The 247467-nt window shown below is 39.2% G+C and overlaps 1 protein-coding gene across 5 annotated transcripts; it reads right to left on the bottom strand.

Annotated features, from left to right (window-relative positions):
• Positions 1–29005: 29005 nt before the first annotated feature.
• LOC120519015 (Fc receptor-like protein 5) lies at positions 29006–208481 on the bottom strand. Of its 5 annotated transcripts, XM_039742091.1 has the most exons (23): positions 208423–208481; positions 200758–200793; positions 198308–198337; positions 164187–164468; positions 147785–148060; positions 143995–144276; positions 141795–142070; positions 137110–137379; positions 111460–111750; positions 109671–109961; positions 102076–102339; positions 80581–80844; positions 72895–73158; positions 49214–49486; positions 46026–46118; positions 45712–45742; positions 44436–44509; positions 40477–40524; positions 34514–34591; positions 34203–34265; positions 30788–30871; positions 29733–29794; positions 29006–29391 (listed from the first exon to the last, which is right to left on the bottom strand). In XM_039742091.1, exons 1-23 carry the CDS (start codon positions 208451–208453, stop codon positions 29386–29388), a joined length of 3669 nt encoding a protein of 1222 aa, XP_039598025.1. In that variant the 5' UTR covers positions 208454–208481; the 3' UTR covers positions 29006–29385. The 5 variants fall into 5 exon arrangements, with proteins under 5 accessions (XP_039598025.1, XP_039598026.1, XP_039598027.1 ...); XM_039742092.1 differs by lacking the exon at positions 164187–164468; XM_039742093.1 differs by lacking the exons at positions 102076–102339; positions 109671–109961.
• Positions 208482–247467: the final 38986 nt, after the last annotated feature.

Genomic DNA, 247467 nt, shown 5'->3' with positions numbered 1-247467 from the left:
CTAAATTGGCCCTAGTGTGTGCTTGGTGTGTGGGTGTGTTTGTGTGTGTCCTGCGGTGGGTTGGCACCCTGCCCAGGATTGGTTCCTGCCTTGTGCCCTGTGTTGGCTGGGATTGACTCCAGCAGACCCCCGTGACCCTGTGTTCGGATTCAGTGGGTTGGAAAATGGATGGATGGGTGAAGATTCTGGAACACATAATATAAACATATACCGTACAAGTAACATTCCACACAAGAGCTTAAAGAGACATCAAAAAGGTGTGATGATTCTCTGCAGTTCTCTTTCAAGGACATAAAGATATCTTCAGCTTCCAGCAGCTTGTTTTAGTCCAAACTCTTCCTGCAGAATTGCTCACAATGCATCAAGTGAGCATAAGAAAATAACTGAGTTTTTAGGGATCCCAAGTTGTAACCTTTCTTTGCTTGTCTGTCAAACAAAAGCTGATTCCTCATTCCAGTTGGCAGGGCAGTGAGATTATCTGTAAACTAAGAGGAAGTGTTAAAGGCACCCTTCATAAAATGTGATTTTTTTTGTGTTCATGTTGATCATTTTACCTTAAATATATGTTTAACAATTGTTAAAGAAATACCAGTGGGACTCTAACTACCAGTTTACAGCTGCTGCCTTGTTTGCTTGCTTACTTCTGGGTTATAAATTGATAAACATACAATCTCTCATAAAGTAAACAACTTAGAAAATGTATGCATGATGTAACCTTCAGGTGTGCTCAATGATTGTTCAGACACTGTAGCACTTCATGGATTGAGTTCAGCAAGTCAACTCTAAACCTTTCTCAATCCTTTTCAGGGTTTGTGGGGGCCAGAGGCCATCTCACCATGACTGGACAAAAGGCTGAGAAAAGTCTGGCACTGGGACCGCTCTCTCTCATATAAACACACACATGCCATATTCATACACATTTGCAAGTGCCAATTATCATAACCTGAATAAATAAATAAAACCCTTTTGTAGTTTTCATGAAATGGGACTTGCAAAGCTGATCAGTTATGACAAATGTTAGGGAACAACAGGAGTTTAAGGCAAACCTTATTACAGCAACTGTAGTATTATGATGATAACTCATAGGGTAGTCCTAAACTGGGTCACTTGTGTAGCCTAAGCATACATCCCGTCCTCATTTGTTTAATGCCTGATTTATCTCATCATCATTAGAGACTGATCTGGAAACAAGAAAGAAAATATTCGCACAAACGAACACATAGACGTCCCCACAGTGCTTGAATTGTAATGAAATAAATGGCAGCACTGTCTGTTCTTGTCTGCTTCTTAGTCGCCTTCACAGTGTTGTTCACATTCAACACAAGTTCTTTGTTAAGCTTTTTAGATGGGTAGCCTGTTAAGATGGGGACATTTTGATATTCTTAAGTTATTTATTGGGATGCATAGCCCAAAATCAGGACTTTTGTTGTCACCAACATGTCTAGTCTTGTATGTTCTAAGAAAATGGTTATTGCTCTGAGTACCGTGGCTTACATGCCTCATAGTACTACATTAATTTCTAGATAATGTTTTGTTTTCTGTGCTTGCATTTTCTACTTTTACGGTTAGGAAAATCATTTAATGTCCCTCTTACAACTTAAAGCATCCAGAGGAGTGAGATGCTAGTGTACTTCCTCTGTTCTGTTTGCGTTCAAGCCACTGGGTAGACTTCATGGGACATAAACAACTCGCTCATGTACAGGTTTGCCCATAGGTGGAGTGGTGGCTCTGAGGCTAGGGATCTGCACTGGTAATTGGAAGGTTGCTGGTTCAAATTCCGGAAATGCCAAAGGAGACTCTGCTCTGTTGGGCCCTTGAGCAAGGCCCTTAACCTGCAATTGCTGAATGCTGTGAGAAGCATGCTATATAAATGCAAAGAACTGTTGTTATTATTATCTAGACTTGCCGATGGAGGATTGACATCCCTCACAAGCAGCCAGTGACAGGGACTTCCACTGCACACACAGTCTGCAGCTATTGGAGGTGAAAAACAAGACATTTAAAAAATATAAAAGTTTATGTAACCTCTGTCAAGGTAACACTGAGACAGTAAACTAATTTGTGTTTAAAGTAACATGGAAAGCTTCTCTGTTTTAAGGTAGAAAAGCTTTTAAATATTTCAATGCTGTTCAACAGGAGATTTTGAAATTTTAAAACTGTGTACAACGCAATCTGTTCCAGATATTTTGATAAATATTGAACTGCCTCAAAAAACCTCCTCAATGATTAAGTGTGCCACATTTCAACACAATTGGTCCACAGCGGTTCCAAGTTGTTTCAGGCATCACAATAGGTGCGTCATGCAAAAACTGTCACAACTTAATTGACATTGAATTCTCAAAGTGGCCCTCACATTCCATCCTACTAACCAGAAGGAAAAACAAAACAAAACAAAATAAAATGAAAGAATGATGTTTTCTCATTAGTTCTTTGGATTACACAGGAGTGTTTTTTCCTAACAGCAATAATAAAAAAATAATCGCTCAACTAACTTAATATTTTCTTTTTAAAAACAAGAAAGATTGAGGGCTCCAGGTTAAATAAAATTAATACAGATGAAAAACAAATATTTTGACTTTTAAAAGTGGTGTTACCGAGTTATCTTTTATAGATTTCCACATTGTTTCTTTTATTTTTCATTTTATGGATATGAACATCATGTTATTTATCCTTTTCAGTTTCAAGAATCAGGACAGGTGAGTTTCTGTGACTCGTATTCATACAAGACTCCATGCAATGGCAGAGATGAGCAGTAGATGGATGGAAGCCAAAGTAGACTGTTAGCATATAATGAGACCTCCTCTACATTGTGTTACAGTAAGGGATGGTACTTATCTTGTACAATGATGAATAAATAAAGAATATCATTGCTGTCATTTTTAATAAATAAAGAATACCATTAATAGCCAATTAAATAAGTAAATACACATTTAATATCATACCTTTCTTATATGGTAACATTCGGTCATCCAGCCCCAACTACATCAGACTCTGCACTATTCCATGTCCTGATGGGAGATGCACTTGCTTCAGTGCGTATGACTGAAATTGTTTCACTGTTTTGCTGTCAGGAGTGACTGTCAGACAAGTAAAAGAAGAAATATAACAAGTATATAAGTTGAAGTAACCACTCTAAAGATAAAGTTAACACAGTAACATGTCATAGTTGAAGTTGCACAAACTGTCTCTCTGTTTAAGATAGACAAATTCAGAAATCTGCCAACACTTTTCACTGAAATTTCAGTAATGTGTGCAGCACATGGTGTTCAAGATATCTTAATGAACATTGAACAGTCTCAACATATTTCCTCGGAGAATTAGTGCGCCAAATTTCAACAAAATCGCTCCTCTGGCAAATAAGTTGTTTTGTGTAGATAGACAGGCAGACATGGCTACAGCAGTGGGTGCTTTTCATATTATATGCAAACACACCAAAGGAAAGAGTGACATTTTTCTCAATATTGGTCAAAGTTCTGACTGTCAGCATGGACAGCTTTGGTGCAAAATAGCGTATATGTGACAGAAAAGCTGCAGCTCACAGTAGTATGTTACCACACTGATAGCAGAAGCTCCAAGAAGCAAAAGAGGAAATAGAAAGAGACCACAATAAACATGAAATGTAAACAAATAGTTTTAACACTTACTCAAATAACACCTCTTCCCAAATTAGCCCCTTAAACGTAAGTTCTCACCTACCTCAATACTGCTGCATTTTTCCAGTGAATCTGATATCTCAAACATTGACATACCAGACTCATCAAATCTTCTTTTTTGTGAGCCTGTCATTGATGATTCTTTATGTAGATGTGTCTGTTTTGCAGCTGAACAGGATAATTTTATAGGTTCAGACCTAAAATCTACATGATGTTTGATATGTTACGCAACCCCTGAAAACAGAATAAACTCCTAAGTTATGGCAATTCCCTTCCATAAAAGAAGAAAAAAACATGAAGGCATGGGTAGAGCACATTGGTGAGGTGTGTTGTTGGGGGGCAGTTAACTTTTTATAAGACAAAATGTATACAACTAAACATGTGACATGGGTTTATAGCATCGTAATTAATAAATCAATTCTCCTTTTTAGACTTTTTCTATTGCTTTCCTTGCATTCCATCATTAATTATACCTTTACTAGGCTCACCCACCTTTTAAGGTGATCGACTTTTAAGTTGACCACTTCTTAAGGCAATTCAATATGTAGATCAATTTGATATTTTATACAAACTCATTAATTTGGTTATATTGCATTTGAGCAGTATTACTTTAATACTCGTAGTTTCTGTTATTTTTGTGATGAAATGTAAACTTTTTTTCTATATTGAGGTCGCCCTTTTGAACCCCCCTCATATTTACTACGCGGTGAGGCATTTGTACTCCATCAACATTAATTATTTCCAGAGACATAATTTTGTCTATTTTTCCAGCGCATCGCGCACAAAAGCAATGGAACGATGGGAGCACCAGAACTCTGCTCACATCATGTCACTTCGTACCGCAAGCTGCAAGTAGTAAGTCTGTGATAAGCAGAATACCGCTACGCTTTCCACTCATGGGACGGAAGGACAATCCCGACCGCTTTTATATAGTAAGAAAGAAGAAGACGATATCGCACAGTCTGTAGTAGAAAATCATCTTTTACCTGGAAAAACGAAACTACAAATCCCATCGTGCATTGCAAAATGGACGGGGCGTGTGTGAAACTCGCGCCTGCGTAGCACTCACGGGACGGAAGGACATCCTGACTGCTTTTATATAGTAAGATTGTCAGTCAGAGTTGCTTGTTACTCAAGCAGACTAATATATAGAATTTTGACGTCTCAATAACTTTTTAAATAAAATTATACTAAGACCCTAAATGGAGAGTCAAATAAGCAAGGATTTACAGTTATAAATATTTTTTTTAAAGTCATTGAGTGTCTGTGTTTAATGGTGGGTTACATTAATAGAATTTATAAATGTGTTACCTTGACAAAACCAATTAAGCACCATTTTAATATACAATATATGGTCAAATTTTAGATTTCCAGTTCTGGAGCTGTGGAGTGTTCTCTGCTTCTCTGTTGCTGTCTTTAGCTTCAAGGGATTGTATATCTGCTTATATATGATGTGGAAGATCAATAAGGACAACCTGTTCGATCAGTACAAATTGTGTAACATTAAATGGAACATTTCTTTTGCATCCATATCTAAAGAAACAAATGTCTCCTCTGGCTGCATCCAGAGCAACCAACAAAATATGAAATATTAGTCCATCCTAGGGTACACTCAGAATACATGCCCACATTGGTTCAAACAGGGCATGGCAATATGAGTGAATTTCTGATACAGAGCATTAGCAGACAAGACGTTTGTAAAAGACCCCATATTAACTAAAAAAAAAGAAAAGGGACTACTAGTATTATTATGTGAGTCCCCCAAGTTCTAGAGGTTTCTGTAAAATTCCAGCATAGATCTTTTGACTTCTTCACAAATTTTTGGATAAAGAGCATGTCTGAGGCCCTTCAGTTACTCTTTGGTGCTAGTGGCATGGAAGTGCAAGACCACTCAAAGGAGTTGGAGGGAGCTCCAAGGTTTCTGCATGAAATCTGAGACCCTGGATTTAGTTCATGACTGAAGACCATAAAGCAACCAAGTGTGTAGTAAGAAGATGAACATTTATCAAGTCATTGAAAGAAAGTAGAAGCTAAGGTGTGGAGAAGAAGGATTGGTGCAAGGTGAACTGGGAACACCTGTGTGATATTGTGGATAAGTGGATCCACAACCCCACATGAATATTTGAGGGGCATACAATGTTTGTTATTTTACCTGTTGTGTTCTTTATGTTCTTCCTAATATGCCTAACCATCCCTATAATAAAATCCTTGTTTTTTTAATACTTGTGGCTGCCTTGTGTCTTCTTTGGAGTGGTGGATTGCTGAAGAGCGCCAACTATTGTCAATAAGAGCTGCCATCCCAACATCCTTATCTTTGTGACATGAGAGGGAGTTCACACACACATAGTAACAACGTGCAGACTACACACATGTAAAACTGGACAAAGGGACCTGCCCTTCTTGTTCATATGGAGTCTTTGAAAATTATATATTTTTGAAAGGCCTTATATTATATAAAACAATTTGCTGTTAGTGTAAATTCAAGTTATCTTTAGGCATTGTGATCTCCTGAGTGTCAAGTGTTAGTAAGAATGTAACTGCATAAGCTCAGTAAGCCTATAAACCTACACTGACTAAGGTTACACACAGTAAATCAAAAGACTTCTAGCCTCACACTCACTGGATGACCATTCCTGTAGAAAAAAGTCAAAATTCTCCTCTTGAATAGTATTCACTAAGGAAGGTAGCTATACACTTTAAAATAAATGTGATAATTACTATACTGTATCTTCTATTGGTGTTTGCTTCATACACACCATAATTGGTTTAGCAACATACTGTATATGCAAATGCTCTGCTTTTTATCATTCCATTGTAGTATTAGTCTCTTGTGGTTGAAAGATTAAGAGAACAAAGAGTAAGACAATTTAAACTAAATTGAAGCAAGTTGTTGAAAATATGTAGGTATCAATCAGAAAAAAATAACTTAATTGTTTATGATGAATAAACAGATCTCCTTAATATATAAAAGCTGTCACACACTGCCTGGGAGACAACCTAAGGACTTGTTGACTTTCAGTTCCACCCTGAGTCATGGGTTGGCATTTCCACCTACTGTCTCTTGTCTCCTTCCTTCTGCAGATCCGGAGAATCATGGGCAGACGACACATGATGTCACTTCCAGGTTTGGGGAGCGATATCCCACTTCTTCTACCTCATCAACATCATAACTGGCACCTCCACCATCTCTTCTCAGTCTGGTCTGAGGCTGCCATCTATAAATATGTATTGTTTGCAACTTACCTGGTTTTTGTGAATAACCATATATGGGGATCACTATTCAGTAGCCCGGACCCTTCATCTTTTATTTCTGTTTTTATTACAAGGCTTTTAAGAAGACGGCTACATTTAATTTATTTGTAAGATAAACGGCACAAAAGATACGCTCCACAGTCAAAACATAAATAAAAACAAAGGAATTTAGTTTAAAACTCTCAATGTGATCATATGGGTAAAATGAAGGCATTAAAATGTAAAAAGAGTTTTGGAAGAATTTTCCAGCACTGTGTCATCCAATCTTAACGTGCTCATGTTGAAACTTTAGTAAATATCACAGGTTTAATAATAATAGCTAATGCTCATTTTAGGTCAAAGTGACTCACTGAAGAACACAAGAATATCAAAATTCTTACTATTAGTCAAGACAAAACTGTCAGTATACTTTTCACCAACTGTATTTCAAATACCATCAAGGGAAAAGGTCCTCATATTTCCACTTTTAACCACAACAAGAGGGAACTGGTTCCAAGTTGCTATGCATCAGTGGGTAAAAGCTTTTTGTCACGTAATTCCTGTGAATGCCAGGCAAGATTACAGTAAGTTTCAAATTAACAAAGCACTGATACTCTGTTTAAAGCCTCTGAACTCAGAGTGTGCCTGCTCAGCTTCACCCATTGGCATCCCTTTAGGAGATTCATTCATAAATTTTATTCATCCACCCAATTTCTGAACCCAGTTAATCCAGTCCTGGGGAGCACAAGTCTATTCTTAATAGATTCAAGTTAGGAGCCATCGCAGATTGGGATGCCAGTCCATTGTAGGGCACTCTTTTATGTACACAAGACCAATCATAGTTGGGCCCATGTCAGAATAAAAGATTAATAAATTTGCACTTCCACAAGATGCTAGAACATAGGTAACTGGAGAAAACTCATGCAGTTGAAGGGTTTGTCTAAAGTGAGAGAGCAAATCCTGGAAGAAGGACGATTCAGCAGCCCTTTTCTCAGTTAATCAGTTCATTTCAAGATGGTCAGTGTCCATTCTGAAACATCTGATAAGGTGCAAAAGCGCTGCTCACAATTCAGGCAGGTGGAATCAGAATATTAATTGTAGTAGTATTGTAGTGAATCTTCTTTTTGCATATTTTGCCTAAATTAGTTATTGTGATCAGAATGTCGTTTTGTGTTTAGATATTTATAAAATAAAAAGAATAAAAACATTTGGGTATATGCTTAATTTATATACAAAAGCACTAAGAAATTATCTTTTTATACTCATATAGCAAACTTTAAAGTGTAGACCATCACATAGCCTTTTATAAAACAATCAAGACTATACGTTACAGTAACAATATAAACTATAATTGAACACATGATAAATAATACAGAAGCATAACATATCACAACATTGTGAAACCCATCTAATTCAGTTCAGGGTCTTAGAGCCTATATCCACAGCTATAGGTGCAACATAGGAACCAGCTCTGGAAGAGGCATCAGTACATCACTGGGGCAACTTACACAAACACACACAGACAGGCAGCCTCACATGGGCCAATTTGTAATCTCTAATTAATACAACACAAACTGCCTTAAAGAAAATAAACTCATAGCTCATTACAGAAAACTGACAGGGTGAGATAACAGAACAGTATATTAGAACATTAGAACATTGTGTCAGGAGCAGGCCGTACAGCCCATAAATATCTTTCATTGTACTCAACTAGTCCTAGATTGTCCAGAATAACATCAGATTAAGATTTGCTTGTCCCTAAAGTCTTATTGTTCATGTATCTATTGTTCTTTGGATGAAGAAAACCTTTCTAACATTTGTCAAAATGTAGCTTTAACAAGTTTCTAATAATGTCCTGATGTTCTTGCTGCAGAATTTATTCTAAAGTAACAACTGGGGACCCACTGTACATATTCCTTTCATAACTTTAAACACTTGTATCACTTTAAAAACTTCAGTTTCTTTCAATCTCCCTTCATAACTCAGATTTCTCAGTCCTCTAATCATCCTAGTTGCTCTCTTCTGGACTTTCTCTAACACTACTTTGTCTTTTTTGTAATGTGGAGACCAAAACTGAACATAATACTCAAGGTGAGGCCTCATTAGTGCATTATATAACTTTGGCATAAACTCTTAAGACTTGTACTCTACACATCATGTTATATAAACTCATATTCTTTTAGCTTTCTTAATTGCCTCTGTACACTGTTTGGATTTATATTGTGACTACTAAAGCCTGCTCATAAGGTGTACTTTCAAGTTGCAGACCTCCCATTGTTTATTCAAATCTAACATTTTTACTTTTCACATATAATAACTTACTATGTGTCACACACGTGTGTTTAGGAGGCAGTCAATAAGCCCAGAGGTGAGTGAAATATCGCGAGAGAAGTTGTTGATTTGCGGTACTAACGCCTCTTTCTCTTTTTTGTCAGACCCAAAGAAGAAAAATAATATACTTACCATACTTCCGGGTTCCCAAGATGGCTGCCAAATGTCACTTCCAGTTCCCTCTGATAACGACACTTCCGGCTCCATCCACCGACGGTGCTTCTGGGCTCCTGAAGATAACGTCACTTCCTCCATCGCATCACTTCCAGTCCCTTTCTGATGACATCGTATCCATCTGCCAGTTTTGACATCATCTTCTGCCAACTCATTTCTGTCCGCCATTTTTCAATGTATAAAAATGCCATCTTTGTAATACACGTTATCAACTGCTGTGTAAATAGTATTTGATCTTTTCATCTCATCATTTTTCTATTATCAATTGGACATTATACGGTGTGACAGCAGGAGCCACTGTTGCCCTGTGAAACCCGCAGACAACACGTCCAGACACCAGGTAAAATAAAGAAATGAATTTAATATTTCTTCAATTGTGCACAAAGCACCTTCACCTCCACAATACTCAATTAATAAATCAATAATACAATAATATATATAATAATCAACTTTCCTCTCCACCCAGAAGCTCTGTCACACTCCCTCCCAACTCCGGCTCATTCTGCTGGGTTTCCCACAGTCCTTTTTATAGTCCTTGACCCGGAAGTGCTTGTGTTCCTCAGTCCATGTGATTTCATAGCACTTCTGGGTCAGATGAAAACTTCTTCTTTTCTTCAGCCCGGAAGTACTTTAGTTCTTCCATCCCTGAGACGTATAAGTACTTCCGGGCTGTAATAGAAACAATATTCATGTCTCCCTGCAGTGTCCCCTGGTGGCCCCCACAGTATCCAGCAGGGCTGTGAAGCCGAACTCCATGGTCCATGATGCCCTGCTGGAATTTAGGGCACCTCCATGTTGCAGTGAGGACGCCATCTAGCGGCGTGGGGGTATTGGCCGGGATAAACCGCTGGACATATATCACAACAGGGACTGTCCCCAACTCTTTTTCTGTGTTGGAAGTATTTGCTTTATTACATTAGCAATCTGCCACAAATCTTTTCAGGCCTGTATGTTATTCAAGCCTCTCTCTCTCTCTATCAGTTTTGCAGAATTTACATTATCTGGCCTTTCACCTAGTTTGGTATCATCTGCAAACATAACAAGCTTACTGATTATATTCTTGTTCTGATCCTTTATGTACAATAAAAAAACTTGCAGCACCAGCACTGATCCCTGAGGGACATCATCTGTAACATCACCTAATTCTGAAAATGTTCTCCTCACCATAACCTTTTGCTTCATAGCAATGAAGATCAAGAACTAGAAATAAGATTGGTGCAATTGGTTTCTGACAATTTAACTGTGGGAATGCAATTAAAAGATAAATTAGAAAAAGCACAAGGTAAAGGTTAAAAGACAAAGGGAAAGGCATTTTAGTTCAGATGACTTACTTAAAAAGAGCAATAACACTTTTGAGAGGTGATAAAGATGAGATAAAGTAGGCGAGACTCTTTAAAGGGAAAATGCTGGTTTGAGCTACCACTGAGGCTGGTCATACTAATTGTTCTTTTGTTTCCTGGTGTCTTTTTTATTTTTTTAAAAATACTGAGAATATTTTTAACAGCAGACAATAGGAAAGTTATCAGCAGTCAAGATCTAGAAGGCCATATTAAACCACAAAAATATAATCTACTGTTTTACTGCTACTGAACTTCACAAAAGTATGTGTGCTGCTTAAAACAAACCTTAAAACAACAGCAGGAAACCAATTAGTTTGTAGAAGAAGCAATGGTGCCTGTTAGTAGGAAGAGCTTCTGGCTTCACAAAGCAGGGTGCTTTGAGCTTTCTTAGTTCTTTGAAATCTTGCTTGTGCTCTGAATTCTTCTTCTGAACCCCAACATTATAAAGGCAGTTCTCTACTCCTGAGAGTTTAACTTCCAAAATCAAAGCCAAAAATATTTTTCATAGTAGAAGGCAGTAATGCAGTGTTACATTGTAGACAATTTTGTTACTCATTATGGTTGCTTTCTGCTAATATAGAGATGAAATGATAAATACTTTATAGTGACAAGTAGGAACAGAGCATGGTTGTAAATTAAGATTAAATGACATTGGCTCTGAGTATTAATATAATATTAATGTGATAAGGTGGTGGGGTTGGGTTGGGAGACCAGAAGTTTAGGTTTGGCTCTGGCCTTGGGCATGATTTAGCCAATTCCATATGTGGTCCCACAAACAATGCAAGAAAGAAATAAATGAAAAGGTACACCAAAACTGTTGAGATCACACAACCAGCTGCAGAACCTGACAAACCATGAACTTAATCACAGGCCCATCATTGTATATTTGGCTGATCCTTTTATCCAAGATGGCATCCAGGATCAGGATATGTTATGACTGTTTAGAGATATTCTATAAAGTTGGAGCACAAGCAGGTTTAGTGACTGGTTTAGGGTCACATAGTAGGCACAGGTGGAAATTGCTCCAATAAATGTCTGTGTTTAAAAAGTAAAATATTGTGCATACAATCACTCAAATAGCTCAAAATATCCTGACATGTCCTCAGTCCTGCTGTATTTTACAGTGAATTTAATATCTCAAAGATGAACATTAACAGCCACACCAGCTCTTCTTACCTCTATAGGGCCGTCTTAACACATAGGCATGTTGGGTAGTTGCCCGGGTAGGGGGGGTTCACGAACATTGGGGCCCCTTGCTAATCTATATATGTTGTGACTTGCTGAGTGGTTGTGTAGGTAGGGACCCCAGTGTACTGCTTTGCCCGGGGGCCTATAATGCTGTTAAGACGGCCCTGCTTATTTCAGCATTAAATGAATGTTTATTCCTTCTTTGCCAATCAGAGCTGTTTGTTACTGAAGCAGACTAATGTTTCTGAATTTTAATATTTAATTAAGTTGTTTAAATAAAGGTATACCTTTACTCTAAATGGAGGATCAGATAGGCAAAGTTTACAGTTGTAAAGGATCTTTTTTACAGTTTGTGTTCAGTTTAATGGTGACCTTAGACTACCAGCATTTATAAATTTGTTCTCTTGTCAAAACCAAGTTAAGTACCATTAAAAGACAATGTTTGATTCAATTTCAGCTGTGAAGTTCTATTTGCTTCTCCATTGCTGTCTTTAGCTTTAGACTTTATATTTATGTAAAGATATCATTGTAACGTCAAAGTCAGTAATGACAGCCTTTTAAATCAGTATAAATTATATTTAATATTATGGATCAATGTCTAAGAGAACAAAGGTTTCTTCTGGCTGCATTCTGAACAACCAGAAACCAACAAACTATGAAATAGCAGCCTGTCAGAGGGTACATTTAGAAAAGATGTCTGCATTCATTCAAGCAGTGCCAGTTTCAAGGTAGTGTGAATAGAATTTCACATGTGACATGGAGCAAAGTCATTACAGACCCTTGATGAACTTAAAGAAAGTGATGAGGTGATCAACCAGTACTGTTATTGGAGTCTCCAAGTCATAGATGGCACTATGAAATGTCTATGCAGATTATGTGACTTCCACAAGTTAGTTCGGAAGAACAGCCTGTCTGGGGTCCACCAGTTTATCTCAATAGTGGTGGAGGCATGGAACTGCAAAACAACACAGAGTTGCTAGTGGGAGCTCTAAGGCTTCAGCATAAGATCAGGAACCCTGGACTTAGTTCAGAGCTGGAAGTTAAAAGTCCCATCTGGCCAGATGATCACTGAGGTTTGAGTAGGGAGACATGTTTTAGAAAGATCTCAGTCATTGGAAATAAATAGACACCAGGGTGTGGAGAAGGAAAAATTTGTGGAAGGTGAATGGGTAACTTCAGTGTAATATAGTTGAATAGTGATCCATCAACACCACATTATACTTTATGGGGCACCTTATGTCTCCCTGTTGTATTCAACACTCTCTATGAAAAGATCTTTCATTTTTATGTACGTTTGGCTGTCTGCGGATGGTTGCGGCTGGCTCAAGAACACCAGCTATTGTCAAAATTAGCAATTGTCCTAATATCATTAATCTTAAAATGTGCCCACTATACACAGGCTAAAATGAATAAAAGGTCCTTTAGATGTGCAGAAGCAATGCTAACCACTGTGCCTCCCGACATCTGCAATTCAAAGATTTTGGAAAGTCTTTTATAATATTAAAAATTTGCTGTTACTGTAAATTAAAGGTAGGCTTGCATGGCAACGTGTTGCATGTTAATAAGCACATTCAAGTAAGAGTTTCACTCTGTATATGTGACAGCTATGATGTTATAAATCTATAAACATATGAATGCCAAGATTACAGTCTAAATCATAAGGTTTCAATCTCCAGTTCCCACACTCACTGAGTGATCTTCCTTGTGTCTCACTTGTAAAACTCAAGTCAAGCATTGTCCTGTTGAGACTCTGTTCACTAAACGAAGTTGGTATATACTGTAAAGTGAATTCCATCATTACTATAATTTCTTGACACACCATAACAATTTCAGTAGTATTAATGCAATTATTCTGTTTTCATCATTTCATTTTATCAATAGCCTCATACACACACACATAGTTAAAACATTAAGAGAACAACAAGTGAGAAAAGGAGAAACATTTTGCACTAAATTAAAGCAGCTTTTTTGACAATAAGTAGATAGCAATCAGAATACAAGAACTTAATCATTTATGACAGGCAATTAGATCCCCTTAAAATAAAAGATTATACAAGGAAATTTGTAACATTTGATTTATTTGCAAGGCAAATGCTGCAATAGAGACACCTCAAAGTTAAAGCACATTTAGTTTAAAACACTTCATGGGTGTTTTTGTTTTTCATTTGGGTAACATGAAGGCATTAAAAATACAAAGACAGCACTGGAAGAATTTTCCATGATTGTGGTGCCAAGTCAGACTTGTTATTGTAGAAACTTTATTGTGGAGAAATATAATAACTTATATTTGCCAGGCTACTCTCCTGCAAGTGGAAAAGTCTTCTCAGGTAAAGGTGCATTGGAATCATCAAATTGAAAGATTCTCTCAGCAGACTGGGTGGCCAGCACAGACTCCACCAGAGAAAATCCAGGAGCAGGTAGACAGCCAGTTGGCCGAGGTTGCCAAGACTGTGACTTTGTTTTTGACTTTCTTTTATATGATTTTAATCTCCATGGTTGTGAACTGGCCGTAGTTTTTTCAATTAATTAATGGACAGATATTGTTGGTTTCAATTTATGTTTAATCAGTTTCTACCTTGTCCTCTGTGTGTTTTAACAAATCTTCATTTATGCATATGTATACTAGTGCTGTATTTAGAAATTAACTTAATCTACTTTTACTTTAAGCAAGAATTGTACACAGCACTTTGTGTTTGCACTCAGTAAAGATCATTATACAATAAACAAAATTGTATTATATCGTATTGTACTTCATTTTCCTGACTTTCTTCTCTAAGCATCTAAGGTAAAACTGACTTGCTGAAGAACAGAAGAACATCAGAACACTTTTAAACAAGCACAGATTGGCAGGACCATCTTAACAACATCTTAGGTCCCCAAGCATAGTAGTGTGCTGGGGCCCCTGTTTTGACAGAAAAGCGTACATACATACATACATAAGCAACAGAAACTTTGTGGGCTCCTATGCTTCTGGGGACCCGAGCCAATGCCATTTTGCTCATACGTTAAGATGGCCCTGAGATCAGAGATTGTCTATTTACTGTTCACCTACTGTATAGTGCTCAATATACTAGCAATGACAATTTATAAGGTCCTTAGACTTTTATGTTAAACCACATAAATAGGGAACTAAATGACATATGCAATTACAGTAAATTTCAAACTCTCAGGGCCGTGCCACTCAGTGCAGCTGTTGAAACCTTTGGACCTCAGAATTTTCCTGCTCAGCTTCACTCATTTGTATCCTTCAAACTGATGCCTTAGCATATTTCTTCATAAAATCCATCTATCCAGCAAATTTCTGTACCCAGTTAATCCAGTTTCAGAGTGGACTAAAAACATTTGGGTATGTGCTTAATTGAATTACAAAAGCAGTAAATATTTCTTAGTTATTGTAGCACCCTTTACAGGGTAAACCATCACAGATCACAGAACAGGTGTTCTGAGAAATCAATTCATGCATTTATCTCTAGTAGGATTGACTACTGAAATGCGGTGTTCACTGGATGTTCAAACTGTTCTTTATACAGCCTCCAGTTAATCCAAAATGCTGCTGCAAGAATTATTACAAGAACAAATACAAACACATATCTCCAGTTCTTAAATCCTTACACTGGCTCCAGTTAAGTTTAGGGCAGATTTCAAAATCCTCCTTTGAACATATAAAGCATTAAATGGCCAAGGTCCGGCTTACTTGTCTGAACTTATCATGACTTATAAACCAGAGCGCACATTAAGATCTCAAGATGCCGGTCTGCTTAGGATTCCAAGGATTAATAAAATAACAGTGGGAGGTTGCGCTTTTAGTTACAGGGCCCCTAAACTGTGGAGTGGTCTGCCTGCTACTATAAGAGATGTCCCTTCAGTCTCAGCTTTTAAATCCTGGCTGAAGACTCACTACTTCAGTTTAGCACACCCTGACTAGAGCTGCTGACTAACTGTACATACTGCATCTCTGTTGTTTAGTCATTAGCACTAAAACATACAGTAAGTAACATCCATCCATCCATCCATTTTCTAACCCGCTGAATCCGAATACAGGGTCACGGGGGTCTGCTGGAGCCAAACCCAGCCAACACAGGGCACAAGGCAGGAACCAATCCTGGGCAGGGTGCCAACCCACCGCAGCAGTAAGTAACATGATAGTTATAATTTGATACTAACCCTCACCTATTCTGTTTCTCTTCTCGGTATTCAAATGTGGCGCCACGGCCCACCTGCCAAGTTGTTTTGCCTGCCTAAGGTAAAGTCATCCCTGATGGAGGATCACAGGAATCATGGGAAAGAGGGGTCCTTTCATCGGATTGGCTGGCCCAGCACTGTTTCAGCCAAGGAAGGGCCAAATGGGGGAAGCATCTTGATGAATGAGGTCTCCAGGACTCTAAACAAATCCAAATCATATTATATGATATCATCTACTGTTAAATTCTGCTACGTACTTCTAAAATTTTTATTTGTATACTGTATTGAGGATTTGTTCTGTTCTGTGTATTGTATTGTATTGTATTGTATTGACCCCCTTCTTTTTGACACCCACTGCACGCCCAACCTACCTGGAAAGGGGTCTCTCTTTGAACTGCCTTTCCCGAGGTTTCTTCCATTTTTTCCCTACTGGGTTTTTTTGGGAGTTTTTCCTTGTCTTCTTAGAGAGCCAAGGTTGGGAGGCTGTCAAGAGGCAAGTCCTGTTAAAACCCATTGCGGCACTCCCTGTGTCATTTTGGGCTATACAAAAATAAATTGTATTGTATTGTATCACTTTCTAAAGCAGATAAGAGTGTAAGTCTAAGGCAACATTATAAAACAACATCACTGAACATGTGATAACTACAGTAATACAGAAACATAACACCACAGAATTGTCAAACCTGCTTAATACAGTTCAGGGTCATAGGAGACACAAGTAAGGGCTATCTCTGGTCAGGGAGTCAGTCCATCACTTATACACACATCCGCACACAGCCTCACATGGGCCACTTTGGAATTGTCGATTAATGTCTAAATAAAGAAGAAGATGAACCCATAGTTTATTAAAGTAAACTGATCGGATGAGATAACAGAACAGTAGGAATGAAGACCAACACAATTGATTACAGGGAATTCAATTATGAGTATATAGTTAAACGGCAATTGAATGGGACATTAGCAAAAGTATGATTTCAAGCTTTAAGAACCAGACAGGAAAAAGACATTTCAGCTCAGAGGTTAAGTTCAAAGTGAACAGCAGTAACACATTTGAGAGGTATGAAGGTGTGATAAAGAATGGTGGTCTCTTTAATGGCAGATGGTTTTTAAAGTTGCGACTGAGGCTGTTCATATTGATTGTTTATAACTACCAGTTACTTTCTTTGGAGATTAATCTTCTCACATCACTGTATTTTTTTCATTTTCCACATTTTTTAATGCCAGCTTGGTGTATCTTAGAGTGAATGTGTGGTCACCAACAATGGATTGAGGTATTCTGTGGTAAATGACATTGATGCTGGGGCTGTGGTCAATATCTGATTGTGGCAGACCTGCAATGCAGCCTTTTGATGGTTTCTGTAAACCAAACTGTCTAAACGCAGCTGAGCAGCTCAAAAATATAGAAAAAGATAAGAAGCTTATACCAGAGAATAACAAAAATAATTATAAACTAATAAAGTAACAAAATTTGTCACTTTAAGAAACAAATAAGTATCTTTAAACAAGTGAGCATATTTTCTCCACATGGTGTTTTTTACTTGGTGTGCCAGTATTACGCTTTGTATTTTAGGTCGCACGTCACTGTATGTTATTTTCTTACTATTCTGTATTTGCAGTAAGTGTAGAGCATTCAGGACTTGAAAGTGATGGTGTGCTTTATTAGAATGAATTGAACTGAAATGAATATTCTGTAAGTGTTTGAAAGATGGCCTGGCTGTTTTAGAGATACAAGTTTCAAAATTTACAGCGCTCTGGAGCTTGACTGCTTTATTATTTGCTGATAACAAGTTTAAACATCAAAATGAAAAAAAAAGTTATCAGCAGTCAAGATCTTGCAGGATAGATTAAACCACCACAATGTAATCTGCCATCTTGATACTGATGAACTTTAATACACTCGTACTGCTAAAGCCAAACTCTGAAATTACAGCAGGAAACCAATCAGTACCGAGAAGAAGCAATGGTGTCTCTTTATGTTAGTAACAAGAGCAACTGGCCTCACAAAGCAGAGTGGTGACTCTGAGGCTAGAGATCTGGACTGGCAATCAGAAGGTTGCTAGTTCGAATCCCATAAATGCCAAAAGGGACTCTGCTCTGTTGGGCCCTTGAGCAAGGCCCTTAACCTACAATTGCTGAGCACTTTGAGTAGTGAGAAAAGTGCTATATAAATGCAAAGAATTATTATTATTATTATTAAATGAATAGACTGCTGATCATTTATGCATCGCTTTAATCTAAAGGCATAATTGTTATATTTTTTTTCTATATATAATGTAGGTGCCTTGTTATAAAGTGAGGTGTTTGATCATTAAAAACTTAGAATAGGCATACAACTGAAGGAAACTTCAACAGGATCGGGCATCTTAGGTGTTTCTAGCCACATCCACATCTAGCAGACTGGAAAAGAGAAGCCAAATCACTTCACAAATAGTAAAACAATACCTTTGTATTTACTTGACTGGTTGATCCATGAATAACGGACTGTAAAAAACTATAAAACAGAATAAACCCTGGTGTTAGAGGGGCAGCACCAATCGGGATGTCTGTCTCACTTTCAGGTTGCATGTCCCAGCATGCAAGAGAGCACACAGTATTATGGGATGATATCTGAGAGGAAGAGATGGACATGTACTAGTTATTTCTACATAGAGTAATAGTAATTTCTAATCACTAAGTGTCCATATTATATACCATATGAACAAGAAAGTGTGCATTTAAGGACCAGAAGTAAGTTCATTTGTATTTATTCTGCATTACCCATTTGTTGTGTACTGTTTAACATTTAAATATTAAGAATGTTTGCCTCAGTGTTCTTTACATTCAGTAACATTTATTTCCGAAATAATTTCATGTTACTACATTAATATCAAACTTTACTTTTTAGTTTGTTGATACTGGTTATTAATAAACTTTATTGCGCTAAATTTCATACTGCCAACAAGTTAGTAACTGGACTCATCTGAAAATAACACTGACATCAAGTGGATGTTACTAATGGGTCTTTTTTATTGTTGACCCCACACACACACACCCACACACACACGCACACACACAAAACACATATACTTCTTTATATGCCACCTAATAAATTAACCATCATTTTCTTTTGAGCTGCTGTGTGGAATACTCTCAAATCTTTACGTGTGTTCTGTCCGACACTCTGAGGTGAACAGTCTACAACTCCTCACTGCAGCTCCTCATAGATATTCTGTCCTCCTTTGCTACACTTGGCAAGCAGAAAGCCTGCCAATGGATGAAGGAACACATTGCGCTGAAAGTCCTGGAACACTTTAAATGACCCTAAAGAGAACAGTTTTACCGTCTTTTATCCACTGAGCAGAGAAAGGACATCTTGAAAAAGCATTTCCACTCTTATCACTCTTGAAAAGAAATAAATTGCCAGTGTTTTTGCTAGTTATTTTTTTTTTTTCATTTCTTTGTTTTTAATCCCTTTTTTTGTTAATTATCTACTATATAATAAAATACTAAGGTCTGTGTGTCCTGTCCCTCACAACAATCTGATTGGTCGGTTTGGCTTTGGTAACGCAATTGAAAGAGGAAGTGAGAGTTTGAGAAAACACGAAGGGGAGAAATGGAATAGGAAACGCGCTGAAAGAGTTGCCATCAAAGAGGGGAAATATAAAACCAGACAGATGGCAAGAAAGGCGCCTCGAAAATAATGTCAGAGTCTGAGAATCAGGCTTTAGGGGAACACTCTAGAGAGGTGGAGAGCAAGACGGGATGTTCAGATACACACAGATATGGAGGAAAGGCGATGAAGGTGCGTGTAAGGCAAAAGATAGCAAATATTTTTAAATGATTCTATAACACGGATAGTTATTTAATAAAAAAAAAATAAGAAAAAGAATAGCTTAAGTTAAATAGATATATTGTTGAGTACATTTTGGGATTTTTTTTCATGTTTTCTCTTTCATGTTAGGCAGATTTCTAAAGCAATTTGCATTCTTTCGATTGTTTGCTAATTGCCAAGCATGTCACCATTGCTATAAATTTCAACAGTATTCTTGTTTTGCAGATTCACACACTTTTTATCAAAATATCTCTTTATACTTTGTCACATTTTGAATGTCATAGCAACAGAAATAATGTTCTCACCCCATAGTCCCATTCAACCAGAGATGACAGAAAGAGAAATAAGGTCTGAACAGCACACACAAAGAAAGCAAAACAGTACAACATACATTATATACATATATTTTGTGTATTGTGTATATATATATATATATATATATATATATATATATATATATATATATATATATATATTGTGACACTAGAGGGCGCTGTCGCTCCTCAAACCCAATAGACAAATGCCCAAGACACCAGGTAAAAGCACCAAAAGAATTTTTTATTCCTTCTCTTCTAATAGTTATGCCTCGAAGCACCTTCGCCACCATACAAAAACACTAATAACCACACAATAAATCTCCTCCTCTACCTCCCAGCAAGCTCTGTCACACTCCCTCCCAACTCCAGCTCCTCTGCTGGTTCTCCAACAGTCCTTTATGTAGTCCTTGACCCAGAAGTGCTTCTCCTCTTCTGTTCACGTGACTTGTCAGCACTTCCAGGTCAGATGGAGGATCGCATTTTTCTTCAGCCCAGAACCCAAAATCCCCTTGTCTTTTGACAGCTCCTCCTGGTGGCATCCATGGCACCCAGCAGGGCTGTGTATCTGAACTCCATGTCCCAAAGTGCCCTGTGGGAATCCGGGGTACCACTGCACTCCAGGGAAGCTGCCATCTAGGGTCTTGGGGGAAGCAGTGTCAGCAAGTCCTTCTATTCCAGGGGCATCCCAGCCAGGGTAAGCAGCCAGCCGTCCATCACAATATATATACATATATACCTAAAACTTTTGGTGTACAGTATTTGTTAACTTTCTACTACTCTGATTAATCATTCAGATGCATTTTATGTTAACTAATACAAGCTGTAAGTTGCATTAAATAATGGGAACTGTTAAACAAATAATAATGATTAAGTAACACTTCTGTTGTTTCGTACATTCAGTTGATGTGGCAAGCCAAATTATCATTTAGAGATGTCTTCAAATGTTGCCATAGAACTGAGCAATTCAATTCAACAATCAAAGCTCACAGTGTTTGTTAAATAAGGAAGTGTTCCACTGTGCCGTATAAAACGCTTTGGACTTGCGCTCAGTATGGGAAGGCACTATATAAACTGTCACTCTTGGCAACCCTAAGCCAGTTTCTTCATCTATCATTGCAAAACTGTAAAAATGTCAAAAAGATTTAATTGCAGCTGCAAAATTCTTTGTGATTGTTGTCAGGGATGCCAGGGGCAACGACCCGGCCGGGACGCCATGAGGGACTGGATGTGGGTCTACGCCCACCCTGGATCACGTGGGGGCCGCCTTCCTGGTCGCTCTGGGGGCCACAGGTTGAGGGCATGGAAGCCCTACCCTGTAGGGGCCCGTGGTCACCGCCAGGAGGCGCCCCAATGCCTTGGGGACCTGTTACCCCAGCACTTCTGCCACACCAGGAAGTGCTGGGGGGAAGATTTAGGACGGCACCCGGAGAGCTGCTGGGAGGACAGCCGGCATTTCCGCCATGCTGGGGCGTGGCCAGAGGAGGAATGCCGGGAACACTTGGGGCTCATCTGGGGACTGAATAAAAGGGGCTGTCTCCATTCATTCAGGGCTGGAGTCGGGAGGAGGCGTGGAGGCGGCCCGAAGTAGGCATTTGTGGCCAGGACTGAGTGTGTTGGGGTGTTGTGCACTTTATTCTGGGTCTGAGTGACCAAAATAATTGTATATAGTGTATATAATAAACATGTGGTGGTTTGATTACAACATGTCCGCCTGTCTGTGTCCGGGTTAGCTCCACATTGTATATACAGTATTTTGGAAATATGACAAAGATAAAAGATTTTTTTTGTTTTTAATTAATCTTATGTCAAGAAAATAACATTGAATACAATCAAGCTGAACTTATACAACAAATGACTTCAATGTTGTACTAGAAAAAAAAGACAAAAACTAAAGTTTTTTTTAAAGCGATTAATGCTGAAAAATCTTATTTTGCATCATCAAAATTAGATGACATTTTGATACACGTTAGGTTGTCTCCCTCTTGTGGTTGTGCTGGGGAATTGCAAAGAAACGCATTCTTAGTTGAGCGTCCATTAACAGCGAAATGGGATCAGGTGCTATCAGACTTCTCGCGTTTCTCTTGCCCACTTTAGTGCATTGATTCGTGCTAAGTTTTCAGTCAGAGTTTTGGGAGAAACGTTGGGTCGCTCTAGATTTGCTACCTGCACTGGTAATTAAAAAAAAAAGACTTTTCTATCCAACCAGATTATATATTATTTTTAATTCATACAATTGACTACGATGCGTTATATACCAATTCGGAAAATTCGAGTAGCTTTGTTTTCTCTAAATTGCCCACCTTGTCGTTTGCAAAGCATCTTATGATGTCCATTATGACGAATTTATTTTTTCCATACTACAAAGGATTTCTCGGTCGGCTTTAAAATTGACATGCAGTTTCAGCAGGCTATCGCCCTCTTACGGGCGTTTTGTAGAATACAAGTTTTTTTAGTTAAATGCCGACCACAGCCTCACAGTATGTACTACGAATCGGCGTGGTAAAAAAGCCAACCCAAAACCTCATTATACCCATAGGAGACATTAGATGATACACTTAATCCAAATACAATTTGATGATTTGTGACTGTCTCCGAAGAACAGAAAAAAACTAAATCATATACAATATATATTTTGGGGGAAAATGTTAAATATTGAAAATTATCTTTAAAATAGTAAAATACATGAAACAGGCATTCAGATACGAATGTTTATATATTTCATTGCTTCTACGTTTACTGAGTTTTACGACTGAGAAAGATGATGCAAAACGAAAATTTGCTGTTCAGCTCATCCTGAACGGTAATCATATAACTTTCGCGATTCAACAGTAGGAAGGAGAAACAAGGACTGGACTGGAATCTTTCTCTCTTTCTCATGGAGGACCGAGGCAATGCCTCTTACACTCCTTCATCTCTGTGTTTTTAATCTTTGAGATTCTTGTTAACTTGTCTCATAACAATCACTTTTGGCGGAGAAACAAGTAGTGGTTAAAGGACAGTTTCTATTATTCCCGCGCTTTAAACACATAGCCCCTTTCCTTAATCGCCTTGTCCCCTTTCAATTGGCGCCTTTTAATGTCACTCAAGATTATTGGCACCACCCCTTCTCAGGCGCTGCACGGAGCTTAGGCGTGTGGTTTCCTCCTAGGTCCGCTGTCACTGTATAGTAGTACTGCAGGCTCAGCAGGCTTTTTTTTTCTTTTTCTTTTTTGTGTTTACTCTTAGAGATACTGCTAGGTGATGTGTTGTAACCGGGAAGAAAAGTAAATAACATTTTACTAACAAAGAAGTTAATATATAGATTAATAAATGTGGGTTTTTTACGCCAAGTTGTGCTTTTTTGTTTTTGGAAAGCATTGTGCGGGGAGTATTTTTGATTTGGCATTGAGGGGTTTGTTTTATAATTTCAAGTGGGACAAGCGCTGATAGCGCCGAAACTCCCGGTCATCAACGCCATCATTCATTGGGTTGATCCACATCGCCAATTAGCGTGTTTCCCGTTGTCATTGGGCTGTGAATGTTTGCAGGAATTGGCCACCTTGTTGAATACCTTTAGGCATCCAAGAAGTTCGTTTAAAATGCGTATTAAAAATGTGGAATGAAAAGAGATCACGACACGTTATTTCTTTTAAATGGACAGGATTATATAGGTAGTACTGAATTAATTCAGTACACGAGTTGATAGTAATGTACCACAGTGTCAAAACTGCTAATAAAAAAGTCCGTTTTTAATTTACAAACCTTCCACAAATATTAAAATTGAATAAAATGATATAACTAGCACACAGTAAGATATGTGAAAATACCTCGCTGCCCGGTAGGCAAAATTTGAAGCCTTTAAAGTAATATTTCGTACTGTTTTAAAACCTAGTGTATAAATAAACAGTGGTCGTGTGTGTAACTTTTAAAGTCAATACTTGACGTATCAATTTTTTGGATTTAGTAATGTTAATGTTAAAAGTTGACGCTGTTGCATGAAAATGACCCCTAGTTTTCACTGTACTTGCAATGCGCCTTGAGATGGTGCTTATTATAAAAATGTACATTAAAATTAAGACTCCCCACAGCCGTGAATGCTTTAAATATTCTGTATTAGCGACATTTACTAGATTAAACGATTTTGAGAATATTACGTTATTATTGGGGCTTTTCTATAGGCTGGAACAACTCCGTGATGTCAGTTTACTGTCCGCCGTCGTGTAGTACGAGAGAGTCGATTTACCTCCGCTGCCCAGACACGCAAGCACAGTGCCCGGGATAACGTTCCGTATTCAAAGGCATTATATAAAGTGACAGCATTGCCTGTTTAAGCTAAAGTACTGACTCGCCTAGAACTAATCATTTCTTTTAGTACACCACTTACATTAAAATGTTTTACCGTATGCGTTAAAAAAAGAAAGCCTTTAAATGCCATTTACTGGTGTAGCAAGCTCAGGATCCGGACCTGTGAGAGACACTCTCTTAATAGTGTGCGAACGGGCGGGAATAACTGAGGAAGCCGGCTACAGAGCGGATTCGTTATCATGAAAGGGAACACAGATAACGGTTCAAGAACTAGAGCGGAGTGAGGCGGTGTTTAACCAGTTTAAGATAATCGAGAGAGAGAGAGAGCACCTATATATCACCCCTTAATAATTACGGCAGCCAAATCTGTACTGACTGGGCGCCCTGTAGGGCGGCACGGTGGCGCAGCGGTAGACCTGTTGCCTCGCAGTTAGGAGATTGTATGTTCTCCCCGTGTATGCATGGGTTTCCTCCCACAGTCCAAAGACATGATGCAGGTTAGTTGCATTGGCGATTCTACATTGTGCGTGTCCTGCGGTGGGCTAGGATTGGCTCCAGCAGACCCCCGTGACCCTGTAGTTAGGATATAGCGAGTTGGATAATGGATGGATGGGTGATCTCTCTTGTGGCCATGTGGTGGAAGTGCAAATCGCAGTTTAAATGTTCATCTTGTGAACTAATTTACCCTTTAGTTTTCTTAGTATTAAAATAAGAAGCAATTTCACTTGTCAGCATTCCAATTTGGAAACTGGACTGCTCACTGTGTGGCAGTGTGCATTATAAAATAAAACTGCTCATTTACTCCCAAAGTCTTTCTCGTGTGGTCTTGAATAAGCGTTGTTGCTGCCTGTGCTCTGGATGTCCAAAAAAAAAAAAAAACGTTTGTTATAATCAGTGCCGGATTTATAAGGCCATTCTGTCACAAGGAGTTTTTTTCTGTCCCTCTAGTGGTTAAGTTGTGATACTGCGCAGTAGCAGTTTGCTAGTAAATTCTCACCACTGCCGTAATATATTTACTGTAGAACATCAGTAATCCTCAACCAAGGCATTTTAGCGTATGAATATGGGAAATAATTATTTGACCTGTAAAGTACCTTCAGATGTAAATCTTTAAACTTATACATTCTGAAAGAAGCAGTGTACTCAAAAGCCCTTGTTCTACCTCAGTGACATTAGATGCTATATATGAGCACATCGTTTTGGTTTGAGCTTTTGCCTTCACCTGGTTAGGATTTGATACTGCCCAATAGTTAGTGCCAAGTAAAAGTTTCACTGTACTCATTACATATGATGATAATGACTTAATAAACCTATGAATCTCTTATCAATAGCACCCTCTAGAGACCACAACTGACATATGCAGTGTTGGACTTACCTACCTACTCAGTAAAACTGTTGTGTAAAGGAACAGATGTTTGTTTCTATGCTTCTGATTTAGTGATGAACACATATAACTACCTTGTTTCCAAGCATCTGTCTTCCTTACCAGAAAAATCTCCGATCTAAGCAAAAAATGTTCAGATTACACTAAAATAAAATAAAGTAAAAATACCTTAAATAGACATTCTCCATCATGAAAACACACCAACACCCCCCTCACACCAAGCCCATTTAGCCATTAATTTACTTTTTATGTCTTTTAGTCATGAACCAACCTCATCACCTGCCAGTGCTCCAGTTATAGATATGCTGAAATGACTGTTTCTGTAAAGATCTTTGAGGTGATGCCCGTATGAAAGACACAATATAAAGTCACACGAGTGCTGTTTCAGTGTGTAGCACTGAAAATGTGTTTGACCCTGATTAAATAATTTCACGTGCCCCCTTTCCAAATGCACAAATTAAAATTATATGCAATGCATTACATGTTGGCTGTGTGCTTATAAAGCACTTTGGGATGGGATTCTGTGAAGACAAATGCTATATAATATACAGTGAAAGTTGTTTGTCTATACAGTCTATAACGATGACCCAGCTGATTAAATCTGAAGTGCTTTTAGCCTTTAGCAAGAAACATCTTCCAAAGAAGTCCACATCTTTTTTTAGTTCAACATTAAAAATAAACACATAACTAACATCAGAGTTACCTTCTAGCCTAATTAATTTTCAGATTATTTGATTTCTTTTGTCTCCCAGATATGACATTGCTCAGCCCATTGTTAATTCTGGCTTATATCTGAGGACTTTGTTCTTGTTATTTCCAAGTTTGCCTCTGAGTCCCTACTACCTCAAATGCTTTAAGTCACCTTGGATCTTCACATCTCTGGAAAGATCTTTACAGTTCCTGTTGTGTTTAAAAGGCCCAGAACATACTTAAAGATTCAGTCCATTCCGGTCACTCTCTGTTTGAACTGCTGCCCTCAGGGAGATATTTTAGGTCCATAAAAACACGAATAAACAGATTAAAAACAGATTTTATTCAAAAGGTTGTAATTATGCTAAATGCTGCTCACATTTCAAAACCTTAAATTATGCAATACATAAATACCAGCAGAATATGAAGAATGTCTTTTATATGTGGCATGTTGTGTATATTCTTCTTAATAATACAATATTAAATCCAAAAACTCTACTTTCATGCACTTAATTAAATGAAAACATACAATTTGTTAATAATAAAACTTCTAAAAATATAAATTGCAATTTTTAATTGTAAACCTGTATCCAAAAAGCAACAGTTCATTTTATAATAATACATTTTATTCATGGGCCCTTTTCAAATTATCCAAGGACACTGGAAAACTCAATATAAAAAAGTAAATTGAAAGTAAAAATCCTCATACAAAAATCAAAAATTCACATTTTTACATTTTTTTCAATTTTACATCAAAAGGTACTGGAGCCAGTACCATCGACAAAGGGCACAGGACAGGACCCAACCCTGAATGGTTTGCCAGACCACTGTAGGGCACACTCATGCAAAAGAAAAGGTCATGTTAGAGTTACTGGTTATCGTAATCTACACATCTTTGTGATGTGGGTGGGAAATTTGACAACCTACACCAACACTGAGCAAGGAAATGAAATGGTATAAACCAAGCTTATGGTAAAGGGTCACATGGAACTGGAGTTTGTGCAAATATTATTGGGTACAAGGCAGGAGCCAGTCTTGGACAGAATGCTCCCACTTATCTTTGGCCATTATAGAGAGTCCAGAGATCCTATCCTGGGCTTGACTGAGGTAAGCTTTACCACTCTAGAGCAAGATGCGGTGCTGTCACTAACAGTATCCTTCTAGAAAGAATCCCAGTGAGAACACTCAGCTGCCACCATGACATCCTATATAAGCCCGTTGCCTTCCAGTCAGGAGACTATAAAAAGTAGTCCCCAAATGAAGGACAAAGGTGGTGGGTATTTGTGATCCGGATTTAAGACTTAAAGAAGCTCCTGAGCAAGAGAAGGAGCAGAGAAGATTTGTATCGGCTGGGTTATTTATCAATGTGTTTTGTGTTGTGTCCTTGTGCACTTTTTTTGGTTTGTTTTCTGTTGTCAATATTAAATGGGGATTCCTGGATTGGTACCCCAATGATTCTAACATTTTTGAACTGGTTCCCTACCACTGGTCACAACAGTTTACTTAATATGCAAAATTCTTAAAAGAAATCAGGCTAGCAATCTTAAAGCAGTAGTAATAAACACTGCACTGGTCTAAACGGGCAAGTGGCTGTGTATCTGTGTGTCTATTCGGGGCTTTGTCTCCATTATTTGACAAATATTATGGAATTTGTAAAAGTAATGGTAATGTCTAAAATGCACCGTCTGTTGGAATGAAAAATGCAATGCATTTTATTACTTCAAATGCTTGTGAGGCACCGCCTATTGACATGAAAAATGCAATGCATTTTATTACTATATGCATCACAAAATACAATAGATTGCCCACAGCAAATGTTAACACTGCATATACTGAGTTTTACATTGGTTACTTAAATTTCAACCCATCGTAGATGGGTAGCACATAACAAATTCATAGAAATCAAAGAAAATATCATTACTTATATTCAGATCCTAAAAAGGAAAATGGATATTGTGATGGACGGTCAGGGCCCATGCCTGGCCAAGACGCCCCTTCACCACATATACCAGGGGGACAATGGTGGGAGACCCAGTATCTCCCCCTGGACAGTAGATGGCAGCCTCCCTGGGTTGCAGCAGTACCTTGGACTCTCCCAGGGCTTCATGGGGGTTGGAGTTCTGTGCAGCCCTGTTGGGTTCTGCAGGTGCCACCAGGGGGTGCTGCAGCAGGAGCTGCTGGCCCCTTTTGGGCATTGGTCGGGTGTTGGCAATCAAGCACCTGGAGCACTTCCAGGTGCCCAATAAAGGAAGCCAGCGACCGTCACTCAGCGGCCAGAGTCGGGTGGAAGGAGGACAAAGCTTGCTGAGGAGGAGTGGTGGTGGAAAAGAGAAGAAGAGTGCTTGGTGTTACTTGTGGACTGTGTTGTGGCTGGAGGGATTACAGGGATGACATGCCCTTTAAGCTGAAGAAAAATAAACAGTTTATTTGTTTTACATGTGCCTCCGTGTCAGTCTGTGTTGGGTCGGGCGCAAAATAGCACCTTTTTTTTACAATATCAATTGGAAAAGAAATTAAGCATAGCACACAATCCCCTCAGATTTGAAATCATTAATGATATTACTGTTGACATAACACAACAGGGAACCTGAAGGGGTGAAGTTCAGTTTTGATGGTCACACAGGTGTCTCTCCATAGAGAAAAGAAAGGCCCACTTGCATCGGAAGCTAACAGCAGCTAACAACACCTCCAGGGAGCTCCATGCAAAATTCAGCAAATAACCCAGTAAGCAGAGGCATGATAGCTGAAGACCATGAGGTGGCTGAGGTTTCACAGATGCAACACCAGAAACTATGATGTGTTACTTCTGTCAAAAATAAAAGGGGAAGATAAAAACAGTTAGTAGTTGTGACCAGGAGAAGGAAGTGAGAGGTAGGGATGCTGTACTGGAGTGAAAGCTGTTGTTTAATGATGAAGTCAGAGCCGAGTTGAATTCTCAAGCTCTGTATTATTCACAACAATTAAACACAAGGAGTCTTTGCTTACACAGATACATAGAAAAGAAGTGGAAGCTAAGAGTCATGCGACTTATCAACCGTTTATTTATGAGTGGCTCAGTCACAGGCTACTGGGAAAGGGTGGTTTGTCTTAGAGTTCTAAGAAATGGCAGGGAGTCTTTATAATTAAACAAATATTAAAGTCAATTACCTTGCCTTTTTTGGGGAGAACAGAAGCATAAAGAGCACCTGGATCATCTGCAGGGGGAGCATCTGCAAAAAATGCATGTATTCATTAGGAAATGTTGATTAAGGGCAAATGCAAAGCTGTGGAAAATGCTTGCTAAACTAAAATGTCTTACTAAGACAGGACACACTAAAATAGTGTCTGGGGGTGGATGCTTTCCTGTTTGTCACCCACTTCTGCCCCATTCTTCCTTGTCAGCCTCTCCACCCATTTTCTGTCTTACATTTAATATTCTTGAATTTGACAATAGAGTACAGAAACTCTAGGGAGTTTGCTGGCTTTTCTTCTGCTAAGATAAAAAAAATCCTAATACTGTGCTCATTCACTAAACTTAAACAAGTTCTTAAAAATGCTATTGATGACCACTGTCCATCCATTGTCCACCGCTTATCTGTGTATGTTGGGTTGCGGGGGCAGCAGCCTAAGCAGGGAAACCAAGACCTCCTTCTCCCCGGCCACCTCCTCAAGCTCATCTGGGGGGATCCCGAGGCGTTCCCAGGCCAGCCGGGAGATATAATCCCTCCAGCGTGTCCTGGGTCTGCCAAGTGGCCTTCTCCCAGTGGGACATGCCGGAACACTCCACTAGGGAGGCGTCCAGGGGGCATCTTGACCAGAAGCCCGAACCACCTCAACTGACTCCTCTCAATGCAAAGGAGCAGCGACTCTACTCCTAGTCTCTCTCGGATAACTGAACTCCTCACCCATTCTCTAAGGGAAAGTCCAGCCAACTTGCGGAGAAAACTCATTTTGGCCGCTTATATCTGCGATCTTGCTCTTTTAGTCACTACCCAAAGCTCGTGGCCATAGGTGAGGGTAGGAACGTAGATTGACTGGTACATCAACAGCCTCGCCTTCTGGCTCAGCTCTCTCTTCACCATGACGGACCGTTGCAGAGCCCGCATTACTGTCAACCTCCCGCTCCATTGATGACCACATGAAACATAAAACAGCACTTTAATGGCTGTTGGTATTGAGAAGTTAAGCCAGCCTGACAAGCTGTCATGATAAAGAAAACACACCTTTCTTTTTTTTCTTCTTCTCCACTGATTTTTCTATTACAATATTTGAATAGACAGGATCACCTGATTCTGCAGCCGAGTCACCTACAAATAGGAAAAATTGATACCACTTTAGTTTAAGTATTACTCCATCCATCCATCATCCAACCTGCTATATCCTAACTACAGGGTCACGGGGGTTTGCTGGAGCCAATCCCAGCCAACACTATGCACAAGGCAGGTCACCAGCCCACCACAGGGCACGCACACACATGCACACACACGCACACACACACTAGGGACAATTTAGAATCGCCAATGCATCTAACCTGCATGTCTTTGGACTGTGGGAGGAAACCAGAGCACCTGGAAGAAACCCACGCAGACACAGGGAGAACATGCAAACTCCACGCAGGGAGGACCCAGGAAGTGAACCCAGGTCCCCTAACTGGGAGGCAGCAGCGCTACCCTCTGCACCACCATGCTGCCTGCATCTATTACTCTTTTACTATTATGTGACAAGACCTTAACAAACACGTCTTTGAGTCTTCACAACACATACAAAGCATCAGTAAAGTGTTTATTCATCTCTGTAATGTGACCTGTGTCACACACATGCGCTTCAGGATTAATTTACGGGTAAGATTATGACAATATCACCCCAGGCCACCCGAGGGTACCAAGCAATAACCATATCTCTTCTTCTTTCCCCTCTACAGAAAGGAAGATCAATATGCTGCCATCTATGATGTCACTTCTGGGATCAACCCATCTTTATCCGCCTATTCCTCCCAGAAAACATCTTAAACAGAAACACCGCCATCTTGGGGCAGACTTGACCTATTCAATGAGACCAGTCTGATAACAGCATTAACACCCGTTTCTTTTGCACTTTTTGTGCTATTTATAATATGCAGGGTTTGCCTTCGGATGCCCCAGACCTTTATGAGTGTCTCTGTGCTTTCTTACACCTGCTAACAAAACTTCACTTTGGAGTGGTCTAAGGTGGCTTACTTGAGACACATTTCTTTTGATTTTACATATTTACTATAAGACCTGTGAATGCTTCATATTAACAAGTAACTTTACCATCATGTCAAAATGCCACATTGCACAGAGATGAATAACAATCTGATGATGTTTTATGAGTGTTATGAAGACCAAAATAAGCCTTTGTTTAGGTCTAGAGTAAAAGAGTAATACAGTACATACATGTTTGCAAGACCTAAACTAAAGTGTTACTGAAAAATTAAAAGCAGCTAATAGCCACTTGACAGAGCACCTCGGCCACAGGGACACATAAATGCAGAGAACCTCATTTCCTTTTTTTAGATTAAAGAGGCTGCCTAATAAAACTGTCACAATATTTACTGTGGCCACATAAAGGTGTATGCTAAATGAAAATATTCTAAGACTGCGTTCCTCAACTTTTAAGTATTTCTAACCCGAGTTTTCATAACAGTTTTAATTGCGCCCCCCTAATGTTTTTTTGAAAGAAGCCCACTAATACCAGTTTGTTCTTTTTTAATTAATGATATATCATAGATGCATATTTTATTATACCTACTTAACTTTTATCAACATTTATCTAACTCTATATTTATTTTTCTAGTATCAAAATGTAGTTTAAGTTCATTTGTTTTGGTTTCAATAGATGTATTTTTCATATTTTTGATTCTTGTTTTCTTTTTTTCACATCTTCGGGCCCACCCCACAGTTTGAGAACCACTGTTTTAAGATATGCAAAAGATTTGTGATAGTGGAATTTTATTATATTTTTTTGCCCAAAAAGAAAATACATTGGTAATCAGAAATGCTCAGATGATGTTTTCATTTTCTTTATGTATTTTAATTTATCTTTAAAAAAAGTGCATTTGAATTATACAGCAACATTTAAGATGTAAACACCACCACAGGTGGGAAACTCAAAAAAAGCTAAACCAAATAGGAAAGAATCAAAACACGTATACAATTGTTTCAGAAAGCTTTACTGTCCACACAGTCACTACTGTTTGATGCTGTCAGAGTGGGCCACTGTTGCAGCACAATGACTATGAAGCAGAAAGTACTGTATATGGATGCTAACTGGTCAATGCAATTTCTTCCTTCGCTTAGATGGAGAGTACTTTCCTTATTTTGAAATCTGCCCAATTTATAAATATGTTCCAGACTGGTAACCCTAAAAAATTGTTAAACATCTATGAAATGATGAAGTTAATTTCTTCAACCGCTTATGGTTGGTTTAGTTGCAAGATCAGTATAGATATTTGCGGATGCCAGAACATTTTACAAACCTTTCCCAGAAATGTTCTCCCTTTCAAACACATATTCCAATCTAATATTTTTTTAGAGAATTAATACTAAGTCTTGGAAACTGCTGGGTTCAACTTTCTTGAGATTTTTGCCAAAGTTTCCTTCAACCATGCCCTTATTGAGCAAGTTAACTGTAAATTCCTTGAGTAACTTGTATGTAACGAATTCATTATATATTTGGATAATGTTATTTAATGTTGGAAGAAAAACATTCACAGATAATGTGTGTGTGCGCACAATATTCAAAACCTGAAGGTAAAAACTAAAACGTGTAGTGGTTTTACTCATTGCATGGAAGTGTGTGCTATATTGACTGAGTTGATCAGAACCAAAACTTTGCTAACTTTTTTATTAACAGCATTGGACCACCACCCAAAAAGCATCCAGTCAGTGGTGATCCTGTGAGTGTGATCATACGTGACAGAGGCTGACATGACATACACAGATTACCAGACCAGAAACAACCAGTCGCCTTACAGTTGAGTATAACAACAGTGCTGACATATTAGAGGCATATAAGAACACACAGTTCATAGATGGTGAAATATATCAGTCAACAACCAAGTTGTGGTACAGAAATACAATATACTGCACAAATGTAAAAATATCTTATTGTTGTATAGATGCAAACTGATGACCCCCTTCTTTTTGACACCCACTGCACACTCAACCTACCTGGAAAAAGGTCTCTTTTTGAACTGCCTTTTCCAAGGTTTCTTCCATTTTTTCCCTAAAAGGGTTTTTTGGGAGTTTTTCCTTGTCTTCTTAGAGAGTCAAGGCTGGGGGGCTGTCAAGAGGCAGGGCCTGTTAAAGCCCATTGCAGCACTTCTTGTGTGATTTTGGGCTATACAAAAAGAAATTGTATTGTGTGACAATGGCTGGACCATGGTATGTCCAAAATGCCATGAGTTTGCATTCTGATTAATAGCAAAATAACCTTGCTGGAGGTTGCAGGTGGTGTGAGTTGCCTTTCTGCAGCACATAATTTGGTCCTTTGATATGGCTATAGAAACACAATATAAAGGACTAACAATACCTAATAATTTAGATTTCTGGTGTATTTATGCATGTAAATCAGATCCCCAGTCTTCTTAGTTGGCACCCCCAATCCATTCTGTCTTACCTGTGACATTCTTCAGTTTAATATCAGAGTACAGGACTTCCTGGGTCCCTGTTGGCTCCTTCCCTATCAGGGTAAACACATTAGGATTACTACATATGTTTGCAAAACTTGAAACAAAATGTTATTTAAAGCTTAAAAGTAATTAGGGACTGCACAATCACTAAGAATTGCACTTCATAACAAATGCAAAAATTAGTGTCTATGTGTGTTATGAAGTTAAATCAGTCTGGTAAGCTGTTTACTTTGAGGATGGGAAAATGCTATATACTGTAAATAAAATGTATTATTGTTATTACTTGATGTAGACCCACCTGGCTTCCTCTTCTTTAATTTTCCTATTATAAGGTCTGAATACACTACACCACTGTCAGCTTTGGTAGCAGAATCACCTAGAAAAAAGAAAAATTACATTTTTTATTTGGATGTGTCTTTAATCCTTTATAAATTGTAAAAACAAAAGAGATTACTAGTGATGAGCAAAACAATTTGTACAATGAGAAACTCAGTTTCGCTTCACAAAAAAGTCTGCAAAATAAATTGTGTTTAATTATCAACTAGCTGAAATACCCAGCATCGCCGGGGTGAAAAATATAGTGTTTTTTTTTTTTTTGATTATTTGAGAAAAATATAATTAAATAAAACACAACTTTAAAAATAAATTAACAAACAATAAAGACTCACTAATGTGTTTGTCTTGCAGTCTTGTATGTATGTTATCATCCAGTTGACGCTTGGAACCAGCCAACTTTATTTAATTTCAAAAGCAGCAGGGGCGCGGTGGTGCTCAAACATAAAGAATGCTGGCAGTCACCTGCAGTTCGCCCTCTGGTGGTCATTCAGAGTGTCAACTGGATGATAACATGCATATATGACCGCAAGATCACCCTCCACCATACCCAGAAAGGGGTGGGTTAGGGTTGATTTCACCCTGCAGCATTTTAAGTCGATCAATGAGAAACATGTGCACCAAGTGTCATGAAAATCGTTCCAGCCATTCACAGGTGATGCTGGAACATACATACATATACACACACACACATACATTGACTTAGTTAAACAGGACAAACTTTAAAAATCAAAAGATGTTGACACTGCATCTGATCGTGTTCAGCTCTGACAGGAAAGCGTTCTCCACGTGGGGAGAAAAGCACATGGCCGTGATATCTCTGGCAATCAGATGGAGTATCGCCACGACTGCTGAAGGCCTGTGCGTTGGAACTGTGGAGTCCTCTACAGCGCATCTTCAACCTGAGCCTGGAACAGGGGAGAGTCCTGATACTTTGGAAAACATCTTGTATCACCCCAGTCCCAAAGGTATCACGTCCTAGTGAGCTGAATGACTTCCAGCCTGTTGCTCTGATGTCACATGTGATGAAGACCATGGAGCAGCTGCTGCTTCACCACCTGAGGCCACAGGTCTGCCATGCCCTCGACCCTCTGCAGTTCGCATACCAGGAGAAGGTAGGAGCAGAGGATGCCATCATCTATATGCTACACCGATCCCTCTCCCACCTGGACAGAGGCAGTGGTGCTGTAAGAATTATGTTTTTGGACTTCTCTAGCGCCTTCAACACCATCCAACCTCTGCTCCTTAGAGACAAGCTGACTGAGATGGGAGTAGATTCACACCTGGTGGCATGGATCGTGGACTATCTTACAGACAGACCTCAGTATGTGCGTCTTGTGAACTGCAGGTCTGACATTGTGGTCAGCAACACAGGAGCGCCGCAGGGGACTGTACATTTTTTTCCGGTCCCGTTCAGCCTATATACATCAGACTTCCAATACGATTCAGAGTCCTGCCACGTGCAAAAGTTCGCTGATGACACTGCTATTGTGGGCTGCATCAGGAGTGGGCAGGAAGAGGAGTACAGGAAGCTAATCAAAGACTTTGTTAAATGGTGTGACACAAATCAGAGGAGATCGTTCTACCCCCACACTATGTGACTCTTCAGTTCCACCCAGGGGAGTAAATGGTAACATTATTCAAAGTTATAGTCTGCTTTTACATGCATTTTTATTACTGTTTAATTTAATATTGTTTTTTTGTATCAGTATACTGCTGCTGGATTATGTGAATTTCCCCTTGGGATTAATAAAGTATCTATCTATCTATCTATCTATCTATCTATCTATCTATCTATCTATCTATCTATCTATCTATCTATCTATCTATCTATCAACAGCTACCCTGTAAAACACGCGGAGCTCTGATCTCTCTCTCAAAAACATCAAATATTACTCCTTAACAATCTGTAGATGATAATGTCTGCTGAACAAACATGTATAGCTAGCTAAGCGGAGACAAGGTGTAGTGCAGCTCATGGTGAGACGTAGACTAACTCGAACAGAGGTTGGCGAGGCCTCTCCCACCCTGATGGAGCCCTTACCCAGACTCTACCTCTCACTTCCGGGCCGGACAGAGACACACACTTCTACGCGTAGACGTTTATATATAAGATATATATATATATGGCTGTTGGAGTCACAAAGACAGAATAAGTCCCAAAAATAGTTGGGATGCCAACCCGGCAACTCTATTTAATTTCAAAAGCAACAGGGGCGCCATCTTCAGTTCGCTCTCTGGTGGTCATTCAGAGTGTCAACTGGATGATAACATACATACAAGACCGCAAGATCACCCCCCACCCTACCCAGAAGGGGGTGGATTAGGGCTGATTTCACCCTACAGTATTTTTAGTTGACCAATGATGAACATGTGTACCAAGTTTCATGAAAATCGATCTAACTGTTTGGTAGTGATGCTGGAATATACATACATACACACATTGACTTTTATATATAGAGATTAAATTAATGTTATTCACACAAGAAGAAAGGCGTTTAGCTCTTTTCTAGATGTGTTTTCATGCATTAATCCCACATGTGTCTGCTTGTCATTTAATATTTAAATAAAAATCTCTATTGAAAAAAAATATCACCATAAATTTGCATATCCTTATCTAGGATAAAGCAGTTGCTAGGCAATGGTGCCAGAGTGAGGTTTTGGAATCAACAAATTTCCACATACTTAGTTGTGATGCACCCCTACACATTGTGAGAGATGGAATACTGAGACTGGCATCCTGGCCGAAGCAGAACTGGGATTCTTACCCAGCAGGGATGCCAATAGAATGAAAGGACAGGTCAGATAAATTATTCAGGATATTGTCTCCTCCTACACCCTAGGTGGCAGCCCACCCAGACTCTACAGAGACCCACAGGGCATATTGGGAATTGTAGGTCTTTTGGCCAGCCCTGTTGGGTCCCATGGTGCTGCCAGAGGGTGATAAGGGAATTTACAAGCCCTACTTTGTCAGGCTCCAAACATACCCAGGAGTACTCCTGAGCACAGTATTGGGACACCAGAAGTGCTTTCCAGCAGTCTACTTCATATGGGAGATTTAGAGTCAGGAGGAAGAACACGAAGTTTGCCTGGAAGAGCGGAGGATAAGCAAAAGCCTCGAAGAATTGTATTGTATGTGCAGTGTACCTTTAAAGCCTTTATTGTGAAGGTGTTTAAAGGATTAACACCTTTGTATTAATCAGGACTTGTGTCTGTGCCTTTGTGTTGGGAGTGTAGGAGGCTGCTACATACCTGGTGGTCACAGCAGTTATGTTAACAAGAGGCATAAATCGATTTGGTGTTGCCAGTGTGGTGCTGATTATGTGCTTTACACAGCCACAGAAAAGTACACAGGAAAACACGGAAGAGTAACTGAGACTTTAGAGAACAGAATTCATTGTTTTCTAACCCAAAAAAGAACATTTTAAACCCCAAAAGGCTCTGCAGCAAGTATTGCATTTTGTAATTGCAAAATCATGTGAAAAATGAATTTTAGTGTTATTTTAGCTAAACTGTACGTGAATGGAAACTGCTCACTGCCCACCACTAGCCATTATGAACAGAGTGTCAGTTTTAGCTTTGTGCTCAGTTTTGGATGACAGCACTGTCTAAAAGTTTCAGAAAAATTTTTTGGCTTTTGGTTTTGGTTTACAGTTGCTTGGGCAATATGATGATGTTATCATGGTGATATTTCCAGTCTTGATCCACAATATTATTTTTTCTTTTGAGGTGATGATCAGCAAATGCTTACTAGTGTATGTTCAAAATAAAAATAATTTCCAGAACTAGGCAATGAGAACATGCTAATTAGAAACTAGGAATCAATAGCCAACTATTTAAAAACAGCTGATTTGGTTGCAAAGAAGAAAACTAGTGCATTTATTTGGCAGTGTTTTGGTTCTAAGGTAGACAAAAAAGTCAAGCTGGCAAAGTTAAACAAAAAGTTTTTCCCCAAGCGGCTCACACTGGAGCACTTGGCTGATGGATTAGTGCGCTATGCTCAATGAAAGAAATTGTAGAAAAATACATAGCATTACAATGGGTAATGCAGCAAATGTAACTACAGCTATAAGAAAGCTGAGCTGACTTTGGCGTAATTGGTTTGACACAATCATAACACCTCTGTGACAAGCTCTGTGAATGCTGCGAATGTTGAATATCATAAAGACTGCACCCTTGCTGTGTGTTGCAATAGCACAAGCGTTTATTTCACATATATGGCAAAAAAGGAAAAATCTTCAGACCACTCAAGAACTTGTCCAGCCAGACAATTAATTTATTACAATAAACTAACAATAATATATTGTAATGATAAAGCAAGAGCATCAAGGGACAGGTGGGAACTGAAAGGTCAATGGGTAATAAAATAAAGCAAAGTTTAATAAAAGATGTGCCATCTGAGACGGGACCTGACACTAATGTGTAAATATTGTAAGTGCTGCTCAAAACACTACTGTTTGGCAGATATTGGTGAAGAAGCCATTTTCAATATATTTTTAAGAAAAAATACAATTTACTGCAATTGTAAGAGCTCCAGCCAAAGCTGCAATTTTGGTGCGGTCAGCCTGCATGCATGAATCAAGATATTTGAGATTCCAGCTTGGCTCATTCAATAACTGTTACTCCTGTCCAGTCTCCACAAGTGTTGTTTCACATGATTTTGTATTTGCAAAAGACTGTAGCCTCTGAGGCTGCTAAAAAGACAAGACATGGAAGTTTTGAAAATATAAACATGTCAAAAAGCATGTACAGCTAGCGTCATGGTATATTGCCATATGTACTGACTGTAACACTATACCCAGTCTTTCTGAAATCAGTAAACCACAAGTGAGTCTGTCCACTTCAGACGTGTGTTGTGCTCTTCAGTTACCTGTGCAGGGACTTGTAACAGGCACCCACAAGAGAAAAGACAAAGTGCAGTGATGCAGTTGATAGTTCACATATCCCCGTCATGGACCCAAAAAAATTTGACATAGATTATTACAAACAGAAGGGCTGTCACTTCATTTAACTCCAGGCAGATATACTGTAAAGATGTGCCATTTTGGATGTGCCGAAGGCTGACGCATGTGGCCTTACAAGAAAAATATGTATTATGCTCTAAAATGACAAGTTGGAAAGAAAGTGGAAAGCAAACACAATTTATTCACATAAATATTGTGAAAAAGCTATGGTAACATTGTGTCTACCTTTTACTGCCCTACTGTATTTTGTGTTTTTTTCTAAATTTAGAAGCACCAATAATTATAGGCTAGTTAGATTTGCTAAAACATAATCTGCTGGATTCTGTACACACAAATAATAATTAAAATTTTAGCAAGTCTATTACAATAAAAACCTTCCATTTTACTCAACAAATGACTTTGGTTAATTTGTTTGACTCACCAGGCTCATTTGTTTTGAAGGCAAAGTGTTGCAAGAGAGGAGAGGCTGAGTTCTTCTTTGCCAACCATTTACACATCTTTGTTTTTCTATATTAAAAAAGGTTTTCACATGCAATATATGTACAGTTTATATTAACAATGAGGACATTCCATAGCCAAATTAAAAATTACAGGAATTGCAGAAAAGCAATTTTGATTTAATCAATGAAAATGGTGATTCAGCCTTGCAAACCATTATCCCCAATCTATCAATGATTTTTCAGAAGACAAAGATTGACCTGTACAGTAAGTACTGTTAATTGTTTTCTACCTTTTCTATTTTTGAATTTATATGTACAGTTATTAGGATTAGACTACAAACAGACTACAGCAATGATGGAAAAGGCTCAGCATGCTGAAGTTTCCATAGCTGAATTAATAAGCAAAATATAAATCTTGATGGTATTTTAATTTTAGCTTTCAATTCAGCAGGGCTAATGTGCAACAGGCACTTCTGTGTCAGGCAAAAGATCTGTAAGGAGGAGAAAATCATGTGGACACTCACCTTTTTTCTTGCCCTTGGGTGGATTCACCAGCTCAGAGTACAGCACTTCTGTAGAACATACAGAAAGATGAGGTTACAGTTTATTTTATTTAAATGTCTATTTTCATATTCTACATCTAATAAGAGAAGGGTTGTGGTATAAATTAGAATTCTAAGTTATTTAAAATAAATTATCAATATTTAAATTAGTCAATGCATCCAGTGCTGGTATCCCCAGCTGCTACCAGAAAAGTGAAATGTTATTTACTTCTTAGAATAAAGATTGTGGTGCTCAATTTCAAGTCAGGTAAGTCTGGTAGATTTTTTTGTCATATCATCTATACATATTATATAGTGGTACAAAATTTTATTTCCCAGTGCAAAAATTAGATTATACTAGGGTGGTAATTTTGTATGCAGGAATATAATACAAGGAGCAACATCTATATGTATATTTCAACATCATATTGACAAATAACAAAAATTTGGCAATTACATGTAATGAATAATGTACAATGGGGACGGCATGGTGGTGCAGCGGTAGCGCTGCTGCCTCGCAGATAGGAGACTCGGGTTCGCTTCCCAGGTTCTCCCTGTGTGGAGTTTGCATGGTCTCCCCGTGTCTGTGTGGGTTTCCTCCAGGTACTCCGGTTTCCTCCCAAAGTCCACAGACATGCAGGTTAAATTGTGCTTGGTGTGTGGGTGTGCACCCTGCGGTGGGCTGGCGCCCAGAGTTTGTTTCCTGTCTTGCGCCCTGTGTTGGCTGGGACTGGCTCCAGCAGACCCCTGCGACCCTGCAGTTAGGATATAGCAGGTTGGATAATGGATGGATGGATATACAATAGTCAAGGATTGTAACATTAAAGTATTATAGTCCAGGAGCATTGTCATCATGATAATGATGATTATCATTATGAACCAAAGTTACTATAAAGCATTGTAAGGGCCAGCCCGGAGGTCCAAAAGACAGAAGGATGGTGGAAGGCAGCTTCTTTAGGGCACTGCCCCCCCACCGCCCCAGAACACTAGATGGCAGCTCACTGGATAGCAGTGGTCCCCCGGATTCCCACAGGGCACCATGGAACGTGGATTTCTATATCTCTGTTTTTAGATACTGTGGGTGCCACTAGAAGGTCCTGTGACATGGAGGAGCAGTATGGCATGAGGTTTCCACCTAACCTGGAAGTACTTGCAGATCACGTGGACGGAACAGCAGAAGCACTTCTGGTTGGTTATTATAAGAGGCCAGAGTTGGGTGGAAGGTGGATGTAGATTTCTGGGAGGAGCAGAGGAGAAAGAGACAGAGAGAGAAGAATAACTGTGTACTGTGCCAATTATTTACTTGTGGCTCTGGTGGTGGGAAACCCTTTGTGAAGAGTTTTCCACAAAGTAAATAAGGTCATGATGTTTTTGTTGGCTCCTCTCTAGATTATAGTGAGGATCAGAGATGGAAGACTTGCCCTCTTCAGCTGGTGCGGGAAACAGAGTTACTTCTGTGCCTTTTTGGTCAAAAAAGAGTTGTTAATAGAGCGTGTTAGGTCTTCTGCCAGGTGCACACCAAGGAACTGAGTGCTCCCACTCTCTCTATCACAGAGCTCTCAATGTGAAGTGGGCACTTCCTTCAAGTTATCATTAATAGAAATGTAAACAGCAACAATAGTAACAGTGTTGAATTCAACCATATCTCTGTAACACTGTAGACACAACAGTATCGCATCTTATTCACCATCTTGGGTGGACGCTAATCTTTTTCTTGTACCATCAAAACGTCTTGAGAAAAGGACCATGTATTTAACATTGTAAAAAATTACTGTACAAAAATTGCACCAAAATGGAAGATAATTAGGGATATATCAAAAAAGAGCATGACAGAGAGATACAGAAATGCAGCCCATATCTTCAGTCTATTTAGGGAAACGGTGGGGCAAAAGACCTTTTATTTGGTATCTGAACAATAATATGAAAGAGATAGAAGGTTTGAAGGACATGAGTACAGTGGGCAAAGCCAGTTTGCAGTCAGTCCAAAAATGCCACCTGAAGTGCTGTCTTACAAATAATGGGGGCATAGGAACACTAAAGTACACTTCAGACTAGCACAGCTGGAATTTTGTAGAACATTATGAATCTTGGAATTAATTATTTATTTTCTTCTGGAAGTAATTTGTGATGGGCTTCAAATGCTGCATCTGCTCAGATTCCAGTTGATGTAGAGTGTAGAACAGAGTGAGACAAAAACTCCATTTTGATGAAGATATGAGAGGTCAGAAAAGAAAGATAGAACCAGGCAGATGGGAGGTTAGAGAGAGTGAATTGTGGTGGGATTATAAAGTGAAGAAATGGGGCAACCACTTCCTTAACAGACAGAGAGTTCATGGTAGAGGGACATTTTTTTGTTCCTCAATTGAGAATCTGAGCCAATCAAAAGTTTTTTCACAAGGAAGTGGACACTGAAGTGATTGTAATCAATTGCATTGCATCAATAATTCCTACAACTTCAGATAGTATGGCCACTATTAACCATCAGTATGGTTGTCCATAACTGTTGACCAAGTGAGAAGACAACTGATGAGGTTACACCCAGTAAGAGCTGTGAAATTACATGTAGTCATTCCTTGAGTTTTTAAGACCTGTGATGACCAAGTTTGTGGTATCCTCTTTTACTTGTTCAGTCTGTCACTAAGGCTCCGAAAGTGCCATTGCTGTGGAAAACATCCTGCATTGTTCCATTTCCAAAGACAGCAGGCATCTCTTCACCTAATAACTTCAGACCAGTGGCTCTTACGTCTAAAATCATGAAGACCTTTGAGAGACTGGTCCTGGACTATAAGTCTTCTTATGAAAGGGACATACTACAGTTTGCTTATCAGACAAAGATTGGAGGGGAAGTTGCAATTATTTACCTGTTCCACCAGGATTACGTCTATTTGGACAAAATGGGCAGCAATGACAGTATGATATGTTTTAAATTCTCTAGTGCCTTCAATACCATCCAAACCGTGCCCAGTTGCTATTCAGGGACTGGATGCAGAGGTGATGTATTTCTATAATACTTGGGCATCCACATAAATGACAGGCTGAACTGGTCTTGTAACATAAAGGAACTATAATAGAAAAGGCTTAGCAGTCTCTTTTTTTCCTTAGGAGACTATGCTCCTTTCATGTTGGTAGTGATATCCTTCACATGTTCACCTCTGTGAAGGCCATTGCAATTTTCTACAGTGTGGTGTGGTGGGCTGGTAACATCACTTTAAGAGAAGTCCATCTAATAAACTAAATAAAACATTGAACTCAGTTAAGGAACACATTCTGGACACTTTGCATGTAGTAGAGGAAAAGAAAATTTAAACAAAACTGGGTGCCATTATGAATAATGCTGCACATTCTCTGTCTGACACACTAACATTGAGGACATTAAGCCAAAAAATCATTCAGCCAGAGTGTATTAAGAAATGCTAGTAGGGCTCCTTTACACCAACAGCAATATGTTTTTTAATCCTTTACTGTGACTGTGGCTGCTCTTTTTGTCTTTAGCCAAGTGAATTTTCTTTCTATTTAGTCATTCTTGTGTGTTTTTCTTTGTTATAATATTTATGTACTATTTTTATTTATTGAGCTTCTGTAAAAAGCCAAATTTTACCCTTGGGATAAATAAACTTCTCTTCTAATCTAATCTAAAACAATCTAATCTAATCTAATCATACTCTTTATACAGTTGTGTTTGCAAGCATATACACATAAAACTCTATAGAAGATGGGTAGCAGCCAGAAGGCCTAGCATAGATCTGTGATTGATGTGTTACAAAGGAACATTGTTAGTTAACTGGAGTTTTTGCTTTCTGCTCCTCCAGTGATAATGGATCATAGCTTTTGTTATGTTGAATGTATGCTAGCAGGACTTGTTTACATTATTTTGTTTTATTCACTTTTGTATTATTTACCTGCTTGATGATTTATATATAAAGATAAACTGATTCTCTCACCTCCTGTATTCAATGTATCCATCTGAACAGCACCCCCAATAGGGGTATTGGTATCTGCTACTTTCTTGTGTGTTCTGCAAGAAACACAAAATAAAAAACAGAATGTTGATTTAAGGCGCAACATCTTCATAATACATTAAGGATGGTGTGTTATGAATTTTTTTTTTGTATTATTTGGTCCAATGACCAATCTATCAAGAAAGAATCAAAATGAGACCCCCATTTAGGAAAGATGCAAACACAAAGAATTTTGTGTTTAGAGAGAAGTTGAAAATACTTTCCTTATTTAAAATAAAGAGCACAATTGGACATTGAACATTCTTAATCCCATTTCTTTCAAATCATAGTCATGGGTGGTCAGATGCTGATACCGGCATCACTGATGCAGTTAACACTAAATATGATTTGAGAGTCAGGCAGGTCAACTCATATTCTCAAATTAAATTGGAAACAAACAACATAAACTCATTTACTAAGCAATCATATGGATATTTTTATTCATAAACCATCTCACATTCATATATTCATATAAATGTTATCTTGTATTTCAGTGAAATTCCATATCTAACCATGAATTTGCTTAAACCTATTTTGACTGGTGAGAAAGTGGCCTGTATGCACTGCTACAGGGCTGCACACCTAAAGGCTGCACCACAATGCTGTTCAGAATATGCTTTAATTAACCATTTTAATGATTAGATCTAGCCTGGTATGAAAAATAAAAGTTAATTTGACATGTCACTGAGGCTTGTGTGGAACTCTATCAGCAGTCTACAAAGATTTTTTTTTTATTTTACCCTACTTTCCAAAGAGGTAAGATAAAAAAGGAGCATCAAATATAGACTAACTGTAGCAAAATGAAAATCTATAAAACAATAGATGGGAAAATCGACTGACTAAATATGTGAAAATGAATTGCAGAACATACTAAAGGAAAACAGCAGCGCTACCAAGGCGTTCTTACTCATTACCCAATGAGTTTCAACACATACATGTAAAAAAAAGAACACTGAGAGGTGTATACTACTAATCATTTATAGTGAGCGTATTTATGAGGATTTTCTTATAACAAAGTAGACATAAAGTCCTGAATCAAAATGTTTACATTGCTAATGTTTCACCTCTGTAAAAGTTATATTTAAAGATAAGCTTTAGTAGTCTCAGTAATTTATAGCTATAAAGAAAAGAAAAAATCTTTCCATATTTGGTTGGGTAGAATTAATGCACTGGCCTCTTTTAATATAAATTTCTACTTGCAGACATTAGGAAGACTCACCTGGCACTCTTACTCCCGCTGCATGGCAAACCTACAGTAAAAAAAAGTAAACCTTTAAAAATATTTCTATTTTCATTAGTACCAATAATGATCATCATCACATGTTCATTTCGTGCAAGAAACTCCCTTTCAACCGATTTACTAAAATTCTCTTTTCCCTCTGTTTTCCCAGGTGTTCTTACCCTCCAAACACTTTTTCACTGACACATTTTGCACCATTTTTTCAGTCTTTCTTGCACTTGCTGTGAAAAGGAAATACTAAAATACAAACAGTGACCGTCAGTTAAATATGAGAATAAATACTGTCCACTCACCCCGAGTCCTGTGGTATACAATGAGGAATGGCAGAAGTATCAGTAAAAACAGACCAAGTCCACCAGCGACTAATATAACTGGGAGACGGATCTCTGGAGAGAAAGAAAAGACACCTGATTACCATGACAAGAATCATATGTTTTATATATAGTATATTATCTGGCTGATAGATTTATTCATGGCAGTTTCTCAGGTTACTAAGGCATTTCCTCAAATTCTCAATTATGTGCAGTTTAGGTTAAACGATAATTGCAAAATGTCCCTGTATTAGCGTAAATGTATGCATAAGTAGTTGTGCAATGGACAGGTGCCCTGTGCTTAAATTTTGTTAAATGCTATCTGCTTTCACACCAAGTCACTCAATGTAATGATGAACTTCACCTAAGTGACTTACTTGCTTTACATTAATCAAAGAGGACAAAATCCTTTTTACTCTGCAAGGTCCTCCTCATTCAAAAGATAGATTTAAAATGAAGGCAAAAAAGCTTTCTAAGAAAGTTAACAATGTGAGAAGGAAACATACAAAACTATCGTAAATACCATGAACTTCCTTTTAAAGCTCAGTGCATTATTGCACAGAAGTGGAAAAAGTAAACTACAATACAAGGTCACTTCTTATGGAATCTACAAGACCAACTGGGAAGTCACTGGCTGATTATCAATCTGGAAAATATTCCACAAAATGGGCAATAATAGAAGAAGGGTCAGGAGGAAAGACCACCTGAAAAACTGCATAATGTCACTTCTAGGACACTGCAGATATGTGGTAGAAAGTCCCATGTCTGATGGGACCCAAGTGAACCTTTTTTGTCTGAATATCACACAATAAGAAGATGTTTCCAAAAATTCGAGAAATCTGAAAAACCTGCCATTGCTTTTCTCTGTAACTTTTTCAGTAGTGAGGCACAAGAATGCTGTCCAAAATAATGTGACTAGAAAGTTCAAATTTGCTATTTTTAAGCTTTAAGAATGTAATATGCTTATTTTGGGAGGCACGGTGGTGCAGTAGTAGCGCTGCTGCCTCGTAGTGAGGAGACCTTGGTACGCTTCCTGGGTCCTCCCTGTTTGGAGTTTGCATGTTCTCCCCGTGTCTGCGTGGCTTTCCTCCGGGTGCTCCGGTTTCCTCCGATAGTCCAAAGACATGCAGGTTAGGTGCACTAGCAATCCTAAATTGTCCCTAGTGTGTGCTTGGTGTGTGGATGTGTGTGTGTGTGCCCTTCAGTGAGCTGGCGCCCTGCCCGGGGTTTGTTCCTGCCTTGCGCCTTGTACTGGCTGGGATTGGCTCCATCAGACCCCCATGACCTTGTGTTAGGATATAGCGGGTTGGACAATGACTGACTAACTGACTATGCTTATTTCTTTCAATGTCAGAAACATTCTTGCATTATGTGGTAAACATACTGTGTGTACCTCAATATACATATAGAAATTAAAGAGAGTCCATCATGCAGCTAACACACAAACACACATACACCCCAACCACACACTAGCGGCAATTTAGTATCGCCAACCCATCTAGCCTCATGTTTTTGGTGTGCAGAAGGAAACTGGAGCACAGAGAGGAAACCCACACAGGCATGGGGAGAGTATGTAAACTCTATGCAGGGAGGTCATGGGACATGAACCTAGGACTCCTTACAGCGAGGCAACAGTGCCACCCCTTATATGCTAACTGTTATTTAAATAACTGGATAATTGAAAATATTAATTGAGTTATGTTTACTGAATGTTCTATGTATTTGTGTTGTTTTTGGAAAATGAATCATTGTATTATGTAAAAATATATTTATTTTGTTACAAGGCCTTCAACCTGAAATTTGTTTCAGGGGTGCTGTACAATGGCTGACCTTACACTGTGACCTCCAAAGGTCACGAGAAAAGGCAATTTCCCATTGGGGATTAACAAATAAAAAAAACTTTCATACCTTAATGGACACAGTTTTGCAGTATCATTAAATGTGCAGTGTACATTCAAATAAAACTGCACAAGTACACACAGCCCTTTTTATGGCAGTAATAATAATGTGGAATACTCACAATTGTATAACATTCAATAATTAGATACTTAATCTGATCACATCACAATTTTGTGGAGGGAAAGCATTAATTTAAATAGAGTTGATCTAGCATGCTGATGAAGACAACCTAATTATTCCCTGTTATTTATTCTGCTGTAATTGGCAATATTTATTGGATGAATTACTTTTATTGTCAGAAGCAAATCATCAAAGGTTGAAAGTTGAGGAGTGCTTACAAACTAATTGCATAGTATTTTAAAATATAACAATATAAAAAGGTTTTGGGCTAGAAAATAGATTTTATCAGTAGCACGTAAAGTATACATTTTATTTGTGCTTGTATAAAAATGTCAACATATTTTATTAAATTAATACATTTTAGATATTGTATTAATATAATTAAAGATTTATATAATTTTGAAATGTATTTTACATATATTGTTATATTTTTTTAATTCAATTTGGCATTTTGTATGCCAAATATTAGTAACTGAGAGATACTTTATCTTCCATATTAAAGATCAAAGTGTAAAATATGGATAGATAAAACACTAAAAACCCAATAACAACCTCGTACAGCTTCCTAAGAAATGTAGTCCTTTTAGTATAAATTGGAGTTTTCTTTGTGCATCACTTCTTGGGAATCATCTAAAATCATCATTTAACACAAATGTACTTAATTTTCACTATAGGATAAAACATGATTTTACAACCACAACTTATAAATGGATCAAAATTATATTTGTGTTTAAGTATTAACAGCCAATGTTTAATTCAGTAAAAAAATGCTTTACTTCAGTATTTAATGTATAAAGAAACCTTGGCTAAAGAAGAGTACTAAAAGAATACACAAGATATGGAGTCCTAGAAGATATGTCTGATAAAGTGGAAAAAAAGCTACCAATTCTTGTTTGAAAGAATTACACAAAAATAAAATTACATATACTATTAAACAGTAGTTAAATGATTACATTTAGCACAAATCAGCATACATTATTACAGGCTAAAAACCATAATAAAAGCAACATCAGTTTAGATTATTAGATGAAGTGGAGAAAGACACTAGAAATGCTAATTTAATTTTTGTTTATGATTTAACAATACGAAAATCAAACTGAATGCAGTTGTTTTATATCTCCACATACTTATCTGGAATTATTTCTGCCTACCTTGTACTTTAATCTCTATCTCATTGCTGTAGGTTTTTCCTCCTCCTGCTGATTCTACACCACACTTGTAGCTTCCAGTGTGGCTTTCATTAAACTGATTAATAGTTAATACTTTAGAGTCACTGCTGCTCTTAATAGTCTCATTATTTCTTAAAAAGATGAAGGTGAGTGTAGAGTGAAAGATTTTGTTCCCACTGTGTGTGCAAATCAGGTTGAGGGAGTTTCCTATCTTCACATAACTGCTAGGAGATGCAGACAAAGTCACCCATATACCTGAAAAGAGAACATAAAGAGGTTTATAATGTGTGTGGCAGGAGAAGACCAAAGGGCAGATCAACTTATGCTGGTCATTAGTCATTCAAGTCTGGTTTTTAAGTGTTTAAATGAAGTGGTGATCAAATGAGGGGACAAAGGTCAAATTAAAAACTCAGAGACCCTTTGCTTTCTTGTGCTCATTCTGAAACTTTCAGCAGTGAACTTACAGTACCAATGAAATACTGTATACTGTAAATAGTGGTTAGATCCTGAAGACTGAGATCCTTTGCCTGGTCACAGTGCTATTAATTTTGACTAGCGGCCCTAAACTGCCTTGTTATATGTATTTCAGGATGTTCTGTGACTAACTTGCATGCCATCCCTGGTTTAATTCATGCCTTGTGTTTAATGCTGCCAAGATAGACGTTGGCCTACAGATCTCTAAAACTGAATTGAAAGGGTTCAGTGAGTGAAATATGTACAAAAACAGTTCAAAAAGTTATTTTTTACACTGTGTAGACCAAGAGTTCCCAAAGTGGTCAATATCGACCCCCTGGGGTCGATTTGAATATTCTAGGAGTCGATAGTTTCAATAAAAAAATTTGGGGGTCGATGACAGCAAAAATAGACCCCCTTACTACTGCAATTTGTTTGCTACTTCAAAATATCTATGATTCCAATTACCTAATTAAGAAGTAAAATAATTAAAAAAAAACACTTTTTTGATAAAAACACACTACATACCAAGCTTGCGAACGAAAAGGTAAAATGTGTCATTAAAAGAGTCACATGTAAGAATGCATAAAAATACATGTAGCACAAACATGTCTGTGCATTGTCTTATTGAACGCAGCAAAGCAAGTGTGGACATGAAAAACTGTTGCATGTCTGCACTTGCTCGCGGTGGGACAAAACAACGGATATTCAATATTAGCAGAATCTATCAGTCTTGTAGGGTCATGCTTTCATAAAACACTATAAATTGGTTTGTTTGATGTGACGTACTTATTTGTGATTTGAACTTTGAATATAATTATTTATTGAGGAGCAGTACTACGAAAAAGAAAATCAGAGGACACAGTTTATTTATTCGAGTTTGAACAAAAATCTTCTGTTTCAAGTAAGTACATACTTTATTGTTTGATTTTTTTTTATCACAGGGGCTGTCAAAATTGTTTGCTAATAAAAGTTTTTATTTCTTCAAATAATAATATGACTGAACCAAAAAAGAAATGCAGACAGTACAGCTTGGACTATTTGTACTTATTTTGAATTTACATATTTATTTCATAAATGTCAAAAATGTAAAAAAACCCTGCTCGTATTTTTTTGCTTTAATTTTCATTAGTGCAGGTTTCAATGTTAAATGTTGCAGAAGATAATGCCATATTCCGTATTCCTTTTATCTTTTTCAGTCATTAATTACAAGTGATTAAAATGAAAAGTTTGATATGTAGTGAAATATTTAATATCGAGTACTGTACAAATTTATTCATTTGAGTAAGTAAAGTAAATGACTAGGGGGTCGACTGTTTTAAAAGTTTTGGTAAAAGGGTCTGCGGCCGAAAAAAGTTTGGGAACTCTTGGTGTAGACCATGATGCAACATGCTATATTTTGAAAAACAGGCAGTCTATACTTATCATTTTATTCTCTAAAACAAATGTCTTTGTGGTACACTGTCTATAGTTATACTGTTGAGCCTCATTTAGAAACAAGATAAAGAATCAATTTTTGTCAAAATACATATATGTTTTGGAGTTCATATAGTTTTATTAGTATGCAAGTGTATTTACCCCAATTCTTAGGTTTTAACTGGTAAACAAATACAGGAAAATAAATCAAACCCATTTTTTCATGTATTTGGGTATGTATTCTTGGGATTAATAAAGTATCTATCTATCTATCTATTCACCTTCTGTGAATTAATCTGCTCACAGATTAATGTTTCAGTGTGAGAACACATCAAAATGTCTACAGCTGCAATTACATGAACTGGGAATTCAATATAAATCAGTACAGATTTGTAATGCAGAATCTGAAGTCCTTGAATTTGAAGAAGAATGAGCTAAAATATGCAGTGGCTGAAGGTTACAAGTTAGAATTAAAAATGCAGAAACTGAGCAGTGAAAAGGGTGTCTTGAAATGTGAGACTGATTTATGAATTAAGGCGAAAATAAGTATTCAGTAAAGAATACTTTGAAAAAGCACATAGTTGTGCGCAGCAATGGGAAAACAAATGTGCTGCAGTAGTTCTTCATACGGGACAAACTTCAAAGACGAAAACAACAGAAAACACACACTGGCACTAAAAACCAACCCAATAAATGATGCATTTTTTCCTTTTGATCATAATATATGGAATAGAAACAAAAGAAGAAAACTTATATGCAGATCAAAAACAACATATTTTATGGGTGTATAAATTAATCCCACCGTTTTTACCACATTTAAAGTTCCTTTAACACTGGTAATGTTTCCAAGTGGTACTCAATTTGCATGGTGCTCTGCTCTGTTATGTAGAGTCCTTACAGCTTGCAAAACCCCTTGTCATTAACTTTCTTACTGTTGTGGAAGATGACCAGGGACCTTGCCCCACCGGGATGCTTGGAGCAGGGAAGGACCGGGAGAGGGGCAATATTTCACCTGGGTGCAAGAGGGCAGCCCCCCTGATTTCCATCAAGGACCACGGATACGTAGCTGGGAAGCGCAACCCTGTGGGGGTCCGTGGCCAACCCCAGGGAGCACCTGGATGGTTCCCGAGCCCTTGAGGACAGCACTTCCACCACACCAGGAAGTGCTGCCGCTCCAGGAACGGTGTACGCCTGGAGTGCTTCCGGGTGAAAGGGCAACACTTCCACCACACCAGGAAGTGCTGCCGGAAGACCATCTCATAGCACCTGGAGCACATCCGGGGCATTATAAAAGGGGCCACCTCAGTCCATTCAAGAAGCTGGAGTCGGGAGGAGGAAGACGGAGCTTGCAAGAGAGGAGTGGAGGCAACCGAAGAGAGGAAAGGGACTGAATAGTCGTCTGTGAGTTGGTGGAACCTGTATTGTACATAGTGTAAATAAAAACGTGTGATTTGGACATTGGTGTCGTGTCTGTCTGTGGCCAGGCTATCTTTTACACTGTACACAGACATTCATATATTATAAACTAAGCTACAGCATAAATATGGTTGTAAGTACATTGAAAAAATTATTTACTTTTCATTTTCTTTTTTCCTGGACATTTTTAAAGAATCTAAGATTCAGTCTCTTGCTTGCACATATATCTTACCTTTCAGACTTTTTTTTCTTATGTTATTAAGTTTCTTCTTTTCATTTTGGTCAGCACTCATTTTTATCAAACTGACCTGTTTAGGATTTTATTTCCTTTATACAGTGTTGCTGTCCTCCTCATTTACTTCAACAAGGGCTGAACAGATGTTTTAGAGCTATGAACAATGATGGTGTCTTTTGGGTTGACCTGAATTTGAGGCATCTTGTTATTTTCTTAGACATGGGTTCAAATATGCATTATATTTTTCAAGATTTCCTGCAGTCTTTTTCATCTGCTGCCCCACCACATCTTGCACATGCTACCTCTGTGCTATTTTTATGTTTCTTGTTTTTGTCCTCCTGGCCATTGGACCGTACTTTATTCTTTGTTATTTAATATTGCCTAATCTTATTTTTAGTTTTATATTTTCATTTTTTATAAACTTTTCTTTCTTCATCTTGTAAAGCATCATTTGTATTAAAATGTACTATTTAATTAAATGTTGTTGTTTTATGGACATTCCCAACACCAAGACCGCCCCAATGTTTTTTTTTTTGCTGACACTTTTACTCTGTTCTCCAAATTCATTATAAAACAGTTGACTTCAACAGACCTCCCAAACCTCAGACACAACGATACCGGCATCAGTCCCAGGTTCAAATAAGACTTTTATTGTATAAAAATACCTTTCACAGGTTTTCTTTCAAAATCAAACTCAAAGTTGCAGTTTAAATACCTTTATTTTTCTTCTAGTCCTCCTGTACTTCTCTCCAGCAAGTATTGCTCACCTCCATTGTCCACCTCCTCCAAGCTCTGACGCCCCCGGGCATGATGGAGCAGTCCTTTTCAACCCAAACCCAGGAGTACATCTGGTGCAACAAGATTATCACCTGGAAGCGATTCCCGGTTAGGCGGAACCTATCCATGACAGGGGAGTCTTCCCACAGTGCCTTCCTCTAGTAGAACTCGAAGACCCGAACAGGGCTACCCAACAAAACTACAACTTCCACGCAGCTCTGTGAGTGTCCAAATGGGAACTATGCCAGAGAGATACTGCCAAACAGCATTCTGAGGGAACAAATGTCACCAGGAGGCAGTCTCCATTTGTCCTTCTGTTATAATGGCCACCTAACCAGCAAAAGTACCACTAACTAACCCATACAGAATGCCTGTCCACCATTATCCTATGTTTATAAACACCTCCTGGCCAAGTAAGAAACCATCCATTCCAGCCGGAACAACAATTTGTTTCAAATTTCCAGATTTTATTACAGCTGGATATATTTTCTAAGAAATCCAGAAAATGCATCCCACCTAATTGATAATTTTATATGCTCCAGTATCTTCTAACTAGCCCAATTTAGTAGTAAACTCAACCATCTGTCAACCCTGCCCAGCCCCACTATAATGAAAAAGTTATTGACTACATCAATAAGCCTATGTAGATATTTGTGAGGCACTCTGTTTAAGTCACCTTAAAATATTGTAACAACACACACAGAAAATATATATTGTACCATATTATACACTCACCTAAAGGATTATTAGGAACACCATACTAATATGGTGTTTGACCCCCTTCAGAACTGCCTTAATTCTATGTGGCATTGATTCAACAAGGTGCTGAAAGCATTCTTTAGAAATGTTGGCCCATATTCATAGGATAGCATCTTGCAGTTGATGGAGATTTGTGGGATGCACATCCAGGGCACGAATCTCCCATTCCACCACATCCCAAAGATGCTCTATTGGGTTGAGATCTGGTGACTGTGGGGGCCATTTTAGTACAGTGAACTCATTGTCATGTTCAAGAAACCAATTTGAAATGATTCGAGCTTTGTGACATGGTGCATTATCCTGCTGGAAGTAGCCATCAGAGGATGGGTACATGGTGGTCATGAAGGGATGGACATGGTCAGAAACAAAGCTCAGGTAGCCCGTGGAATTTAAACGATGCCCAATTGGCACTAAGGGGCCTAAAGTGTGCCAAGAAAAGATCCCCCACACCATTACACCACCACCACCAGCCTGCACAGTGGTAACAAGGCATGATGGATCCATGTTCTCATTCTGTTTACGCCAAATTCTGACTCTACCATTTGAATGTCTCAACAGAAATCGAGACTCATCAGACCAGGCAACATTTTTCCAGTCTTCAACTGTCCAATTTTGGTGAGCTCATGCAAATTGTAGCCTCTTTTTCCTATTTGTAGTGGAGATGAGTGGTACCCGGTGGGGTCTTCTGCTGTTGTAGCCCATCCGCCTCAAGGTTGTGCGTGTTGTGGCTTCACAAATGCTTTGCTGCATACCTCGGTTGTAACGAGTGGTTATTTCAGTCAAAGTTGCTCTTCTATCAGCTTGAATCAGTTGGCCCATTCTCCTCTGACTTCTAGCATCAACAAGGCATTTTCGCCCACAGGACTGCCGCATACTGGATGTTTTTCCCTTTTCACACCATTCTTTGTAAACCCTAGACATGGTTGTGCATGAAAATCCCAGTAACTGAGCAGATTGTGAAATACTCAGACCGGCCCGTCTGGCACCAACAACCATGCCCCGCTCAAAATTGCTTAAATCACCTTTCTTTCCCATTCTGACATTCAGTTTGCAGTTCAGGAGATTGTCTTGACCAGGACCACACCCCTAAATGTATTGAAGCAACTGCCATGTGATTGGTTGATTAGATAATTGCATTAATGAGAAATTGAACAGGTGTTCCTAATAATCCTTTAGGTAAGTGTAGTATTGTAATTGTACTTGTAGCTACATTTGTCCAAAATTTGCAAGGTTCTGCAACTTTAGCTTACTTCATAGAACAATTCAGACAACACTGCGATGCATGTTCAAATAATTCCACAGTGCAAGTATCTTTGTTTTAAAAGTTTTAGTAAAATTCAAAGCAAAATAGTTCACACAAAAATTAAGAAAAGTTGATATTATAAAAAAGTATAAGCCATTATTTACAGAAAGTTCTTTTTAAGGCTTATTTATCTTGTTTCATTTCTGTCTCTATTTGGTCACACAGTCATAATTTCAAATGTTCATATGTTCATTAAAGGTTTAAGAAAAGATCAGGAGATGGTCAGAAAACTGTTTGCCAATATTCTATTTGTAAACTAATCTAATAGTGCAGGCGTCTAACAGTGAGACAATTTCCTAACTGGCTTAATTAACACTCCCTGTTTGTACAGGAATAGCTATGAGCATTCTATTACATACTAATTTACAGGGCATAAAAGATTATACCATAATCTGAGTACCTATGTGAAACATTTTCTTTTGAAATTAGCACTTATGTGAATTTCACATTACATTTCTAAGATTGACACTTGGGTTTTTAATTTTAATTTTATTAAAAAAAAAAAACAATACACTGTTGTACAGCCTTTAAACTCCTATTTAAACTTGCAACATCCACATCTAAAACAAAAAATGCAACAACTCAATTTGGCCTTGTAGCTATTGTTAATCATTTTTTCTCCTACTCTGCTTTGTTCCTATACACCTGTTGTTATTTCACTTTCTGTTTTCCCCAGCATATTGTTCACAACTTAAATTCTCTTTCTATCACTACACTTTCATAGTCTTTATTTTTATATTGCTCCTTAGACATCACTGAATAATGAGGTCTTTCTAGAAAAGATTACTATAGAATTCACCATTCCTTCTGTCTTGAACTGTTTCAAGTTCACAGTCTTTCTATTGTGGAACCAATCTTTGTCAATGAGAAGAACTCTGTTAAATTCTACCTGACATTAGCTCGGAGAGCCCACACTAAGCAGAGACAATCCCATAACTCCTTTTCAGCCATGCAGCTATGTTGTTAGTATGTCTACTTTTACTGTACATAAATTTCAAGGTGTACAGGTTAGTATGAAAGACTCACTGAAATCCAGTACTTTTAGATGCAATTCCAGCAACATTTCTTAAAATGTACATATTTCTAAAATAAATACAAACTGAAAACTGAATATGGCAATTAAAATGTGCAATTTACACTAATAGTAGCCTGGTCAATACTAAGGTCCCTTTACTATTCTCAACAAATACAGTGGGTCATCGCTTACTTTTCATCCTCTGCAACAACTAGATACTGTAATGTCATCACAAGGAGGCAGACATGTTTTAAGTTTTGTCACCAAATGATAGACTTAACCAAGCCAAACTTTGATACTAAGAATTTCATCCTATTTTGGCGTACCAAAATTCTAACCAAAAATAAAAATTAAGTTCTGAAGTATATGGTCTAATAACAGAATATCCAAAGGCAATCACAAACCCATTAACAGAGCTTTGTTTAGAATTATACACAATCTCAGATGAAGTTACACATCGCACACCTCTGGCCATCCAGCCATTTGGGTATAGCAACATTATAGCAACATTGACATGATGGTGACGTCCATAGTGTATTGCAGTGAAGTATTATAAACATGAAACAAACAAAAAACAGTATATAGTGCTTGTAAAACTTTTTCACTCCCTTTAGATGTTTTTACATTTTATTGTTAGGTTGAATCACAGTAAGTTTAATTTGGGGGTCAAGTGTAGATCAAGTAACTAAGCGACCAATTCAAAAGCAAAAGTAAAATAAACATAATGCTGTCTAAAATGTGTATGGTTAGTGTCCAGCTAGTAGACAGATGGAAATTGACCCAATCAGTAGTATTGTTGCTTTAGAAATTACTAAAGATGCGATAAAGAATGAACTGATTCAGAAAATAAGGGTAGCAAAAAGAACTTAACTATGCTCTTTAGTACCCAAGGGGAACTGAAGAGGGAAACCCCACTAAATCTTTACAGGTATTCTTCAGCAGAATTTTAGGCAAGCCATTTAGGAAAACCCAGCAATCAACAGAGAAAATCTCCTACTTGGCAAATGCTTTCTACCATCTTTCATTGTTAAGTTTCTGAAATTTAAAAGTAAAGGAAATTTGCTTGTATTATATATTAGCAATGGCTCAAGAAAATGTGACACCAATTAGAAAATGAAATGGGGTCTTGGGAAAATTCAAAGCATAATTTTAAACAAATAGGAGTAACAATATAAGAAAACTGCGGTGGGCTGGCACCCTGCCCAGGGTTTGTTTCCTGCCTTGCGCCCTGTGTTGGCTGGAATTGGCTCCAGCAGACCCCTGTGACCCTGTAGTTAGGATATAGCAGGTTGGATAATGGATGGGTGGAATATAAGAAAAGAAATAAATGAAATCCTTAATATTTTAATTCCTTGGATTAATAATCATTATTTGGGTAGGAAGAAAAACTAATATATTAAAAAAATTACAAGATTTACATATCCTAACAATTTTAGCATTGAAGCTGTAGAAGATTTTCTTATATGTCAGGAAAAGCTATTTTTTATTGAGTTATTATTACTGTAGCTCACCATAAATACACTGTTGGGGAAAAAGTTTATTTCTATTGTGCCTTGTTGTGTGGACTGGGGCACTAAATTGTTGGATGCTAGCTCTATTTGGTGATAGCAAGATGAAATGATATAAGGCAGAAGTGGTGAGAAGAGCTTTTCTAATTTTTCATTTGTACTTATGTAGTTAATTTAAGGTATCAGTGGTTGCAGGGTTTGGCATGTGAAAATCTTCAGCAGTCAGACACAAACAAGATTCACCTGGGGAACTCGAAACACATCTGAAATGATTGACAAATAGCTATGTTATAAAGAACAAGTAAAATAGAAAAAAGGAAATTATTATAGTCAAATGTCTCAAATACAAATGATTAGCATGTTAGATGTATTTTTCTCTTGTTTTGGGATTTTTGTATGTATACTTTTATTTGTAAAGTCAGTTTCATAGTATGATCGATAATTTAAAAGCTGATATTCACTACTGTTGCATTTTATTTACTGAGGTCATGTTAAGTTTGGTAATGTGATTACAATCATCGCATCTCTGACTTCACAAAACATTACAATATAAATTGGGGATAGTCTATCACTTTATCTTTTGGTGGATAGTATGTCAGTGCAATCTTTAGTTGGGATTACTTTCTTATTCAAATAATATGATTTATATTTTGCTTAAAACCTGTTTCTGGGTTTGCTTTTGTTTTGTCCCCTGGCTTTGGTCACTCAGTTCTGATTTTCTTCCTGGGTTTGACACTTTGCTACTCATTTTGACCATATCTTTCGGATTTCTCTTCATCTCTTGGGCATTATGCTTACAGTAATTCTAGGGCATAATATGTTCATTAATGTCAGATATAATCTTTTTACAAGAGATCTGTTTAAATTTTAAATACCAATCAAAGTTAAAGTGAGGAGATTTGAACTAATATAACTCAAAGTAATTCTGTCTTAAAACCAAAACTAATTTTAGTTTACAATTATGCACTTAATTGCGGTATAAGAAATGTACAGGTACGAAAATGTTTATTCCCTTGTTAATCCCCAATGTTTGCCATCACAAAATTATTAGAAACTGAATTAATATTTCCCAAAGTATCATAAACAGTCAGAATTCTGGAGGTTTCCCCACTCATATTCTAAGCACTATTCTTATCTTTCATCCTAGTGCACTACTTCACCTTTCAGACAAACTCCTACATTGACTCCTACAAAGTGTAGGGTAGAGACCAGGGGCCTCATGCATAACGCTGTGCGTAGAATTCGCACTATAACATGACGTAAGCACAAAAGTGGAAATGTACTTACGCACAAAAAAATCCAGATGCATAAATCTGTGCGAACGCTATCTTCCACGTTCTTCCGCTCCATAAATCCCGGTCAGTGTGAAAAGTAACGCACGTGCACGTGCCTGCTGTCCCGCCCCAACTCCTCCCAGAATTACGCCTCATTGAAAATGAAAATCAATATAAATAGCCCTTATGCTTAGCCTTCTGTGAAAAGGCAATGGCAAAAGAAAGAGAGAAAACAGAAGAATTTCAGCGAATACCAAGTGGAGGCAAGGAAAAACGTACTATTTGTTGGTTTAAACAGTTGTATAAACAACATAAGGTAGTTAATCGAGTGACATAGCGTGTCGGAGAAACTCGAAAGCTCACGTTCACGAAGTCGCACAGTGCCTAAAATAAAAAAGAAATTGTCAGATATTAAAGTCGCCGTAAAAAGGCGAGTCGTAGCCCACCGTCTGAGTGTCATATGAAAGCTTATTAGGGTACAGAGAAAAAAAAGGCACACAGTGGGGAAAAAGCATGAAATGTCAACTTTCTATGTGCTCTATGTGTGTGAATCACTACGTGCTTCCGGGCTTTCTCTTCCTCCGACAGGACACAGAATCCATTACATTCGTGATATTACAGCTCTCTGAATAATTAAAATACTGAGATGTATACGTGATATAATTTTCATGATGATAGGAGTTAAAGCATGTTATTAAACATGGGAACACAGTGGCGCAGTGATTGTTCATGTCTCACACAAGATGCTTGCTGCGCCATGTGCGATCATCGATGAAATACTTTATTGTAGCAGTACTGTCTCTTTCAAACGTACTAACCTCCAATTCCTGTCGTTACTTTTCTTTCTCCAAATACCCAATCACCACACAATCAGCTCTGTAATAGACGTTAAGCCATCTGTAAGCTTAGAACGCAGATTCTTCAAAACTTTTAAAGAACATCGAAATATCTTCATAGTATGTTTTTAATTATTCTATCCATCTATCCTTCCAGTATTGCATCAGCACCAGCAAGAATACAGTGCAAGGCAGGAACAATCCGTGAACGGAGCGCCAGGGGCTCACTAGCACTGCGGTACCGTGTAGTTAAAGTTAAAGTTTTATCTGTATAATATAATAAACATATTTTGCTGCATTTCATCTTAAAAATTATATTGTCATCATATGTAAATATGCGCTTTATAAAGTGGCTCAGGCTGTGCAACATTGTAACTGTATTGCAAGTTTACAGTGAGGTAATTGTACTTATAAGTACAAACAGTTCTAAAAGGAGCACTTGATGGACTGATTGAGTGCGTTTAGAGTTTCTGGGATGAAACTGTTTCTGAACTGAGAGGTCCGTACAGGAAAGGCTCTGCAGCATTTGTCATATGAGAGCAGTTCAATAGACAGCTTGGCTGAGGCATCATGTGCTTGATGCTGTGTACCGATAATTCTATTTCAGATCAGCTGCTGTACAGCTGTGATTCACACTCAGATACAGTGGGATAAATACTCCGAGTGGTGCAGTGAGAGTAATATGGAAAAAGATGATCCGATGTGGCAACCCCTAACGGAAGCAGCTGAAAGAAGAAGAAGAAGGTGCAGTGAGAGTAACAACGCTAAAGCAGTTATGGTATTTAGAATAGTTTCACCATTCCGTGGACCATTATATTGTTACAGGTTAATTACAATCAGATGTATTAAATTAATAAACAACATGCGGTTAATTTCTGTGTATTTATAAAGCCGCATCAAGGATGTGGATCTAAAAAAGAAAGGATAACCACACAGGAACAGTAGCACTGCTTTGACACTGGGTGCCGGCAGTCTGCAAAACTGAGCAGAGAACTTGCGTATGACAGGGTATGAGCTACCGCGGAAATGTGCTTGGCTTTACACCAAGTTTAGGTTTTATACATCGTGATTTGAACGTGGAAACGTTCTTACGCAACATTTTATACATGAGGCCCCAGATAACTGTGAAAATGCTTATCATTTTTTATTTAAGCAGTTAATAAAATGAAATATAATAACATTTGAATACACAATAAGTGCTGTTTATAAGAGGAATAAAATATGTCTTCCTTCCTAGCTATCAACTAATAATATACAATCTTAATCTCACAATTCAGTATACATAATAAAAAGTTGTAAAATCTTTGATCACTGTCATTGACATTATGCTCTCCTGTTTTAAAAGTGGAATTAATTTAACTCAACAACCCTTTTTAAAATTTTTGTCAACTTTTTTTCCCAATTCACTCTAAAAGGAAACTCTGGCTACAACCTTTTGGGCAGTTCAATGATGTGCTTAGCAATTACCATTATAAATAACTCTTAATAAGAAACACTTTTTTTTGCTGTTATCCTAAAACTGTTACATACTGTATACTAGACATTTTCTCTTTATGATTATATTGCCCTGTTTCTTATCTTAATATTTCTAGTGACATTCAGCAAAACATTTTAACCCTAATACTTAGAAATGTTTATTAAGCTTGCCTATTTGTTGTACTATGATATATACTACGAATTAAACATTCTGTAGTTGCATAATAAAAGCCAAGTAGGGAAGGGATGTTTTAATAGGGGGGCTTTTCTTTTTATACACTATTGCAGTTTATGCAATTTCTTAAGCCACCCTCTAGGCAATTATTTAATCCTTTCACTCAAGCTGTAGTTATTCTTGCACCTGCGTAATTATTGATCTTTTTATTTGTTGTTCCACTTTTTATTACTCTTTCTCTAATTTGTACACAATATCAATTCACTTCTAACTGATTCCAGTTCTTATGCCAACTTTTTTGCTGGTGGATCAAGGTGGCTTTTCTTCTTCAACAAAATAATACAAATCGTGCATGTAAAGGTGTGCAGTTTCCAAAGCAGAGTACAGTGCCATTTATTGGAGTGATGTGGAAATGCAGAAAGGTTTTTGCTGTGTATTCTGTGCTGTAGAAACAAAAAAATATTTGATGAGTTAAAGAAGTGAAGTTGAAGATTGACCAAGAAAAATGTTACTACTCACTTTAATATAACTGAGCAGATTAAAGAAGTACCTCACACAGGATCAATAAAGGAAACATAAAAGTGCTCTAAAGTCAAATAAGGCATCAAGAAGTCTCAGTACTCTTTAAAATGAACAAAGGATGACAACAACAAGACAGTCAAGTGAGTAGAACTGAAACTGGGTGCCATAAACTCAACATTGAGCATGTTGTTCTGGAGAGGCTTTTTGATGGAAAGATTGCAAACCTTTTAGCATTTCATGGAGAACTGAACAAACACAATGTAGAACAGACATCTGCAATCATGCACTAATTGTGGTTTTATTTACATTCCCTTTAAATTTAAGACCTTAATTGGGTTTAGATTAGTGACCAGTCAAAAAACTACAATATTGCTTCTTATTAGAAATTCTGGAGTTAACTTACTTTTCTGTTTTGTATCATAGTCTTATTACATGACTCGACTTAATTTCAGCTTCAACTCATAGATGGATGACCAGACATTGTGCTTTAAAACTTTCTGGTATGGAGCAAAAATTATTTCTGGTTAATCATTTATTTGTGTTGTTTCAAATTGAAATTCCTAAAGGCTATGGCCAGCCCTGCATTATAGCAATGGTCAAACTGCATGGAGAAGCTGGTGATGTCATCAGTGGGTGACACCCAAAGTCACGGTTAATGAATTGTTCCTCTCTGTTTCTCCTCCTCACTCAAAGAGGCTGGCAGTTTCACTGTGGCCTATGAATCAGTACGCTGAAACGTATCTATTAAAGCAGTAGGGAAACTTCCTTGTCCTCAACCGAACAAGCAAGCTTTTGACTTCTACACTGCAGCTGAGAGGGTACCATATTACAAACCAGAAGAATTAAATACATTTCTGTAAAGGATGTTAAACAATACAGAAAAAATAAGGTCAAGCATGTGCGGAACCTGACAGAACCCCCTACATGTAACATGTGTTTTCTGAACACATCCCACAGACAAAGACAATGAAAATTTCTGAACAGAGCAGCAGCAGAATGTAAATCCCTAGCAAGTTCTTGAGAATGTTCTTCAGGACCATATCTCTGCTGAATAACCAAATACTGAAAATGAGATCCAGTCTGGAAAGAATTTAATATTTAATAGAGTACTAGTAAATAATGATTTTAATCTGGAAATGTGTGAGTGTTTGGACTTAAAAAAAAAAACTTAAAACCTAATTTGTATGCCAATGCAAACGTCTTTGTTATTTGTGTTGTTTTGGTTGCCTTTCTCATGCGGCTGCTGCAACATTAATAATAATAATAATAATAATAATAATAATAATAATAATAATAATAATAATAATACTTTTTTTATATAGCGCCTTTCCCATGCTCAAGGCACTTCACAGAGTTTAAGAAAGAACAGCAGGGTATGCAGTATATAGCATTGTACAAACCAAATAAATAAATAAAGAAGATTAAGACAGTAAATTCAGAGAAAAACCTAACAGACAACATAATTGGTGGTCTAGCACACACATACAGGTTACATGAGCATCTTGACAGAGAGGTAAACTTAGAGAAGGGTAATAATGTCAGGTAGAGCTAAAAGCCTTCCTGAACAGATGAGTTTTGAGTTGTTTTTTAAAAGAATTCATGAAGTCAGCTAGTTAATTTCGGTAGTTCATTTCAGAGTCTCGGCACTATACAGCTGAAGGCCCTGTTACCCATGGAGTATAGATTAGTGTGGGGCACAACAGGATTACCAGAATCAGAAGACCTTAGTGGGCGGACAGGCACATAGTGATGGAGAAGGTCTATGATGTAATTTGGTGCATGGTCTTTTAAGGCTTTGTAGGTTATTATTAGGATTTTATATTCAATTCTCTAAGACACAGGGAGCCAGTGAAGGTAAAGCAGGATGGGTGTTATGTGCTCACTGCTGCTGGTTCGAGTAAGGACTCTTACAGCCGAGTTTTGAATAAGCTGGAGCTGTGATATAAGATTAGAAGGGGCTCCTGCCAGCTACGACTTACAATAATCGATGCGGGATGTGATAAAAGCATGGTCAGCATTAGAAAAGGAGAGGAAGGAGCGAACACGTGATATGTTACGGAGGTGAAAGTAAGAAAATTTCTTAATGTAATTTATGTGGGCGGAATAAGAAAGGGAGGAATCAAAAATGACAGCAAGATTCTTTGCAGAAGAGGCAGGTCTGATGAGATCACCACCAAAATGGACTCGGAAGGAGCTCATTTTATTAAGTTGCACTTTAGTCCCAATTTGCAGGAGTTCAGTTTTGTTGCAATTTAAATTTAAAGAGTTCTGCTCCATCCAGGTTTAAATTTCACTGAGGCAAGTTGTGAAGTAGTTCTGGTAGATAACAATTAATAGATTTTGAACAACTGTATTTTCCAAGAGGGCAGCGTGGTGGCACAGTGGTAGCACTGCTGCTTCGCTGTAAAGAGACCAAGGTTCACAGCCTTGACCCTTTCTGTGTGGAGTTTGCACATCTCCCCATCTCTGCGTGGGTTTCCTTTGGGTGCTCCAGTATCCAAACACAGTCAGGTTAGGTATTTTGGCGATCCTAAATTGGTCCTAGTGTGTGGTTGGTGTGAGTGTGTGTGTGCCCTGCGATGGACTGCTGCCCTATCCAGGGTTTGTTCCTGCCTTGCAACCTATGTTAGCTGGGATAGGCTCCAACAGACCCCCACAACCTCGTTCAGGACTAAAGAAAAAATGTTAGCTACAGAAAAAAATCAGGAAACACATTATTTGGTCTTAGTGATGTCCATGTTTAAAAAGGGAAACAGGTCATGACCTTATGAAAGAACCTCTAGAAGAGCTAGAAGAATTGAACTCAATAAAATAGTTTGCCATTCCCCGTTATTTCAAATTACAAAAAAATCTGTTTGTTTTATTTATATCCCCATGTCAATAAGAAATAAAAGAAACAGAATGACTAAAAAATTAAGCTTTTTCTGTCTGCCAAACATTTAGCCACTTAAAGGTATTTAAATATGCTTTAAACATTTTTTAAGTTATAAAAGAATATTTAGCACCCTCTAACTCAAGGTAGACAAAGTTAGTGACAGGTCAAATTGTCAAATAACAGCTCATGCAGTGTGCCATATATAAAATCTAATACGGTAATCTAACTGTTCTAACACATGTGTAAATGACAAGATTTAAAATGGTTGCTCCACAAAATAGTTTCATTATAAATTTTTTTTTTTAATTAAAAGCTATTAAGAGCAGTCCTCAAACATCACAGTGTCATTGTTTAAATCATAAACATAAAACTGCTTGCTTCGGCCATACTGTTAATATCAACTTAAAATCTGGTTGTCACAATAACTAATTATTCACAAAGTGTTTTTTATCTGTTTGTAGTTCTTTATTCTTGTGTTTAGTAATTTTTAGTTATGTAAAGACCTGCTCACAACTGTATGAGCTACCAAATAATGTTGCCCTGCACACAGGACGTTTATAAAGCCTTGTATACAAATCCTGAGTAATGTACAGTCTGTAGAAAACTGGAAAATAAACTTTATTAAATGTATTCTGAGGTCACAATTGCAGTGGAGGGTAGTTACTTTCAGCAGCAAGGCTGGCATATTGTCCACATTGGTAAAAGGAGATGAATAAACTGCAAAATCTATCTTGCTGCTCCAAATTTACAAGGATGATGGCAACCTGAGTTGCATATCAGTAAAAATGTCCTTAACATTGGAAAAATGAGCAGGTTTTACTTGTTACAATTAACTCAGTTGATTGCAAACTTAGAAGAATGGAGAAAAAGATAAATGAGAAGCATTGTACCAAAACTGAAATGAGATCAACTGGATAGCTATTAACTGGCTTCTCCTCCTAACATGATGATAAAGCATCTAAAAACTGCCAGAAGGAACATCCCAGCTGCTGCTGGTAGGCTATTTTACACATTGTCTTATCAAACAGACAAGTTGAAGCACAGGAATAATCAAATTTTGATCAACAAAGGCAAGCAAGCAGCTAAAACATACATGCTTTAGTGCTACACATTATTCCTCTTTGTGTGGTAAAACTGTTTTTTTGGATGACTCTGCATGGCAGCTTATTACATTCACAACACACAGTTGTAGCATCATCTTGTTAAGAACACAATGGCCAGAATATTATAGATTTCCTTGAGAAGCTTGGAGGCCACTTGTATTCATGTGGCTCAGCCACTTGGATGTGGCCCACATGCCATAATTTGCCCACCCTTATATAACCAGTGTATCCATTCCTGATAATATCCTTTTTGTTCCACGGAGATCATATTCTGAATAAATAAATAACATGAGTGAATCTTACCAGTATCTAAAACAGCAATGTACAACATTGAATCACAGTGGATTTTATTTTAATTTTTCACAGAGATTAACATAAAAAGAGACCAATGCACCCAGACCTATGGTTGGAATTGGAGCCTTATTTATCTGTTATCCTGTTTATCTATTACTCTAGTATTTATCTGTGAATGGCAGTCAATTTTTTGTGTTTTATAATTACAATTAATTTAGACCACTTTGCAGAGATCTGTTTTGACTTTGACATTAAAAATCTTCTTCTGTTACATTTATATAGCAGTTTTCTAATCTACTCAGAGCACTTTACATAGATAGTGTGGAGCCACTTCCACCTGAAAGATGTAATGACAGCTATTTTGTGCCAGTATATTCACCACACAAGCCGTTGGTTAGTGTCAGAAAATGAAATAGACACTGATTTAATGTAGTATAATAATAAAATGTGAAAACTTCTGCAGGAGCAATACTTTTTATAGGTCTGTAAATAATTATTTTAAATGATCAAAGGCTGTCTAAATCTCAATTATTCAATAAAAAGATTTACCGGACTTATTAGTAAGTGTAATAATTGACAACACAATAAGGTGAAATTCTTGATTAATCAATTAATAATACTCGATTAAGTAATTAATTAATAGTGCTTTGCAAAGCATATACAATTCTCTGCTTAATTCACAGACAGTGGCCTGTTTAAAACTGATTCCATCCTGGCAAGGTCCATACACAAATCATTGCTTCAAAATATTACCAATCGTGTATATCTATATTAATAAAAGGCAAAGCCCTCACTGACTGACTGACTGACTGACTCATCACTGATGTGTAATTTGTATTTATTTTAATTATCATGTGTACCTACAGTTATTTTGCTTTTTTATCTAATGTAGATTTTTAAAATATACTTTATTCTATTATTATTATTTTTTTCTATAAATGTATTAATTGTGTTGTTTTACTGGTATAATCTGTTTTTCATTAAATAAATATACAGGATCTGTGTTTATTTAATTCTTCCTATTGATATTATTAATGTAGATGTTGCACTAAGCTAAAATAATAGTAAAACAATTTATCATGCCAGGACTTGGGAGAAGGTTAGTTGGAGGGCCCCATGGAAATGCTTGTATTATGACAAAATGGATGAATTCTAAAAAGAATTAAGTAAAGCATTTAACCAGAAAGACAAATATGATATTCATTTTGCTTTTTAATGAAGTACCACATGAAAGGGTAGTGCTTAAACTACAAGAAAGTGGAATTCAATGCATTTTGTGCAAATGGGTTTGAAATTAACTTAAAGACACAGATTAGCTGATCATGGTGTAAACAACATTTTTTAAAAATTAGATACATTTAAAGTATTCAAAATAATGAATTCAGTAAGTTTAATGGTTGCCTATTCTTTATTTAAAATGAATTCTTCAACAAGAATACGTGGGGCACATATGTAATCTGTTTAAGGACAAATTTCATCAAAACAATTCTAATGTTCTTTTTCTTACTAGAACACAATTCAAATTAATGTAGTGGAAACTCATGAACTCAGTACACTCATGAACCTACAGTATTTCACACCTAAAGAAAGGCATGGCAATTTAACTGGAATAGAAATCATGGAAAAGCTAAAAAAATAGTCTGCAAATGTCTGACAAAATTTGAAATCAAGAAATTTGCTGGATATATTGTCACGCACGCGCGAATAGGAGACCGCAGACGGACCTTAAACCGCTTCGAAAGACGTTCGCCGGCAGGGAGTGGCGGGGTACTAACCTTTCTCCTTTGTCTTCCAGGAAAAGAGACGCTCCGCCATCATAGCCTTCCCGCAGTACGTCCACTTCCGCCCTTCCTCCGCCATCTTTCCTGGCGTCAGCAATCCCATCCTCCCTCACGGTTCCTTCCCAGCATTCCTCCACTTCCGGCTCCTCCCCTATAAAATGGCCGCCGATGCCTCAGAACGGCGTTGCGCATATGAACTGTTTTTGTTTATATTTTGACCAGTTTTTGAGTTATTGTGGATTGTCTACAATATACGGGGCCGGAAAACCCCAAACCTTTATGCTGTTTGTTGCTACATCTTTTTCAGTGGCGTAGTCGGCAGGATTTCAGCCTGAGAGAGATGACTGAAGGGCAAGACCTCAATACAGTGCTGCAGGGAATGAATGCCCAGATCCTGGCCCTGCAGCAGGCGCAAGCCGCTACCACCCGCGAGTTGGAGGAAACAAAGGCCAGGTTGGCAGAAGCCCGAAGGGTAAGACCCGATCCGCCTCGTCCAACCCCTCCGCCTCTGGTACCCATGACATCACATGGAAGGGGCAGGTATCCAATTTGACGGTCGCGGTGTTGCCCGAACCCCCCATCCAGTAATTTTGGGACAAGACTGGTCGCACAGGTAAAGCGGTAAGACGAACACCGCTCCCGGGGCCTCACTGGGTCTGGTTATGAGGGAGCGAGGCACCCTTCCCGCGGTCTCCACACCATGCTCTGGGGCAAGCCATAATGACGCAGGCACATCGGGGGATGTTTCTCAGGCGACGGACCCTGACCCGGAAATATCCACCGGAGAAGGGACGAGCCAGGGAACACTTCCACCAACCTGCTCACAAGACCCCCTGAGCAATTTAGACCATCAATTTCGGTCCACGCCTGCCTCATTTAAAAGGGAGCAGTGGAATGACGATTCCCTGCGGTTTGCCCGGAATGCGATTGTTCTTCCAGGCAGCTCACAAGCTGACGGTTCCATGCCACGCGAGCCCTTCTTTGTGCTGGAGAAGGATCTGTTGTTTCGGGTGGCAACCCACGAGAGTGAGGTGTGGAAACTGTTGCTAGTGCCGCGTACCTTCCGGCGGGAGGTATGCGAACTAGCTCACGCTCACCTCCTAGGCGCCCACCTCGGGGCCGAGAAAACATTGGAGAGAATCAAGCTCCGCTTTTACTGGCTCGGGATCAACGAGGAGGTCCGGCGCTTCTGTCAATCCTGTCTGGAATGTCAGATTCGCCAGATTCCTAGGAGGGGCCACGCTCCTCTCGTCCCAATACCCCTGATAGAAATCCCGTTTGACAGAATAGGGTGGACTTAGTAGGACCCCTGGAACCCTCCAACCGCGGCCATAAGTACATATTGGTCATGGTAGATTACGCAACCCGATACCCAGAGGCGGTTCCCCTGCGCTCCGCTAACACCAAAAATATCGCACGGGAGTTAGTCAACTTATTTTCTAGAGTGGGTATCCCCAAAGAAGTCCTCACGGACTAGGGTACTCCCTTCACCTCAGATACGTTCAGGGAGGTTGCCAGATTACTGCGAATAAAGCACCTGAAGACGTCTGTCTACCACCACCAGACAGACGGGTTGGTGGAGCGTTTTAACCAGACGCTTAAACAGATGCTCCGCAAGGTAGTCAACGCCGATGGCAGGAATTGGGACCAGCTCCTACCGCTTGTGCTTTTTGCCTACCGGGAGGTGCCCCAGGCCTCTGCGGGCTTCTCCCCTTTTGAATTATTGTACAGGCAACAACCCCCGGGGCTTTTAGACATACTAAAAGAGGGCTGGGAGGCTGAGGCCCTTCCCTCCTCCAATATATTGGAGTATGTGGCACAACTGCGCGACAGGCTCGCTAAAATCCAGCCACTCCTAAAAGACCAGGTGACTCGTGCGCAGGCAGCGCAGGCCTGGTGTTACAACCGCAACTCCATCCTCCGGGAGTTCCGCCCGGGGGATCGAGTCATGGTGCTCGTTCCTACCTGTCATTCCAAGTTGCTAGCTCACTGGCAAGGGCCATACAAGGTTAAGGAAAGAAAGGGGCTCGTCGACTATTTAGTGAAACAACCTAATCGTCGACCGAGCGAGAGGATCTACCATGTCAATTTATTAAAACCTTGGAAGGACAGGGAGGAGTCTCCCGACACTCGTAGATCCCTCTCCCTATTCTCCAGTACGTCTGCCCTTAACCTCGGTGACGAGCTGACACCCTTACAGCGGCGAGAGATAACCCAGGCTATCCAAGCCATCCCCGAAGTAGTGAGCGAGTCACCGGGCCGGACCTCGCTGATTGCGCACAACATAGTAACGGACCCCGGAGTAATCGTCCGGGAGAGGCCCTATAGACTCCCGGAGGCAACAAAGTGAACTGGAGGTGCAACGGATGTTGGATATGGACATTATTGAGGAAAGCCATAGCCCTTGGTCCAGTCCTATCGTCCTCGTTTCCAAGCCGGACGGCTCCTGGAGGTTCTGTAATGACTTTAGACGTCTGAACCAGGCCTCCAAGTTTGACGCCTACCCGATACCCCGCATTGACGACCTACTCGAGCGGCTGGGTGCGACTCGATACTTGACTACTCTTGATATGACGGAAGGGTATTGGCAAATTCCCTTAACGGCATCTGCAAAAGAAAAAACGGCCTTTAGCACCCCTAGTGGACATTGGCAATACAAGGTCCTCTCATTTGGGCTGCACGGGGCCCCAGCGACCTTTCAACGTCTGGTGGATAGAGTGCTGAAGCCCCACCAGTCCTATAGTGCCGCCTACCTGGATGACGTCGTCATCTACTCCGGCACCTGGAAAGAGCATCTATTGCAGGTCTCGGCTGTCCTCGCGACACTGGCTAAAGCCGGCCTCCGCGTTAACCCTCGTAAGTGTTTTTTTGGCTTAAAGGAGGCCAAGTATTTAGGCTACCTTGTGGGACGAGGACAGGTGAGACCCCAATGTTCTAAAGTTAAAGACATCCTGGAATGACCCCGTCCGAATACCAAGAGACAGGTGCAGGCTTTCTTGGGGCTGGCGGGGTACTACCGCCGGTTTGTACCCCGTTTCTCCGAAAGGGCAGCACCCTTGACGAATTTAACAAAGAAGAGCGCTCCCCTGCATGTGGTATGGAACGACAAGGCGGAACACGCATTCAGTGACCTGAAAAAGGCCCTAACATCGACACCTGTATTAAGGACCCCTGATTTTGGGCTGCCTTTTATCCTCCAGACCGACGCTTCGGACACAGGCCTGGGTGCCGTGTTGAGCCAAAACGTCGACGGTGTCGAGCACCCCGTGATGTACCTGAGCCGGAAACTGCTGGACCGAGAGACCCGGTACGTGGCAGTGGAGAGGGAAGCCCTGGCTATTAAGTGGGCGGTGACTTATCTCCGGTACTACCTGTTGGGTCGCGAATTCACTCTGGTGACTGATCACGCTGCGCTTCAGTGGATGTCCCTCCACAGAGAGTCGAATCCGCAGGTCACCAGGTGGTTTCTGGATTTACAGCCCTATAAGTTCACAGTCACTTATCGCCACGGCGGCCTTCAGGCCAATGCCGATGCCCTCTCTCGCATCCACGACCTCTCGGTTAGGTCCGCCCGACCTGACGGTCTTGGGCTAAGGGGGGGTCGTGTCACGCACACGCGAATAGGAGACCGCGGACGGACCTTAAACCACTTCGAAAGACGTTCGCCGGCAGGGAGTGGCGGGGTACTAACCTTTCTCCTTTGTCTTCCAGGAAAAGAGACGCTTCGCCATCATAGCCTTCCCGCAGTACGTCCACTTCCGCCCTTCCTCCGCCATCTTTCCTGACGTCAGCAATCCCATCCTCCCTCACAGTTCCTTCCCAGCATTCCTCCACTTCCGGCTCCTCCCCTATAAAATGGCCGCCGATGCCTCAGAACGGCGTCGCGCATATGAACTGTTTTTGTTTATATTTTGACCAGTTTTTGAGTTATTGTGGATTGTCTACAAATATACGGGGCCGGAAAACCCCAAACCTTTATGCTGTTTGTTGCTACATCTTTTACAATATATAAAAGGTGTTAATCAGTCAGATAAGATACACAGTTCAACATGGTGTTTTTCAGTACAGCAAGGACAAAAGACACATATAATAATAAAAAACTGAGGTAACAATTCTAAAGTTTATGAAAGAAAAGGTTAGTTATCAGGAGCCAATTGTACATAAATAATGAAGAAGCCTTTTACACAGAATCAATGAAAATCTTCACAATGGAAGCTGTTGCTCTGGCTAGGGTGTCGTCATTACACAGAGGAGAGAAGAACCACAGAACATTCAGGATTAGCCAGAGTACCTGTGGCAGTTTGTGTAAAGGCATTCATTTTGTGAGAGTCAGACCTTAAAGTGTTGGGTACAGTTCTGTAGTCTACAGTATATGTATGTATGATATTAATTTTTAAAAATAAAATAAACAGGAATTAAAACATCTGCTTTGGTAAATCTCATACCTGATACTTGTAACTGAACATCATTACTGTATTTTGAGTAAATCCCTCCTTTTCCAGCTCGACACTTATAAACACCACTGTGTGAGACATTCACAGGGCTGATGGTAAAGGTGCTTTCCACATCTGATTTATAAGGCTTTCCACATCCGTTCCGGCATAACTCATATTTCCACCCAGCAGGATCTCCATCAACCTGACAGTAAAGAATGACCTGGTCCCCTTCAAAGATCAGTTTTAAATTTAAAGTAAGTTTGGCTGTCCTCTCTGAAAATGAAAAGATGATGAGATGTAAGCACAGGAATCAATTAAAGAAGAACATAGACTGGAAAAAATATTTCTCTGCCCCCTCCTCCATCTAATCTTATTAGAACTATAAAGGTTAGGCATTGCTTAAGTATACAGTATGTAACCATCCCAAAGTAAATCCACTCACTCTATGAGATTAATGATAAGAACTTTATTCTTGACTGATAAGAGCCAATGTGGATAAATGTTTGAATATAAATGTTTCTTTTCCTAGTGCATTTCACTCAGCTTGATGAAGCAGAATAGGAATGAATGACAGACAGATGAAGTTGTATTTAGCTATGCATAATTATGCTATTATAGCAGAAAAAAGAAATCTGGCTAAACAACAAAGATGGTGATGAGTATAACATAGCGGGATGCACATTTTTTAGGAAGGATAGATAGAACAGAACAGAGTGGTTGCTGTTTATGTCAAACAGAATATAAATACATCTCTTCTTCAGTTGGATGATGAGCCACATCTTAGGGAGGACCTCTCTATTTATTTGGAAAGCGTTAAGGAAAGCAACCTTATTTTAGGAGTGTGCTGTAGACCCCCGAATGCAGACAGTAATTTCAATGCACATCTTTTAAATCATGCTAAAAAGTCAGGTTTACAGATAGATATTGTAGTCAAGGCAGACTTTAACTACCTGACCACCATCTACTCAAAGCACCGTGATGTTCCAACAGTGATGGATTAAAAACCAGAAGTCTGCATGACCATCATCATCAAGAGCGTTCATGAGAACCCTAAATACAAAGAGGACTATTTCATTTATGTTAGATAGAATGCCCAGAGGGGACTGGGTGGTCTCGTAGCCTGGAACCTCTGCAAATTTTATTTTTTTCTCCAGCCGTCTGGAGTTTTTTTTTCTGTCCTCCCTGGCCATCGGACCTTACTCTTTTTCTATGTTAACTAATGTTGTCTTATTTTAATTTCTTATTTTGTCTTTTATTTTTCTTCATTATGTAAAGCACTTTGAGCTACTTTATTGTATGAAAATGTGCTATATAAATGTTGTTGTTGTTGTTGAATATTAACTGAGCTAACTTTGCAAATAGCAGAGAAGAACAGTTTTTAGACGTAATTAGCAAACTGTTTTTTAAAACAGTATTTTAAAACACCAATACTGGGGAAGCCTGTCTAGATTTACTATTTTGTAATAATCAGGGTAGAATTCAGGGTGTAGTGGTGATTGAGCCACTAGGGTCAAGTGATCATAATACACAGCTCAAAAATAATAAGGGGACACTTAATCATCACTGTCTAATAGCAAGTCAGATTAGCTTCTGTGATATCAGTCTGTCTAGTTATGAAGCATAAGGGATTGTGAATTAACTTCACCTGCTTTAGTGCAAATGACAGTGACAACAGGGGCACCGGAGAGGTAACAGCAAGACAACCCCCAAAAAGTGAATGCTTTTGCATGTGGTGGCCTCAGACAATTGCTCTCTCCTTATCCTTCCTGATGGATTCTTCTCTAGTTTTGCGTTTTGCTAGTGTCCTTGTCACTACTGGTAACATGAGGTGGTACCTGTAGCTGATTCAGGTTGCACAGGTAGTCCAGTTCCTCTAGGATGGCACTTTCATATTTGCTGTCACAAGAAGGTTTACTGTGTCTCCCAGCACACTCTCAAAAGCATGAAGGAGACATGAAATGCGCTGTTACCTGAGAGAGCTGGACAGGCCGTAGAAGGGTGTCAACCCAGCAGCATAACCAGTATCTCCTCATTTCTGCGAGGAGTAAAAGAAGGAGCACTGCCAGAACCTTACTAAATGACCTCCAGCTGGCTACTGGTGTGGCATGAGGGCCCAATGTCCTCTAGTGGGAGCTATGCTCACAGCTCATTACTGTACAGCTCAATTGACATTTGCCAGAGAATACCATAATTGGCAGCTCCACCATTGGTGCCCTGTTCTCTTCACAGATGAATGCAGGTTCATACTGAGCACATGTGACAGACGTGAAAGAGTCTGGAGATGCTGTGGTGAACATTATGCAGTCTGCATCATCAACCAGCACGACCAGTATGGCATTGGGCCAGTGATGTTCTGGGGAGGCATATCCTTAGAGGGTCACACAGACCTCCATGTGCTAGACTATGTTACCCTAACTGTTGTTTGGTACCAGGATGAAATCCTTAGAGCCATTGTCAGACCTTACGCTTGTGCATTGGGCCCTGGGTTCCTCCTGGTGCAGGAAAATGTCCAGCCACATGGGGCCAGTGTGTGTAGGCAGTTCCTGGATGCCGAAGGCATTGATGCCATTGACTGGCCCGCAAGTTCACCAGACCTGAATCCAATTTAGAACCTTTGGGACATTATGTATCAGTGCATCTGACTCTGCAAATAAGCACCACAGACTGTCCAGTAGCTCACTAATGCCCTGATCCAGGTCTGGGAGAAGAAACCCTAGGACACCATCTGCCATCTCATCAGGCTTCATGCCCAGACATTGGGAGTGCATACAGGCATGTGGAAACCATACTCACTACTGAGTCACAATGTGACTTGCCATGATGAAATTTGAGCAAGTTGGATCTTAAATTCTTAAGAAAGTTAGGGAGTATATATATATAAATCCTTGATGCATATTTTTAGGAAGTCAATGTGCACTGGGGAAATTCAGAAGGATATGAAAATGGCAAATATTATCTCTTTATACAAAAGGCAGATTCAAGGAACTATACGCCAGTAAGCTTAAAGCGTGTCACAGATAAATTAATTGAAGGAATTATTAAGGAAAAAACTGAGCAACACATTACAAGAGCAGGAGTTTTATTTAACCATAAATGAGAGTTCAGAAAAGGGAGCTCATGTTTTACTAACATTTTATGGAAGCAACAAAAAGTATACAATCAAAGTGTTTTATATGATGATGTTTTAGAGCTATGAACAATAATGGTGTCTTTTGGGTTGACCTGAAGTTGAGGCATCTTGTTATTTTCCTAGACATGGGTTCAAATATGCATTATATTTTTCAAGTTTTCCTGCAGTCTTTTTCATCTGCTGCCCCACCACATCTTGCACATGCTACTTCTGTGCTGTTTTTATGGTTCTTGTTTCTGTCCTCCTGGCCATTGGACCTTATTTTATTCTTTGTTATTTAATATTGCCTAATCTTATTTTTAGTTTTATATTTTCATTTTTTATAAACTTTTCTTTCTTCATCTTGTAAAGCATCATTTGTATTAAAATGTACTATTTAATTAAATGTTGTTGTTTTATGGACATTCCCAACACCAAGAACGCCCCAATGTTATTTCTTTGCTGACACTTTCACTCTGTTCTCCAAATTTATTATAAAACAGTTGACTTCAACAGACCTTCCAAACCTCAGACATAACGATACCGGCATCAGTCCCAGGTTCAAATAAGACTTTTATTGTATAAAAGTACCTTTCATGGGTTTTCTTTCAAAATCAAACTCAAAGTTGCAGTTTAAATCTCTTTATTTTTCTTCTAGTCCTCCTGTACTTCTCTCCAGCAAGTATTGTCCACCCCCTCCAAGCTCTGACGCCCCCGGGCATGATGGAGCAGTCTTTTTCAACCCAAACCCAGGAGTACATCTGGTGCAACAAGATTACCACCTGGAAGCGATTTCTGGTTAGGCGGAACCTATCCATGACAGGGGAGTCTTCCCACAGTGCCTTCCTCTAGTAGAACTCGAAGACCCGAACAGGGCTACCCAACAAAACTACAACTTCCACGCAGCTCTGTGGGTGTCCAAATGGGAAATCTGCCAGAGAGGTACTGCCAAACAGCATTCTGAGGGAACAAATGTCACCAGGAGGCAGTCTCCATTTGCCCTTCTGTTATAATGGCCACCTAACCAGCAAAAGTACCACTAACTAACCCATACAGAATGCCTGTCCACCATTATCCTATGTTTATAAACACCTCCTGGCCAAGTAAGAAACCATCCATTCCAGCCGGAACAACAATTTGTTTTAAAATTCCAGATTTTATTACAGCTGGATATATTTTCTAAGAAATCCAGAAAATGCATCCCACCTAATTGATAATTTTATATGCTCCAGTATCTTCTAACTAGCCCAATTTAGTAGTAAACTCAACCATCTGTCAACCCTGCCCAGCCCCACTATAATGAAAAAGTTATTGACTACATCAATAAGCCTATGTAGATATTTGTGGGGCACTCTGCTTAAGTCACCTTAAAATATTGTAACAACACAGATAGAAAATATATATTGTACCATATTATAGTATTGTAATTGTACTTGTAGCTGCATTTGTCCAAAATTTGCAAGGTTCTGCAACTTTAGCTTACTTCATAGAACAATTCAGACAACACTGCGATGCATGTTCAAATAATTCCACAGTGCAAGTATCTTTGTTTTAAAAGTTTTAGTAAAATTCAAAGCAAAATAGTTCACACAAAAATTAAGAAAATAGCTAAGAGCATTCTATTACATACTAACTTACGGAGCATAAAAGATTATACCATAATCTGAGTACCTACTGTATGTGAAACATTTTCTATTGAAATTAGCACTTATGTGAATTTCACATTACATTTCGAAGATTGACACTTATAGCACAAGTATCATAGTAACAGTAAACATAGCCACAACCATGACAAACTTGTATAAAACTATAACAGTTGGAAATTTCAAAATAGTGTTGTGGCAAAGTCAGCAAATACAACAACAAAATTTAAATGCATTAAAATAAAAAGCAAACAGTAAAATGCACAAACCTGCAGAAAAGGTACAAAAAACAAAAAAACAATATTGTTTAAAAAAAAACTAATGACAAGTACCATCACCATTGTACTCACCAGTACACTCAACTGTCAAAAACTGGAGTATGTGAGTGTGTCCAGTAACTCCTCTAAAATGACAGCCCCAGTATCTCTGACACTTACATACCCACCCTACAAAGTAAAGCTGCACTATAAAGTCAACATGTGACAGAAATACACAGATTTCCGCTGATTCCTTAGCATCAGGGATACCTTTAAGTTTTCTATAGGAAGGGACAAATTAGAACTATACCCTGACTCTGAGCTGACAGAGAAAAACACACTGCTCAGGTATTGATATTAGAATGAAATTGTGCTTTTGAAATGTCCTGGAGGACATAAATTCTGCCTTTGCTGTAGCCAAATCTGAAGACAGAGATTTTGAAAGTTACAGTAATACTTTATGAGACACTTTTTGTTTTTGTTTTCCATTCCATTATTTGCCCTTATTTATTTCTTTTGTAAATATTATGATGTGCAATTTGTATTTATTTTATTATCATGTGTTCCTACATTTATTTTGCTATTATATCTAATGTAAATTTTTAAAATATACTTTATTCTATTTTTTTTCTATTAATGTATTCATTGTGTTTCTTTACTTGTATAAGATTTATGTTTATTTAATTCTTCCTATTGATATTATTAATGTAGATGTTGCACTAAGCTAAAATAATGGTAAATCATTTGATCATGCCAGGACTTGAGAGGTTAGTTGAAGGGCCCCATGAAAATGTTTGTATTATGAAAAAATGGATGAATTCTAAAAAGAAGTAAGCAAAGCATTTAACCAGAAAGACAAATATGATATTCATTTTGCTTTTTAATAAAGTACCACATGAAAGGGTAATACTTAAACTAAAAGGAAGTGGAATTCAATGCACTTTGTGCAAATGGGTTTGAAATTAACTTAAAGACCAAGATTAGCTGATCATGGTGTAAACAACGTTTTTTAAAAATTAGATACATTTAAAGTGTTCAAAATAATGAATTGAAGAAGTTTAATGGTTGTCTATTTTTTCTTTAAAATGAATTCTTCAACAAGAATACAGGGGCACATATGTAATCTGTTTAAGCACAAATTTAATCAAAACAATTCTAATGTTTTTTTTTTTATAGAACATTTCTATTCAATTTCTATTCATTCTTAATTCAAATTAATGTAATGGAAAAAATCAGCACATTCCCCAACCTACAGTATTTCACTCCTAAAGAAAGGCATGGAAATTTAACTGGACTAGAAATCATGGAAAAGCTAAACAAAATAGTCTGCAAATGTCTAACAAAATTTGAAATCAAGAAATTTGCTGGATATACATAAAAGGTGTTGATCAGTCAGATAAGATACACAGTTCAACATGGTCTTTTTCAGTGCAGTAAGGACAAAAGACATACAGTATAATAATAAAAACTGAGGTAACAATACTAAAGTTTATGAAAGAAAAGGTTAGTTATCAGGAGCTAATTGCACATAAATAATGAATAAGCCTTTGACACAGAATCAATGAAAATCTTCACAATGGGAGATGCTGCTCTGTCTAGGGTGTCACCATTCAACAGAGGAGAGAAGAACCACAGCCAGAGCGCCTGTGGCAGTTTGTGTAAAGGCAAACATTTTGTGAGAGTCAGACCTTACAGTGTTGGGTACAGTTCTGTAGTCTATATGTACAGTTAGGTCCATAAATATTTGGACAGTGACAACTTTTTTCTAATTTTGGTTCTGTACATTACCACAATGAATTTTAAATGAAACAACTCAGATGCAGTTGAAGTGCAGACTTGCAGCTTTAATTCAGTGGGTTGAACAAAAAGATTGCATAAAAAGCTCAGCCACTGAGTTTTAATGGCTTACTCATTCTGATCACAGCTATCGTCCTCCTCTCTGTCACATTCTTGGTTATATTTTGTATCCTCCCCATCAGAAATACAAATATGAAAAAGTTTGGGAACCCCTTTCATCCTGCATAATAATTTACTCTACTTTCAACAAAAAAGATAACAGTGGTATGTCTTTCATTTCCTAGGAACATCTGACTACTGGGGTGTTTTCCAAACAAAGATTTTTAGTGAAGCAGTATTTAGTTGTATGAAATTAAATCAAATGTGAAAAACTGGCTGTGCAAAAATGTGGGTACCCTTGTAATTTTGCTGATTTGAATGCATGTCACTGCTCAATGCTGATTACTTGCAACGCCAAATTGGTGGGTTTAGCTTGTTAAGCCTTGAACTTCATAGACAGGTGTGTCCAATCATGAGTGGTAAAAGGTATTTAAGGTGGTCAATTGCTGGTTGTGCTTCCCTTTGATTCTGAAGAGTGACAGCATGGGATCCTCAAAGCAACTTTCAAAAGATTTGAAAACAAAGACTGTTCAGTCTCCTGGTTTAGGGGAAGGCTACAAAAAGCTATCTCAGAGGTTTAAACTGTCAGTTTCAACTGTAAGGAATGGAATCAGGAAATGGAAGGCCACAGGCACAGTTGCTGTTAAACCCAGCAGGTCTGGCAGGCCAAGAGAAATACAGGATTTTAATGCTTTAGTTGCCTCACATTTTTATGCAATCTTTTTGTATGATATTAATTTTTAAAAATAAAAAACAAGAATAAAAACATCTGTTATGGTAAATCTCTTACCTGATACTTGTAACTGAACATCATTACTGTATTTTGAGTAAAGCCCTTCTTTTCCAGCTCGACACTTATAAACACCACTGTGTAAAACATTCACAGGGCTGATGATAAAGTTGCTTTTCATGTCTGATTTATAAGGCTGTTCACTTCCGTTCCACCAAAACTCATATTTCCACCCAGCAGGATCTCCATCAACCTGACAGTAAAGAATGACCTGGTCCCCTTCAAAGATCTGCTTTGAATTTAAAGCAAGTTTGGCTGTCCTCTCTGAAAATGAAAAGATGATGAGATGTAAGCACAGGAATCAATGAAAGAAGAACATAGATGGAAAAAATATTTCTCTGCCTCCTTGTCCTCCTACATCTAACCTTATTGGGACTACAAAATTTAGGCATGGCTTAAGCATATGTAATCATCCCACAGTAAATCCCCTCACCCCATGAGATAAGAACTTTATTCTTGACTGATAAGAGCCAAAGTGGATAAATGTTTGAATCTAAATGTTTCTTCTCCTGATGGATTTCACTCTTCTTGATGAAGCAGAATAGGAATGACTGACAGACTGTTCAAACACTGTGAACATTGTATAAACTGGGGCATTGCAGGAAGTTTAGGACAGGCCAAGTTTAGAATTCTATACGAAGTCTGTCTAGATTTAGTATTTTGTAATAATCAGGATAGAATTCAGGGTGTAGTGATGATTGAGCCACTAGGGTCAAGTGACCGTAATACTCAGCTCAAAAATAATAACGGGACACTTAATCATCACTGTCTAATAGCAAGTCAGTTTAGCTTCAGGGATATCATTCTGTCTAGTTATGAAGCATAAGGGATTGTGAATTAACTTCACCTGCTTTGGTGCAAATGACAGTGATATCAGGTGCACTGGACAGGAAACAGCAAGACAACCCCCATAAAGTGAATGGTTTTACATGTGGTGGCCTCAGACAATTGCTCTCTCCTTGCCCGATGTCCTCTAGTGGGACCTGTGCTCACAGCTCTTCACTGTGCAGCTCAATGGACATTTGCCAGAGAATACAATAATTGGCAGCTTCACCATTGGTGCCCCGTTCTGGAGATGCCGTGGTGAATATTATGCAGCCTGCAACATCATCCAGCATGACCAGTTTGGCGTTGGGTCAGTGATGGTCTGGGGAGGCATATCCATGTGCTAGGCTATGGTACCCTGACTGCTGTTAGGTACACGGATGAAATCCTCAGAACCACTGTCAGACATTTCACTGGTGCATTGGGCCTTGGGTTCCTCCTGGAGCAGGAAAATGTCCAGCCTCGTGTGGCCAAAGTGTGTAGGCAGTTCCTGGTTAACGAAGTCATTGATGCCATTGACTGGCCTGTATGTTCACCAGACCTGAATCCAATTGAGAACCTCTGGGACGTTATGTATCAGTGCATCTGACGCCGCAAATAAGCACCACAGACTGTCCAGTAGCTCACTAATGCCCTGATCCAGGTCTGGGATTAGATCCCCTAGGACACCATCTGCTATCTCATCCGGTTGCATGCCCAGTCATTGGGAGTGCATACAGCCTTGTGTGGACCATACACACTACTGAGTCACAATGTCACTAGCCGTAATGAAATTCACGCAAGTTGGATCTTAAATTCTTAAACAGGTTAGTGAGTACATATATAAATGCTTGATGCATATTTTTGGGAGATCACTGTGCACAGCGGAAATCCAGAAGGACTGGAAAATGGCAAATATTATCCCATTATATAAAAGTGATGATCAGGCAGATTCAAGCAACTATAGTCCAGTAAGCTTAAAGTATGTCACAGGTAAATTAATGGACGGAATTATTAGGGAAAAACTGAGCAACACATGGCAAGAGCAGAAGTTTTACTGAACCGTCAGTGAGAGTTCAGAAAAGGGTGGTCATGTTTTACTGACATGCTGGAATTCTATGGAAGCAACAAAAGTATATGATCAAAGTGGTGCATATCATCTTATTTATACCTGACTTTCCGAAAGCATTTGAAAAAAGTCCCACATGAGAAGTTGGGCACCAATCAAAAAGAAGTCGGAGTTCAGAGTGTACTGTGTAGTTGGGTGCAAAACTGGCTAAAACACAACAAGCAGAGGGTTATAGTGGGAGAAAGCTTATTAGAACTGGGTGATGTTAGGAGTGATGTCCCTTGGGAGTCAGTGTTGAGGCTGCTGCGATTCTTAATATTTATAAATGATTTGGATAGGAATATAAATAATATAATGGTTAATATTGCAGATGATATTAAGCTTGGTGGATTGTCAGATAATCTAGAATTTGCAGAATTATTACAGGGGGACTTGGACAGCATACAGGCTTGGAAAAATTGGCTGTTGAAATTTAATATAAGTAAATGTAAAGTATTACACAAAGCAAAAATATTAGATTTTTAAACACAATGGGAAGTCTTAAAACTGAAAGTATACATTATGAAAGGGATCTACAAGTTGTAGTGTACTCGTCACTATCACCATCCAGACAGTATCCAGAAGCTATTAAGAAGGCTAACAGAATATCAGGTTATATAGCACAATGTGTGGAGTAGAGGTCAAATGAGGTTATGTTCAAGCATTATAATGCACTGGTGAGTCCCATGGCCTCATCTAGAGTACTGTGTGCAGCTTTGCTCTCCAAGCTACAAAAAAGACATAAAAATGCTAGAAAAAGTCCAGAGAAGAGCAACTAGGCTGATTCCAGTTCTGCGGGTGATGAGTTATGAGGAACTCTAATTTTCACTTTAAGCAAAAGGAGATTAACAGGTGACATAATTGAAATGTTTAAAATTATGAGGGAAATGAGTACATTGGATCAAGACAATTATTTTAAAATGAGTTCAACAAGAACACGAGAACACAGTTGGAATCTTGTTAAGGGTACATTTCACACAAACATTAGGAAATGTTTTGTCACAGAGAAGCATAGACACAGGAATAAATAATGTAGTAGACAGTAAGACTTTAGGGATCCTCAATGCTATACTTGATATTATTTTGGAAGAATTAAGTGAATAGAACTGGCAGACTGACAGGCTTTGTTGGGCTAAATAGCCCGTTAATGTCCAGATTATTCTAATGCTCTAATGAGCATGAGGCATAAAGAACAAATGGTATTAATCTAAACCCAATATGGCAAGGTCAGGTATTCTGGAAAAGAAAATTTGAAAGTTTAGTCAAAGGCTTTTTGAGGTTCTTGGGCTCATTTCATTCCATGACTGCCTGAACAGGAGTCACTCAAACAATGCATAATAGCAGGCAGTCCAGAAAAGAGAATGGCCTAATAGACAGTTAAATGACAAAAAGTCAGCTTTGAGCTCCCAACTGACCTTCCAAACAGGTGGATTTATTCAGCTGTGAAGTTCAGCCACTGAGCTGATCTTCTGTGACCATCATGACTGCTATATAGCTGTTCTGAGACTAAAAACTCTGTTGTGACTATGTGTTCAATAAAGAAATACATTTTAGAAATGAAACTGGGGATGAAAGACAACATCAATAGTAGTGGCAATTTATTATGTAATATTTCTGCTTGGTTTCTTGGTTTAATCTTCAAATTGTTTCTAACTTTCAAAGAGGCACTAAAGCAGAGATGCTGGAGCTGATTATTAACTGAACAACAAATAAAGTTATGCTAAATGGGATCCAGAGCAACAGAACTTCATAAGATGGGAGATGACTGAAATAAAAAGCAAACTAAACTGCTCAGGGACAAAGTTTCTAACTCACTGACCAAATGTGCTTAAAAGAAATCAAATAGGTGAATGAGATGGCCAGACTCTCACCATGAATGTCAATGTAAGACTGCTGATCTGAGAAACAAGGAGACACCAACTCTAGAGGCATTACACCTCTGTACACCTCTGTGAGATACTGGACTGCACAAGTCTGTGTCATGTTTCAGCCAGTCTTCCCTGGCCGGGGTTCAAAGTGGTGTTTCTTGTTTGTTTTGCGTTATTTTATGTAATGTATTTATATTAATGTTTATTTTGTTTATTATGTACATTTTTCTTGGTGTTCATTTTTCTTTGGTTATGTCCCTTATGTTTTGTGGGTGGCTTTCTAAGGGGTGGGACTATCTGCCAATCACCGCCAGAAACGGCCCTCCACCCTTTTTAAGGGAGGGCTTCCCATGGTTCTTGGTGGTTCATTGTTGTTCCTTTTGCTCATTTTATGGATTTCCCGGACTTTTTACCCTGTGCCCTGTTTTTCACTACGTCTCTTGGATTCTGGTTTGGAACAGTGTTAATTCATTTTTTGCTCTTGTTTTCAACCACAATTCTGGATCCTGTATTGGGACTTTGTTCACTGTGTATTGCCTTGCCTGTTCAGGCATCTCCTTTGTGCTGTTTGGAGTTCTGGGGCTTGCAGTGCCTTTTGCTATAATAAACGTTTTATTTGTCAGTGTTTCCGCCCTCTAGTGGGCAACTTTGGAAAATGTTTTGTCACCTGTGCTTTGGGACTGCCACAGTTCACAACACCTTGGCATATCTGATCCCCTTTATACCCTTGATATTTCCAACCTGTAAAGCCTTCCTCAATGCTACATTCTAGGGTCGTTAGTCTCCTATTTACATTGCTTCCTGCTTGTCCCTTAGATCCTTTAGGTTTTTTAGCCAAAAAAAAAAAAAACAAGCCAAGAAGAAAATGGAGGCCTTACCAATAGTTAGTACTACTGCCTGGCACTTCCAGTGGCATGGGTTGAAATCTTGTGCAAGGTCTCTGTGAGGATTTTGCACCTTCTCCCTACACATTCCTCCAGGTACTCCGGTTTTCTGGAGCATATAGTAGGAAGCTCTAAACTTGCTAAGTAAGCGTGTTTGTTTGCCAAAGTATCCTTTAGTAAACTGTTACATAAAGCAACTATTTTAGTTTTGTTTTTTGTTGAAGTGGGTATTCCCAGATAACATGTGATCACAATTTGTTACCATGTTTTTCAAAGTTTGATGGCACAGGGGTCCACTGATTAGCATTACAATATAAAAACCTGATTGCCTGACTGTGAAGCATTATTTGCCACTGCTCCATTGATGTTCAGATAATGCTTCATTTTTGGAGTCTCCTTTGTAATCTAATACTCCCTGATCCACCTGATCAAAATCTGTTGTCACAAACAGTATCTAAAACAGCATAATCAACATTATCACATTATCTGTGTTGTATTTAATGGAAACTAAATAACACAAGGCCATCGACTCCCATATAATAATAATTCTTTGCATTTATATAGAGCTTTTCTCACTACTCAAAGCACTCAGCAATTGCAGGTTAAGAGCCTTGCTCAAGGGCCCAACAGAGCAGAGTCCTTTTTGTCATTTACCGGATTCGAACCGGCAACCTTCCGAGTGCCAGTGCAGATCCCTAGCCTCAGAACCACCACTAATCTCACCTAATCTCTCTAAGTGACATTTTTATCAATGAGTCTTTCTACATTGATGACAAGTGATTGTAAAACACATACAAGATCAGCATTGGGCAGATATACTTTGAGGACTTTCATCACTTTTAATATATCTGAATTTTCAAGAAGCGCCAGCAGCTGGAAGGATGTGGACAGATAACTGACAAGAATAACCGGAACTTAAAGGGCAGTGAAAGGGAAGTAAAGGAAAGAACTTCATTGTGGAGGTAAGGAGGGCTGCTAATACTGTGGTATTTTTGGTTTTGTCTTTATATTTCTGTTTACTCCACTGTTTGCATTATTATCTGTGGTGGGTGTCACATGACCCAAAATCAAATTTGTTTATTATCAGGCTGAACAAACTACCAATCACAAAGTCCATGTCCAAAAGTCAATCATAAGTGTGTTCTTGTGTTTCCTTTTTATTTACTAACTTTTTATTTCTTTGTTTACTTTAGTTTGTAATTTTTTTAACAATTGTTTTAACATTATTTGATTTGAACTGTTTCTGCGTGTTTTTACATTTTTAATTTGTACTCTAAATGGCTAATGAGGTTTACTTCACAAACACTTCAATATTTTAGAGGTTAGAATTGATTATGAGAGAGAAAAGAATGAGAGACATCCAGATAAGGTCAGAGGGGACAGGGACTAACATGAGAGGAACTCAGCCAATACGACCTTCTGTGAGATGGCCATGATGATCTCCCAGAAGAAGAAATGGTTTGATAAAGAGTACAATCTAATAGCTGAATAGTAGATGAAGCTTTTGTTTCTGGCTTAGTAGTAAAGAAGAGGAAAACTAGATAGCATGAACATGTCAGTTAATGGCTGCACAAGAAGAGTGGTTGTATTCCTCTTTTGAAAACTGTTTGCACCACATAGTGTATTTATGTAACTATCTTTTTTATTAGGTCTCTTTGAGATCTCTTGGGAGCCTAGGGATACAAGGAATTGTCAGAAAGAGATTAGAGTGATGAAGAAGCCTACTGGGCTTAGCTACAGAACAAGACCACTACACAGCATGAAAAATGAATAGTAAAGCTGAATAAAAAGAGACGTTCTCCCTTTTTAAAAAAAATGTGGCCCAAGTGGATCAGGATAGAGATAATGGATATGAGTAACAGGCATAAGCTGTGAAAACAGAATGAAGGTCCCCTCTGGTTTCCTCATATTTTTTTGAAAATGCCTCTACATTGAATCTTCAATAAAGCCCCTGGCTCTAAGACACTCACTTATTTTGACTTCATATATATTGAAAACCAACCCATGCAGAATAGATCAAATCAGACTAACAGGTTTATTTGAAAAACCCTGTTAGAAAAGAATTGACAATGAAAATGTTCATTAAATCACAATCACTGGACAAAATAACCTTTCATTCCTGTTTCACTGAATGCTGTTTGTTTATCCTCTCAAATGATCTTTATTTTTCTATTAATTTGATCTAAGTTCCTATAAGAGGTGTAGTTTATTGAATTAAAAAAACTAACACACAAAAATATAATTTTTGATATTTTATGGCACTGATTAGTTAAACATTCAGTGACTTGTTGCGTCTACTTTAGCTCGAACCACTCTAACCACACATTTCCTGCACGTGTCGATCAGTCTGCTCTTTATCTTGTACTGTATATATTTTGCATATTTCCGGGTTTCATTTATGGAAATGGATTGCTTCAGGTCATTTAATTGTGTGTACATTTGAATCAGGACTTTGAAATTCGAAAACATTTCTTTTTGCTTCCCATAACTCAACTATAGATCACATTGAGTTTAGGAGTATTCTTATCTTATAAGCCACTCAGTTATTTATTCTTTACTTCATGGATGGACGCACTGAATTTTCTGTTTTTATCCATATATTAATAATCCTTAAGGGATCACAATCTGTGTGGGTCATGAGACTGCAGAGCAATCAAACATTCTTATACTCCACACATCATGCTTTACAGTTACATTTACATTTATTTGTTTAGCAGACGCTTTTATCCAAAAGTGACAACAAAGGAGGTCAACATAATCTAGAACATAATATGGCTCTTCTTCTATTAAGAATTGCTTTCTTTTCACAACAAACATTTACAGTATGTCTGTTCTGTGCACAAAATATTTCTCAACCCATCTTCTAAATCATTCAGGTTCAGTCTGGATGAAATGTTTCAAAATCTGTAGTGATATAATATACCTTTCTGAAAAGCTACTTAAGTTAAAGGAAAATTTGCCCATGAGAAAACTACTCAAGCAGCAGTTTTATGGTATCTGATATCAGTTGTATTCAAGTAAAATGTTGTGTATGTCCGTTTCCATGCTCACATCGCGATGTATAAAAACTAAACTTGGCATTAAACCACGCACATTTTCATGCCCGCTAAATCCTTGGCATACGCAAGTTCTCCACTCGGTTGTGCAAACTGGCGGCACCCATCGTCAAACCAGTGCTTTTGTTCCAGTGTGGTTTCCCTTACTTTTCAAATACACTGAAATTAACCACATATCATTTATTAGTTTAAGGCATCTGATTGTAATTAACCTGTAACAATATAATGGTCCACGGAATGGCCAAACTCTTACAAATACCATAGCTGCTTTAGCATTGTTCCTCTCAATGCACCACTTGGAGTATTTATTCCACTGTATCTGAGTGTGGAATCACAGCTCTACAGCAGCTGATCAGAAAGAGAATTATCAGTATACAGCATCAAGCTCACGCTGCCTCTGCCATGCGCGCAGTCTATCAAACTGGTCCCATACGGTAAACATTTCAGAGCCCTTCCTGTAGAGACATCGCGGTTCAGAAACAGTTTCATCCGAAGAACTATAAACATACTCAATTAGTTCATCAAGTGCTCCTTGTAGAACTGTTTGTACTTATAATTACCTCACTGTAAACTTGCAATACAGTTATAATATTTTACAACCTGAGCCACTTTATAAAAAGCAAATTTACATATGATGACAATATCATTTTTAGATGAAATGCAGCAAAATGTTTATTACATTATACAGATAAAATTTTAACATCATTTAAATAATCTATATTGTTAATAATTAAACATGTGTGGACACTGTGTTGCAGTGCTAGCGATAAGCTAGCAACCATTCAGGGATTGTTCCTGCCTCATGCTGTATGCTTGCTGGGGCTAATGCAACACTGGAAGGATCGACGGAAAGTATAATTAAACATGTACTATGAAGATATTTCAATGTTCCTTAAAGGTTTTGAAGAATCGGCATTCTAAGCTCACAGATGGTTTGACATCTATTACAGAGCTGATTGCATGACGACTGGGTACTTGGAGAAAGAAAAGGAAGGACAGGAATTGGGAGTTAGTACATTTGAAAGAGACAGTACTGCTGCAATAAATTATTTCATCGAAGGTCGCGCACTGCGCAGCGAGCATCTTGCAGCAGGCAGCAACTCTGGACAGGGCACCAGCTCATCACTGTCACTCCGGCACCATCATCATGAAAATGATATCAAATATACAGCTCAGGATTTAAATTATTCAGAGAGCTGTAATATCACAAATGTATTGGATTCTGTGTCCTAGTTATTCACACACATAGAGCACATAGAACAGCACATACAAAACAAAGCATTTAATGTGCTGCTTTAGTTATGATGGGATTTGAGAAACTAGTATATTAAACGATTTTAAGATGAAGTTTATGATGTTTTACTTTAATGACAAAATAAACTACGTGATTAAAGTGGAAATTTCAAGATTAAAGTTGACATTTCAAGCTTTTTTCCCACTGTGTCCCTATTTTTTTTTCTTTTCTCTGTACCCTAATAAGCTTTCATATGACACTCAGATGGTAGGCTATGCCCCGCCTTTTCATGGCGACTTTGATATCTGACAAGTTCTTTTATAATTCGAGCACTGTGCGACTTTGTGAACTTGAACTTTCAAGTTTTTCCACACTCTATGTCACTTGATCAAGTTCCTTTTGTTGTTTGTACCACTGTTTAAACCAACATATAGTACGTTTTTCCTTGCCACCACTTTGTATTCGCTGAAATTCTTCTATTTTCCCCCGTGCTTTTGTCATTGTCTTTTCACAGAACGTTGAGCATAAGAGCTAGTTATATTGATTTGCATATTCAAAGAGGCGTAATTCTGGAAGGAGACGGGGCCGGACAGCAGGCACGTGCATGTGCGTTACTTTTCACGCTCTCCGGGATTTAAGTAGCGGAAGAACGTGAAAGTTGGCGTATGGACAGATTTATGCGTCTGCATTTTTTTCTGCATACGCACATTTCCGCTTTTTTCTGTGCTCCATGTTTTAGTGTGTATTCTACACACGGAATTATGCATGACGCCACTGGTATTTCTCATTTTCCATAGGGCCTCATCCATTCACTCATTCTTGCATTGATTTCCACTTATTATACAGTATAGTCATTGAATTATTCTTTTCTGTACTTTGCCCTTTTATAGTTATTTCCTGTTTATTTTTAATTTTGAAGATACTTGATATAGACATGGGCTATCCTTCTGGAGAGTTACTGTAAAAGCACAAAGATTTTTTTGCAGTGGTTGAAGTCTGATTCACCTGAGTCTAAATTTTTCAGCTTCTGTCTCAGTCCAATATGTTTTGCTAGCATCTCTTTCTGAGTGGTCTTGCTTCTCTAACACTGTGAATTTCCTGACAGCTGCAGCCTCTAAGGATTATAAAGTTTTACTATTTAAACTGGTGTTCTGTAAACACAATGTGAAATATCTAAGCCATATTCTGAATGGTCACTCATGTGTTTTTGTCAAAATCAAGTTTGTACTATTTTTGCTGTTCCTAAACTCTGTCACAATGCTGCAGATTAAATCATTCTGTTGATTTTGGCAGCACCTGCAGACTTCAGATTTTCTTTGCTTGTATTTTCTGTGTACATGCAGCATCATGTCTCTGTAACAGCAACCCAGCCATTGGTGTTTCATCATGATTTAACCATTCATGTTTCACATTCACTATTCATTTTGCAGTAGTAGTCTTCTTTTTATACCGAGCTGTTCTGTTCTTAAAAATGACACTGTTATAAACGTTGAATTTCATGCATGTGCTGCTGAGTTGCTCGAATCTCTTTTATTTGTTCAAATTTCCCCTACAGATTGCATATCCAACTTTCTGTTTTCATGAATGTTTTAGTTTTTTGCCCTAGGTGGTCCTTTACTTTCAGTTTGTGAGATATGTGAAAAATGTGAATACGAATAATGTGATTGGCTGTAGGCTAGACCCTCAACACAATCTGTGGAGTGGTTTGCTCCTACTTCTGCTTGTTATTAGGCTGAGAAGTGTCCTGTAAACATCTATAAAAAGTCTCACTATAGTTCTTGGTGTGGTGAATTATTCTGGAGCTCGCTGGAAAATGTGGGTATTTGACATTTGCTTATTCACCTTTAAACTATCATATGTTATTAATAATTTATTATTGTCTGTACTCTTTTCTTTTAGCAGTTATTAAATAATAGGCCACACCATGTTTTCTGATTAGATTTTAGAAGACATATTTGGGAAACAAAGTTTCCTATATTAATCCCTGGGTTCAACACTGTCTCATGTCTCATGTCCCTTGGAACATCTGGATACAAAGAGCTTATGCTATATTGTTATTTGTAGATTACAGCTCTGCATTCGATGCAGATTGATCACCAAGCTCCCTCACCTGGGTCTTAGAGTGTCCCTGTGGATCTTGGATTTTCTGACTGGCAGACCCCAGCATGTACAGATTGGTAGAAAAACCTCCTGCATGTTAATTCTGAACACTTGTACCCTCTTGGGCACCCATGACTCTATGAACAGATATATCTTCAATACCATCATGCATAAAGTTTGCTGATGATTCCACCATTATAGGCTTGATCACAAACAATGATGAGACGAGAGGAGATTAGTCTGTCAGAGTAGTATCAGGATAATAACCTCTCCCTGAATGTCAGCAAGACTAAGAAGATGATCAATGATTTCAGGAAGCAGCAGGTAAATTAAACCCACATTTACATAGCGAGTGAGGCTGTGGAAAGATTTAACAGTTTAAATTCCTGGGGTTTACCATCACCAGTGATTTTAGAAGGCAGAATACACCACAGAAGTCATCAAAAAGGCTAATCAGTGACTGTGCTTTCTTAGATGTTTTAGCTCCACTGTCTCCAGCAGTCCTGACCAACTATTATTTTGTACTGTCCATCCTGACAGGCTGCATAGGCTTCTGGTATAGAAGCAGTTCAGCTAAGGACCGCAAAGCAGTGCAGAGGGTGTTGAAAACAGCACAGATTATCACTGGGACACAGATACCTTTTTTTCAGGAAATATTTGCTAAGAGCTATCATTGTGAGGTAAAACAAATCATAAAGGACCTCAGTCAATCTCCACAGATATTTTACTCCCTCCTCCCATCAGGCAAGCACTGTAAAACTATTAATCTCTGAAATATGAGATTTTAGCACAGCTCCTACCCAGAGGTAATAAGGCTGCTCAACTGTCATGTGATGAACTGTATTAAAATTCTTAGATTTTAGTGTATGTAATATTGTGTTTAGTGTTATTTACTGTGATTATTATTAATATTACATTTAGTTTTTTCTTGCTGTTTTATGTTGAGATGTTGTGTCTGCAAGGTATACTATATTGTGTAGTACATTGTACTTGTGACAAGAAATTGACTTTGACCTTCAACTTGAAAGTACCATATACAAAGTTCCCTGTTCCTATACCAGAAAAATAACCACATTTGAACAGACATGTGGATTGCTGAGAGTAATAAACTGCTTTTTGCAATGGGATTTGGATATATATATATATATATATACATACTGAGACAACATTTGGATTTAGGGCTTAGAGAGGGAGCAGAGGGGATTAACTTTAACTTGTTCCTATTTAGAATGTGGCCAAAATGGTTTCCAAACCTTTCTGATTACTCCCCAGATATAATGAGGGCACACAGGATAAACTCTGGATGTGCCAACTCATTTGGGCCTTGTCCCATCAACACTGAATATTTACGATTCAGCTTATCCTGAAAGAAGTTCATTGTGTTCAAAACATTTCATATGAATGTTAATGTCTTTGTTTTTTTCCTGAATTTAGCTCTGTTACAGTGTAGATTTCACTACTGCATACTCATCTCGCTAATCTCAAATTAAACACCAGGCAAGATCTGATTTGGAATCCAGACTTTAGAAATTAGAAGGAACACACCGCAATACTGGAAATATTCAATAAATAACTAATCACGACAAAAAAGAATTGAGTAAATATTTACTAAAAAAAGGGTTTACTGAACTGCTAGACCAGTTGAAGGAAATGTATCTGATTAAGATTAAGATTAAGATTAAAATCTGATTAGGTCAGAGGGGGAACCTGATGAATTTTGAGGAAAGGATAGAGGGGTTTTTGAAAGATATGCTAACCAGGTTGTGGGAACAGATAATATGCCTTTGTTTATTAATATTGTTTTTTGCTTGATGGATTGCAAAGTAGAGTACAAGAGGCAGTTAAATAGCATTGCATTGACTCAGGTGAGTTTAGTGAGACTCAGATGGAATTTTTAAATCAGATTAAAACAATGAAAGAAAAATAGACTAATACAGTTCAGATTTCTCAAACCCAGTTTTACATGGGCCAAAGTCATAGAGGCTAAGGCTCTTTTAGACAGCAAAGCTAAAATTGAGGCCATGGTAATATTTACATAGCAGGAAATGTCTGTTTTATTAGAGAGTAGTTACTGGAGAGGTATAGGCCATATATTAGTCAGAATGCTTCAGATTAACCTCAAGTGAACACAGGTGCAACGAAATCCTATATTAAGGCAGCTTATTTTGAAAATGTTCCACCTTGACGCCAGTTATTCCAGACCTACATGTGCAATGCACTATGCTGTTTAAAACAGTGACTAATTGAACTAATTCAAAACTGCAGTGCAAAATACCAATAGGTTTAGCAGTACAGACTTTTTGAACTTCTGTAATAAGTAAATTGAAAATAAAGACCCCAGACTTCAGCGTCACATTCCAGCCTAATACTGGCCTCCCAAATGCTGTCTCACTTTGCAAACACCACTTTAGAAATTTTAATCTTGTAACGGAACAGAAGTCTTAACTTTAATTTCTTTGTCAATTTTTTCTTTGTTGTTTCTTAGACCCAGTGCCAACAAAGCTAGTAAAAAGCTCAAAGGTTGTTCTGGCAGAACCCATTCTTAGCATTACCAATAGCTCATTAGATAGATAGATAGATAGATAGATAGATAGATAGATAGATAGATAGATAGATAGATAGATAGATAGATAGATAGATAGATAGATGATCGCCAATCAGCTTCAGTCTCTTCTTCAGTCAAGGCAGGTGGGGTGTCAAAAAATGACCTGTTAAGGCCCATTAAGACATTCCTTGTGTAATTTTGGGCTATACAAAAAATACATTTTTGTTGTTTTTGAAAGCTTCAGAGAACTCTTTCAAACGGAGTGACCTTTCAATTCACTCTTGAGTTGTGGCAACACACTGCTCTCCCGAAACTCTTTCCGGCTAAATGACTCCATTTTCTTGCACAGGTTCCTTTTATATAGCCTGATCAGGTGCAGGTGTCATACACTGCTACCTCCGAGGTGTGAATGAGGCACTTGACTGATCTGCTTGCGTTGGCATGTGAAAGTGCAATCAGCCAAGCACCCCAGACATCCCAGAAGTGAAGCTTGTTTGTGCTCTTCTGCACCCAATCAGAGGCTGTTCTTCCTTGGATGAGATTATATATTTAAAATCTGCATTGAGCCACAGACCTCTCATCACAAAGCAATAAAGCCGATAATATGTTTGCTAGGGGTCACCAAAATGTCACAAGACGTAACCTAAATCTTGTTTGGAATGAACTAAGCAATTTGGGATTGATTTATGACATAGCCAAGAGAAGGAGAGACAATTTTCAAGTTATATGGAGTGCACCTTGTGTTAATTGGGTTTTCAGTACTTTAATGTTAAAGTTCTTGATCAGCATTAATGCTAGTAAAGACCTCCTTTTGTTAAATTAAAATATTGTGGCTTATTTTTCTTCCACGGTTATTGGTAACAGAAGTGAAACCAGACTGCTCTGATGATTTTTTCCAGCAGCATGGGAAAAATCATTAACTGTATGGCTAGTAAACTGGAAAATCAAAGGAAAGAAGCAGAAAAGATGACAGAAAATTTATGGGAAAAGGAGCATACACAGACGAGGTGACTCCACGATACAAATTCTGTGGTCTGTTCCACAGGCAAAATACCTATGCACTCAAATCCCTAATTCTCCTGTAACCACAACATTAAATTGCAATTCAAAATGCAACCAGGAGGATGATGAATCGGCACCTTGTCTATCACCTCTTCCTTATAATCAAAATTAACAGATTGCTGCTGCTGTCCCTTTCCCAGCAGACACTTCCATTGCCCAGCTGAACAGTATCAGACAGTCAAGTTACTTCCAATCCAGAAACATCAAGATTTAGGACAGGAAGGAGAAACAGCTCTTAGGCATTCAGAATGATTAAACATTCAGGCACATTCACAGGAGGCTAAGGGTTTTCCGCCAAGGGGATTTCCTACTGGGAGGGTAGATAATGCCAATGGGGGTGTAGTGGTTGAAGTACACATGCCCTTGAGTCTTTTCTGGGAGATGATAAAGGAACTGGGACATCCAAAGTACAATGTAAGTGCATTTTTAGTGGGTTTGGAAATTGTTCTGCTGTCACATAGGCCAACATGGGGAGATATGGCAGAATTATTGATGATCATTCTAAAATGAGGTTTGTGGAATAAATTGCATACCCCTGTGGCCCTGTAATTAGGATATAGCGGGTTGGATAATGGATGGAATAAATTAAAAGCTAAATTAATTGAATGGCCAGATGATGATACAGAGTTAAGGGATTTGTTTTCAAATAAGGTGTTTAATGAATTGTCAGACAAGTTGAAGGAAATGTATCCAATTAATATTGACTGGAGCAAAATAAAAGGATCATGCAAATGTTTCAGCTATCAGACTTATGTTCGATTGGACAATAGGGAAGATATAACAGTGATACATGCTATGGACCTCGGATGTAACTATAAACCACACATGTAGATAGCTAAGAAAAATTTGCTCTAGTTACATCTGCTGAAAAATAAATCTAATAAAAATTATATCTTTTGTACAAAGGTTTAAACATCAGGGGCCTCATGCATAACGCTGTGCGTAGAATTCGTACTATAACATGACGTAAGCACAAAAACCGAAATGTGCTTACGCACAGAAAAATCCAGATGCAGGAATCTGTGTGTACTCCAACTTACACGTTGTTCCACTACATAAATCCTGGTCAGCATGAAAAGTAACACACGTGCCTGCTGTCCCGCCCCAATTCCTCCCAGAATTACGCCTCTTTGAATATGCAAATCAATATAAATAACCCTTTTAAGCTCAGTCTTCTGCGAAAAGACAATGGGAAAAGCACGGGGGAAAATATAAGAATTTCAGCGAATACCAAGTGGAGGCAAGGAAAAACACACTATTTGTTGATTTAAACTGTGGTACACTATCTGAGTATCATATGAAAGCTTATTAGAGTATAGACAAAAAAAAGTGGGGAAAAAGCACGAAATGTCAACTTCAATCTCAAAATTTCCATTTTAATCACATAGTTTATTTTGTCATTAAAGTAGAACATCATAAACTTCATCTTAAAATCGTTTAAATTACCAGTTTCTCAAATCACATCATAATTAAAGTATCACGTTAAATGCTTTGTTTTGTATTTGATCTTCTATGTGCTCTATGTGTGTGAATCACTAGGTTCTTCTTAAACCGGCTCTCTTTCTCCGACAGGACACAGAATCCATTACATTCGTTATATTACAGCTCTCTGAATAACTAAAATATTGAGATGTATACGTGATATCATTTTCATGCTGATAGGAGTTAAAGCACGTTATTAAACATGGGTTTCATGGTGGCGCAGTGATTGTGCGCGACCTTTGATAAAATACTTTATTGTAACAGTACTCAGGGGCAGCTCTAGGCTCGTGGAGGCCCTGGGCAGAAAAAAAATCGGTGGCCCCTTCGCCCGCCAATGTCAATATGGTATCTTATGCACGGCGGATGGCGACGTCCATGCATATGTCGCCTCGTACTCATGACACAAGCATTTAACTTTTGTCAAAATTTGCCGCTGCATTTTTAGCTGTGTCATTATTTTCTCTTTCTGTTTTATATTCAATATATAATGGTGTGGTCGCCCCTGCAGTACTGTCTCTTTTAAACGTACTAACATCCAATCCCTGTCCTTCGTTTTCTTTTTACAAGTAACTGATCGCCACACAATCAGCTCTGTAATAGACGTTAAGCCATCTGTAAGCTTAGAGCGCCAATTCTTCAAAACTTTTAAAGAACATTGAAATATCTTCGTAGTACATGTTTAATTATTCTATCCTTCATGCCAGGCGTAGTGAAGCATACAGTACGAGGCAGGAACAACCTTTAATTATTAACAATATAGATTATTTAAATTAAGTTAAAATTTTATCTTATATTTTTCTGCATTTCATCTTAAATGATATCGTCATCATATGTAAATACGCACTTTATAAAGTAGCTCAGGTTGTGCAATATTATAACTGTAGTGCAAGTTTACAGTGAGGTAATCTATACTAATAAAAGGCAAAGCCCTCACTTACTCACTCACTCATCACTAATTCTCCAACTTCCCATGTAGGTGGAAGGCTGAAATTTGGCAGGCTTATTCCTTACAGCTTACTTACAAAAGTTGGGCAGGTTTCATTTCGAAATTCTACGCGTAATGGTCATAACTGGAACCTACTTTCGTATACTGTATACGGCCATAGCGGGAAGCTCGGTTGCCGTGTGAAGCAGAGTTACGTCTTGCGTTTCGCATCATCACGCCTCCTGTGTAATTGAGTGCCTGCCCATATAAGGCCATCCGTCAACGGCAATCCAATAGAAACACTCTGCCGCGAAGGACTGTGCTCATGGAAAGGAAGATGAGATGGTCAGGGTGGCGTTTGGCACAAACTCAGAGAAACTGCGAGAGAAACTTTTAAGTGCTGGGGTCTTACCTAACATTAAATAAAGCCGTGGAAAGAGCTCCAAAGAGCGCAGAACAAAAAAGCGTTACACAATTGAGAAGGCAGCAAAACAATATGAAGCGTGTGACACATACAAGCATATTCATAAGTGCAGCTACTGCGGAAACAAAGCACACGGTGGAAGAAGTCAATGTCCAGCTAAAGAAACACAGTGTAAAAAAAAAAACCCATGCATGCAGTGTGTGATGTATCAAATAAAGAGGAAGACGAGCTGTTTGTTGACGCAGTAAGAAAGGAATCGATAAATGAAACCTGTTATCTTTACAACGGTTGACAAACACGGAATGTAACTTGAACACAACACATCCTCCAAATACGAACCTGATTGAAAGAAATAATGATGATTACTCTTTGCATTATTTGACAATAAAACTATTTATATATATATATATATATATATATATATATATATATATATATATATATATATATATATATATATATATATATTATATATACACACACACATACATATATATCAGCACTTCCCGATTCATTTTACCCTCGCACCCCCTGTGACGAACGATTCCGATTTCACACCCCATTGGTTTGAGAAGAAGTATGAAGAAATATGAGGTTAACACAGAAAAACAGATCACCAATTGAAGCTTTATGAATAATGGATACTTTATTCGCCATCAATGATTGTTTTGGTAAAGCCATACTCAGTGTAATCCTAGGCGAGAGCACAATAGCACGCGGGCTCGGTGTAGTGCGCGTGAAGTCGATCTAAAATGCGCGGTCAGATTCGAAAAAATATATCTTTTCAAGTTCTATTTAGATATAAGGAGGTTCTATTTAGTCGACAGAAATATCTTTGGTAGGAATTTAAGTTGAATTTAGTCTCTAAATTTCTATGGTGAAGAAAACTTTATGCAATGATGACTAAATTTAACTTACATTCTTACCAAAGATATTTCTGTCGACTAAATAAAAATTACTTATATTTAAAATTTAAATAGAACTTGAACAGATACTATAGTTCATAGTACCCACGCAGCACTAAGTGCACGTAAGAATGGAAGTCATCTGTTTTAACAAGCAGCGTATTGCACTGATACGAAATAGCCTGCCCATTTAGATAAATTAAGATTTTGTACAAATAAGGTTTTTCATTTTTTTTCCTCGATGGATTCTGGCACCCGCAGCAACAGCTGCTCGCACGTATATATATATATATATATATATATATATATATATATATATATATATATATATATATATATATATATATATATATATATATATATATATATATATACGTATATACATGTATATATGTACATATGTATGTATATATGTGTATATGTGTAATATATGTTTGTGTGTGTGTGTGTATATATATATATATATATATATATTGCAGCAACACTCATAACAGTGACAAAACAATTACATTGACAATCATGTTACATTATTTTTAAAATGTTTCCTTTTATTTTTCATTACTTCTTTAACACACTACTTCTCCGCTGCGAAGCGTGGGTATTTTGCTAGTTCTACTTATAAGTACAAACGGTTCTACAAGGAGCACTTGATTGAGTGCGTTTAGAGCTCTTGGGATGAAATTCTTTCTGAACTGGGAGGTCCGGACAAGAAAGGTTTGAAGAGTTTGCCGTGTGAGAAACAGTTCAAATAGGAAGCATGGCTGATGCAGCATGTGCTTGATGCTGTATACCAATAATTCTCTTTCCAATTAGCTGCTCCAAGTGGTGCAGTGAGAGTAATATGGAAAAAGATGATCCGCTGTGGCAACCCCTAATAGGAGCAGCTGAAAGAAGTAAAATAAGGTGCAGTGAGAGTAACAACGCTAAAGCAGCTATGATATTTGGAAAAGTTTGACCATTCCGTGGACCATTATATTGTTACTGGTTAATTACAATCAGATGCATTAAACTAATAAACAATATACAGTTAATTTCAGTGTATTTATAAAGCCGCGTCAGGAAAAGAAAGGATAACCACAAAGGAACAATATCACTGCTTTGACGCTGGGTGCCGCCAGTCTGCAAAACAGACAAAAAAGAGTAGAAGTTGCACATGACAGGGTATGAGGTACCGTGGAAATGTGCGTGACTTTACGCCAAGTTTAGATTTTATACATCGCGATTTGAACATGGAAATGTTCTTACACAAAATTTCTGTGCGTACGCACTGTTTATACATGAGGCCCCAGGCATCCCATCATATATGATGAAGTTTTATTCCTGAACAAACTAATAGAATTCACAAAGATTTCTTTTATAGTATTTTTGATCAAACTATGCGATAGAATTGAAATTTTTATTTAAATAAAACACACCAAAATATGATTACGCTGATTAAGAAATGATAAATTCTAAGATTTAATGATTAATTAATCTCCTATAGTAATTTCAGAAAAAAACAACATTTTAAATAAAATATGAGCTCACAAACATACATATTGTTTACTTTCAGTTTAATACATTACATATTTGGGATAAAAACATGGTGGATGTTTAAAAACGATTTGTCTTATGGAAATCCAAAAAAATGAAAAAGTAAATTAAATAAATTAACATTGCATGCGGTGGCACAGTGGTAGCGCTGCTGCCTCGCAGTTAGAAGACCAGGGTTTGCTTCCCAAGTCCTCCCTGCATGGAGTTTGTATGTTCTCCCCATGTCTGCGTGGGTTTCCTCCCACAGTCCAAAGACATGCAGGTTAGGTGGATTGGCGATTCTAAATTGTGGTGTGGCTGTGTGTGTCCTGTGGTGGGTTGGTGCCCTGCCCAGAATTGGTTCCTGCCCTGTGTTGGCTGGGATTGGCTCCAGCAGACCCCTGGGTTTGGATTCAACGGGTTGGAAAATGGATGGATGGCTGGAACACTGTATGTTAATCATAATTATGCTTGAGAATGATCCAATATTTTGGGGGATAAACATTTGTGCTTGAATTTTAAGCATGGTTCCTCAACTCGTGAGAGTTCGATGTTTGTTAAAGCCCAAGAAATTAATCCAATAATTGGGGTGTCATCAGCAAACAATGATTTTTACTGAAGGATCAATGGTCCTACTGTCATTGGTGTACAGGAAATAGAGAAGGTGAAAAATATAGTTTTGGGGGGCATCTGTGGTAATATGGAGACAATCTGCAAGGTGGGGACCCATCCAAATGTACTGTTATCTGTTCCTCAAATAAGTTAAAATTCATTTATAGACTGAAGTATTCAGTCCAGTAAGTAGAAGTTTAGATAACCACAGTCCTGAGACAATGGTGTTAAATGCTGCAATTCAAAGTCTAAAAACAATATTCCAGTGTAAGTTACTTTGTAGTCCAAATGCTCTATCACAATGTGAATGCCCATTCTTATGGCATCATCCACAAATCTATTTTCCCTGTATGCAGCCTGAAGTGGGTCAAGATTAGGAGTAGCAACAGACTTAAGATGAGGAAGAACTTGCCATTCAAATATTTTCATTAGAACTTAAGGAAGAGCAATGGGCCTATAATCATCAAGGCAGCTTATCTGATCTTTTTTGGGAAATGGAGCAATAACAGAAGATTTAAAGCAGTCTGCAACAGTAGCTGTGTAAGAGATTTGTTAAAGATGTCAGTGAAGGGAGGAGCAAGCTGGCTTGCACAGCGTTTAATTGTTGCTAGTGATATTAAATCAGGACCAGCAGACTTTTTGCAGCTCTGTTTTTCAAACAGCTTCCTGACATCATATTCCATGACAGAAAAGGGAGAAAAGGAGTCAGACTTTTGAGATGAAGTGGCTGGTGTCAAAACCATATCAGCATGGTAGGAGTAAAGGAATTGATGATACTCAGCTCCTTGTTGTTCATATCTGCTATAATGCTTATTAAGCCTGTCAGGAAAGAAATAATCTGAGTCAACAACCCTTGTGGAAGTTTATGTAGACTTTACAATGGTGATAACCTTTTGATGTCTATATGTAAGTGTGATTTTAATGCCTAAAAAGCACAAAATAGGAATAAAAAATCTGCAAGGTAGGTGCCTTACCTGATACTTGCAACCAAACAAGACCACTGTATTTTGAGTAAAGCCCATCTTTTTCAGCTCGACATTTATAGTTACCACTGTCTGAGAGAGTCACAGGGCTAATGGCAAAGTTGCTCTCTTTTTGTGTTTTATAAAGGCGTCTGTATCTGCTGCTGTACAGCTCATATGTCCACCCAGGAAGATCTCCATCGACCTGACAGTCAATGTGAACCAGATCTCCTTCAAATATCTGTACTGGAGTCACTTCAAGCCTGGCTGTTCTTTCTGAAAATGAAAAGATGGAAGTATAGTAGTGCTAGAATCAATTAAAGGAAAACATGAATGAAAAGAATGCCTCTGTGCCTTTTCCTATTAATCTACTCATATCAGAAATTTTAAGGTTAGGGATTACTCTAGTAAACGGTAACAATCCCACAGTAAACCCCCTCACCCTATTAGATTAAAGATAGGTGTTTTACTCCACACTGAGGAGTGACAATGTGGACAAATGTTTGGATCAAATTGTTTTTGCATCTGGAGGATTTTATTTACTTTGGCGAATTGGAGTGAGAATTACTAACTGGAACAGACCAAATTCAAACAATGAGAGCATCACGTTCACGAGACACAAAGAAGAAACGTGATGATTCTAAATCCTATACAGTACTGTATGTCAAAATCAAGCATTCTGATCCAGAGAATTACAGGGTGATGTCAAAACCTTTTTGAGGTTTTGAGTCCATTTTCTAGCAATCATTTCAGAGAGAATGGTGACTTAGGGGAACACATCAAAGACAGAGAAACTCAACTTTGCACTCCCAAATGACCTTTCATACTGGTGGATTTATTATTTATATTATTATTATTATTTATATGGGCTCACCACCTATGGGAGGGGCCAAGGAGGTTGGGTGCAATGTGAGTTGGGTGGTGGCCGAAGGCGGGACCTTGGCGGTCTGATCCTCGGCTACAGAAACTGGCTCTTGGGACGTGGAATGTCACCTCTCTGAAGGGGAAGGAGCCTGAGCTAGTGCGCGAGGTCGAGAGGTTCCGGCTAGATATAGTCGGACTCACCTCGACGCACAGCTTGGACTCTGGAACCAATCTCCTTGAGAGGGGCTGGACTCTCTACCACTCTGGAGTTGCCCCCGGTGAGAGGCGCCGAGCAGGTGTGGGCATACTTATTGCCCCCACTGGAGCCTGTGCATTGGGGTTTACCCGGTGGGCGAGAGGGTGGCCTCCCTCCGCCGGGTGGGGAAGGGTCCTGACTGTTGTTTGTGCGTATCGCGAACAGCAGTTTGGAGTATCCACCCTTTTGGAGTCTCTGGAGGGTTGCTAGAGGGCATACCTTCTGGGGATTCCCTCGTTTTGCTGGGAGACTTCAATGCTCACGTGGGCAATGACAGTGAGACCTGGAAGGGCGTGATTGGGAGGAATGGCCCCCCCGATCTGAACCCGAGCGGTGTTTTGTTATTGGACTTCTGTGCTCGTCACGGATTGTCCATAACGAACACCATGTTCAAGCATAAGGGTGTTCATATGTGCACTTGGCACCAGGACACCCTAGGCCTCAGGTCGATGATCGACTTTGTGGTCGTGTCGTGGACTTGCGGCCATATGTCTTGGACACTCGGGTGAAGAGAGGGGCGGAGCTGTCAACTGATCACCACCTGGTGGTGAGTTGGCTTCGATGGTGGGGAAGATGCGGTCAGACCTGGTAGGCCCAAGCGTGTTGTGAGGGTCTGCTGGGAACGGCTGGCAGAGTCCCCTGTCAGAAGTAGCTTCAACTCCCACCTCCGGCAGAACTTCAACCCGCCCCGAGGGAGGTGGGGACATTGAGTCGAATGGGCCATGTTCCGTGCCTCTATTGTTGAGGCGGCTGACCGGAGCTGTGGCGCAAGGTGGTCGGTGCCTGTCGTGGCGGCAATCCCGAACCCGTTGGTGGACACGGCGGTGAGGGATGCCGTCAAGCTGAAGAAGGAGTCCTATAGGACTTTTTGTCCTGTGGGTCTCTGGAGGCAGCTGATAGGTACCGGCAGGCCAAGCGGAACGCGGCCGGTTGTTGCTGAGGCAAAACTCGGGCATGGGAGGAGTTTGGAGGCCATGGAGAGCGACTTCGGACGGCCGAGGAGATTCTGGTCCACCGTCCGCGTCTCAGGAGGGAAGCAGTGCAGTGTCAACACCGTATATAGTGGGGATGGTGCGCTGCTGACCTCGACTTCGGGACGTTGTGGGTCGGTGGGAGGAGTACTTCAAGACCTCCTCAATCCCACTAACATGCCTTCCAATGAGGAAGCAGAGCCTGGGGACTCTGAGGTGGGCTCTCCCATCTCTGGGACTGAAGTCACCGAGGTGGTCAAAAAACTCCTTGGTGGCAGGGCTCCGGGGTGGATGAGATCGCCCGGAGTTCCTTAAGGCTCTGGATGTTGTAGGACTGTCTTGGTTGACACGTCTCTGCAACATCGCATGGACATCGGGACAGTGCCTCTGGATTGGCAGACCGGGGTGGTGGTCCCCTCTTTAAAAGGGGACGGAGGGTGTGTTCCAACTATAGAGGGATCACACTCCTCAGCCTCCCTGGAAAAGTCTATTCGGGGTTCTGGAGAGGAGGGTCCGCCGGATAGTGAACCTCAGATTCAGGAGGAACAGTGTGGTTTTTGTCCTGGTCGCGGAACAGTGGACCAGCTCTTCACCCTTAGCAGAGTCCTGGAGGGTGCATGGGAGTTTGCCCGACCGGTCTACATGTGTTTTGTGGACTTGGAAAAGGCATTCGACCGTGTCCCTCGGGAATCCTGTGGGGGTGCTCGGGAGTATGGGGTACGGACCCCTGATAAGAGCTGTTCGGTCTCTGTACAACCGGTGTCAGAGCTTGGTCCGCATTGCGGCAGTAAGTCGAGCCCGTTTCCAGTGAGAGTTGGACTCCGCCAGGGCTGCCCTTTGTCACCGATTCTGTTCATAACTTTTATGGACAGAATTTCTAGGCGCAGCCAGGGTGTTGAAGGGTCCGGTTTGGTGGACTCAGGATTGGGTCACTGCTTTTTGCAGATGATGTTGTCCTGTTTGCTTCATCAGGCCGTGATCTTCAGCTCTCTCTGGATCGGTTCGCAGCTGAGTGTGAAGCGGCTGGGATGAGAATCAGCACCTCCAAATCCGAGAGCATGGTCCTCAGCCGGAAAAGGGTGGAGTGCCCTCTCAGGGTTGGGGGAGAGATCCTGCCCCAAGTGGAGGAGTTCAAGTATCTCGGGGTCTTGTTCACGAGTGAGGGAAGAATGGAGCGTGAGATCGACAGGCGGATCGGTGCGGCATCCGCAGTGATGCGGGCTCTGCATCGGTCTGTCGTGGTGAAAAAGGAGCTGAGCCGTAAGGCAAAGCTCTCAATTTACCAGTCGATCTACCTTCCTACCCTCACCTATGGTCATGAGCTATGGGTAGTGACGAAAGAACGAGATCGCGAATACAAGCGGCTGAAATGAGTTTCCTCCGCAGGGTGTCTGGGCTTTCCCTTAAAGATAGGGTGAGAAGCTCAGTCATCCGGGAGGGGCTCAGAGTAGAGCCGCTGCTCCTCCGCATCGAGAGGAGTCAGATGAGGTGGCTCGGGCATCTGATCAGGATGCCTCCTGGACGCCTCCCTGGTGAGGTGTTCCGGGCACGTCCAACCGGGAGGAGGACCCGGGGAAGACCCAGGACACGCCGGAGGAACTATGTCTCCCGGCTGGCCTGGGAAGCATGGGATTCTCCCGGAAGAGCTGGAAGAAGTGGCCGGGAGAGGGAAGTCTGGGCCTCTCTGCTTAAGCTGCTGCCCCCGCGACCCGACCTCGGATAAGCGGAAGAGAATGGATGGATGGATGGATGGATTTATTAAGCTGAGAGGTTCAGCCACTGAGCTGCTCTTGTGTTCATCACCACCATGACTGTTGTGATCAATATGCTGCTCCAAGTCAGTTGTGACTGTGTGTCTAATATAGACATATTTATCAAAAGAGATATTGGACATTAAAGACAACATTAACAATAGGGGAAATTTAAAATGACATGTTTCTGCTTGCTTTGTTTTTGAATCTTCAAATGAAATCTGAATTTCAAAGAGACACTAAACCTGAGATGCTAAAGCTGATTATTAATATCAGTTAAATGTACATGGTGTCCAGCGATCCATAACTTCAAAAGCTGGGAGATTATTACTACAAACTACAACTACTACAAACTACAAACTTTCTAATAGATTTAGATAAATATCAGGTTTTACGGCTCTGCTGATTGACCAAAGGTGTTTATAAAAAATCAAATAGGTGAGCAGGACGTATGTCTTTTTACAGTTATGCCCTGCAGAAATCTGCATTCAAATTTTACATAAATTAATGCTGCTGAGACAAGCTCAGACACTATAGAATACTCTTTGTGCCAAAATGAAACAAATAAAATGTTAATTATGAAATATTAGTTGCTATTTATCTGAAGCCTTTATCCAAGGCTACTTACAACATCTGAGATACAATTAGGTTACATTTCTTTTGAATTTCCAATTGGAGCACAGGCAGGTGAAGTGACTGAGGATCACACCGTGTTATTTGTGGGATTTGACCCCTAACATTAGGTTTTAAAGTCCCAGTCCATGACTTGATGAAAAAAATAATCACATGAGAAAGTACAGCCATGGTGGCGCAGTGGGTAGCACTGCTGCCCCCCAGTTAGGGGACCCGGGTTCACTTCCTGGGTCCTCCCTCCGTGGAGTTTGCATGTTCTCCCCATGTTTACGTGGGTTTCTCTGGGTGTTCCAGTTTCCTCCTACATTCCAGAGACATGCAGGCTAGGTGCATTGGCGATTCTAAATTGTCCCTGGTTTGTGTAAAAAGTGCCATGGATGATCTTGCAGCACCTATTCTAAACATTATCAATAGTTCATTATTGCATGGTACAGTACCTGAAGCACTAAAAGTGTCAGTCATTAAACCATTACTTAAAAAGTCAGACCTAGACCCACACATAATTAATAATTATAGGCCTATTTTAAATTTACCCTTTCTCTCTAAAATACTAGAAAAAGTAGTCGCCAATCAGCTTCAGTCACACCTTACGCATTACAATTTATCTGAGAAATTTCAGTCTGGTTTCCGTACTGGTCATAGTACAGAAACTGCACTAACGTGGGTTGTAAATTATTATTATTATGTAATTATGTTGTTAGACTTAAGTGCAGCGTTTGACACCATTGACCATTCTATTTTACTGCACAGGCTAGAAAATGATGTTGGGCTTACAGGCACCGTGCTCACTTGGTTTAGTTCTTATTTTTCAAATCAATTCCAATACGTACAGAAATGTGCTGACAAAACTCCATCATTATACACAAAAGTTCAATATGGTGTCCCGCAGGGCTCAGTACTGGGACCTTTACTGTTTTCACTTTACATGCTTCCACTGGGATCAAACATTAGGAAACATAATGTTAATTTTCACTCGTATGCAGATGACACCCAGTTAAACCTTTCATTTAAATCAAATGAAGTTTCTCTAATATTGTCTCTAATTAGTTGTGTTAGTGAATTAAAGGAGTAGATGGTTGAGAACTACTTGTCTTAAAACACAGATAAAACAGAGATGTTAATTGTTGGAGGGAATGCCGTTGATCACAACAATATTCTGTCATCATTTAACTCAGTTGGAATCACCATTAATTTTACTGAATCAGCCCAAAATCTCAGAGTTCTCTTTGACTCTAGCATGTCATTTAAAGCACATATTACAAAGTTGTCCAAATCATGTTTCTTCCATCTTAAAAATGTTGGAAATTAAGGCACTTTCTAAATAAACAGGATTCTGAGAAATTAATTCATGCATTTATTTCTAGTAGGATTGACTACTGCAATGTGGTGTTCACTGGATGTTCAAATGTTCCTTATACAGCCTCCAGTTAATCCAAAATGCTGCTGCAATAATTATCACAAGAACAAGAAAATATGAACATATAACTCCAGTTCTTAAATCCTTACACTGACTCCCAGTTAAGTTTAGGTCTGATTTCAAAATCCTCCTTTTAACATATAAAGCATTAATGACCAAGGTCCGGCTTACTTGTCTGAACTTATCATGACTTACAAACCAGAGCGCACATTAAGGTCTCAAGATGCCGGTCTGCTTATGATTCCAAGGATTAATAAAATAAAAGTGGGAGGTTGAGCTTTTAGTTACAGGGCCCCTAAACTGTGGAATGGCCTGCCTGCTACAATAAAAGATGCCCCTTCGCTCTCAGCTTTTAAATCCCGGCTGAAGATTCACTACTTCAGTTTAGCATATCCTGACTAGAGCTGCTGATTTACTGTACATACTGCATCTCTGTTATCAGTCATTAGCACTAATACATAAGTAACATGGTAGTTATAATTTGATACTAAACCTCACCTATTCTGTTTCTCTTCTCGGTACTCAAATTTGGCACTTAGTGCCATGGCCCACCTGCCAAGTTGTTGTGCCTGCTTATGGTAAAGTCATCCCTGATGGAGGATCACTGGAATCATGGGAAAGAGAGGTCCTTTCATTGGATTGGCTAGTCCAGCACTGTCTCAACTGTGGTATGGCCAAATGGAGGAGGCAGCTTGATGGATGAGGTTTCCAGGACTCTAAAAATATCCAAATCTTATTATGTGATGTCATCCATTGTTAAATTCTGCTACATACTTCTAAAATTTTTATTTTTATACTGTGTTGATGATTTGTTCTGTTCTGTGTGTTGTATTGTATTGACCCCCAACTTTTTGACACCCACTGCACGGCCATCCTACCTGGAAAGGGGTCTCTCTTTGAACTGCCTTTCCCGAGGTTTCTTCCATTTTTGTTCCCCTACTGGGGTTTTGTTTGGGAGTTTTTCCTTGTTTTCTTAGAGAGTCATGGCTGGGAGGCTGTCAAGAGGCAGGGCTTGTTAAAGCCCATTGCAGAACTCCTTGTGTGATTTTGGGCTATACAAAAATAAACTGCATTGTATTGTATTGTATTGTTTGTGCGTGTGTGCCCTTTGGTGGGCTGGCGCCCTGCCCAGGGTTTGTTTCCTGCCTTGCACCCTGTGTTGGCTGGGATTGGCTCCAGCAGACCCCCGTGACCCTGTAGTTATGATATAGCGGGTTGGATAATGGATGGATGGATGGACAATGACATAATTTTATCAACAATGTAGTCACATTACGTTTTTACAGGTGTTAATTCAAAAAGGTCTTTTTTTTAAAGATCGTATTTATTTAACAAAGGGGCTTTTCCAGATGCCACATTTCAAAATCACCAATTTAATGCCAGCAGTAGTAATTTCAGAATGCCTCTTTTCATGATGATTACATCATTTGTCAATCAAAACCAAAAGACTAAACCTGTTGGTTAATCAGCTCAGCTGGTAGCTCAACTGATCTGAGGCATTTTGACAATAGATGAATGAACATGCCTAATATAAATCTGCTGTTAAACATCATTAAGTCATCTGCTGCCAGACTTTATAAGAACTAATGAAAGGAGCCATCAAGACTTCAGTGAGTTAAACTTTACTCCTCTAAAGCCACAGACTAACCAGGTGGAGACAGGGACTCTTCACTATGATTTCCCATTATTTACCCTCCCTGTAATCAGACACTCACCATGAGTAGTTAATGTAACAGGATGGCTGAACTGTGAGTAACGAGGAGAGCTATCACTGTATGCCTTGCATCGGTATGATCCCTTGTCAGACTGAGTCACCAACTGGAAGGTATAAGTCTGTCCAGTAACTCCATTAATCTGATTTCCCAAGTATTTCTGACTCCCTTTGAACCAGTGATAAAAATTCCAGCCTGTAAAGCCACCCTTAATATTGCACTTTAGGGTCACTGTGTCTCCCATGTAAATGGGTTTCTCCTCATTGTTTAGCTTTACTTCCGTCTTTGGGTTTTCTTCAGGGAAGAACAAATAACAATTACAAGGTCACAGAAGACTGACATACACAAACACAACTGCTACTCACACATTGATAATTGGAATGAAACTGCCCTTTAGTCCTGCATTGTTAAAGATATTATACAAATTACTATTAATTCTATGGTATATTGATCCTTTCAAAGGCAGCACTAGCATATAGCATTTTTAACAATGAACATTTGAGCATAAATTATTAAACTGTTGGATAAGTGGGATTCCATAGGCCACTGTACAAAATCCATAATAGTACACAACAACACCACAGGAGTTGCCAAAAACAAACAAGAAAAGAAACCAAGAAGAGGAGAGTAGCAACCAGTTTGATAACAGCTTCACATTCATCCTCCAATGTGTATTTGATTACTTTTCCTTTCATTGTCTTATAGCAATGAAGCCAGACTGGCACTGTGGTTAATACTACTGTCACAAATCCCCAAGAAGCATGGGTTCAAACCTTGTGTGTAATTGCTGTATGGAATTTTCACCTTCTTCCTTTGCATTTCTTGAGGTATTCTGGTTTTCCTTCACATCCCATAACAAATGTGTAAGGTTAGTGTACAGGTGTAAACTTGCTTTGAGAGAGTGTGTTTGTGTGTCAGTGTACCCTGCGATGGTCTAGTACCAAGTACACAGAATGTTCCTGTATTCTGGTCACCATTATCAACACAGGCATCAGTACCCCTGAAATGGAGGAACGATTTAAAAAATGGATGGATGGATGGACACATTACATGGTATCTTAGTTGCTGGGGAGTTGGACTGAAAACGTCTAGGGTGCAGGTGCAGTTTTCATCACTAATTAATGTGTGACCCAGAGGAAGTCAAATGACTTGTTTAGATCTTAACCATAGTAGCAAATGCAGTGCCACATATAGAGCACATGATGTCATTTACTCAGACATGTAAAGGTTAAATTAAGATTTTTGTTTATAAAAGAATATACAGTGCTTATTGCATTGATATGGTGGTGTAATGGTTAGTGCTGATGTTTCAAAGCATCAAGAGACTGGGTTCAGATTTCAACCCAGTCTTTATCTGCTTGAAGTTCACTTGTTCTGCTTATGTGTTTGTGCATTTTCCTCTGGGTGCTTTTGTTTTTCCCCACACCCCAAAGTTGAGTATGGTGCATTTGTAGTCAATTTTAATCTAGTCAGGTGTGAACATTATCTGTGATTGACTGGTGCCCTGTCCAGGGTTAAGTCCTGCCAAGTGTACCATGTCGCAGATGTGCCCTGTTGACCCTAAACTGAATAAAGCTGGTTTGAATGGATGAATTGACATACTTATTATAAATCTGCTTTCAGACTTTATATAATTAATGAAAAAAGCCTTCAAGGCTTCAGTGAGATTTCTTCCACTAAAGTCATGTAGTAACCATGTACAGTATGTGACCAAGACCCTCTTCTATGCTGTCTGTACTGAAAAGAGACTGACTATTGCCCACTACTTACCTCCATGTAGTCTCATACTCACCCTTAACAGCAAGCGTAAAAGGACTGCTGATCTGTGAATAACGAGGAGAGACACCACTCTGGGCAGAACACCTGTATACTCCTCTGTCAGAATCAGTTACCAAACTTAAGGTATAAATTTGTCCATTGGCACCATAAATCTGATTGCCCCTGTATGTCTGATCTCCTTTGTACCACAAATAATAATTCCAGTCTGTAAAGCCGCTCTCAGTGCTACACTTTAGGGTCACTGTGTCTCCTATGTACACAGGTTTCTTCTCATTGGTAAGCTTCACTGTCACCTTTGGTCTTTCTGCAGGGAAGAACAGATCACAATTACATGGTCGCAGAAAGCTCAGAAACACATCTTCTGATCACAAATAAATGAATGGAATGAAATTGTGCTTTAGTCCCACATTTTTAAAGATGCTCTGCCAATTATAATTGATTTTACAGTATATTTCATCTTTCAATGTGAGCAACTAACAAAGTTTTTTTAACATTGAGCATTTGAACATAAATTATTAAATTGTTTGATAAATGGCATTCCAAAGGCCACTGGGCAAAATTTACAGTAGATGACAAAAACACTGCAGGAGTTGCTGAAAACAAACAAGAAAAGAAACCAAGAAATGGACAGAGGCAACCATATTGATAGCATCTTCTCATTCACCTTGTATTTATTAACTTTTTATTGTCTCTTAGCAATGAGGGCAGAGTGGCGCAGTGGTTAATCCTGCTGTCTCATATATCCAGATGGGTGGATTCAATTTTTGTACATGGTCGCTGCATGGAATTTGCACCAGTGTGTTTCTGTAGCTATTCTGATTTTCTTCCACACTCAACAGCATGCATAATTAGTCAGTAGGCAACTCTAAGCTAAGTATGTATCTGTGTCAGTATACTGTGTAACAATCTATTATATAAAACAATTATTTTGGATTGTTGCCAAAGTGGTTGTTCTCACATAGCCTGCTTTCAATGGATCTCAGGGTGTCCTTTAAAGCTTGGAGATACATAGTGTCCATTGATATTCATGGCCATTACAATAGAAAAATCTGATGTATCCCACTTTTTAGCACCATTCATCACTCCTCCATTTAGGTCCAGCTCAAGTGGAGGAAACTTTTGTCATATAACAATCTCTGATCCATCTGATTAATAAGTTCATGGTGTATACTGTCACTTAACTAAAGAGCATAATTAACAATTTTACATCACCTCTGTTATCCTTAATGGAAACTGAAAGACACAAGGCCAGTGGCAGCCTGTTTCTCTAAATGAGTTTCATTGATGTGTCTTTCTTAATTGATGTCCCAGTGTTTCTAATGTTCAGGTAACAAACCAGCATCAGGATGATGGACTTCATGGACTTTCATCACTTTTAATATGCATGATTTTTTATTTTTATTGTAAACTAATCACCAAAAATATATAATGAGGAAAAACAGATAATCACAAAATCATAAATAGAAGGATTTGTACAGATAAGTGAACAGAACATCCAAAACACAAAAGTAAGAAAAGGAAAGACCTTTAGTGTGGACGTGGGTTTCGCATTAATGAGGACTTTAATGTTTAGACAGGCATTGAAGAGTCACAGTGCAGTTTCTGGTTTTGAATGTATGTTTCTGTTTACTGCACTCTGTTATTTTCATAGAGTTGCTTGCATTATTATCTTTGTTGGGTGTCAAATGTCCTACATCAAACTTAATTAAGTTCATGTCAAAAACACCATTGTATAAGTGTTTTCCTTGTTTCCTTTTAGTTTATTTGTATTTCTTTACTTATTTTAAATTTTTAGTTATTTTTAATATTTTTCAATGTGCATTATTTGTGCTTGTTTAATGGTTAATTGGTTGACTTTCCAAACACTTCCATGTTTTAGGGGTCAGATTCAAGCATGAGAAAGAAAGGAATGAGAGACATGAGAGACACAGATTAGGACAGACCAGACTATGATTCACATGGGAGGACCTTAGTTAATGAGACTTCCTGTAAGATGGCCTTGAAGAACCCAAAATTAGAAGATGTGGTCCAGGAGTAGTAATGTACAAAATCAGTAGCAGACAAACTCATATTTATGTTTCTGCAGGAGAGTACAGTAAAGCTAAATATTATGAAAGTGTCAAGTTAATGGCTGAAAAAAGATTGCTGGTGTGTTCCTCTTTTGAAAGGGTTCACTGGTTAATGGTTTACTTAACTCTCTCTTCTTTTAGGTTAACTGAGATTTCATTGGGCAAAGGAGGATATATGGTCATCTGGAGAAGGACATCAGAGTGATGCAGGTCTATGACCCCCTGGGGTTAGTTACTGAAGAAGACCACTATACAAGATTAAGCTAGTCACCAGAAGGCAAAAGTAATCCAATGAAGGAACACAAATATAAGATAATAACAAATAAAAGTTCTCCCTTATAAATATATAGAATCCAGGGCTTCTGGTTATATTTTTACATAAACGCACCTTATCCCTTGGGTCTTTAGCAGAGCTCATATATATCATTACCCATTTATGCAAAATAAGTCCAATTAAACTTATTGGTAAAATCTTGTCATAAAAGAATTCTTAGTGTAATAAAACAAAGTTACATGTTCAACACTATGTCGTCATTTCAATCCTGTCAATTTCAGCATAATGGTGTTTCATATTCTTTATCTATGTTCATAGAAAAATGTATATTATTGAACTATCTGGATTGTTCAGTATTTGTTGGTCCAACATTCATTATCTCATTGAATCTCATTTAGCATGAAAAACCGCAACCATCAGCCTGATCTTCTTCTGGGGCATTCCTCACTATTATAGTTAATAATTTATGTTCCAACTCTGATCCATAATCAGAATCAGGATCAGAGTCAGAATTCACTTGATTGGCAAGGTACACTAATGTGTACTAGGAATTTGTCTTGATAGTATTGGTGCAACATATAAGGATAATACAGAATGTAAACGATAAATATAAGAAGATAAAATTAAAATGATACAATATGATGCAGCATACAAGGGCAATACAAAAACATAAAAAGTAGGATTAAAATGTCCAGGCAGTCTAGTGTGTAGGTAAACATAGATACTGAGTAGAAGCTCAGACCTGATTAGTGAGAGTAACCGCACATGTAAAATCTATTTAGGTGACATATTGCTTTTAATTTTCACTGCACAAAGATGTTTGCAAGAGATAAGTCTTTGGAGTAGGTGATGCCCTGGGTGAGTCAGATGAGAAATGATTTTTGTGGCCGTCTTTCTTACCCTGGACTCTCAGGATTTCAGTGTGCAGTAAGTTACAGCCTATGATCCTTTCACAGTCTTTGATAATGCATTGTAAATTGGCCTTAGCCTGAACAGAGGCAGCACCAAACCTGACAGTTATAGATGCTGTCAGAATGGACTCGATGATTGGACCAATAGTGCTTGAGGGAGATTGAATTTCCTCAGCTGATGCAAAAAGAACATTCTCTGATGGGCTTTCTTAATAATGCATTTAATGTTATTGTTCCACTTAATGTTTTGTGACAGCACAGAGCCCAGAAAGTTAAATGATTCTGTCATCCCAATGGCTGAGCCATTTAAAACAAATGATAGATGAGCAGGTTTCTGTTTCCTGAAATCTGTGATCACCTCATTAGTTTTTTGAATGTTAATGTCCAAATTGTTATGGCTGCACCACAATGTTAGACTTTCCACCTCTTAAGTGAATATGGACTCATGATTGTTTGAAACGAGGCCAATTAGTGTGATGTCATCTGCAAATTCAAGAACTTTGATGGGAGAATCGCCAGAGGTCCAGTCATTTGTATAAAGTGAGAAGAGTAACAGGGAAAGGACACATACTGTACCTGCGGTGCACCAGTACTTAGTGTCAATGGGTCAGATCATGTGTGTCGAACCGCAACTACTGTTTCCTACCAGTAAGAATGTCTGTGATCCAATGGCAGATTGAACTGGGTGAGTTTCTTATTTAGGAGTTCTGGGATAACTGTTTTGAAAGCAGAGCTACGGTCCACAAACAGGATCTTCACATAAGCCCCTGGCTTATCAAGGTGTTATATAAGGCTCAGACCTAAATTCACTACTTCATCCACAGACTAACGGGCTCTGTATGCAAACTTAAATTGGTCCAGGAAGTCTTTTGTAGCATTCTTGTGATAATTCAGAATAAGGGGTTCAAAGGCCTTCATTACCACAGACGTTAAAGCTGCTGGTCTATAGTCATTTAGGGATGGGACCTTTGATTTTTTTGCTACTACAATGATGGTGGAGGTCTTGAAGCTGACAGAAACAGTGCACAGATGCAGAGATTGGTTGAAAATGTCTGCATAATGCCTGAGCGTTAAAGGGGAAATAAGTTCCAGGCCTGCAGCTTTTTTAATATTTTGCTTTTGAATAAGTTGCAGATGTTTTTTGCAGTGATGACAGGAGGGGGCAGCTGAGAAGAAGAGGAATGTAGAGTAGCAACACAGAGACCATTAGGTAGGTTTATGTCTCACTGTCTTTTAAAGTGGCCTTACTGATTTAACTGATGATCCAGACTAGGATCAGAAGAACTGTTTGTTAGTTTCTTATAATTACAGATCTGTTTAAGGTCTCTCCAGACTGTCATTTGCAGACAGTTTTTCCTATAGCTTATCTGAGTATTTCTTTTTTGCAGCTTTGATTCCTTTCTCCAACATATACTTGGCTTTCCTGTATTCCTGATAATTGCCAGATCTAAAAACACTCTTTGTTCTGGTGCAGTTGTCTGAGCTCTGGGGTGAACCAAGTATTATCACTGCTAAACTTCACAGTTATTCTTGTTGGGATGAAAACATCTTCACCAAAACTAATATATGAAGTTGTATCAGTGTATCCATATATGTTAGAGGTGGCAGTTTTGAAGGCACTCCAGCCTGTACAGGCAAAGCAGTACTGAAGATGCTCTATTGCCTTGCTGGTCCACTTTTTAACTGTACTTTTGACTGGCTTTACAGGTTTTAGCTTTTGTTTGTCAGCAGTAATAAGGTGAATCATAAAATTGTCAGAATTACCAAGTGGGGAAAGAGAGAAGGTATGATAAGCATCCATAACAGCTGCATAGCAGTGATTTAGAATATTTCCATCACTGTTAGGGCATTTTATTTGCTGTTGATATTTAGGAAGGACCTGGTTAAAACTGAAATGGTTAAAATCACCCAAAATAATGATTTGCAAGTCCAAGTTGTCTTTTTCAATCTCAGTGATTCCTTCAGTGAGTCACCACTGCACATCGTGAACACATAATAGCGCAAGAGCAAATGTAAACACTGGCTCGAATCACTGAGGAAAACTTGCCTGGTAAATAAAACAGCTTACAGTTTATAATAACCAATTCTGGGTTGGGAGAGCATGATATAAAAAGAACTGTCACATTGTTACACCAACCTTGAGTGATGAAAAAATACGCTCCTCCACCCTTTGTTTTGTTAAAAGTATGGTAATGTGGTCCGCTTATTACTGCATGAATTTAGGTAAGTCCAATGCAGAGTCAGGAATAGAGTCATTCAGGCAGGACTCAGTTACACACTAAGCAGACAGAAAAATCCATTTTAGTATGTATTAGCAGCTGCAGTTTGTTGGCTTTGTTTCTCAGTGAACACGTTAGACATATTCCAGGCAGTCGTTGACATAGTCCTTGCTTCCTGAATCGAACCAGAATGGCAGCTGTTCTGCCTTTGGTCCTCCTTTATCGGGCTACCGGTTTAGCTGCAGGAGCACCGGTGATCAGCAAAGCTGTAAGATCCATGGATGTTGTTATACAATCTGGAGTCACATCTGGTGGCCCACTGCGACCAATATTCAGAAACTCTTTACGTGTATATGTTATCTGACTTTGCATGGTGACAATGAATGTAATGCAAAAATTTAACACGAAAAGACAGACAAAGATGGAGCAAGAAACTACTGTGGCTGCCATCCAAGGCCCCATCAGTAATTTATTTATTTATTTTGATATAAAACAAAAACATTTAAGATTTTAAGAAAATAAAGCATAAATGACTAATAATTAGGTTGACTAAAATGTTATGGGAATGCACATTAGGAAACCTCTGAAAAACGACATGTGTTTAATAGGAGAAATAAGGATGGGGAGGGATAGAAGATTCATGAATGTTCATCTGTTTGAGGATACAAAATGTTAAAAAAAAAATCTGTGAGGTCTAATACAACTGGATATCTTGATCAATGGAAAGAATTTATCTAAGTTAGTTCTTTCACTTCTCCCTCAGAAACTACTACTTTTTGAACATATATACATACATAATTGGTTGATTTAAGACAACAACATGTAGGAAGCTATAAAACGTATTGATGACTTCTTGAAGACTGAGCCACATGAGAAGAACATGCTTACAGCTCCAACTTTACACCTTTAATAAGACCGTGTAAAAACCATGTTTGGAAATCAACTAAAGAAAAGAAAGACTTGTGGACTTTCTTATCAGTATCAATTTTTCAAACAGGCTTCTTCTCGCTGTTCTTTCTTGTTGAAGAGTATGTTTTTCACCACTAAAGTAAAAAAAAACATAAAGCCATTGTTTGTTTGGCTATATATTGTTCTTTTTTTCTTATTGCTGAAGGGTAACATTAAACTAAAGTTTTATTTTCTACTCATTGTAAGAAATCCATAATATTTTACACTTTTCTTGTTTACACTTTAAAAGGATCTAAATTCTAAGGAAGCTAGCACTCTCTGGTGGAAACACACCCTTATTGATCTTCTTTAGTTGATGTATGTTCTTTTGTGCTTTATTACTTCAATTACTTCAAATCATTTAACTTCACTTGCATTCAGGTCAGGATTTAGGTAATTCCAAAACATGGAATTTCTTTTGCGTCCGTCACTCTGTTGTAGATTACCTTTTTGTTTTGGACTAATGCCATGTAGCATGACACACATTCTGTACAATTCATAACTTAATGAATTAAATATTCTAGTAAAATTAATATTTTGACATTTCTTTAGTGATCACAATCCATCTAGGTCATGAGGTTGAACAGCATCCAAACTGCCATTGCAGTCTACATGACATACATGACATTTTTGATGATTTAAAGAAGGTTATCTTGCTGGCAAGCAGTGATAGTTTTATGTCATATATTAATATATGATTCTTCAATATATGTTCTAGATTATCTAGGCTTAGGCTGGTTGAAATATCACTTTTAAAAGCATTCCCAATGCGGTCCCTACATTGATGGATTGGAGGCAGTACCCCAGATGTTCACATGACCATCATCATCAAATTTGTTCAGGTGAAGCCTGAAAACCATGAGGACTGATTGAGATCATTTATGTTAGGTAGAATGCCCAGTGGGGGGCTGGGTGGTCTCTTGGCCTTAGAACCCCTGCAGATTTTTTTTTTCTAGCCAATCTGGAGTTTTTTTTTGTTTGTTTTATCTGTTCTCCTAGCCATCAGACCTTACTTTATTCTTTGTTATTTGATATTGTCTAATCTAAAAAATGTTTTTTTTTCATAAACTTTCCTTTCTTCATCTTGTAAAGCATTTTGAGCTACACCATTTGTATGAAAATGTGCTATATATACGTAAGAACCAATTTTAGAAAGTTAAAGTTTTGAGTTAAACTCATATTAATGTTTACTTAATTTGAATAGAATATAAATTTCTTCCATAGTCATAGACAATGGTATAGTCTTTTCCCCCTATAAGTTAGTAAGAGATAGAATCTTCTTACTATAACTGAGAAACAGTGTGATAATATTCTGTTGTTGTTTAAAACAGGTCCCAGTACATAGGGACTTAAAAGACCCATTTTCTTTTTTTGGTCTCGTCCGATGCGAGAGATGGACGTCTGAAGTGGAGCTCCGCTAGCAGTGGTGCTATTTTTCATATTATTTGCTTATTATTCTGAGATATCCTGTATTTATTCAACCCGAGAGGGACTGCTACAGTATATGTAAACACATATAAACATGGCCAACAAGAAGGGGTCGAAAGAATGAAGACTAAAGCTACATCCAAGCTGCGATCAGCAAGCCCTAGTTCGAGATACGGCCTCTCAGAGACAGACCTGGATCAGATGGGCGAAAGTACAGACTCCTCGGGACCACGGTCCGCTACATCGTCGCCGGCTGAGAGCGAAAAGGGGAGCAAAGGTGCGATCGTGAGTGCAGATGTGGATAGCTCGCCGATTGGAGAGGATTACCTGAAACTGGAAAAGGCGGGAGGTCCGCGGCTTCAGTTACGCAATTACGCGGGACTGGAGCAGCGGGGACACCGGCTTCAGCAGAGTCTGCTGCTTCATCTACGGTACAAGAAGGCACATTTGAGCTATCTGAACTGAAAGTGTTGCTCGCTGAGCTCACGCAAGATATAAAGAAAAGCGAGAAGGCTAATGAGAAAGCAACGGCAAAGGCACATGAGAGACTGAAACAGGAGATGAAACAGGCCAATGAATGGCTGCGACAGGAAATCCAACAGGCAAATGAAAGGCTGCGACAGGAATTCCAACAGGCAAATGAAAGGCTGCGTCAAGAGGTACAACTTGAACTTCGACAGGTGCTGGGTAAAATTGAAGAGCGCATTGAGAAAAACTCGTAAACTGAGCACGCTTGCTGATCGATTGGAGCATCTTAGTGAGACATTCACGAATCGGATCGAAATAGCGAACATCTAGCTGCCAGTGCCGAGGAAAGAGCAGTAAATGTCAGTTTGGAATGTAAAAAACTCGGAGAAAAACTTGGAGACAGACTGGCTGCTTTAGAAGATGGGAATAGAAGGTATAATGTCAGAATTGAAGGCCTGCGGAGAATCGAGAAAGTTTAAACCCGTGAAATTCGCAACTGAACTTTTTCTAAAATAATCGGGGCGACTTTAAAGCAGAATCTGAGATAGCAGCGGCTTACCGCGTACACGGATCAAACACCGTCAGACCCGACCAAGATCTTTTATAGTTCGTTTTGAACGATTATCATTTAAGTTAGAGGTGATGGAACTCCTCAGGAAAAAAAAGGAAGATATTATATATGAAGATTGCCACATTCGTCTTCCCTGACTTCTCTCCAGCAACAGCTATAAACCGCGCGCCCTTCTATAAAATAAAACAGCGGCTACGGCAAGCCAATGTCAAATACGGCCTCCTGTATCCGGCAAAACTGAAAGTGGAATGGCAGGGTCATTTCTATGTTTTCGCTAGCAAGGAGGAGGCAGAAAATGAGTTAAGAAAGCTGATCCCGGGACTATTCTGATACATAATTGTGAGTCATGGCGGTAAATGATAAAGCTAGGATTAATAATCTACTGTCTGATCTATTTGTTTTAAAATACGGGTTTTTTTATCAGCATATATTCTCATATTCTTATTATTACTTACTTATTACTTATCATTACTTAGTATTACTAGGGCTAAATGTTTATGTTTTATTGTGCTTAATTACGTTTTCCTCCTCTTTTTTTTCTTTTTCTTTTCTAATTATTTCATGTGTACCCTAAATGAGACTGTTCAATATCATACCCTTGGTTTGCTGTTATTGCTATTACTGCATTAAGACTTGTTATGCTTGTTTTGGACACATCTTTAACACCATCACCTGGGTTTATTATCTGGGGATATCATCTTAATGCACTAAAATTGATGAAGATTATATATATATATATATATATATATATATATATATATATATATATATATATATATATATATATATATATATATATATATATATATATTAAGTGCAAAATTCTTTTTTTTTTTTTCTTTTCCTCTTTTAAAGACTATATTGGTAACAGATATCTCTATCTTTTAACCTTAAAGCGCCACTGCATGGGGGCTTGATGTGCTTTGGGCGTTCTCTGTCTCTGGGTATGTCAGAGGACTGGGACTGCATGAAGTCGGTTTTAGCCTCACCGTGGGAAGCAAAAAGGGAGGGTGGGGGTTAAGGGGGAAGAGAAAGAGAGCAGGCTTGATCTATATCTAATCTATCATCTCAATCTTTATAATTATAACTATCAACGTAATAATAAGCTGCATGGCAACAACTCTTGGGGAATAGGAAATTAAGACCTAAACTATTTCACTTCCAGTTAAGACTATAATATGACACAAAAACTCAGAATCAGTATCTCCATGATGGGACAGTTAACTTCGTAAGCTGGAATGTTAAAGGCCTGAATCACGAATTAAAGAGAAAGAAAGTACTTTCTCACCTAACAGGTCTAAATGCTAAAATAGTATTTTTACAGGAAACCCACTTACTAAGTAAGGATCAGTTCCGGCTGCAAAAGACTGGACTGGCCAAATGTTCCATTCTAGTTTTACAAAGAAAACTAGAGGGTGGGAATTCTCATACATAGAACAGTACCATTTGTAGCATCAGATGTAGTATTGGATCCTGAAGGGAGATATGTGATGGTCATGGGAGACTTATCTAACTGTAAAATGATTTTGATAAATGTTTATGCACCTAATGTTGATGATAAGGAATTTATACAAAATTTATTTGCATCCATTCCCAATCTGAACACTCATAAACTTATAATGGCTGGGGACTTTAATTGTGTTCTAAATCCACTTTTAGATAAGACTTCCTCCACAGGGGGAACGGCAACTAACACCGCAAAGATAATTACAAAGTTTATAACTGATCACAACTTATCAGATCCCTGGAGGTTTTAAACCCAAATTCAAGAACATATTCTTTCTACTCACCAGTACATCATTGCTACTCAAGGATTGATTACTTCTTTATAGATAATAACTTCTTGCCTAAGATTAAATCTTGTAAATACGATGCTATTGTTATTTCAGACCATGCTCCGATGATCTTGGAGCTGAAATTACTAAGCCCCATACACTCACCCGCAGATGGCGCCTCAATCCGCTTCTATTAGCTGACGAGAATTGTACTGAATTTATATCCAAACAAATTGAATTCTTTCTAGAGACAAATACATCCCCTGAGATCTCTGCAGGAATACTCTGGGAAACTCTTAAGGCCTTCTTAAGAGGACAGATTATCTCATATCTTTCCCACAGAAATAAATCCGAAGTGAAGAAAGTAGCAGAGATAAAAGCGAAATTACTAAAATAGATGAAGAACATGCCAGACTACCAAGCGAGACTCTACATAAGAGGAGGCAGGCTCTACATTCAGAATTAAACCTCTTGACAACTAAAGAAACCGAACAACTAATTTACAAATCCAGACATCATTATTATGAACATGGAGAGAAAGCTAATAAGCTTTTAGCAACAAATTCACAAGCAAGATATGCAACGCAATCTCGGTAATTACTAACACGAACGGAGATAAAATCATCGAACACAAAAATATAATGTACACTTTTAGAGACTACTATAAATCCCTATATACTACTGAGTTTAAAGAAGACAATATACAATCTAATGCATTTCTGGATAAATTACAGATACCACAAATTGACGCTTTTAGTGTGGAGGAACTCGATAAACCTCTGTCATTATCAGAATTACTGGATGCTATAAAGTCACTCCAAGGTGGAAAAGCAGCAGGCCCTGACGGCTACCCTGCAGAGTTTTACAAGAAATTCTCCGCTCAGCTAGCTCCCTCCTATTAGCAACATTTACAGAAGCCAGAGATAACCAATCTCTTCCACAAACCTTTCGCCAAGCATTAATCACTGTTTTTCCAAAACAAAATAAGGACTTATTACAATGTGCATCATACAGACCAATTTCCATCCATCCATCCATTCTCTTCCGCTTATCCGAGGTCGGGTCGCGGGGGCAGCAGCTTAAGCAGAGAGGCCCAGACTTCCCTCTCCCGGCCACTTCTTCCAGCTCTTCGGGAGAATCCCAAAGGCGTTCCCAGGCCAGCCGGAGACATAGTCCCTCCAGCGTGTCCTGGGTCTTCCCCGGGCCTCCTCCCGGTTGGGCGTGCCGGAACACCTCACCAGGGAGGCGTCCAGGAGGCATCCTGATCAGATGCCCGAGCCACCTCATCTGACTCCTCTCGATGTGGAGGAGCAGCGGCTCTACTCTGAGCCCCTCCCGTATGACTGAGCTTCTCACCCTATCTTTAAGGGAAAGCCCAGACACCCTGCGGAGGAAACTCATTTCAGCCGCTTGTATTCGCGATCTCGTTCTTTCGGTCACTACCCATAGCTCATGACCATAGGTGAGGGTAGGAAGGTAGATCGACTGGTAAATTGAGAGCTTTGCCTTACGGCTCAGCTCCTTTTCACCACGACAGACCGATGCAGAGCCCGCATCACTGCGGATGCCACACCGATCCGCCTGTCGATCTCACGCTCCATTCTTCCCTCACTCGTGAACAAGACCCGAGATACTTGAACTCCTCCACTTGGGGCAGGATCTCTCCCCAACCCTGAGAGGCCACTCCACCCTTTTCCGGCTGAGGACCATGCTCTCGGATTTGGAGGTGCTGATTCTCACCCCAGCCGCTTCACACTCAGCTGCGAACCGATCCAGAGAGCTGAAGATCACGGCCTGATGAAGCAAACAGGACAACATCATCTGCAAAAGCAGTGACCCAATCCTGAGTCCACCAAACCGGACCCCTTCAACACCCTGGCTGCGCCTAGAAATTCTGTCCATAAAAGTTATGAACAGAATGGTGACAAAGGGCAGCCCTGGCGGAGTCCAACTCTCACTGGAAGCGGGCTCGACTTACTGCGGCAATGCGGACCAAGCTCTGACACGGTTGTACAGAGACCGAACAGCTCTTATCAGGGGTCCGGTACCCCATACTCCCGAGCACCCCCACAGGATTCCCGAGGGACACGGTCGAATGCCTTTTCCAAGTCCACAAAACACATGTAGACCGGTCGGGCAAACTCCCATGCACCCTCAGGACTCTGCTAAGGGTGAAGAGCTGGTCCACTGTTCGCGACCAGGACGAAAACCACACTGTTCCTCCTGAATCCGAGGTTCGACTATCGACGGACCCTCCTCTCCAGAACCCCCGAATAGACTTTTCCAGGGAGGCTGAGGAGTGTGATCCCTCTATAGTTGGAACACACCCTCCGGTCCCCTTTTAAAGAGGGGACCACCACCCCGTCTGCCAATCCAGAGGCACTGTCCCGATGTCCATGCGATGTTGCAGAGGCGTGTCAACCAAGACAGTCCTACAACATCCAGAGCCTTAAGGAACTCGGTATCTCATCCACCCCGGGGCCCTGCCACCAAGGAGTTTTGACCACCTCGGTGACTTCAGTCCCAGAGATGGGAGAGCCCACCTCAGAGTCCCCAGGCTCTGCTTCCTCGTGGAAGGCATGTTAGTGGGATTGAGGAGGTCTTGAAGTACTCCTCCCACCGACCCTAGCGTCAGTGAGGTCAGCAGCGCACCATCCCCACTATATACGGTGTTGACACTGCACTGCTTCCCCTCCTGAGGCGCCGGACGGTGGACCAGAATCTCCTCGAAGCCGTCCGAAGTCGTTCTCCATGGCCTCTCCAAACTCCTCCCATGCCCGAGTTTTGCCTCAGCAACAACGAAGCGCGTTCCGCTTGGCCTGCGGTACCTATCAGCTGCCTCCAGAGACCCACAGGACAAAAAGTCCTATAGGACTCCTTCTTCAGCTTGACAGCATCCCTCACGCGGTGTCCACCAGCGGGTTGGGGATTGCCGCCACGACAGGCACCGACCACCTTGCGGCCACAGCTCCGGTCAGCCGCCTCAACAATAGAGGCACGGAACATGGCCCATTGGACTCAATGTCCCCACCTCCCTCGGGGCGTGGTTGAAGTTCTGCGGAGGTGGGAGTTGAAGCTACTTCTGACAGGGGACTCTGCCAGCCGTTCCCAGCAGACCCTCACAACACGTTTGGGCCTACCAGGTCTGACCGGCATCTTCCCCCACCATCGAAGCCAACTCACCACCAGGTGGTGATCAGTTGACAGCTCCGCCCCTCTCTTCACCCGAGTGTCCAAGACATATGGCGCAAGTCCGGCGACACGACCACAAAGCCGATCATCGACCTGAGGCCTAGGGTGTCCTGGTGCCAAGTGCACATATGAACACCCTTATGCTTGAACATGGTGTTCGTTATGGACAATCCGTGGCGAGCACAGAAGTCCAATAACAAAACACCGCTCGGGTTCAGATCGGGGGGGCCATTCCTCCCAATCACGCCCTTCCAGGTCTCACTGTCATTGCCCACGTGGGCATTGAAGTCTCCCAGCAAAACGAGGGAATCCCAGAAGGTATGCCCTCTAGCAACCCCTCAGAGACTCCAAAAGGGTGGATACTCCAAACTGCTGTTCGCGCATACGCACAAACAACAGTCAGGACCCTTCCCCCCACCCGAAGGCGGAGGGAGGCCACCCTCTCGTCCACCGGGGTAAACCCCAATGCACAGGCTCCGAGTCGGGGGGCAATAAGTATGCCCACACCTGCTCGGCGCCTCTCACCGGGGGCAACTCCAGAGTGGTAGAGAGTCCAGCCCCTCTCAAGGAGATTGGTTCCAGAGTCCAAGCTGTGCGTCGAGGTGAGTCCGACTATATCTAGCCGGAACCTCTCGACCTCGCACTAGCTCAGGCTCCTTCCCTTCAGAGGTGACATTCCACGTCCCAAGAGCCAGTTTCTGTAGCCGAGGATCAGACCGCCAAGGTCCCGCCCGCCACCACCCAACTCACATTGCACCCAACCTCCTTGGCCCCTCCCATAGGTGGTGAGCCCATGGGAGGAGGACCCACGTTACCTCTTGGGCTGTGCCCGGCCGAGCCCCATGGGTGCAGGCCCGGCCACCAGGCGCTCGCCATCGAGCCCCACCTCCAGGCCTGGCTCCAGAGGGGGGCCCCGGTGACCAGCGTCCGGGCAAGGGAAAGCGTTGTCCCAGTTTTATTTTCATTGGAGGTTTATTGAACCGCTCTTTGTCTCATCCCTCACCCAGGACCAGTTTGCCTTGGGTGGCCCTACCAGGGGCATAAAGCCCCGGACAACATAGCTCCTAGGATCATTGGGACACACAAACCCCTCCACCACGATAAGGTGACGGTTCAAGGAGGAGCAGACCAATTTCACTTCTGAATAACGACGTTAAAATACTCTCTAAAATCATAGCTAGAAGGATGGAGAAAGTGCTCCCCTCAGTAATATCACAAGACCAAACTGGATTTATTAGGGGCCGACACTTATCTTCAAATCTTCAAGCCTGTTTAATGTAATATACTCACCAACTAAATCAAACACCCCAGAAATATTATTATCATTGGATGCAGAAAAGCATTCGACATGATTGAATGGAAATACCTTTTACTATTTTGGAGAAGTTTGGGTTTGGCCGAACATTTGTGCATGGATTAAATTACTGTATACTAACCCAGAAGCTTCAGTTTGCATCAATAACATTTGCTCAGACTACTTTAAACTAGAACGTGGCACTAGACAAGGATGCCCTTTGTCACCGCTGCTGTTTGCAATTGCCATTGAACCACTGGCAATACATTGTCGAAATACTGATCAGATAAAGGGGATTAGCAGAGAAGGACTGGAACAGAAAATCTCATTATATGCAGATGACATGGTACTGTACATATCAAACCCAGAAAATTCTGTGCCTGCAGTCTTAGCAGCACTCACAGAATTTCAAAAGCTCTCTGGTCTCAGAATTAATCTGAATAAAAGTGTACTCTTTCCGGTGAATTCTCAAGCATATAATATTAGATTAGACACCCTACCTTTTATCATTGCAGAACAGTTTAAATACCTAGGGGTAAACATCACAAGTAAACATAAAGCTCTATATCAACAAAATTTCGTCGTCTGCATGGAAAAAATTAAACAAGACTTGCATAGATGGTCAACCCTTCATCTCACACTAGCTGGAAGAATTAACACTGTTAAGATGAATATTCTTCCTAAGCTCCTTTTTATTTCAAAAGATACCAATATACATTAATAAATCGTTCTTTAAGCAATTAGATTCAACAATAACCTCATTTATTTGGAATTCTAAACATCCACGCATCAAAAGAGCGACCCTACAAAGACAAAAGGCAGAAGGCGGCATGGCTCTACCTAACTTCCAGTTTTATTACTGGGCAAATATACAGTCGATAAGAACCTGGACACAAATAGAAGAACATACACAGGCATGGACCGCAATAGAAGTGAAATCCTGCAGTACTTCTTTGTATTCCCTGCTCTGTGCTCCAATAAACACACGTTATCGGCAATACACTAATAACCCAATTGTGCTCCACTCACTTAGAATCTGGAACCAATGTAGAAAGCATTTTAAGACGGAGAAGCTTCTTTCTGTGTCACCCCTGCAAGAGAACCACCTCTTTCAACCTTCACAAACATACGCAGTTTTTAATATCTGGAAAAAATTTGGAATTAACTTGCTTAGAGATCTTTGTATAGACAACGTCTTTGCATCCTATGAACAATTACATTCCAAATTTAACATTCCAACTACACATTTCTTTCACTATCTTCAAATCAGGAACTTTGTTAAACAGAACCTTCCAGATTTTCCTCATCTTGCACCCTCATCCACGCTGGAAAAATATTGCTCAATTTTGAGGAATTAGACTCCATCTCTACAATATATAAAATCATTTTACAATCCCTTCCTTTCAAAGATCCAAGAGGACACTGGGAAAATGACCTCTCAATTAATATATCAGAAAAGGAGTGGAAAGTAGCAATGCAGAGAATTCACTCAAGCTCCATATGCGCAAAGCATACAATTATACAACTCAAAATTATATATCGAGCACATCTGTCTCGACTAAAACTCTCCAAAATGTTTCCAGGGCATGATCCAACCTGCGAATGTTGCAACCAAGCCCCAGCCTCACTGGGTCACATGTTCTGGGCCTGCACCAAATTAGCATTATTCTGGACAAAAATTTTTAATTACCTCTCAGACAGCCTTGGTCTCACAATCCCTCCTAACCCATTAACAGCTGTGTTTGGGGTACTTCCAGAGGGGCTTAAAGTGGAGAAGGACAAACAAATTGTGATTGCATTCACTACACTCTTGGCACGCAGACTTATTCTGATAAACTGGAAGAACCCAAACTCTCCTCTTTAAGTCAGTGGGAAACTGATGTGTTATACTATTTAAAATTGGAAAAAATCAAATACTCAGTTAGAGGATCTGTACAGACTTTTTTCAAAACATGGCAGGATCTAATCAGTAATATTTTAAAATAAGTTTATAAAGCACAGAGAATTTATTAATTTAGGTATTTTTACAAGCCTTAAATTTTACACCGTTTGGCTTGCTCTCTCTCTCAGGGGTGGGGATCGATCTGTTCTTAACATAATTCTTTTTTTTGTAAAAACTTGATTGCTATGTATTGATTGTAATAAAATTAATAAATAAAAAAAAAAGACCCATTTTCTACTAATAGATGGGATAGGCATACAGTTTTCTGATCGTCGTTTAGAAATGGTTCTGAAATGTTAAGTGACTAATAATGATTTGAAATGCAACATGATTTAAGCTTTGAACAGAACTTTTCCTAACAAGAAGTTTTCTCTTTTTTTTGTTATTTTAATTTTCTTTTTTGTGTGAATTGTTTTACCTTGAATTTTAACTAAACCTTTTAAAAACAAAGATATTTTGTATGTGGAATCATTTTGGCACGTCAGGCTTTTGTTGAATCACATTTTTTGAGTTAGAGCTGCTGGACTTGGGTAATTTTAGAAAAACACAGCTACAATAAATAAATGTTGTGGTTATTGTTATGATAAACTTATAAATTATAAACACTAACATCAACCACTGTAGGATAAAGTGGGAATTACCCATTTTACTAGACTTTTTAGTGGCCTGTTAAGAAAGGAGCTTTAGGAGGGATGCAAACATCCAGTTGCACCAAAACCACACTTACATTCCAAAGTAAGTTGTTGAATTCTTCATTCCAGGACCTGACTGGCACTCATCTGATAACAAAAGTGTATATAAAAGCCAGATCAAATGTTATTTACCTATTTACCTTGATTTATTTACCTATCTTCCTACAGCATAAAGTCACAAGTAGACTGCAGAGCTTCCCGTGTACATATAAAGTACAGCAACGGCAAAAGTACGACGTTCATTCTTTCTCTGATGTAGAACCCTCGTCATCATCTGAGTTCACTTCTGCTTTAGCACATCTTTATGTGAAAGCAGCAGTGTCAGATCAAGGGGGGAGTGTGAACGTAACTGGGAGAATAAAACTTAATAAAAAAAACAACGCTAACCATTACAAGTACCATACATTTACACAGGCTGTTACAGACTCAAATCAAATGTATGTTTTTATTCTAAAATAGTTAGAATAAGAGAAGTTCACTTATCAAAATGGAGTTGTGTGGGATCAAACTCGTGAGCCTTTGATTACCAGTCAGCAACTCTTACTGTTACACCACCAAAGTAGTCAGGTTAAAGATACATCAATGTCACACCCTAACGTGGGTTCTTTTTCTGCAGTTATATTCTTGAATAAAATCATGCTTGTTTTGAATGTGTTTATTTGATATTTGGACTTCAGGCTTCACACATTAAATGCTTCATGTCTACATTTTGTCAATTATTACTAAAAAATGAAAAAGTTTCTGTTTTAACGATGTGTAGATTGTTGTAGACATGGAACACACATGAAATGCATGTGTTCAAAATAACGATCTATTATTTCCACTCTAAAACTCCAGCACTTTACTCCCAGATAATCAAGGCATGAGCTGGGAGAACTTTGTGCACATTCTGCGGCAGAGGGGGGATGGAATAGCAGGCTGCTTGTCTTTATCAGCACATTTACAGGACAAAAGACGCTGAAGGAGAGGTGCAAATGGATTTAAGGTGGGCCGGATTTACAAGTTTTTTCGTAGGCTTGGTAATTCTAGTGTTAAATGAAATTAACAATGTATCTGTAAAATGTAATAGACATACTTTAATGCATTCCATCATAAGAAGATATCAAGTATACTTCCTAGTATTCTAACAGCACACAGCTCCAAGAGGATAGCTCTTGGAAATCTAAAATGACTTAGAAGCCAGTCACCATCATGGGGCAAGAAGTCTATACAATCTGTAAATGTGTGCTGTCTTCTAATTCCACCTTTTGCGATATCTTCTAACAATGCTAAAGCAGCTATGGTAGCTGGAATAGTTGATTACAATCAAGTGCCTTAAAATTATAAACGATATGCAATTCATTTCAGTGTTTTTGATAAAGCCCATGTCATAGATGCAAGTATTAAACAGAAAAGGAAACAGTACAGAAACAGCAGCACTGCTTTGACACTGAGTGATGCCCATTTAAGAAAAACAAGCAGAAATGTGTGTACGCATGGTCTGAGGCTGCTCTGAAAATGTGCAAAGCTTTACACCAAGTTTAGTTTTTATACATCTTGTGTGTGAAAATGGGTGTACGCAACATTTTTGTACTTATGCACCATTTATACACAAGCCCCCTGGACATCCAAACAAACTGATGAATATATACAGGCCTTGTGTGCAATAGAATTAAAATCTTGCAGTACTTCTTTATATTCCCTGATGACTAGATGCTATAAACTCATTTTGCTGCCAACCCAGCGGAATTTTATTAAAGATTTTTAAATAAGATACTGTAGTTCCACTGTTATTAGCAATGTTTATAGAAGCTATAGACAACAAAATTCTACTTCAAACTTTTCGCCAACCATTAATTACTATTTTTTCTAAGAAAAATAAGGACTCACTATAATGCGAATCATACAGACCAATATCCCATCTCAATAATGATGTCAAGATACTCTCTGAAGTTTAAACTAGAAGGACTGAGAAAGTGGTTCCTTCTGTAATATCACAAGACCAATTTATTAAAAACAGACATTAGCTTCAAACTTTCGGTGTCTGTATATACTCACCCATAAAATCGAATACAGTGATCCCTCGCTATATCGCACTTCGACTTTCGCGGCTTCACTTCATCGCGGATTTTAAATGTAAGCATATCTAAATATATATCACGGATTTTTCGCTGGTTCGTGGATTTCTGCCGACAATGGGTCTTTTAATTTATGGTACATGCTTCCTCACTTTGTTTGCCCAGTTGATTTCATACAAGGGACGCTATTGGCGGATGGCTTAGAAGCTACCCAATCAGAGCATGTATTACATATTAACTAAAACTCCTCAATGATATAAGATATGCTTCCCACGCGGTGCTTGATTGTTTGCTTTTCTCTCTCTCTCACCCTCTCTGACATTCTCTGCGCCTGACGGAGGGGGTGTGAGCAGAGGGGCTGTTTGCCTAGAGGATATGGACGCCCCTCTACAAAATGCCGCTTTATTGCGGTGTTTCGGCATACTTAAAAGCCCAAAAGCACATATTGATTTTTTGATTGTTTGCTTTTATCTTGCTCTCTCTCTTTGACATTCTCTGCTCCTGACACGCATTCTTTGAAGAGGAAGATATGTTTGCATTCTTTTAAATGTGAGAAAGAACTGTCATCTCTGTCTTGTCATGGAGCACAGTTTAAACTTTTGACTAAAGGGTGTTATTTCATGTCTAGAGGGCTCTAATAATGTTAACAGTGTGTGGGAGTTTATAAGGGCTTAAAATATATAAAAATAACCATACAAACATAAGGCTTCTACTTCGCTGATTTTCATCTATTTTCGTCTATTCTGGAACGCAACCCCCGCGATCAAGGAGGGATTACTGTATTTGTAAACAAAATCCATCCTCCTCTCTTTCCTCAAAAACAGTTCAATTACTCTGTCGTACAGATTTTTGCACTTCAGTTCCATCAAAAAGTCCCTTTTTATCGCCATTGAAGCTAATGCTGAAAGTCAAACCTGCCCTGTCGTATTTCTGGCATAAGTTTTAATTTGCCTTAGGGCTGAAAATGTCTGCTCGACAGAAGCAGTGGACACGGGAATGGTCACCGCCAAACATACCAATGTGTACAGCTGCCCCATGCTCTCATTTAGATTTTTCTGATGAAGGAAGTCAAGGAGATCATTTGGAGATTTTCCTGCAAAATCATCCATGGCATACCATTACAGTCAGTTCTGTTTTTAGCCGAGACAAATCAAAAAGTGCTCCGTGGCTCTGTGTTAAACTGGAGAAGGCTGCATGCGGGAAATTTTTCTTGTATTCCCGCAACATCTGGGGGTCGAGGAGCGTGACAAACATCAGTTTTTCGTTGTCTTGAAATCTGGTCAGTGTCTGACAAATAATATTGTCCAGAACCCTGCCATAGAGTTGGCGGTAGTGCGCACGAGGATCTTGGACATTCAGTGCGTTCAGTGGCATCGTAGAGTTCCTCATATCGGCTTCTGTCACGCTCAATGGTGTCACAGAACTCCTTTACCCTAGCCAGACAAAACTGCACATCCAGATTTTTGTCCTGTATTATTGAAAAGAGCACGTCTGAATACTCAAAAATCCCATTGAATGTGTAAAGCAAAAAACAAAACTCTAAATCATCCATACGTGTTTTAAATCCATCAGCACAGCGCACTGTGTCCCCATCATACTCGTCATGATGCTCCAGAATGTGATGAAACAGTTCCTTTAGAGCATCTCTCTTCTCAAAGACCGTATTGACCACTCTGGATGTGTACTGCCACTGTGTAGGTGCCACATGAGGGAGACACCGCTGGCAGATTTAGTCCAGTAGTTGCATGCGCCGAGGCGATCTAGAAAAAAATGCAGCAAGGCCATTGAGGTGGCCGAAAAAGATCTTGCATTCTTTAAGCTTTGAGGCCCCTTGAGTCAGTACTAAATTGAGCCGATGTGCATAGCAGTGTATGAATACAGCCAAAGGTGCGCTCTCTCTTTAACTTTAGCCTGCACCCTATTTAATCCAGAAGACATGACCGCTGCGGCGTCAAAACACTGTGCCACAACTTTACCCAGACATTCATTTTCCAACAAAAATCTGATGATAAGACCTGCAATGTCATCGGCTCGCTTCCCACTGGTAACATCTTCAAATCTGACAAATCGCTCCTTGACACCTGTGCCCGTTACGTAATGCAGGACCAGTGCTAGCTGCGCTGCGTTACTCGCATCTGTCGTCTCATCCACCATAATAGAGACGAACAGTGATTTTTTAACATCACTTCTTATCTCTTCTCCCATCACTTCAGCAATAGCAGTGATCAGGTCGTTTTGTATTTTACCCAATGTCCCACTAAACACTTTATTGGTGGACAGGTGGTAATGTAAATCTTTGTTGCTCTCAGCAATGACAGAAAGAAGCTCCACATAGTTCCCTCTGTTATTGGATCCCATGCTTTCATCGTGTCTCCGAAATGAAAGTTCCTGTTTGCCCAAAAAAATGACACAGTCTATCAGTTTTTTTAAGATTTCTCTGTTTTTCTTCAACTTTTCGTTGTGGAGATCCGTTTACCTGCGCACTTGCTCGTTCAGCTGTAGATTCACTCTGGTTTCCCCAAATGTTTTGGAAAGCACCGTTGCTTTTAAGTGTCCGGCAGTGCTTTGATGTCTCGTTGATGCCTTGGTTAGGCAAGTCAAATTTACAAACCCAGTGTGGCTCCAAACACCATGTTGATCAGTGGCAAATAACAAGCACTCCCAGCAATACAATTTTCAGTGTTCATCGGACCCTGTGAGCCAGGGGTACCGCTCGTAGTTGGTAACCTGAAAGTGGCGGACAAATCCTCTTCCTGGTTGTGGCAGGCTAGCTAGCTTCGGAGTTGTCCGACCTTTCTTAACAATGTCCAGCTTTTCTTGAAAAGTCCATCTTGAAAATGGCCTTGAAAGTAAATCTGCCACCAAATCTACTTCTTCTCCTCCTTCAGCCATTGTGGGGTGACAAAATAGCTATTACACCATCCTATCCAATCAATGGGTCTGAATACAGTGACGTTGCCGTACACCTGCTAGAGGGCCATACTGACACCAACTCAAAATCTGATTGGTTGAAGCAACAGTTTAATCGACATTTATTTTGTGTTAGAGGGCCTGCAGAACAGATTGTGAAGGCCTCCGGGCAGACTTCTTTGACTTTGACTCTGCCTGGCAACAAATGATGGCTGAAATGTGATTGGTTACATGCTTTAATTCGAAAATACACGTCTGAAAGGAGCACAACCGTCGGAAAAGCTATGAAAGGAAGCGAACAGACTATTTGGAATTATTTAATAAGTATTCATGGACAAAATATAATTAACATCAGTTTGTGATTCAGATATTTTTTTAGGCCAGCAGAGAAGGTCCTGCAGGCCCTGACAGCCCACCACTGGCACAGTTGTAACACACATAACATAAATTTCATCAATGAAAAGCAAACCAAACTGAAGGTCTGAGGTTTAAAAAATACAGCTTAGCTGCCTTAGCTACCAAGAGTGACTTGCACTAATCTTCTTTAGTGGAGTCAAGACTGGCTGATATAAGCCCAGTGTATAACTTTAAGAGAGGCTTGCTATTTAAACTTACTTCATGGAATACTTCTCATGTGTCGCTGGACGTGTGTTAAAAGAGCTGTGCAGAGCAGCTGGCTGGGGTCTTTACAAAGATCTATGACCTGTCACTGTCCCAGGCCTCAGTTCCTCCCTGTCTGAAATCCTCCATGTTACTTCCTTTACCAAAAAAAAAATGGCCATAACTTGCCTGACTGACTATCGGCCAGTAGCGCTCACCCCGGTGTTGATGAAGTGTTTTGAGAGACTGGTCCGGAGTCATATCATGTCCTTCATCCCTCCCACCTTTGATACACACCAATTTACTTACAGGGCTAACAGGTCTACTGAAGATGCTGTTGCTGCTTCTCTCCATACTACCCTGTCCCATCTGGAGCACCAGGGAAGCTATGCACGTCTCTTCTTTATTGATTTTAGCTCTGCTTTTAACACCATCCTCCCTCACAGATTGGTGTACAAGCTGTTAGCCTTGGGACGCCCATATTACACCTGTACAGGTATATGGATTAAAGACATCCTGACAGACAACACACAAAGGGTTAGGGTGGGCCCTCACATCTCCTCTGCCATCAGCATCAGCACCGGCTCTCCTCAGGGCTGTGTGCTGAGCCCCCTGCTCTTCACGCTGTACACACATGACTGCGCCCCCGCCCACCACAGCAACACCATCGTCAAATTTGCAAATGACACTACTGTGGTTGGGCATATCTCTGGGGAGGGAACTTAGACTGAAAGTAAGTTAAAATGTGAATTGTGTGAGCTAAAACTAATTAACCTGCCAGCAATTAGGACACCTGAGTAACCAGTGGCATTTATTAAAACTGAACCCTGTTCTTCTGGAACAATACAAACATACAGTGTTAATTTCCTAATATACGCACAAGATGTAACAACACTACTGAAATTCAAAAACACTTACACATTGGACTGAAATCAAAAATCACAAAATTCTATTTTTGAAGATCATAAATATATTTGCCACATTTCACGTTTGGCTGTTATTGAAATTCATCCAAAAACTAATCATCTCTTAAGGCCAATAAATTTATCCACCAAATTTAATAAAAAATATATCCTTCATTCTAGAGATACAAGTTCCTCAAACAACTCAGCACAGAACAGAAAAAAACAGACTGACAAGTTTTCAATCATGGTATCAAAAACTCTTTTGTAAACCAAAAGTATTTTTTTTTTCATGAAAACAATATTTACACCATATATCAAATATAGAGCAAGCAAATTTTTTAGGCCATTTTTATTTAATCCAGTTCAATGTTGCAGAAAGATAGACAAGTGTAATAAGTATAATTAAAATGGATGAGAAATTATGTAAAACCGTAAAAATAAAAATAGTAAAAGACAAAAATGTTAAACAAAAACTGAAATAAAGAAATAAGTTGAATGTACACAGTAATTAACAGCTACCAAAGAGCTCAGTAGAATCGGTGTCAGTGAAGCAAGGACAAAAAGTAAGTCTTATAATAAAATAATGAAAAGTGTTTTCCATTTAAAATTTAAAAAAGAAAATGTTTGTTTTCGGGTGTCATTTGATCAGAAACAACCAAGAAATCTTGGGAAGAAAATTAAGTAAAACATTTTGAGAACAGGAGTCATAAAGCTCCACTGATTAAGATGTCATCATTAAGTAGATGCCCTGTCATGGACTAGAGCAGAGGTGGGCAAAGTCATTCCTGGAGGGCCGCAGTGGCTGCAGGTTTTTGTTCCAACCCAGTTGCTTAATAGAAACACTTATTGCTCAAGTAACACTTCTGCTTCATTTTAGTTGTCTCGTCATTAAGATTTTGAACTCTTAATGCTTATTTTAGTCTTAAACAGCTGTTTTCTTGGTTTTTATTAGCAATAAGATGCAAATGACAAAATAAACCAGCATTTCTCCTTTTAAGTTGTTACCATTTACACCTGTGCATATTTATCATTCATTATTTGGTTTAATTAAATATTTGGAAAAAAGTGAAAGATTGAGTCCATTTTAGACTTCAAATCATTTGGATGATATCCTTAGAAAGGAAAAAAAAATCTAGGATATGATAATAGACTGAAATGGCAGAGTTAAAGAACTAACAAGCCATGCAATTTAATTATTGGCAAGGATTGTTTTCTAATTAAGCAACTGGGTTGGAGCAAAAACCTGCAGCCACTGCAGCCCTCCAGGACTGACTTTGCCCACCCCTGGACTAGAGGGTATGGACTGAGGACTGTAATGTCCAGCAGTTATATGTGTATTTGTGATTTTTATTATTAAAGGCAGAAAACATACATAAAAGATCTAAAACAGTACAGATAAATCTCTTACCTGACACTTGTAACTTAACACGATTACTTTGAACTGAGTAAAGCTTTCCATTCACAGCTTTACACCAGTACTCCCCTCTGTGAGAAAGGATCACAGAGCTGATGGTGAAGGTGCTCTCTGCATTTTTTTTATATTGGTTTTTATTTGTATACAGCTCATATGTCCACCCAACAGGATTTCCAGTGACCTGACATTGCAGGCTCACCTGATCTCCTTCAAATATTTTCCCATCTTTGCGTTCTGCCTTCATCTGAAGTTTGGCTGTCCTTCCTGAAAATGAAAATATGACAAGATGACAACACTTGGGTCAACTACAGTAGATTATATAAAGACATCTTGTTGTCTAATCCTCCAACTCCTCTTACTATATATAAGCCAAAATTAAAGCACCTGACCTTCTGAGTATAAACATGCCACAATGAACTGAAGGAGGACAACATATATATGGATATGAAATCAAAGATGTCTGCAGATTATCCTGCAGATGGTACTATATGTTATATACCATGGTGAAGTGAAGTGAGATTTACTAGTTAAAGCTAGCTCACCATCCTGTGTACCAGACACAACCAGGAAGCAGTGAGCCAGATCAACATTCCATGCTGTAGGAAAAAATGAGCATTGCCTATTCTTTTTGTGTCACATAAGGCCTGTTAAGTAAGCAGATTTACCAAGGATGCAGGAATTCAGCTTCATGTCCCCCCTGTCACCTGCATTCCTTATCGAAAGGCCGAACTGCAGCTCATATCAAACTTAGTTCAGCCATGTGTGTCATCTGATAGCAAAGGTGTAAATCAGCTGACACTTTTACAGATACCCATTCAGACAAAATCTGGCCAAATGGACATTCATCTTAGACTTGTGATTGCAAACTGAACCTGCATGCATACGATGAACAAAATAATATTCCTATTAGCAAAAAATCATTCTGTAACTGGAAGTGAGCATAATCTAATCACCGGATGTTACACCTTCGTTCAAAAACTAGCTGCATTCCTCTCTTCTCTCTTGCTAAAACCTAAAATCTTTTGAGCCGCCACATCTTTGAGTAGCTATATGTTGTCAATCCACTTCTCTGTGGGAACCAAACAAAAAAGTGCAATCTTTTTTGGAGCTGGACTCCCTGAACAAAAATATCGCCTTCACGAAGATTCCAGTAACACGTATTCCACTTGCAATGCTCATTGAGTGTAGAAAGATAATCATGTCTCTATCAGGTCCAAAACTTGCACTCTACTCCACTAACTTCCATGTAGATCATTGTCACTGATTGAGGTGCAACATCAGTCTTCTGAGTCAGAAGTGTAGTAATAATGATAATAATAATAACACATTTTATTTATATAGCACCTTTCCCATGCTCAAAGCACTTAGTAAATTTGAAGACATGATGATTCCACAGATAGAGGGACAAGAGGCCTGGCATTTATGATTGCAGTAACTTCAGCCTTTACGGTACATACAGTACGTAGGACATCATGAGACACAAGTTCTCTTGTTTTAGCATAAATTCCAGAATTCTAAAAACCACTCCCACTGTTCTCTCACAGGATCTTCCTAAACTTATCTACATTGCTGATTGGAACGATGAGGGTTAAATTTCCGTACTCATGTTTGCCACCTGAGGCCTTGCTGCCTAACCACATGCAATATCCTCAAGCACAATAAGCAATTCATAGTGGATTCTAAGATGGTGAGCTGCCCAGGGCCTGCTGCAGTAAAGCATCCCCAAAGCACAACATTTCCATGATTTATAGTTGTTATATGGTTTTTCTGGTCAAATACTGTATTTGTCTGTTGCTAAACATACCTTTTGGTACTGTGGGCAAATAACACCAGGTTTGTGTAGTCTGTTCGGCTCACATTGTTTCTTAAGCCCTAGTCTTTGTCTATGTGCTCATGGGCAAACATTACTCTTGTTCTGATGTTCTCTCTTGTCGAAAAAAAGATTTCCTCCTGGTATACCTCTCATGTAGATCTTATTTGTGCAGTCTCTTTCTAATGGAGACTGGTGCACTTTGTTATCAACCATGGCACCAGCTACCTAGACATCCCTTAAAGAAATTCTGGGGCTTTTATAGAGTTTTTTCAGAATTTTACATTCTCCTCTCAAACTGAACTTGCTAGTGTGGCCTGGCCTGGACAGCTTGGTAGTTTGAAATATTCTGCAGTTGTAGATGATCATACAGACAGTTGAATTTTTGATTTTCAATTGTTTAGAGACCTTTTAAAATCCCTTCCCAGACTCATAGGCATCTATAATCTTCTTTCTAAAGACCTAAGAGCGCTCTTTTGATTTTGGCACAGTTGTAACACACATAACACACATTTTATCAATGAAAAGCAAACCAAACTGAATGTCTGACGTTTAAATAAGACAGGTTGATGTTGTTCACCTGATTCTAATTTTATGTATGCTTAGCTGCTGTGGTATATGGCTGGCCATTCATCCCGGCCAATACCCCTAGGTTGCCAGATGGAGCCCTCCCTGCAGCATGGAGGTGCCCTGATTGCCAGCAGGGAATCCTGGACAATGGAGTTTTTATCCACAGCCCTGCTGGATACCATGGGGGCCGCCAGAGGACGCTGCAGAGAGGAATAAGGATTACTTTCCCTATAGCCCGGAAGTACGCCCCAGTCACGTGGATAGAAGAAATGACGTACTTCCGGGTTGAAGAAAAGGAGTTTTTATCTGACCTGGAAGTGTTACCAGTCACATGGACAGAGAGAGAGAAACACGTCCGGGTCAAGGACTATAAAAGACTGTGGGAGATCCCAGGCAGGCGAGCTGAGTTGGGAGGAAGGGAACAATGTGTCTGGGAAAGGAGGATTGATTATTGTTCTATTGTGTATTGTTTGATTTATATGAGTATAGTGGAGTGGAGGGTGCTTGGTGCACATTTTTTTGTCTGAAAATAAATAATTGGACTTTTATCTGGTGTCTGGCATCTGGTCTGAGGGTTCAAAGGGGACGACAGTGCCCCCTATCTGCTACACTGCCTCAGCTACCAAGAGTGACTTGCACTAATCTTCTTTAGTGGAGTCAAGACTGGCCGATATAAGCCCAATGTATAACTTTAAGAGAGGCTTGCAAGTTAAACTCATTTCATGGAATACTTCTCAATTCTTGTGATAACTGCATGACATTCTTAACTCTTTGCCATAGACGGTGAATTCTACATGCATGTGCTGCTGATTTCCAGATAAACAGTGGTTAATGGCAAATTTTGTAAAACTTTAGAAAGCATATTGTCAAACAGGCAACCATAGATGCATGGAATAAGTGATCAAATAGTAAAGCTAATAGTGTGAATTTCAGGACCTACAGACCTCAGGTTCATGATATTTACAAATGTTACATAAATACAGATTAATTAGCTTAGCTGGACTGAAATTTTGTTTTATGCCAAACATTTGCAATGTATTTTTGTACACAAAAACAAATCTGTCATTTAAATGAAAAAATCTTATATGCCTACCACATGACCTTTTTGTAATTTAAATTGTAAGGGTATCGAAATATAACATATGAAGAATAAATGTTCAAACTCACAAAACTGCACTATGAAATAAACAATATATAAAATAGGAACTTAGACTGAAAGTAAGTTAAAATGTGAATTGTGTGAGCTAAAACTAATTAATATACCAGCAGTTAGGACACCTGAGTAACCAGTGGCATTTATTAAAACTGAACCCTGTTCTTCTGGAACAAAACAAACATACAGTGTTAATTTCCTAATATACGCACAAGATGCAACAACACTACTGAAAGTCAAAAACTCAACACTTACACATTGGACTGAAATCAGAAATCACAAAATTCTAATTTTGAAGATCATAAATGTATTTGCCACATTTCACGTTTGGCTGTTATTGAAATTCATACAAAAAATAATCATCACTTAAGGCCAATAAATTTAATCCACCAAATTTAATAAAAAATCTATCCTTCATTCTAGCGATACAAATTCCACAAACTATTCAGCACAGAACAGAAAAACACAGACTGACAAGTTTTCAATCATGGTATCAAAAACTCTTTTGTACACCAAAATTCCATTTTTTTCATGAAAACAATATTTATACCGTATATGAAATATAGGGCAAGCAAATTTGTTCATCCATTTTTATTTAATCCAGTTCAATGTTGCAGTTAGATAGACAAGTGTAATAAATATAATTAAAATGGATGAAAAATTATGTAATACCATAAAAATAAAAATAGTAAAAGACAAAAATGTTAAACAAAAACTGAAGTAACAGCTACCAAAGAGCTCAGTAGAATCAGTGTCAGTGAAGCAAGGACAAAAAGTAAGTCTTATAATAAAATAATAAAAATGGTATCCCATTTAAAATTTAGAAAAGAAAAGGTTGGTTTTTAGGTGTCATTTGAATAGAAACACTCAAGAAATCTTGGGAACAGAATCAAGTAAAACATTTTGAGAACAGGAGTCACAATGCTGCAGTAGGTAAGATGTCATCATTATTAGTTACCATATCATGGACTAGAGGGCATTCAGGAGGTGACCATGTGGTAGTTCTCATTAAGAGCTTCATGTTTGTTAGTCATATTTTAAAATGACTAAATAATGTGCTGCAGTTTTATGTGTATGTGTGATTTTTATTATTAAATGATGAAAGCATACATAAAAGTTCTGATACACTACAGATAAATCTCTTACCTGACACTTGTAATGTAACACGATTACTTTCAAGTGAGTAAAGGTTTCCTTTTACAGCTCGACACCAGTACTCCCCTTTGTATGAAAGGGACGCAGAGCTGATGGTGAAGGTGCTCTCTTCTTTTGTTTCATATATTTTTATATATTTTGACTTGTACAGCTCATATGTCCACCCAACTGGATTTCCAGTGACCTGACATTGCAGGCTGACCTGATCTCCTTCAAATATTTGCCCATCTGTGTGTTCTGCCTTCATTTCAAGTTTGGCTGTCCTTCCTGAAAATGAAAATATGACAAGATGACAACACACGGGTCAACTACAGTCGATTAGAAAAAGACATCTTGTTGTCTAATCCTCCAACTCCTCTTACTATATATAAGCCAAAATTAAAGCACCTGACCTTCTGAGTATAAACATGCCACTATGAACTGAAGAAGGGCAACACATAAATGAATTTGAACTCAGAGATGTCTGCTGATTAAACAGCAGATGGTATTGTATTTTATATACCACAGAGAAGTGGAGTGAGATTTACTAGTTCAAGCTAGCTCACCATCCTGTGTACCAGACACAACCAGGAAGCAGTGAGCCAGATCAACATTCCATTCTGTAGGAAAAAGTGAGCATTGCCTATTCTTTTTGTGTCACATAAGGCCTGTTAAGTAAGCAGATTTACCAAGGATGCAGGAATTCAGCTTCATGTCCTCTCTGTCACCTGTATTCCTTATTGAAAGACTGAACTGCAGCTCATATCAAACTTTGTTCAGCCCTGTGTGTCATCTGATAGCAAAGGTGTAAATAAGCTGACACTTTTACAGAGGCCCCTTCAGACAAAAGGCGGCCAAATGGACATTCATCTTAGACTTGTGATCGCAAACTGAACCTGCCTGCATACAATGGACAAATTAATGTTTCTATTAGCAAATAATCATTCTGTAACTGGAAGTGACCATAATCTAATCACCGGAGTTTATACCTTCGTCAAAAACTAACTGCATTCCTCTCTTCCATCTCACTGAAATCTAAAAGCTGTTGAGCCGCTACATCTTTGAGGAGCTGAAAGCTGACAATCCTCTTCTCTTTGGAAATCAAAAAAAAGTGCAATCTCTTTTTCGAACTGGACTCCCTGAACAAGCTCTAAGTTCCACTCTGCCAGGCAAGCTCTGTGCCAGTGACAAAGCCCGGTCAGAGAAGACTGAGAAAGCAGCATTACTTTCTGAAGGGAACATTAGAGCCTAAAATCTTATGCAAGAAAGAGTAATGCTTTTAACTTTTGAGGTTCCAGAGGGTACAGCAATGAGCCTAACAGACAGCTGAGGAAGGAAGTATCACTCCAAGGGTAAAGGACCATGTAGCAAAGAGAAAAAGTGCACTCCAATGCAAGAAGAGTCCTCCACTTGAACCTAGAGCACCAACAGCAACACCTTCACACAACATCAGACACCATCCTTAAAGGCTTAGCATTGTGAAATTGATTATTTGTGCCAAGTTGAATTAGAAATCTAAATAGCTAGTAAACAGCCAGCTTCTGTGTTATATGTTTGTCTGTCTTATATGTCTTGAATTCTGTCTTCTCTGTCAACATATCATACTCAATGGGTATTTGTTGCAGTGTGAGTTATTTTATTTTCAATTTTGCAACTCAAATATATAGCATCAATACCTTTTGTGATTAGTGCGTAATGTGTGAAAGTAGAAACAACTTGAAATTAAATCTTTCTATTTTTTCTAGGAATATCTTGATTTTATTTGAACTTCACAAATTCCTAAAGTTAATACAGTACACTATGAAAAAGACAAACCAACAATTAATGGTAAATGGCATCCAGACAACCAGAATGTCATAAACCGACAGACAGATGATAGAGAAAGTGAAACTAAGCTTCTCATCAACAACAGTTTTCTAATCATTCAGAGATGAATCAAATTCTGCTCTTTAGAGAGATGAGACAAAGAGTGTAGAAGAAAGTAAAGAGGTAATTGGGACGCTTGTCACTTTGCATTTGTGCTATTTAGAAATCTGCAACCAAACTTAGTATAAATTAATGAAAAGGAGCCATCAGGTTTGAAGTGAGTAGAACTCCCTCTTCTAAAGCCAAAGAGTGGCCAGGTTAAAATGGATCCCATCTACTATGCTATCCATACTGGACAATGTGTAACTACTGTTCAAAACTGACCTTCTTGTAGCAACACACTCACCTTCAACAGTCACTGTTACAGCACTGCTCTTCTTTGAGGAATGTGGAGAATCAGCTTTGTAGGCACTGCACAGGTACTCTCCACTGTCAGACTCAGTTACAGCCTCAAATGTATATGTATTTTCACTAGATGTTTCAAAGTGCTTATCTGTGGCTTTCTTATCCCTTTTGTACCATTGATATTCCCAGCCTGTAAAGCTGCCATCAATTTTGCAGTCCAAGTTCAATTTGTCTCCGATGTACATATGTGTATTGCTTGGTGTCAGTGTCGCCACTGGGCTTTCTGCAGAAGAGAAGAAATCAGAATTATAGTCTGACATGAAGCTTACAGACATAAGCAAAGCTTTTGCTGTTATTTAGAAACCGTACTGTAGTTTCGTAGTACATTAGTATTGTAGTTTTCAAATATTCTATCTAGCTTTATTTTTTATTGCACATGCAGTATTGAAAAATATTTCAAAAAGTAAATTAGCAGAATTATGTCCATCCATCCATTTTCCAACCCGCTGAATCCGAACACAGGGTCACGGGGGTCTGCTGGAGCCAATCCCAGCCAACACAGGGAACAAAGCAGGAACCAATCCTGGGCAGGGTGCCAACCCACCGCAGAGAATTATGTCATATTAACAAAAAAAAACCAGTAGGACTCACTGTGAAAAAATGAGAAGAAAAAACAAGAAGAAGAAGGATGGGGTGTCCAGTTTATTATCTCCTCTATATTTATTCTCCACCTTGTTTGTTTATTAAAGTCATATCCCCATTTTGGACAACATAGTGGTATACCAACAAGTGCTGCTGTCTCCATGATACTGTTTCATATCCTAGCCCAGTCATTGTCTTTGTGGAAGTTACATGTTCTCCCATGTCTATGGGGTATCTCTCCAACTGTTCCAGTTTTCTTCCCTACACTCAAGGACCAGATGTATTAGGCTGATTGCAAAATTCAAACTGGCCTAGTGAAAGTGTGTGCATGAACAGTAAACATTAGACAAGCTCTACCTCATATAGCAAAATGGACCATTTTAATTCACATTAGATTAATGAAGTCATGGTGAAATCTATTATAAACTATCTATTATCTATAAATAACACAAATGTGTTACATTTTTATTTATCCATTTAATTTAAATAGCTACTTACAAGCTTTGCTTTGATGGGATTAACAAACGCACTCTCAATTTGCAAAGCATGCTGCCTATTCTTTAACGTCCTCTAAATCCACTTCTACTTCCTTAAAAACATTTTACATAACTGGTCAAAGTGCAGTGCTAACTACTGAAAATAACAAAGAGCTTTTTGCTAAGCAGAACATTCCCTGCCTGGCACCATGAATAACCTAACCCAAACAGATAACAAGCTATTTCATTCTTCGCTCTCTATTGACAGAAGCAGAAATAACCTTAAAACTGAGAAAGCTCTCAGTAATGTCGTTGACAGATCATGCTGTGTACTTTTAAATTGCAATTTCCACAGTTTCCCACCTATGCTCTTTCAATTAGTGCCATGGGCTACTTATTATGTGTTGTGTTCTTATTCTTCAGAAGGCAAATATCGCCTCCACGAAGATTCCAGAGTCCACGTATTCCACTTGCAACACTGAGTGTAGAAAGATAAACACCTCTCTAACAGGTCCAAAACTTGCACTCTACCCCCCTGACTTCCATGTAGATCCTTGTCAGTAAAGTCTCTTGAGTGAGGTGCAATATCAGTCTTCTGAGTCAGAAGTGTAGTAACTGAGAAGACATGATGGATCCACAGATAGAGTGACAAGAGGCCTTGCATTTATGATTGCAGTAAATTTAGCCTTTACAATACCTACGTAGGACATCATGAAAGAGACACAAGTTCTCTTGTTTTAGCATAAATTCCAGAATTCTAAAAACCACTCCCAATATTCTCTCCCAGGATCCTCCTAAGCTTATCTCCATTGCTGAGAGGAATGGTGAGGGTTAAATTTCTGTGCTCAAGTTTGTCACCTGAGGCCTTGCTGCCTAATCACATGCAATATCCTCAAGCACAATATGGAATTCATATTGGATTCTATGATGGTGAGCTGCCCAGGGCCTGCTGTAGTAAAGCATCCTCAAACACTCCACTTAGAGCCTGTACTTGGGATTGAAGAGTTTACTTTTTAGCTTACTCTGATAAGAAGGCTGATTTATAAACATCCAATGCAAGCAGATATTAAGATGTGACTTTAAAAATTGTTTACGGTTATGAAGAGAAATGATAAGAAGTGTACCAATGATTATGTTAGAATTAGTTCTTCAACAATTACACAAGGACACAGATAAACAGTGGTTAATGGCAAATTTTGTAAAACTTTAGAAAGCATATTGTCAAACAGGCAACCATAGATGCATGGAATAAGTGATCAAATAGTAAAGCTAATAGTGTGAATTTCAGGACCTACAGACCTCAGGTTCATGTTATTTACAAATGTTACATAAATACAGATTAATTAGCTTAGCTGGACTGAAATTTTATTTTATGCCAAACATTTGCAATGTATTTTTGTACACAAAAACAAATCTGTCATTAAAATGAAAAAATCTTATATGCCTACCACATGACCATTTTGTAATTCAGAACAAAATTTAAAATTGTAAGGGTATAGAAATATAACATATGAAGAATAAATGTTCAAACTCACAAAACTGCACTATGAAATAAACAGTATATAAAATAGGAACTTAGACTGAAAGTAAGTTAAAATGTGAATTGTGTGAGCTAAAACTAATTAACATGCCAGCAGTTAGGACACCTGAGTAACCAGTGGCATTTATTAAAACTGAACCCTGTTCTTCTGGAATAAAACAAACATACAGTGTTAATTTCCTAATATACGCACAAGATGCAACAACACTACTGAAATTCAAAAACTCAACACTTACACATTGGACTGAAATCAGAAATCACAAAATTCTATTTTTGAAGATCATAAATATCTTATTGAAATTCATACAAAAACTAATCATCTCATAAGGCCAATAAATTTATCCACCAAATTTAATAAAAAAATCTATCCTTCATTCTAGCGATACAAATTCCACAAACTATTCAGCACAGAACAGAAAAACACAGACTGACACGCTTTCAATCATGTTATCAAAACCTCTTTTGTACACCAAAATTCAATTTTTTTCATGAAAACAATATTTATACCGTATATCAAATATAGAGCAAGCAAATTTGTTCATTCATTTTTATTTAATCCAGTTCAATGTTGCAGGTAGATAGGCAAGTGTAATAAATATAATTAAAATGGATGAGAAATTATGTAAAACCATAAAAATAAAAATAGTAAAAGAAAGAAATGTTAAACAAAAACCGAAATAAAGAAATAAGTTGAATGTTCACAGTAATTAACAGCTACCAAAGAGCTCAGGAGAATCAGTGTCAGTGAAGCAAGGACAAAAAGTAAGTCTTATAATAAAATAATAAAAATGGTATCCCATTTAAAATTTAGAAAAGAAAAGGTTGGTTTTTAGGTGTCATTTGAATAGAAACACTCAAGAAATCTTGGGAACAGAATCAAGTAAAACATTTTGAGAACAGGAGTCACAATGCTGCAGTAGGTAAGATGTCATCATTATTAGTTACCATATCATGGACTAGAGGGCATTCAGGAGGTGACCATGTGGTAGTCCTCATTAAGAGCTTCATGTTTGTTAGTCATATTTTAAAATGACTAAATAATGTGCTGCAGTTTTATGTGTATGTGTGATTTTCATTATTAAAGGAAGAAAGCATACATAAAAGATCTGATACGCTACAGATAAATCTCTTACCTGACACTTGTAACGTAACACGATTACTTTCAAGTGAGTAAAGGTTTCCTTTTACAGCTCGACACCAATACTCCCCTCTGTGTAAAAGGGATGCAGAGCTGATGGTGAAGGTGCTCTCTGCTTTTGTTTCATATATTTTTATATATTTTGGCTCGTACAGCTCATATGTCCACCCAACTGGATTTCCAGTGACCTGACATTGCAAGCTGACCTGATCTCCTTCAAATATTTGCCCATCTGTGCGTTCTGCCTTCATTTCAAGTTTGGCTGTCCTTCCTGGAAATGAAAATATGACAAGATGACAACACATGGGTCAACGACAGTAGATTAGAAAAAGACATCTTGTTGTCTAATCCTCCAGCTACTCTTACTATATATAAGCCAAAATTAAAGCACCTGACCTTCTGAGTGTAAACATGCCACTATGAACTGAAGAAGGACAACACATAAATGAATTTGAACTCAGAGATGTCAGCTGATTATCCAGCAGATGGTATTGTATTTTACGTACCACAGTGAAGTGGAGTGAGATTTACTAGTTCAAGCTAGCTCACCATCCTGTGTACCAGACACAACCAGAAAGCAGTGAGCCAGATCCACATTCCATTCTGTAGGAAAAAGTGAGCATTGCCTATTCTTTTTGTGTCACATAAGGCCCGTTAAGCAAGCAGATTTACCAGGGATCCAGGAATTCAGCTTCATGTCCCCTCTGTAACCTGCATTCCTTATTGAAAGTCTGAACTGCAGCTCATATCAAACTTAGTTCAGCCATGTGTTTCATCTGATAGCAAAGGTGTAAATCAGCTGACACTTTTACAGAGGCCCCTTCAGACAAAAGGCAGCCAAATGGACATGGAAAGTTTCCATGATTTATAGTTGGTTTATGGTTTTTCTGGTCAAATATTGCGTTTATTTGTTGCTAAACATACCTTTTGGTACTGTGGCCAAATAACTCTAGCTTTGTTTCATCTGTTCAGTTTGCATTCTTTCTTAAGTCCCAGTCTTTGCCTAGGTGTTCGTGAGCATAAACTTTACTATTGAGCTTATGTTCTTTCTGGTCAGCAAAGATTTCCTCCTGGTATACCTCTCATGTAGATTTAATTTGTGCAGCCTCTTTATAAGAGGAAATCGAGAGTGCGTTTGTTAATCCCATCGAAGCAAAGCTTGTAAGTAGCTATTTAAATTAAATGGATAAATAAAAATGTAACACATTTGTGTTATTTATAGATAATAGATAGTTTATAATAGATTTCACCATGACTTCATTAATCTAATGTGAATTAAAATGGTCCAATTTGCTATATGAGGTAGAGTTTGGAATTTTTCATCAACAGTGGCAACAGCTACCTAGATGTCCCATGAGGAAATTCTGTGCTTTTTACAGATGTTTTTCAGATTATTGCATTCTCCTCTGTCACACACGTGCACTTAGAGGGCAGTCAAAGGGTCCAGTTTTAAGTGAAATATCAAGAGATGGGGGGTTGGAACAGAGTACTACAGTGATCCCTCGCTATATCGCGCTTCGACTTTCGCGGCTTCACTCCATTGTGGATTTTAAATGTAAGCATATCTAAATATATATCACAGATTTTTTGCTGTTTCACGGATTTCTGCGGACAATGGGTCTTTTCATTTATGGTACATGCTTCCTCAGTTTGTTTGCCCATTTGATTTCATACAAGGGACGCTATTGGCGGATGGCTGAGAAGCTACCCAATCAGAGCACGTATTATGTATTAAATAAAACTCCTCAATAATATACGATATGCTTCTCGCTCTGTGCTTCGCACACTTCAAAGCTCTATCAGCCCGTATTGATTTTTGATTGTTTGCTTTTCTCTGTCTCTCTCACTCTCTCTGACATTCTGTACTCCTGACGGAGGGGGTGTGAGCAGAGGGGCTGTTTGCACAGTGGCTGATTGCTTAGAAGATACGGACCCTCCTCTAAAAAATGCTGAAAAACTACCTTCACATTGATCCCTTCATTGTGGCCGCTTTATCGCGGTGCTTCACATACTTAAAAGCCCAACAGCCCTATTGATTGTTTGCTTTTCTCGCTCTGTCTCTCTGACATTCTCTGCTCCTGATGGCACACTCCTTTGAAGATGAAGATATGTTTGCATTCTTTTAATTGTGAGAAAGAACTTTCATCTAAGTCTTGTCATGGAGCACAGTTTAACCTTTTGACTAAAGGGTGTTATTTCATGTATGTCTAGAGGGCTCTAATAACATATTTAGAAGGTCGTAAACAGGTTTTCTATGCTCTGTGAAAATATTAGATTTATAAATAAAGAATCCTACTTCGTGGAAATTAATTTATCGCGGTAGAGTCTGGAGCGGATTAATCGCAATAAAAACGAGGGTTTACTGTATAACTGTGCAAAGAATATTTATAAACAGTGTGGGAGAGTAAAAATAACCATACAAACATATGGTTTCTACTTCGCAGATTTTCACCTATCGCAGGGGGTTCTGGAACACAACCCCCGCGATTGAGGAGGGATTACTGTAATCCCTTTCTTCCTCTTCCTACAGACCAGCAGAAGAATAAACCTTGTTTTCCACTCCAGTCCCTTCCCAATAACATCATTTCCCGCTCCCCAAAGATGATGTCACTTTCTGGCTCCCTCCAATGATGTCACTTCCAGTCCTGCTCTAATTACATCACCTCCACATCCCTTCAATGACGTTACTTACGCTTCCTCCTAAAATCCATTCTTCCTTTCTGCCACCATCACATATACTGTAAAGAACCATTCTACTGTACTTGATTGTTGAATGTATTTTGATACAAAACAACCTGAACCAGTCTTTTTTACTACTCATCAGCCGGACATTATACAGGGAAGCTTCCCCAACTCTTATTTTTTGTTTCTGTTTGCTTATTCCTTACACCTCTCAGACTGAACTTTCTGGGGTGGCCTGGCCTGGACAACATGGCAGTTTGAAATTTTCAGCTGTTGTAGATGATCATCCAGATAGTGCAATGGTTGATTTTCAATTGTTTAGAGACCTATTTAAATCTCTTCTCAGACTCATATATATCTGTAACCTTCTTTCTCAAAGCTTCAGACAGCTCTTTCGATATCAGCATGGTGACAACACACATTGCAGCAACAAAAAGAAAACCAAAGTGAATGAATATCTGAGGTTTAAATAAGCTAGGTTAATGTAGTGCACCTGATTTTAATTTTGGGTATTTGAGCAGTGCAGAACAGGCTAAGACATGATGCTTAGTTAAACTGGCTTTTGTTCTGTTGTTAAACATGACATTCTTAACTCTTTTCCATAGATGGTGAATTACATGCATGTGCTGATGATTTTCTCAAATCTTTTTTCTCTATCCATATTTCCATACTGATTGGTGGTTAGACCTTTTCCTGTAGATGTTTTTTTGTTTTTGGCTTTATATGATTTGACTTTCAAAAGGCATACTTTTGTGCTAATAATTGATTTCAAGACTAGTCTCAAATCTACCATCTACCATCCATTTTTCTTAATCCTGCCTTACATTACAAGTCCTCTTTTCCTTCTCACTATCCCAGAGAAATAATCACTTTTGAATATACAGTACACGTAAGTGCTGAGGTTAATAAGTTGCTTTTTGCTGTGGAAGCGGTGTGACTACAAGAGATGCAGAAGCAGTTATATTTTAATTGGCAACGTTTTTTTAGTTTTTCAGGGATGGTCTATCCCTATAGGTGATTGAGCTTTTCAATCAATCACACTTGCCAGCAGCACTGGAAACATCACAACACTCATCCAACCTGTAAAGCTCAAAATGATTAAAGAAGTTATTCAGCTCACCATAACTGGTGATTCTAGGGACTCTCGAGGCGCCAAGCAAAAAACCCTTCAACTCACCGCCCCCTGAGTCCTGTCATGGTAAAATGTATTCCATTATTTTAGCAGTATAAATCAATAAAATCAACAGGGAGAATTTAATAAACACAAATCCTTTATTTTAATATTGTCAGAAACAGATTACATAAACAGAACAACTCAATAAATACAACATTTGTATGGAAAATAGTAAAACAATAATAATCAAATAAAGTAAATTTTAAATGAAAAACTAAATAACATTAAAAAAAATAAATGTAAGGTACACATGATAATAAAAAATACATGCAAATTGTACATCATGATATTTAAATAAATAAATAAATATGTGCACGTAATAGAAATTAAATAAAAAGGCTCATAAAGGTGTTACTCTAACTTTTAAAATCACTGTTTACAGGCTTTGGCTGCAGCAAATGAAGCCACTATGTCCTCTAGGTCTAAAGATCTTTGAACATTGTTGTCTATTGAAAGTACTGCATGGGCTGAAAGCCTCCTGGTAGATCTCAAGTAAGATGTAATCAGCTTTAAAAATGAAAAACTTATTTTACCAGAGGCAACATTGACAGGAAGAGCCAGAAGGAGATGCAGTCCTATACTTAAATATCCGTAGAGACCCAGCAGCTGTTCACTGTACATGCAGTACACTTTGGCACATAGATGATTGGTCAGGAAAAGACAGCAGACCTAATTTACAAGGCTAAATCTTTTGCATCAATATAATACAATGTTTGTTTCAAGTTTTTGCTGAATCAGAAATTGCCAAATTGTCTAAATAAACCAAGTCAACCCAATTTTCAATTTGCCTCATCACTATTTATTATCATTTCATCCATATACAGTAGTACAGCATACAGTGTAATGAAACAACGTTCCTCCAGGACCATGGTGCTACAAAGAACACAGGACAAAAAGGGATCCACAACACATAACAAAAAGACACATAATATATAACAAGGTGCATGTGAGCCAAATCTGCAAACATATGCAGAGCAGAACACATATATCAGATATCAGACCGGTCCATGAGTGTTCAGGAATCTGACTGCTTGGGGGAAAAAACTGTTACACATTCTGGTGGTAAGGGCCCGAATGCTTCGGTACCTTTTTCCCAGTGACAGGAGTGTAAACAGTGAGTGTGAAGGGTGTGTTGGGTCATTCACAATGCTGGTGGCTTTGCGGATGCAGCATATGGTGTAAATGTCCATGATATAAGGAAGAGAGACACTGATGTTCTTCTCAGCTGTCTTCACTATCTGTTGTAGGGCTTTATGATCCCTGACCGTGCAATTTCCAAACCAGACAGTGATGCAGTTGCTCAGGATGCTTTCTATGATTCCTCTGTAGAATGTTGTTATCTGGCTCATAATACAGTCCTTCAAAGTGTGTACTTTCCCAACCAATTCTAACTTAACTAACTATACATTTTTGACAAGAGAAGCTATCCATACCAATGGCCAAAAACCTAAGCTGTATATGCTGAATGACACTCAACATATAAATGTGCCCTCAACAGGCAGAGAACATAACTAACTTATTTTTAGTTCCAAGTTCATTATTGTCTACATGTTTTCAGTTTCTTCTATTAGTGAAAACAGAGACATTCTGTGATGTGCAGTTCAACTGCTTTGTTGAGATACACTTACATTCAAGGTTTCACTGCTGGCTGGATGAACAACTTCAGGCCATTGGTTTCTTCTTGTAATCAGTTGTTAGCTTTTGTTACAAATGTACTTTTTGTTTTTCTGATGGATTCAATTACTTTTTTGCTGTATGTGAGTTACAGTATCTGCTATTCTTCTCTGCTGCTGTAAAAAACATCAGTTGATTTGTTCAGAATATGTGAGATGCTCCTGTGCTTCTGCTTTTGCTTCTGCTTCTGCTCCAACAGTCCCCTTCCTGATTTCATTTGCAACCCACTCCATGTTAACATTTGGGCATACTTAATGTTTGAATTCTACTGAGCTCCATTCTAGACAGGAAAGACAAGATGTGCATGCAAATGATGAAAATTGAACATTTGGGTAACTTTGTTTACTCGACAGTCATCATTTTTTAAGTCAGATATCCAACCCTCAACCCTAGTCTTAACCATAGTCTAACCAAGCATAGCAAGCTTAAAGTCGCTATAGCCTGAGACCTGTCAATACCAGCATGCAGAATGGGGTGTGAAGCCTGTGGATAATGGACAGAGTTAGAGTTTAGGCATGCCCCATTCCAGAAGCTGCAGCGAGATGTATTTGAATACTTTGTAATTATATTGTATCGATGTTATGCTTCAAGTGGGGTTTCCTCAGATATCTCATTGTAGTGACTACCCATGTAAGTGGACAGCCTAAGGGCCCCCCTCCCAGTTCTGGGCATTGTTGTTATGCCTCTGGACATAGCTGGCATGGTTTTGTAGTCTGCAATCACCTGCAGACCTTTCCACAGTCCACGTGGATTGTTTCCACTGAAATAATTTTCCAACTTGCTTTGATATCCTCTATAGCTAATAACAGGAGCTCTTGTAGTGCCCTATGTCATTTAAATTAAAAGCAGCATTCTGCTTACTTAGGTACATCTGAACAATGCTGTTCATCCAGGGCTTCTAAATAAGGGTAGAAGCTTGCAGAATAGATAGGCACACACAAGTCCATATAGAACCTGAGAGGCGGTACAACAACAATGCATGGTGAGACTTGCCAAAGTGTGGGAGAAGGAAAAACTTGTAGGCATCTTTAACTGTGGTATAGCAGTGATCAAGGGTCTGATCACCTCTGGTGGAGCAAGTGATGTGCTGGCAGAACTTGGGGACGAGTCTCTTGGAGTTGCAATGGTTTAAGTCTCCACCATTGATGAAGACTGCTTCTGAGTGGTGGCTGTCTTGTTTACAAATGATGGCATACAGCTAGTCTAGCTCTGCCACACCAAGAGCTTCCAGCAGAATATAAAGAACAGTGAGAAAAACTCTCCTGGCAGGTGAAAAGGCTGGCAGTTGATCGTCAGGTATTCCAAAACAGGTGAACAGGACTGGCAGACCACTTCCATATCAACGCGCCAGAAGCTGTTAATAAAAAAAACACACACCATCTCCTTTCATCTTGTCAATGATTGCCACATTGCAGTTTGAATAGTGTAGAGAAAAGCCTTGAGGTTGAATGATTGTGTCCAGGGTGTTTGAACTTAACTAGATCTCAGTGAAGCAGAGCATGTTACTTTCACACAGTTCCTTTGTGAGCTGATGTGGCACTGAAGTTAGTCTAGCTTGTTATCTATGCAGCAGGATGGAGAGATTGGAGATCAGTTCAGGTGCCATTGCAGCCTGGTCAAGATGCTATTTCATTTTTCCCTCTTTCAACTGATCTGCTGATGGTCACTATTGTTCCATCTATATGCACAATTACAAACAATATCTTTAGGTATGCTCTGAATGTTGAGGTTTACTGAAACATCATTTCTAATGTTCAGCAGTGTTTTTGGTCGTACACAGTAATGCAGCCTTCACAATGCAGAAAAACAGTAAACAACAGAAAAAACACACAAAGGAGGTAGAGAACAACTTGTAGTGTGTTGTCCTTATTTTGGTGCAATCTACAGAAGTAATCATCTCATCCATCAGTACAAACTCCAAATTACAGTACTGAGCTACTGGCTTTGAAGTATCAGTATACTTACCTAAGGACTATGGGAATCAAAAATAACACAAGAATAAAAGCAATTTGAAAAAGAAAAGGAAGCCATTGAGTCCATCAAGCTTTACCTAATAGCTAAGATGCCCACATATCTCATCCAGATACTTGTTAAAGGTTGCTAAGGTTTTTGCTTCAACTGCATGTCTCTGTAGTTTGTTCCATATTCTCAAAGCTCTTTGAGTAAAGAAGTGCCTTCTGGCTTAAATACTAAATGCACTCCTCTTAATTTACACTTGTGTCCTAGAATATTTCTTTCACTGTTAAGTGGAAGGAATGAACAAATCTTGCAAATGCAGTATTCATTAGAATTATCAATCAGACATGACCAGTTGACTACAGAGGAGGGCAAAGCAACACCCAGTCAATAGCATTACTGAGAGCACACAGTCAATTATAACAAAGTCAAAACTCTCATAATCTGGGAGGTGTGTATTAATTTGGGTTTATGTGTACAGTGTTTATTTTGTCGTGCTGTTTTTTGTTAAATTTGCTTTTCTTTATGAATCTACATTTAGGTTGTGAGCAGGGGGGCTGAACGCACCCCTAGAAGACACGGACGCTATTCAAAAAACCCCTCTTAAAAAACGCTGATAGACTACCTTCACATTGCTCCATTACTTGCTGGGCTTACTTGCGGCTGTTCTGTCATGTGATATGCTTCGCGCATGACGCTATGCATACTTAAAAGCCTGAACAGCACCTGTCCATGTTGGTTGATTGCTTTGTTTCTCTCTCCTCCCCCAGACAACCTCTGCTCCTGTTGGGGGTCCCTCTCCCGTTGTACTCCCCTATGATGTTTCTCTATTCTTTAATTGAGATCTAACTGCATACTGAGCTCATTTTACTTCTAAAGAGACATGTTTGTTTGAAGTGTCTGAATAAAGTTCCTGTCTCTACAATCTCCTGTGTTTCTGTGCAATTCTGTGACCCAAATGTGACAAGGTACTGTCTTTTTAAATGTGTCTCCATGCCTTCTTCTTTGTGGTTGGAGTCCCAGGACATTACTGCTGCTGGGTCTTCCCTCTGGCTTGATCAGTAGCATAGAGGAAAGGATTCAGTAATGGTGAACAGAAATTATTCAAAGTCAATGGTGATTATTGTTATTTGCTGTGGATGTCTTGTTTTCTGATTATTTTTTGCTCTGGTTTGTTATCACGATTTATATATTGGGACATTTATAGCTTTTTTGAGTTTCAAAGCTGCCTTCTCATTTTGGTGCATGCTAGGCTTGACGCTTGCAGGCAGTTGTTATGCCCATGCTGGTCTGAAGTTAACCTTTTGTGGGCAGCTCATAGAAGGTCCTGGCATGTTTTATGGTTATTTTTGGAGGTCTCAGCTCCTTTTGTCATGTGTGAGACTCCATCCATGTAGTGCTTCATGGCTTCTGTCCAAAATGCACTTCCCCAAAAAGTCTGGTTCAAGAACAAATGTTATTTAACTAAGTACAGTCACTTAAACTATTTAGCTAGTGTTCTTCTGCCCTCTACATGAGTTCCTTCCCCACCACTGAACTTACATATTGTAGCGACCCGGCAGTCAGCGCTGCCGGATTGATGCATTGTGGGAAGGTTGTATGTTCACTGCTTTTTATAATGTTTTTCCTGTTGTATTTATTAATGTCTTAACTTGTAAATAATTGTTGTGTTTGTGTTCAATTAGTTGGGTGGGTTTGGGTCATCGCCGTCCGGGGTTATTTATTTTGTAAAAGTACCGTTATGTGAAATGTGTCTTCGTGCATGACCTTGACCATGGCAGTGCAATAATGTCGAGCTTTGTTTACTGGCTATCTGTGAATAAAGAGATACAACAGGACAGAGCTGTTATTCATTGCTAAGATTTCATCTAAGCAATTAATGCCGAGACACTCGGAGTCGTGTGGTGTATGGGACACGAGTGCTCGTTACTTAAGAAGCTGGGTACAGCTGCGTGCTGCCGAGACGCTCATAGTCGTGCGGTGTATGGGACACGAGCGCTCGTACTTAAAGAGCTGGGTACAGCTGCGTGCCTAATGCTGGCAATCCGCTAGCTGACAGCTTGGGAGAGGTGCACGGCAGAGATCAGCTTCAAAAACTTCAAGACTCGACCCCAGGTCGCTACATTGGTGTCAGAAGTGGGATACCAGGCTGTTTAGAAGACGCCGTCATGGAACAGAGTCTTGAAGAATTGGAGCGTGCCATCTTAGAGAACAGCGTTACGTTAGAGCGCCTGATCAGCGGAGCTGTGCGGAGAAAAGCGGCAGACCGCCTGATGGTACCAGTATTCCCCGGACAGTGTTGCGATCTTCTGAGCACGGCCAGAGGGGGCCGTCGGCTGCCACAGCGATACCCCAGGTTACCAGTCGGACGGTCCGCTTCTCACGGTCACCTGCTAAGCTGCCGCGATACAGCGGATTGACTCCTTTAGAACCATACCTCGCACAAGTGGATCTGGCCGCGATACACAATGAGTGGAACCGCGAGGAAGCTGCGACACACTTGGCCCTTGCCTTGGAGGGTCCCGCACTTCAGGTACTCATTGATCTGTCATCAGAAGAGTGTCGTGATCTTCAGGCTCTCACCGCTGCTCTCACCAGTCGCTTTGGACAAAGGACTTCAGCAGAATGCAACAGAGACAAGCTGACTAGCCGACGTCGGCATGAAGGTGAGAGTATAGGAGCCTTTGCCGCTGACGTCAGGGTTTATACACGAAAAGGTTACCCTACTTTCTCGACAGCAGTGAGGGAAGAAATCGGACTTCATGCTTTCCTGCGGGGCCTCACACCAGAACGTCTTCGCCAGCATGTCTGTCTATCGTCACCCCGAGATTTGAGCAAGGCACTAAAAGAGGCTGAGCGGGTTGAAGACGTACTACAGGCTGAGTCACCGACAAGACGAACGCCATGCCCGAGTCGACTAACAAAAGCCATTGAACGAAGGACGGAAGGGGACCTGTCTGAGGTAGTGGAGGTCAGCCGCGCCCAATCAACATCCACCCCCCGACAGAGACAACGAGTGGACTGCTGTTTTCGATGCGGAGAGCCAGGGCACTTTGCCAGGGATTGCCCTGCCCCAAGTCCGTTGCCTCGCGTACAGCATCACCGCAGGGAAACGACATCGGGTGAGGCCGTGAGGGGACCCTCGCTCCGTTTTCAGCACCCTCAACAAAGACTGCTTCAAAGTTGGGCGCTGTGGATTTTCCACTGGACTATACCTGGACTGCACTATTGATGGACGGCCATGCAGTGCCTTAGTGGACACGGGGTCCACTATTTGTTTGCTGAGAAAAGGAGTGTTGCCAGAAACAGCTAGTCTTCTTCCCGAGGGCTGGACCCCCACAAATAGCGAACTACGCACGGTTACGGGTGAACGGACAGTAATGCCCGGAAAGAAACTGTTATCTGTGATGGTAGGGACGAGCCAGACCAACCACGAATTCTGGCTTGGACATTAAAGACCAGTGCATTATTGGGTTGGACTTGTTGGCCCACTGGGGAGCATGTGTTGATGTGTCTAGGGCCGTCCTCTGCCTAGGTAATGAGACTGTGCCGCTCCAATCGGGCTGGAACCGTCCTGGAAGGGCTGCTGGCTTGGATTTGCCTGGATACCACGGTTCACCGGCTCCCGACCGTTGTTCGGAAGATGCAGAGACTCAAGGGGATCCTCAGGAGAATGTTGCAGCTCAGACCAGTGCTTCCCAACGGTTTTCCTCACGCGACCACCCATCAGCTGAGACAGTTGCCGCTGTAGAGGAATTGGGCCGTCGAAGTGGGGAACATCTGAACGCCACAGCAGGAGCAACTTCAACAACTATTGAGAGACTTTGTGGACATTTTGCGGCTCGAGAGGAGGACTGTACTAGAACGAATTTAGTGAAACACCACATAGACACTGGCCATGCCGCTCCCATTCGTTTGCGCCCCCACCGATTGCCTCTTGCGAAGCGTCAAGCTGCCGAGGAAATGATTTGTGAGATGGCAGCCAACGACGTTATTGAGCCTTCGGACAGCCCCTGGGCTGCACCAATGGTCATGGTACGGAAGAAAACGGGGGGTTGGCGCCCCTGTGTGGACTTTCGGAGGTTAAACGAAGTCACTCGAAAAGACTCATACCCACTGCCACGCATCGATGATGCATTGGATTATGTGGCTGGATCCTGTTGGTTCAGCACCTTGGACTTGCGCAGTGGGTATTGGCAAGTGGAACTGGCACCAGAGGACCGACACAAAACCGCATTCACCATAGGGCAAGGGCTGTGGCAATTCAAGGTGATGCCGTTTGGACTGTGTAACGACCGCCACCTTTGAAAGACTGATGGAGCGGGTCCTAAAAGACATTCCCCGAACCCGATGTGTGGTCTATCTGGACGATCTGTTAATCCATGCCAGAGACTTTGATCAGGCTGTCCACAATTTAAGGGAAGTCTTGACAGCCATTCGTAGCGCCGGGTTGCGGTTGAACCCTGCGAAATGTAACCTCCTCTCCCGACAGACTCAGTTTCTGGGACATGTGGTTAGCGAGAGTGGAGTGGCTACCGACCCAGCAAAGGTGACTGCCGTGAGCAACTGGCCCCCACCAGCCAACATCACCGAGCTGCGGAGCTTTCTGGGCTTAGCCTCATACTACCGGAGATTCGTGAGAAACTTTGCAACCATTGCTAGCCCCTTGCACCAACTGACGAGTAAGGGCCAACAGTTTGGGTGGACGGAGGACTGCGCCCCGCTTTCAACAACTAAAAGCTGCTCTTACCAGTGCACCTGTCCTGGCTTACCCTGACCCCAACCAACCCTTTATTTTGGACACTGACGCTAGTAATGTGGGGGTTGGCGCAGTACTCTCCCAGAGGGGGAGACCGAGAGAGAGTGGTGGCCTACTATAGCTGCAGCCTCAGTCGACCGGAGAAAAATTATTGCGTTACCCGTCGGGAGCTATTGGCAGTAATCCTGGCAGTATGACACTTCAAGCCTTACCTTTGGGCACTAAGTTTACAATTGAACTGACCATGCTAGCCTTACATGGCTGTTAAACTTCCGGCAACCTGAGGGCCAGGTGGCAAGGTGGATAGAAATACTTCAGGAGTATGATTTCGAGGTGCAACACCGACCAGGACGGCAGCATGCAAATGCTGATGCCCTCTCCAGGCGACCATGCGTCCTCGACGACTGTCGATATTGCCGCCGGCAAGAAGAAAGGGGTATGGGACCATCATCATCAGCAGCCGGGCTAGAGGACACTGATGGAGCAGGGGAACCATTCACCATCGACCAGTTACGGCAACTACAAGCAGACGACCCAGTGCTAGAGGAGGTAAGGGGTTGGCTGGAGACCCAGGAATGCCCGATTGGCAAACCGTGTCTTCCCAGGGCCGGAACTCAAGTTGTTACATTCGCAGTGGGGCAGCCTGGAGTTGCACGATGGTGTGATCTACAGAAGATGGCAGGCACCAAGGGGGTACTGACCGTTTGCAACTTCTGGTTCCCCAGGCTTTACGCATAACGGTCCTCCGTTGGGTTCATGGAGCAGCTGGATCTGGGCACTTTGGAAATGCAAAGACAGTGCGTCGGCTGCGGCAGCGATTCTATTGGCCGGATGTCGACAAGATGCGGAGATGCACGTCCACTGCTGTGACGTTTGTACGGCGCAGAAAGGACCTGGCCAACGCTCTCACGCGCCACTACAACAGTATCTTGTCGGGGCTCCCATGGAGAGGATTGGGGTAGATGTACTGGGTCCTTTCCCTATCACGAGGCAGGAAATCGTTTTGTTTTGGTGGCGATGGACTACTTTACTAAATGGCGGAGGCATATGCCATTCCAGATCAAAGTGCCTCCACAGCCGCCAAAAATTGCTGGATGAAATGTTCACTTTCGATTGGGTGCCGAATGAACTGCACAGCGATCAAGGGCGGAACTTGAGAGCCGTTTGTTTAAAGAGGTGTGTCAGCGGCTGGGGTGAAGACCGACCAACCACTCCCCTTCACCCTCAAAGCGATGGACTGGTCGAACGGTTTAACCGCACCTGGCGCCCAACTTGCCATCCTCACTAGTCAACACCAGAGAGACTGGGACCAACATTTGCCTCTGGTCTTGTGGGCGTATAGGACGGCCGTTCAGGAATCGAGTCAGTGCACACCGGCGGGCTGATGTTCGAAGAGAGATGCGCACGCCGGTGGACTTGGTGTTTGGCTCGCCAACTGAACCTGAGCTTGTTGGCGGTCACGAGACGGACTATTTCCGACGATTAAAAGAGCGGCTGAACACCGTGCATCAACTGGCCAGGGAGGCACTAGCGGAGCTGGAGCCCGCCAGAAACGGGCATATGACATTCGGGCTCATGGTCCAACTTTCAAGCAAGGGGACAAAGTGTGGGTCTTTTACCCACAAAGGAAACGGGGGTTGTCCCCAAAACTGACACACCATTGGCAGGGACCGGAGAAATTCTGGACATGATTTCGAAGTTGTTTTTCGAGTCCGAATGCCTGGAGGGGGCAGACGGGTGGTGCTACATAAAGATCGTTTAGCACCATACCACCCATTGGCCCCAGCACCAGAAGGAATTGGAACTCAAAGTGGCTCTCCAACCTCCACACTCGGTGTCGAGACAGACATTGAAAGTCTCCGGACTGAACCTGACACGAGTAGTGGCGAGTCAAGCAGGCCAAAGCGTGTTCGTCGCCGACCGGGATATTTATTAGACTTTGAATGTAACGACTAGGGTTGTGAGGACACTAAACCCTCTTGGGAGGGGGCTATGTAGCGACTTTTTATAATGTTTTTCCTGTTGTATTTATTAATGTCTTAACTTGTAAATAATTGTTGTGTTTGTGTTCAATTAGTTGGGTGGGTTTGGGTCATCGCCGTCCGGGGTTATTTATTTTGTAAAAAGTACCGGTTATGTGAAATGTGTCTTCGTGCATGACCTTGACCATGGCAGTGCAATAATTTCGAGCTTTGTTTACTGGCTATCTGTGAATAAAGAGATACAATAGGACAGAGCTGTTATTCATTGCTAAGATTTCATCTAAGCAATTAATGCCGAGACACTCGGAGTCGTGCGGTGTATGGGACACGAGTGCTCGTTACTTAAAAAGCTGGGTACAGCTGCGTGCTGCCGAGATGCTCGTAGTCGTGCGGTGTATGGGACACGAGCGCTCGTACTTAAAGAGCTGGGTACAGCTGCGTGCCTAATGCTGGCAATCCGCTAGCCGACAGCTTGGGAGAGGTGCACGGCAGAGATCGGCTTCAAAAACTTCAAGACTCGACCCCAGGTCGCTACAATATCATATTTAATGTTCCATTACCCAATGCCATGGTCTTGTACATCTGTATCTGACCTTTCCATATTGTCAGCCTACTGAGATTACTGCTGGGTGGTGCTGGTGGTAAGTGAACATAGCAAGTTTAATAACATGCAAAAATTACATGAAGCAGTTTCAGTAAGTAAATGAAAAGAAAGGATAAATTTGCTCTTTCTTACAGTAGCTTCATGGAGCATGATCATGGCAGCAGGAGTGGAAACAGTAAACAAGCTATGGGCAAGTTGTTATTTATCCAAGTTTTCTGTAAAAAATGTGCAGCTGTCACTGTGCATACTGTATACTATAGCAGACTGACATACCACTGCAAGTTCATCACTGTTCCTTTACATATGGCTCCTTGCATGGAAAAATATTCTAAATTTTTGGATATCCATCTGTTTAAAAGTTCAATGTATTTACAATTAATTATGAGAATAAGCAGTCCAATTACTTCTTCGCTGGAGTGACATAAATACATGTCCAAGTGTCTGAATCACAGGGAGCATGAGGTGTGTTACTTAAGAAGAAAGTGTCATATTCAGATGGCTACGACTAGGCTTGTGTCATTACATTTTTCCTGTGATTTCCATAAAGCTCTTTAAGCTACATTTTCTTGGGTCTGCCCATCCCCTTGTGCCTTTATACTTGGGTTTATTAGGATTAGAAAATGGATATGGAAAAGCACTTATTGTGTCCCTGTAAAGCATTACAAATGAACACAGTATACTTGTGTTATATATGCTGCCACCAGTGTTAAGCACAACATCATTTGGCCGTCCTCTGGATAAATTTAGAATATTATTAAACAAGTATGAATATAAAACTAAAAGGAAACTAAGATCATTTTCAGCATTTTAATAACCAGACAATCAAACTAATCAATTATGAGTACTTCAGAATACCTTTAAAGAATGAATATGATAAAAATAAATAAATAAATAAACTCACATGGCCCACTCAATTTGGTCATGGTAATTAAGTGAAATTGTAATGGATGCTGCTATCAAAGAAAAAAAAACTTCCTCAAAAATACATTTATACAATAACAATTACTCAGGAATGGATGGAGGTAGGTGAAATTCTTAAAAATGGTTGAACAAGTATTTGACATGCATGAAGGGTCCTAGAGTATAAGGTGCTATGTGTTACTTTCTTGCCCATTAGTCAGGTTTCATGACAGGGTCAGACACTGGCACAACACCTTCTACGATTCATGAGATCACGGTCTGAGATTTAAAATGTTGCTCTATACAGCAAATATGAAAATAATAACAATATTTATTTGTGTACAGTATATAGCACGTGTAATGTAGAAGTATAGCTCAAAGTGTTTTACAGTTATTAAAAAAAAAATAAGCTAAAAAACAGGTAGAAAATTTGAATCATTAATTGAGGAGAATGAAAATAAAGTTACAATTGAAATATGATAGTTAAATGTTGAACTAGTCACTTAGGACGTTGGAAATGTGGGACTAGTTTGGAGTTTTGATGTATGTTGTACAAGTCATTTGGTATTTCAGAGAGGACATGTAGTGTCAATAAAGACAGCTAGCAATTTCATAAGTCAGCAGATAGCCAGATTGATCTTTAGTGCAGGAAATGTCAGCACTCACCATTCACTGTCACCTGTACTCTGTTACTTTTTTTCTTCCCAGCTTTCCTCTCTTTTGCCTCTGCCTCACAAAAGTACATCCCAGCATGGCTATGCTGAATTGAATGGATTTTGTTGTTCTGTGCAATTCCTTGACCCTGGGGTGTATTTTCTCTGTAGAAAGTGTATGTCAGCTGGTTCTTCTGCTGCTGTTTATTCTCAGACTCACAATTCAGGGTCACATCATCCCCTTCCCACACTGTTTCATTAGGACTGACTGTCAGTATGGGGTCAGTGAACAACTCTGTGAAGAAAGAGGTGATAAACTGGTTCTGTAACTAAACCAGTTGTGAAAGATACATGCTTAAGCTTGCAAAAAGCTCACCTCACCCAAAGCAAATCAACTAATGTTATAGATCTACAGTTCACCGTACTATTATGTGTTTAAAAATTAAATTGAATCTCTTAAATTAAATTATAATTGCAAAATGTTAACACAAAGCTCTAATTCTTTAATAAAAATGCCATTACTCTCAGCAACACTCATGTTTATGAGTTTTAGTATCCTTTCTTCAGTATATTAGGTTGTGTGCTAAAAGTTACATGTGTACTAAGAGAAAGAGTTCTTTATATTTTGAAAAACATCTGAATAAAAACATTTTCTTTCGAGTAGGGCTGATCAATTGAAAACCTCAATATGGTTTTATCTGGGACTTCCATCAACATTCACCTTTACCAGAACTATAGATTTTAAAGACAACATGTTTATAAATAATAATATACTATGTACAGAGTATTTACAACTACTGTAATTATGAAGCTCAATCTCCTTTCTAAACAAGCAGCACAGACTGAAAAAACGACATTAAATAATTTTACCCCATATTGATACACTAATGACTGTTAGAAAGGTATAAAAGTTGCTGTTTATATTATACTAGTTAATACCAGCGCTCAAGAAATGAGAAGTAGTGTTTTAAAGAAGGTACGAAAAAGAAAAGGAAAAATTTTTAAAATAACGTAACATGATTGTTAATGTAATTGTTTTGTCATTGATATGAGTGTTGTTCTCATATCTATCTATCTATCTATCTATCTATCTATCTATCTATCTATCTATCTATCTATCTATCTATCTATCTATCTATCTATCTATCTATCTATCTATGTTGTTCTCATATCTATCTATATATATATATATCTATCTATCTATATATATATCTATCTATCTATATATATATATATATCTCTATTTATCTATATATATCTCTATCTATCTATATATATATAGCAGAATACCAAGGCCAAGGGAGAAGTAGTGTGTTAAAGAAGGTACGAAAAAGAAAAGGAAAAATTTTAAAACTAACGTAACATGGTTGTTAATATAATTGTTTTGTCATTGATATGAGTGTTGTTCTCATATCTATCTATATATATATTTCTCTATCTATCTATATATATATATATACCCATGCTTGGCAGCGGAGAAATAGTGTGTTAAAGAAGGAAAGAGAAAGAAAAGGAAACATTTTAAAAATAATGTAACATGATTGTCAAAGTAATTGTTTTGTGTATTTGGCGCAACCCCACGAAGTTGTTTTCGTAGCTGCATCAGAAAATGTACCACGACGTCTGACACGCCTCCTTTTACTGTTTTCTCACAGCTTGGATTGCTGCTGTCATATATATACACACACACACACACACATACATACATACATAAATACATACATACATACATATATATATATATATATATATATATATACATATATATATATATATATACATATATATACACATATATATATATATCTTCATATCTACATATCTATATACATATCTACATATACACACACTCGCACATACATACCTATCTACATCATATATACACACACACAAATTATATACATGTATGTATGTATGTATGTATGTGTGTGTGTGTGTGTGTGTGTGTATATATATATACACATACATATACTTGTGTGTATGTTTGTATGTGTCTATATGTGTGTGTATAGGTTTGGTCACTGAGTGCAAGGGAAAAATAATAAATTATAGTCTATAAGTTATTAAACAGTAAAACATTAACGTTTTAAGAAGTACAGGTACATTGAAATTACATTTTCTATGTGAACATTCAAATTTGTGCCTCTGGTAATGTGCCTTACCGGCATTTAAAGAAAATTAGTTTTGTGTCCTCTGCAGTGTTAAGAGAGAAAGGCTTTGGTTTGGGATAAAAGGAAAAAAGGTGTAAAGAAAGGAAAGTTGCCTTTTCTTTTATATAGTATATCCCCCTTAAAATACCAAGGCTGAAGCGAGAAGTAGTGTGTTAAAGAAGCAATGAAAAGAAAAGGAAACATTTTGAAAATAACGTAACCTGATTGTCAATGTAATTGTTTTGTCACTGTTGTGAGTGTTGAGTGTTGTTGTCATCCGGACGATTACCCGGGCTCCGTGACTATATCGTGCTCAATCAGCGGTCCGGCGGGTGACTCGCTCACTACCTCGGGGATGGCTCGGAGTGTTTGGGCTAACTCCTGCCGCTGCTTGGGGGTCAGCTCTTCGCCGAGGTTAAGGGCAGTTGTGCTTGTGAAAAGGGAGAGTGACCTACGGGAGCTGGGAAGCTCCTCTCTATCTCTCCAGGGCTTTAACAGGTTGACATGATAGATCCTCTCACTTTCGATCGGCGGTTGGGCTGTTTTACCAAATAGTCGGCGAGTCCTTTCTCTCCTTAACCTCGTAAGGCCCTTGCCAGTGGCGAGCAGCTTGAGTGGGAGGTGGGGCGAGCACCATAACTTCGGTCCCAGGCGGAACTCCCTGAGGACGGAGTTGCGGTTGTAACACGGGCCTGCGCTGCTTGCGCCGAGTCCGCGTGCTCTTTTAGGAGGGGCCTGATCTTTGTGAGTCGGTCGGCGCAGTTGCTCACGTACTCAAAATATTAGAGGAGGGAAGAGCCTCGGCCTCCCAGCCTTCTTTTAGGATATATATATATATATATATATATATATATATATATATATATATATATATATATATATATATATATATATATATATATATATATATATATCATATATACATATATACACACACATATATACACACACATACATACATACACACACATATATACACAGAAATACATATATATATATACATACATACACACACACATATAAGCATATATATACATATACATACATATCTACATATATACACACACAGCTATTTCGTATCAGTGCAATACGCTGTTTGTTAAAACGGTTGACTCCCGCTCTTACGTGCAATAACAAATCAAATCATTCAGTTGTCTTTGCTCATATGTCATTTTAGAGCTGGACGCCTGGCATCTTTTTTTGGCCACAAGTTCGTTTCTGTTTGGTGTGAGGTTCTGTGTTGTGGAGATTCTCAGGATGGATTGCAGGTGCTCATCAGTGAGGCGACTCCTGTGTGCTGTTTTGTTTGTCTTTATCACTGAGAAGAGCTTCTCACACAGATATGTGCTACCAAACATGCACAAGGTTCGAGCCGCATGTAGACGGACTTTTTTTGTTCTTCAAAGTCACCAAAGCGCCGTGCAAACTCAGTGCGCAATAACTCTAGCTTCGCAATAACTTGCAGCATCATAAGGTAGACTTGATTAACGTGGTAAGTGTTCGGCAAGGCAGCTGAAGCGCTGCATTATGGGATCTGTAGTTTATTGTGTTACCAGCGCTTCATATACCCGGGCCATTAATAACAATAATACAGTATATAAAATGATCTCGGGCTGGATATAATTACGCCGGGCGGATGTGGCCCGCGGCCCTTGAGTTTGACACATATGGACTAAATAGAACTTGAAAAGATATATTTTTTCAAATGTGATCGCGCAATTCAGATAGAGTTGACGCAAGACTACAGCCTGCATGCCTCAATGAGTCATCCTCCCTCGCCTTACTTTTTACCGTTCATCTAATGAATACACTGAGTATGGCTTTACCAAAACAATCATTGATGGCGAATAAAGTATCCATTATTCGAGTATGTAGAGCGGGATATATATATATACATATATATATACCCGTATACAGCAGGAGAAGTAGTGTGTTAAAAAAGGTAGAAAAAGAAAAGGGAACATTTTAAAAATAACGTAACATGACTTTCAATATACAGTATTTGTTTTGTGAGTGTTACTGAGTGTTGCTGTCATCAAGGATTTGATATCATTATTTCTTTCAATCAGGTTCGTATTTGTAGGATGTGTTGTGTTCAAGTTACATTCCGTGTTTGTCAATCGTTGTAAAGATGACAGGTTTCATTCATCGATTCGTTTCTTACTGCATCAATAAACAGCTCGTCTTCTTCTTTATCTGAGACCTGACACACTGCATGCACGGGTTTTTTTTACACTGTCTTCCTTTAGCGGGACATTGACTTTTTCCACCGTGTGCTTTGTTTCCACAGTAGCTGCATTTATGAATATGCTTATCAGGCGCTTCATATTTTTGCTGCCTTTTCAATTGTGTAATTCGGTTTTTGTTCAGCACTCTTTGGAACTGTTGCTTTTTATCTGTGCACTGCGTCAGTTCACGTGAGCCACTCGGTGTACTTGCATCGAAGGTTCCCAGCTGTGCTGGTGCCATCTCGTGCTATGTCCATAGCTTTATTTAATGTTACCTTAGTCCTGGCACTTAAAACTTCCTCTCGCAGTTTCGCTGAGTTTGTGCCAAACACCACGCTGACCATCTCATCTTCCTCTGCATAAACACAGTCCTTAACCCGTGAATATTTAGTGGGAGTTTGCTATTGGATTGCCGCTGACGGACGGCCTTATATGGGCAGGCACTAAATTACAAACGCCAGCGGCAGCCTGTCTATAAACTTAATTTAAAGTGTAGGTTTACATCGTGCTTTGTTTCCGAAGTAGCAGAACTCATCAATATGGTTGTATATGTCACTCGCTCGCTTCTTATTGTTTCGCTGCCTTCTCAATTATATAATGCATGTTTTCTTCAGCTCTTTTTTGAGGTCTTCCTGGTTTTCTATGTACTGCGTGATTACGTGGGAGGCGTGATGATGTCACACGAAACTCCTCCCCCACGGCGTTGAAGCTCATCTCCATTACAGTAAATGGAGAAAAACTGCTTCCAGTTATGACCATTACGCGTAGAATTTCGATATAAAACCTGCCCAACTTTTGTAAGGAAGCTGTAAGGAATGAACCTGCCAAATTTCAGCCTTCCACCCACACGGGAAGTTGGAGAATTAGTGATGAGTCAGTGAGTCAGTGAGTGAGTGAGTGAGTGAGTGAGTGAGTGAGTGATGGCTTTGCCTTTTATTAGTATAGATTCTTATTCAGAGGGATTAAACAAGAAGTTGGAGTCGGTTTGAATTGGACAGAGGAGCGTTTATGCTGTGTCAATGTGATGCTTTTGGTTTGAATTAAGGGTTAATGACCACTGACAAAAACAATTTTTTTAGAACACAAGTTAAATCAGTGAAAGTGTTCAAAAATCCTTTCATCAAAGTTGAGGGGGAAGAACATTTAAGAGGACAATGTCCATGTTAAACCTTGATCTAAATGTATTTCACATTGTCTAAATCGGGGTGCCCAAAGCTTATGACCTACTGAGTGAAGAATTCCGAACAGTGGTGGGAGATGGTGGTTCATCGTATATTGGTTTTGTCTCTTCATGTTGTCACACATGTGCGCATGGAATACAACTAAAGGGCTCAAAAAGGGATAATTCCATGCCAGACCAGGGGGTGGCAGGGTGCACTGATCCTTCCTCTTTTTCATCGGCAGACCAACCACAGGAAATGTCGACTGGACTCGTTGATGTCACTTCTGGTTCCGGGCCCGACGATGACACTTTCAGTTCTGGCCCCAGATGACATCACTTCCCATGCCTGACTTTAAAACCTCCACATTTGCCTGTCTGTTTGTTCTATTGTTGAACTGAAGTCTGTTGAGGCCTATTTCATTTGAACCAAACTTTCATTGTTGGCAGCCTATTTCAAGTATACGGGCAGCTGCCCCCAAATCTTTTCCTGTATTTGTTGAATCCTTTCACAATGTGTTTTAGGTCCAGTCAAAATATATATTTTTAAGTTATGGTAGATATATTTCAAGTTATATTTAGGACTATGCTGCATATCCCTTGCATGCAATGTTTGCTTGAAGCCTGTAATTCATAGACATCACCAGGGGCCTCATGTATAAATGGTGCTTACGCACAAAAATGTTGCGTATGCCCATTTCCATGCACATATCGCAATGTATAAATACTAAACTTGGCGTAAAGCCAAACACATTTTCATGCCAGCTCAATCCCTTGCATACGCAAGTACTCCGCTCAGTTTTGCAAACTGGCGGCACCCAGCATCAAAGCAGTGCTACTGTTCCTGTGTGGTTTCCCTTCATTTTTTAAATTCACATCCCTGACGTGGCTTTATCAAATACACTGAAATTAACCAGGTATCTGATTTTAATCAACCCGTACCCATATAATGGTGTACAGAATGGCCAAACTATTCCAAATACTATAGCTGCTTTAGCGTTGTTGTTCTCAGTTCAACGCTGAGTATTTAACCCACTGTATCTGAGTGTGGAATCACAGCTCTACAGCAGCTGATCAGATTATCAGCATACAGCATCTAGCACACACTGCATCAGCCATGCGCAGTCTATTTCAGCTTTTTCCATACAGTATGGCAAATGATTCAGAGCCTTTACTGCAGGGACCTCACGCTTCAGAAACAGTTTCATCCCAAGAACTCTAAACGCACTCAATCAGTCCATCAAGTGCGCCTTGTGAACTGTTTGTACTTTTGTTTGTACTTTAGAACTACAGTTATAATATTGCATTATAACAGTTATAATATTGTATAACTGTATAATATTACAGTTATAATACTGCACAACCTGAGCCACTTTATAAAGCACATATTTAAATATGATGACGACTGGCTTCTAAGTCGATTTAGCTTTCCAAGTGCTATCTTCTTGGAGCTCTTCATATTATTTTTAAGATGAAATGCAGTAAAGTATGTTTATAACATTATACAGATAAATTTAAACTTCATTTAAATAATGCATATCTATACTAATAAAAGGCAAAGCCCTCACTGACTGACTGACTCACTCACTCACTCACTCACTCATCACTAATTCTCCAACTTCCCATGTAGGTAGAAGGCTGAAATTTGGCAGGCTCATTCCTTACAGCTTACTTACAAAAGTTAGGCAGGTTTAACTTCGAAATTCTACGCGTAACGGTCATAACTGGAACCTACTTTATATTCGCAGGCAAATCCACAACTTAATAGTGGGAATGCCAATTAAACATCTTAGATTCACGAGTACCGGTTTGGGTAGTGATCACTTCGATGAATGAAACCTGTTCAAAAAATGAATTACACAATTGAGAAGGCAGCAAAACAATCTGAAGCGAGTGACGCATACAAGCCTATTCATAAGTGCAGCTACTGCGGAAATAAAGCACGGTGTAAACCTTAAGTTTAAATTAAGTTCATAGACACGCTGCCACTGGCGTTTGTCATGCCTACAACGAATTCGATATTCGCGAGATACAAGTTTACTGAGAGGACGCAGGGTATAAACGAGACTTTTGAAAACTTTCTAACGGAGTTAAAATTGCTGGTGAAGGGCTGTGCTTATGCAAATGAAGATGAGATGGTCAGGGATAGAATAGTGTTTGGCACAAACTCAGCGAAAGTGCGAGAGAAACTTTTAAGTGCCGGGTCTGAGCTAAAATTAAATAAAGCTGTGGACATCGCAAGATCACATGAGATATTCGCAAGATATAAGTTTAATGAGAAGACGCAAGGTATAAAGCCTTGATGCTAAAGTCATGGAGAACATGGAAGGACGAGTTCACATTATACGCAGAACTTACAATGTCGGAGGCAGAGGAAAACACTAATGTCAGATTATTCCGTTATCTTATTGGATAGAGCGGCAGAGAATTGTGTCAGGCGCTGACCAGTGATGTAAGACCTGATGAGTTAACCATGAGCTTGAGTGGTGGGCCGTCAGTGCCTGCAAGGCCTTCTCTGCTGGCCTAAAAAATATCTGAATCACAAACTGATGTTAATTATATTTTGTCCATGAATACTTATTAAATAATTCCAAATAGTCTGTCTGCTTCCTTTCATAGCTTTTCCGATGGTTGTGCTGCTTCCAGACATGTATTTTCGTATTAAAGCAGTTAACCAATCACATTTCAGCCATCATTTGTTGCCAGGCAGAGAGGCCTTCATAATCCATTCTGCAGGCCCTCTAACACAAAATAAATGTCGATTAAACTGTTGCTTCAACCAATCAGATTTTGAGTTGGTGTCAGTAGGGCCCTCCAGCAGACGTATGGCAATGTCACCGTATTCAGATCCATTGATTGGACAGAAGCTGATATGAGGAGCTCTACGAGGCCACTGAATGCACTGCAGGCGCTCTGAGCGCAAGATCCTCGCGCACACTACTGCCAACTCCATGGGAGGATTCTGGACAATATTATTTGCCAGACACAGACTAGATTTTAAGACCACGAAAAACTGATGTTTGTCACACTCCTTGACCCCCAGAAGTTTCGGGAATACAAGAAAAATTTCCCACATGCAACCTTCTCCAGTTTAACACAGAGCCACGGAGCGCTTTTTGATCTGTCTCGGCTAAAACAGAACTGACTGTAATGTATGCCATGGATGATTTTGCAGGAAAATCTCCCACTGATCTCCTTGACTTCCTTCATCAGAAAAATTTGAATGAGAGCATTGGGCAGCTGTACATATTGGTATATTTGGCGGTGACCATTCCCGTGTCCACTGCTTCTGTCAAGCGGACATTTTCAGCCCTAAAGCGAATTAACACTTATGCCAGAAATACGACAGGGCAGGTTCGACTTTCAGCATTAGCTTCGATGGCGATAGAAAGGGAGTTTTTGATGGAATTGAAGCGCATGGATAATCTGTACGACAGAGTAATTGAACTGTTTTTGAGGAAAGAGAGGAGGATAGATTTTGTTTACAAATAATCCAACTTTTTGGTGAGTAAAATGTTGCAATTTTCCTAAATAATATTGCAAGTTTAAGAGTTATTATTGATGTTTTTTATGTGTGTTGCAGCTGTAGCTGCAGTAGAAAGGAACTTGTTCACCCCTGGTTTGTCTAGTTATCTATCTACGATGCAGCGGCTCTTTATACTGTATTTCTGCATATTAAGATGGTTTTTATAACCATAAATTAGTATTTGAGGGGCGGGTTGATTCAGACAGAGCACTACTGAAGGCCTAGGTGTGAAATGCATGGTCCGCAACTGGACCAGATGATACGTAAATCTGATGAACATTACAACCCGAAAATAAACAAAACTGTAGAGAGGTTCAGATTATACTTCTCCCAGTGCTTCTCTCTAAACCCTCCGTGCGGGAACATTATCATAAGGCTTAACAATCTTATTGTTACACCTTCTACATGCACCCAATCTTCCTTATTACGAAGCCTTTCTTGCTTTACCGCTGGCTGTTTCTTTCCATTCACCTTCCTAGCTCTTTATTTAAACAGTTTTCCTTCTCACTATTCCGCTCCTTCGCTGTCTTCTCCCTTTTTGTTCAAAATACGCGCCTCCTTGCCTTTTTACAGTCAGCTCCCCTTACGTCACACCATGGTACGTTTAGCACAAGTTAATACCGGGAATGCCTGTTAAACATCTTACATTCACGAGTAGTGATTCGCGTAGTGAACATTTCGATGAATGAAACCTGTTATCTTTACAACGGTTGACAAACACGGAATGTAAATTCAAAACAACACGTCCTCCAAATATGAACCTGATTGAAAGAAATAATGATAATCAAATCCTTGATGACAGCAACACTTATAACAGTGACAAAACAATTACACTGACAATCAGGTTATGTTATTTTTAAAATGTTTCCTTTTCTTTTTCATAACTTCTTTAACACACTACTCCTCCGCTGCGAAGCGCGGGTATTTTGCTAGTTGTTAATAATTAAACATGTCAGGACATGGTGGACAGCAGTACCGATGAGCGGGTTCCCCATTCAGGGATTGTTCCTGCCTGGCACTGTATACTTGCTGGGACCAATGGAATAATTAAACATGTACTACGAAAACATTTCAATGTTCCATTAAACTTTTGAAGAATCGGCATTCTAAGCTTACAGATGGCTTGGCATCTATTACAGAGCTGATCGTGTGGCGATTGGTTACTTGGAAAAAAAAGGAAGAACAGGAATTGGGGGTTAGTACATTTGAGAGAGACAGTACTGCTGCAATAAATTATTTCATCGAAGGTCACGCATGGCACAGCATGCATCTTCATTGCTAATACTGTGCCACTGTGTCCCCATGTTTGATACATGCTTTAATTCGTATCATTATGAAAATATCAAGTATTATACATCTTAATATTTAAATTGTTCAGAGAGCTGTAATATCATGAATGTAATATATTCAGTGTCCTGTTGGTGGAAGAGAAAGCCAGTTTATGAAGCAAGTAGTGATTCACATACATAAAAAGAATCCATAGAATACAAAGCATTTAACGTGCTACTTTAGTTACAATGGGATCTGAGAAACTAGTAAATTAAACGATTTTAAGATGAAGTTTATCACATTCTACTTTAATGACAAAATAAACTACGTAATTAAAATTGAAATTTCAAGATTAAAGTTAACATTTGGACATTTTTTTTCAACTGCGTCCCTATTTGGTGTTTCTTTTCTCTGTACCCTAATACGCTTCTATATGACACTCAGATGGTGGGCTACGACTCGCCTTTTCACGACGACTTTGATATCTGACCACTTCTTATTTATTTAGTGCACTTTGCATCTTTCTGAACTTGAACTGTAATCTAGCCATCCTATTTTTCTGGCTAACTAATGGTTTATATCTTGCAGTGTGGCCTCTATATTTCTGTTCATGTAGTCTTCTGCGGATAGTCGTCGCTGACAAATCCATATCTACCTCCCGAAGACTGTTTCTAATCTGTCAGACAGGTGTTTGGGGCTTTTTCTTTACAATAGTGAGGATTCTTCTGTCATTAACAGTGGAGGTCTTCTTTGGCCTGTCAGACCCTCTATGGTTACTGAGCTCATCAATATGTTATTTCTTTTAAATGATATTCCAAGCAGTTGATTTAGGTTATCCTAAGTGGTCTCAAATGGTTTTATTCTTGAGTTTCATCCTTATACTGATTACTTTGACTTTCATTGTGTAAAAGAAAAAAACTACTTGCAAGCTATGAAGGGTTAAAAGATGTTTTGCTCTAATGGAAGGTTAGGCATACAGGTGTCTGTCATAAGATAGGGTGCAGTAAAGTAACCTAGGACAATTTCCTTTTTAGGAACACGTCTGTTAGACACAGGAAAGATGACCTTTCCTTCTTAAGGGTCCATCTATCATGAACACAAAACAGAAACAGATGGCCCATTAGTGTAAAAAAATGAAATGCTTAGGTAAACAATATTTTGCTTTTTGATTAAGTAAGGGGAAGGGGGAGGGAGAAAATATAAAAAAGCCAATTGAAAAAGGGAACTTTGCTCTTCTGCCTTGCAATGCAGAATCCATGTACTCATTTGTGACTGCCATAAAAATCTAATTGATTGAACTATTCCTGTCTTCCTCAGGGGGTTTCTTCCACAGCTCTTGTCCTCATGTTGAACAATGGCAAATACAGACTCCAAAGGGCAGAAGCAAGCCGTCATTTGTTATGAAGCCATGAAATACACCTGAGGAATCACAAACATCTGTGATGCCAATTGTCCTAAACACTATGGTGCCCTGAAATGAGAAGACAGTGTAAAAAATGTTGTAAAGGTGTTGTGATTTCTGTATGTTGTGCTGTGTATGCAAACACCCTTAAATTAAAAATTGCAATGTGCACTTTAATCACATATGAGTTATTTGATTTGTAATTTTTAAACTGTGCAGCAGAGGGGTAAATCAAGGGAAGATCTGTCTTTGTCCCAAACATTATGGAGGGTACTGTAGTTCAATACACTATTTCTTTAGAATCAGTTCTGTCCCCCACCACCTTCCTTGCTACTTTTCGGTTTTGAACCTCATACCCTAATAAACTGTTCTTTTCTTGTTTAACTGCATTCTCTGGCTCACATTTTTTTTTCCTTTAACCATGAAGAAGTCACTACAAGTCACTACAATATCCTTTTAGCCTTTTATGCTAGCTCCACAGTCAATCTAGCAAGCATCATGTGAACTTTCCTTTACCTGATATGATTTTTAATATTTTCTTCAATTTCTGCAATTTAATGGAATCCTCCTCCCAAAAATTATATTGAATACATAGCAGGTGGGGGAATGCTGGCGCATACATGTTGCTGCCTCTCCTCCCTGTTAACAATACTTTTTGTTATAATTCGAATTAACCTTGAAACTTTTTGCACATCTTCACTTCTTTTATTGAATATACACCCACCTAAAGGATTATTAGGACCACCATACTAATACGGTGTTTGACCCCCTTTCGCCTTCAGAACTTCCTTAATTCTACGTGGCATTGATTCAATAAGGTGCTGAAAGCATTCTTTAGAAATGTTGGCCCATATTGATAGGATAGCATCTTGCAGTTGATGGAGATTTGTGGGATGCACATCCAGGGCACGAAGCTCCCGTTCCACCACATCCCAAAGATGCTCTATTGGGTTGAGATCTGGTGACTGTGGCGACCATTTTAGTATAGTGAACTCATTGTCATGTTCAAGAAACCAATTTGAAATGATTCGAGCTTTGTGACATGGTGCATTATCCTGCTGGAAGTAGCCATCAGAGGATGGGTACATGGTGGTCATGAAGGGATGGACATGGTCAGAAGCAATGCTCAGGTAGCCCGTGGCATTTAAACGATGCCCAATTGGCACTAAGGTGCTTAAAGTGTGCCAAGAAAACATCCCCCACACCATTACACCACCACCACCAGCCTGCACAGTGGTAACAAAGCATGATGGATCCATGTTCTCATTCTGTTTACGCCAAATTCTGACTCTACCATTTGAATGTCTCAACAGAAATCGAGACTCATCAGACCAGGCAACATTTTTCCAGTCTTCAACTGTCCAATGTTGGTGAGCTCGTGCAAATTGTAGCCTCTTTTTCCTATTTGTAGTGGAGATGAGTGGTACCCGGTGGGGTCTTTAGCTGTTGTAGCCCATCCGCCTCAAGGTTGTGCGTGTTGTGGCTTCACAAATGCTTTGCTGCATACCTCGGTTGTAACGAGTGGTTATTTCAGTCAAAGTTGCTCTTCTATCAGCTTGAATCAGTCGGGCCATTCTCCTCTGACCTCTAGCATCAACAAGGCATTTTCACCCACAGGACTGCCGCATACTGGATGTTTTTCCCTTTTCACACCATTCTTTGTAAACCCTATAAATTGTTGTGCGTGAAAATCCCAGTAACTGAGCAGATTGTGAAATACTCAGACTGGCCCATCTGGCACCAACAACCATGCCACACTCAGAATTGCTTAAATCACCTTTCTTTCCCATTCTGACATTCAGTTTGGAGTTCAGGAGATTGTCTTGACCAGGACCACACCCCTAAATGCATTGAAGCAACTGCCATATGATTGGTTGATTAGATAATTGCATTAATTAGAAATTGAACAGGTGTTCCTAATATTCCTTTAGGTGAGTGTATACTCCATGGATGCAATCGACTTGAATTGTATTGATTTTGGATCTATTATTATAGACTTTACCTTGATTAGGTTCACAGCCTCAGGGATAACTGAATTTTCTGTGGTTCACTGGATAAGACTGCCTGATATCCGAATTACAAACTTTTTTTTTTTTTTTGCACCATGCAGATCTAGAGCTGGGAATGTTCTGTCTTCTTGATTTTAATGGATATGCTGGATTGCCTTCTATATGTGCTTCGACTGGGAATGACTGAGAAATGATCTGATGTTTGCAGCCACCTGGCTTTCAGCTTTGGGGCAATCATGCCTGTCGTACCCAGCATTATATGTATGTGATTATATGTTGGATCTCCTAAATTCTGGGAATTACCTTTCTTGTGGATTTGGATTATTTATTTATTTTTTTGCTGCTTTGCCGTCATCATTCATCTGCGCCACCCCAACTCCACCCGTCTCACCTTCTCTGCTGTGCTGTGCTTCTTTTATGCTGCTATCAGATAGGTATTGCTCTAAATCATGTTAAAATACTCTCTTGATAAACTCTTTCACATTAAACAGTTTGTTCAGAGCAAAAGGGTCAGACTGGAATGTTCTAAAAGACACTGCCATTGTGCAGTGCCTGAAATATCTACATCGCGGGTCAGGTCGTTGGCTTGGCTAGGCTATGAATGAAAAGTTCATTGGCAGCATCAGTTCAGGAATACACGGTCCTAGTAATAGCTTTGGAATTAAGAGTGTCAGTGTGCCAAATTCTGAATATGCTAAAATAGCTTCTTTCTATGGATCCACGAACAACTAACTGTCATCAGCTAATATTGCATTGTTTAATTCAAAATCTCTTAATGGTAAAGCAATGGTGATATCAAAATTCATTACAGATTACAACCTTGATGTAATATGCTTAACAGAAACCTGGCAAAAACCAAATGACTATACGTCTCTAACAGAGGTGACACCACCTGGATACGTTTACTTCTTAGAGGCTTGCAGCTCAAGGCAAGAAGGAGGAGTGGTAGTAATTCCTAGATTTAAGTTAAATATCAAAAGAATCCCAATTGACTGCCCATTGTCTTTTGTGTGTTTGGGTCTTAAGCTAAATACAAAATCTGGTCCTGTCTTACTTATTGTTGTCTATCGTCCCCCAAAATACAATGGTTCTTTCTTAACTGATCTGACTGAACTTTTGACCCATTTAAGTTCATATTCTCAGAGAGTCATTCTTCTCACCTACTTCAATATTCATATTGACACTCCTACAAGTAAACTGAGCAATGAATTCTTGTCTTTACTGGACTGTTTTGATTTGATACAACATATTGAATTTCCTACTCACTCTAGTGGTCATATATTGACCGTGATCTGCACGTCTGGCTTATCTGTCGGCAACACTTACAGCAATGATTTGGGACTCTCTGATCATAAAGCAGTACTTTTCACTGTTTCATTACCTTTCCCTCCTCTTACCTGTAAATGTCAAATTTCTTTCAGAAACCTTTAAAATATCTGTCACTTTATCCTTGCTGGATTCATTTTTGATCTTTTTCTGTCTACTATTACTCAGCCCTTCATTCAGCCCTAGATAAAACAGCTCCTTTAAAGCACAAGGAGGTTCCTTTTAAGCGTTCATCTCCATGGTACAATTCGGAATTACGGTCTACGAAAGCAGCAGGGTGACACCTTGAAAGAATGTCACATAAGACTGGCTTTACTGTGTATGTTCAGTCTATCTCTGACCACCAAAGGGCTTACAGAGAAGCACTAACTGTAGCCAAGAGTACACATCATGGCAGAATAATAGAAAGTGGCCATGATAACCTGAGGGTTTTGTTCTCTCTAGTTAATAAACTACTTCAATGTATATCTGGCCCAATTACCTACTCTGCTGAAGTCTCTGAAAAATTCCTCCTCTTTTTCTGTAATAAAATTAAAGATATAAATAATTAAACTAACATAAATCTATCATCTGTTTACAGTATATCTTTCCTTGTCTTCTCACTCCATCCAGCTCTTTTTCAAAATTTTCTCCAGTTACATCTGCAGGAATCTGCTTTGTAAGATGACACCAACTACCTGCATATTAGACAACATCCCCACCACACTTCTTAAATTCTGCTTTCATACTATAATCCCGACTGTTACAACAATAATAAATACATCCCTTGACAACATTTTTGTGCCAGCCACTTTTAAAACTGCTTCTGTAACCCCAATGTTAAAAAGGTCCGGTCTTGATGTGGACGATCTCAACTCACAAATTGCTTAACTTCTAATAATTTAATGGAACCCTTTCAATCTGTTTTCAGAGTGCAGCACAGCTGTGAAACTTTTCTGCTTCGGTGACTAATTATTTGTTTATGGCAGCAGACTCTGGATAAACCAGCATATTAAATTTGTTAGACCTCAGTGCAGCATTAGACACCATTAGATATGACCTTTTACTGTCCAGAATGGGGAACATGCTGGGTGTCTCTGGCCTCCAGTAGTTTAAGTCCTAACTGACTGATATCAAGTGTTTGTTAAACGTGGTGACAGCACATCCAGCTTATCGGCAGTCACACAAGGAGTCCCTTAGGGCTCTGTCCTCAGCCCTCTGCTTTTCTGTATCTGTATGCTGCTTGGCCATATTATTCATAATTATGTAGTGGGTTATCATTTTTATGCAAATGATACTCAACACTCTTTCAATGTTAAAAGCGATACCGCACTGGAGCTTTCTCAGCTCACAACTTGTGTCAGTGAAATTAAAACCAGAACTCTTTAAAAGTAAACTGCAACAAAACTGAACTCCTGCAAAATGGCACTAAAGTGCAACTTAAGAAAATGAGCTCCTTTTCAGTCACTCTTGACGGTGATCTCGTCAGGCCTTCTTCTGATGAAAGAAATCTTGGTGTCATTTTTGATTCCTCCCATTCTTATTCCGCCCACATATGTAAATCACATTAAGAAACTTTCTTACTTTCACCTCTGTAACATATTCCATGTTTGCTCATTCCTCTCCTTTTCTAATGCTGAGAAACCTGTCCATGCTTTTATCACATCTTGGATCGATTATTGTAACTCCCTACTGGCAGGTGTCCCTTTTAATGTTATATCACAGCTCCAGCTTATTCAAAACTCTGCTGCAAGAGTCCTGACACAAACCTGTAATGGCAAGCACATCATACCAATCCTGCTTTGCCTCCACTGACTTCCTGTGTCTTACAGAATTGAACATAAAATTCCATTATTAACCTACAAAGATTTAAATGGCCTCACACCAGACTACATCAGTGACCCTGTCCATCATTTTGCTTCTCTTAACCCTTTAAGGTCCTCTGATTCTGGCAATCTTTCTGTGCCCCACACTAACCTGCACTCTATGGTTGACAGGGCCTTCAGCTGTACAGCACTCAGAGTTTGGAATGATCTCTCGACATTAATGAGATCAGCTGACTCCATTCATTCTTTTAAAAAAAACCTGAAAACTCATCTGTTCAAGGTTTTTAACTTAACCTTACATTCTACCCCTTCTTTCAGTTTACCTCTCTGTTTAGATACTTAGGATAATTTGTGTGTGTCTTATATCACAAATTATGTTATTTGCTAGGCTTTTCTTTTAATATTTAATTTTAGCATTGTCCTTTATTCTGTTTAATTCATTGCATCTCCTCTATTTATCTGTTTAGTGTTCTATGCAAGAATAATTGTACCCAATGTTACACATACCCTGCTGTTTAAATAAGTGCTATAGCATAGAAAAGGCTCTATATAAATAAAATGTATTATTTTTAATATTATATTTTTTTAATGTGTTACCCACCCCAAGTAACAGATCTTCACGCAAAATGCCTACCGATAAAGGTGATATGCTTGACTAAAAACACAAGGAACATGTGTCTTTTCAATCATTTATTAAACAAAAATATTAATGGATGTAATGATCTACTGGGGAAAAACCAAGTATAACCTTGGCTTCAGAAACTGGTTTTGTCCCCTTTAGTAGGAATGACTCTGTAAAACTGCCCACTAGTGACCTCATCGTGGTGAAATATTAGACCATTCCTCCATGCAAAATTCCTTCAATTGCAAGATATTTGTAGATTATCTTGCATTTGCTGACCATTTCAAATCCATCCACAACATTTCAATGGGATTCAAATCAAGGCTTTGACTAGGCCAATCCATAACTCCACTTTTTTTCTTTAATGGATTTGGATCATTGTTGTATTGAAAGGTCCATTTCCGGGTCAGCTTCAGCTTTCGAACAGATGGCCTCACGTTCTCCTCAAGCACACTTTGATATGATGCAGAATTCATTGTTGACTCAATGACTGCAAGCTATCCAGTCCAGAAGGCAGCAAAGCAACACCAAACCATAACATTTCCACTAACTGCTTCACAGTTGGTATGAGGTCCCTCTCCTTAAATTATGTCCCTGGTTTGTACCAAACATATTTGTTCTTACTGTGGCTGAACAAATCATCTATCTAAAGCACAAATGATTTCAGAAGGCCTGGTCTTTGAAAAGATGCTCCTGGGGAAACTGAACTCATGCTCTTTTTAGACAATAAAGTATTTTCCTGGTACATGCTGGTCAAATTTGTACAATATCTTTCTAATTGTAAAAGCATGTATTTTGACACTAAATATTGCAAGAATTACCTGTTAATCCTGTGATGAATTTTTTGGATTTGTGTGAACTTCCTTTAGTGTCAAATGGTAAGCTCTTTCGTGGAGTTTTGTGGGCCTGGACATACAAGCATTCTTGTATATATCTACGCCACTTGTAGATGGTGTTTTTTACACAAAGATGATTGATTTCAAATATTTTGGTGATGTTTTTAAGTACCTTGCCAAACTCATAGACATCAACAACCTTCTTTCTAAGAGTCTTAGAGACCTATTTTGATCTTGTTATGATGATACCATATATATCAATAATGAAGAGAACACCAGACCCTCGATATGTGCAGTTTCACTAAGGCAAGGTCTACCAGCATACTCAGTAAGGATGTTACAATCATTGACACCTAATCTGGAACACCTAATTAATTTCATGGATTTGAAGTGATGATAAATGAAGGGGTGGGGTGCATTTTTGTTAATTTAGATTATGAGAATAAATGAATAAATAACACCATGTCTATTTTTTGTCACTTGTATAACACCTTTATCTGTAGACACTGTCTGCATGAAGATCAAATATTTTCTTATTCAAATATGTTGAGAAAGCCAACAACTTCCAACACACACACACATATATATAAATTTACATATTATTTACATATATATTTACATATATATGTACATTAAGGGGCGGCACGGTGGCGCAGTGGTAGCGTTGCTGCCTCTCAGTTAGGAGACCCAAGTTTGCTTCCCAGGTCCTACCTGCGTAGAGTTTGCATGTTCTCCCTGTGTCTGCGTGGGTGTCCTCCGGGTGCTCCGGTTTCCTCCCACAGTCCAAAGACATGCAGGTTAGGTGGATTGGCGATTCTAAATTGGCCCTAGTGTGTGGGTGTGTTTGTGTGTGTCCTGCGGTGGGTTGGCGCCCTGCCCAGGATTGGTTCCTGCCATGTGCCCTGTGTTGGCTGGGATTGGCTCCAGCAGACCCATGTGACCCTGTGTTCGGATTCAGCGGGTTGAAAAATGGATGGATGGATGGATGTACATTAAGACTTTGATACAAATAAGAATTTCACAGGCCCTATATACTGTAAGGTAGAAATCAACATCTTAAATACGAAAAGAGAGTGCAGGCAGGATTGAGTGGGTGGAGAAGAGTATCAGGAGTGATTTGTGATAGATGGGTATCAGCAAGAGTAAAAAGAGAAGGTCTACAGGGTGGTAGTGAGACCAGCTATGTTATATGGGATGGAGATGATGGCACTGACCAGAAAGCAGGAGACAGAGCTGCAGTGGCAGAGTTAAAGATGTTAAGATTTGCATTGGAATTGACAAGGATGGACAGGATTAGAAATGAGGACATTAGAGGGTCAGCTCCTGGTTGGACGGTTAGGAGACAAAGTCAGAGAGGTGAGATTGCATTGGTTTGGACATGTACAGAGGAGAGATGCTGGGTGTAGTAGGAAAAGGATGCTAAGGATGAAGCTGCCAGGTAAGAGGAAAAGAAGAAGGCCTAAGAGAAAGTTCAAGGATGTGGTGAGAGAGGAGATGCAGGTGATGGGTGTAACGGAGCAAGATGCAGAGAACAGTTATTCCACTGTTGTGACCCCTAACAGGAGCAGCCGAATGAAGAAGAAGAATTAAGGATAGGAACTTAACCCTCTAACAAGTCAAATCAGTAATCAGGTAGGAGAAAAAGCATGTCCATCTGCACCATTTATTACTCTCCAGCTTAAACAGGGAGCATTCTTCTGGAGGGGTGTCTAACTACGTCCTGGAGGGCTGCTGTGGCTGCAGGTTTTTATTCTAAACTTTTTCCGAATCAGTGACCACTTTTCACTGCTAATTAATTTATTTTCCCTTCATTTTAATAGCCTTGTTTTTAAGGATTCAGTCCTCTGAATTTATTCATTTCTTCATTAAATGATAGCCAAACAGAAATGAGATATGTAACAAGCCAACAGATGACTAGCTAAACTGCGTCTTCAAACTCCAAACCAATTTCACTCCAATCAGTTTCTTGATGAGAAGTCGATTCTTGCTGTTAATTAAACCTGTTATTTAATTCCATGACCTGTTGCTGCTCTCATTTTACCACAGCACACATTTCAAAAGCTTTTGATTTTCTGTTTTGGAAGAACACCATCAAAATGTTTTAGTGACCTGAGCAGATCAACCTTATTGGGACCTTCATCTTTCTTTATTTTCAGAAATTGCGCGATGAGCACAGGTGAGCTGGTCATGAGACGGCTTGTTTTGTGTCTCATTATTGTCTGGTTGCTTATTAAGGAAAAAGAAATAACTAAGGGGCCTGAGTATATACAAGTTTATATACAAGAAAGACTATCCTGGGGACTTCTGTAGGAAATATGAACACATGGTTCATCTATCTTTTCTGTTAAAAATGAACTCACCCAAATAATGAATTAAAAAAAGTTTTTAAATTAGCAAAGATGAAGTCAAGAAAAAAATAGTTTTCACTTTCAAAGATTTGCATTTTTTAATTATACAGCACTTCACGTAATTATTTTTAAGCTCATTCTGTAAAATGAAACTATGATTACACAATTCACCAATGTTTATTATATTTGTACATTATTATATTTTTCTTTACACATTTTGCACACATATTTAATAACTGTAATAAACTGCACCAATAATGTTTAAAACATCATTCAGAAAAATGTGTACATGAATGTAAATATATCAATCTGTTCATAATCCGTTTAGACTATGTGGTCTATGGCCGGCTTGTCATCACGGCCAATACCTCCAGGCCGCCAGATGGAGCTCTCCCTGCAGCCTGGAGGTGCCCCGGATGCCAGCAGGGGATCATGGACTATGGAGTTTTCCTTTACAAACCTGCTGGATACCCCAGGGGCCAACATTGGACGCTGCAGGGAGGCCCAGAGAGTCACATGTGCCCTATAACCCAGAAGTACGTCATAGACAAAGCGACTGCGGAAGTGACGTGCTTCCGGGGTGAAGAAGAACTTTTTATCTGACCCAGAAGTGATAAGGAATCATGAACTGAAGGACTTTGGGAACTCTTCCGGGTCAGGGGATATAAAAGAATAAGAAAAACACCAGAGCGTTGAGCTGAGCTGGCTGGTAGGAGAGCAACACGTCTGGGAGTCAGAGGAGTGTTTATTATTGTGATTATTGTGTAATTGAATGAGTATTGTGGAAGAGAGGGTGGTTTGTGCACAGTTTCAGAAGAATAAATTCAATATTTGGATTCTTACTTGGTGTCTGGAATCTTGGACAGGGGTTTAAGGGAGAGATAGCACCCAAAATCTGTGCCAGTGGCATAGCCGGCAGGATTCTTTGGCAGCCTTTTTGGCAGAGGACCTGTTTAAAAATTTTCTGTGGGCAGAGAACCCCAAGAAGACAATGTCCAGATACGCAGCAACAGCGCTGGAACCTACCTTTGTCAAATCCGTCATGGAAAAGAAAAGGAGCAAACAAAGCAGCAACACCAGCGGAGGATCCGAGCTCGTCATGGCCGACGCTCAGGATGAGTTATGGAACAGCCACAAGTATCAAAAGGAGTCTCCGGAGAAGAACGATCATCACGAGGTACGTGCCGGGGATTTAATGGACAATCCATTTAAAATAACTCATTTTGTCCCGTGCATGTACCTCGGAGAAAACTATCTGGAGGCTCTACGCGAGATAGAAGACGTCCCCGAAGACGTGGGTGCGCTCCTGTGCGAGCAGATGAGCACGAAAGGAGACTTCCGCATAATGGCGGCTGACGAGGGACACGTGACCACACCCGGTGCATTGTGGGAAGGAGAAGGTCCACATCCTATTGTTTCCAACTTTGCCCGCAAGAAGACGGACTCGGAAATTCCGAAGGGGAAGGAGGAAGCTAGTGAGGCACCGCTCACCCCGAAAGAAGGTAAGGAGGGCCAGGAAATGGCTGATCGGGCTGTCGACAATTTAATAAACACTGACCGCAGTTCGCCGAAGAAGGCAACCCGGTCCTCAGTACAAAAGAACTCCAATTCCCAGAAGCCTCCGCGAGACCCGTCAGAGCACGTGCCGACAGCGGACGTGCTCATTGGCTCCCAGCCGGCAGGTAAGGAGAAGGAGGAAGTAAGTCTACCGCCAGCCAAAGTAAATAATATTTTGGACTTGCGGGAACTCGAGAAGTTAATCCAGCCCCTAAGTAGTTTCTTGCAGATGCTGACGAACATTGAGAGGATCGTTGGGGAGTTGGAAGCAGCAGCCGAAGCACCTTTAAAGAAGGTGAGAAACTACATGCGGTGATTTAGTTGGGAGCCTCCTGTTATGACGAATGCGGCGGTACAGGTATGTGAGACCCATACCGTATGTAATGAAATAGGAACGCAGAATGAAAAAGGCCCGCGTTTAATCCATAGCAGGTGCCAGGTGGATGTGTGCCCTACAAGAGAGGCCGGATCGTTGACCGAGTGGTCGGGGGAAGGGCCAATCAATCCGGAGCAGCTGGATGGTGCTGGCTTTCAGAGTGAGTCAGTCCTAAAGACACCGAGCCATTTAAAAATTAAGTCTAGAGGGGTGCAGACAGGAAAGGGTCTCTTTTTATTAAATAAAGAGACTCAGACTGTAGAAAACCCCCAGAGTAAGCAGGAAATCCCAAAAGTAAAACAGGGTTCTCCTGACAAAGTGGAAAAGGGGCATAAAAGTACAAGGGCGGCCGGTGGATCCTCCAAAGCGAAGGAAAGGGCAAGCTAGAAGTACCAAGGTGCTTTCAGTCTCGCAGTGGGATGCAACCGGGGAGACAGCGGCTGTTCTATGAATGCCGCAGGCCGGGCCACCGATGGCGAAACTGTCCTCGGAGGACAGGGGTGCAAAGACCTGATTTTTATACTGTTCCTCCTAGGTTTTCACGGGAGTGGAAAAGACATCGCCAAGGCTCGACCGATGGATCCTCCTGGAGGAAGATGTCCCTCGCGGGGCTGGACGCTCCAAACCACAGTTTTTCGCTGAGGGGAGAGTACTGTGGTTTATGGCCGGCTTGTCATCACAGCCAATACCCCCAGGCCGCCAGATGGAGCTTTCCCTGCAGCATGGTGGTGCCCCGGATGCCAGCAGGGGATCATGGACTATGGAGTTTTCCTTTACAAACCTGCTGGATACCCCAGGGGCCAACAGAGGACGCTGCAGGGAGGCCCAGAGAGTCACATGTGCCCTATAACCCGGAAGTACGTCATAGGCAAAGCGACTGCGGAAGTGACATGTTTCCGGGGTGAAGAAGGACTTTTTATCTGACACGGAAGTAATAAGGAATCATGAAATGAAGGACTTTGGGAAATCTTCCAGGTCAGGGGATATAAAAAACTAAGAAAGACACCAGGGCAGTTAGCTGAGCTGGGTGGTAGGAGGACAACGCATCTGGGAGTCGGAGGAGTGTTTTTTATTGTGATTATTGTGTAATTGAATGAGTATTGTGGAAGAGATGGTGCTTTGTGAACTGTTGCAGAAGAATAAATTCAATATTTGGATTTTTACTTGGTGTCTGGAGTCTTGGACAGGGGTTCAAGGGAGAGATAGCGCCCCCTATCTGCGACAACTACCAGATTACAAACAAAATGTTACATATGTAATCGTATATCAAAGGGTGGTAACACAACAATAATCAATACATTTATGAAACTTTCATGACAAAAATAAATAAATGTATATTTTTTACTTAAGGTTATTTATCTCCACAAACCGAGACTCAAAAGAGGCTGGCCTGTCCTTTCTGAGTTTTGGTAGCCGGCATGAGCCGTGATGGGCCAATTCTTGGTAGCTGACCGAGCCGTCATTGGCCAATTCTTCGCAGCTGAAATGGGTTGTGAGTGGTCAATTCTTGAGATGGCCTGCGCTTTGAATTGTTGGTAAAATCTTGGTAGCGAAAAGAGATCTGATTGGTTCTCGCTACCAAAAATTACCTCGACTCACTGCTGCTTGGAGGACCAACAAAATCCATATAGTGTTTGCTTAATTCCTATAGAAAAATAGTTAGTAGTGGCGCCCTGCCCGGAGTTTGTTTCCTGCCTTGTGGCCTCTGTTGGCTGGGATTGGCTCCAGCAGACCCCCGTGATCCTGTAGTTAGGATATAGTGGGTTGGACAGTTTTTTTATTGTGTGAACTGTTTTACTTTGAATTTTTACTAAAGCTTTTAAAAACTAAGATGTTTTGTCAGTGGAACCATTTCAACGCATCAAGCTATTACTGAATATGAATTCTTTTTTTTGAAAGAACTATGCCTGGCACGGTGGTGCAGTGGGTAGTGCTGCTGCCACAAAGTTAGGAGACCTGGGTTCACTTCCTGGGTCCTCACTGCATGGAGTTTGCATGTTCTCCCCATGTGTCTGCATGGGTTTCCTCCGGGTACTCCGGTTTCCTCCCACAGTCCAAAGACATGCAGGTTAGGTGCATTGGTGATTCTAAATTGTAGTGTGTGCTTGGTGTGTGTGTGTGTGCGCACCTTGCGTTGGGCTGGCCCCCTGCCCAGGGTTTGTTTCCTGCCTTGCGCCCTGTGTTGCCTGGGATTGGCTCCAGCAGACCTCCGTGACCCTGTAGCTAGGATATAGTGGGTTGGATAATGGATGGATGGATGGAAGAACTATGCCTGATACTCACTTAGAACAAGAGTGTTAACTAAAGAATTATATATAATATGCATAATAATTTTTGAGTATACGAGGGGGGACCCAAAAATAACCGGAAATATTTTTAAAACGTGTTTAATTTAATTTTCTGTACAAACTACAATTAGTCTCCTTCAAAGTACTCTTCATTGGCGGAAATACACTTATCTAACCGTTTGTTCCATTGTTCGAAACATTTTTTTAATTTTTCTGAAGTAATGCCCATTAATGCTCTGGTCGTTTCTTGTTTTACCTCTTCGACATCAGCAAAACACCTTCCTTTCAAGTCTTTTTTCATCTAAGGGAACAAAAAGAAATCACACGGAGCTAAATCTGGTGAGTAGGGTGTGTGGTTCAGGGTTGTCATACCGTTTCAATAATAATAGTTTCTGTAGCACTTTTTTCAAGAAGAAAACAAAATTTCACTGCCGTGCGTTGCTCATGATAATCGGCCATCGTAAAAAAACGACGCGTGCACAAAACTACTTTTACAAAATTCACTGAACACAAGCACAACCTTCCAGACTGATGGCACTTGGCAGACTGACTTGTGAGGAGTGTAACTAGATTGCCCTAGCGGCCCAACCACGTACTACATGTACCAACCTAACAACAACAAAATTCCAGTTATTTTTGGGTCCCCCCTCGTATATAAAAATTGGTTACAAATTTCACAACAGTAAAACAGAATAACTACACATATTAGTTCTAGGTATTTTAGAACTTTTTAAATTGTTCCTAACAAACTGTGCATTACTTTGATAGTGTTTAGAAGCTTAATCAAAATATATGGCAGTATGAATAAGACTCAACAGGTTTTGTGAAAACATAGTTACATTTTGCTAATAATCAATCAATCAATCAATCAATCAATCAACATTTATTTATATAGCACATATTCATACAAAAAAATGTAGCTCAAAGTGCTTTACAAAATGCAATAATGGATTTTATCTTAAATGCATAACATAACTTATTCTCTAGATGTCAAAATTCTGAAAGAAATGCCTTTTAGTTTAATAGATGAAATACAGGCATTGAATGAAGTATGATAATTTATGAACATTTAAATCAAAAGAGCAGAAAATGGCCAAAACTGAAACTGAATTTATTAAATCTGTACATTCTGGTGAAAGGTGCAGGACCTGACTGTAAAGAGTAATTTTATTACTGAAGGTGGAACTGATATTGGTCTTGGCCAATGATGGACCCGCATCATCACATTGACAGTCTTCTCCACCCATTCCACCCTGCCTACACTCTTTTTTCACTTCTCTTCCACAATCCCAGTTACTCTGTACTATTGATCCCAAGTATTTAGATTCATCCACCTTCGCCAGCTCTACTCCCTGCATCCTCACCATTCCACTGACGTTCCTCTCATTCACACACATGTATTCTGTCTTGTTTCTACTGACCTACATTGCTCTCTTCTCTAGCGCAGATCACAGATCACAATGTCATCAACAAACATCATAGTCCACGGGGACTCCTGTCTAAGCTGTCCATCACCATTGAAAATAAGAAAGGGCTCAGAGCTGATCTCTGATGTAATCCTAACTCCACGTTGAATGTATCTGTCACTCCTACTGCAGATCTCACCACTGTCACACTTCCCTCGTACATATCCTGTACCACTCTTACATACTTCTCTGTCAGTCCCGACTTCCTCATACAATATCACAACTCCTCTCTTGGCACCCTGTCATATGCTTTCTCCAGGTCCACAAAGACACAATGCAACTCCTTTTGGTCTTCTCCATCAACACCCTCCACTTCTCCATCAACACTCTCAGTGTAAACATCACATCTGTGGTGCTCTTGCTTGGCATGAAACCATACTGCTGCTAACTAATCATCACCTCCCTTCTTAACCTAGCTTCCGCTACTCTTTTTCATAATTTTAGGCTGTGGCTCATCAATTTTATCCCCCTGTAGTTACTGCAGCTCTGCACATCCCCTTTATTCTTAAAAATCAGTACCAGTACACTTCTTCTCCACTCCTCAGGCATCCTCTCACTTTCCAAGATTCCATTAAACAATCTGGTTAAAAACCTCCACTGCCAACTCTCCTAAACATCTCCATGTTTCCACAGGTATGTCATCCGGACCAACGGGTTTTCCATTCTTCATCCTCTTCATAGCTGTCCTTGCTTCCTCCTTGCTAATCCATTGCACTTCCCGACTCACTATCTCCACATCATTCAACTTTCTCTCTTTCTTTCATTCTCTTCATTCATTGACCTCTCTAAGTACTCTTTCCATCTTCTCAACACACCTCCTTGCTTGTGAGTATGTTTCCATCTTTATTCTTTATCACCCTAACCTGCTGTACCTCTTTCCCAGTTCGGTTCCTCTGTCTAGCCAATTGGTACAGGTCCTTTCTCCTTCTTTAGTGTCCAATCTCTCATAAAACTCATCATAGACCTTTTCTTTAGCCTTTGCCACCTGCCTTTTCACCTTGTGTCTAATCTCCTTGTACTCTTGTATACTTTCTGCATCTCTCTGACTATCTCATTTCTTCTTCTCCATCCTCATCCTCTGTATACTCTCCTGTACTTCCCCATTCCACCACCAGATTTCCTTTTCCTCCTTCCTCTGTCCAGATATCACGCCAAGCACCCTTCTTGCTGTCACCCTTACTACTTCTGTTGTAGTTGCCCAGCTATCTGGTAACTCTTCACTGCCACCCAGTGCCTATCTTACCCCCTCCCTAAACTCAACATTACAGTCTTCCTTTTAAAAGTTCCACCATTTGATCCTTGGCTCTGCCCTCACTCTCCTCCTCTTTTTGATCTCCAACGTAATCCTACAGCATAATTTAAAAGAAGTGGTGAAGCGGCCTTCTGCTGTTATGCACCTAAAATCTGGAATAGACTGCCAATAGGAATTCGCCAGGCTAATACAGTGGAGAACTTTAAAAAACTGCTGAAAACATATTACTTTAACATGGCCTCCTCATAACTTCACTTTAATTTAATCCTAATACTCTGTATGTTCAATTCATTATAATAACTATTCATGATGACTCTAAAATCCGTACTAACCCCAAATCTCTCTTCTGTTTCTTTTTCCGGTTTCTTTGTGGTGGAGGCCTGCGCCACCACCACCTACTCATAGCATCATGATGCTCCAACATTGATGGACTAAAAGCCAGAAGTCTGAACGACCGTCATCATCAAGTCCTTCCGTGAGATCCCTAAATACAAAGAGGACTGGTTCATTTATGTCAGGTAGAATGCCCAGAGGGGACTGGGTGGTCTCATGGTCTGGAATCCCTGTAGATTTTATTTTTTTGTCCAGCTGTCTGGAGTTTTTTTTCTGTCCTCCCTGGCCATCGGACATTACTCTTATTCTATGTCAATTAATGTTGACTTATTTCATTTTCCTACTGTGTCTTTTATTTTTCTATTCTTCATTATGTAAAGCACTTTGAGCTACATTTTTTGTATGAAAATGTGCCACCACTTTACAGTCTTTAACGTCCTTCAGATTGACTCTTCTGTATCTGGATATAATCTACCTGTGTGCATTTTCCTCGACCCTTGTACATCACCCTATGTTCCTCCCTCTTCTTAAAATACGTATTCACCACAGCCATGCCAATCTATTTTGCAAAGTCCACTATCATCAGACCTTGACCGCATACCTACCCATCACCTCCTCATCTCCTCTGTTTCCTTCACCAACATGTCCATTGAAATCCTCTCCAATCATCACTTTCTGTCCGTTGGGTACACTGTCCATCACTTCATCCAACTTACTCCAGAAATCTTCTTTCTCATCTATCGCACAACCATATTTTGGGGCATATGCACTAACATTTATTATCACACCTCCAATTTCCAGCTTCATAATCATTACTCTGTCTGACACTCTTTTCACTTCCAAAACACTCTTTACATATTGTTCTTTCAGAATAACCCCTACCCCATTTCTTCTCCCATCCACACCATGATAGAATCATCTGAATCGCCCTCTGATCCACCTGGCCTTACTCCCCTTTCCATTTACACTAAAGATATGCACCCAGGAGCCATAAGTACTGGACAATATGTGCCAGATATGGCTTGTTATTAACTGACAAAAGTTAAAACTCCTAATTCGTACAAGTATTGGCTATTATAATATCATTTGGATCAAACTAAATCTAACCATTTAATAAGCCACAACCTCAGACATGTCTTTAGCCAAATCTTTCCCATGTCTTTCAATTTAGTTTATTTTGGATATTGAGTTTCTTTTACTTTACTAATGGCTTCTCTTTACAACTTTGACAAAGACTGCACTTTAGGCATTAGCCTTCTTTTTAATTTGAACTTAAAGATGCCAGCTCCTGTATACTTGCTATTTCCCAGGATGATTTGATTGCTAAAATTTCTGTATTATCACTACTTCCTCACCAAGTGACTTTTATATTCCCATCTTTAAATTAAGTCATAGTCACTGTCAATCTTTCATTTGCTTGCTTGCAGGCAGTCGATGTTCTGAGAAGGAGGTTAATTGATATTGAAAGAAACAAAGAAATTGTAATAAATGAAGATAAAAATTCTGAGGTACGTATTAGATAGATAGATCTTTATATTAACATATTTATTTATTTCCTGGACAGAATCATTCCACCAGAAGGCACAGTCTTGAAGATACCCACACTCAGTTATACAGAATTTACTTACATTGCCATTAACCTATCCTACATGTTTTGGGGGATTGGGAGTAGATATAAGAGGTCATATCAGCTGCCCAATGGAGGAGGTTTAGAAGAGTACATATTCAAAACAACAACTAAAGATATGCACCCAGAAGCCATAAGTACTGGACAACTGAATGTGCCAGATATGGCTTTTTTTACACTATTCAGAGACAATGGCTTGGTATATACAGTAGGTGGAGAAAAACTAAAGGGATGGTGAAAAACTTCCTGGCCCACTGACAGGTTTGAACTCTTGACATTCAAAAACCCAAGAGCATCCAGAGGATCTGGAGCAGCACTGGTTGGTTGACACCTGCATGTTGCCGCAACTATTGATAGAGGACAACATGTCTGGCTTAAATGGAGGAGAACAAAAAACCCAAAAAAAGCCAAATGTCCAGGACTAGATATTTTGTACAAACACTACTCTGACTTTTTTTCTTTTCCCTTTTTCTGTCTTTTTCTTTCTTTAAAGTAAACACCATCCACAGAATTCTACTTTTAACCTAATCTCATTAAATAATGCCAGGGACCTTGCACATAAGCAAACAAGAATGTTGAAACAGTGTTTGACTTCAGGAGTATCAAAGAGCAGGTGCTGTGAGGTTTGTAATTCATGTTTAAGTGTCAATAAACAGTATGGAGAAAACAATATGGAGATGAATGAGAGACCTGGACTTGGAGGAAAAGTGTCATTACAAAATGGAAACATGGAGTCTGAGTCTAAGGATTTCACTTCAAATTTCTTTAATTTGGGAAAGACGAAAACTATAGACAAATGCTTGATGGTTCACTGTCTTGTGTATCTGATGTGCCAGGTTTTTAGTCTAACATAGATGAGGCAAAACAACTGTTGATGTCAGGGTGAACTGCAGTCTTGTCATGGTTAGAGGAGGGTGTAAAGTTATTGGAATAAAACAGAAAAGCGTTTTTAGTGGAAAAAAGTTATAAAGTGAGACCTACAGTATGTGTAGAAGCAAGTGCCATGTACTGTATAAGCTTTTTCTTTTCAACTTCCTACATGACCTGTTGCTCTGTCCCCACCAGTAAATTTCTAGTGCCAAGGTTTAGTATGCACAGAGTTCAGTTTACATGTTCTGCCAATGCCTCTATTAGTTGTTTTAAATGTATTCCCAGCTTCCCTTTTCTAAAAAGAAATTTTTAATCTGTTTCTAATATCAAATTAATGGTGCATCAATTTATTGGAAAAACTAACGTGCAAATGCACTAAAAATGTCTCTGATCAAAATTAAAAAGGAAAAAAGTAGACTTTATATGTATTATAAAAGTTGTCACTAGTATCAATTGCATTGTCATCTACTTAGAGCTCTTTGAAAACTCAGATCTTTACTGAACAGGTATTAGTTTCCATGCTATGGTATTAAAGGAAACCAAAATCATTTTTAGTATTTTTAGACAGGGGAAAGAGATGGAAAACTGGATCCATAAGTACTATAAACTTGTCATGGACAGTTAGTGTCTAACACAAAGTAAATATCTGTCATGTCTGGGATTTAAAGTTCAATATGCTATGTGCTTAAAAATGAAGTTCAATGACTTTGATTAAGTAAGACATGAAAATAATACAGTACAACCTAAATAATACTCCATGCATTCCAAACTGTCTGTGCCATTCATTTGTCTAAAAGGCTTTATTTATTTATTTATCTATTTATTTATTTACATGTTTAGCACATTAGGCAGCATTTTGAGAAACCTGTGTAAAAAGCTAATCATTTATTATACTACGAAAAATACATTTTTGCATTTTAGTAGGACTGCTGACTTGAAAAGGTTGGTCTCCATTTAATTTTCCTATGTGTTGTGCCTTCTAGGAGAACTTTACAAGTTCAGCGTATCCATCCATGCATGTGGGAATTTAATTCAGTCCAAAAACTTGATATCAGGGTAATCAGTGTTAATGGGAGTCCTTCTAAAATGGACTGCCCTCTCCTCATTGGCCGATTTCTGCTTTTCACCTATTACTGGTGATACAGGTTTTGACTGCAAGCAGTGGTGTGGAATTAAAGAATACATCGATTCAATTTCATTTTAGTGATTTCAGCTGAATATGCAATAAAGATGCACTAATTTATTCATTCAGTTTTTTATTCACTTAATTCACTTATTCATTCAATGAAACATCATGTAGGGCACTTAAGTTTATCCCAGCATCTACAAAGTGAAAGTTCGATGCCATCAGGCACTCAAGGCACACGCTAATTCCTTAATCCGTTAATTTAGTAAATTCATTTATTCCAGTTTTAGGACTGCTGACACTCAGAGTCCTTTAAGTTCACGTTCATCAATAAGGGCAAGGCAGGAACCAGCTCTGGATGGGGCACCAGTCTGTTACAATGTATATTCACAACACATCCGTAATGATTCAGACCAGACCAAGTTTATGGCTGAGTGTGAGGAAAGTGCTCAAAAATTGGGGAGTCCGTAACATAATCGTTACATCTGTCTGTTTACTCATATGCTTGTGTTTTGCCATTTTCTGCCATGTTCTGTGACCAATTTTTAATATGGTGAGTTATTGTATTACCTGCTAGGAAAGTTTGTTTGACATTCGTACATTTATAAAGATACTAAGAGTCTCTAAAAACTATTTTTAAACAACCTATTTCAGGCTCTTTCATGTTTACTTTAAGGGTTTTATTGTAGAGATCTGAATATGTTTATTTAACAGAAACTGAAAAAAGAACAAAAACAATATAAAAACTGAAATTAGAAAATGGTGAAAAACTAAAACTAAATCCAAAAAATAAATAAAAACCAAAACTAAAAAATATTATTAAACTAAAAAAACACTGCTCCTTCCTTCTCAAGGATTCACCACTATTTTAGTGACTGCTGATCACATTACTACATTTCAGACGCTTAAAAAGGTTCAATCTTCTGGGAAAATGGCTGAATTTATATTAGAGGAGCATTATTTTCACACAAATTTTATTTAACTGTTATCTCTGATCGCCATCCCAAAATTCAATTAAAGATTCTGGCATTTCTTTTTGTTCTAAGATGAGCTGTAAGGTAAATCTAACTTCTTGTTACCACTCAGAGGCTAATGGCCAAACCGACAGAATAAATCAGAACCAAGAGAGATTTTTGAGATCACCTGTTAATTTTTTTACATCTAATTGGAAGGAAATTTTGCCTGTAGAGTTTACTTGTAATGCTTTATATCATCAGTCTGTGAAAAAAATTTGTTCTGAGCGCTTGTATGGGTATAAATCTCTTCTGATTGATACACTTATTTTTTTCCTTAGGAAGTGGAGGAACTGAGTATCTATTAAATTATTTTGAATGACACTCTGGCAGAACCTGAAGATGGTGGATACCTCTTTCAAACAGTTTGATGACGGAAAACTGAAAAAGGCTCCTGACTTTAGGGCAGGTTATAAGGTGTGGCTCATAACATGAAACATCTGCCTGAAACTTCCAGTCCGTAAACATTAGCCCTTTTGTGATTTGTAAAAAAGTAGGTCCCGCATTTAATAGGCTGGCCCTTATGGCCCATTTCACAATAGTAGTCTCAGACATCACTTGGTTGAAAGTACACGTCTTGGTCGTCTGACAGATGCGAATTGAAAAGACTTGTCAGTGCAGTTTTCCTTTTCTCGTTTTTCTCAATAAGGATTCTCTGCTTGTTTTCCTGACTGTGAATTTTAGTTTGGAATTTGGAGATAGACCTCATTGTTTATTGAATTTTTGGTGTTGAACTTGGCCTGGCTTTTCCACTATGTGTCATCTCCAGAAATTTAATTAAAAAAGATAATTATATCTGTCTGTACCTTCAGCTGGCAGAACACATGGATTTGTTTCGTTCTGAGCATTTCAAAACAGCATTAGATGCCAGCCCTGAACCAAACTTGAATTGAGGTACAATTCAGTACATGTCATCCTCTTGCAGACAAACACACTCAGATCATACAGTGTTAGGTTATTGCCATAAACTAACAGATATTTCACATTTTTTAGGATGTGGGAGAATATGCAAATATCTTGGGAAAACCCTTGCAGACAAAAGTGCTATATGCTCTAACTGCAAAGATTGTACTGGCTTTTGAACCATGAATTCTGAAGCTGTCAAGCAGTGATGTTGATCACGGCAAGACTTATATATTACCAATAACTCCCTTGGAAGGAATAGGGGCCAACCTGTGCTGTTTTCACAGTTTATAAAGATTTTTTTCTTCTCATATTAGGTCCAACTTAAGTATCACAAATCTCTCAATAAAAATTTAGAAAAAAAAGCAATAAACAGTAAGTTCCTTTTTCAGACACTAGGTTTTTATTATTTTGTGGTTGAGTATAAGTGCTTAAACCATAGCTAACTCATGTTTACTATCAAATCAGCAGTTTTTAACAAAAAGTCACTCTCATATTTTAAAAAAGGACAAGCAATCAGAAATCAATCTTAGGGGCAAAAGCCAAATTCATAAATTCAATAAAGCAAATGGAAAAGAGAAACCAGAATGTTACACCTGAACAGAATCAATCAAAGCCAGGAATTTAGACCAATCCTTCTTACCTGTTTCCTCTGAGGTGTATGAGGTCTGCTCTAAAAAAAAGAAGAAAAGAATCTTAGACAGTTGTGCAAAATTGGAAAGAAGCTGAAGAAGTTATCTTGATGACACCTATCTTGATGAGCCATGTATTTTGCATGATGAGTTGTCAGACTCTCCACCTCTGAGTTGAACAAGCGGTTTATGTCAGGGATATAAACAGTCAGGATGTATAGGAGTAAACCATTTTTTTGACTTCATTGGAATAAAGAACAAACCATGGAAGGCTCGAAGAACTGCACACTGCAGTACTGTTTGCTCCTAACTACGTCATCCATCTAAGAGTTTTTGTCTCAAAACAGTGAATTTGCCAAACCTATCATTTAATGAAACCAGTCCTGGATATGGATCTGCGCATAAAGAACTTATTACCATTGCTTGGTTTAACACAAGGTCCATCTCAGGATAAAGCACTACTACTAATGTCATTGTATGTTATGCTTAACTGACACATTGTAACACACATTTGCATCTCCAAACAAAGCAAGTCCATCCGAATATGTTTACTTTGCAGCAGCATGTCAACCGAATGTCCATTGATTCTAAACTGATAATAATATGCATTCCCATCTCATTTATCATTTTTTATTGTCCTCCACAATACAGTGTACACAATTACAAACTCAGTTAGGGCTTCTTTCCTAGATGGTCATTACTGTTATGCTAGGAGAAAACTACCAAAAACAGATTAAGGGATCAGGAGAAAAGACACAGGTAAAAGGCAGGGAAAGATTGTAACCAGGGAACTATTAACAAAAGGCAAAGATCAAAAGTCAAAAGGACAGTTAAATGCTCCTAACCAGAAAAACAAAAATAAGAAAAATAGTTTTTTAAAAAGCACACAATATGGATTTTTCATCCTCATACTTTCTATTTTATTGCCACAGTGATGTCATACACCACACGTTAAGGACCTGCATAACCTGCCAACACTACAAGAATTCACCTGGGAAGCCTGTAGGTAATTTACAATCTACAACCATCACTGCACTGGTAGAGATGCTGGGTGTGATAAAATGGGACCCCCACCTTTGAGTAAATCCAAGAAGATCTGTCTACCGGTAGTGGTAAGTTTTTATTTTTTACAAAATGGGTCAAGCTTTTTGTGTTACCAAATACAAAGACTACAAGACAATGTAGTCGGCAGCTAAATTAGACCAAAGCACCATTTCACAACAAAGCACACTTTTGCACACCCAGTTGCACAGTGTTACTGTATTTTAGAGCCATCAATAGACCTATTCAACATATTTTTTGGAAAATTGAGGGAACCCTAAAAAAACTTGCACAGGCATAGGAAAAACGTGCACACTGCAAAGACTGAGCTGGGGTCTGAGCCCTGAAACTATGAAGCATTAGCATTAACACTACCCACAATACCATTAAACCAACCCCACTGAGTTATGCTTCATCACTTTCTTTTCTTAACAAAGCTGGGGTTTTCATTTACTGGATTTTGATTGTATACACTTTAACATTCTGTTCTGTTTTTTTTTTCCCCAAAGCAACTCTTCCTTTATATTCTAGCCATATAAAAAATGAAAAAAAAAAATAAATTTAGAGCTATTTACAAAAAAGTCATACACTCTCAAGGCTATATATTTTCAAAACAGACTCACTAGAATGCAGTGTCTGTAACATACACTGAAAGTGAGAGTTCAGTTAAGAAAAAGTAGTTTTAAAATGAGGGGAAAAGCAGTGAAGTAATGTGGAGCTACAAGTGGGCAAAACTCAGGAGTCTTAATAAGAATTAATTATTTTTTTTTAATTTTGAAAGAGGCCACGCACTAACCATTGCAAAAGGAAGTTATTCAAGTTTAAGGACACTCTGACTGCTGATGGCTGAGGGCAGGGCAGCTGTGTGAACACGCACGGTGTAGCGGCTTCATGCTGGAGAACAATCAGCAGACTGAGAACAAAGGACGTGGAAGGAAAGCGGCTGCCATCAAGAAGGGGGCTTCAAAGACAAACATGATGTAGTGGCTGATGGCTTGTTCTGTTCAACTGCACTAAAAAAAATTGAACATCATAACAAAAACAAAAAAATAAACAGAAAAGCCCTTCAGCTGGCTCACAGGACTATAATACTGCCAGAGAAGCTACATGGTCTCTGCCTGACAAGTTATGGATGTCCTCCACAAAACAAAAAAGAAGTCAGACCACAACCACTGAGAAAATGCTAAAAGGCTGACTTGAAAGGATGGGAAGCAAAACCAAAAAAACAGGCCATGCACAAGATATTTCCAGCAGGCCCTTTTCAATCCATAATCAGCAGGTCCCTCAATTTAAAGAAAAGTTCATAGAAGATGTGAAGATAAATCAAGATTTAGATTTGGAAACACTGCAAGATGAGAAGAATCAAGTGTGAGACTCAAACTGTGTGTTTCTGGACGAAATGGAAAACTTGTTCTCTTACTTTCATTCTGGGCTGAAGTCATCTCAGCAGCTAGACCTAAAAAAAAGATAAAAATAACTTGAAAAAGATGTGAGAAACGAAGAAAACCAAACATCTCCTTAATGCTCCATGTATCAGGGCAAGTGGGTTTTCTCATCCTTCATATTTGATAAGAATGAGCTGCTGATATTAAAGCCGAAGACCAGTCTTGACCTAAAGTGGGGTTTAGAAACATTGTAAGGGTATAAAAATAAAACAAGGAGGTGATTTCAGTTTAAAGAGAAAAGAAAAGTGACAAAGCATGTCAAATTCAGACAAATCAAACTATGAATCTGTGGACTTATTATTTCAAGATTGCATAAAGGAGTATTTTTTAGAACAAACTTCTTGCTATTTGCATGTCCACTAAAGATTTCAGTAATATCTATATGTTACATTCACAATAAGAAAAAACTGACTTGCTTTTTGACTGAAATAAAAATGTAGGAACTGGAATATAAGAATCAGTTTTATATGTGACTTTCTAAGCTGAACAGATAAGACAACAGAGATCTGCAAAAATGAATGCATTATTATTGAAACAGAATATAAATTGCTGTGGTCGGCTGGCGCCCTGCTCGGGATTTGTTTCCTTCCTTGTGACCTGTGTTGGCTGGGATTGGCTCCAGCAGACCCCCGTGACCCTGTAGTTAGGATATAGCAGGTAGGATAATGGATGGATGGATGGAATATAAATTGACTTTGCCATCATTAACACATTTGCATATTATCATTTATTTTGATTACTCCTGTATGTTTTTATATACATTGCATTACACAGTGATTACAGATTTTACCAGTAGAATTATATTTTAACCAACATCTGTTTGTACATTTATCAGAGGTGGTTTTTCAGGAGTCACTCCAGCACTGTGTAAAGGTTTATTCACAGAAAAATGAGAGAAAGTCATTCCAGTCAAGTAAACATCTGTTATGTCTCCAATGATAACTACTGTATTTGAAACTCTTTTTATAGACACATATATTAAGTAGCAGTGCACATCAGGTTCCAAACATGACGCTCCACTATGGGAGAAGAATAATTAAATTATTAACCTGAAGTGACTATGAACTGCTCTATTGCATTAATGGATAACAATAATGCATTGTGAGACGTTTATAGACTACTGTACAACTCAGAGTTAAGGACTGTTGTATAATCAAAACTGATCACTAACTCCTAGTGCTTTAACTCAGTACACATGGATTCTCAACACAAGCACCCCAAAGTGCAATATTCTTTACCAATTAAGATATACCAGGCTAATACCATTGATCAATTTAAAAAACTATTAAAAACACACCTTTTCAATTTGTCCTTTTCATAATTGCTTTTCTGTTCAACTTCTAATAGATTATATATGCATTGCAATATCAAATACTTCATGGATGTAATATCATTATTAATCCCTACTTTTTTCTGTTTTCCTTTCTGGTTCCTCTGTGGTGGTGTTTTATGCCATCAGCAGCTGATCAAAGTCCTGTGCAGCCATTTGTGATGATGGAATAATAGTAAATACTTTAACTGTCTATTTTCACTGCATCAAATTGTCTTAAATGAAGATGAAAAAATAATAAGAATGACTTTCGCACCTTTATGTTAGGTAGAATGCCCAGTAGGGGGTGGGCGGTCATTTGGCTTGCAATCCCTACAGATTTTTTTTCTCTAGCATATCACCATGAAAGTTTTTTTTTATTCTGTCCTCCCTAGCCATATGACCATAGGATCAGACTTATCTTTGGATTTAATAAACTTATCTTCAAATTAGCATTCTACTACTTGTATAGCAGTGTTATGTAAATACATAATGATTCTTTATAAATTATTTTTTATATGTTATCTATTTAGTTATATATAACTACCTATTTCTAACTTGCTATTTTGTTTCTCTCTTATAACTCATACTTTATATTGTGTAAAGTTACATTCAAGTCAAGTCAAGTCAAGTCAAAGTTTACTTATAGAGCACATTCAAGGCCACAGAAGTGATTTCCAAAATTCTGTACATGAAATTAGGAAAATAAAGTCAAAGATAAATAAAACTTAAAAAAAGAAACAAACTCCGAAAAGTAAATAAAAAACAATAAACAGCTGACAAATAACAATTTATACCACATAATAACACTTTATGAGTGACTAAAAGCCAGAGAGAAAAAATGTGTTTTCAGCAAGGATTTAAAAATTGACAGGGTTGGAGCTGATCTTATCTTCCTTGTATGAAAATGTGCTATAGAAATAAATGTTATTATTGTTGTATGCTCAACCCCCTTATTCATCTTCAACTGTGTAGCCAAACAGTTGAAACTCCATCAGTAAATACCTTTGTGCTACCAGATTTGTATCTGTAATCATCCTGTAATGATGAGGCAGCTTATAGGGAGGAGATCTTCCTTCTAACACAGTGGTATCAGAACAACACTCTCCCCGTTAATGATGGCAAAATACAAAGTCATTTGCGTGAAAGGGAACGTTGTAGAGAGGCACAGTAGCTTTGAATTTATTTCAGTGACTGATGACCTAAAATTGGATTGGCATATAAAGGTTAACCAACATTTTTATATTCTTAGAGATATGAGGAAAGTGCTGATGTGTCCTTTATGTTCACCAGTTTTTTTTTTTTAGTAAAGTCTATACTGACTTGCTGCATAGCATCCTGCTATGGCACAGGATTAGCACAGTACTGCAGGGAACTAATAAAAACATGAATAAAAAGTGCACATATACACCAGTATTAAATGAATTAACAATCTGATTCCTAACATTTATTGGCAAAAGTTTTGTCTGCAATCACAGTGCAGGATGTGGGGTTAGCGTAGTAAAATAATACAACACCATTGTCAAAGTCACTTAATTGAATTCAGGGCTGCGGAGGGCAGAGTGCAAATATTATCCTCACCGGCTCTGGACAGGGACACTCCTGGACAATCCATCACAAGATACACAATCACACACACACATCTACACTTACACTGGGCCAATTTAGAGTCACCAATTAACGTAATTTGCATGATTTTAGGTAAGGTGGAGAATATTTGGGTAGAATGCCATACAGACATAAATAGAATGTCCAAACTCCATAAAGACGACAACTGGGTAAACCCCGAAAACGGCACATATTAACCACTGTGACACTGTGCTGTCCTATAAATTCAATATATAAATGATAATCTACGTAAATTGTAAAATGCAGAATTTGAGAAACTAAAATGAAAAGTAATCTCTTATATCTTTTTTCTAAATAACAAAAAGAAATTATTTCATACATACAACATACAATCTATGATTTATCTGTTCTAGATCTCCACCTCCATCTTATTGTAGTGGAGGGGTTTACGTGTCCCAATGATCCTAAGAGCTTTGTTGTCCGGGGCTTTATGCCCGTGGTAGGGTCACCCAAGTCAATCTGGTACTAGGTGAGGGACGTGACAAAGAATGGTTCAGAAAAGCTATCATGAAGAATAAAAACTTTGGATGGCGTTTTCCCTCGGCCGACACGGGTCAACGGGGTCCCCCTCTGGAGTCAGGCCTAGATGTGGGGCTTGATGGCGAGCACCTGGTGGCCGGGTCTTCACCCATGGGGCTTGGCTGGGCACAGCCCGAAGAGGCAACGTGTGTGCCCCTTCTCATGGGCTCACCACCTGTAAGAGGGGCCAAGGAGGTTGGGTGCAGTGTGAGTTGGGTGGTGGCAGAAGGCGGGAACCTTGGCGGTCTGATCCTCGGCTACAGAATCTGGCTCTTGGGACGTAGAATATCATCTCTCTGAAGGGGAAGGAGGCTGAGTTAGTGCACAAGGTCGAAAGGTTCCGGCTAGATATAGTCGGGCTCACCTCGGCACACAGCTTAGACTCTGGAACCAATCTCTTTGAGAGGGGCTGGACTGTCTATCACTCTGGAGTTGCCCCCGGTGAGAGGTGCTGAGCGGGTTTGGGCATACTTATTGCCCCCCGACTTGGAGCCTTTTCATTGGGGTTTACCCCGGTAGACGAGAGGGTAGCCTCCCTCCGCCTTCAGGTGGGGGGACGAGTCCTAACTGTTGTTTGTGCGTATGCGCCGAACAGCAGTCTGGAGTACCCAGCCTTTTTAGAGTCCCTAAAGGGGGTGCTAAAGGGCATACCTTCTGGGGACTCCCTCGTTCTGCTGGGAGACTTCAATGCTCACGTGGGCAATGACAGTGAGACCTGGAAGGGCGTGATTGGGAGGAATGAACCGGAGCGGTGTTTTGTTATTGGACTTCTGTGCTCATCATGGATTGTCCATAACAAACACCATTTTCAAGCATAGGGGTGTTCATATGTACACCTGGCACCAGGACACCCTAGGCCTCAGTTCGATGATCGACTTCGTGGTCATGTCATCGGACTTGCGGCCACATGTCTTGGACACTCAGGTGAAGAGAGAGGCGGAGCGGTCAACTGATCACCACCTGGTGGTGAGTTGGCTTCAATGGTGGGGGAGGATGCCGGTCAAGGCCTGGTAGGCCCAAATGTATTTTGAGGGTCTGCGGGGAAAGTCTGGCAGAGTCCCCTGTCAGAAGTAGCTTCAACTCCCACCTCCAGCAGAACTTCGACCACGTCCCAAGAGAGGTGGGGGACATTAAATAAGAATGAGCCATATTCCGTGCCTCTATTGTTGAAGTGGCTGACCGGAGCTGTGGCCGTAAGGTGGCCGGTGCCTGTCATGGTGGCAATCCCCGAACCTGTTGGTGGACACCAGTGGTGAGGGATGCCGTCAAGCTGAAGAAGGAGTCCTACAGGACCCTTTTGTCCTGTGGGACTCTGGAGGCAGCTAATAGATACCGGCAGGCCAAGCGGAATGTGGCTTTGGTGGTTGCTGAGGCAAAAACACGGGTGTGGGAGGAGTTTGGGGAGGCTATGGAGAACGATTTCCGGATGACTTCAAGGAAATTCTGGTCCACCATCCGGCGTCTCAGGAGGGGGAAACAGTGCAGTGTCAAGACTGTATATGGTGGGGATGGTGCGCTGCTGTCCTCGACTCAGGACGTTGTGGGTTGGTGGGGGGAGTACTTCGAAGATCTCCTCATTCCCACTTACATGCCTTCCAATGAGGAAGCATAGCCTGGGGACTCGGAGGTGGGCTCTCCCATCTCTGGGACTGAGGTCACTGAGGTGGCCAAAAAACTCCTTGGTGGCAGGGCCCCAGGGATGAGATATGCCTGGAGTTCCTCAAGGCTCTGGATGTTGTAGGACTGTCTTGGTTGACACACCTCTGCAACATCACATGGACATCACGGACAGTGCCTCTGGATTGGCAGACCAGGGTGGTGGTCCCCCTCTTTAAGAAAGGGAGCCGGAGGGTGTGTTCCAACTACAGAGGGATCACACTCCTCAGCCTCCCTGGAAAAGTCTATTCGGGGGTCCTGAAGAGGAGGGTCCATCAAATAGTCGAACCTCAGATTCAGGAGGAACAGTGTGGTTTTTGTCTTGGTCGCGGAACAGTGGACCAGCTCTACACCCTTGGCAGGGTCCTGGAGGGTGAATGGGAGTCAGGGAATTCTGTGGGGGGTGCTCAAAGAAATATTGGGTACCGGACTCTCTGATAAGGGCTGTTCGGTTCCTGTACAACCGGTGTCAGAGCTTGGTCCGCATTGCCGGCAGTAATTCAAACCCGTTTCCGGTGACAGCTGGACTCTCCCAGGGCTGCTGTTTGTCACCGAATCTGTTCAGAACTTTTATGGACAGAATTTCTAGGCACAGCCAGGGCGTTGAGGGGGTCCGGTTTGGTGGTCTCAGAATTGGGTCACTGCTTTTTGTAGATGATGTTGTCCTGTTTGCTTCATCAGGCCGTGATCTTCAGCTCTTCCTGGATCGGTTCGCAGCCGAATGTGAAGTGGCTGGGATGGGAATCAACACCTCCAAATCTGAGACTATGGTCCTCAGCTGGAGAAGTGTGGAGTGCCCTTTGAGGGTTGGGAGCGAGATCCTGCCCCAAGTGGAGGAGTTCGTATCTCAGGGTCTTGTTCACGAGTGAGGGAAGAATAGAGCAAGAGATCGACAGGCGGATCTGTGCGGTCTGTCATGGTGAAAAAGGAGCTGAGCCGTAAGGCAAAGCTCTCAATTTACCAGTCAATCTATGTTCCTACCTTCACCTATGGTCATGAGCTGTGGGCAGTGACCGAAAGAACGAGATTGTTAATACAAGCGGCTGAAAATAGTTTCCTCTGCAGAGTGTTTAAGGCCTTCCCTTAAAGATAGGGTGAGAAGCTCAGTCATCCAGGAGGAGCTCAGAGTAGAGCCACTGGTGAGGTGTTCTGGGCACATCTAACCGGGAGGATGCCCCAGGGAAGACCCAGGACACGCTGGAAGGACTATGTATCTCGGGTGTCCTGGGAACACCATGGGATTCCCCCGGAAGAGCTAGAAGAAGTGGCCGGGGAGAGGGAAGTCTGGGCATCTCTGCTTAAACTGCTGCCCCCGCGATCCGATATCGGATAAGTGGAAGAGGATGGATCTCCACCTCATAGTTTAACTGTCTTTGTCTAAAATCATAAATATGTTGCAAAAATAGTTTTTTTTTTAAATACAGTAATGAGAAAAACATTTGAACCATCATTGCAAGTTTGATTTTGTATCCTATTTTTTACATTTTTTATCAGTTTTCAATTTAAAGTAGAATATAAAGTAGTGAAATTATAGGGAGTTTACTATAAACACTAATATACATTTATTCTGTCTACAAGTGATAAATCTTTAGGTGCAGCAGATGAATCAGTCATTCAAAATTAATATTTACAAGCACTGTAATCTGTTAGTTAGAATGTCTAATACCACAAAGTGGTGTGTACTTGTATTAAAAATAATTAAGACTGATATCAACACATACTATATAACACTATAACAGAACACACAAGAAAATATTTAATGCTAGACTTTGTATTTGATTACTTTTATGTCAACCCATTTGCTGGTTAATTATAACCAATTTATCTATTAAGGGCTTTGGGAAACAGCAGGGGTGAAAATCAGGTACAAACCAAGTGTGGGGAACAGCCCATCTCAGACTATAGATATACATATATATAATTACAGTATATTCATACACATTTCTTCCATGTTAACTGCACACACATAGTAAAGAACCAACAGTAACATTTTAATCTCTGGACATGTGGATCAGCAGCACCAGCAGCACCAATCATCCCACTTACAAATTTGACAGTTAATTCACTCCTGGGTATTATCATTCTGTTTGTGAATATCGGTATATTTGCCTAAAGTAAACTATATGCTGCTAACATTTTCTCCATATTGTTCACAGTCAGTTTTCTCTGAAACAGTTCTACCTTGGGTTTGTTCTTTTACATCACTACATTTTCATTGATACTATGTTGCTTTAAAATTTCCTGAATTAAAACACATCAACGTAAGTGGTAAAAGCTTTTATAAAATGCTGCTTTATAACAAATTTCACTGGAGAGACAGTGTTTCCATAAATTTTTGTTCGATTTGCCACAGAACAATTTCCTGTAATAGCCCACACCTCACATATTATCATTTTCTTATAATATTCTTTTTTACATTGATAGTTCACTTTTATTACCAAATCCATTTTAATAATGAATACATAAGACTTTGGTGAAACAAATTTTCAATTTAAAGATGTAAAATTAAGTCCTATACAGTACTTACAAATCAGGAGGTATAATTTAGAAGTCTGCATCCTGCAATTGTCCTTAAGCAGAAGTGAACGTTGCAGATGCAAAAATAAAAGAACTTCAACATTTCAATTGCAGTCTTTAAGTATACAGGAAATGATCTCTACCAACAGTGCTCTTCAAGAGAAAACCACTTTAAACACATTGCAGTTTTGTCAGTGACCTATGCATTTTGGTTGAAGTATTGAAAGTGAATTTAACTCCATTATTTTTGCCATAATATTGCAATGGTTAGTATTACTGCTTTCCATTTGAAGACATTACCTGGTCAAGTCAATGAGCAGGTGGGTTTCCACTGTAGACTCCTGTTTCCTCCCTTGTCTTAGATCTGTTTGTGTATTAGATTGATGGTGATTGGGATTGGTTCCTGCCTTGCGCCCTGTGTTAGCTGGGATTGGCTCCAGCAGACCCCCGTGACCCTGTGTTCGGATTCAACGGGTTGGAAAATGGATGGATGGATGGATTTTAAATTTGTCCAGTCAGAGTCTGCATGATTGTGCTTTGTAAAGAATTGGCATGCCATCCGGTGCTGATTCATGCTATGTGTTTTATGCAAGCCTTTCTTTCTCTACAATCAAATAATTGAAAAAATAATATATGCAAGCTTAAGAAGATACCATTTCTTACAGTTATCAAATATTTTACTTTAAAAAGTCTCCACAGATCATAATAATCATGGTCTGATGTAATTATTCATCTATTTAAGGTATCCTGAGAGACAGAGTAAAAGCAGAATGTATATAAAAGAGGCAACAGTAAAGTACACCCACTCTAGTAATGTAGTGTTATGTATACAAATATGGCATTGACTTTAAAACATCATTGTGGAGAAGAACAGGGCTTCACTCTTTTTTATAGCAGAAGACACAAGGCCCTATAACCAAATTACACAAAAAAGAAAAAAAAATATCATTTATGTTTTGAATAATATTGTTATTTGCTTTTATAGCTGTGTTACCTATCAAAATGCAAATTAAATACCCAGGAGTCTATCCAACCACAACACCATCCAATGTCTCCATAGCTATACCTACCTAGTAACTGTTTTCATTCCCAATTTGAAATAGCTAATAATCAGACATTGCTAAGAGTAACAACAGTTTATAATCCTTATATAGTCATTGTTGTTTAACTGGCACAAGGAGGGTTAAAGCAGTAGTGTAGCCAAAAATGGGCATGGATGGTCAATTGCCCACCCACTAAGCCCTAGCCCTAGCCCCCCCAACAAATTTTCAGTTTTATATATAAGATAGGGCGGCATGGTGGCACAGTGGTAGCACTGCTACCTCACAGTAAAGAGACCTGGGTTTAATTCCCGGGTCCTCCCTGCATGGAGTGTGCATGTTCTCCCCGTGTCTGTGTGGGTTTCCTCCGGGTACTCTGGTTTCCTCCCACAGTCCAAAGACATGCAGGTTAGGTGCAGTGGCGATCCTAAATTGTCCCTAGTGTGTGCTTGGTATGTGGGTGTATGTGTGACCTGCTGTGGGCTGGCACCCTACCCTGCCCGGGATTTGTTCCTGCCTTGCTGGGATTGGCTCCAGAAGACCCCAGTGACCCTGTGTTAGGATATAGTGAGTTGGACAAGGACTGATATATAATATATATTTTTTGTAAAACAGTTTTGATATTTATGTTGATATGATGAATTTGTGAGTGTGCGCACATTACTGAGCAGGGTTTAATGACAGGACCCCCCTCATTTGGCTGCTGGTTGTCAAGTTGTATAAACCATCTTATCTGGGTGAAATTTCATTCACCCACCTAGATTCCTAAATGCCCACCAACAGATTTCTGTCTATAATGCTTGGTTAAAGGTTCAGTTACTAAAGTACTAAACAGACGTGTTTAAGCTTTAGGAGAATTCTGGGATGCTTAATATAAGCACATACAAGTAATCTTGCATACAAGATCATGAAAGACAGAAATATCTTCAGTTTCCCTTTTTTGCTTGTTTCAGTGTAATTTTTTCTTGTACAAATATAGGAAGCATACTTGCCCCATAATGTAACAAGTTTGCATAAGTAGGCAAATTCATTTTAGGAATCCCAAGAAGTCACTTCTTTCATTGTCTGTCATTCAAGTAAAAGCCGATTCCTAACCCCTGTCAGTAGGACAGTCAGAAAATCTCTAACACCTAAGGGAAACAATAAATGCAGGTAGATGCTAAACGTTAGAGTGAGACCATTTTGTTTGTATATGGTCACTGCCTCACACGCATCAACTTTACCCACTGAAAGAGAAGCTACCTTGTTTGCTGTTTTTCTCTGATACCTAAACTTGAGACACAAACAGACTGTCTTTTTAAAGTCTAAAAAGAGTCACAAACTTTCATCATTATTGGCTCTGAATTCAAGAGGTGACAGTCACATTCCAGAACATTTCCACTTTGAAATAATGTAATAAAGAATATTTGCAAAAGGTGTGAAGATGCAGGATGCTTTTTTTGGGTACAAATGATGAGGAAAAATCATTCGCAAAATTAAAAATAGAAAATTATCAATGCCTTTCACTTAAAAATAAGCTGTCTCTCAAACACATAGATAGTTACAAAACCCAGCGGGACAGTGAGATGAACTACTAAAAAAAAGAAACACAAAACTAGAACAAATACATCCATCCATCCATCATCCAACCTGCTATATCCTATCTACAGGGTAACGGGGGTGTGCTGGAGCCAATCCCAGTCAACAGAGGGCACAAGGCAGGAAAAAAACTCCGGGCAGGGCACCAGCCCACTGCAGGGCGAGAACAAATACAGGAAAAACAATTTCCTACAGTGTATGGCTTCATGGCACCTGCTTGGTCTGTAATATTTGAAAATTCAACAAAAATAGCTAAACTAAAACTAAACAACTATAATATAAAGTTATGGCAAAATCTGTCAGTGTGGCCAGCTTTTATGTAAAATGGGACATGTGAAACAAAACACTGAGCGACATCTTACATCTCAAGCATGGGACTTCCTGTGGGTCTTCTTATTGCCAGGTTTTCTGCATCACTTTGGTCTTATAGTTTGAGAGACCTTTCATCACCTTCTGCTTAGAGGCAATCCTGTCTGAGTCGACCAACTGGCAAGCGCTGATGCTGAAGCCAAAGTCTTGAGGTCACCTTTGAGAACATCCTTGTAGCCCATCTGGGGACTTCCTGTTGGCCTCTTGCCAGAAGCTGGTTGTCCATTGAGGAGGTCCCTAGGTAAGTAACCATCGGTCATGAGAAAAACATGATCCAACCAACACATACATCTGTTCCTGAGAAAGGTGAAGATGGAGGTAGTACCTGCGCTCTTGAGCACTGTGTTGTTGGTGACTTTGTCTCTCCAACTGATATTAAATTACCTGAGGCAGCATACATGGCAGGAGTTGAGCTGCTATTCTTATTTTGAGCACCATTTCCAAGTCTTACTGGTGTACAGCAATGTGTTCCTCATGCAGGTAATATACTCCTGCACTTTGGTATTCTCTGTGAGCCTGTTGTTGGCTCTTCAGAAGTTTGTAGCTGCCTTTGATCTCTCTCTAAACCTAGAGTGTTAAGCCTAAGTATGTGAACTCATGGATTGCATCAAGCTCATAGTCAGTGATACTCATAGAAGGGTTTGGGTCAACATCTTGGCCCATAACCTGTGACTTCTTCAGATTGGTGGTGAGGCCAAACTTATTGCAGGGTTCTGCAAAGTGGGTCATGAGTTCTTGTATGTCTTGTTGAGTGTGAGTGGCAACTGCTACATTGTCAGCAAACAAGAAATCACTGACTTGTTGCATTTGCACCTTGCTCTTTGGTCAAGGCATGACAGTGTAAAGATGTTCCCATCTGATCTTGTACACAGGTAGATTCCTTCTGTGGCACCTCCAAACATGTATTTAAGTAGGACAGAAATGAAGGTTCCAAAAAGTGTCAGAGCAAGAACACACCCCTGCTTTAACCTGCCAAGTATGTCTAAAGACACTGACTTTGAGCCAACAAATATAATGGTCCCCTTCAATACCTCATGGCAAAAGCTGACAATGCTATCTTAAAGATGCACATAAAAGGCTTCCCCAGATCTTCTGTTTTCCTTTGACCCTCTCATCAGTGAGTCTTAATGGAGGTGAGACAGTAGATAGATAGATAGATAGATAGATAGATAGATAGATAGATAGATAGATAGATAGATAGATAGATAGATAGATAGATAGATAGATACTTTATTAATCCCAAGGGGAAATTCAATAATTCAGTAATGCAGCTATGTGAAATAGTTTGACAGGCTGACACCTATAATGTACACAAATTGTCAAAATGTTACCTAACCCTAGGAAGTAGTCTAATTCCTAAGTCCTTGCCACTCGCTTTTAAAAATGAAGAAAAGCAACATTTAATGTCATGCTGCAATACATTAGTAAAGTAAGAAGGGATGGTTAATGTTTTAAAAGGACTTTATGACAAACAGGTGAAATAATTTGGGCAGTTTCTAGCATCATGGCTGATGAATAGATGCTTATGTGATATGTGAACTTACAGTATGTTCAAGGAATAGACAGTTGAAGAATTTAAACAGAGTGTCACATATGCAAGGATTTACACCTGTTAAGTATTCCTCCTTTAAGGTCTTTGAGTGCCCATGTTTAATTTGATGGTGGGCTCACACTACTAGAATTTATAGATTTGGCCTATTGACACAACCAATTTGTATGACTTAATTTTAGACTTGCAGTTCAAGAAGTGTGTAGTATTTTCTGTTTTTTTGTTGATGTCTTTAGTTTCAGACTTTATCTATGTAAAGAAAGACCTGTGATGTCAAAAGGACCAAGGGCGAAACTTGCTGAATAAGTATGAATTATATGTACCACTGAATGAATCATTTGTTATCCGCCCATGTTTAAGGGAACAAAGGCCTCACCAGCTGAATACAGAGCAAGATAGAAACCAACATCAGATAAAATACCAGTCGATCCTAGGGTACCCTCACAAACGTGTCCACATTCATTCACATGTGGCTAATTTGAAGACAGTGTAAGAGGAATTCTGGAGAACTGGCAGACATGATTAAAAAGTAAAAGACCCTGGGCAAAGTAAAAAACAACAGTGAGTAAATGATGTTGTGGGAGTCCCCCAAGTCTTAGAGGGAACTGTGGGACACCTATATAGATTATGTGACCTCCTCAACTGTATTGGACAACCTTTCTGGGGCTCACTGGTTTATCTTTTTTGGCAATGGCTGCTTCAAAGTGTAAGAAGACTTAGAGCAGCTAGACAGAGTTCCTGACATATTTCCTGTCTGTGGATTAACAGTTCCTTACGAACCAATGGCCATAAAGTTTGGAGGAGGATGGTGGGCATTTAGCAAGGGCTCAAACAGAAACAGAGGCCAGGGTGTGGAGAACAAAACTTAGTGGAAGGTGAGCAGAGAATGTTGGTGTGATATTGTCAATTAGTGGATCAGCAACCCCACATGATAGTTTGGGATTGTATTTGCAAGGTAGGTCTGTAGGGCAATAGACTGTTTGGTACTTTACCCTTTTTGTACTTTATGTTCTCCCTGTTATGTTTAAGCTTCACTATAATACAAACCTTCTTGTTTTTATTATATTTGCTGCCTTGTATCTTCTTTGGTTTGTGGATTGGTAAACTATTGACAAAAATGCATCCCCAAATCCTTTTCTTTAGGATAGGAGTGGAAACCCTCACAAGCATTGAGAGAAGCTGCCGACTATACACAAGCAAAACTGAATGAAGGGCCCTGGAGCTGTGTATTGAAGCAATGTTAACCACTGTGCCTTTCTGCCCTTTTTGTTCATAAGACATCTTTATTAAACCTGAGAATTAACATATTTTTGGAAAGCCTTTTATTATAGGAATCAAGCTGCAGCTATTATATAGTTAAGACTGTAGAAAGTGTGGTCACCAACCAGCTAAGGGTTTGAACTCCATACCTTAAAGGTTAATTTTCTATTGAATATGCACCGAGTGATTCTGCTTCTGGCTTGCTGGTACAAATAATAATTATGCTTTTATTAATATAGTGCCTTTCTCATGCTCAAAATGCTTTGATATGTCAACGTTAATTCACTTTGGACTGTATTCACAAAGAAAGTTGCTCTATACTCTAAAATAAATATCGGTATATATTGTTGAAACTGTACAGGCACCACAATTGGTTCATAAACATTTATATTAATGTTCTGCTTTTTTACCATTTCATTTTATTAATAGCTTCACACATACATGTGGTTAGGAGACAAAAAGGAAATGAGAGTAAGAAATAGAATGAAAAAGAGAAAACAGTTTGCACTGTACTGCAGAATTTCTTTTTAAATGAACTAGATATTAAACAAAAAATGTCAATATTAATCATTTGTGACAGGTAAACGTATCACATAAAATATACGGTCATACAAGGAAATTGTTCCTGCACATTTAATTTATTTGCAAAGCACATATACTGTTCACAATGCTTTCAAAATACCATTAAGTGACAATTTAAAAAGTCCTCGAACTTCTACCAGAATCACATAAAATGAGGAAATGCCTCCAGTTGGCTACACTTCAGTGCGAGAAAAGTTTTTGTCACCTATTTTTGAGAGTGACTTAAGTGAAATTACAGTAAGTTGCAAACTAACAAGGCAATGCAACTTAGTGCAGGAACCTCTTCTTTCATGAGATGTGTAATGCCCATAAAGTCAACATTTGCTTGCTCAACTTCACTCATTTGCATCCCTTAGACTGATGCCTTAGCAGATATATTAGTAAATTCCACCCATCCAGTTTCTAAATCTGATTAATACAATTTTAGAGTCCTGGGGAGTTTGAGCTTATCCTTAAAACATTAGATCCAAATTAGGAGCCATCACTGAAAAGAACAGTTAAACACAACACAAAATTATTCATAGTACGCTAATTTCAAGATAAAAAAATTAGATATATTTATATACATTAGATATAGGAGGGATGGTGAGTTACCTGAAGAAAATTATACCATACTAACAGTAATTGGTCTTAGAATTCAAGTAAAGCCCATGGAAAGGTGAGGCTCAACAGTGTCCCATCTTGTTCAGGCATTGTATCTGTGAAATGTCATCAGTTTCTTTAAAACTGAAGTTCCTATAAGAAGAGTTCACCCCCTTGGAAGTTTTCATATTTTAGTGTTAACAACATTAAATCAAGGTGGATTGAATCTGGCTTTTTGGCAGTGATCGACAGAAAAAGACTCTTTAAAGTGAAAACAGATCTGTGCAAAGTGATCTAAATTTACTGGGGAAAACAGTAATGTAATATTGCATCATAGACAACTTAATGCTGATATTGCATGTTTTAGATGCTTTCTGTTAATAATGAGATTGCATGTTCTAATTTTGAATGACACCAGGAACAGAGCAGGATTGTAAAAGAAGACCAAATCACTTTGGCTCTAAGTGTGGTGAACTGGCACATGTGGAACAATTGAAGTCAGACAGCCATTGTTCTTATTCACTTTTATTAAGCTCAACTCTGAGAGAAAACAGCAGATGAAAATCAACCTGGTCACAGCTGAACTCAAAAGAAGAAATGTTGCTGTAAATACTCATCAATAAACAACTAATAATATTAAACCCATGAAAGGAATGAAATATATTCAAACAAAGTTCAAGTAAAAACTGTATGAATGTAATTTCAAGAGTTTTAAAGTAATTTTTCACACACACCGCGATTTAACCATATCACGAAGCCCATCCATGATCGTAGGAAACAAGCAACGATTGTCACAAGAAAAGCAACAAAAACATAAAAGATAAAGGTATAGGAAAACCACTGAGATTACACAAGCAGCTTCATAACCTGACAGCCTGTGAATTTAATTTGGATGATCACTTAATGCTGGGTGACTTACAAGATCAGGTTTAGTTACAAATCTTTTCAGATAAGCTTTATAGCACAGGCATGTTAAGTGATCCACTTATTGTCAAAGCGTGTGGCAATGACGGCCCTAGGGGTTTAAAGTCTAGTGCCTTAACCACTAAACCAGATGAACTGCTTAAGGCAACTGGGTCCTAAAACCCCCTAAACTCATTTTGGTGTAGTAATGGCTTCAGAAATACAATCTAGAAATACAAAGCAGGCAAAGGGAGAAATTACAGGAAATTTAAACAGATATCACTATTGAATTCATTACTCAGATTTTTTTCAATGTTTTTTATGATAAATTTTTAATTTGATTAAAAAAAATAGGAAAGCATTATTAAATTGAAAAAGAAACATGTCCTTATATAGAATTAAAAGCAACATATGATATTTTTGAACATCTTCCTTCAGATATGTTGACTATAATTTAGAATTTATTAACTTTGCTTTGCATTTGTGTGAGTTTTTTGTGTGTTTTCTTGACTACCTGCTCCCTGACACCGTTTTGAAATTAGTAGATACTTGGACCACCTACTGTTCTATTGCTTGGTTTGACTTTCTCCTCCTTCCTTTGACTATCAGTCGCACTTATGTGAATTGATTCTTTTACTATTGTCTCTGCGTTTTCATTTCTCTTTTTCTTGGCTGACACCTTCATGCTTTTGAATAACCCTGAGCATATAGAAAGTAGCAGAGGTTAATAGACAAAATGTCCATGGCTGGATGTGTTAAGTGAGCACAGATGGCAGAAACAGCAGAAATGTTAACAGTAGTTTCCAGTATACTGTGATTAATTGATGTCATGTTTAAGAATAGCTGAGAAAGAGATTACAGTTAAGAGTTTATTTTAGAAACTTTGCCCACTTCCTGTTTTCTCTTTTCTATGCTCCTTTACTTAAAACCAACACATTCTAACCTATTCACATACATGCCATTTTTCTCTATTCACTTTATTTTGTTAGACATGGCATTATTCTCCAGTCTGTTTTATGGTTCATTGATCTTTACTTTACATGTTAACACACTTATTTACACCACCTTTTGTTTTGTGATAGTTTTCCTGAAACATTTATTTTTGGCCATTGCTGTCCTTTTTTTTTTTACACTCTCTACACTGTGCCTTTTTACTTCATTCCACTGTTTTATTTTCCTACACCCAGTCCTCATATTTATTTAAAAACTGTACAGTCTGTGAGACTTGCCCGGTCACCACCAGTTGGAAACCACATCTTTATAAAAAGCACACGTTTATTTTCCATAAATAAACACAGGTTTTACAGTCCCGAACACCACACACAATGCACACAGCTAATAATCACCACAATAAGTTTTCTCTTTCCCAATCCTTTGGCCACCTGTCTCCTCCTGGCAGCTTTGTCCTTCTCCCACTCCCAACTCAAGCTCCCGATTGTAAGAAGGCAGCCCCTTTTATTCCAGCGTGGATGTGCTCCAGGTGGCTTTGCACCGGAAGCACACCGGGCATCCCTGGTAGGTTCCTCCGCCATCTTGCCAAGTGTGGCGGAAGTAACTATTCCTGGGTTCCACGAGGCTTAAGACGCCCCCTGGTGGTGGTCACAGGTCCCAACAGGTTAATTGCTTTTCCCTCTTCTCCCGTAGTCCTCTCTTAATCCAGGGTGGTTGCCCTCTCATGGCCCGGAAGCTATACATGTCCCTTTCCGGTCCTTCCAGGCATCCCGGCCAGGTAAGGACCCCAGCAATCTGCCACAAGTCCCTTAAGTTTCTTTATTACAAAAGCCTTAATGTTTACTTCATACCTCTGCAGTATCTATTCAACTGTTATCTCTTCTTTTCATGTGGCCATTGATTCCTTGAACACCATACAGTCTCCATAGTCACATTAATAGCATTCTAATGTCTCCCCTTTATTCACTCTGCTTGAAACATTTTTAATTCAGTGCATCTCTGTCTTCTTTGTTATTTATTGCTTCCTGAAAATCTCCTTCCATTTCTTTTCAGCACTCTTCTACTATGTACTCATTTTGTTAAATTCTCATAATGTATGTACTGCTGTTTCCTCCTGGGCACAATCCATCTTTGTACAAATTACAGTTTTTGACAGATGTCTTTTAAGTATGACATTGTCTATGGACATCACTTCCCTTACATTAAACCATCTTATCTCTTTATGTTTATTACTTAGCTGCATGTCTTATACCTGGCTCTTCATCCTCTAATGTATCTTGTTATTATAATACTTTATCCTCCTTTACAATTTGCATTAGAATTCTCCTCCACATATTTTATTACATTCTTCATATATAACACCCAGTTTATAGTCTTTACAACTTTGCAAACTACATTCATTTTTATCTGTTTTAACCTTTTTTGCCAACTATAAAAAGTTTTGGGGGGGTTGAAGATGGTGGAACACCCTGCCTGTGAATAGTCTGCAATAGGAGTTCCAGTAGTGACCGAAAGAACGAGATTGCGAATACAAACGGCTGAAATGAGTTTCCTCCACAGGGTGTCTGGGCTTTCCCTTAAAGATAGGGTGAGAAGCTCAGTCATCTGGGAGGGGCTCAGAGTAGAGCTGCTGCTCCTCCACATCGAGAGGAGTCAGATGAGGTGGCTCAGGCATCTGATCAGGATGCCTCCTGGACGCCTCCCTGGTGAGGTGTTCCGGGCACGTCCAACCGGGAAGAGGCCCTGGGGAAGACCCAGGACACGCTGGAGGGACTATGTCTCACGGCTGGCCTGGGAACGCCTCAGGATTCCCCCGGAAGAGCTAGAAGAAGTGGCCAGAGAGGGGGAAGTCTGGGCATCTCTGCTCAAGCTGCTGCCCCCGCAACCCAACCTCGGATAAATGGAAGAGGACGGATGGATGGATGGATAGGAGGTCCAGTATCCCAAACATAAGAAGCACCCCTAACAGGACACTCTAAGGGATGCAGTTGTACCTACAGTCAGTTTCTGCATCCTGGGATCAGTACTGCTGTGCAGAACACAATGCACCAGACTCATAGAGCAGTGGGCCAATTGGAGGATGGTCCCATGTTGCTAATTCTGGGCAACCAGACATTTGCATACAAGTCCACACCCCTAACCAGCTCCAGTCTCCAGGGAATATCCCTGGTTTCCCTTTTCGAGGTGAGGTTATTGAGTCCCTGGTAAAACTTTTCATAACCATTGACTGAACTGCATTCATTCTGATCCCTCACCTCATCCTTAACCTCAGCCAGAATAGCGTGGAGTGACCTTTCTGTGTTAGGGGTGAGGTGCTGCCTAAAGCAGAGCAGTTTAAGTATCTTGGGATATGTTAATAAATGAGAGAATAAGAGAACAGGAAATTTTCAGGAGAACCATTGTAATTGTAATTAGTGGTGAAGAGAGAAAAGTGCTGAAAGGCAAACTTTCAGTTTACCTGTCAATCTACATCCCTACCCTTACCTATAGTCACACACTTTGGGAAGTGGCCGAAAGAACTAGATTGTGCATACAAGCAACTGAAATGAACTTCCTTTCACAGGGTGTCTGGCCTCAGCCTTAGAGAGGGATGAGCAGTTCAGACATTTAGGAAAAGCTCAAAGTACAGCTGCTGCTCCTTTGCATCAAAAGAGCCAGTTGAGTTGGTTGGAGATTCTGATCAGGATGCTTCCTGGATGCCTCACCAGGAAGGTGTTTTGGGAATGTCCAACCAGGAGGAGACTTTAGGTCAGACCCATGACATGCTGGAGAGATTACCTCTCCTGGCTGGACTGGGAATATCTCAGTATCCGTCCAGAGAAGATGGAGGAGGAGGTGGCAAGGAGAAAGAACATCTAGGCATCTTTATTCAGACGGCTGACCAAGTGACCTGGACCCATGTAAGCAGCAGAAAAGGTATGGATGAATGTTTAATGTTTTGGTTTTGATGAACGATTTATAGTTCGTTTTGGTTTAGACCCTTTAGATGAACATTTATCTGCTGATCCCGTTTATCTGTCCTTATGGGCTTTCCATCTCTTCATCCCCATGATGTTCAATAGTATTGGGCTATGATTGGGTGTTTTGTGCTGACATTCCACTCTCAAACTTGTGTCTATCAGGAACTGTATAACTGTATCTCTTAGTGTCAGAAGCAAAGAAAGTTAAATGCTCCAACTTTCAGATGAGTTAACTAAGTTCCCAAATGCACCTCAATGTTAAACCAGACATACATTTTCTAACTGGTTAAATGAAGGCAAAATAGAGGATCAGAAGATCATTGATAACACTTCATTAGGTACATTATGTACTACATTAGAAAGGTTACAGAACTAAAGAAAGTTCTGGAGTTCCTCCAATGCTCCTTTCTGGCTTTACTATTTTCACCATCATTTTCCAGATTAAGCCGAAAACATGCATGCAGAGGCCAATCCTTGAAGAGGGTCTTCTGTATAGTTCTGATCATCAAGTGTTTCTTATATGTTAATGGCTGCTGTCTCTTTATGACAATTCTGACTATTCTGTTAATATTACGAGATAGAAAAGTCTTCTCTTTGACCATTTATGCACAAAACCAATGAGACAAAACAGAAAAAACAAAAAGATTTTTAGAAAAAAGGAAACAGTGGTTAGAAACAAGCAAAAAATTCAACAGACATTGTTAAGATGTCTGAAATTTGGTCCTTTACTATTTACGGTAATAGTAAAACATTCTGACATTTGGTTTGCTTCAAATATTGCTCTTGACTTATCTTTCAGTTCTGATTTTTTGTGTGACAGTTGCTTAATTTTCTCTTCCAGATACTGTTTATCTTTTTTCTTTTTCATCAACCTCCATACTCTTATAAAAAGGACCACACATGGTAGTGTGAAGGTGTTTGATGCTTTGTTGATGGCAAATGAAGGAGTTCACAACACTGTAATATGTTGTTCTCATCATAAACGTCTTTGGAATCAACTTCTCTTTCTAAACAGGAAGAAGAAACACAGAACAAGGATTTAATTGGTCAAAAACAAGGATAAACAATGAAGCATTAAAGAACATTATTAGCAGTTAAGCAATGGTAAAGAATGTCAGCTGTTTATGTGACATGCTAGAAAGAATTCTGTTGTAATTAAAACTTAAACTTTGGTTTGCTTAAAGGACATTCCAATAATAAATATTGCATCAGGTAGTGGATGCATAGATGATTACATGTGATGGACCCATTCTGACATGTTCTGTTGAAATGAATAACTTTGTTTGCCTACAGAATAATCCTTTTCAAAATATTACTGACTTTAATCATTTTGGATTTTGAATTAAAATCACCTTACACTTAATGTATATAATTGAATATTTTCTATATATTAGGACTGTAAAAGCTAAAATATTATTAATGCAGTGCATTTTAATACTTTTCTGTGCAGCAAATGTATTTTCTAGTTCAACCCTTTGAACCATCTGCAGTTCTAGCCTAATTGATCTCAGTTGTTTACATGTTGCTATTTTTTTAATGATTAAATGATGAAGAAATCTGCAACTGGTCTTTAAAACGGCAAGTTCCATTACAAATCCCACCCAGACTGCCCTCTTGATAAAAGTACTTATCTTCTGCTACTGCCACAGTGAATTTGTTTATTAACAAAAATCATTAAGTCTCAATAGCATTTACAGGCAAACCACAATGTTAACACTGACAAGATTACTGTAGTAATATCAGTGATCGTAGTATTGGGGGCGCTTTTAGCAGACTACATTGGTCAACACTTCTGGAATACCTAAGGACAAGTCAATAGGTAGGGCATATGCGTTACTTTGTACTGTTGTGCAGGTTCAGCATCTTTAAGTGTTTTGTAAACATCCTGGACCTAAAAAATCAAAGTCCATACACTACACAACTGCTATTGTTTGATCTCGGGCCACGTGAGGTTGATGTCGTCCTACAAGTTCTGGTTAAATTTGATATATTTGCACAAGTTTTGCACAGTTTTCAACTTATTTTAGTTTGTTTTTTCTTCACAAATCTCTGTTCTTTTTTTTGTTTTGTTTTTAGACATGGTGCCCAAATGCAATTCACAGAAAAAACAGAAATAGGAGCATGAACTATCCTCTTTCCAAGCAAGGATGTCATGTTGCTGACCAACTTCCTCAGAGCAGCTGTATGGAAGCTATTGCACTTATGAATCACAACATTGAACCTGATATTATTCTAAAGAATATGAAAGAAGCTTTTAAGCATAGACAGCACTTTGTGCATGATACTGGAAAGTCCTCTACTTTGCTATATATATTCTGTTACAGGAATGCCACTCTAAGAGAAAAATCAAATCTTGATTAGCACAAGTGTTTGAGCTCAGTGGATCTGAAATGCAGATGATTGTGTCAAATATCTCTCCAGAACTGTTAGAAGTACCTTTAGTGTCAATTATATGTGATCAGCTGTCCTAACAAACATTATCCTCAGTTATTGCAAAATTGCAAGGTAGTGGTATAGTAACAATATAATTCTGTTAGTTGTAAAGATTAACCACCTGTAATGAAACAATCAATTGAAGAATATTTACAAAAACCTTTCTGCAGAATTAATACTTTTTAAGAATGCTAATATTTGCCAGTACCTTCCATCTTGCTTGCAGAGTCAGTCAGTCATTACCCAACCCGTTATATCCTAACACAGGGGGTCCGCTGGAGCTAATCCCAGCCAGCAGAGGAACAAACCCCGGGCAGGACACCAGCCCACCGCAGTACATAAACCCACACACCAAGCACACACTAGGGACAATTTAAGATCGCCAATGCACCTAACCTGCATGTCGTTGGACTGTGGGAGGAAACTGGAGCACCCAGAGAAAACCCATGCAGAAACGGGGAGAACATGCAAACTCCACACAGGGAGGACCTGAGAAGTGAACCCAGGTCTCCTAACTGCATGGCAGCAGCGCTACCACTGCGCCATTGTGCCGCCCTGCTTGCAGATTGATATGTATAAAGATTTCTGTGATGGAACTTATTCCAGGGCCATCTTAACGCAAGGGCATGCTGGGCGGTTGCCTGGGTAGGTAGGGGTCCCAGTGCACTGCTTTTCCCGGGGGCCTATAATGCTGTTAAGACAGCCCTGAGTTATTTTAAACAGCATACCTTGTAGTCAAGAAAGCAATTTGATCCACAAATTTAAGAGTATGCTGATGATTCTGAAATTGTTAACCCTTTGGGTTCAAGGCAACAAATTCATAAGACTGGTTACTTGTATTTTATTCTGAGGAATCTTTCCCCTAAATTAAACTGTTACTTAATGAGTATTCATTTTATCTCTTTGCTTTATTCTGAGGAAACAAAAAAGAATGGCATTGGCAAATTTTAGAGCCGTTTGTTGAAGATATAAAAATTATGGAAAGTACTAGTTTAGTAATTATATTTTCTGATTAACTAATTTGTGGTACTGTTACACACATCACTGGGGATATTTTAAAATTGCACGGCATTCTTGGGTTCATAGAGTCGCTTAGTGCAGCATATTTCTGTAGTCTGTTTGACAGACAAACATCTGGCTCAGTCAGGTTTACTTAAGATGACATTGTCTCACTTTACTTAATCAATTAGTAAATGAGTAACACTATAGCTTCCCTGGTGAAAATTGTGAAGTAATATCCTTTTTGTAATTAAAAGAAGCAGTATTTTAAACACACTGGCATAGTTCAAAGTGTTTAACATTATGCATGACCTCTTAGAGAGTGTGTGCCAACATGAAATCAAATTGCTTTTTGAGTACTTAGCCCAGATGTCTACAGTATATAAAGGGGAAACTTTCTTTGTCAGAGTTACGCTTTTAACTCTGGGTATTTTCAGAGAAAGAATTAGCCAACAAAGATGCATTTTCAGAAAGCTGATAATGGCAATGTCCTCAATGCGAATCAAATGTTATGCCTAGCTTTAAAAATCCTCTTATTTTTGGAGACATTGCACCTGCAGGAAACAGATTTTGGCAACTTCTGCTTGGGTTTATGAACACCATTGGCACAGTGCCTTTGCCTAGTATAACAGAAGGTAAGAGTATACTGTATAACTTAAGCATCTTATCAGAGAACACTGCAGCTTATTTAAAGATGTGAATCCTGTCCAAAACTTACTTCCAAAGCATCATTTTATGATTCATGATCCTGCTTTGCATATGTAAAGCTGGTCCTTTAGTTCATGTTTGGGCCATGAGGTTAGAAGCACAACAGAAATTAAAAGAGAAATAAATAAAAAAATAAGAATTTCAAAAACCTGACATAATGCTTAGCCAAAAAGCATCAAATAGCTATGCTATACCACTGGGAGTCAAGAATCATCAAAAGAGTTGAAGGTAGACTAATTAGCGTATAAAGCAAGGAGCGCATGCTCCCTGGGAAGAGGTTTGTTAGGAAGTGCAGCCTTTACTAAACTAATATATATTTCTCATATCTTTCCCTAGCTGTAATGCAGTGATTCTAAATGGAAGAAAGAATCAGTAACACTAAGGGAAGACTATACTTAGCTTCTGTTTAATATCAGTTTAACACTCATAATAAAATAATAATTAAAGGAGAGCAATACAGTCAGGGTTTCCTGCAATTGGTGCTTGTCCAACTTCAAGACAGAATGCGGGAAAGTATTTTTGTCCTAGACACGGGGAGGAATGATGTCATTCATCCGTCCGAAGGTGAGTTCTGGGGTTCTGTGCAGTTGTCGGAGTTTTTATGCTTTCTCTTTGATTATACAACTGCCAAACATGGGTAGGTTACTGCAGAGGTTGCTTGCTTGACAGTATCAATTTAGGAAGCCCTGAAATAGTTGATCATGACCAAACATGGCACATCAGCACTTCAGCATTATCAGATTCACCCTGTCCATTGGATTCCCATTGTGAATAAAATATGAATGTATGTATGTATAAATAACCCTCACACATCACAGTGGCACACTTAAAACATTTGCCTACTGTAAGGACACCTGTAGTAAATGAAATGAGTTGGTTTCTCAAAGTATGCAGCTTGATCTTTTCAGTGAGACACCTCTTACATTTTGAATATCGTGTTGGTCTTGCTGTATGTAGTATATTGTTGAAGAAATGATGGTGCTATACAAAATAAAGTGACATATTATTGAGGATGGAGCAAGTGTGTTTTTGTTGTATCAGAGATGAATCCTCTTGTGATGAACATGACCATGCTTTCTGTGGTGAACAATAAAATAGTGTAAGGGTTTCAATGGTCAGATGCCAGAATCAAGACACTATAAACCATTTATCTGCAAATGTCATATGGGAATGATTCAGATCTTTATGTTATACTGTATGTGATTATAACTTTGCTGCACTTTGACTTCAGGAGGCCTGTCTGATATCGTATACTGTCACTGGCTTGGTGTGTTTTGTATTTAGCCAGGCTTCACACTGAATCAAAATGTTAAATGTAAGAATGAAAAAAGTGGATCAAGTTCAAAAACAATTTCACTTTCACTTAGTTTGTGTAACATACATTTCTAAAACAAATAATTGTTATAATTAAGAAACAGTAAATTAATATATTATCATTTTAAAAAGTTTGTTTTACACTTTTACAGATTTTTGGTTTGTTAAAAATGTATGCATTAAACAAACATTTTGTAGCTTCTTCAAAAAAAAATGTTACAGGCTGCAAAATAAGTAGCTTGTAGTCCTTAATAAGGTTTATCAACATTGAAATATGTAATGTTCTCGCTGAAGAAAAGTGTCAAAAAGTAACTTTTAACACTGTGGAGTTGTTACCACTGGCTTGGTGTAAATGAGTACATGCTGAAAAAATGCATAAACTTCAACATATTAATGTATTGCTTCAGTGGAGGTCCCATATAGTGTTGCATTTAATACTGTAATTGTTAAATTTAATTTTTCAATTTTGCTGTGCAGCATTAAAGTTGCGCAACCAATTTCTGGTAACAGGGGAGGGTCAACAATTACTGTAAATATACAGAGCATGGGTAAAAGTTTGTAATTACTGATTGAGCACAGACAAAATGTGATCAGTTAAGCAAGGAGGAAACATGGTCTGTAATTACTTGAAAAAAATATTGTCACTCTGTAAAACAAATTGTAACAGTCAGTACGTGCTGTGGCAAAGACTATCAAATGACTTGAAAAAATTGATACAGGAGAAAGTAGGGTGAAATGACACCTTTTATTGGCTAACTAAATAGATTACAAATGCAAGCTTTTGAGGCAGCTAGGCCTCTTCATCAGGCAAGGTGTAATAAGCTAGAGTATTGTTCAGTTTCTTTGTTACACTTCACCCGTTACTTTCTCTTGTGTCAATCTATGGCTAACACGGTACAACACTCTACTGCTTTGAAAAGATTGACTAATAAACTTGTGATGAAGTACATCAGCATCATGAGTTTGTGCATTACAGCCTAGAGTGGACCCCTACAGGTACTTCTGTTAACATGAGTTTTTGTTTTTGTCTCCTCCGTTCTCAATTTGTCATATCTTAGTTATAATGTTAATGGACTTGACATTGTCAGAATGTGTTGCTTTGTTTTACTTGCTGATTTATATTATGTGTTGTAAATCATGTCTTGTATGGTTTACAATTGACTGCTGATGCATTGCCGTTGTCAATTTAAGGTAACGTGGGTCCCCCTGTTTATTGATGGAATTGCCAATAAAGAGAATTTCTTTTTAGAACACAGATGGGCTCCTGCTCCTGATCTGACCTTCTAGTGACAGTAGTTTTGTTATGATGTTTGAAGTTATGAATTATACAGAATCTGTTTCTGTTATTATTGAGTATGTTGTCATTTTAATTAGTAGTTATTTATTAGTGGTATTTTTGTGAAGTCACAGTGATACTACTATATGGATAATTTTTAGCCACTATTTTGGATTCTACAACCTTACTGTAGTTATATTGCTGTCAGTGTGGTCCTGTTTCTATCCCATGTTTGTAAGACCTCTACATGTGATCATCATGTTTGCAAAAGTATGTGAGTTGGCACTGTAGGACTGCTGTCTACCAAGGGTCAGAATTTCCAAAACAATTATTTTGAGTATTATAAAGTGATTTTTTTGAGAATTAGGGATCTGAATTATACATTAGGTGAAAGCAATTTCTAGTTTACATATTGGGCTTTAGTGATTTGGTCATGGGCGGCATGGTGGTACAGTGGTAGTGCTGCTGCCTCGTAGTAAGAAGACCCGGGTTCGCTTCCCAGATCCTCCCTGCGTGGAGTTTGCATGTTTTCCCCATGTCTGCGTGGGTTTCCTCCCACTGTCCAAAGAAATGCATGTTAGGTGCATTGGTGGTCCTAAATTGTCCCTAGTGTGTGCTTGGTGTGTGTGTGTGCCCTGTGGCATTTGTTTCCTGCCTTGTGCCCTGTGCTGACTGGGATTGGCTCCAGCAGACCCCCGTGACCCTGTGTTAGGATATAGCAGGTTGGGAAATGACTGACTGATTTGGTCATTTGCTTTCCCAGTTTTGACCTAAGCTCATTTCGATTTAGATTCTCTGCCTTTTTTCAGTTCCTGACCCTTCAGAGTATTGTGTTTTTGTGTGCTCCCTGACTAAGAATAACACATCTTGTGTCATTTATATAACTGGTGGACTGGAAGAGTTGTCTGATATCATATGTCTTCCAGGTGGTCATTTTTTTGGCTAAGGATGTATGTAAAGAACAGGCAAGCTGTTGTGTCACTCTCAAATCCCAAATGTTAAACAAGATAGAAAAGAAAGGTGAAGACTTCTTTCCATCAACTAAGAGAATCAAAAGTGAGTTGTAAATGAGAAGGAGAATTGTAAGGAGATATAAAGAATCTGTATGTTTTTGAATAAATTAATAGAATTAGGTGTTAGGGTGGGATATATTTAAAATGGTTGTTGGTGCTATCTTAAAGTCTTGGGTTAAAGACACTGTCCTTGCCAAAGACTTTGTTGAGTTAGCACATTCCCCAATATTACTGATTTTTATTTTCTGTAGCTAGGCCTGTTTTCTCCCACAAATGAAAGATTTCTAGGTGATGGTTAAGTTGAAAGTGTGTGTGGGTCAGTATCTATCTATCTATCTATCTATCTATCTATCTATCTATCTATTATATAGTGCCTTTCATATCTATCTATCGATCTATCTATCTATTATATAGTGCCTTTCACATCTATCTATCTATCTATCTATCTATCTATCTATCTATCTATCTATCTATCTATCTATCTATCTGTCACAGAACAGCAAATAGCTATCTTCATACTCCTGCATTTCATACACTACCATATGACTCAAACTCACAAAGTAAGTCTCAGTGATAAAACTGAACTGGCAACCTTTTTGTTTAAAGCAATGTTTCACAAACTTGTTAATGTTGCGACCCACTTTTTCTAATGGAAATGCGTTAGCAACCCACTGGGGAGTAGGACGGCCATCAAAAATGACTCTCAGAGCAGGGAATGGAAATATATCATGTGGCTATACTGATCGCTTAAGCAAACCACTGCAAACTGTTTTGTGATCCACCGATACCCACTATCATTATAAAAAAAAGAAACTTGCAAACCACTAGCAGCAGCCCCCAGTCACACTCAGTAGTTTGCAAATACAGGTCTAAAGTTCACTAGGTTAAGCTCAAATGTGCAACATTACCCAAGCTTTGAGAAAATCCATTCTTTACTTTTAGTAATTAGTAACCTTAAGCAACAATTCTTAAAAAAAAAATTTTAATTTCAAAGTGAATAAGTCAGCATGAAGCAAAAAACTGAGGAAAAATCAGTCTAGAATCGAGAACAATGGTGGAATTACAAAATAATAATAGTGATTCACCAATTCCAGGGCTGAATGAAAAGAATTATTGCTATATGGAATAATATTACATATACTTATTAGATTGGGTTTTATAGTCATAGTTATTCCTAACTGTACCTTACTAATACAGGACCTGAGTTCATTTCCAGGCCTAGTACCTGTCTGTCTGTACAGAATATACATGATACCATGCATCTTCATGGCTTATTGTGCTAACTTTTTTTCCTTCTGTTCACCTTTACACTAAAATCACAAGCCATGTTATGACTATGGAAATAGCAATTACTTTACAAAGGTGTGACCAGAAACAACACTGTAACTTGTGTCAAACAGAAGTAAGATCGGAGATAAGTAATCTTGAATTGTATGTTAGGAACTTCTACAGCTGAGAAGTAAACACTCCCAATGACTAGTTACAAAACAGCTGTTATTGCCATGAAATGTGTACTAGACTGGTATTGCATAATAATAATTATTTTTAATGATTTTTATCATTATGTTTGTGACATCATCTCATCTTCATTTTGTTGTTGTTTTTTCTAGCAGGCTTACATTGCCGATATTATACTAAAGCCAAGGATTTTTCCCAGGTTTGTATTTATTGCTTTATAATCTGTTCACATTTTTGAATTACAATTGTTCATGTATTAATGTTATTTCTATTAGATTTGTTTGTTTATTATTTGTGCTCTGTCCCTTTAAATACCAGTCTATTCTGTGTGTTCTGTGGGTGGTGCCACCCTGAAGTCACCACTCCTGAGAATCATCTTCTGGAAAATTAAGGTCTAGAAAAGAAGATCACAGGAGTGGCAAACTAAAGTCTGAAGGTATCTATAGTGATTATTGTGCTTATTTGCATTGTATTTTCTGGTTTTATATATTTTTTCTGTTTATTGGATTTCGGCTTTGCTTTGGACACTGGGGCTTGTTCACCTAGTATTGCCTTTAATCAATTCTTTTGTGTCCTTTTTTGAGGTTTTTGTTATTCTCTATAATTTTAAATAAATATTGTAATTTATAAAGATTGCTTTTGTGGACAGTCTCTGCAACCCAAAGGTTTGAGAGGCACCTTAGAATATTTTGGGGTTTATGGTATTGTATTCTGGCCAAGTGCCAGAATGGATGGGTTCTCTGCTCTTTACATGACTCTTTGAGGTGGCTCACTATCCTAAAAAGGACTCCTTTCCTTTTGACACACTAGTTGGAAGAGCGTGTGACTTTGCAGGCTTGTCGTTTATATAGGCACCCCTGCCACTGGTGATGTGATGCCAGCTTATACTTCAGTGACTCATCCCTGACTGATGTAACTTTTCAGCTCTGTTACATTAAATTTTGAATTTTAAAAGCCAGTTTCCCCAGTTTTAGGTCTGGCCAGGCCACAGCATCAGATTGTAGTGTTGGGGCTGATTGAGCCGAGATGAGGTAATTTTCAACAACCAAGTAGACATCCCAACCTTCTCTGTTGGCCACATCTTTTCGCCATAACTGGGACTCCAAATCATAACAGCAGTTATGAACTTAACATCATTTTTTATGCGTGACTTCATCATACACACATCACAAAAAATTCCAGCACACAATTCCAGACTTTTACACTATGAATAACTTCTCACTTATTTCAAAACAAATTACTAAAGTAGTAGAACTAAGGATAACTACCACTTTATGCAAATGTTCTTTGACATATATATTTTTTTATTTGGTTTTTTGACGATTATTTAATTTTTGTACTGATCAATGTTTGTCTTACCCTTTGAATTATTTTATCTCCATAGCACAAAACAACTTCTATCCACTCTGTCAGGCCACTTCTACTATGGTCATTAAATTTATAAGCTTCCAATGTTCCTACAGTCATCTCGCCTCATCTGCTCAGCCTGGCTCAGGTCTTATCCTTTTCATGTCCCCATGGAGAGATACTAAATTTTATGGACATTGTGAAGGTGGTTAGGGTGTCTGAAGGCCACTCCTTGAGGACGGGAATATGTCATATCTCAGCCAAGGTTCTTACCCAGCTGGGATTCCAATTCTTGTTTTGTGTCTTTGTTGTGCATTTTTTATTTATCTGTATGTGTTTTTTGTTTATGATTTGCAGTATTATATACATTTTACATATCTGTACTTGCGCCCTGCCCAGGGTTTGTTTCCTGCCTTGTGCCCTGTGATGGCTGAGATTGGCTCCAGCAGACCCCTGTGACCCTGTAGTTAGGATATAGCGGGTTGGATAATGGATTGATGGATATCTGTACTTAAGCCTGCGTTACTGTATGTTCCGTGTGTTTTATGCCAATCACCACCAGTCACTTCCCTCTGCCCTATAAACTGGAGGGTCTCCCACACTTCCTGCGTTTATATTACGTTCTGGATTCATTGAGTTAATTGTGTTTTTGCTGGGTTTGTACCTTTTTTATATTTTGGAATACTAACCTTCATACTCTGGGTTTGGTTACATTTCTGAATTACTGTATTGGGCCTTTGTTTGTATTGGATTGTCTTAGTGTTTTTGGGCAATTCCTTTGCTTCTTGTGCTCTATATAGCTTCAATTTATTGAAGAGCATTCTGTAAGTATAAAAATTTTATTTTATAAAGATTCAGTGCTTACTATTATTATTAGCCAGGGTTGACAGTAATATCCTCCTCTAGTGGGAATTTTTTTAAAGTGCTTTTGGAACTTATTAGGACTTGTGTGCTTTTGGATTCCAAATTCAAAACAGGGAAAATCTTTAAGGGTAGCAATCTTTGAAAAATGTTTTATGTCACTTTGTCATCTTACTGTATTATGTGTTCTTGATTGCAGGTTGTGAATCTGTCTCACTAGACATCCTAGAATATGTCATGAACACTAAGTGTACACTTTACATTGTCTTAAGCCTCATAGTCACAGCACTCCAGAAGTGTGCTGCTCATTTTGCATTGTCCAGGTGCCAGCATTTTCTGTGTCCCCCTGTCCTTCGGTACTGTACCCATGAGAATATTGCTCAGTATACGCAGGGTAAATTACAGGATTGGTTTATAATGGATGGTGTCCTGAATTTAGTACATTGCAATGTCAAAATAGTTTGGCCAATCTGTTAAGGAATCTGTTATAGTTGTTTTGGTTCTCTTTGTTATTCTTGTTTAGCTAAACTGTTCTTGTATATAATTAGGCTGGGTGATGCAATTTCATTTCGCTGTGTATTGCTCTGTGTTGGTTTCAAATGACAAGTATTGAAGATTCTGATTTGTTATTTGTGGTCCATGAATAGTTGTGCTAAGCAATTGAAATTGTTAATTGTGATGCCATGAATTTCTAAGTGATGGCAGCAATGTTCTCTCTGGTACACTTTGGACTTTTCACCAGTGACATTGACATCTGTACATATTTCTCAGCAAAAACTTGTGAACTGACACACTGAACAAGAAACACATGATCATTAGGTCTTTCTAGTTAATTGTGTAAGAAAATGAAAGCAGATATAGAAATCATGAACAAGCAGGTCAAAAATAAAACATGATTATCTCCTAATTAAAATGAAGGTACTTAATCAAGTGTAATCTTGGGTCAGGACATATTGTATTTACAAAATGGCTGCTGTGACATCATGTGCTTATATTCTTATATGTATGACCCATTATAACAAATGCAGTTTAGCAACAATGAATCTTGTTGTGTGATCCCAGTAACATGATATGCATGCAAAACCTGGTAGTCAGACATAGTGAATAACACAATAAACCTTTAATGATTATCATGAATAAAGAGAAGAGGTTAAATTCCTTATTAAATGGGGAGATAAGAATAATAAATACCTTTTGCTTTGCAATACAAAGATGCTGATTATGGACCTTAGGACCCTTGGAAGGGCACAGGCACCTACTGACTCTAAGGAGCAACTACATTTAATTCCTTACAGGTCTATAACAATGAGAATCTCAACCATCTTGTTAAAGAAGGATCAAATCAAGGCCAAGAAAAGTCTATCTTTCTACCTAGGTCTTCACTAATATCTGCTGATGTATACTGGTAAGAATAGCCACTAGCTACATTATATAGTCTAGCAACTGATAGATCACAAAGCCTTGCAGATAGTGATTAAAATGGCCCAATTAAGCACTGGAAACACACTTCCATCTATGCAGGACATTTTTGATGTGAAGCGCCCAACAAAAGTAACTTTAATCATTTCATCCTGCAAAAAACTGCAGGACCCTTGCCAAGCAAGTTATATTAAAGCATTTAATGTAGCACAAATAGAGTGGAAAACTGCGCATACTTCTGAATGGATAAACTAATATCTTACATACTGTACAGTTATCTTGTGTCAATGTGATCTGTGAGCAATTCCCCACCATGTGAGCACTGGCACTAGTAATTATATGGACCTACCTTTGCAATACAGTCACTTGTATCATCTCACTGTTGCTCTTTGTTTGAAGCATATACTGCATCTGACTTTTGATTTGATACTAAAATATTTATCACCCCATCCTGTCCTGTCATCTTGCTGTGGTGGTGGTTCTTGTGCACCTTAAGGATAATCAGAGCTAGGTTGTGTGAAACTTTGTGTTCCTGATAATGTCTTGTTTGCTTCGGCTGAGAAATCATACAAAGAACAGTTCACAATGACCCTAATGAAGGCACAAACTGGAAATCAGTTTTAGATAGTTATTAGGACCTACCCTCAATGCCATCTGCCAACCAACATAACCTGGGTTGAAATGGTGTAGCCATCTTGTGGGCTTACTATCTGCAAGGTGAAGTTTAACTGCAAGTGTGATGCCAGTTAAGTGACAGGCATAATTGTGAACAACCTAGATGAACTAGACTCTGCAACGGAAGGAGCCTGAGCTGGTGCAGGAGGTAGAAAGTTGCTGACAATATATATTGTTTATCACCTATATGCATAGCATGGATTTGGGAAACAAACTTTTTGATCAGACATAGTCAATCTCCATCTCTGAAGATTTGATTTGTGAAAGGCCCCAGCAGGTTTGAGGATGGATAGAGGGCTGCTTTATTGCAGATATAAGCTGCAAAGGGGAAACTCTGACTGCTGTTTGTGTATATACACCAAATAGCTTAGTGGGGTATTTAGCCTTTTTTGGGAAGGTGAGTGAGGTGTTTGAAAGATTGGTGAAGTATTGCTGGATTTCTGTGCCAGTCATGTATTACTCATAACAAACACCATGTTCGAACCTGGTGTGTACTTGGTACTAGAGCACCTTGGTCTCAAAGTCAATTATTGATTGTGAAAATGGGTTATCTGGCCTGAGACTTTATGTTTTGGACATTCGGATGAAGAGTAGCACAGAGCTGTCAAATTATCACCACTTGGTGCTGAGATGAATTTGAAACAAAAGGCATTAGCCGGATAGACTGAGGAAGACCCGACAAACAGTTAGGGTCTCCTAGAAAAGTATGGCTGAGGTTTCCATTCATAATGAGTTCACCTTCTACTTCTAAGAGAACTTCCACATGTAGAAAGAAGCTGAGAATGTTCAGTTTGAATGAGGGCTACTATAAAATGCGGACAAGAAGTACTCCCATACTGGGTCCAATAAAAAATATTATTTGCATGGGGTCTGGATATCTGTTGCTGTTATGCTGGGGAGGTGGAACCCTGCTCCTGTAGCCAGAACTTTAACAGCTGCCGCTGCCGGTTATATGATGGTCCTTTCTCTCTTTCCCCTTGTGTGGTGCTGCCTCCAGTAAACAGGAGCTGTTCCTCCTCTCTCCCTCCCTTTTCATTCTGTTTCTGCCAGATGGCCAGAGGAGGCAGTACATGTGCAACAGGATAGCCACCGCTGCTTGTAGATTGTATGAGCAGCCTTGTTCCTGTGTCACCCCAACTCCCTCCCTTGTAAGAAAATGGGGAGCCGAAACACTGCTGCCCTTTAATTGGCTGCATGCTCTACCATTTGCCTGTGTTCTCGCCGGCCTCTCCTTCCCTCAGTCAGTGTGATCACTTGGGAGAGGATAAGTGTTCCTTGCAGGCAGGCAGCCAGCAGTTCACTTGGTATATTTAATTTTTGATAAACTGTGTAACAGATTAAGGTTTTCTCGCACCCTTGTACCCTCAGACCACACGTCAGACACCAGATAAAAATCCAATAATTATTTATTATAATAATAATTGTGCACAAAGCACCACCACTCCACTATTCTTCAATAAACGATAACCAATAAATCACAATCCTCCACTCCCAGACGCTTAGCCACCCTGCCTCCCAACTCAGCTCATTGCCTGGGAGTTCCCACAGTCCTTTTATATTCCCCGACCTGGAAGTGTTCCCAATCCAACAGTCCATAAGTCCTTATTTTTTCCGGGTCAGGGTAAACAATGCTTTTCTCACCCCGGAAGCCCGTCGCTCTTCCTATGACGAACTTCCGGGTCATAGGGCACGAAGAACTCTTTAGTCCTCCCTGAAGCTCCCTCTCGTGGCCCCCATGGCATCCAGCAGGGCGGTGCATAAAAACTCCATTGTCCATGATGCCCTGCTGGTCTTCTGGGGACCTCCATGCTGCAAGGAGGGCTCCACCTGGCGGCTTGGGGGTATTGGCCGGGATAAACAGCCGGCCATCCTCCACAACTGATTTCAAAATCTTTTGTTGCTGAAGTCTGCTTTTCAAAAATGTAAGGAAAATAAAGAACAAGAGCAAGGGAGGAAAGCATAAAGAGTAAAAAAAAAGCATCTTGAAGGACTTTAAACCAAAAAACACCAACAAGTTACTGAAATAGGTGACTCTTCTGAAGCAGTTCTGCAAGCCACTTCACAACTAAATGAAGAAAGAATGCCTTCTTGCTCCACTTCCACAGTTGAAATTTTTATAGTGAGTGAAGAAGACACACCTTCTAGTATCAGACCAAGTGCTACTGCTTCTGAAATCATTGAAGATGTTCCACTCTCCATGTCAGAAGGCTTTGCCTCTGAACTTTCAGGGACTGAAGAAGCATCTTGCAGCATATCCATTAAGGTTGTCTCCTCTACTGTGTTCCAAGAGAATCATCTTAAAATGTTGACAATTTGGAAGATGTTGACCAGAAGGACCCAGCATTGTGCCCAGACGTCCTTAAAGAGAAAGAAAGAAATGATTGTGTGTTCAGGGCAGAAGAGGAGTTAAATGAATTGGTGAAGCCTATGACTAAAGATGTTGATGGGGGTGTTTAATTTGTTAATTACTTCTCCATGTAAAACTATCAAATGGATGTGAGAAGATGTTAAGAGACTGGCTTAGATGGAGCAATACCAAGCAAGCGTTATATTGCATAACTTGCTTTGCATTTTCCACTGACTACAGCAGCAACTGTACAAGTTTTTCCTGTAGAAAAAAAGGCTTTGATCCTACAAATAATAAGTGGCATATGCTGTACATGAGATTGCCAGGTCAAGAAAAAGAAGCTCAGCATAGTAAACACTACTGGAGTCGAAAAACTCTTCAGATGTTCATAGGTGGACAAGGTACCAATGCTGAAATGCAAAAGAATTCAACAAGAGAAGCTTAAAAGTTTACCAATCTGCTACAAAGACCTCTAGATGTAACTTTCTATTAGGCCTCAAGAAATTGCCAGTATGATGCATTGCTTCATGACCATTTAATAAATGTCAAGACCAGCCAAGAGAAAGGAAATAAATTACTAGCTTATTATCTATTTAGGTCGATCCGAAATTAATTTATTGATATTTATGGAAATCACATTTCGAATGTTAGTCATTCTGAAAAAAAGAAGCAATATATTTTGCCATCATATATGATGCTTCATCTGATACAGAACAGAATGTAATAGTTATAAGCTATGTTCACTGAGATCCATTAAAAGGAAGTTGGAGCATTCAAGAGAGTTTGATTTCTTTAAGAAGACATTGCTGAAATTATAATATCAAAATTAAGTCACAATGAAATCGATCTCATTGATTGTAGGGGATATGATAATGGGGCAAATATGTCTGGCCAACTTACAGGAGTAAGAGTCAAAATCCAGAAGAAATAACCAGAAGCTATATTTTGTCCTTGTGCTGCATATACACTTAATCTTGTAGGAGTACATACTGCAGCAAGCTGTCCGGAAATGAAAACCTTTCTTGTATGTTGTTTGCAGCAGCAGTCCTGAAAGATGGGACATCTTAACTGAAGAAGCTGGCAACTCTTTACAAGGTCAAGTGCACAAACAGAAGCCGTTCGGCCCATTGCTCGAAGACTTCCAAGCATTCTTACTGCACTAGATATGACCATTGCATCTGGGAAGCTTTCAAGACATGCACATTCTGATGCACAAGGTCTATATGAGTATTTTTCTTCTTTCAGAACACTTTTTTGACAACATTCTAAGTGAAAGTCATGCAATGTTTTGAAGAGAGAAATAACATCTTTCAGTCCATGTCTGTTTCTATAGATACTACTGCTTCTAGTATCAAGGCTCTAATTGAAGAAATGCAGTCACTTTGTGAAAACTGGCCTTCTCTGCTCTCAGAAGTTACAGTGGTAGTGAATAACATAAATATTCCCAAGGAACTATGTTTAAACAATGAGTGAACAATGTTTAAATAGCCTTGCTGTCCTTTCGATTGAGCTTGAGCTTACAAAAAAAGCTAGATTTCAAGGACCTGATCAAAGACTTTGCAAACCAAATGGTGAGATGGCTGACTGCCACCAATATTTAGAAAAAATATGGATGCAGCAACTTCTGTTGTATTTTCTTAAGTAGGCAATGGCTTTACCCATGTGCCCACCATGTTTCGATTTCTTATAATGGTGATAATTTATTTTTATAATATTTCTATTAAAAAGTTTTTGGACAGTGGAGTTTATGCTAGAATATTTATATTCGTTGAGTACTTAATGTGTGGCCTCTTAAACATATTTATTTGTAATTTTCATTAAAAGCACTATACTGTATGTTATTGAAAATGTTGCTGCTAAAGCTGCTATTTACTTGCGTACTTGTAGAAAATTGGTTTATTCAAAGTATAGAAAGCGTTACTCTTTTAACCAAAAGATTTAACTGAATGACTTTTACTTATTGGAACTCAGTTGTTATAAGACATGATTAGAAGAAAATATGTCATTATCATTCACCAGTGTAGGTTTCCTGTTTTTACATTTAGAAATGCAGAACCATTTTAACATAACCAATGAGGTAGCATTATTAACCAAAAGATATGTTTCTTGTAAACTCCATATTTTACCAGATTGGTCAACCAAAAGGAACATACTTATATATTTTATCTCTCTCTCTCTCTGTATATATATATATATAGTGGTCGATAGATGGTGGTATAACGTGCTAACCCAACACAGACAGACGCTAGAGGTGCAAGTATCAAAAGCACATGTGATTTATTTCTATTTACAGTGTTCCCAACAGCACAAACAAACTCTTTACTTCCAGTTACTTCCGTCTTTATCTCTCTTCTTTCTTTTCCTCTTTATCTCTCAGTCCTTTTCTCTCTTTCTCTACTACTCCTCCTCGGCAAGCTTCATCCTCCTCCTGCCAACTCTCGCTTCTGAGTGGTTTCTGCTGACCCCTTATATAAGGCACCTGGAAGTACTCCAGGTGACTGATGACCTATTTCCGGAAGCACTTCCAGGTGTGGCGGAAGAGCAGCTCTCCAGGGCTCAGAAGCAGCTGCAGCACCCACTGGCAGCACCCCTGGATCCCAACAGCGCTTAATGCAATGCCAACTCCCATGAAGCCCTGCAGGAGTCCAAGGCACTGCTGCAATCCAGGGGGGCTGCCATCTAGCATTCCAGGGGAGGTAATGCTCTAACCACGCTTGCTCCCCCGGTCCTTCCAGGGTGGAAGCATCCCGGCCATCCACGACAATATATATATATATTTTCTATATTTTCTGTCTATCTGTAAGTTTTCCACGAGAGAACTACAGAGTTAGATTGGGGTTTTTTTTTCTATAATTTGCTTGAACATTCCGGTTGATTTTTTTAACTTCTCTCATTATGACAATTATAATAGTTTGCTTGCGGTACCGATTTATTTACATCCGAGAGAGTGGCTGTGGGCCAAGAGGGGGTACTCCTCACTCACACACCAACTTCCGTTCGAGTCGGTCTACATCTGACCATGTGCTGGAGTGTACTTTGTCTCCGCTTAGCTAGTGATACCTGTTTGTTCAACAGACACTATCATCTACAGATTGTTAAGGAGTAACGTTTGACGTTTTTGAGAGAGAGCGATCGTTTGACATTGATGCGTACTTACCTTCTGCTTGGCCAGAATTACATTTTTTTTAAATTGATTTTCAAAGTTTGTCCTGTTTCACTAATATATGGGTAGAGCCACAGGGAACAGCTGGTTTTTATTATAAGTATATATTTTATATATGTATATTTATATTTTTTAACTCTTCTGGACTGCCTCCTTAACAATGCAAACATACTGATATGTAAACATACACCTTTCATCAAACATTAATACATAAAACACTGAAATGATAACCTTATCACCCAACCCTGTGATAGAACTATATTTATGTAGTTATATAAACTATATTTATGTAGTGGCCTATTATAAATTCTTCTTTAACATTACGTAGCACTATTCACTGTCTGTGTAAGAGCTTGAAGAAGTAAAAATATGTACAGTATGTACTCTAAAATAAATTCAGATATTGCTATGATTTCTGATGTTAGAGCTCTACTTGGTTTGATTGGCTTAGTAACATTTATACAATATTTTGCTTTTAATCATTTCATTTTATTATTAGCCTCACACACACTTCTGGTTAAAAGATAATGTGAAATGAGAGTAAGACATAAAATAAAAAAGAGAAAACAGTTTGAACAGAATTGAAGTTTTCTTTTTAGATAAACTGTAAATGAATCAGAAAATGTCAATATTAATCATTTGTGACAATCACATAAAATATAATTTCATATAAGCAAATTGTTACTGTACATTTAATTTATTTGCAAGGCAAAATGTCTGTTTACCAAGTCTTCAAAATACTATTGAGTGACAATTTCAAAAGTCTTTGAACTTCTACTTGTAACCATAAAAAATACGGAACTGGCTTCAGTTTGCTACACTTCATTGTGTGAAAGTTTTTTGTCACATATTTTTGCGAATGGCATAGGCGTGATTACAGTGAATCTCAAATTAACAAGGTGATGCAACTCATAGCAGGACCCTCAGCTCTTTCCATGAGTTGTGCAATGTCTATGTAGTTACAGTTCAGCTTCACTTATTTGCATCACTCAAACTGATGCCTTAGCAGACAGGTTAGTAAATTCTATCCTTTCCATTTCTGAACCGGTTTAATACAATTTTATAGTCTTCAGCAGCTAAATCTTATGCTGTAAGCATTAGATCCAAATTAGGAGCCATCACTGAATAGAAGACCAGTCCATCACATGCTACACTCATTCATATCACAAAACCAATCATACTGGGCCGATTTCTAGATAGCAAATTTAGAAATATTTATATCCAGTTTGCTACACTTCAGTGTGTGAAAGTTCTTTATCACATACTTTTGTGAATGTCATAGGTGAGATTACAGGAAACTTCAAGTTAACAAAGCCATACAACTCATTGCAGGAACCTCAATTTTCCATTAAATGTGCAATGCCTATGAAGTAAGAGTTTATCTTCACTTATTTGCATCCCTCAAACTGTTGACTTAGCAGACATTTTAATAAATTCCACCTATCCAGTTTCTGAACCAGTTTAATACAATTGTAGTGTCTTCAGGAACTAAATATTATCTTTGAAGCATTAGATCCAAATTAGGAGCCATCACTGACTAGAACATCAGTCTATCACATACTATACTCATTCACATCACAAAACCAATCATACTGGGCCAATTTCAACAAGGGACAAGGGAGAAATTAATTTGCCTCATTAAACTCATCAAACTAATACCATAATATCCATGCTGACAGTAATGTGGCTTAGAATTGAAGTTAGGCTCATGGCAAAAGAAGGCACAACAGTGCCCCACCTTGTTCAGACATTGTATCTGTGAATTGCGATTAGTTTCTTTAAAATTACAATGCATATAAGAAGTATTCACCACGCAGTTTCAATATCTTATTGTTATACAAGATTAAATCACAGTGGATTTATTGTGACTGTTTTAACATCAATCAGCATGAACAGACTCTTCAATGTCAACATGAAAACAGATCTCTGCAAAGTGATCTAATATTAATCAGAAAAGACAGTGATGCAATATTGCATTATAGACTTTTTAGTGCTGATATGGCTCAGGTAGCATACAATTAATAAAGGCATGAAATGTTCTAATTTTGAGGAACAACGGGAATAGACCATGATTGTAAAAGAAGATTAAATAACATTGGCTCAGAGCATACCATGTGATGGACTGGCACACGTGGAAGAGCTGAAGTCATCCAAGCACCGCTCTTATTCACTTCTATCAACCTCAGCACTGCAAGAAAACAGCAAATGAACTCCAACTTGGTCAGAGCTGAACTCAAAAGCAGAACAGAGTTGGCACGTTATACAAACAGAAGTAAACAACTTACAGTAAATTATAGCCATAAAAAGAATAACATTTATTAAAACAAAGTGCAAGTAAATACTTTTAGGCTTTCTGAGATGAGATCCAAGTGCCATTACCAGGAACTGATACTTTAGAATATTCTAACTCATAGCAGGCTGTTAATATGCATAAAAGTATTCTAACTTATAAGAAGCAGTTAATAATAAATTACAAAAATAATAATAGTTTACAATAATATAGAAATACTGTCACTTATACTCTGACTTAAGCATATATGTATATATATGAAAATCACTTTCCACAGAAGGGCGGCACAGTGGTAGCACTGCTGCCCCACAATAAGGAGTCCCGGGTTCACTTCCCAGGTCCTCCCTGCGTGGAGTTTGTATGTTCTCCCCGTGTCTGCGTGGGTTTCCTCCCACAGTCCAAAAACATGCAGGTTAGGTGCATTGGTGATCCTAAATTGTCCTTGGTGTGTGTGTGTGTGTGCCTGCCCTGCTGTGGGCTGGCGCCCTACCAGGGTTTGTTTCCTGCCTTGCACTCTGTGTTGGCTGGGATTGGCTCCAGCAGACCCCCGTGACCCTGTAGTTAGGATATAGCGGGCTGGATAATGGATGGATGGATTTTTCACTGACCCCTTCAAAGTTTGGCTCCTTCCTTGTGCACAATTTAGCTATAACACCAAATCCATTTGTGATCACAGGAAACGGGCAGAGATTGTCACGAGTAAAGTAACAAAGGCAAAAAATACACAAAAAAACTGCTGAGATCACACATCCAACTTCATAACCTGACAGCCTGTGAATTTAATAGTTATTATTATTATTATTAATTCTTTTTAACCTCCTCTTTGCAAGAATCAGCTGCTGGCATACTGCTGTTTTGTTGCATTTCTGCATGCGCTTCTCTTTCTTCATTGCTTAATCGTTGTCATGTCATCTAGAAAGTATTTATAAAAGCTGAGAGCATAGGATGTGTGTCTGATAAAAGCCTTTACACGACTGAGAGTTTAGATGTTCGTGATCTTATTTAAAATTGTCTGTAAGTAGGGCATGACTTGAAAGAATCTCATGTTAAAAGTCCTCGCGAGACGTCAAAATGCCTTTCCGAGAAAAATCACATCTCATCCCAAGATTTCTTTTTATAATAGAGAGATATACTAGCTGTGAAAGCCCGTGCTGTAAAAAGCGCTGGCTCCTAGAAACCATGGATTCAGGAACCTCAATCAATCAATCGCATCCGTTGTGCATTAGCAGCTAAGCAAGGTTCTTTTTTCTTGGCAGTTTCGTTTTGCCGACGTACTCATTTGCCTACGTTGTCTATCAGTGGCTAAGTGAGTTTCTCTTTCCTTGGAGGTCTCATTTTCCTGATGTGCTCACCTTGCTTGTGTATTAGTGTCTGAGTGAGTTTCTTTTCTTGGCGGTTTCACTTTGGTGACAGAGTCACTTTCTTTGAGCTTCACCGCTGTAGCCTCGCACTTCTGGGCCGGACAGACAGACACACACACTTCCGCGCGTAGACATTTATATATAAGATTTGGCCTTATCCCTTTATCCAAGTTGACTTACAAAATCAGGTTAGGTTAGAAATCTTTACAAATATTCTTTATAATTGGAGCAAAGACATGCTAAGTGACACACTTGTCACAGTGTAAGGCAGAAGAAGGAATTGCACCAACAACTCTTTAGTTTAAAGTAAAGTGCCTTATCTACTAAGCATGCTTCAGGTGGCTGAGTTGTTGTCTCCTAAAAGTTCAAACCAATTTGGTGTATTAATGGCTTAAGATAAACAACCCCGATTCCAAAAAAGTCGGGATGCTGTGTAAAATGTAAATTAAAACAGAATGTAATGACTTGCAAATCTCATAAACACATATTTTATACACAGTAGAACATATTGAATGTTGAAAGTGAGACATTCACTATTTCATGAAAAATGGTGCAACACGTCTCAAAAAAGTTCGGACGGGGCAACAAAAGGCTAGAAAGGTAAATGGCACTAAAAAGAATCGGCTGGAGGAACATTTTACAACTAATTAGGTTAATTGACAATCGGTCACTAACATGACTAGGTATAAGAAAGCAACTCAGAGAGGCAGAGTCTCTCAGAAGTAAAGATTGACAAAGGTTCAGTAATCTGCAAAAAATACATCTACAAATAGTGGAACAATTTCAGAATAATGGTCCTCAATGTAAAACTGTGAAGACTTTGAACATCTCATCATCTACAGTACATAATATCATCAAAAGATTCCAAGAATCTGGAGAAATCTCTGTGTGAAAGGGATAAGGCCGAAAATCAATATTGGATGCCCATGATCTTTGGGCCCCCTGGCGGCACTGCTTTAAAACCAGTCCTGATTCTATCATGGAAATCACTGCATGGGCTCAAGAACACTTTTAGCAATCATTGTCTGTGAACACAGTTTGCTGTGGCATCCACAAATGCATGTTAAACATACTGGCTTCATAGTAGAAGAACTGAACTGGCCTACCTGCATCCAGACCTTTAACTAACTGAAAACATTTGTCACATCTTGAAAAAAAAATATATGAAAAAGAAGACCAAGGACTGTTGAGAAGCTAGAATCCAATGTTAGACAAGAACGGGACAAAATTCCTCTCCCAAAAGTCCAACAACAACATTTATTTATATAGTATGTTTTCATATAAAAGATGTAGCTCAAAGTGCTTTAGAAGAAAGAAAAAAGAAAAAAATATAAAAATTTGGCAAAACTAAGAAACTAAAACAAAGAATAAAACAAGGTCGGAGTGCCAGGGAGGGCAAAAAAAAAAAAACTCCAGAAGACTAGAGAAAAAAAAACAAAATCTGCAGGGGTTCCATGCCCAGAGACCACCCAGCCCCCACTAGGCATTCTACTTAACATAAATGATCTCAATCAGTCCTCATGGTTTTCAAGCTCCATGTGGATAAATTAGACGATGATGGTCATGTGGACCTCTGGCCTTCAATCCATCAATGTAGGGAATGCACGGTGCTTTGATCAGGTGGTGGTGGCGCAGATTGCCACCACAGAAAACAGGAAAGAGAACAGCAGGGAGCGTAGGGGTTAGTACTGATTTTAGAGCCATGAAAAAAAAAGAATTAAATGCATATACAGAATATCAGAGTTACACTAAAATGAAGCTAGGAGAAAGCCATGTTAAAGTGATGGGTTTTTAACAGTTTTTTTGAAGTGCTCCACTAGCCTGGCAAATTTCTAATCGGTAAACTATTCCAGATTTTAGGTGCATAACAGCAGAAGGCCGCCTTACCACTTCTTTTAAGTTTAGTGCTTGGAATTAATAAGCAACAACAACAACATTTATTTATATAGCACATTTTCATACAAAAAAAAGTTTTTTACTTTTGTCTTACACTCATTTGAAGATCTAAGGTTATGACTGGGGTGTAAGGTGAAAGGCATTCAGAGATATCGGATGGAGCAGATTATTTAAGCCTTTATAAACCATAAGCAGTATTTTAAAGTCAATTCTAAATGACATGGGTAACCAATGTAGTGACATCAAAACTAGACAGATATGCTCGGATTTTCTTTTCCTAGTTAAGATTCTAGCAGCTGCATTCTGCACTCGTTGCTATCGATTTAGGTCTTTTCTGGGTGGTCCTGAGAGGAGTGCGTTGCAGTAATCTAGTTGACTAAAACCAAAAGCGTAAACTAATTTTTCAGCATCTTGAAAAGTTATAAGGGGTCTAAATATTGCTATATTTCTTAAGTGAAAAAAGAAAAAAAGAAGTCCAGCAACTGGTCTCCTCAGTTCTCGCATGTTTATGGATGGTTGTTAAAAGAATGCTACGCAGTGGTAATAATGGCTCTGTTTCAAATTTTTTCAGACATGTTGCTGCCATCAAATTCAAAATGACCATATTCCTTTTTTAAAATGGTACATTTTCTCATTTTAAGCATTTGATATGTTTTCTATGTTCTTAATAAAGTATGGGTATATGAAATTTGCAAATCATTGCATTCTGTTTTTATTTGCATTTTAAACAGCATCCCAACTTTTTTTAGAATTGGAGTTGTACAATCAAGAAAAGTGCAAAGTAGACAAGGGAAAAATAACTGATAATTTAAACAGATTTTATCATTGAAGCCACTTCTTCATTACTCTCAGATTCCCACTCTGATGTTTAATATCTATTTCAAATAAAAAAACACCAAATGCTTATATTTTTGAACGTCTTGCTTCAGATATGTTGATTACAGAATTTATTTAAATTTGCTTCATTGTTTTACTTCAGTTTCCATTTCTATGCAGGAAGAAGGATCCAGAGAGTGGATTTGATCCATTAAAAATAAATCATTGAAGAATGTTATTAGTAGAGTAACAATGGTAAAGAATGTTAGTGCCTCCAGTGTTTAGGTGACATTTGGTAATTTTTTGTTGTACTTTCATAAAGGTTAGACAATTCACCAATACATTATTCATCAGGTAATGGATGCTGTGTCACATATGATGGACTTCTTCCATCTGAAAAAATACTGCATTTCATTGTACCTGTACAATGACAATAAAGTTAAATCTAATCTAATCTAATTTGCTTTAGTTTGTACACATAGTGATTCTTCTCACTCTAAAGTAGAACTTCATTTAAAATTTAGACTTAAAACTACCTCACTATATATGTGTACAGTTATATATTTACTACATAGTATGGCTGTCAAAGTTAATGCATTAATAATGCAAAGCATACATGTTACTTCTTTCTTACGTACTGTATTTGTTACAGCTAAGGTATTTTCTAATTCAACCCTTTGAACCATCTGTATTTCTGCCCTAATTGAAGCCTAGTTTACATTTTGCATTTTTTTATGACTAATGATGGAGAAAGCTACAACTGGCCTTTTAAATAACAAGTTCCATTAGAAATCCCCCCAAGATGGTACCTTGATAAAAGTCAAGTTATTTTCTGCTGCTGCCAGGGTGAAATTTGATTATCACCAAAGTACATTAAGTCTCAAATATCATTTACAAACAAATCAAAACACTGACAGTGACAAGATCAGTAATAATGGTGGCAGTAGCATTAAAGAAAGACTATGCTGGACAACACTTGTGGAAGACCTAAGGACAAGCCAACAAGCACATAAATTAATGAAAGCAACAGCAAAGTGGATACCTACAGTTTGCAGGCCAATTCACTGAAGGCCTGAAGAATATCATTTGGATCATACGCAACAGCTCAATGTACTATAAAAAGCCACCATCCTAACATGACTATAAGAGTTATATGTAAATAAGAGGATAGTGATAGCCGAGGAGTTGCAACATGTAACAACAGTTATTGAGTAAGCATATTTACCTTGAGGTTGTAGTACATTATTTTACTGAAAACTGGAAAATACAATCACATATTCTGACTGCTAAAAAACAAACAAAAAAAAAAGACCACAGAAGACGGTCACCTTGATGAAGTGTGTGCCAAGCATTTCATTGACAAAGCACAGAAGTGGAATATTGAAAAGAAAATTAACACACTTACCATGGATAGTTCAAAGAACTTGATGTTAGCCATTGAGCCATTGGCTGTTTATCTACAAAAGAAACCTGAGATAAAGGGGATTCTCAGAGAAGGACTGCAACAGAAAATATCACTATGCAGAGAAATATACATACATATATACACACACATATATATATATATATATATATATATATATATATATATATATATATATATATATATATATATATATATATATATACACACACACACATATATATACACAAACACATATACAGTGGGCAAAAAAGTATTTAGTCAGCCACCAATTGTGCAAGTTCTCCCACTTAAAAAGATGAAAGAGGCCTGTAATTTTCATCATAGGTATACCTCAACTATGAGAGACAAAATGAGAAAAAAAAAATCAAAAAAATCACATTGTCTGATTTTTGAAAAATTTATTTCATTGTATATACACATACACACTGTGGTCTATGGCTGGCTTGTCATCCCGGCCAATACCCCCAGGCCGCCAGATG

Source organism: Polypterus senegalus, chromosome 18, assembly GCF_016835505.1.
Source record: "Polypterus senegalus isolate Bchr_013 chromosome 18, ASM1683550v1, whole genome shotgun sequence".
Lineage (NCBI taxonomy): Eukaryota > Metazoa > Chordata > Cladistia > Polypteriformes > Polypteridae > Polypterus > Polypterus senegalus.
The sequence above is the reverse complement of the archived record's forward strand: the minus strand, read 5'-3'. Positions and strand labels throughout refer to the sequence as shown.

Coding starts and splice junctions, on each gene's coding strand:
- LOC120519015 (XM_039742091.1), bottom strand. CDS start 208,453: ATGCAGACTTCTAAATTATACCTCCTGATTT. Junction 80,845..102,075: donor TGTTTGGTTGCAAGTATCAG/GTAAGGCACCTA, acceptor TTTCATTTTCAG/AGAGGACAGCCAAACTTGCT. Junction 45,743..46,025: donor TGTATACCACAGGACTCGGG/GTGAGTGGACAG, acceptor TTTTTACTGTAG/GTTTGCCATGCAGCGGGAGT.